This window comes from Triturus cristatus, chromosome 6 (assembly GCF_964204655.1).
Source record: "Triturus cristatus chromosome 6, aTriCri1.1, whole genome shotgun sequence".
Classification (NCBI taxonomy): domain Eukaryota; kingdom Metazoa; phylum Chordata; class Amphibia; order Caudata; family Salamandridae; genus Triturus; species Triturus cristatus.
The window spans coordinates 1331126037-1331414394 of record NC_140589.1 but is presented as its reverse complement, the minus strand read 5'-3'; the positions used below and the strand labels follow the sequence as shown (position 1 = coordinate 1331414394).

At 43.1% G+C, this 288358-nt stretch overlaps 1 protein-coding gene across 1 annotated transcript; it reads right to left on the bottom strand.

Moving 5' to 3' along the window:
* Positions 1 to 98035: 98035 nt before the first annotated feature.
* On the bottom strand, positions 98036 to 242530 carry LOC146821394 (inactive serine protease 54-like). Its single transcript, XM_085609841.1, has 4 exons — positions 242442 to 242530; positions 241684 to 241934; positions 154522 to 154649; positions 98036 to 98233 (listed from the first exon to the last, which is right to left on the bottom strand). Exons 1-4 carry the CDS (start codon positions 242528 to 242530, stop codon positions 98036 to 98038), a joined length of 666 nt encoding a protein of 221 aa, XP_085465967.1.
* Positions 242531 to 288358: the final 45828 nt, after the last annotated feature.

The window sequence follows — 288358 nt, the reverse complement described above, 5'->3', positions numbered from 1 at the left end:
AGGTTCCCCCACATGTCCAGCGCTTGAATCACTCATCCCTCCTGTGTGCAGACTCGTGAATGATATCGTGTGTGTATTGGTGTTATGGGCCCCACCAATTACTGCATGTATGAGTGAGTAAGTGTGACTAAGGGTCTGCGACACTAGGAGGATATTAGTGTATGTTATTCCTCTTTTTCTCAGTCTTGCGCTGGATCAGTTTTTCTGGTAGCAGAGTGATGGTTTTATTGCATTGGTTTGGTGATTATTGTTTATAGATTTGATTATTTGCTTATTGATTATTGATCGCGGATGTTTGAATGAGCGATGGTTTATGTATTATCACTCTATGTTGAGTTGCGTTAAGTTCTATGTTGTTTGACGGCTTCTGGGATGTAGGAAGTCGGAAGTTTGTAATGATTCCTTAGGAGGGCAGACTGTTAGCTGCTCTCGGGAAAGACAGAATTATTGTTGCCCTGTAGGTACACAAGGAAACGTGTAACGATTGAAGTTGCACGACACATTGTCTGGGTTCGATTTGGTAACATCGTCGTGTGTTACAGTTAGGGACATTTCTGTGTGAAAGAGGTGTATGGGTAGCGAAGGCCACCTGTGAAATTTTGGTCTTAAGTACCAGGAGTCCACGTGAACTCTGATTACGCTTATCACTGGAAAGGTAATAGGTGTTCCCTAAGCTTGTTAGAAGGATAAAGTAGAAGGAAGCGCTACTTTATTAATGAGTGTGATAATTCTGTAGTAGAGCAGATTGTTCGTTGCTCTCGGGAAAGACAGAATTCTGTGTGAATGAACTACATTTTCCATGTGAAAGTGCGTGAATGAAATAGCATTCAGGTTAATTGTGAAACTCTGGTTTTATTTCTCAGGAGTAGAGCATCTCCAACAGGTGTCTTAATTCTAGAGAAACGGTTAGCTAATGCTTGTTAGAAGGGTAAGGTAGAGGGATGTGCTACTTTATCAACGGATGTAACGATTCCATAGTAGGGCAGAGGTAAGCCCTGCTCTCGGGAAAGACGTAATTCTTGTGAGGAAGGTCAAGACTATACTTTTATTAGCGAAACAGATAATGGTGGTGTTTTTATGTCGTTACTAACAGATTTATAAGTCAAAGAGAACGAAAGAATCTTACCGATAAAGTTTGCAAAGGAGGGGTCAGCAGAAGCAGGAGTAGCGAGAATACCTGACGTCAGAGAGGCCGCGCTGGAATTGGCCAGCCGTAAAACAATGAAGACGTTCCTAATTGGTGCGTTAGTGTGAGCCGCGCTAGGAGTGGAGAATTACAGGGTGACGTAAACGCTCCGGATTGGTGCGTTAGTATGAGTCGCGCTGGGATTGGAGAAATACCGAAGTGACATAGACGCTCTGGATTGGTGCGTTAGTGTAAGTCGCGCTATGATTGGTTAAAACAACAGAATAGTCGTAGGAGAAAACTAGCGATACTGAAAAGAGAGAATTATGTATTACGATCCACCAGAAAAAGAGAAAAGGGCCTGGTTTGGAAAGATCAAGAGTTTTTTAAAAAGGACAAACCGATTGTGACTAGAGAGGGACAGTTGCTTCCTCCACCGAAATTGCCCGCATCCTTTATGGTTGCAAAATATGGATATCATACCTGTATTTGGTTAGACAATTGGCCAAAGTATACAAAAGATGATGGAGTCTTAGCATTTCCAGAACATGGTTCCTTTAATTTAGCGGTTTTGAGAAATTTGAGAGAAAGAATGATGAATTTAGAACCGAGACCTAGACCAACTCAGTTTGAAGCATTGACAGAATGGGAAGACGAGATGCATGACAGAGAACGGCAGAGGAGTGGCGGAAGGTATAGATATATGTTTGGCAGATCACATGGACAGGAGAATCATGATGACAGAATGAGGAGATGGCGAAGTGCAAATATGACTGATGGTTTGTTTCCAGTGAGAAATGCTGAAGAGATAAGCAGTAGAAAATGCATGGAAAAAAGAAATAATACAGAATCAGGAGGATACGGTGTGCATGAATCGGAGGATGATGTTCTTGATGACATGTTTTATAAAAATCCACCCCGTATCAATCAGATTCCACATTATTGACACCAAGTGCCCCAATGAAAGAGACACCACGAAATATAAAGTTTGAATAAGTACCACAGGAGGTAGGAAGAAATAATCCTTTTAGAGAGCTACAGAAAACACAACATGGTAAAATGAGTAATGAAAATTCAGCTGAATTAGCGAAGACAACCTTAGAATTAACTGAAAAGATTAGGGAATTAACTAAAAACTTGTTAGCCGTAACTGTTCCTGTAACTTTAGGACCTGTAAGGCCTATTTTTGATGAACCAAAGGATAGTGAGCATTGTCTGACAATTCCTTATAACAGTAATAAACAGACCGAGAGGCCAAGAAAGAGTTCAGATGAGAATCCATGGAGACAAACAGTAGGTATTTCAGAACAAAGTACGCCTAAAAACTTGACAGTAAACCAAAGTTTAGTAGATAGGATAATAATGACGACAGAATCAGTCCCAGGATCACCAAAGGGTTCAGAACAAACCAGTAATGAGAAAAATCCCGTGGGGCCTACTTCAGAAGAATTAAGCGAATGGTTGAGGAGCTTACAGCGGAAAGATGCAGAATCCCAACCTATAGACGTGGCCAAGCTGAAAATTGTTTTGGAAGAATTAATATTAGGGACTATCCCCACGGAGAAGTTAAAAGCTTATCAGGATGAAGAATTATTATTTTTATGCAAAAGTATAACATGGAGAGCAAGGAATCTACATGAAAGACTAGAAGAAGTAGCAAATGAAATGGATATAGACTTTGAAAGGGTAAGGTCTTTACAAAAACCATACCGAGTAGATTTTTCTGAAAAGGATATTGAAAATCTGAACACTGCAGGACGAACAACCCAGATTAAAGACTTAATCATTTTGTTAAGAAAATGGGGAGATGTAGATAAATGGAAAAGTAGGTGGTTTCGGAAACGAGAAGATGCATCAGACAAAACGTTTGCAGCTTTCCCAGTAAGAGAAAAGGAAAAGGTAGTAACGGAATGTCCCATGAGAGAAATTCCAGGTGGAGGCTATGTACATGTCCCCTGGACTAGACAAGATATTTTGTCATTTACCAATGATTTTCCCCGACTGTGTGAAAAGCCAGTCGAGTGGTACAGGCAGATAGATAGGTTTGTGAAGTTATCAAAAGTTCTATGGATTGATTTAAATAGTCTTTTTGACATAATAGTACCAGCAGACTTATGGACAGAATGTAAGGTAATGATTAGCTGGCCTACACAAGAGTACCCTAGAGACCCAATAACAGGTGCCCCTGATCCAGAAGTAATAACAAAATATGAACAGGTAATTACCTTTCTAAAAAAGAAAAGTACCTCTTAAAGAAACTGATTGGGTAAAGATTGACTGAACTCATCAGGAAGCAAAGGAATCAGTACATGCCTACTATGAAAGGTTGATTCTTGCCTTTAAGCAGTTTAGTGGTGATGAAAATTTGAGTGAAAAAGATTTAAGTCACTTTGTATATCGATTTGTGTATGGGCTGCGACCAGAAGTAAGTGAAATGATTAAACAGCATACAGTGGACTGGCAAAATAAAAAAATAGATGAAGTACTGAGACATGCAAAATATTTTAGTGATGAAATTGAAGCAAAACAGCGTAAATTAAAGAAAAAAGCCATGTGGGCACAAGTAAAAGTGGCAGAAAGACAGGAAGCTCAATTGATTGAACAGGCAAATGGTACAGGTATGAAACCAAAATTTAATGTTGGAAAAGGGAAGGGACAATTTAATATAGAAGAAGCCAAAAAGAAATGGCCATGTCCTAATTGCGAAAGAATAGGGCATTGGAAATCCGAGTGCAAATTTCCCACGAGTGCTAATGGTGATAATGCATCATTGAATTCACAGGTGCAAAAAGAGATGAGTTTTCAACCACAGCGACAGCAGCAGGTTGTTGCCCAACAGAATCGGGCGCCAAAACCGCCTTTTCCACAGAGCGTAAATCCTCAGAAATACAGTAATGAGACAGGATTCTATAACGAAGAACAGGTAACTAAGCTGCCGCGCGCTAGTGCTGTTTCGCAGTATTGGCTACTACGTGATGAAAGTGAGTCAGAAGAAAGTTATTGACGGTGCCGAGGAGAGGAACAAGAGTGCGTACTTGGAGCAACTCTAGAAGTAGACCAGACAGGCCCTTTTGTGGATGGAAAGGTAAATGACGAAAACATTACTTTCCTAGTAGATACTGGTGCTACTCGTTCAACTGTTAGGTCAGCTGATGTTAAAAATCTTCCTCTCTCGGACGAAACAATGCAAATAGTTGGCGTATCCAACAGACAGATAAAAACGTATCTCACTGATCCAGTAAAAGTTAACATAGGGAAATTTTCTGAAATGCACCGCTTTGTCGTGTGCGATTCAAGCCCTGTAAATTTGTTAGGGAGAGTTTTGCTGTGCAAAATGAATTTCACTATATTTTGTACTCCAGATGGTATAGCCTTTGAAACCCCAGATGAGGATGTACTATATAAAATGACAATGGCTAACTTGGAGACTGAAGTTACTGAGGCATTTGCTGTATTTGATCCTGAGGAATTGCCTCAAGAATTGAAAAAGACAGCAAAAACAGAAGTATGGGATTTTACAAGAGAAGATGTGGTTCTGATGAAAAATATAGATCCCGTAAAAATTGCTGTAAAAGAAGGAGTGAGTTATCCAAATATTCCACAGTATAAATTGCCACCCAAGATAATTACTGGAGTCACACCGATAATAGAGAAAATGATTAAGCAAGGTATATTGAGAGAAATAATGAGTAGTCCATGTAATTCACCAATTATGGGCCTGAAAAAGCTGAATGGAACATTTAGAATAGTGCAAGACTTGAGAAAAATAAACAAAATTGTTGTGTCATGTTGTCCCATAGTACCACTTCAAACTGTGATTTTGTATCAGATTCCTCATGATGCAGAATGGAACACAGTAATTGACCTATGTCATGCTTTCTTTTTCATCCCATTGCATCATGACAGTCAACAATTTTTTGCGTTCCGGTTTGGCGAAAGTATTTTGGCATGGTGCAGAATCCCACAGGGGTATACAGAGAGCCCCTCAATATTCAACCAGATATTGAAAAAGTCCTTAGAAGATCTAAAAATGCCTGAAAGCTCAGTACTGGTTCAATATATTGACGACCTGCTTGTGGCGTCAAAAACTCGAGAAGCTTGTGTATTGGATACCATAGCATTGCTGAATCATTTGGCAGATGGAGGACTTAAAGTATATCCGTCGAAATTGCAATTCTGTCAGAAAGAAGTACAATATTTAGGCCACAAAATTGAAAAAGGATTGAGAAAAGTAACTGCAGATAGGATCAAAATAATAAAGGGAATGAGAGCCCCAATGACGCAAAGAGAAGTGAGAATGTTTCTTGGAATGGTTGGATATTGTCGTCAGTGGATAAGTAATTTTTCCCTGATTGCAAAACCTTTGGTGCGCTTGACGAAAAGTGATGTAAAAGACCCTATTGAATTGAATAAAGAAGAACTGATGGCTTTTAAACAATTGAGAGACAGTTTGTGTGAAGCACCAGCACTTGGTATGCCTGACTATGAAAAAGAATTTGAACTCTATTGCAGTGAAAGAAATGGATGTGCACTTTCTGTGTTAATACAGAAACATGGAAAACTGCGAAGGCCAATCGCATATTTCTCAGCCATATTGGATCCTGTAGCAGTAGCATTGCCAGGTTGTCTAAAAGCTGTGGCGGCTATGTGTAAGAGCCTGGAACAAAGTGAAGGAATTGTGATGGGATATCCTGTGCGAGTGTTTGTACCTCATGATGTGGCAATCCTTTTAACAAGGAGCCATACTCAGTTCATGACGCATAGTCGTCTGACTAGATATAAGAAAGTCATCTTAGGTGCAACAAATGTGAGCCTTGTGAGATGTCTGAATGTGAACCCATCAACTTTGCTGCCTGATGCTGAGAATGTGGAAGTCAGAGACGATGTAGATCATGACTGTTTGGAAGTGCTTGATTTCTGTACCAAACCACTACCTGATATAAAGGATGTACCTTTGACAGAAAGTGATTATGTAATGTTTGTGGATGGATCATGTTTAAGAATGGATGAAGGAATTCTGAGTGCAGCATATGCAGTATGCACAGTAGCAGCGGTATTGGAAGCATCGTGTCTGAAAGGGGTAAAATCAGCCCAAGTTGCTGAACTATTTGCCTTAACAAGAGCATGTAAGTTGGGAAAGAACGTGAGAGTGACTGTGATAACCGATAGTCAGTATGGCTTTGGTGTGGTGCCTGACTTTGGGCAAATTTGGTCCCAAAGAGGGTTTATGACATTGAGTGGAACTCCTATAAAGAATGCTGAAGTGGTGGGAAAATTGCTTGAAGCGATACAGCTGCCTAAACAATTGGCTGTTGTGAAGTGTGCAGCTCATGCAAGATCTAATGATTATATATCGGCTGGCAATCAATTCGCCAACGATATGGCCCAGTATTGTGCTCGAAACCAAAATTCTGTTAACCGGGGAAAAGAAAGAGAGGTGAATTCATGTTCTTTGTTGTTTACTAGCCCTGTGAATACCTGGGAGGAAGTGAGACAGTTACAGGAAGAGGCAGGAGATGAGGAAATGAGACAGTGGATAAAAGCAGGATGTGCACCAAGGGAAACATATCATGTGTGGGTTTATCGGGATGGAAGACCAGTCATGCCTGATAGCATGATCTCTGCCATTGCACGGATGTATCATGGACAAGCACATGTAGGGAGAGACGCAATGATCAGATCGTTCAAACAATCATGGTATAATGCAAAATTCAGACTTGTAGCTGATAGCCTTTGTCAAAGATGCCTTATATGTCAACAGTTCAATCCGGGAAGGAAAACAGTGGTAAGTCTAGGAACGATAGGACGAGAAGGAGGGCCTTTCACTAGAATGCAGATCGACTTCATTGAAATGCCCCCCTGCAACAGGTTGAGGTATGTTCTGGTGATGGTTTGTTTGTTCTCTCGTAGGGTGGAAGCATACCCAACTAGGCGAAGCGATGGACTCACCGTAGCTAAGCTACTACTGAGAGAGTTTATTCCTAGGTTCGGTTTTCCAGTCACAATTGAGTCAGATAGAGGAAAGCATTTTATAATGAAATCATGAAATTGATTTGTGAATCATTGAATGTACAACAAAAACTACATTGTGCCTATCGCCCAGAGGCCTCTGGTGTGGTGGAACAAGTAAATGGCACCCTTAAAAACAGGCTGGGAAATTTGTGTTCAGCCACAGGTTTGAAATGGCCTGATGTCTTGCCTCTGGTACTCATGACTACTAGATGAATTCCAGATAGGAACACAGGTTTGAGTCCCCATGAAATTGTGATGGGGAGAGCAATGAGGCATGTATTCATACCAGTCAACAAGCTGTTGCCTATATCTGGTGACTTGGTGTTGGCTTACTGTAAGGGGTTGGCTGACTCCGTTCATTCTGTGTTTCATCAGGTTGGATTGGATGCCACCACCCTTGAAAAGAAGCAAGCTCATGATCTAAGCCCAGGTGACTGGGTGAGAATTAAAGTGCACAGAAGAAGGAACTGTTTGGTCCCACGTTGGGGAAAACCACGACAGGTGATTTTGACTACGACAACAGCTGTGAAGTGTGCAGGAGTAAAGAACTGGATTCATGCTAGTCATACCCTGCGACTTCCAAATCCAGTGGATAATATAGAAGGAGAATATTTTGAAGACTCTGATACAAGTTCTGAATCAGATACCGAAGAAACAAGAACAAGACAAACTTCTGAAAGGGGGGAGTCAGAACCAAATTGGGTTTTTGCTCCAGAGATCATTCCCTTAAGGAGGAAGTTGCAGATTTCTGACACCAGCTCAGAATCAGAGACTGAACAAGCACAAGTACATACAGGAGAAGAGAAAAGCAGTGAAGAGACAATTAAAGAAATATTTGATAAAAAAGTTCCTGATGGAAGGTTGAGAGAAATTCCACCTGAAGTAACAAAAGTAGATGGTCAGGTGTCAGATGCAGAGAGAGAGGGAAAGATTGTTGCCGAAGACTCCAGAGGAGGAGTAGGGAGCCCACACATCCAGGTAGAAGAAGGGACAGCTAGTAAGCAGGAAGATTGTGTGGAAAAACCACGAGGAGGGACAGAAGTAGGTAAGAAAAAAGAAGTGGTGGAAAGAAAGACTGTTGAAAGTAAGAATCAAGTTGAAACTGAATCAGAGGACAGTGATGAAGAAGTAGCAGAAGGTCGAGTCCTGAGAAAGAGAGCATGGAGAACTGAGAAAAATGAAAAGGGAAATAAATTGAAAACATCAGCAAGAGTTGAAATTTGGCCAAACAAAATAAAGAGATTAAGATACAGATTGACACGAGTGAATTCATCTAGGGCTGAACAAGTGAATGAAGTATCTAGCCAAGAGAAATTGAAAGACGGGGAAAAAATGACAGCAGAAGAAAATAAGAGAGTGAGAAAACCTAGCCAGTAGTATAAGTCGCCGGAATGGTCATATGTGGCACTGCCTGAAATAAGAGAGGAGGCGGACAGCCAAAGGGATCCAGAGGTGACTGTACTAGGAGTGGTTGAGGAAGACGAAGAATCGGAAATCCTGAGAGTTATCTTGTCCGACATTGGAGAAGAGACGGATGTTCAGGAAGTTCTGTATCAAGATTATGTAAGAAAAGTGAAAGACGATCAAATGCCAAACTGAAAAGACCAAAAGTAACCGAAATGGAAAGACAATAATTTACGGGAAAAGACATAACTGATAGAACCAAGTAGGTGCTTAGAGCCTTGGGTTAGACAAAATTAGTTGCGAAGTAGAAGAGGCTAAGTCAAAAGACACTGATCATTTTACGAAATGGCAAACATAGAAAGTAGAAAATCGAGGGGCATGGCTTGGACGCCGGACGAGATGGCCGCCTTGAGGCTCCGCTCCGCCGCGCCGGGACATACTTTTGGTTTGTTGGTGCGTTTCCAATGGTGCTTAACTGCACCCGAAATCGGAATGCTCGGACTCTCCGGTGAGCTGTTTTTTACGTCTGAGCGCGTCGCGCTTGACTAATTTCTTGCCGACGCGCTCGTGTCCTCAGACACCACCACCATCTTAAACGCGCACTTTGTCAACAATGCATTTAAGCGCTGAGATGAATCCTGTCTACGTACCAGCCCCCCCTGCTTTCTGGGCCCTATGAACTTAGTTTATTGCTGCATCTTCGAAAAAAGGATCTTCCAGAACTTATAACCCCTGGTATATTGGAGTTTGTTTTCTTTTTTACACCGCTTCTCCTGGCTGACATAAATTGGTGCTTATACCTCACAAGGAATACCTGTCTTTTTGGAACTCTTTTTCTTTCTGCCTTCCTCCAGTGTTTATATAAGAAACAGTTTTTTTTTTTCTTTCTTGGAAGGTTGTTCACCACTGCATTCGTCTCTTTAGAGGCGTCCGACATTTTAGGTGCGTGCCTTGCGCCCATTCATGGAGGAAACTAACAGCAAAATGCAGCTTTTTGAGGAGAGATGGTCTACTATGGAGGCCAGAGTGGCTTCGGTGGAGGAGCAGGTTTCAGAAATACAGGTTAATTCTCAACGTATTTCCTCTTTGGAAAAATCGGTCCTTGCCCTTCAGCAACATACTGAGGATTTAGAAAATAGAAATAGGAGAAATAACCTACGTATATATGGTTTACCGGAGTCCTTGGAAGGTGATGACCCTGTATCATTTTTGTCTTCCTTTCTTCCAAAACTTCTGGATATGCCATCTACTACGTCTCTCAATATCCAAAGAGCGCACAGACTTGGTCCGCGTTTAACTTCGCCAGCAGCTCCAGCTAAACCACGTGGGGTCATCATCCTCTTTTTGAAATTTACGGATCTTCTCTCAGTCCTGTCTGCAGCAAGGTCTAAACGTCAAATTTCCTGGATGGGTCAGAAGGTGTTCTTCTCTCAAGATGTCTCCAATGTTACTGCATCTAGAAGGAAAGAGTTCCTGAGTCTTCGTGCTCCTCTTCGATCTCTTGGTGCTAGATATGGTTTATTTCATCCATGTATCTTTAAAGTGACATAGATCCTGCGGATCTTAAAAACTTTATTCATATCCATACTACCACTGTCATGGACACTACTACCCCTCCTAATGGTTGATTGTTTAACTTTTCTTTTTTCCTTACTGGTTTCCTGTTAAATGGTTTTATATATTTTTCTTTCTATCTGTTATGCAATGGATATGCCAATCTGCCTTGATACTACTTGATTAGATGTAACGCTGTTCCCTTTACTGTTTACCTCTTTTTGTATCTGTGCTTTGTAGACAATGTTAGCCTCTTAGGATATTGTCTCTCTTGTTATTTGTTCGCTGGTTGTATTTTTCCTTATTGATTATATTAATGTTATCTGATTTCTTTATTCTGTTTACTCATGCAGATTTGTTTATGTCCCTACAAACCATATGGTTACCTCCCTATCTCCTTTTCGTCCTGGTGTGTTGGAGTCTTCTAGCCTTGGGTGGATCGTCTTGTCGTGTGTCGGCATTACCCCGCTATTTCCTTCTTTGTTCCCCACAGGTATCTTATTTTCAGTCATCCTTTCTGGATATGTACTGTCTCTTCTACTATTTCTCCTTTTTCTCCCTATCCCTTTTTTTCCTTTTTTATCCCTATATCTTTGTCCTTTTTTTCATCTTAGTTTTCATCCTTTTTTTCTTACGCTTTTGCAATTCCTTCCTTTGGCTTTTCCTTTTTACTACCTTCTTTTTCTGTTATTTATTGGCATCTTCTTTCATCTTTGCATTATTGTACCTTTCGTTTCCTTTCAATTTTTACTGTCTTTACATTCAAAGTTATTTCATGGAACGTAAAAGGTTTTATTAATCCTATTAAACGACAGAGAATCCTTTCCCACCTTGCTTCATATAACCTTGATATAGTCCTTTTACAAGAAACCCATCTTACTGAAGCCGAATCACTTAAACTAAAAAGAAGCTGGGTGGGTACGGTTTTATTCTCACCATCTCACAATTAAAAAACGGTGTCGCTATTCTTTGTCACAAGAAACTAAAATGTAAATGCATCTCACAAGAAAACGACAATGATGGGAGATGGGTGTTACTTAAGTTGTTAATTAATTCTGTATCTTTAACTGTGTTTAATACCTATGGTCCTGCACAACCTGATTCTTCTTTTTGGCCTTTGATCACACAAAAATGTATTAAATTTCAGGATGATTAGTTTATTCTGGGTGGTGATTGCAACCAGATTGTAGACCCGTTTCTTGATCGTAAGTCAGCAGTTCGCTTTATACCTCACAAGACCCACAAACAATTTATTGACACTATCTCTCAAACACACCTCATTGACTCCTGGAAGCTTTCTCATCCTGACACTCTTGACTACTCTTTTTTTCTCCTCCTCATGCATCTCTTTCTCGTCTAGACTACATTTTTCGTTCTCAATCTTTGTCGCAAAATCTACTGTCCTCTTCTATTGAACCCATAGTCATCTCTGACCATGCCCCAATTGTGACAGTTCTTGACCTGCTCCCTCCACATCCAAAATCCTCACGTTGGCGTTTTAATAGCTCTCTTCTTCATGACCCTCTTTTTTCCGCCTCCTTTCGCTCCTTCGCTAATTAATTTTTTTCACTTAATTACGATTCCAATATTTCTCCCCATCTTCTTTGGGACTCCTTTAAAGCAACAGCAAGAGGGTTCATTATTGATTTTGTATCTAAAAAAAAGAAGGCTTTCCTTCAGAAATAGAAAAATATATTGGCCCATATTAAACTTTTGGAACATGAATTTTATATCTCCTCTAACAATACAATTTCACCAGAACTCATACGAGCTAAACTTGAGTTTAATAAAGCTACTACTGATAATGCATCATCAATACTGCTTCGCAGTAGTGCTCGCTATTATAGTGGTCGGAATAGAACGGGGAAACTCCTTGCGAATTATCTCAAAGTGCGCAAGGAACGTTCTCTTATAGACTCTATTTACTCTGCCGATAACTCTCTTCTACATAAAAATCAGGAAATACTTAATGAATTTCAACTTTTCTATCAAAATCTTTATACACCAGAATCTCCTCCCACTCCTTCTCTCATTCAGTCTTATTTTGAGAAACTTCCTACTCCTTCTACTTCCCATCTAAATTTTCTTGGTCTTGAAACTGATCTTTCCCTCAATGAACTCTCCAAAGCCTTAAATACTCTAACTAAAGGGAAATCACCAGGTCCAGATGGTTTTCCTGTTGAATTTTATATGCATTTTTCTGATCTCCTACTTCCTAAACTTTTAATTCTTTTTCAATCCTTTTATTCATCCGGCACAACTGCAGGCACTTTTCAGGAGGCCACTATCTGTCTCATTCCTAAAGAGGGTCGGGACCCCCAATTTTGTAAAAATTATCGTCCGATCTCTCTCGTCAATGTGGATTACAAATTATTTGCTAAACTGCTTGCTTTGCGCTTAGACCCCCTTATGCCTCACCTTATTGGTAAAGAACAATGTGGCTTTGTCAAGGGCAGACTTACCTCAGATAACTCTCGTCTTTTTCTTAATGTTTTAAATAAAACTGCCTCTCTTTCTATCCCTCTGGCTGCTATCTCTGTTGATGCAGAAAAAGCTTTTGATAGAGTCGATTGGTCTTTCTTGTTTGCATCATTACGCTGGCATGGTTTTGGCCCTAAATTCATATCGCTTATTTCCTTATTATATGCTGCCCCTAAGGCTGCGGTCCTGGTTAACGGTTATATATCATCTTATTTTTCTCTTCACCGGGGTGTTCGTCAAGGTTGTCCTTTGTCCCCACTTCTTTTTGTTCTAGCTCTTGAACCCTTTTTGACTTCTATTCGTAATAATAACTCCATCTCTGGTTTTCCTTATGGGGATCGCCAATTGAAACTTTCCGCATATGCAGATGATATCTTGTTATTTATTTCTGCTCCTGAAAACTCTATTCCCCCTTTATTACTTGAAGTTAACTCTTTTTGACTGGTTTCTGGATACAAAATTAACTCTGATAAGACTGAAATTCTTCCTCTTACAAAGTTCTGTCTTCCTCACTCCTTCTCTTCCACTGGGTTTGCTTGGAATAGTTCTAAAATTAAATACTTAGGTATTTGGTTCTCAAAGTCTATTGCCTCCTCAATTAATCTTAATATGTCTGCAGCCCTATCTCGAATTGAAAAATACTTCTCTGCTTTGAATCCTCTTTCTTTCTTGGTGGGGGCGGCTGGATTCGATTAAAATGATGATTGCTCCAATTTTAATATATACACTCTCTATGCTTCCAATTCATATTCCTGCTTTTTATTTTAAACGTATTGACTCGTGTCTCTCTAGGTTTCTTTGGAACAATAAAAAATCCAGAATTGCTTTAACATCTCTTCGAAAGCCAAAATCTAATGGTGGAGTTAATTTCCCAGACTTTCGTCTTTATCATAAATCCTTTTCACTTCGCCAAGCCTCAAGATGGCTCACACCAGACTCCTCTCCCTTTACTCCCCTTTGGCTTTCCATTGAACAAATATCACTGTTTCCCTTTTCCTTTAAGGAAATCATCAGTTTTTCCTCCAAAACTTCTTATACCTCTCTCCTCCTATTTAGACACACTTGTTCCCTCTTGAAATGCTTGATACTTCCTGCCACCATGTCCCGTGAATCTTTCTTAGACACTCCCGTTTGGCACAATTCGCTTATTCTTCTCAATAACAGACCCGTCTTTTGGAGCACATGGAGATTAAAAGGTATCCTATGGGTTAATCAGTTTTTCGATGGAATTTCTCCTTGTTCCTTTCCCCAATTTCAGTCCTTCTTTCATTGCCCTCGTTCCTTTTTGCAGAAATTTACTAGTCTTATGGCTGTTATTCTTGAGACTTATTACTCTCTTCCCTCTTTATCTTTATCTCTTACTCAGACTTCTCTCCCCAACATACTTCTTACTCTTCCTAAAGCCCCCCTTATCTATAAATTTTTCTCAGCCCCCAATCCAGATCGTGTCAAATCTAAGCTGGAACTTTCTTGGGAACTGGATTTGGGATGCAATTGGTCTGTCACATTTTGGGATAAACTTTGGTCCAGATCCTTAAAAATTTCTCGCTCTGCTTCTCTTACTCAACCTTTGTTTTTCCTTTATCATCGACTTTATATTTCACCAGCCTCTTTATCACGTTTCTCTGCATCTTCTGACTCTAAATGTTGGACTTGTGGCTCTCCTAATGCTGACCTTTTTCATCTCTTTTTTCTCTGTCCTACAGTTTCTGAATTCTGGAAGAAGGTTTGATCATACATTGTTCGTCTATTTACAATTTCCATTCCTTACTCTATACCTCTCATCTTTGCAGGTAGTCTTTCCGACTCTTTAGACCTTTCTCCACATTGCCATGGTCTTTTTGATCTCTTGCTTGCTCTCGAACATATTTCTCTTAACTGGAAAAACCTCACAAAAATCTCTATACAATTTTGGTGAAATTCTTTATGTCATTTAATAGACTTGATGTGGCTTTTGCCTCCTCTTGCAATCCAACCATCAATAGAGATCTCTTCTGGTTGCCCCTTACTACCTATTTGGATCGGATGGCCTTGAAGAACACTACACATATCAATTCTGAAAATTTTAAACCCCCTTGAAGGTTTGCATCTCTGTCCTTCATTATTATTATTATTTTTACTTGTACTTTCTTTCTTCTCACTTGGTTAATATTTCTATGATCTTTTATGCTCGACAAAATGTATTGATTTATTCACAGTATTTTGTTAATATGTCATATGCCTTTTATTTTCCTATTTCTTCCTTTATATTATAGATGTAATATTCCCCATCCCCCCTGCTACCCTTCTCCTACTTTCCCCTTCCTTTCTCTTCCCCCTCCTACATATACAAAATTCCACAAATTGCTTTTACTATTTGCTTTTTGATATCAGCCATTGTTCTTGATATGATATGCTATTTTAAAGTTTATTTGTCTATATGTAGCTGATATCTTGATGTACTATCAATTGGTTCAATAAAGCTTTTCAAACACAAAAAAGAAAGTAGAAAATCAAAATGTACGTTTCTTAAAAGATGGTTCAAGATGTGTTGTTGTTGTACAGGTTTATTAATGCTTCTATGGAGTGCATTGGCTTTAATGATTTCATTTAAGATTACATTAGAAACAATAGAAGGGCATAATGAAAATAAAACGAATGTAGAGAAGACTCAGAGGGTATATTCGACAAAAATAGATAGAAACTATCTGCATAAAGACAGGTCTATAAATGATTTTTCTAACAATGTATTTTCAAAATTACTATATGAATATGTAAAGATGATGGATGTGAGAGACTGCTGCGTCTGCATGCAGTTGCCCGCATCTGTATCTGAGGGAGTGACTTATCATCACCTCCAGGTAGCATATGGAATAACATTTAGCGTAATAGCAAGTTTGTTTTACAAAATAGGGAAATTAGAATATTATTTTTCAGACGTAGATAACATATTCTCACAAGTACCTGTAATTAACAAATTGAATAAAGTGAAACCTGCAAAGGTGTTAGGTGAATTTTTCTTAGAAACTAAAGAATTAACATTAGAGTCGATATTTAGAAACAATCTAACTTGCAGCCTAAAGAAGGAGGAGAACATTTTCTCAGACATGGTTGAAGAAAGGAGATTAAAGATGCAAAGGAAAGTACCTGAAGGGAAAGAAGAGAAGACAGTCTGGGATGTTGAAAGAGAAAAGCAATTGAAAGGAGAAGCTAGTCCAACAATGGCTTTAGATTGGCCTCGGAAAGGAAAGTTGTGTATTAGAAGGAATCAAACTGCATATGATAATTATTTTGTAGGCACAAGTGATTACCATGGTACTTATCGAATCATGGGTGAATGGGGATTTAAAGGAGGAAATGATCCAGTTTTTCCTGGGTTATATTTTATTTGCGGGAACAAAGCATATTATCGATTGCCAGATCACTGGTATGGCACATGTTATCTAGGCCTGGTTTTCCCAAAGATATTCCATGTGGGAAGAGGAAAAGATGGTGCACATGAGTTAGGTAGTCAACTAACACGTAGAAAAAGAGATTCTTGGTCAGAAATTGTAGGAGACATTCTCGGAGCATTGATACCTGCAGTGGGAATATCTCTGAATGCACACAAAATTAGAAAACTATCAACCGTAGTAGATCGCTTTTCAACAAGCACCACCGGAGGATTTTTATTAGTAAATACAGAAATGGTTGCTATGCGTGCCATGGTAATGCAAATTAGACTTGCCCTTGATATAATTTTAGCAAAAGAGGGTGGAGTCTGTGGAATGTTGAAGGTTCAACATTGTTGTACTTACATTCCTGATGAAAGTCAAGATCTAAAAACTTATATAAAGAATATAACTGATTTGCATGAAGAGATTGCACCACTGGAGGTTGACGGTTTTGGGAAAAGATTGGAAGGAAGTTTTCATCTATTAAAGACTTTTTATTAAAACTAGGTAGTACATTTATAGGTATGATCTTATTTCCAGTAACATGTGTGATTATTTTAGTACTAATTTTAAGACTAGGATGTTTATGTAGCAAAAGAAAGAAAATACGAAAATCACAAAAAGAGAAACTTTGAAGAGAAGAGAAAATGAAAGACGAGAAAGAGAATTTGAAGAAGTAGAGTTAGAAGAAATGAAAGAAAGTATGTATAGAAGAGCAAGAGAAGAAGAAATAGGTGAAACAATAATGTGATCCAACAAATTTAAAAGAAACTGAATTCATCTCTTTTTATAGAATTTCCCAAAATTTTAGTTAGTGTAAAAATCACCAAAGGGGGGATTGATGGAGCAGGTAGTGCAAGATTTTGTATACCTCCTCTATTTTGCATGAAAGTATTAATTGAATACCCTACTTATTATAATTTATGAATTGGGTGCAGTGATACATTAACATTAACTATATGCATACACAACTACACGCGGGAACTTGCATTTTGCATGGCAGATAACTCTAATAACTAAAACATGTACGCATATTAATAATCAGTATATGTGTTAATTAGATATTGTATGATTTATGTTGCTTTTGTGACATTTGCATCATCGTGGAGGACCGAAAAGGTGAATATAATGCTTTAACTGTCGCTATATGCTAGGAAAATACTAATACATAAAGGGATTAATGAGGGGTTAACATTAGAATCATAATTTCTTTAAATTAATTATTCCTTTGTGTTTGTTTCGCTTAAGTTGACATGTGCGGCCTATCCTTCGACAAGTACAAAATGGAGTTCAGAAGTGGCCACCGTCTCGTGAAGCGCGAAGTCTGCTGCGCATGCTCGGACGGTACCGTGAACTTCTTAGCAACCCTTACACATCATGTACCCGGTCAAGGATAAGAATTTGGTGGAGTGCCAAAATGAGGGAACAATCAAAGTATACAACAGACCGGAACAAGCCGATACTAAGGGACTTATGACATCACAACTCGGCCTGAACTGAAAATCTGGGAATAAGAATCGGACGATCCCAACCAGCCAATCACCATTGTTCTTGGCCTAAAAATGTATCATGTTAACCTAAAATTTATTATAAAAAGGGTAGTAGAATAGGGAGGGATGCATGTTTTTCCGATGGTCCAGATGCTGCCTGATCGCTTGATGACTGCAAACTCTTACCAATCTCACAGGCAATGAAAGATGCTTGCACGATTTCTGGTCCTTTGATAAAATTTAGGACTGTAACGTGCTGAGCAGAGGACTTTGGACTTTGAGCCTTGGCCTGCTGTAATTGGACAATTGACGACAAAATTCGGTTATGCAGAGCCAATGAACTAGAGAAACCCCAGATAGCCAGATTAGGTAAATATGATATTCCGCGATTTACTTAAATTGATCTAGAAATTCAAAATTTTGATGAGACAAATGCAAATATAAATTATGATGAAATTTTAGATAAACAAATATTGATTAACAAGAATTATGAGTTTGTGGTTTTTCGTTAAAGTGAATAAAGGATTCTGAGTCTTAAATGTGTTTTAGCTGGTTCTAAATCACCATCAACCAATCCAACTAATTGGTCCCTCGACCAAGTGGGGGGAGTGCCTTGATGTTAGGATTAAGAATCTATAGGCAGCGGATGTTAATGTATATTCTGTAAAATAACTATTGTTTCCTATAGGTTATAAGGTACCCCCACATGTCCAGCGCTTAAATCACTCTTCCCTCCTGTGTGCAGACTCATGAATGATATAGTGTGAGTGTTGGTGTTATGGGCCCCACCAATGACTGCATGTATGAGTGAGTAAGTGTGACTAAGGGTCTGCGACAATAGGAGGATATTAGTGTATGTTGTTCCTCTTTTTCTCAGTCTTGCGCTGGATCAGTTGGTACAACCGTGCGTGTGGGTGCCAGACCTGGGAGACTCACTGTCTGAGCAAGAATCAGAGCAGGAAGTCGGAATCTGGGAGCGAGAGGCTAAACTTTACCAAGGAATGTTCTTCAGGAATAGGTTAGAGAAAGGTGGATGAATTGATAAAGCACTAGATGGCCTTGCAGTGCTAGATGAAGCAAGATGGCTGGAATGGTGCTGGTGATTTGAGCTACAAGGCTGAACCATCAGGTTAAACAATAATCCCAAGTGTGAGAGACAGAGGCAGGGAGGCGTGAGTTATTGGGATCCAGAGCAGTGACTGGTCCCCATTCCGCCACTTCAGGGCTTGCAGTGCGAGGAGAAGTGTCATTCCACAGCTGCAAAGAGCCAAAACTTTATCAAGAGACATGAACTAAATCCTAAAAGATTAAAGGGTGTTGGAAAGCTTTTGAGGGTGATGAAGAGAGCAAGCCTCCGGCGGGGGAGACAGAGCAAAGGAAGATAAGAAATTCAAGGACCTAGAATCTGGGGAAGAGAACCAAAGGGAAGAGAAAATGAAAAATGACAGAAAAAGACGACATTCCCAGCAAAAGTGGGTTTTTTTTGGATTCATTTATTAAGGGAACGAATGAACTAAAGGAGAGGAAAGAGAGGGAAGAACAGTGTCTTGAAGTTGCGGTATTCAGCATGAGAGGGGGAGCGATACAGAGACAGAAGAAGAAGAGAAATAAAGAAAGAGGGAGGGGGGAGGCTGACAGAGGCAAAGCAGGAGAAGTAAGCACTGTCCTTGTCTTGTCTGGCCAGGCAAGAAGGAAGAGACACAGTCTTTTTCCTTCTTTTCCCTCCCCGCCGACAAGCTTTATCTATAGGCCGTGGCTATTTCTGACACTCTGGGATGCATGTTTAAAAATAAAGCAGTAGAAGAATGGTTTCCAATAAATTAAAGTAGGCGCACACCGTGCCCTGCCAATCCTCCCCAGTTCGACCACTGGTGTCAATGCTTATGTTCATTTTATTTAAATAATAATGTTAGAATAGATAGGTGGTATGGAGTCCGTTTCTGGACAAAGAAAATAAAGGGTGTGTTTTATTGCAAACAGCATTGGCTTAACTCATTCCCTGCTAGGGCCAGCTTGGGCTGCCTAGTTGTAAACGCACCTATTTAAATGTAGAGGGCGGGGTGGGAAGTGTTGTGGGAAGCCAGAGAGATTAATTGAAGTGCAACCTGCTGTGACGAGAGGCCGGAAAGGAACTTTGTCTAAGTGGAAAGAAATTATCTGATTAGGTGCACAGGCGCCTTTTTAAAGTGAATTTGGAGCGCATGGTTAGAGTGAATACAGGGATTATTGTTAAAGTGAATGCACAGCATGGCGCGCGATTGACCCAAAAAAATAACTTGCGGAATAGGCACACGGGCACCATTGTCGGTGGAATGAAGAACAAACACAATTGCCAATGCTGATAATACTTCCAACCATACTTTTAAAGGTGCATAGAAATGAAGTCCATGAAAACCTATTTGTTATTTAAATTCTTTACATTTATTCCAGATAATCTTAGTAGACTTTGAATTTTCTAGTAATTCTTTTCAAACTATTCACAATTTTTTACAAAAAGCACATATAAACATAACAATACCTTCTGTACACTGGACAAGAACAACTTCAAATTACAACATTCTCTTCTTCATACAATTCTCATTCACCATTCATACCCATTCAAACAAAACTCTAGCCAAACATGCACAAAACCTGGCTGCCTAAAACTATTTACTAGTCTTTTTCAGTGCCAGGTATTTAAAAACCAAACAACCAAAAGCTCCAGTAGTTGTCTTTTAAATGCACTTATCACCTAATCAAACAATTTTTCTAATTAAACCACAATTTTACGGTGCACAAGAGCAGGTATGATCTACAATGGTTTGTTTGGCACACACACACCAAAACAGGTCGACGCGTTTCGAACCCACTTCTTAAGGGGTTCTCTTCAGGGCCACAGTGGCTGTAACAAAAAAAGTGAAAACACTTACTGACCAGAAAGCAACCAATGTATTGAGCTTAATCTATAAAGTGCCACCAACTCAGTAGCTAGCCAGCTACTGGACCTAATTTCTATGCACCTTTAAAATTATGGTTGGTAGTATTATCAGTATTGGCAATTGTGTTTGTTCTTTATAGTTAAGGCTCAGCCTTACTGATTTGAGCCAAGACCCAGTGTTGTTTTTTTATTGTAGGTGGAAGCCACTTTTCAGTGCAGGGTTCATAGGTAGGTGAGCATTGCAATGATAACACTATTCCTGAAGCCTATCCCCGTCCAGACTGGTTGGGAGGGGCAGTTATCGGGTCCCAGAGGACTCCGATCAAGGAATGCCTGCGGAGCTGGAAAACGTTGCAGCTGCACAATGGGAGTAGCGCGTCCGGTACTAGGAGTGGCAGGGGGAGGGTGAAACCTAAGCAGATAACAGCACTAGGAAGGTAAACCACCAACACAAAAAGTAATTACAAAATAATGAATTCAAATGTTGAATACAGGGAGCCGAGCCCTGCAGAAAGAAAGGGGCGTGGCCACCACTGTCAAAGTGAAAGGACTCATGAGGCCTGTAAATAAATATTAGCCCAATCTCCCTTAAAAGGAAGCCCAAAATGAACCGAAAATCCTACCCAAAAAAGCCCAACTGCCGTACACATCAAAAAGTGGAAAAAGGCTGAATAAATGCAATTAACAGAGCGGGAGGAACAGAGAAGGAGGCAGTACTGACACAATTGTGGAACTAAGATGAGATAGAAGGGAGGAATTATATGTATACGTGTAAGCAGCTTTGACTCCAAAGCTGAACACAGGCAAAACAGTAACAGAACAGGAAACCAAGAAAATAAATTGTCCCCCAAGACCGAATAAAGAGCCATAGGGAATGAGACGGTACTTGGTCCCTGCTGCATGGGAGGAACAGAAGGGAAAAAGGAGGAACAAAGAGGCAGGGCTGACCACTAGCAAGCAAGGATTTTTAAAGGACACTGAAACAACCAAATCAAAAGCAGTGGTATGGCTTTAAGCCAACATAAGAAATTACAACAGGTCTCGAATACTCGACCTAAAAAGGGGACTAGTCAGTGTTTCCCATCAAGTAGCGGTCCCCAACTTATAGTGGAAAACAGCATCCACAAAGGTCAATACCATGTCAAAAAGCAAGAGACAGGATCCAGGGAACATTGAAAAGATGAAAAAAAAAGCTTAGTAAGTGCAAAATTTTGCTGGAATTAGATGGTATCTTTATACAACAGTTCATGCAAGATTCTGACCGTCCTCCATAAAGTGAGTGATATGTCTCTATGAGACCCAAAGTGAAGGAAAGAATGAAGAAATTGGTGGGAGAGGCAGATATTTGAAATTATTTAAATTAAGTCTAAAAGTGAAAAATCTCATTGGGCAAGTCAGAGGTCATACATATCATTTGCAGAACTTGATTTACATTTGTATGTTAAGTGACTTTCAATATTTCTAACAACACCATCACATATTGCCAGCATAAATGAAGAGGACCAAAGAGCAAGCAGTTATTGACAAAGAAAAGAAAATCATCCATTACCATATTGTCAAGTAGGCTCATCTGAATCATGTTACATACCTTACATCAAATGGTGTGTCCATACAGGCATCTTATACAGATACAATTAGTCCATCAGAAAGACATGGAGATCCCTGTCCAAATTCAAGCCCCTATCCACCGCTCTGAGTTGGTTAATCCATCTGCTTTCCAATTGTCTAAGTGCAGTTATCCTATCACCACCCCTATGCATGGTTTCTAATGTATGCCATGGAAGCCAATCTTGAACGTTTCACCTAATCCATGAGTGGTGTTGTAGTGTACTGCAAAAAAGTAGTTATTACTGCTGTTTATGATTGTGTGGAAGTATTCCTAAATTCGTTTTTTCAGGAGTCTTATTGTTCTTCCAACGTAAATGCTTCCCCATTCATATATGATGGACTAAATCACGTATCTGGTATTGCAGTTGATGAATTTTGCTATCTTGGGTATTCTGTTAGTATTATATTGGAAGGATTTTGTCTTTCGCAAACAGGCCAATGTTGCATTGAACACATTTATGGAAGCCCTTAGGTGATGCAGGCAACCACGTATTAGAGGTGATGGGTTTCATGTAGTTGTAACACATTGTTTCCCTTATCGTCGTGCCTCTGCTGTGTACCAGGCTAAGCTTGGTGGCAATCATATTTTTTAGAGTGCTGTCCATTAAAAGGACATGCCAATGTTTGTTTATGATCTTGTATAGCTCAGAACTGAGTACACTGTATGGTGTAATTAGTGAGAGTCTCTTGGGTGTCTTATTTCTCCTACTTCTGGTGTCTGTGAGTAGATTTTCATGTTTAATCTTTTCAATACTTTTCTTAGGTTTTTAAAAAACATTTTTGGGTAAGCCCTAGTCTTGATTCAATTCTCCATCTTCTGGAGCTCCATTTGGAAAATAAAGTCTTGGCAGCAGTTCCGTCTGATTCTGGTCATTTCACCGTAATGCATTGCACTTGTCTGTGACAGGGAATGTGAGCTAGTTGCTGTCAGGACTGGCTGAACTAATTCCCCATTTAAGGTTAACACGTCTCTCCCTGGCCTTAGGAAGAAAAGATTCTTTAGTAGCTTAATTGGCTGGAGACATCGCTTTGTAACTGGAAGGTCCTGTTTATTGTCTTCCAAGAGTTCCCTTTCCAGTTCACGGCGTTTTTCTAAGATGGCGGCCGCCATCTGTGATGTTTTAAGTCAGCGCTCTAGTGTTCTCCCCAAAGCAGGAGAATAGTGGATTTAGCGTGCGTGCCTTAGGCACCCTGCGCACTTCAACTGTCGAACTCTGGGCGTGAAGAGCGACTGAGCTTCATGCATGATATATTTGATAGTTTTTTACTGGAGAGTAGCGTTTCTGTCTCCGCTGCTCGGTTAAACAATCTTGGATGTGTTATTAGGCATCATTCTCTGTTTCAAGAGAGCAGTTCGAATTCCAGTCACCAGGTATACAAGAGGCAGTATATCTCAGCACTCAGTGAGTTCCAGTTGGGCAGCAGAGTTCAATTGTTGAGTTCTCCGAAGCAAAGTTAAGTGAAACCATGGGAGAGAATAAGACCTTAAGAGATGAAGTTAGAAAGTCTAGCTAGGAAGCAATTTATCTCTGTCAGAGTTTTGACAAATTGGTAGAAAGGGTTTATCCATTGGCAAAGGAGCAAAAGCCTCAACAGTTTTCCCCATCCCCCTCAGCTGCAGAATTAACTACTCAAGTCATTCATGCTATTTCCCCCACTTTTCCTTTTGCGGCCCCAGAGAGATTTAATGGTGATCCCCATAAGGCCCAGGTGTTTATCACGCAGTTTTCCTTGCATTTCCTTTGCAGGCCCATAATATTTAAGGAAGATAAATCCAAGGTAGCCTTCATGCTGTCTTACCTGAGCGGAGATGCTGCTGCCTGGTCCATGCCACTGGTAAACTGCAATGATTCAATTTTGTATAACTTTGAGGAATTTAAGAAGGAGTTCCTTCGCATTTTTGATCGCCGAACAGTATCTCAGACTACAGACAACAAACTGCTTGATTTAAGGCAAGGAAATCTAGAGCTGGTCTCGTATCTTGCACAGTTCGACAAGTAGATAGTTGAAACTAACTGGCCTGTAGCCAAGAAGGCAGCTATCTTTTATAGGGGCCTCAAAGATGAATTAAAGGATGGTCTGGCCCAAATTCCAAAAAGACTCACAGATGTTTCAGAATTAATTGACTTGGTTCTACAAATTGATCAATGTCAAAATGAGAGGAAGAGTGAGCGTCGAAAATATTTGCATCCCATGCCTCCAAGATTTGACAGAGTTAAGCCAGACACCAGTAAAACCAGTAAATCAGCAACGGGAGAGGAGCCTATGCAGATTGGGACAGTTCGGGGTCCTCTGACTAAGGAAGAGAGAGAGAGACACAGGAGTGGGAAATTATGTATGTATTGTGGGAATTCTGGACATTTTGTCAATGACTGTCCCAGGAAGCCAACACTTGAGGAAAAAGACAGGAACCACGACTAAAAGGAGTTGCTCTTGTGGGTGCTTCCGAGAAGACGACTCCAGATACTCAACTTGTCGCGAAATCTCTACAATCTTCGGTCCCCCATCTGACAACCTCCAGTTTGATTAAGTTCAGAAACGTCGTCGTGGAAGGGGTGTCTGTCACGATTGATTCTGGTGCTACGGGCAACTTCTGCGATATCAAGTTTGCTAAATCTCTTGGATTCCATTTTATTAAGAAGGAAAGACCTGACCCAGTCCGAGCAGTGGACAGAACCAACTTGTCTTCTGGACCAATTATTTACGACACCGAAGCGTTTACTCTGATTGGTCCCGGGGAACATCAAAGCTTGTTAACCCCTTGAGTGCCCCGCCCTTTCCCCCTCCTGTGCCGGGCCTTTCATTAGCGGGCGGGGTCCATGACGAGATAGTCTCGTCATGGGCACAGCGCAACCGCGCTCCATGACGAGACTATCTCGTCATGGGCATAGAAGGGGTTAAAATTTAGTCTCATTGATCCTCCGCAATTTCAGTTTATATTTGGACTACCGTGGCTCACTGAGCACAACCTGAAAATCAATTGGGCTCGAAGGACAGTGGGACTAGATTTGGAATACTGCAAGGAAAATTGCTTTCACTCGTGTGACTCTGTTCAACTTCCCTCGCCATCGACAATTTTAGCCACCCAGACACACAGGGTTTGCACTATCGAAGTAGGAGAGATCCCCAGAGAATATCAGGATTTGGCTGCCGTTTTTGATAAACAAGAAGCTCAAAAGTTGCCTCCGCATCGTGAATATGATTGTAAGATCGATTTGAAACCAGGAGCATCTTTGACTTGCAGTAGAATCTATGCCCCCTCGGAAGTTGAGAATTGCCGTTTGAAGCAATACCTGGACCAGTACTTGGCAAACCGTTTTATACGACCTTCACAGTCCCCCGTCTCATCTCCTTTGTTTTTCATTCCGAAGAAGGGTGGAAAGCTTAGGACCTGTATTGACTAAAGAGCCTTGAACCTAGTCACTAAGAAGAATTGTTACCCATTTCCTTTGATTTCTGAACTCTTGGATCCGGTAAAGGAAGCTAATATATATACCAGATTGGACCTGAGAGGGGCCTACCATCTGGTGAGAATGGCAGAGGGCGATGAGTGGAAGACTGCTTTCCGAACCCGTTTTGGTTTGTTCGAATATCAGGTTATGCCATTCGGCTTGTGCAACGCTCCTGCCACGTTCCAACATTTCGTCAATGACATTCTCAGAGAGTATTTGGACCACTTTGCAGAAGTTTACATTGATGATATCCTTATCTTCTCTGCGTATTTGGAAGAACACATCTTGCATGTTCGAGCAATTCTGGAAAGATTGCTGATAAATCAACTGAAATTTTACACAAAGAGTTAGGTATTAGAAGTATCATAGAATACATGCGGCTGCAACCTGTCTTGCTTTGGTGTAGTGTTTGGTTAAAGGATGCTTTACGTTTGAACAGATGAATCATACTTGACTGTATGAAATTAGATAATGTATCTAGTATACCCTGGTTGGTATACATCAGAAGAATATGAAAAATCTAGTAAGACCAGAGATATATTTTAATCTATACAACATTACCAAACAAGATGTTGTCTGGTTAAAGGAGACTTACCACATATGGTCAACAGCAAAGAGGGAAGCTCGATCATTAGCCAAGCCATTATTTTGAAAATTATGGTTAAATCAGTATCTGGGATAGAGCCATACTTACTCTACGATATGCCCACCCATCGGCGTCGACGTTTGACTTTTTTTAGGTTAGGTCTTCGCATCAGTTATTGGATCCCAAGGCAATTTGGCAAAATTATACTGATCCCCCGTACTGTATCTGTAATTTGCCTTTTAAATGCGATACTTTGCACATTGATATGATATGTCCTATGTATGCACACCTTCATCATAAATTTTTAAAACCGCTTATTTCAACTGATGATTTTTAGGTTTAAATCTCTTTTACTGGTTTTCAAGACAAGAAAAACAACATACAAAGCCAACATTTGCCATAATCATCATAATGCAATCCATCAGTGGGACTGCCGCTTCGGCATAACTACACAATGAATAGGAACAGAAATAAACAAACCCCCCTCCAGCCATCTGTTGATTTTTACCTGCGCTGTGAACTTCCATAGCTTTCACAAAAGAGTAGCCATGTCAAAGAGGTCATAGTGTGGGGCGAATCTGTGTGTTTGGGTGTGTCCACAAGTCGCAGCAGTCTCAGATATTTAGGGCAAGTAAGCTCTGTAAATACAGAGGTCAACAATTTGAGGAAGGGCTCCCACAAGTCATGGAAGGAGGCACCCAGGTGTGTGAGAGAAAGGGAAGTTCTCTCCATCTCTAATATGCCCCACAATCTATGGAGCCATCCCAAGCGAGTTGGGACAGTCAAAGTACCCCAGTGTGAGAGTATATTTTGCAGGGCTACCCCCAAGGCTAATGCCATTTGCTTGCTCCTCCGCGCCCTAAGTGGAAAGGTGATTGGATTGGGAAGGCCCAGGAGGGTATATACCGGAGGACGGGGAATTTGGGTGTCAAAATTGGAATCGATGTCATCCAAGATCTGCGTCCAGTAATCAGTGAGAAAGGGACAGACCCATAGCAAATGGGTGAGAGTGTCCAGCATGCCACAAGCTCTCCAGCATTGGGGGTTGCGGGATGGATTACCCTTGTGGAGCCGGGGAGGGGTCAGGTACCAATAGGTGACTATTATTGTGGCTGTGTCAGTGGAGGACACGTTGCGCGCCGTATGTCGGGCTCTATTGTATACGTCTGACCACTCTTTCTGCGTCAGTGTTAAGCCCAATTCCCCCTCCCATCGCAACTGACCTGGTGATTTCCCAGTGCTGGGGATGTGCTTGGTAAATTTATACAAGTCTGATGTCAGGTGAGTGTCAGTGTGTCTCGTAAGTAGCCACTTCTCGAACGGTGTGAGATGTCTCTCAGCACCCACCCACACCCCAGAGTGTAGCACCCAATGTCAGATCTGTAGGTAATGATACAGTTCTATTTATGGTATGTCCCGATTCCTGCAAAAGTCAGAAAAAGTGAAGGGGCCCATGGTGTCGAAGAGATGCCCTATGGAGCGCTGGCCTTCCTTAGTCCAATGCATAAACCCCACTGAATCTAGCCCTAGAGTAAAATCTGAGTTGTGAACTATGGGTGTGATCGGGGAGGGAAAGGTCGAAAGCCCTTGAGAGTCAGCCACCTTGTCCCAGGCCAAGAGGACAGGGTGAGTCACCTTGAAGAGGTATAAGTTCTGAGGTCTGGCCGCTCAAGTAAGGAAGGGGACCCCCCACAGAGGCTGCCTGGCGAGAGACCTGTCCATGAACAGCCAGTGTTTCTCGGACTCTGGGCAAGACCATTCGATCGACCAATGCTCTCAACTGAACTGCCCACCAGTAAGCCTGCAAGTTGGGAACCCCTAAGCCTCCCTTGACTGGGTCTCTGTAACTTAACTTCCTGGTCCCACCATATAAAACGCGCTATATCCCTTTGCAGTGAGAGTATGACACCTGACGGGGGCACCAGTGAGAGTGTCTGGAACAGATAAATGATCTTAGGGAGCATAGTAATTTTTATGGCTGCTATACGACCCAGCCATGACAGCGAGTAGGGCCTCCACTTTCGAAGGCAGTCCCGCACCTGCCGTAACAGCTTTGTGTAATTCGTCGAATTGGTGACCTGGATACTGGCCGAGAGTTGCAGGCCCAGATAGGGAATTTTGTCTTGTGCCCAGTGAATAAGATAAGACCGCTGCAGCAATCCCAATGTATCCAGTTCAAGAGAGAGATTGAAGGCATGGGACTTGTGCACATTAATCTTGAAGCCGAATGCTAAAGTGAACCTGTCCAGCTCCACCAGCAGAGCAGGGAGAGATTCCCTGGGCCTCGCCAACGTGGCCACTACATCGTCAGCACAAAGGCAGATCTTGTGGCTTGCACCCCTGAAAAGCCCCCCTGTGATAGATGGATCGTCCCTAACCTGGTGAGCCATAGGCTCCATATACAAGGCGAAGAAAAGCGGTGACAGAGGACACCCCTGTCATGTTCCCCTTTGAATAGGGAAGGTATTCAAAATGATCCCGTTTACCCATACTGAGGCAGTGGGCTTGGTATAAGTGCTGAGCCAAAACCAAAGGAAATGATGGACGGAGTGTTGAACATTGCAAGCACTCACCCCCAGTCAACTGATCTGGGTTTAATCCATCACCGTTCTTTAGCCCACTCTGCCACCCCAGTTCAGACATGGCCTTATGCAAATCAGTCTGACCCTGTGCCTCATGGGAACAGTCCAGCCCGAACTGGCAAGTCATGTCTTCCCTGGACCGGAAACAAGCTTCCTAGGACCGGTTTCTGGCATTTCAGCCGTCTTCGGCCAGGCTTGCTTGAATCCAGTGGCAAAGTGAGCAAGGGACTCACGTCTGAGCATACCCTGCCAACTTATGGCGAACAAAGCAAAAACCAAAGGAAATGATGGACGGAGTGTTGAACATTACAAGCACTCACCCCCAGTCAACTGATCTGGGTTTAATCCATCACCGTTCTTTAGCCCACTCTGCCACCCCAGTTCAGACATGGCCATACGCAAATCAGTCTGATCCTGTGCCTCATGGGAACAGTCCAGCCCGAACTGCCAAGCCATGTCTTCCCTGGACCGGAAACAAGCTTCCTAGGACCGGTTTCTGGCATTTCAGCCGTCTTCAGCCAGGCTTGCTTGAATCGAGTGGCAAAGTGAGCAAGGGACTCACGTCTGAGCATACCCTGCCAACTTATGGCGAACAAAGCAAAAACCAAAGGAAATGATGGACGGAGTGTTGAACATTGCAAGCACTCACCCCCAGTCAACTGATCTGGGTTTAATCCATCACCGTTCTTTAGCCCACTCTGCCACCCCAGTTCAGACATGGCCATATGCAAATCAGTCTGACCCTGTGCCTCATGGGAACAGTCCAGCCCGAACTGCCAAGCCATGTCTTCCCTGGACCGGAAACAAGCTTCCTAGGACCAGTTTCTGGCATTTCAGCCGTCTTCAGCCAGGCTTGCTTGAATCCAGTGGCAAAGTGAGCAAGGGACTCACGTCTGAGCATACCCTGCCAACTTATGGCGAACAAAGCAAAAACCAAAGGAAATGATGGACGGAGTGTTGAACATTGCAAGCACTCACCCCCAGTCAGCTGATCTGGGTTTAATCCATCACCGTTCTTTAGCCCACTCTGCCACCCCAGTTCAGACATGGCCATATGCAAATCAGTCTGACCCTGTGCCTCATGGGAACAGTTCAGCCCGAACTGCCAAGCCATGTCTTCCCTGGACCGGAAACAAGCTTCCTAGGACCGGTTTCTGGCATTTCAGCCGTCTTCAGACAGGCTTGCTTGAATCCAGTGGCAAAGGGAGCAAGGGACTCACGTCTGAGCATACCCTGCCAACTTATGGCGAACAAAGCAAAAACCAAAGGAAATGATGGACGGAGTGTTGAACATTGCAAGCACTCACCCCCAGTCAACTGATCTGGGTTTAATTAATCACCGTTCTTTAGTCCACTCTGCCACCCCAGTTCAGACATGGCCATATGCAAACCAGTCTGACCCTGTGCCTCATGGGCATAGTTGCTGAGCCCCCAATCAATGAAACGGTGTGGCAAGTCAAAGTGGGACAGGGTCTCTTTAAGGTACGACCAGTGAACACTGTCAAACGCTTTCTATGCGTCTACAGAGAATATCATTAGTTAATCCGGGAAGCGTTCAGATCTATCCACGAGGTGTAGGAGTTGTTTTGCATTGTCAGAGCATTCACGCCCAGAGCCGAAACCGGACTGGTCCCGATCAATCAACCCGGGTAGATGAGAAGAGAATCTCTGTACCAGAATCCCACTGAAAATTTTAAGGTCCACATTAAGGAGGGAAATGGGGCGGAAAGATGCACATAGGCGGTAATCCTTGTCTGGTTTAGGAATCACCGTGATCAGTGCTTCTAACATTGACGGTGGGAGAGGGTTAGAAGCCCCGATCGAGTTATAGGCCCTTACCAACAGTGGGGCTATGGTATTGCAAAACATTTTATAAAAGACGGAGGAGAATCCGTCCGGGCCCGGGGATTTGTGAGGGTTTAATTTGAATATGGCTGAGATTACCTCTACTAACCAAATAGGTGCTTCAAGCGCCTCCGCCTGGCTAGGAACCAACTTAGCAGTAGACACCCCCTGTAAATATTGGGCTGGACCCTCCTCAGATAAGGTCTGGTCCTTGTATAAGGTCGCATAAAACTGTCGAAATGTTTCGGCAATCCCTTGGTCAGTCTTTTGTTCCCCACCCTGCTGATCTATTACCAAGGGAATGTGGGATGTCTGTCTCTGCGCGTGTAATCTATTGGGCAATAGCCTCCCATTTCTGTCTCCCCCAATGTAAAAGGCATGCTTAAGTCGGAGGGCAGCATATTCGGCTCTATCTACGTCCAAGCCAGCTAACTGGGCATGTGCCGCCTTGAGTTGTTTCCAGACCCTGGGTGCGCCTGTTCTCTGATGGATGTGCTCTAGTTCTACTACTGCATCTGAAAATTGCTCCCTTTTCTCCCTCCTAATCTTGTCAGCTGCAGCAATCTCTAGGAACTCCCCCCGGACAACAGCCTTCAAAGCATCCCACAGAATTGCTGTTGAAATATCTGGAGTGTCATTGATATCTAAAAAGTCGGTTATGGTTTTGGTGACCTGCTGAGCTACAGAGGGGCGCTGTAACATCGTCTCACGAAGACGCCAAAGGCGGTGAGGGGATCACTGGTAGAGTAGGGACTGGGACACCCTCACTGCTAAATGATCGGACAGAGGACACAGGAGAATCACCACCTCCTGTGTCTGTGGCATCAGTGTGTCTGATGTCAATATACAGTCAATCCTAGCGTACGTTTTGTGGGAATGCAAGTAGAATGTATATTCCCTGGACCTCGGGTGGTGTAAGTGCCAGACATCTGTGAGCCCAGCCTCTGCTAGTAGACGCCTCACAGTACCAGGAAGGGGTCCAGTCTGCCCGAAACGCTGCGAAGACCTATTAAGCCCATTATCAAAAGCCAAATTGAAATATCCCCCCAGGACCAGGGATCTGTCCGGGAAAAAAGACAGCTCATGAATCGCCTCCTGAAGGAACCCCTCCTGTCCTTCATTGGGAACATAGACCACAGCTACTGTTAAAGAATGCTGTCCCAACTTGAAAGTATAAGCCAAAAGCCTGCCTTTAATGTCGGCCTGTTTATGGCCTATCTGACCCTAGAACCTAGCAGAGACCAGTATAGCCACCCCCGCTGTCTTAGAGGCCCAAGAGGAGAACAGTTGGTGAGGGAACGACTTGGACAGTAATCTGTGAGTGTCTTGTGCCAGGAGATGCATGTCTGGAAGGAGGCAGATATGAGCATCCGAGTTGTCCAGGAAAGACAAGACTGCACATCGTTTTATGGGATTATTGAGGCCCTTTACAATGAGGGACAGGATTTTAATATCAGCTGACATAATAGTGGATGTGAGGATGCGCATGAAAGGCCTGCAAGACCAGGCCCACCTCTACCCCAAGACACCCCATAACCACACCCATCAGAGGTTCCGGATAAGCATCAACAACTATAGGTCTCAGTGACCCGCGATATCGGGAAGCAGGAGGAGAGGACCACATTACCCCTGAAATAGAACAAACAAAACATAACAGCAACTTACAGAGTCCATAAATGTCCTGGGCTATCAGCCCCTTGGCGAGGTGTGGGATGTACAGCAGGAGCCCCCCACCGCCCCCGTCCCACCCGGGACCCAGCCTTAAAAACCCAGAAGCACCCCTCTGGCAACTCGTTCCAGTGATACCAAAGCTATGCAGTCTTCAGTCTGCGGCAGCTGAGTCCTCCACCAAAAGTGCAATAACAGCTTTGCGTTCTTTAGCTATTGTCTCAGGGACGGGGCGAAGTGGAGCCCTCCCCACCCATCGCCATCCTGCTGTTCCATCGCGGCGTCCACCATTGTCCTTCCGCTCCGGGGTCCCCTTGACCTCATCAGGTAAATTAAGTAGCAATTTGGCCTCCTATAAAGAGCGGATCTGGTGGAGCTTGCCCTCCCACTTAAAAATAATCCTGATGGGGCGGCCCCAGGAGTAGGGGATGTCTTTCAAACGCAGAAATGGTGTAACCGACCAGAACTCCCTTCTTTTCTGTAAGGTGGAGGCAGCTAAGTCTTGGAACAGGAGAGGCCTGGATGAGCGAAAGTCCAAAGGATGCTTAGCTCGTGCTTCCTGGAGAATACGTTCCTTAAGTTGAAAATCGTGGACCCATGTTAGGATATATTGGGGGGCAGTCATCCGCCTTTTGGGCCCAACACGGTGGGTCCGATCTAGTTTAATCTGTTGTTCCCGGGGGGGGGGGGGGGGGGGGGGCACCCAAGATGTGACGGTAGAGCTCCTCTACAAAAACTTCAATGTCCTGTCCTTCAATGCCCTGAGGGACTGCCCGGATTCTGATATTGTTCCGTCGGGAATGATTCTGGAGGTCCTCCACATGGGCCTGGAGGTCTAGTTTCAGGTCTTGAAGGCAGAGGACCTCCTGCTGAAGCTGAGTAATCTCCTCGTCCTCGACAACACCTGCGTCTCCAACGAGTCCACCCTTTCGCCTACAGAGTCTATGTCCCTGTGCATCTCACGAAGTTCCGAGGATATCTCCTTTTTCATAGCATGGAATTCCCCCATCAGAGAAGTGAAAAGAGACTTAAGGATACGATGGGTGACCGGCCCATCTGTTCGCGTTCTGCTGGGAGCACCCCTGGTGATGGGATGGTGCCACTTCAGCCCCTCCAGCGCTGTTCTTGAGGAGGAGATCTTGACTAATCTCTCCTTCTTGGATTTGTTAGTGACCATGGCTAAGTGGTTCAGCTGCCTATCTTGCGATCGAGGTTTGAGAGTTCAGGTAATGGCTGAAGGTGCTAGGCCTGTATGGGTCGGAGGGGAGGGCAATCAACTGCTTCAGGCCCTCACCAGCAACCCCCACAGCCCTAGACCGACTGACCAGTCTCACTTTAAGAGAGCCGCTCCCAGTGTGGGCCCCCTCTGCCCAGGCACCCCTCCAGCAGTTCTGAGGGCCTCTCTCGACGTATTTAGGGGTACTGTGAGACTCACTCCCAGGGGGGCGACAGTTTACCCCCCGAGTTATCTTGGCCGCAGTGCATGGCAAGACCCGGTGAGGCGTGACACCGCTCCCTTACTTGCGCCGTGTGCGCAGTCGCGCACACCAGTTCAGGGCTGCGATATTACCGCTTTTATCACCTGGGCCGCTCGCCCCCAGCACCTGGTCTGGCTGCCGGCCGCACCCCAAGGGTCCCGGCCTGTCTCCACAGCAGTGTAGGTCGGGCGACAGAACACCAAGAAGGATGAGGCTCTGTTCGCTGTTGGGCTCACCTTTGGAAGCTGCACCCCTCCACGGCCTCTCTCACTGATCCTGGTCTCAGGGCCCGTTCCTCTGCTCCCAACAGATCTCAAGGCTCTGACGAGCCCAATGTGCTCAGATGTGCGGCCCCTTCCAATGGTCCAGGTGAGGCAATCACTCCGCCACTCCCAGGAGCCAAGAACCTCTGTTTGCCGCTGCTCCCAGCCAGAGCGCTCCCAGGCCACAGGCCACTCCCGCTAGCCTACTGCCGGGGAATCAGGCTGAATGATGCAAGAACTGTGAGCACCGTTCTCCAGTGCTCACGCTGCTTGGCGCGTCTGCCTCTGGTCACAGGCTCCCGCAGGGACACCCGCTGGTAGGACTGGCGCATTCTGGCACTGTCTGGGGTCAGCTATATGTAGCTAAAAGGCTGGTGCCCGGGCACAACACCGGAGCGGCGAGCAGGCACGTCCTACTCGGCCGCCATCTTGGCCACGCCCCCTCCAACTGATGATTTTTTAATCAGGTTAGGCAATGCTTTTTATTTTTACAACTTTTAGCTTTGCAGGTAATTTGCCATAATGTGTCAATATTTCTTGTGGATGTTTAGAAAACTTCACGCAAGGGCAAACTCTCTGAGAGGTTGACTGATAACATTTTTATGTCATGCTCATTTTTATTACCTGCATGTGTTTTACAGTGTTTTTGTAATGATGAGTTTATGATGATAAAGTCCTGCAGCATCATTTTGTTTTAAAGGGAGCTGGTTTGGGGACATGCTGTAGTCACCACAGAAGCTTATTTCAACGTTTTGCTATCCAGTTAGGCTTTCTCTCAGGCAAACCAGTGGACATATTTTGAGAAGGTTAAGAAAGTGTATTCAAGTTGGATCTCTTACAAACAAATCATTTTAATGAAATTCAGCTGCAAGTCACAGCACAAGATTTTTGAGGAGTGATACCATTGTGTAAACACAAAATCCCAATCATCCATCCCTTTAATAGGGGTTAAATGTTTGAGTCTACCAGGTCAAGACCCTTTCAATAAAAGGAGGGATGCTAACATACATTTTAAGTAGGGATGTTAGGTTTCATCTGTAGGGGTGCAGTGAAACATCCTTACCCCTGACTATGAAATGTGCCACCCTCCTATCAATCACTAGGGGGCATATTTATCATTGTGTTTGTCGCCCTTGTGCCACGCAACACTAAAGTCAGATTTATGAAGACATGCAAGGCCACCTTGTATGGCCCTGCATGGCTTGATACATCTGGAATAACGCAAGGCAGTGCAAATCGCTGCCTTCCATTACTCAGAGACCAGCTGGACGGATGCCCTCAACACCTCCAACCCCACTACCACCACCAACCTGGAACAGGAAGTAAAGAACTTCAATGCCTGGATCATCAATTGCGCTAGCAGCATTGTCCCCATGAAGAGCAACATCCAAAGAAAATCCTCCATAAAGGTCAGATAGTACACCCAAGAACTCAGAACAGCAAAACGAGACAGCAAACAGCTGGAGGGGAGATGACACCCCAACAAGGACACCTCTGACATGGCAGCCTTCAAGACCCCCCTCAATCTCTACCATTTCCTGCTGAAGGTAACCAAGAAGACAGCCCTTGCTATGTGCATCGAACCAAGCGCCAACAACACCAAGGAACTTTTTAATATTGTTATGGAATTCTCCAATCTGGCTGCCAGCGAATACAACATCACACCTCCACAGGAGCTGTGCGCCAACTTCGCCAACTTCTTCCACGACAAGATCGCAACCATATACAGAGACTTCAAACCCCAACCCACACATACAGACTTTCTTGACAGATACGCTACTACAGCAACTGACACGAATCACAGAGGCTGTCGTCAATGAGAGATGCGCCGGGGAAAGCGTTGCGCCTTAGCATTTCCTGAGGGGTTGCATTGGTTCGAAAATGCGAATTGTAGTGGCGATCCAAGTCTTTTCTGATGCGTCCAATTCAGGTAGCAGCGGTGATGCATCGGTTCTGCTCGGGCATGTGCCGCTGAGCAGAGGAGATACGTCGATTCTGCTTGGAGATGCATCACTCACCAGAGAAGATGCATCCGTTCACCGCTGGCAAGCACCTTAGGCCCACTCCAGGGTCCACGACTGGGGGTGACACTACTTGGCAGGGTATGCACACAGATGGCAAAGTCCGATGCAAGCAGGTTGGAAGCCTGTTACATCCCTGAGGCTTCAGATCAGATCAGGTCAGCCGACTAGCTCTTGGAGTCACTCTGGGTTCTGGATTCAAGAGATGCAGGTCCAGTCCGTCTCACCCAGGCAAGAAGGCAGCAGGCAACAGGCAGTAGATCAGCATAAAAAAGCATGAGTCCAGCAGAGTGCAGTTCAGCAGAAAGGCAGTCCTTCAGCAGCACCACAGTCCTTTTTTTGATCAGAGTATCCACAGGTCCAGAAGTGTAATGAAGTGGTGTTACCTGAGGTTCAGTACTTATAGCCAGTGGTGCCTTTAAAGTAGGGGAGACTTCAAAGACATGCCTTTGAAGTGCACAGATGTCCTCCCTTTCTGCCCTGGCTCCAGACTCCCTACAGGGGGTTATGCAGTCCTTGGTGTATGAACAGGACACAGCCATTTTAGGTGTAAGTGCACCTTTACCCAGCTCCTCTCTCCCATCCTGTCAGAAATGGCCCATTAAGACACACCTAAACTCCCATTGTGTGTGGCTGTCTAGAAGGAATGCACAAAGTCTAACTGCCAACTACACAGAGTCCTGTGTTTAGAGACAGGCTACATGAACCAAATGGCTAAAGCAAAATGCCAGCTTTCTAAAACTGGCATTTCCAGAAATGCATTTTATAATCCAACTTCACCATAAGTTTGGATTTTAAATTGTGATTCCAGAGACACCAGCCTTGAAGGGGTCATCTCTTCCCAATTGAAAATTACATTTATAAAATATAATTAGGTAACCCCCAATGTTATCCTATCGTATAGATAGGCTTTGCTGTAGTGAAAAACTATTTTGAGGGTTTTTCACTACCAGTACATGTCCTGCCTTTTAAATACATTGCACTGTGCCCTCTGGATGGTGTAGGGCCTACCTTAGGGTGATGTGTATAAAAAGGGCAGGTTTAGGCCTGGTAAAAGGTTTATTTTGCCAGGTCGAAATGGCAGTTTAAACTGCACATACAGGTTCTGCAATGACAGGCCTGGATCATGGGTAAAGGGTTACTTAAGAGGGTGGCACAACCAGTGCTTCAGACCTACTATTCTTTTTATTTGTCCAGAACACTAGGAAACCCAGTTAATTGTATACAGTCAACATTGAATAACATACAACCACAAAAAACAATCAGACTAATGTTGTAGGCTCAAAAAGTAATCGATATATTATCAGTCATATATCATGTAGTACACTACATATACAAATATGTAAAAGCACAAGACAGTTCAACAACGTATATCATCACATACATAAATAAGTGCCATATAATTTACAATCAACATAATCCAGATGTTTAACATTTACAATACACATAGAAACAAAACCCTCAATTAGGCCTCCATTGTGACTTAGCATCTATATTAACACATATAGCCCTATTATTTAGCAGCGATATGTGAAGTACTAGAACTGAATGTCTGATCTGTACATCGACCTTTCCACCCCTATTCAAAGAGTGCAAGTGATAAACATCACCCAGGGTCTTCTTCAGGACTCTGAATATACTTCAAGGTAGCCTGTATGTAAAGAAACAAGGTATCAATATCAATATTTTATACCTAATCGTAATAAGGTAACAGGAGATATTCTCTACCCCTCTCACCTGCGTATGGGCCCTGTGATTGCTGAAAATGGTGGAGGGCTTCTAAATGATTCAGAAATTAATCCATGGTACCTATATGGGAGTCCAAATAAGGTCAACTTTCCTGTAGGGCCTCATCCGAGGGTGACTGGAAAGAATAATATATAGGGGGACGGCATTAGCTCTACATACCCAACACATAGTGTGGTATGTGAGTAAATATATCTTGACATATTTGTACCTTATTTAGTAATCCGTGACTCAGGACCATGACCCATAGACTTCCTGTCTATCAGGGGATGATAGGAAGAGTGTGCCAAAAGTTCTTTAAACATCCTCGCAATATTTCCACGGAGGACACAGAAAAGGAATGATATATCACCCATGTGAATATCAGCTTGAAAAAAGCTTCTTAGATTACCTTTAGAAGATGGTTCCTGCATTCATACCTTATTCCGGTATTCTGTGATTTAGGTTCACCATCCCTTGAATCTTTGTCTATCTGGGATGATGGGAAAAAATGCGCCAAAAGTGCTTCTAACATCCTTGTAATTTTACGGAGGACACAAAAGAGGAAATTCCTTCTATTACCCCAAAATAATGATATACCCACGCGTGAATATCAGCTTGAAGAAAATCCCCTAGAATCAGGTCTAATTGGAAGACGCGGGCTAGTGTAGAAGTTAAAAAGGGTTGCCGCCGCATAAGTGTGCACGTCCAACCCAGTGTCATTCAGCTGGTTGAAGACATGGAAGCCGTCAGCCTTCATGTCAGCGGTTGTCATGGCAACCTAGCACAAAATAAAAAATGCTTTGTGTGAGCGGCTCACCATCTCCTATGATCCCGTGCTGTTTTACAACCTTGTGCAATGGCTGGTAACCATTGCGGATGCATTTAAGCACATTCAAAGGACCCTGCAATATTGACAAAAAATGGCTAAAAGAGTTATCTTGGATAATTGTGTGCTGATATGCTAGGCAGTGTGCTCACTCCTCCTTTTATGTAAAAATGTTATGTCCATATAAATATAAGTGGGGAATCCCATATATTTATTTCATTCTATAAATTCTAATGCATCCTAACATTGACAATCTATTTAATAATCCTTATTTAATCCAGTCTCTATACCTTTGAAATATGCATTTTAAATTAATAAAATTCCAAAATGATCTCATTATCAAAATATAACGTATCTTTTAAAGCAATAAAACCCTCTTATTGGCTATATTCATAAATCCCCAAAGTAAAACAACCTAAGTACGCCCATAAAATTCTCTATATGTTTATGAACCATATGGTTTCTTTTAATTTCATCCCAATCCGTGGACTCACTGGTGTGTAGAAAATCCTGTAATACAGAAAATAATTGTAATGATCTAATTAGTGTTACCTCACGTGTATCCATCACAATCGTACATCTATTCCAAATATTATGAACAATTAATCAATGCAACCTCAGTGTCTGTACAATCACCATTACAACGTATTCTTATTCATATGTATCCGTGCATCACCATTTTAACTCTCCTATCGTCCAATACCAAACTAACTTCAAGCCACTCCCCAAAAGCAGACAACAACCATACTCCCATTATTGAAATGTAGCGCGTACTATTCTCGTATATGATAATCGTTCTTTGTAGTATTACAAACTAAACTTCCACAAAGTTCATTCCCTACCAAAATATAATCAATCACCTCCTAATTATCGATATTTTCCCATATCGTCTCTTCATGGGCCCCTCAACATACAGCCATCTTGTTGCGAAAAAGCTTTCCAAATCAGTTGAACTAAAAAACCAATATATAGATATTTCACATGCGTCCTATACACTACTGTAGTTATCGATTTCACCTCCCATATCGATCTCGACAGAGCTAGAACCAAAGAAGCCAATGTGTTAAGAATCTAAAAGTACTCAAAATGATATTCCTCGATAACAACCATCCAATGCCTGCTGGTTGTTCAAGTTTCTATTCGCAGCATCATTTAGGCGCCTAACCACTAGAACGCTAAACCCTATTGTGCTTCTTGGAGCAGACATAGTGGATTGTAGCAAGTGTTACAAACAAAATACTACAAAGGGACTATGTAGCTATCAAGCATGCGTTCCAAGTACTGCTACAGTTCTTGATTCCACAACCCATCTTTATAGAGCTAAAACCAAAGAAGCCAATATATTTAGTATCTAGAATTGACTAATTACTATGACTGTCTCATGTAGGCATTCCGCCTATTGGTTGGATTAGCTACAAGGGGTTCACAATGCCACAGTTGGGGGTGTCTGTGGACTCAGAAATTCAATCATGTTTCTGAAGCATTAAAACCCTTCATTGGCTCCTGGTTACATAGAGAATTTAGTTCAAGGCCCTCTGCATTGCTCATGGAGTCTTCTATGAGCAAAGGAATTTGATCTTGGCAAGATTATTTTCCTTATATCGCAACCCACGCCCAATCATGGCTTGTTAATCTCACACTAATTCAGGTTTTGTTACAGCGGTTGCTCTTTTATATACCTAGATCCAGAAGGTTTGCGCTCCCTTCCTTTGGAAATTGGCTCACTTGAAAATCTTCCACAATTTCCCCCCCAAAAAACAAGTTATTTGTGACAGCTGCCATGTCAGGATCGGAGTTCTTTTTGTTTTAGTTTCACTTGTTCCAGTTTATCTATGCATCAGGTTTCGTTTTCTACCTCTCTGGTTGTTCTAGAAACCTCCTTTCATAGCCCAAGATGCCTTGTGGTGATAGGGTGCTGTACGAACAAAATCATTCATTCATTCATTGAGGTGAATGAATAATCACAAAGAACATAATAGTAAATCAACGGGAAAGAACGACTCTGAGTAACCTGAACTGGTAGAAAAAACTCCCAATGTTTGTACACTTTTATGCCTCACCTTTACCACCGATGACCAGTATCCTCCGCCCCATGAGGGAGGGCTAAGTCAAGTGCCTCAGATGCTACAAATCGAACCAAATAAGACATTAGTTTAAGTCATTGTCCACGCAACATCTTAAAAGACATAGGAAATGGAGTAAAGGATAAATTAAAGCATCCAGGCAGGAAAAGTCACAGCCCAGCTATAGATGAGATAAAAGTCCTTTTACACGCAACCGCAAAAGTTGAAATAGAAAGTGTGGCCCAGGTAGAGAAGTTTAACACAAACTTGTACAAGCAGAAAAACAGAAAACTCAAGGATAGAATAAGAGACAAAATCTTGGCATATGAACTTCTGACAATGGAACAGGTGACTTGTGCTACCTTCTTGAAGAAGAAAAACAAACTCAGGGTTTATACTAGGAGGGGTCTTGCCCACTGAAACCAAAATTATGATATATCGTTGATGGCTTCCCTTATCCCATTGCAAAGAAGTGATCATCTCACATGTGGTGATTGTCCCCAGATTTGAATATGTAAACTATGATTCTCAGGCTGGCCAAAGGAACAGTTGGTTTTTACTGAAAATTTAAGCCAATTGGAACCTCCAACATGTCCTATAACCCATCATGATAAATCTTACTTATCCATCTTATTACGATAACGGGACCCAGATGTCATAGCATAAGTGATGAACAAAACACTTGGGAATCTCATGCTAAACACATTAAAGAAGTAAAAATAACGGGACAGTCTTCTATGGAAAGCACCCCAACAATGAAGTATGCGTTCACGCACACATACACAAATTCCGGATTACATGTACCATAATGCAAAGGAGCAAACTTTTCCTCGGATGTGATGCAGTGTCTGGTAACACCCTTTTCCCTGCCCAAACTGATTTTCATGACCGTCTTCACTATTTAGCTCACGTTCCTAATGTTCCTTTTGTAAAAATTGTGTTCCTGCCCATTGATTACAAATGTATGACGTTACAATGCAAACATTTACAATGCATGCCTTTACAACACAGTTTTTACATCGCAACATCCATTACAATGCATGATTTTACATCGCATGCCATCACAACAAATCTTTAGAAACTACATTTACTACACATTCCATTACTACGCATACCATTACAACGCATACCATTACAACTTTTAGGTCAATAGTATGGCAAGTGTTGGATAGTGTAGGGGGAAAAATTACTATTCCCACTCCAGTGAGTGCAACAGTAGAGTAAGTGTTGGATAGTGTAGGGGTAAAAATTGCTATTCCCACTCCAGTGAGTGCAACAGTAGGGTAAGTGTTGGATAGTGTAGGGGTAAAAATGACTATTTCCCATTACTTACCTTATATTGCGTTGTAATGGCATGCGTTGTAGTGACATGCATTGTAATGGAATGCGTTGTAGTGACATGCGATGTAATGAATGTGTTGTAATGGCATGCGTTATAAAGGATGTTGCGTTGTAATGACTGTGTTGTAAAGGTAGTGCGATGTAATGACTGCGTTGTAAAGGTTGTTTCCCATTGATTACACTTCATTCGGCCCGAGCCGGAGATTCCGGCCAGAGATGCAGAGAGTATGGCTCAAGCTGGAGAGTACAGCCTGACCCAGAGATTAGGGCCCTAATGAGGACGTAAAGATATGACTCGCGAATGACCTCTGTGAATACCAAAAATTGTAAAATTAGACTTTTGTCTCAGATTGGCTTTGTGACTCTGGCCCATTATTGATAAATAAAGAAGCTTTATGTATCAGAATATGAGAAAAATGTAATGACTGTGAAAGTCCCATAATACAACATAGTTGTGGTCAATGATGGCATGAGGCTTGACCTCGCATCTAAATAATACAGAGCAGAAATTCTCACAGGGTCTCTGAATTTATGTGATCTAAGGGGATGTTTGAACAGCCTCCTCAGGATTAAACATGAAGAATCATACCCATATACTTTAGGGAATTAGGCATGGAAGAACTAAATGTATGGTTTTCAGAAAACCACACAAAGAACGTTTGAAGACATCAGAGTCTGCAGGCGTGTAACTAAGCAATAGAGATTCGAGTGAAGGGATAGTTATTAAAAGATCATTTCATTTGGCAAATATTGACTATGGCTTCCTCATGGATCTTTTGGCTAAAATGATAGATGAGAACGAGAAAAAGAGACAAAGCAAACAACAAAAATCTATTTTGTACTAAAACTCAACATATAAAACCATGAAGCACATTCATGAAAATTGTGCAAGTCCAAGCCATTGTAATCAGGTCATATTGGTTGTACGCGCTGCGAAACACACACTATTGCGAATATAAGTTCTGGTAGGTAACAGTGATGTGGAGTTGAATTGTTAGGTTTAGCAGGTTTAATATGCCTAGGGTAAAATTATAGTGATGTGAGATTCATAAGAGATTGAACATCCAATGTAGAAAGTTATTGTAATAAATTATACTATGCATTATACTATACAGGTTCTGTGCTTATGTTCGCTAATGGACCGTGTTTTGTTTTAAATGTTGGAATTCAGTCCTGGCAGATGCTCCCTGGGCGAGGTGCTGTTGGCATCACTTCTAGTATTTGGTATATGGATCTGAAATAAATGACATGGAGCCTACCTGATTTCTTATATAACTCTTTTATCCTGTCAAAGGAGATTTGCTGTGCGCTGAGTACTTCTGATGCATACTTATTGTATGATTATGTTTTAAACCTTTGATTCATCGGCATGGAAAAAACTGCGAAGGCGAAAATTAATATAAATAATGTCTCAAAAAAAAAAAAGTATACTATGCAGGTCTTTGAGGCTCGCCTTCAAAGGTGAAGATTTACTGTAGAGTGTAAAGTCATTCGACTTTAGGTGCTTTTCAGTTGGGTTGTAACAGTAGGGAAATGTCGATTTCGGGAAGGAAATCTTGATGGTCATTTTAATCATCTAAAATCTGGGTGGAACATTGCCTATGAACCTACGTGTTTGCGGTATTTTAGCTTCTTCATTTCATGCGGTCTTTTATATTAATCAGTCTCATTGAGATGTCTGTCTGATATGCCACATTATGCTATGGTAAAAACATAAAACTTGGAAATGACAAGAAGCCATCACCCTGTGTATGGAACCTGGTCAGGATGCTGCCTGTCATTTTGTTTCTAGAACATTTCTATATTATATCAGTATAATACATGAGATTCTGCAATCCCTTTATTAAAATCATCGGTCCAATTTTTTTTAATAATAGGTGGCTTGTGACTCACCTAATCAATCACCTATTATAAGGAAATGATGTAGCCACTGATCTGTAATAATTGATTACAGGTGAGTTCGGACCTCACAATACCTGCTGCCAGAGCCAGCAGCTGATGGGGAAAGCAGGTCAGGTTATAAAGCAGCTGTATAAAAGAAAGAAAACGTTGCTTTTATTTGTTCTCTGTCTTTCTAGCTGCGCATTGACAAGCAGAAAGGGAATACTTATGGCAACGTGTTTATTTGTTGTACTCTTTAGGTAAATGTATAAAACTTAGAATCTGTCTGCGTGTGTTTACACAATCTGAGCTGCTGCTCCTTTTAAAAAACTAACTTGCATGGAACCAATTCTAATATCCTTTTGCAGCTTTTCTGATGTGGTTAAGTTGGCTCTAAAGATTCTATTTGCATTCTTCCTGTTTGCAAACAGGCTCTTTCTTTCATATTAAAGCTACACCCCAAGGATTTAAGTGGTTTATGGGACAGGTGACGGGGTGACCATGTGTTACATGGATAAATTACCCCCTGCCATACAAAATAAGGATATTGCAAGTCATTATGAATAACATAACCTGATAAAGGAACTCCCAAAGGACTTGCAAAATCCTTATAATTTATGGTAGTAGGTACTTTATGTCCTATATAGTGATCATCAATGATAGTACATACATTCTTTACAGTGAAACAAATAAATAATCTTGCATGTAAAATACATGTTAAAGGACCCTTTAAAATAACATACAATCTACTACTGTAACCCTCGGAACATGTAAACCTTTTATAAAATGCCAGCTGTAGTACTAAAAGCGCATGAAAAATAGAGTTTATGAGATTAGTTAAGAAAGATCACCTGGACAGATGTATGTATGAGATTATTATGCGTGAAACAGTATAAATAGGCATGCAGTCAGTGAAAATGCAACTTTGCACCATTGGATGCAATCTCACACTCTGCTTCAGAGATACCCATGTAATCTTGTTTTTTATATGAGAATATTGTACTGTTATAACTTCTGCCAACAGATAACAATGATAACAGTGAAAGAAGGACCAAAGTGCTTATTGTTTTATATCCTCCGTACCAGGTAGATGAGCTCCGTACATCTAAATGGCAAAATATTATCTAAAGTTGTAGCTTGAAAATGATTAGAATGCATTTTATTGCAGCCAAAGAGAAACCTGGTGTGGCAATGTGTTACCCCCCGCCCCTTTCTCTCTGCTTCATGGTCAGTTTTGAAATGTTATGTACTGTGAAAGGCCTTTGGAACTCTGAGTGGATTTTAGAGATATTTTCACTGCTAATAGGGAAGTTACTATCTTCTTGTAACCTGTACGCAGTACACGGTGGATACTTTGATTGGCATTGGAAACCTTGTGACTTCTTCAGATGTTCCTGTATCAAGGATCTCGAGGGAGCTACATCAATAGACACAGTGTGTTCTGGGCTGGACACTTGCGTGTAATTCAGATCTGGGTCTTCCACGGTCCGAGGTAAGGGCAACACTTTGGAAGCCAGAATATCACCACACACTGAATTATATGTAGTAGGCAAGTGCTCTCAAGAAGTTGCCACTTTTTCTGGAGGAAAAGCCAAACGCATAAAAAAACCTTAGCTGATGATGTCTTGACAGGGTTGGAGAGAATCGGGAGCTGGCAATCCAGGGTCAGCAAGGGAAGGGAGCGACAAAACAAATTAAGGAGCACAGCTTTGCTCTGACGCACCCTCCCACCGGGCTGCGGCCTTTAAATAGTAAAGGAAGAGGAAATTACATCAAAAACCACATGACAGAAAGCATACTTCAATTAGGAAATTCATGAGGAAACCCAGGGAGGAACAGCTGAGATGGAAAGGAAACAGAAAAGAGAACAAAAACCCGAAGAGGACTAGCTACGGAGCCACCTTAAAAGGCAACTGCAAACCTTGAAGCAGGAGTTTGCAATTAGAGTTGAAGAGAGAAGAAGCAGCTGCAGGAGCTCAGTAGAATGAGAGAAACAGGCCCTCATGAGAAACTCTCCCAGCCCACAGCTGTGGGCTTTGTATGGAATCTTCTGAGCCCCAGGAACAGCGAGACCTAGTGAAGTACTGGGGTTCTTGAGCACCCAAGAAGCTGCAGATGCAACACAGTTGCAGATGTGACGGCAATAAATTGTCTCACCAAGGGCACTCCTAACACACTTTAAAAGCTCTGCAATGGAGGACATGTCACATCAAACATCACAAAAAAATCTGGTTAGCCTTTATAATTCTTACACTGGATAAATCCTTAATCACTACTAACCCACTAATTCCTTCAAAACTTTTTTTTCCCTTAGTTACAATTTTACTTCAAACATTTATATTGTCAATATCTGTGACATCCTTGAACTATACATTCAACATTATTACTTCTTCCATTAATATGATAAAAACTCAATATTTCATCATAACAATTTCATTTACACAAAATAGTCACATGGTATTGCCTGATGGGCAGTAGTGCACTTGGGAAAACCTGCTGAAATCATTGACACTAATGGTTTTTAGTGAGATGAAGGACGTTTTAGATTATATACTGACCTACTTATATTAAAACCTTTATTTCCTGTTTAGAACAAACCCCAGATATATGTTTTATTAGAAAAGGGACATTAAATGAGATGTCCTAAAGAAAGTGGTTATAAGTCATCTATGACACCAAAACATGCATTGACTGCCAGTTGAGGACCTTGGCTAAGACAAAGCGATGAAGGACTAAAGGATCTCCATGTTTTTGTGTTAAGAAGATAACAGGGGGAGGAGAGAAGACTGTTTTAAGGGTGTGTGATTGGATGTGCTTGATATGGATCTGAGAATTGATTGGGGGTTGTTTCGTTTTATTTTGTGTTGATGAACTTATTATGATGAAAGATTGTGTTTTTATTGTATTCATGGCCAAAAATAATAATGTTGGATGTATAGTTCAATGATGTCTCATATTAAAAATATAAATGTTTTAAGAAAATTTTAAGCTAATGAAAAAAAAATGAAAAAATGAGTGGGTTAGTAGTTATTGAAGATGTATTCCTTGAAAGAATTATACAGCCTAGCGGGAATAGTTTGTGATGTTTGAGATATGAAAGGCATAGTAATATTATACCATGTGCATGATGAATAAATGTCACCATAAAAAGAGTACAAAAAGCTCATAGGAATCAGTATGAAAATATTACTTACTTGTAATTCTGGGTCTGCATTGTAGGTATTCTCACTGAAATCAAAAATGTAGAATAGTTTCACCTCTGTGCAGGGACCTTCGTACACTTTTTCATATATGTATATATAATAATCATCTGACATTGTAGGTAGACACCACACTGTTGAACAGTTCAGTGACAACTCCATAAGTCTTTGACAGGCTAGCTTTAACAGCATTTTTCTGTAGAAAACTACAGTGCTGGCCATAACATATAGGACATATTGCAGAATTTAGCGTAGAAAAGTGCACTTTAGTGAAAAATCTATTGCAACTGTGAAGAAAAATGAAGGGAAAGTAACTGTCATTATAAAAGTGCATTAGCTGCACTCAGCATACACTGTAACTCCATGAGAGCCAGCAGCTTCAATTATCTGGCAAGCACTGTACTGGCACTCTGTACTACCTGGGCTTGAGTGATAGAGGAAGTAGCTCTGAAAACCACCATTGCCTCAGCCAATCCGGAGCTATTGGTCATGGTTGAGTATGACTGTTTGTACTTGATGATTACTAACAGTATGAGTGGTGTGAGGGAGAAAGCGTATAGAAATTTGTTTAACCAAGTCAAAAGAACATTGCCCATCGCCTGTGAGTCCCATATTCTGGATCTGTATTTTGGGCCTTTTGAGTTTTGTTCATTGGCAAAAAAGTCTACTTGTGGATAATCCCATCCATTCTTATAGGACGAAATCTAATATGTTGTTGTTGAGCTCCCATTCATGATTGTCATAAAGGCGTCTGCTGAGTATATCTGCCTGTTTATTTTGCAGACCTGGTAGATGTACAGTTTGAAGGGATAAATTCCTTGCTAGTCTCCAAGGCCAAACTACTTTGGATTCTACTGATAAAGTTCTTGATCTTGTTCCTCCCTGCTTGTTTAAATAGTCCATGGTGGTGGTATTGTCCGTCTGTACTAGAACTATGTTTGTGGATAAGGCTGGAAGGAACACTCTAAGGGCTGGTGAATTGCCTTTAGCTCTGAGATGCTGATGTGATATAGCTGTTGCTTGGGAGACCACTGACTGTGAATTGTACGGCCGCTGCGATGTGCTCCCCTTTCGGTGAGGGAAGTATCAGTCACAGTGGTCTGAAAAAGAAGATCTTGATGGAGGATACTCCTTTAAGTAGATTGTGTTTGTTGAACCACCACTGAACGGACAGTTGAGTTGCTTGTATTTTTTCTTCCCAATCGCTGTGGTGTTTGGTCCTCCAGTCATTGTTGTAGTGGGCTCATGTGGAGATGAGCCCTAGATCCTAAGAGAGATGAGATTTGTTTTGTGTTGTGTATCAATTGGTGACATTTCTTTGAAATGGTACACACTGTGGCCGCCAAAGGAAACCCTTCTCTGTGATGGTGTTGAGAGTTGCACCTAGGCAGTGCAGGATTTAAATTGGAGGTGTTGCTGATTTTTTTTAGGTGCACACTAAGACCTAGTTGGGCTAGTAAATTCACAGTGAGGTAGAAATAATTTTTTACTCGACATGCAGTATGCGCTTTTGTCAACCTATTATCTAAGTCCAGGTTGATGAAAATGTTGTTATGCGGAGGAAGGTCTGCAAGCATATGAAAATATTTCTTGGAACTGATTTGAGGCCAAATGGTAATAATGTGTATTGATAGTGAGTTTTGTCAACAATGAAGTGAAAAATGTCCTATGCCTTTTCTCTATTGGAAGGTGGCAATAAGAATCCCAAAGAGCCACAGAGCACATCCAGCTTCCTTTCATGATTTGTGGGTACGTCTGATGTAGTGCAAGCATCCCAACGTTCTCCTTTTTGATATATTTGTTGGCTTGCCAAAGGTACACAATGGATCTCAATTCTTCTTTTGGCCCCTTTCAGAGAACTAACAAATACCTTGAATTATTACTTTACCCTCTCCTCAAGGAAGGAACTGTACCTACTGCTTATTTTTGGAGTAAATATGTTATATGTTATTTTTGCATGAAGATTAGACAGGTGATGTGGCGCTTGTTTCAATGGAACTGTGGGTGGTTGGAGGCTTGAATTGGATGATGTACCATCTCCGAGTGATTTGTAAGACCCATTTGTCAGTTGTAATGCGTTTCCCCTCTTCCAGGTGTTTTAATATACTCCCTCCCTTAGTAGTGGTGAACAGAGAAGGAGTGTTCTGCTCATTGTTGGTTCTTGTGGAGTGTGATTAGCCCTGGAGTGGAATCGTATACCACTGATGTGGCTGCTGTACTCTGCCACAAACAGGTGTTCAAGGATATTGGGACTGGTGATGTTGTGCCTGTTGTCCCTAAGATTGGAGTTAGTAGGACCGCTGAGGGGATAGACCCTCTGCCTTTGATGTAGTCTGGTGTCTCTGCACCTGAATTGAGAGCAATTAACTTGCTAGTTTTCCTCATACCCACTGCTTCAAGGGTTTCTGATTCCTTTTCATCCTTTCCATCATTTTGTCAGTATGGAGGTTGATTGTAGAAGGACCTGACAAAGGTTTAATATTTTTAATAGTTCATCTACCTTCAGAGATGTCAGACAAAGCCATGATGCTTGTCGTAAAGCAATGCCATAACAGAATGTTGTAGGAGCTAAGTTTGCAGTATCTAAACCTGCGCTTATGATTTGATTAGAAACACTCTACCACACATTTAAAACTTCAAGAAAGTCTTGTCTTCTGTCTCCTGGTAGGTCATCTGCTAAAGGGAGCAGAGACTACCATAGTTCTCTAGCATAATTGCCAAGAAGAGCTGAGTCACTTGCCAATTTGAGGGCTATGGCTGCCATTCCACAGACTTTCCATCAACAGCAACCATCTTTTTACTTTCTCTTTCTGGTGACACTGATGTCTCCAGTGCCTATGCACCCTTATTGCACTCTGCAGAAACTACAACTGAGTCTAATTTGGGCTCCTGGAACAGAAATATAGGATCTTTTTGATCTGGTTTACATTTCTTGAGAAGGCATGAAGTGGCCAATGTAAAAGGTGTCTGGAGTTAAAATATTTTATCCTGCAAACTCCATGAGCCTGGGGCTAGTGGTAAAATGGGATTCAATGAAGCTTGTGGTTGCAATATCCTCATTATTACTGATACAGAAGAGTCATGGACCTCTCCTGCATCTCTCACATGTACATCCTGGAATGTTTAAGTATCATCTACTGGTGAGGAGCTTAATGGAGAGGTTGGAGGTGATGTTGGAGTATAAGATGTGCCCTTAGAATGACTTCTTGATATGCTTGTAGAGGTGTAGGATGGTCTCCTCCATTTATGTCTGTTTGGACTACGTGATGGACAAGGTGTTGAGGATTGTGACAGTCCTGGTACACATGGAGATTCATGTGGTATAGGTGTAGCTGGTGCTGGATGAGTGATAACACAGTGTGTTATGGGAGTGTCTGGTAGAGATGGTAGAGTCAGTCGCTGTAAAGCTACTAGCAATGGGTCCTCTGCAGATATGGCATACCTTGGTCTCGGTGGTAATGCAGGTTCATATATCGGAATGACTGCAGTCCAGTGTATTCACCATAAGGTATGTATTGAATGTGACGAGTGCCTCGACATTGATCTTCTTGACAGTGATTTTCTGGACCGATCTGACTGTAGACTCATAAGTCAAGAACATCCTTGTTGCCGAGATACGATGTCTAGACATCAACAATGGCATGGTGGAGTGTGTTGGAGTTGTGTGTGGAGAATTTGGGGTCATAGCTGTCGAAGACTGGTGTTATGGAGTTGTGACTTGTCCTGTCACTGGTGTGGTAATCGTCACTGTTGTAGGTACTGACATCAATGAAATTAGTACTATGAATGTGATGATTGGTACCTGAGTAGTCCGCGTCAACATGGTTGGAACCAAAGAGTTGCTTGACAATGCACACATTGGTGCAGATGGCTTCGTCATCGACTGGTGCTCTCCAGATCTACTGTGTCTGGAGCAATGGTGTCGAGGCTTCCGATGGTTCCCCTCGCTGAATATACCTCTAAGTGTTTCCTTTTCAAAGGAGGAGACTTGTTCATTCGAAGAGGCCCAACCTTTTTCCTGTTTCTTTTTTTCATCCTTTGCTTTTAGGTCTTCCAGCTTGCCTCTCAGGCATATGTTTTCTCTGTCCATAAGCACTTTCTCTATCATTTTTTGACACAGTGGACAGTCTTTAACAGAATGAGAATCTGGAAGACTGCCAACACATAGATCATGTGGATCAGAAGCAGCCTTCTTTCTTCCACGGTCGGGGCACTTCACAAAGAAAGAAGGCATAACGAAGAGAAGAAACTTTCCTAGATGTGAAAAAACACAGGGAATATTTTGTACTTTGCAAAAGACGTTGAGTGAATGTTGAAGAGTCATTTTCTAAAGGAAAATCCTCAGAACAAATGAGGTTAAAGCCCTCTGCAGTGTCCAGAGATCCAGTGAGCACAAGCTGGAAAAAAAAGAACTGAGGCTGTGAGGCAACCTCGAGTGCAGTGCACGCTGGCTCTATTGAAACTACTGTGTATGCTGTGTGCAACTGATGCACCTTTAATTACATGGGCACCTTTTCTCTCCTTTTTTGTCACAGTTACAGCAGACTTTTCATTACATCGCACATTTCTACACTAAATGCTGCAATGTGCCCTATAAGTTATGTACAACACTAGTTTTCTACAGAAAAATGCAGTTAAATCTGGTCTATCAAAGACTTTTGAAAGTGTCACTGAACTGTTCAAAACTGGGGTGTCTACCTCCAACGGCAGAAGATTATTATATGCACATATATGAAAGAGAGACTACGTTTATGACTATCAGTGAGAATCCTACGATGCAATGGTGTTCTTTCAGAATTGTGTAGGAACAGACTGTGAGGTTTCAATACCTGCCCTTAGTGTTATGCGGCCATCAAACATCCACCTTTACCTGACTTCAGGGAAGGCTCGAAGGATCACAAGGGTAACCTTCTTCAAACCACATCCTGCCGGCTCCTTAATAACAGAAAGATTTTGGTAAATAGGCCCTGAATAAAATGGCAAAAGAATAAGGAGGTTCCAACTTAAATATAGTAAACGAAAGGGAGCCCTAGTCAGTGTGTGTGTTTTGGGAAGGGTGGAGTAGGGTTATGGAAAGATTCAGTCATTATATCTGGGATCCACGTTCCTCCAACATACCTACTATAAACCATCTACCACTGGCGTTATGGAATATTTCACATAGGTTGGTTAGATTAGCATTAAAGCTGCCAGAGAACAGCTGTTTTATGAGAAACATCCAAGAAACACCAATGTGATTGCAGACTATTTTTCAAGATTATCCTGTGGGGAAAAAATGATTCAGAAGAGGAATACATAGAGGTGAGGTCTATTGGGGTTGTGAGTGTTCGGTCTGAAAGGGAGTTTGGTGAAAATAAATGAAAACAAACTAACAAGATATCGATTTGGCCTGCTACCATGCACAAAGCACTTTCCGCACTGGCTGAAAAACCAATCCGATTCTATCTGTCACCTGTGTGGTGCAGTGCAAGAAGACATGCTGCACCTTCTCTGTATGTGTAAAGAACTAATACAGGAAAGAAAACAGCTTTTAAAACCACTTTTTAATCAGAGAGGTATCCGCACACGGAGGCAGGCTGTGCTGGTGTGCTTTGCACCTGAGGACACGCAGCTTAACTGCAGCCTTGAAAAATGTTTGAGACAAGTGGAGAAGAAAATGCCACAATATCGAGATGCTGATCTCCGGCTAGAACATCAATGTAGCTAAAAAGTATTAGTCGAACACTGCTAAATAAATGCTTATTTTATCAATGTATTGCAAAGATCAATTAGCTTGCACTGATTTTAACTGATTTTTAGCAAACTGGTTTTATTACTTTAAAAATTGTTGAAATGTAATGAGTTATTTTGTAGCAATGGTTTTAAGTAACTGTGCTAAATAAATAAATACTGAACAGCCAACTAACAAGAGATATGTATTACTGAAACTTTGAGAGATTGTGTCAGTGATGGGTGGCAATGTTCAAAAGAAGCAAAGAAATATGTAATGCCATTTGTATGTATGGCACATGAGCTATCAAGGGAAGGTTTTTAGTATTGCATGCTGGAAAGGTAGTTACACCATTTGTTTATAAATACACCAAGGTACTTATTCGAATGATGAGCACCCACTCTGATTTAAAGGAACAGGTTTGGTGGCAAGGAATAGCCAGGGATGAAGAAAATCTAGTGAAGAGCTTCCGGGCCATACATACATCACCCACAGAAAATGCTGTGGTCTTGTTTTCATTGATTTTTTTCAGGCTATAGCTCCTGTTAAATTCTCAACAACTAATGCAGCAATTTAATACCATAAAAAGTTTTTCGCAAGGAAATGATCCCATAAAGAAATCATTATTGACAATGATATCCAACTGATATCCAAAAAAATGCATACCTTCATGACAGGACATGTCTGTAGGCACAAAAACACTCCATTGCCTCATCTAAAAACCAACAGGCAAGTGGATAGAACTGACAGATTTGAGTTGTTACAACTTGTTGATATTAGTGGTCTAACAGATGGATGTTGTACATTGTTGGAATTCTGAAAAAGCACCTGAGAACAGAGCTTAGGGCTGATGAGGTTGAAACAGCCAAAATGACATTGGCTGGAAATGACTGCAAGTGTATGGAGCATCAGTTAAATCAAGGGGGAGGCTTCTTATTTCTGCCGATGCACACCACTGCTCCAGTGCTTGGTTTGTAAAATAATAAGTGCCAGGATTCTGACCAGGAGATACTGCAGCTGCACCAGCCATTGCCTCTTTCATGGCTGCGAAAATAACTACTTATCATCTCTCTCTCCTGCAAGTGCGACAGTTCAGATTATTCCAGGTCCCCAACTAAAGGAATGGCTGGGGAGGCAGGTATTATAAACATCTGTTGTGATGCTCATCTCTAAATTAGATGAGCAGCGCCACCATGTGGCAGACTGTTATAAGTGCAGCGTTGACAATTCAGTGCAGGTGCTGAGCTCCTTAAACCAATTAAGTGGGGTGTGGAGCACCGGAAACCACCCGCTCAAATTAAGCACTGCACTGCTCCAGGCTCTGGCTCATGAGTAAAGCTGTGGTGGCCATTCAGCAACAGGTCCACCAGTGAACCTTGCGTCCAGTACGCATTTGTGAGGGAGTCCTCTTCACAGCTTAAACAGCCAGCAGAGGTAACGAGCAAAGCAAGCAGTCCCAACTGGGCCATTACCATTTGGTCTCAAAGCTAACTACATCGTAGGGTGTGTCAAACAACAATTATCTGTCAATCCGGCATAAAAGAATGAGTTTGTTCTCCTCATGCTGTGTGGCTAGCAGATGGTACTGGATTACTGCATCCAGGTAGGCCATGTTCTTGAGAAGCTTGGTAAAAGAAGCTGAAAATCCAGAAACCACAGAAAGTGAGAATAATCCGCCCCCTGCTGCTTAAATACATTGCACAGAGAAGCCTACAAAGACCAATAGGAACAGTTCAGCACCAGATATCAAGGTAAGGGCTTTGGAGACGCCAATGGAAGTCTTCATTACTATTGTAAAAATTACGTCCTTTACAGTAAAATTAGATCTTTAGCATTTCAGGGTACATTATTCCATACATTGCACAAGTCATTATAACGCAGTTCACTGAAAATAAAGAACACATTTAGTTTTCATTTGTTGACAAAATTTACTTTAAAATGCATCAAAAATTGGTATGATCATACATCAATGTTACGTTTATATTAGAAGCTCAAATCTTTTTAAGTAGTGTAATATGTTTACACCGATTTATGAGTATCCAGAGTATACAGAGAGTCTTTGAATGATTGTGCAGCTCATTTTCCATCCAGTTTTCAAAGGGGGTGATTTCAAGTCAAATAGGCAGTGTGTGATAAGCACAGGATGTATGCAAGATAACGATGCTCAAGGTATATATACCAAGTCTTTAAGCATAACATATGCTTTTGGTGTGCATACCTTGTTTGATTTAAAACTGGATCCTTAATTGGTAGGCTCATACAAATACGTGTATAGAGGAGCAACATAAATTCTATGGGGCAGATTTATGAGCCACTTGCGCCACTTTTGCGTCACTTTTAACATGGGAAAAGTGACGCAAAAGTGGCGCAAGGGGCTCATAAATCTGCCCCTATGTGTTTTAAGACAGTAACTAGGCATTTTAGAGTTTTTTTTAGATGCTCCTATCAAGAACGTCAGGGGAGCTTTTTCTAACTTTAAACAGATATATCCTGCAGGTTAAGAAAGAATAAGTGGTATCTAGCATCTGCAGTGCACGTTTTCTGTAAAAAACGATCAATACATGTCACTGGATAAAAGTGGTGCTACAAAAGCATGAAACCTTGAGAATAATGGCCCTCAGCTCCCTCTTTCTGGGTAGGCGATTAATGTAAAGCAAACACAAACTGACCCTGAATCCACCCGCTTCACAGCATGGAATAAGCATTCCTTGGCAGAACCAAGATGTCAAGCCATAGGGCCCGGCATCTGTCAGAATGTCCCTAGAATGGGATGGATCTACTGGGAACAGAAGGCTGAGCAGTCCTGGGGCCATATTATAGAGAGTGCATATCTTGTAGTCACTATTTAACATAGATATTGGCCTGTAAGATTCGCACCGTTTTGGATCCTTCCCTGGTTCTAATAAAATGCATATTGCTGCCTGTTCCCAAGATTTTGGTAGCTCCTACCCTTTTACAAATACCTCGTTGAATAGCAAAGTCAGCTGGGGCACAAGCTCTTCTTTCAAGGATTTGTATATCTCGTTTGGTAATGCGTCTGGGCCTGCTGCTTTTGCTTTTTTTTTAAACTCTTTTACCACCACCCGTTACTTATTCCTCTGTAATTTTGGAGTTTAGCTTAAACCTATGATTTTCTGACAAGGCCTGCTTTTTCCTTTATCCAGATCTTAAGATAGTCTTCTATTTGTTGTTCGCTGGCCCGTGTGTCAACGGTATACAGACTCTTGAAAAAACTATCAAATGCCCTCCAAATGAGTATTTCTTCCATGCTAGGTTCTGCTTGATTTTCCTCCTGAATGCATAAGCTCTTATTGCGGCTTTGCTCTGTCTTAGTCTTCCATGCTAAAATTTTGATGCAGCCCTTCCGATATTGGTAGTGAGGGGAGTTTACTAGCCTCCCACTTCTCCTTGATTTTAGCTTCTAGTATGCCAGTTAGCTCTCCCTTCATCTCATTCCTTTTCACTTCTAGATTATCCTTTTTTTGTGCAATGCTCTCCCCTTCCATTCTCTTTTCTAAGTCTTGGATTCCCTTTTCCAAATTACTGATTTTGTTCTGCCATGAAGTCTCCTTTGTATTTATTAAAAAGAAAGATTTAGTTCCAACTCTCAGATGTTCTACTACCTCAGGGTCAAGGAGCAGGGTTCTGTCCAAGGTCCATCCGGGTGTGTGCTGTGACTTCTGAAGGCTCACCTCCATCTGCACTGCTGAATGGTCTGAAAGGCGACCTGGGAGATGCTCTACCCTTTTTATATTGCTACATAGTGTCTTATCTACGAAAAAGTAATCAATTCTCGACGAGTGACCCAGTTTTTTATTCTTAAATGTACATTTTTGATATTTTACTTCTTTTTCCTGCCGAATATCTACCAATCCTAGATCTTCTAGGTAGAGCTTCAACCAGCTCCTCATTCTAGGCAGAGTTAAGGTGTTCCTTATTGGTAGCCTATGTTTCCTAGGATCTATTACCAAGTTAAAATCACCACCAATTATAACTTGAGCTGAGACATCCAAAAGATGTGTATACACGGCCTGCATTGAGGTGGGATCATCCAAATTAGGGCCATAGTATCCAACTAATGCGTACATTCCCCTATACATGCGTATGTTTGCTATGGCTCATCTCCCCTTCAGATTGCTACCAGATTTATTTATTTATTTATGTTATAGTTTTATAGAGCGCGAACCAGACCCATGAGGGTATCAGAGCACTTTACAGTAATAAGGGTGGTGTACAAAGCGATGGGAAGGGAGGGATCAATTGGGTAAAATAGGGGATACATGATGCAAGAAAAACACGTAGTCTAAAGTCCCGGTTACATGTGGGAAGAAATCAAAACAGGTGGATACATTGTACAAGAAGGCACATAGTCTCACTCTTGGGGGGATGCCCAGGAGCGCAGGAACAGGTATCGTCCATGGAAAGGTAATAATGTAACGTGTTAATTAGGTGAGGTAATTACACATTAAGAAGGTTTTGGTCTCCTTCTTAAAGTGTGCCAAGGACGGAAGTCTTCTGATGGCGGGTGGGAGAGAGTTCCAGATCCTTGGGGCAGCCCCAGTGAAGTCCCGATTGTAGTTTTTTTTCTTTCCAGAAGCATGCAGGTTGCAGCAGTAGGTCTTTGGCAGATCGGGAGTTTCTGGGTCCTCCTGAAAACACGGGTTTTTGTGCGAGAAATGAAGTGGAGTTGTTATAAAGAGCTTTGTGAGTAATGCAGGCCAGTTTAAATTGGATTCTGGCCTCTAGGGGAAGCCAGTTCAGCGCTTTGAAGTGGGGGAGATGTGGTCGAATTTCTTTGAGCCAGTTAGTAGTCTGGCGGCGGTGTTGAGGCAGGCTTTCAGTGGAACCAGAGATTTCATGGGTAGCCCTGCAAGAGTAGAGCATCCATATTCTAATCTGGAGATGACCAGTGCCTGTACTGCTGTTTTAAGGTCGGACACATCGAGGAACGGTTTTAGGTTTCTTAGGTAACTCAGGTGGAATCTGGCAGTTTTGGCCATCAAGTTTATATGGCTACGCATGTTCAGGCTGCCATCCAGGGTTATTCCAAGGGATTTCGCCGAGTCAACAATGGTAGTAGGGCAGTTTAGTGCTGAGATGGTCTTGATCCATTCCCGGATGTCTGAATAGGGTTTGGATGGAGAGATCAGAAGAAATTCAGTTTTATTTGCGTTGAGTTTGAGCTGGTTGGCGGTGAGCCAGTGGACTGTCAGCTTCAAGGCCTCATTCAGGGAGAAAATGTCCTCAGGGGACGAGATTTTTATGTAGATTTGTGTATCGTCGGCGTACATAAGGTAGGAGATATTCGCAGCACGTAGAACCTCGGTGAGAGGTTCAAGGTAGAGGTTGAAGAGGGTAGGGGAGAGGGTTGATCCTTGGGGTACTCCAACCATAACCGGAGGGGGGGCGGATAGATTACCGTTGATGAGGACTCTCTGTGAGCGGTTTTGGAGGAAGGATCTAAACCATTCAAGGACTGTGCCATCCAACCCCATCCTGAATTTGAAGCGTTCAAGGAGAAATTGATGGTTAACCGTGTCGAAGGCAGAGGAAAAGTCTAAGAGGATTAGGAGACAGATTTTGCCTTGGTCGAGGGCTTGAAGAGCGTCATCTACAATTTGGAGGAGGGTGGTTTCCGTGCTGTGTCCCGATCTGAACCCGGATTGGAAGTCATCAAACAGGTGAAATTTGTTGATGTGTAGGCTCAGTTGCTGTTGACTCTATTGTTGCATTTGCTGATCTCTTGAACAGGATACTCACTCTCTTCACACAACAGGCCTGATCTGAACATATATAGGCTTCCACCCACCCTTGCTTCTTCAAAACTTCTCCCCATTCTACTGTTAGGAGGTGCGTTTCTTGAAGAATTATTATACCACATTTTATGCATTTTAAATATTCTAGTATTTTTGCCTTCTACTTCTGACCCTCAAACCATTTACATTCCATGTTAGAATGTTAACTCCCATGGCCTAAGGTAGAGTTTATATCTGTATCGCCTGTTCTTGCACAAGTTGGACCATTTAAAAAAAAAAAATGTTTTCCCCATATGCTCCCACACCCTTTGTGAACTTACTCTTACTGGCCTGTTTCCCAGCCCCCCTAACCTTTGCCCCCCCAATGCAGAACCACCCCCTCTCTATTTGGCGATGCATCTTGCCGATTTGAACCCCCTGCTCTATAGGCATCCTTTACACTTGTTGTGCCTTAATCTTACTTATTAGAGATTCTACTTCTTTGGATTCCCTCAGGTTATACAACTGATTACCAAACGTTATTCTCAGGGGTGCAGGAAAACGCATCTGTACTAATGCTCCCAGAGATCTCAATTCCTGTATGTACTGTCCTAATTCCCACTGCCTATCTTGCGTTACTTTTGAATTGTCTGACCTTATTCTAAAGGCCCAGTCGTTCTTTGTGTGGGAACAGGCTCTCATTGCCTCACTTAAAATTCTCTCCTTTAGGGTATAAGTTCTGAAGTTAATTAGGATCTTCCTTGGGTTCTTCCTTAGTTTGCCCATTCCAAACGGGTCCCTGTGTACTCTCTGAGTATTTTCTGCCAATACCTTTGTTTCTACCCATGGGAAGAACTCCTTCAGAAGAGTGATCATGAAGTCTTTAATATCTTCACCCTCTTGTCCCTCCGGAACATTTAGGATTATCAGATTGTTACGTCTTGCTTGATTTTCCAATGACTCAGTTTTTCCCCTGAGGTCCTTCTCATTTATTTTCAAGGCCCAGATCTCCTCTTTATTAATTTCCACACTCTTCCCCAGCTCCTGCACTGTAGCTTCCACTACATTAATATGTTCCATTATGGAGTTGATTTTTGTTTCCAGAACTTCACAGGCTTCCTGGATTCTGTGCTGGTTTTTTTCTCAGGTAGCAAAATTCACCCTCATTTCTGAGATCAAAGACTCATTAGGCTTTCCGTTCCCCTTGCTCCCTCCGCTTTACTCTGGACCTGCAGATGAAGTTGACCACCTGTCTCTGCCGAGTTCTGGATGGGTTCTCCCCCCGTGACTTCGATCATTTCTAGAGCCTGAAATCTGTTATTGCTGAGTGAAAAATCTGCCACAGAGCTAACTTCCGTCGTTTGTGGCTTGCCTTCTTTCTTACTCTGTTCTCCTGTGAGTGTTATTGTTTTGCTTGGGAGTGTCTGTTTGACTTTGAAGTATGAGCTGAGAGAAGGAGTGATTTTCACCTTTAGACCCACTACTCTTGCCTGAGTTGACGCCAGGGTGGACTCCAGGTTTTGGGGGTGTAGCCAGCTTTTTACTTTCACTATGTTGTATAACAGAAGTAATGGGGTTCTGAGTTAATTCTGAGGTCACTGCAAGACTTGCAGTCAGATTTCTGCTCCTCAAGCAGTATCTTATTCCCCTGCTCAAGTTTGTATCCTGGAACTGCTACTTTAGAGGCTCTCTGTCTGTTCCTGCCTTCCTCCCCCTGCTGTTTTGCTTAGAAGTCAGGTATCAGGCAAGTGATCCACAACCCGGTCGCTTACCCTGATTGCCTGCCCTCTACCTCTATGTTCCAGTCTGGCTGTCCACCCTCTTCTCGAAGTCCTTTCTCTTTTGGGCGCCACGGCTAAACCTGCTGCCGCTACCGTTCTGTCGCTTGCTGTACTGTTTTCACTGCTGCCGGTGCCGCTGCTGCTGGAGCTTACCAGGGCTTTCCCCCGTAAGGATATCCAGGTGGCTGCTCTCCTGTTGGAACGCTGTACTGACACCGCCTGCGCTGTATTCGGTGGTGCTCCGATGCTTGGAGACTGCAACACTTTCACTTTTGTGCCGTCAATATCGCCACTGACTATCAAGTCCGTCAGAGCGAGTGGGAAATCGTTCATGAGTCCTGTGTACCCAAGGGACATAGTTCGCTCACCAGAAGGTAACCCTCTTGCTGCAGCCTTAAGCACCCACATTTACATTTTCCATTTTTGCCTTGAGAGCTCGGGAGCTCACGACAGGCCCGCTAGCCGGCCGCCATGTTCTCCTTCAAAAGTCAGTGGCCCTATACTCAAATACTGGCAAGAAGATTGGGCAAGGTAGCCGGTAGTTTGATTCATGAGGATCAGAAAGGTTTTATAAGGGGCAGATAGATCCAAGAGTTAACACACGAATTGGAACAGCTCTAAAATTAAATATCTTGGTATTTGGTTCTCCAACTCTATCTCTAACTCGGTTAAATTGAACATGAATGTAGCTTTATATTGCATCTCCAAGCTTTACTCATCCTGGAACCCCCTCTTTCTCTCCTGGTGGGGTCGTCTCGACTCCATAAAGATGATGATTACTCCTATTTTACTATACTATTTCTCAATGATTCCTTTACGTATCCCTGTCACTTTTTAAAAAAGAATTGACTTACTTCTTTCCAAATTTTTATGGAAAAATTAAAAATCCAGAATTTCTTTATTTCACCTTAGAAAGCCGAGACTTGTCGGTGGGTCAAATTTCCCAGACTTTCGTTTATATCATAAAGCTTTTGCCTTAAAGCAAGCATCTCATTGGCTTCACACATAATCCTCACCCTTCACTCCTTTATGGGTTAATATCGGATGGCACTTATTTACTCCTTTCTCGACTAAGGAAGGTATTTCTTTCACTGCCAAAATGCCTTCACATCCCTCCCATTATTTAAACACACTTGCTCTTTACTTAGACCTTATTTTCAGCCAAAATGTATAACTAGGAACACCTTTTTACATTCTCTCTTATGGTGTAATAGTCTCATCACTGTAAATAACAGGCCTCTATACTGGGCCTCATGGAGAGCTAGAGGTATTACTTGGGTTACCGATCTATTCGATGGATCTTCTCCTTATTCTTTTCCTGATTTTCAGGCTACATTTAACTGTCCTCGTTCCTTCTTGCATACATTTTCCATACAAATGGAGTTACTTCTGAGTATTTTTTACTCCCTCCCTTCAGATGAAACTCCTAGTATTCAAGATTCACTCCTTAAGTTACTAGTTCTAATTCCAAAAGCTTCACTAATTTATACATTCTTCGATGCTACAAATCCAGAACGAGACAAAACTAAAGTAGAACTTGCTTGGGAATCAGATTTAGGTTCTCAATGGAGCATGGATGTATGGAATAAAATTTGGGCCCGGTCGCTGAGGATCTCAAGATCCGCTTCTACTCCTCAGTCTATGTTCTTCCTATATCACAGACTATACCTCACTCCCATTTCCATAGCTAACTTCACACACTTAGATAATAAGAAATGTTGGTCCTGTGACTTTCCATCAGCAGATCTCTCACATCTCTTCTTCTCATGTCCTTCTGTTATCTCTTTTTGGACACAAATTTGGGATCGTCTGTCTAGCATTTTTCAGTTACATACACCTTTGTCCAATGACATTCTCTTTATGGGAAGCTTGTCTAAATTCAATCCTATACCTTTTCATCAAAGAGGATTGTTTGACCTTATGTTGGCTCTAGCGTTTCAACAAATTAAGATTAATTGGAAATGTTTGACTAGACTCTCACTTAAGCCATGGTGGAATACTGTTTGTCAATACCATAGGTTAGATGTTGATTATGCCTCTCAATATATTGCAACTGTAAATAGAAATGTTTTTTGGTTACCATTAATTACATATTTAAATAAGGTTTCAATTAATAATGTTTCTCATTGTCCTTCTGAGAATTTCCAACCCCCTTGAACCAACTTCCTTCCTCTTTGTTCTTTCTTCATTTGTTCCTATCCTTCTAAATATTTAATGAAATTTAACCCCTTCCATGCTCATGACGGAACGGTTCCATCATGAGCATCGGTTGAGCTGTGCTCATGACGGAACCGTTCCGTCATGGCCCCGCCCGCGCTCGAACCCTTCAGCACCGCGGGGGAATCCGCGCAGCGCTGAAGGGGTTAACTCAACTGTTCAATCTACAATTTTTAGGAAAATAGCATTGCCACTTATTTCGTGACTTGTATTATGAATATATATATATATTTTATCTTTCTCCCCCCCTCTCTTTCCTTCCCATTATTTCCACCCCCCCCCCAAAAACAACGCAAATAGCTTTCTACTATGATTTTTTGCCTGTTATATTTTGTTTATAATATTTCCTATGCATTGTTATTTCTTAGGCATTTATTGTATGTTATTGACTTCTTTATGACTTAATAAAGCTAATTAAACTAAAAAAGAAATCCCACTCTAAATAGGACGAACCCCATAATAGTATGAAGCTGACAGTTCTGCGGTAACTGACCTGCTAAGAAGGCATTACTGCACATATTGGAATTGTGAGTTTGGTGGTAACTATCAGCAGGTCAGACCTTCTCATATGTATTGGGTGAAAATACAGGGTAAATATACAGTTTTTCTGGCAATAGCACCAGAATCTAAGTGTTATTCTTCAGAAACTTGTGATAGGTGATACTCACCGCTCCCATTAAATACCAGGGACCACAATGTCACTTTCTTTTGGGTTCAATAATGATCGCATCCGAAAGTGGATACATTCACCCCAGTACAGAGATCTGGGCCTAAATCCATCTTTTTTTGCTCACCATGCCGTTCCAGTTTGAACCCAGCCATATGCAAATCAGTCTTGACCCTGTGCCTCATGGGAACAGCCCAGCCCGAAATGCCAAACCTAGTCCTCCCTGGACTGGAAACAAGCATCCTAGGACCGGTTTCGGGGTTTCACCCCTCTTCAGCCAGGATAGCTTGATTCCAGTGGCATGGAGAGCACGGGACCCACGTCTGGGCATACCCGTCCCACTCGGAGTGACAAATGCAAAAGCAACAGTTGATGAACAGAATGCAGAACAATGTCATACATTCACCCCAGTACAGAGATCTGGGCCTAAATCCATCCAAAAAACGATGGATTTAGGCCCAGATCTCTGTACTGGGGTTTTGTATGACATTGCTCTGCATTCTTTCCATCAACTGTTGTTTTTTTGCAATTGGCATATGTGCAGCAAATAATGAACTTCTGGCATTTGCTCCGCTGGCTGCTCGGCCAACTGAAATCAAAGGTGCCCACACGATAATAATGAATACAAACTGCAGATTCTATCTAGGTGACAGGTCAGACATGGATGTAGAAATACTTTTAAGTAAACACGATTGCAACCCACGAATCTAGTCAGAGAGGAGACTTTGAGCCATGCTAACAGAGCAAAGTCTACCTTTTTGCCAGGTGAATGAAATGTCAATAATTTAAATGTAGGTTTGATGTCGCCTTGTCAAATGAAATAGAAATACAGTTCACAAGAGACTTTGGCGAACTAGGGTTGGCCTCGTCTGACTGTTCATATCAGCAACACATGGCAAGAGCCTATATGAATACAGGGAGGCGCAGTGCAAATGTCACAGTTTCCAAGAATGCCCATGAACCTGCAGATAGCAACTGTTACAGGCCTCACTGACAGCATGTGATCATGCCTGCTGCCTCCTCCTACTTATGACCATGATATCTGACAGCCAAATGTCTGTGGAGTTTTTTAAATAATGGGCTGCATTGGGATGAGAGAAGAAACATTTCAAAATAAACTACAGCACAAGAAGAGGGAAGGACAGAAAAGCAAAGGCAAAAACGATCAAAAAAACCTTGTAATTTTTGCCAAAAAGCTCTCGTTTGGGTTGCTAGGTATCGGATTGCCGCACATTTACAATGTTCTGCTTTGTCAGAGTAATGCGGGGTTATAACACCGAAATGCAGTAACATCAGACTGTGCACAGCAATTCATTGCAGCTTGCTTAACAACAGCTAAAGGATGCTGTTTACTCCTCTGCACGTAAACCCTGAAAACCAGAGGCAAATCAGAGTTCAAATAGTTATTCCCCATTCTTTGGGGAAAAAGGCAAATGGTGGAGAATGCTAATGATGTGGAATGCTACAACCCACGGTGGTGTTGTGCCTGATTTAGCAGCTACCTCTGAAGAAGGGCCACTGATTGCTTGAGGGCCATGTTGTTAAAAAACACAATCACTTCAAAGGTAGGGAGTGGGAGGTGGTGAGACAACGTGACTATCATTTATTTGTGCTTAAAAATGCATTTACTTGCAACATGTTTAACCATTTGGGCACACATTATTTTACACTTCGATTTAGTGAAATGAGTGATGTATATGTTTTCAATTAACTATAGTTAGTATATATGCATCTTAACATTGACATGAGTGGGCCTATGTGCCTGACTCCATTTAAAGGTAAATGTTGTATTTTTGTTCGGTGTGTATACATCTCTTTCTGTTTCAGGCACCAAAAGTCACTGTGCTCTCATTTAGAATTATTTTCTGGTAGGTGTTAAGGTAATATCTGTTGCAACTAAATCGATTGGACTATGATTCTCAGCACCTGCGCGGGATGAGAGGCCAGAGGCGGTGGAAATTATTTTATGCGAAATCGTGAAGTCCATGATGACGGAAGAATATGGCAATTTGTCATCCGGGAGATTTTTGGTTGGTTCTTACCCGCTGGGAGCCTGTAGAATGCATCTTTTTGACTTAAGTTCGTGTTTTAATTGTGGGAAGCTTTTTAGTAAGTTAGGAGATTTGCCCCTGTCCACCTTTCCAGGCAGACTTCCCTTTCTCCCTCGAGACCCTGGTACTTCTGTACATAGAATTGCCTTCTAGAGCAAGCACATTTCTCCTTCCTTGATTGGAACTTTTATTTCAAGGCTATAATTGTTAGCAGCAGGGCTATACTTTTAAATAAAACAGGTAAGTATGTATTTATCTCTTGGAAAGCTGGGCAGTTAAAACAGTGCCGGACAATAAAATCCAAATCGTACTATCACTTTCTGAGGCCGAGTATTACGGAACTCGTGCCGCAAGGTCACATAGTAAAACAAGAATTGGCAGAGCATTTACAGACCGACAACACAGCCGAAGTATTTGGTCATCTTGAAAAGGCCCAAAGTTGGTAGGATTAAACCTGGGATCCTTTCCCCAAAGGTTAGGACGTTCCCAGTGACCATTCCCACCCACTAGCTCATGTCGGGCATAAATGTGGCATCTTCAGGCAGCACTTAGAACACTTGCAGCACTGAGGCGGATCAAAAGAGGACTGGATCTACTGTCTGCAATGTTAGAAAAGCCCTGGAGGACTGACATGCAGTTTATCTTGTACCCAAGACAAAGAGGCGGACTCCAAGAGTTATAAAGTTGACCTCCAATAAAAACTACCAGGGCACAACAAGCTAGAAGATTCCTTGTTCTGTGACTGCCCAGCTACCCAGTGGACTGCAGTCTCTTATTGTCCTCTGCCTGCCATCCTGTGAGTCTCTAAGTGCCTTCCCAGAGGTCCAGGTGGGCTTTTGAAGTGCACTCATGCTGTGACTTGGGTCTTCAATGACTAAAGTCAGAAGGTAAAATCTTCAACAAGGACGAAACTGATTAATGTATATGACCCATACACCATTACAGTCAGTGTCAAATTGTGCCTAGGTCCTGTTCTACCATGACCATTATCTATTATTGGCACTTTCTGCTTCTTGGCTCTATTTCTACTATAAACTTCAATTCATATCTCTGGTCCCCCCTATTGGGTTTTTCTCATTTTGGCATCATTTTGATAATTAAATGTACTCTATATTTTTTAATTCACTTTGAGATTTCTTCTTGTTTTCTATTTCAACTTTGTTACTATTTTAGTACAGCATAAAAACTTTACACCTTGACTGTAAGATAAGCCTGCCTGCTTTCTGACATAGTTAACAAGGAGTTAAGCTCAGGTTTATTTAGTGACTTTAATGTTTTACCCTGATAAGGATTGTGACTATTACTTGAGGTGGGTACTTACCTCCTCTACTAATAACCCAATTTCTTACAAACTCTTTGCTAGTAAGAAAGGTCATTCAGAACATGGACCTTTTAGTCTGGTCTGTGGACCCTGCCTGGAGCCAGCCCATTCTTGCACTGTCATCACGGTGGAGGGAGCAGGAATGTTTCTAAGTGCATGTTTAAAAGTTATCACTTTTAATGCCTCTCAAAGAAGTATTATAATCTGATGTAATGAAATGCTTTCACATGTTAAATAAATACACTTTTTTAATTTTCTTGGATTCCGGAAGGAGTGTCACACTCAGGCAAGAGACTCAGGGAGCTGAGTGCATTGTCAATTAATTACCCGTATGGAAATTTCCTTCTGGGCAGAACGATGTTGAGACCTCGTCATAAGTTCAGGCCAAAGGTCCAGAAAAAGGTAACATTGTTTGCAGGAGGTTGTCTTGATGGTTATGGTAGATGTGGAAAATTCTGTCATTTCTGAGTCATTAGACATCAAGAGAGTTTTTGTGATTCCTCGAGGCAAAAGTGTTTTATTCTTCAAGCTCTTGTGGCTCATGCGGTGGCAAATAGATGAAAGAAAGTGGCATCTGTAACTTTGAGTAGGTTGGAAAATAAGCCATCACTCAGACTTCTGTTTCAGCTGGTAGCATTGCAGCAGCAGGTGTGCAAGTGTGCTCTACCATGGAATGTTCAACATCCTGGGCACAGTCAGGTGGCATGCTTCTACAGGAGATAGGTAATAATAATAATAATCCACATTGGTAAAGCGCGAGCAATCACCCGTAATGGTCTCTAGTCGCTGGAGGCCATTGGGAAGATTAAGCAAGCTATTGCCCAGAGTCACATGGTGCTGGGCTAATCTGCCGCCCGCACCGGGGATCGAACCGTGATCCCCAGATTCCGGAGTCAGTCACCCTGGCCGCTGTGCCACACCTCTTCCACACTTCTTTTGCCTTTTGTGTTTGCCCTCCTCCTAGAGCATTGACCTCTTCCAGCCACGTGGTCCACTCCTAACACTATTGTGACTCATTGTAAATTGGAAGAGAATACAGATGATTCTTTGAACTTTGTTAAGGGGGAGTTGACAATGGCAATGATGTCATTATTGTCAATTTATTTGATCTTTTGGAGTTGATATAATCGACAAATAAAGTCTATGTGAAAGGTTATCTCTGCTTTAGAGGCTTGTTTATAGCCTCAAATATTAGGACAGGAACAAGGAGCGATGATGATCAGCTAATTAACCTACTACTCACCAGTAATCTGTTTTGAAAACTCTGTTTATTGATATTTTCAAGCCAAACATCAAGCAGTTACATAGTAACGTTTCTTTAGCAGTAACAAGGCATGCACTCATATCTTATGCTTACCTATAATTTTTCCACCTTCAGCACTCATGTGTGCACAAAATACCTTCTGTGTCCTCTGGGTGTCAGTGGCAAACAGCATAACAGCTTTGTTACATGAGATAATATGTAAGAGGTTGTGGTCAAGTGCTAGTAATGTGTTATTGCAGGCCAAGGTTAGTTTGCTCCACTGGTCTAGTGGGGCGGTGCAGCAAGTAAGTGTTTAGGGGCTCCCATATGACTCTAGGTCTGATGGACACAAGCAGGAGCTCTGAGTAAGTGGTCAGTTGCTCCTGGCAATATATTAAGTCTTTCAGTCAGTCCTTAAACTTGGGAGCTCTGCCTCGCCCCCATCTGCATGCCACTCTTCGCTTGGCTAGCAAGAGCCCCAGGATGACAAATCTCCTGACTGGGGTTTCCACGGTCTCCGTGTAGCCCAATAACGCTATGAGGACGGTAAGTCATATTGGTGCAGCTGTCATCTGTGAAAGGGTGTCCTCGATCTCTCTCCAGTAACTAGACACCAGTCCACGGGTCCAGGCTAAGTGGAGGAAGACCACCCCGCCTCCTGCAATCTGTCGCAGTTATCTGTCGACTGCAAATAGTACCGGTACAGCCTTACTGGTAATCTATATTACTGATTAATAATGGGTTTCTTATTGCTGCTTTGTGTGAGGCGAGTTTAGTGAAATAAACCTGACATGTTCACATTTCTGGCTTTTTAGGGGAGCTGAGATGTTTTTTACAGGGTTCGGCTAAACAGCACATGCGCTGTCTCAATGAGACATGATGTGTTCAATCGGTGGGCTGCAGCCCACCCACAAGCTTTCCATTTGCTTGCTCCATCATCTTTTACCAGCTTTGTCTCTTTCCACCCGCCCTCATGCCCCATTCACAGATCATCTCCCTTTCACTACTTTTCCTAGTTGCTGCTTTCCATTTCCCCCACCTCCTCCCTACTGTCTCTCCTTGCTCTCTCGCACATCACAGTGCTTGCCCACGTCCACAAACCACCCCTCTCTTGACCCATCACTGCTTTAAACCCCCATTGTAGTCTGTTTCATTCTAGTGAGTGGTGGTGTTCTGCCTTTTAATGTCCTGTTAGTGTACAGCTGAAGTGCTGATTGGAGCATGTGAGCACGGCTACTGTTACTTGGTGCATGTGTAGTCTCTGTTTATTGTGTGTGTGTGTGGGTATGCAATGTATTTCCTCATGTTCACAACTGTAAACCAGCCTAACACTGTGATTCTTTCAGATTTTTTTGTGTGCAGTTTTAAATAGTGCCAACATCACCCGTAGGTAGTGGAGTGGTTTACATTAGGGCCAGTTCCTTTACACAAAGACATATTCATTTTTGTAGTCACTGGGAGATTAAGTGATTTGCCCAGAATCAAGGATGTTAAGCCAACACCGAAACAAGAACACATTTTCCCAGCTCCATGGACGGCAGCTGTGGCTCTTACGCCACATCCTTTCCCAAAAGGATGCATCATCGGTTCCCTAGCCTCAGCCTCAGTTCCAGATTTTGCGATTAGGCCAAATAAGTTAATGCCTAATTTAGATCTTGATGGATCTGGTCCCGCCATCACTTTTCCTTCAGTTTCTCCGCCCGTCTAATAGGCGGTCCACCCATTCAATTTAGATGCTGGTCTGTCCATGGACGATAGTCTGTCCAAGTGCCGCTGTCTCCATAAAAAGTCTCCTCCTGCGTTGATGACACCACAGGTAAAAGCGGCTTTTGGAGGGAGTCTAGACAATATTTACGTAGCAAAAGCAGCTGTTTGAGGGAGTCTAGCCAATATTTACGCCAGGCCAATCATGATATGCCTTCCCGCCGACGTAACTGTGGTAAGTAAACCTCCACACCTGAGTTGGCAGTTCTGAAGGGATATAAAATAGAAACGTACCTTCTTTTTCTTTTTTCACTTCTGTTTCCGTCTTCAACCTGGTCGTCCAAGTCCTTCCTTTGCTGCTGCTCCTTGACCACAAAGCAAATTAACCCAGTTGTCGCCAGAATCAAAGGTAAGCTTCATTTTTACTTTTTACTTGTTTCCTTTTCAATTGTCTGGTTGCATTGGCTCTGGACTCGTGCATTTTGAAATCTCTCCTACAAGCAGTATTTTTCTAATGTGTAATGCATATATCTGTAATATTGTTGTTTAAGAAATATATAGAAATAGACCTGTATTCTTTTTTTCTTTTTTTTTAAATTTGGTGCAAGTTTCCTTCATGATAATGAACACTAACCCCAAAAAATTGACAGTAAACAAAATTAATGGTGTGTTCATTCAGGTGTGTTTAATTATATTTTATAGGCTATCAAATTATAAACATATGCGTTGCACAAGTTTTGAATAATTTAAATGTAATATCATTTAGGAATTGCACTAGACAAGGTAAAACTTTTCATTACAAATACATGCAAAATCAATGTAAGTTCTAAACCAAAATCATTTTATATTTTTACTTATGTTACATTTCCCCTTGTCTAGTGCATTTTCAGTATTTTATTAAAGTAAGTTTTTCTTTTTTTAAAGATGTAATGCACATGTTTATTTTTTCACTTATTAAGTTAAAATAAACAGACGTGTATTACATTTTTAAAAATACTTAAATTGATTGTTTTGGTGCAAGTGTCCATTTTCATGATGAATGCTTGCACTGACATTTTCATCTTCATTTCAATTTTTTCAACACTAATGTTTGGACTGTACAAAAGTGTCATTTAACATTTTTAGTATCCTCTGTCATAAATGTCACTAAGAATATTTATTTCACATTTTAATCTTTAACATTGTTAATAATTAATAAATTGTAGATGAATAATAATGCTCGGGCAAACTTTGTAAAATGAAAATATTTTTACTTATAAATTAGATACTTCTCTCATAAAGTTTTATTAAAATATAATGACCAAAGGAGACCAAAAAGGATTCACAGTAGAACAGGCTGTGGCTTTGTTGCCCATAAGTTGCCTCTTAAACATACTCTAAAAGGTAACCTCCTCAGAAAGGGGCATCTATTGAGAACAGAGTAGGCACTTCAAGGATATTTCTTGGGAGGGGTGGGTCTAAGATTGGTAGGGATTAAGGACAGGCAAGAGGAGAATTCGGAATGAGGAGTAAGGGTGGGATGGGTGGTAAAAGATTAAGTTTTGGCGGTAGAGGGAGCTAGAGTGGGTGATGTGGTTGTGTCTGTATGTTTGGCTGGTGTTTGATATTCTGGTGAGTGTGTGCATTTGCTTTTGGTTGCTGTTGTTTTGTGTGTAGGCGTGCTTTTGTGTGACTGTGTTGGTTTTGATGAGTGTGTTGTTGTGGTGTTATGTGTGGTTGCTGCTTGTGTGTATGTTTGGTAGGGTCTGGTGTGTCTTGTGTATATTTGGATGTGTGTTTTTTGATATTCTGTTGAGTGTGTGTGTTTTCTTTTGCTTGGTGTTATTTAGTGAGTAGGTATGTTTTTGTGTGAGTGTGTTGTTTTGATGAGTGTATTGTGGTAGTTGTTCTGTGGTGGTGGTGCTTGTGGGTGTGCTGGTGGTTGTGGGTGCGGTGGTGGTTGTGGTGCTTGTGGGTTTGGTGGTGGTTTTGGGTGTGGTGGTGTTAAGTGAGTGTGGTGTAGGTTGTGGTACCTATGGGTGTGTGGTGCTTGTGGGTGTGGTAGTGGTTGAGGTATGTATGGTAGAGGTGGTTGTGGGTGTGGTGGTGGTTATGGGCATTGTGCTTATGGTGCATTTGGGTATAGTTTCAATAGTGTGTGTATGTTATTTGTAAGTTTGTTAGTCTTTCTTTGTGTATTTGTGTTTCTGTGTGTGATTATGCTGCTTGTGTCTGTTGTAGTGTGTGCCTGCAAAGACGTGAGTGTGCTTGGCATTGGGGTGGGAGTTTGGATTGGGATTAAGACAGGAACTTGAGCTGGGACACAAGGTTGGGCTGGTTGGAGGCTGTGGTGAGTGGGGAGGCTGCTTTTTTGGCAAGCAATCTCTGCAAGCCAGACATTAACCTTTGAATGGCATATACAAATGCAACCATTTGTTTCTTTTGGAACGTAAGGCCCTGGATTTCATTTGATATAGCAGTCTGGCTTACAGACATGTTGCGTAATAGGTCAATAGCCTCCTCACTCAGCACAGCTGGGGTGACAGGGGCAGGGGTGTGAGGTGTCTGTGACAAGCGAGACCCCTGCCATTTTAGGGGGTTGGATTTGGCCAACAAGGGGAGGAGCAAGAGGGAGAATGGAGATGTGTCTCTGGGTGGTGGACAAGGATGATGTTGTTACAGTTCGGGTAGGATCCAACACTAGGTTATGGGGACCGAAGAATATAACAAAGAGATGGCCTCCATTCCTGTTCCAGTCCCCTCACCCTCCATGCCACTGTGTCCATCGGTGTCAGATGTTTCACCACCCAATACACAGTGGTCAGCTGCTTCCCCACCTTCTTCACCAATGTCTCCTCCTCCTGCTCTTGAAGATGATGTAAAGACATATACAATAGTTTAATTATATCTGTGTAAATATAACTGATCATGAAGTTTTTTCTCATAACATTTTCTAAATTTTCATATTTCACCTGCTTCAAGGCTTTCAAAATTTGGCTTGTTTTTATCTTTATCTCCTGCATGTAGGGAACATCTTCATACATTGATCACAGTTTTTTAAATCTCTATTATTGTTTCTATCTTATTTTTCTTACCCATTTTCTAGTCTCTCCAGAAACTCTTTTACACCTCTGAATGGTTCTGATTTGTTGTTTTGAATGGTGAACTTGTCACACAAATTAATATAAAACAAAAATCCCTTTGTAAATTGTGTGTACAAGGCATAAAAAGCTTATTTATTTCTATTTTTATATACAATATGAATCAATGTGTGTTAATATTTGCTGTAATGTTGTACCACTATTTGTATAAACCTAAAACCTGTTTCTTTGGTTTGGGCATTTCACATTGGTAAAACTTACTTTAAGCAACTTAAGTTTTTTTTCAAATGTTAAAATTAACTTTATGTATTCAGTACTTAAGTTACTTATTAATGTATTTCTATTTACTTATGCTGTTGAAGAAATCCCCCCCCAACATTTTTTGGGGTAGTTTCAAATTACTTCTACAGCATAAGTAAATACATAAGGCTTGATAAATGTTTAATCCACTTTAATACAAATATTTAAAAAAAAAAAAATTTTACTCCAAAATATATTCACTTATTTTTAACACTGTCTTTCAGTTTAGTCAAAAACTGGCACAATATCACAGTACATTTTAAATACATTGCGTCATATATATATTTAAAATTAAAAATCAAAATGCAATTTACAATATAATAAAATTAAACTTAAAAAATAAATTTCAAATATTTCCCCATGAGTCATTTTTTGTGCCGATTTTGACTTTTGCCGTTGGGATACTTCAACATATATGTAACAGAATATTCCATCTGCAAAGGTCCCTTTAGGTAATCTATTTTTGTTTATTATTGATTTAGCATCTGGACATAAAGCACATGGAATTAATATTTTTGGGTATGTGGCACTCTGTCACCAATGTGTTCACATTCTTGTCTGTTTTTTATTTATGCCTATCAAAATCAGTTTTCAATAAGCAGACAGGCATACATGTACATTTGTGAATGAGTAAGACAGCATGCAAATCTGTCATTTTTAACAAAAAAAAATATTGTGCTTTTTATTAAAAACATAATTGTAATATGTTTTTAATAAATAATGTAGCCATTTATTCTTATGTTGCTAGTTATTTTGACTCACATGTTTACTATTGTTCTTTTTTAATACTAACTCACAAATGTGACGTTTAGAACATCCACTGTATCATTAGTGCATTTTATGCTATGTCATTTGTAACAGCGGTAACGTGACATCCTTCACAGTTGTGACAGAGCATCACACATGAACAAGTAAAGAGTGTGGCTTGTTTGGTACAACTTTCTCTTAAAACATCAAACAGACTCATGTTTAATGATTTTTAGGCAGGCATGTGTCTGCTCAAAACAGTCCTTTGAAAGTGATCAGAAATGTATTGGTATAATTAATTTTCCACAAATGTATATAAAAAACACATCAAGATATATACACCGTGTCCAAAATGTACATCTTCAAGAACTCTTCTTGTGCATTGGTCATTTGGTGACCTTTATGTTCAATTCCCAAATTTGTTTCTGTAACAAAAAAAAGTTCTTTAAAATGAAAAACTCAAAAAACAACTTACCTCATTCATGCTGCTGTCCTGCTATTAACTGCTCAGCACGCTGAGGATAAGCCACCGCAAGTATGCAGGCCATTAAAGGGGTCAGGATGCGGCGAACACTCTTTGAATGTTTGGGAGGACTGGCTGAGCTGGACTTCTGCTGACTTCTTGGTCCAGAATCATAGGTCCTCCTATCTCTTTCTGCAGTGGATCCTGCGCCGCTTGTAGACCCCAAGGGTCCGCACCTTTTTGGCAATGGCCTTCTATATCATCTTCTGTTGATGGAAGTTGAGCTGTGTGGATAAAACAATGAAAAAACTAAAAACTACTTTGTGACACTTTGTTTGATTGTATTGATACAACACAAAATTTTGAGAAATCAATCACAAGCATTTAAAAAATGTTAAAACAGTCTAGTTTTTTTATAGTAAACAAAAATATTTTTTAGTAACGTGCTGAGAAACCGTATCAGTTTACTGACAGAATATTGACTACAAAAACACAGATGAAAATAATATTGAGGTAAAAACTATGAAATGCAAAAATATCGACTCCCTATACTTAAACAGGTAAGTAAAAAAATATACATAAAAAAATATCGACATCAAAAATATAGTTGTGCAAACAACTATATTAAATATATTAAATAAATAAAATTAATTTAAAAAATGCATTAGATTTAATATACATTTTAACAAATATAACAAATAAACTTAATTAAAAAACACACATACATAATAAATATATATATATATATATATTTACTTGAAAACAATGAATAAACTTTTAATTTTAATTTATTGTATCATTTTAAAATTATATAAAAGTATATAAAATGTTCAAACATATATATATATATAAATATATATATATATGTATATATCAATAACATAAAATCTAATAACAACATTCTATTATAAATTAAAAAATAAACTATTAAAAAATCCTTAAACTTAAATATCCCACTACAGTCAGCGCAACAGTAGGGAAAGTGTTGGATAGCGGAGGGTTAAAATTACTATTCCCACTCCAATGAGTGCAACAGTAGGGAAAGTGTTGGATAGCGTAGGGGTAAAAATGATTATTCCCACTCCAGTGAGTTCAACAGAAGGGAAAGTGTTGTATAGCGCAGGGTTAACATTTATTATTCCCACTCCAGTCAGTGCAACAGTAGCGTAAGTGTTGGATAGCTGAGGTGAAACAATTACTATTCCCACTCCAATGAGTCCAACAGTAGTGAAAGTGTTAGATAATGGAGGGGTAAGAATTATTATTCCCACTCCAATTAGTGCAACAATAATGAAAGTGTTGGAAAGCGGAGGGGTAAAAATTACCAAGCACCACTCCAGTGAGTGTAATAGTAGGGAAAGTGTTGGATGACGGAGGGGAAAAATTACTATTCCTACTCCAATGTGTGCAACAGTAGGGAAAGTGTTGGATAGCGGAGGGGTCAAAATTACTATTCCTACTCCGGTGAGTGTAACAGTAGGGATAGTGTCGGATAGCGGAGGGGTATAAATCACTATTCCCACTCCGATTATTGCAACTGTAGAGAAAGTGTTGGATAGCGGAAGGGTAAACATTAATATTCCCACTCCAGCTAGTGCAACAGTAGGGAAAGTGTTGGATAGCGGAGGGGTAAAAATTACTATTCCCACTCCAATGAGTTCAACAGTAGGGAAAGTGTTGGATAGCGGAAGGGTAGAAAATACTATTCCCACTCCAGTTAGTGCAACACTAGGGAAAGTGTTGGATAGCGGAGGGGTAAAAAATACTAGTCCCACTCCAGTTAGTACAACAATAGGGAAAGTGTTGGATAGCGGAGGGGTAAAAATTAATGTTCCTACTCCAGTTAGTTCAAAATTAAAAACAAACAAAATATCATCATTAGAAAATATTAAAAAATAAAATAGAATAAAAAGCATTAAACAGATCTAAAAAAATAGAATCATATTATAATGTTAAATATATATGACAAATACCTAGAAATATTATATTAAATACATTTAAAAATAATTTACAAACAAATAACTATTTTTAATTAGAAATTATTTATAAACAAAAACATTAATTATTACATAAATGTAATCCTTTTTATTTTCTACCCTATATCACCGCACAATTTACAACACACATCTAAATTGTAAAACAAATGCACCTCCATAATTAACTATCAATTAAAGAAATATTATTAATTAAAAAACAAATTAAAACAGATAAAAATTAATTTACTCCCCAAACTTTACCCCTATAAAACCAAATCTCACAAAAAAAAAACAATGACCCTAATTAATTATCAATTGATAACTTAGGGGTCCATTAGGATGTAGGGCGGTGGGACCACTGCGGCGCCGGTGGTGTTGAAAAATGCCTTTTTCCGCCCACCAGCAGCGGACATCACGCCCGCCATATTAGTATGGACAAACATAGGCCAATTCCCGACCGCCGCGGTGCGATGCGCACCGCCATCAAAGTGCGCCCGCCACCGCGGCGGTGGGAGCCAATGGAGACTCACCGCCATGCGGAATGATATCCGCCCCGCTCCACAAATTAGGATGACTCAAGCAAGCAGACGCACCGCAGCGGGGACACCGCCCAACCAGAGACGGCGGAAGCTCGACAGCGGAGCGCGAAACCAGAGTCCTGGTCATGACCGCTATGGACCCAGCTCTACACGTCTTTCCGGTGCTGTACCTGCTACATCACCAGGAACTCATGGACCAGCGCGGACGCCGCCGCAGGTACGCAACAACATAATTACACAACACACAACACACGGCCTGGCACGGGGTCCAAATCCACATCAGACACCCTAGGGGGGACAGGGCCACATCCACAAGGACACCCACACAACACCCACCTGCCACAAAGTCACCCCGCTGCATCCTGGATACAGCTACTGCCACCATGCAGCAATGTCCCGGTCACGTCACCGCAGTGGCGAACACAAGCAAATACATGCGCACAATGCAGAAGGCAGGGCCAGTGCCAGGCATGGCCAGGGCACAAAGACCACAGGGCCACATCCACTCCCACCACACACTAGCACACCCCATGAAGGCACATGCCATGTGCCCCTCCTGTGCATCCCATGCACAACAACAAGCCAGGGCAATACACACCCTGCACCACACAACAAACAACCATGGAGACACACAATGCAGGAGAGGCTGCACAGGAACACATAACACACAGAACAGTAGCACAGGGCCAGGGAAACACACACAACACCACACTCAGGGAAATATCAATGAGGACAAGCAACAAATGAACACATACAAGGAATTAACATCCAAATGGACGCACAGCCTGCACAGTCACACATACATACCACAGATTGACACTCACACACATACACACCCCACATGCCAACAGCAATGGAGCACAACAAATAGGGAAACCAAAGTGGGCTGCACACAAATGGAAGGCCATGGAGACACACAACAAGCATGTTTACATCACATCAACACAAGGAACAGAGCACATACCCCCCTCACACCAGTAGCACACAACACCAGTGCCAAACACACTGAAGGCTGGCAATACTTGACAGACAATATACACACAAACAACCACACACCCTGGGCTCAGCCACAAACATCACACACACACACAGGGATGCCACCACAAATGTGGAAACAAATACAACAGACAAACACATAGCCCAACAGAAACACACACAGAGCTACAACAACAACAACAGACATGCCCTGTGCAGCTAAACTGGAGAAAGGCAATGGGAGCACAGAAACAACAGGAGAGCACAACCTCCCACTCAGGAACAATGCACAGACAACCTACCACAACACACACAAGAAGTGTACCATCACAGAACAACACAGCCACAGCAAACAAACAACAGATGCACAGGCAGAACAATCACATAGCAAACACAGCAGGACATCAGGGGATGCACACCAGGCAATCACAAGGCAACATGCACACACAGCACTGCATGCACAACAAGCTGTGTGTGCACACCAAGCATACCAGACACACACAGACATCAGTGACAGAACAGCAACCCACACAACACCATACAGCATAGCACAAAGACAACAGCACACTTAGGAAGTGAAGCAAAAGCACAAACAACACACATACATCCAACACAACACCCAATAAATTTACAAATATGGGACACAAAGGTGGAAACAACTTGACCACAGGACTGGGCAGCACACACAGTTGAACTGCATAGGAGCAACCATGACTGACAAACAGCACCAGAACATCACACATGACCCTTTGGGGAAATGCCCTGAGTGACACATTGACCTTGGTCAAAGAACTGCACCACAAAGCACAGTGTCACAAATGAAGTCATGGGGAGGCACACACACATATAAACCAAGGGGACAGCTAACACCAAAGTGAAGTGTACTACATGTCAGTAGGGGACATGGCAGGAGTGTACCATTTACAAAAAGAGGGAGTGCAGTCCCACAATGGGTAGACAGCTGAAGCACAGATAGGGGAGGGCATGACAACACACACACCATGCTACACTGGAGGCAAGAAGGTACCATGCTACAGCAACGCATGAGAAAACACAACCACAATGGCAGTGTGGAACAGCAGGTCTGCACAGTCCCCATAAACAGCCACCAGACACATGGATGTGCAACGAAACACAACACTGACTTGCCAGTAACACTCTCTGCATACTCACAAGTGACAAAAACAACAAGTAGGAGTCAGACAGAACTGCAAGGACACACCAACACACTGCACAGTGCACACCATATAACTCACACATAGGCATACAACCACATCCACAGGGATGAACAATCAAAACAACAGGCACACAACTCCTGGGTGACACATGTGTGTAGTTGACATTGCAGAGGCATGTACACATCAACACTCCCCACAAACTCACCCCTTCACACTGCACACTACCTGGCCATCCAAGAGACACAAATGGAAAGTAAGCCATGGGACTGGGATGACTGGCCATCACAAGATGACCACACACATACACCACTGGGCACACATAAAGGAAGAACACACATACATGACGACCCTGGACAGCCTGCCTACAATACTGTGTGCAGAAACCCACTCTGTGCTGGCAGTGACTCCCTCCTGACATGTGTACAATAGAGCCAACATGAACTAATCAAGTAAATGACTACTGCTAACCATTCGAAATTGACACCATTGCCACCACAAGTATCTGGGTCAAGCAGAAATGAAGACCATGTCAACCCTAAAAATAAGAGTTTTAAGTGAGCCCAAACATTGACCTTGTCGAAGTGCCACACAGACCACGTGGCACAGTAAACCATTTACACACAGCAAAAGAACTTTATTCAGTAAGGACACTGACAAAATAGACAACAGGAGAAACTGTCTTTATTCACATATTGCACAGATAGGTACCATGAGAAGAGAAGAGCAAGGCACAAGATGCAGAGCATGTCCATGAGAAGCTGCACAGGCAGGGGGCACACAGCAGTGAACGGCAAGGCCAGTGGGCAGGGCAAAGTGCAGACTGAGTCCATGAGAAGCTGCACAGGGAATGTGTGCGACTGTACCTTTCCATGGTCAGCAACACAGTCAGGGGCAACAATGTGCAGTACAGGCCCACCTGTGTGAGACACAGGTGTGTGAGGGTGACTAACACTCAGACTTGGCTGTCAGGCGGACTGGGAGCTGGCTGTGTCTCTGGGACTGTCGGTGCACTTGACGGGGAGAGAGCGGAACAGCTGAGGTAGAGCTATCAGTGGCTTGGCAAGCCGGAGAGCTGCTTAGACCAGATGGTGTAGTGGCACGTGGGGGTGGAGTCATGCAGATGGGAGACACAATGTGGCTGGGAGATTGTGGAGGGGTGCCCTTCCACTTCTTGGGGATCCTAAATGGCTTGCCTGATTTGGGATCAATGGGAAGTGGTGTGGGCACAACAGGCACACTCACCACCACTGCTGCAGGAGGTGCAGGTGCTGGCAGCCCCTCTGGTGATGTGCTGGACCCAGCGGAGCAATTTGCCTTCCTTCACCTCTGCCCCTCTTTCCCCTGTTTACTACGTGTTACCCCTACAGTGCCCTCCGGCCCCTGCTTCACTGGGCTTGGAATGGGAATCGAGGTGGTTGGTGATACTGCCTTGGAGACCTTCCTAGGTGTGCCCTTGACATGCACCACCTCCTTGGTGGGCACAGACACTGTATGATTATCTTTGTGCGATGCTTTAGGGGCAGGAGAGTCCTTGGATGGGGATGCCACTGAGGCACGTGCGCCTGAGGTCTTCTGCTTTGCTATTTGTCCACTGATGTCGCCTGACGGGCTTTCCTCCCTGTGCTCTTGGGTGCCTTTGGTCTTCTGTGGGGATGATGTTTGTGCCCGGGACAGCTTTCATTGCTGCTGCTGTGTGTTGTATCGTGACCTTGATGTATGCGGACTGTGGTCACTATCGTCAGACGTGGCCACTGCCAGGGGTGTGGACAAAGGGACTGGAGCTGGACTGTGAGTATGTGCCTGTTGCAAGGCAGACATCACTGTTGATGACAAAGCCTGGACTGTCCGGTGCAGCCCACCCACGTCGGAATGTATGCCCTCCATGAATGTAACCACCTGGGCCAATTTCTTGTCATGGTCAATGAAGGCATTGAGGAGAGCTGTCTGGCCTACACACAGCTGGCGAAAAGGTCCACAGACTCAGCACTGATGGCAGCAGGGGGGACAGGGGCAGGGGCAGCGGTGCCAGGGGTGAAGGGCACTCTTCTTACTGAGGTGGACACGGGCAGCACCAGAGGAAGTGGCTGGAAGGGTGGGCAATGGCCGCTGTGTGGTGGAAGTCAATGCAGAGTCCCCGTTCCCTGTGCCCTCCAACATGGATGCATCCCTGCTGGCATCGGATGATGTGGTGCTTTGCATCTCAGGTTGAGACTCATCCAGCAGACTCCTGTCCCCCTCGGAGGTGCTGGTGACATCTGTGTCACTGGGCTCCTAGGCAGCTGTGGAGCTAGTTTCACCCCCACTGGTGTCCGTCTCCTGTCCCTCTGTAACCACAGGTGATGCTGCTAGGGAGAGAGAGATGTAGGGTCAGGTCAGTGGCAGCAACAGAACAAACATATGCAAGTAATGCATGACAAAAGCTGACCAAATCTACATGTTGCACACCACCCTGTGCAATCACATCATGCCAACTCACTACATAGAGCGTGGAAACAGGATACTAAGGCATGAGTGAGCCATGTGATGACCACACAGCACAACACCCTGCTTGTGGCCCTGTTCAAACAGACACACACTAGTTCTGAGCACACCTAGGGACTAAGCCTGGGCAAAGCACTACGCTACGCTCGCGTAGTTTGCGAAGTTCGCGCTACTTCGCACTACGCGAACTGCACGTAGCACAGTGCGAGCACGCGTAGCGTAGTGTTGCGTAGTGCTGCGGTCATTTTTTGCTTGCTCGCGGTTCTCAATGTCATGTTGGCGACCGCGAGCAAGCAAAATGACATCCCGGCGAGACTTTTTCCTTGTTCGCGATCAGCAACATCAAGTTGGCGATCGCGAGCATGGAAAATAAACCTCCCGGCGAGATTCCCAACGCGAGGAGGTCAGGTTTCTCATTGCGAGTGGTCGCGTATGCTCGCGACCGCTCGCGATGAGAAACTACCAGTTCGCGTTGAGAAAGCTGCCGCTCGAGTAAAAATCTACTTGAGTAGCAGAAAACTACAGCTCGCACTGTGCAAGATGCCATTTTCAATGATTGCACAGTGCCGGTTGCTTGTCCGCACTGTGCAATCATTGAAAACGACATCTGGCACAGTGCGAACAAGGTACTACGCAGTTCGCGAAGTGCTACGCGTAGCTCGCGTAGTGCGAACTGCACTTTGCGTAGCTTCGCGAAGTGCTACTTCGCGAACTACGCCCAGGGTTACTAGGGATATGATGGGGGCACACTACTTGTTGCCAATGACAAAACTGGATGGAACAGGAGGGGACAACACAGACCCAGACTACTACATGACAGTCCACAATGGACATTAGCTCATGCCACCCACCATGTTGTACCTTGGGGACAATAGAATGCTGCACATTGCTGTAAGATGTCTATCCCTCCCCAATATGGGTGCATGCAATGGACGCATTGATGTACGCACAGTCAGATTGGGCACACTGCTGTTCCCTCCCATGGGATTCCCAAGACTACACCAATGCAGAAGAAACCTGAAGAGCACAACTCAGAATGTAATGTGAAGGCACAGCATCCAAATCTACTTTGCAAGAACAGGTAGGGCAAATGCATGCCACAGGCACCCAGGCCAGCAGCCACTTACATGCCACAGCATCACACTACCAACATCACAGAGGCCAGCGCTGGCACAGGGTCTGTACACATGCAGCCACTCACAGCCAAATGCTCACCCCTGGCTTGCTGCTGATGCTCCTTCAAATTTGCATCCAGCTCAGGCTGTGTCACCGCCAAGATGCGCCCCATTAGAGGTGTCATACTGTGCCATGCCAGATGCCCAGTGCGAGAAAGCAGCCCCAAGGTCATCTCCGCCACATTCTTTGCCAGCCGGCTGATGTCGTCCCATCACTTGTGGCAGTGGGTGCGCCATCGGTTTGAGACCCCCAGGGCTCGCACCTTCGCTGCAATGGCCCTCCACATGGCCTTACGCTGGTGTACCTTGAGCCGCAGGCATGGGAGACAAGAGTGGGAAATGATCAGTGACACAGTGCCACGTACCGACATCTATCAGTATAGCAGCAAGATACAAAATCATCACATATCCAACGAAATTGGCAAACAAAGACTATAGTACAGCTCCCATGGGACACCAGCATGGGAAAAGCTGATGTTAAAGCATGCAGGTGTGAGGGGGAACACAGTCCCTGCACATCTCACGAACATGCAGGATGACAGCACTGAAACACCCATGTAGCCTGCCCACACTCCAGTCCATTTTTGGCTTGAGCAACACATCAATGTCCCTGTCCAGTGAATAGTTGAATGTGTCATGGTGGTCACATTGAGGGACATGATCACACAAATACAAAATGCCATTCACAAGGGCAATTGTGTGCAAAATACAGCGCTGAGATGGCCCATAGCTGGAGTGCAATGTGAGAAGACTGATGTCATACTCTGTAAGTTGAGTGAGGGGTCCTTGTCTTTGTAGGTGGGGACTGTGCAGGGCAGCTGGGCTCACACTGAGGATTACAGGGGCACACACACCCATCCAGCCAAGCAATCACTGTCCTGGCTACTGCATGAACAACCTTCTGTGTCACTGTATGGCTGACAACACAACACAGGTCACTCATACATACATTTGCAGGGAGGGAAAGCTGTGGCATTGGGTACACACACCCTCCCACTGGAGACAGCATGTCAGACAGTACATGACAAAAACCCACACTCCCAGGCACCAACTGCATCAGTCCAACTACATGTGTGGCCCCCCTGCCCTAACCCACCACTGTTTAAGACTTACTACGACATTTGGGGCACCATATAGCCTTGGGTACTGTGTGAGCACCTCGTCCACCAGGACCTCCAGCTCCTCGCTCGTGAAGGGACTGGCACGGATCTTCTCTGTCCTTGCCATCACTGTGGACGTAAGACAACAGCGGCGGAATTGGGTGGTGAGGGTTCACAGGCAGCAGTCCCTGGAGGCAGCAGCAGGTGAGGGGTCTCAGGCAGCAGTCCCTGGAAGCAGCAGCAGTTGAGGGGTCTCAGGCAGCAATCCCTGGAGGCAGCCACAGGTGAGGGGTCTCAGGCAGCAGTCCCTGGAGGCAGCAGCAGGTGAGGGGTCTCAGGCAGCAGACTCTTGGAGCAGTGGAAATGTGAGGCTCACTCCCACACATATATAGCCCCCTGGGGTCGTTTGAAAGGTGACAAGCTGCAGCAATTGGTGGTCCAGGTCGGACTCTTTCAAATGCATCCAATAACCGCCTCCGCGGTGGCGGAGCACGCCTACCGCGATTTTCAAAATTACATCATGCCACCACATTCATGGCTCCCATTGGCTGTAAGGACATGCTCCATGGTGGTGACACAACGCAGGGGCCCGGGGTGCGCTGCCGCGATGGTGCCTCTTTCAAATGCATCCAATGATGACCACCTCCACGGTGGCGGAGCAAGCCTACCGCGATTTTTAAAATTGCATCATGCCACCACAATCATGGCTCCCTTTGGCTGTAAGGGCATGCTCCATGGCGGTGACACACTGCCGGGGCCAGGCGGTAGCTACCGCAATTTGGGTGCCATACAGTGACACGAGGCTCCGCCATTCAGGCAGCGGAGCATGTCAACCGCCAATTCCACATGTCTCCATGCCTCTCACTACCGCACTTGTGTGAATGGGTGTGCTGGTGACACACCGCCGGGGCCAGGCGGTAGCTACCCCGATTTGGGTGACATCTGTCAAACATCAACAGTGCACAGTGCCAACATGTTCAATAGCACATCATTGTGCACACAATGCCAATGTTAAATTTACTCCACTGATGGCTACACATGCCATGTGTGTGTGTAACATAGATTTGCTTGTACCCACTCACATGTCACTTATGGATATAGTCATATAGTCATATAAGCATGTCCATACCTTTGCTATAATGCACTGTGCCTCCTATCCTTTAGGAGGCCTTCATGAGAGGTGACTGGCACTAATTAGCGATAGTGCATTGACTCTGCCTCACATGGTGAGGGTAAAGTCGAGTTTGAGCAGTTTTTTGCATTGCTCTTGCAGTTTGCAATGGCGGGCCTGCTATTGTTAGTTTTTGTGGGTCACTTAGGATGTCACAAACAGTGCTGCAAGCCCTGAGGACCCCTTTACTACCCATGGCCTTGGTTCCTCTGGTACCATATACTAGGGTCTTATAATGGAGGTAAAGGCCAATTCACACAGAAGAGTTTTAGGGAGAAAGCACTGGCACTGAGGTCTGGGCAGCAGACTTCAGTGTACTATCAGAGTCATAACCATCAGCATTGGAGCAAAAAGTGTGTGTGGGACGGGTGACCATACAAAAAGGGCACTTTCCTTTAATGCCCCCTTTGAGGAGTGTACTGAAAGGAAGTCCTGTGTCACGTTAAGGGTGTTCTGGGGTTCCCCTTGCCAGATGACCTTTAGTAACACTTCTGAGGATGTGACCCATGATTGGTTGTCAGGGGGAAGGATGACTAGACAGAAATAACGTGTATCCCCTGCTTAACTTACTTTCACAATTAGGAGAAGATAATTTGGTTATTGATAATTTCTTTCAAATACAAATGTTGACAGAAAGCACTACAAAACTCCCCATTTTTCGTCGATCAGCAAAACTGCCTTAAAAAACAGGTATAAGATAATTTTGGCATTGGTATCTAGGATTACACTTTTTTTAAATTCAAAAAATATTCCAGCGTATCATGCTTATACCCCCATACAAGATTGTGTAGCTGGAGGTTTAATAATGTCAAAAGAACTCTACCAAGAATGGCAAGAATTAGGTTTAGGCCTTCTTGGTGATTTTTATAACCATCAAACATTAATTAAATGTGACTTGATAAGGCTACAGTTCGGCAACTTAAATACTGCTTTTTTTCTGAGCTATCTTCAGCTTGCGAAATTTCTCGAAAATAACTATACTATGTTGAGTGAAACAGTGCTTCCAATAACCAAGCAAATATCAAATGAAGTCACAGGTGTGGGAGTTTGGTATTGGCTTCCACATCAGCAAGCTCATATTGAAGAGATTATTGCAAAAGAACTTCAGAAAATTCACTCAGAGACAGGCTGTGAGTTCAACATGAAAGAATGGCAACAATTAAGCGAATTCGTGAATAAAGCATTGCAAGGAGCATATTATAAAAGAATGAATTTTCTATCAAGATGACTAGCATATTATACTACTCAGAGACTGCATAAAACGTTTCCTAATTGTTCGAATCAATGTTGTAGATGCAATGAATGGGATGAAGGAGGATGGGTTCATACATTTTATGGATTTAGTAAATTGCAGCAAATTTTGGAAGGATGTTTTTGTTATGAATTCTCCGTTTTTGTCATCAGCTATTGATCCATCACCAAGGCTGGTTTTATTTGGTGTCTCGCCAGAGAGGCAATGCTTTACGAAATATCATCGTGGAGGCCTATGCATAGGAGCTATAGTAAACCTCAGAGCTGTCGGGCAGAAATTTTGTATAGCGGAGTTAGAGTAGGCTTGAAGAACTCTCTGTAGTTGGTAACGAATTACGGTACAATATTTAGTAAAATTGATGCTGATTGTGACACTTGCACTTTATAGAGTTCCTGGACATTTGTATTGACTTCTTCTTTGCATTTATGTAACATGTATTCCTAGCTGCACATGCACTATAAAACATGCTAGATGTCTGTATTGTCTTTTTCTCAGTATTTCTGAAAAAGTCTTTCCTAGTTGCACAGGCACTTTCAAAAATTCGGCCAATAGGGTTGTGTTATTTTCTTTTTAGATCTATGGGGATGTATCATGCAGAAATAAGGTGCCAAGAAATATAGGCTGCTATAGAATTCTGTCTTTATGTATCCTTCTAAATTGTTTTTTAATCTCTCGATGTTAATCCCGCATAATGTTGCTATTGTATGCATCATTATGGTGTACTGGCTGGTGTTTTTCTTACTGCTCCTAATAAAAATATAAAACCGTAAAATAAAAATAAAAAATGTGTATGATGTTGCCTGTACAACAGGAAATAGCTGCAAGCTGGAAAAACGTGGCTCCCCCAATTGTAATATCTGGTCGCAGAGGATCTGCAATATAACATCTATGGAGATGTTGACTCATAACTTCAGAAATGAAAGACACACTCTGTATAACATGGAAACCAAAGTGACATTCCACAGGACATAAGGAACATGTGAAGCATTAGATATAATTTCTCCCTGTTGCTCAGATGGTGTGCCCAACTAGCCGTGTGGAATGTGTGTGAGATAGGAGTATGACGGGAAGTGGAGTGTTCCCCTAATTGTTTATTGCTCCTGTGCTTTGTTTTTTACATTCTGTCCTTGTCCTTCCTTCAGAAGAAGAATCATCAGTAATAGAAGTCATATTATGGAAAAGGGCTGCAACTGTAGGCTTAGCGGGAGTGGGCAATTTAATTTTGTCAAAGCTTTTCAACCTTCCCTTATGATACACTTGAAGAGTACATATATTCCAATACATATAGCAATGAACACCAGACTTTTCTTCAAGATGCCCCAAGCAAATGACCCAAGAGGTTCCTAGAGCCATGTCTAAATATCCAAAATGGACAATTTTGTATCACCATTCTCCTTGTACTTCCGGAGGTTAGAAAAATGAACAATGACATAGTAGCAATTATATTCGGTATAGATGTACAACATTGGTCCCCAGTAAGAATGCACACCCCTCCCTTCTTAGCTAATATGTTGTACAATACCAGTCTATATTGTAAGTTCTCCAAACATATTGATTGTACCTCCTCTGAAAACATGGAGATTTCAGTATTTATAGAATAGGCCACATTATCTAATTCCAAAGCAATTATATAAATATGATAGACATTATTTATAGGACCAACGAGGGGTATAACACTAACAAACATCTTTTCATAGCATAATACTTTCTGTTCATCCACATAATGTTTGTATGTAGTATTACAATAGATATTTGTGCTAGGAAAAAACGTGAAGGGAGACATCATATTGCCCAGAAAACAGCACCTCAACTATTGATGAGGGAGACCGTGATAAGAGTTATTTTCACAAACCCAGCAGAGTCCTGCAATGGCACCTATTTCCCCTACGCCTGGAACCGGTTTGGAGCTATTAACCCCTTCAGTGCCACGCCCTTTCCCCGCCCTGTGCCGGGCGTTACATTAGCTGGCGGGGTTCATGACGAGATAGTCTTGTCATGGGCACAGCGCAACCGTGCTCCATGACGAGACTATCTCGTCATGGGCACTGAAGAGGTTAACAGTAATATTCACAAACCCAGTGTTAGATAAAGCTAGAATATTGTGAGGACCAGCAGCAATTACACTGGACATGGATGTAGTGGATGACCATTTAGCAAAGCAAACTAAAGACTCAGAGTAATCAAGCCACATAGAACTCTTTTTATGTAGTGCCCATCGCACAAGGGGAACAGATCCTGAAATCTTTTTAATTAACAGTGGAGCAGGAAAGACACATGGAATGATCTTGTTTGTTTTTAACCTTTTACAAGCATAAGTGCAAGAATTATCAATGTGATTATGTATTGTCCACACTGGATCAAAAGCAACATAATCAGTGGTATATAAAATGTACAAATAGTAAAAGTGATAGCTAAGGATGTTCCCATATTCTAGCATGTTTTGTAGCAACAGTCCTTTCATCCCAACACCATATTGTGCATCAGAGGCTAGTAGCATATGAGCACCTTGCACGTGATAGTGGCTTGTCAATACTGTTAGGTGGTCTAAAGAGGTATTCTTGGGCTTTATTAAAATTAGGACTCTGGATATGCACTATTTGTGGCAAATCTGGTAGGCTCTCTGGCTGCAGCTGCTCTGTAAGTGGCTGTGCACTCTTAAAGTAGCTAGCGTGGGTCAAGTCCTTGCTTGTGGCCAGCACCCTTACCTGCATTATTCATATCCAGAAGTATTTGCACCTGATATTTCCACCTCTGTTGTAGACAGTGGCTCCTTTGAAAGTTGTTGGTGTGCTCTCGTCACCAGGCTGTAGACAGTGTCCAGGTTCAGTCAAAGGTTTTGGCCGAGTGTCCTTTAACTGGGTGTCTAAGAGGCGCAACTGTTAAGTCAAGGAGATGCAATAGTCTCTCAACAACTGATCAGCCATGTGCAATGTGGCCCCCATTTGTGGTTCTGCCCACGCAGGCAAGAATCTTCCAGTCACTATTTCAAGAGGGCTAAGATTTGTTGTCGCATTGGAGGTGCTGGCATTCTGAAAAGGGCCAGTGGCAGAGTATTAACCACCATGTTAGATGTGTTTCCCCTCATACCTTTAGAATGTCATTTCTCTCCTTCACAGTACCCACTGCTTCAGGATGATGGGCACAGTAGAACCTTTAAGTTATGCCCAATTTTTTAAATCTTTGGGTGACAACTTAGCTCATAAAATGAGTCCCCTGGTCTGAAAATAGGACCATTGGCACTCTGAACCTCAGAATCATTTCCTTCAATAAACATTTTGCCACAGTTTTTACAGCATTGTTATTTGTGGGGTATGCTTCCACCCATCTAGAGAACATACAGACAACCACCAGTGCATACTTGTACTTGTTCGTTGGAGGCATTTCTAAGCAGTACATCAGCAAATGTTCCAAAGGTGCCTCAGGTGGAATACAATATCCTTGTTCATTTGGGGTTCCTTTCGCACTGTTAAACAAACTGCACACTATACAATTTCTACACACCTTTTCTTAAATTTTCTCTAAATTGTTTGTTTACCAGAATTGTGAAAAGTTTCTTATCATAGCTTTGCAGTCTAGATATACTTGGCCATGTATGGTAAGCGCCATATCAGGTAGCGAGACGTCAGAAAATTATTCTGCACCACTTGAACCTCTGTAGATGCCCTCATCCGTTGTTCCTTCCACTTTCCACCTTTTTAATTCCTCTGTCACTTTCTTCTGTACTTCTTGAGATGTTGAGTCTAACTGTTCAATAATGTAGTCACCTTGCTCAACTGTGCTACACACATTATGCTATCTGATGCTGCTTCTGTTTTTTTCGCTATTCAATTAGTGAAATGATTTCCCTTAGCTCCTGCTTCTGTGGGCTGCACCCTTTATTATGGTTAATCTCTTAGGGATAGCCAAGGTATTCAAAATCTAACAAACAATTCATTCACCATGTTTTATCTTTTCTCCACTGAATATCGAAATCCATATTTTTTCCATAATCTTCCAAAATCATGAGCAACCCCAAATGCCTAATGAGTTTCTGTGAGTATGTTTACTATCAAACCTGAGCTTATTTCACATGGTCTGGTTAAAGCCACTATTTCTGCCACCAGGTTTGATAAATTGAGTATGTGGGTTGTTTTAACAACTCTCTATAGTGTACATATAGCCTAAGCTACTGGCATCTTTCCTGATGGCAGTTTAAAACAAGACCCATCCACCCATAAATCCCAGAGTCTTTCATTGTAGGCAGTGTCAGACAAATCGATCCTCCCCTTTGTGTGTTGCTCTCTCAATAAAACACAATCTTATAAATCCAATGAGATGTTAGGCAAGGGCATCAATGTGGCTAGATTTAACATGGTGCATCTATGAAGTATCAATCAATCAGGGGGTTTAAAAAGCGTGCTACTCGCCCGTGAGGGTCTCAAGGCACTGAAGGGGGGTGGGGGTGCAGCGCCAGATCAGTCGAAGAGACAGGTCTTGAGGTCCCTCCTGAACGTGTGCAGGGTCGGGGAACATCTGATATTCACAGGGAGCTTGTTCCAGATCTTGGCTGCGATGTGGGAGAAGGCCCTCCCGCCTGTTCTGTTTCTGCAGATGCAGGGGACTTCTGCCAGGGCGAGGTCGGCAGAGCGGAGGTTCCTCTTGGGTACGTGGAGGGATATACTCCCGTTGAGGTATTTGGGTCCGATGTTGTGGAGGTAATGTAGGCGTGGGTGAGGAGTTTGAAAGTGACCCTCTTCTCGACGGGGATCCAGTGGGGGTCTCGTAGGTGTTGGGTCATGTGTTCATGATGCAGTGTTCCAAGGACGAGTCTGGCTGCAGCGTTCTGGATGGTTTGGAGTCAGTGCAGAAGATTTCTGTTGATTCCGGCGTTGCCGTAGTCCAGTCTGCTGGTTATGAGCGCATGGGTGATGGTCTTTCAGCAGTCGGGGGATCCATTTGAAGGTCTTACGGAGGATGAGTGGGCAGTTGAAACTAGTGGAGGCGACTGCGTTGACCTGGGGGTTCATGGAGAGGGAGGAGTCGAGGATGATGCAGAGGTTTTGTGCGTGGTCTGTGGGGGTGGGTGAATTCCCAAGTGCGGGGGGCACCAGGTGTTGTCCCAGGCGGGGGTGCAGGGTCCGAGGATGAGGACCTTGGTCTTCTCTGAGTTGTGCTTCAGGCAGCTGTCATTCATCCAGGCTGCCACATTCTTCATTCCTTCCTGGAAGCCGAGTCTGGTGTCCTCTGGATTCTTCGTGAGTGAGAGGATGAGCTGGGTGTCGTCAGCGTAGGATACAATGCTGAGTCCATGCTGTCTAACGATGGCGGCAAGGGGGGAAGACTGATCCTCTGGGTTCTGCCAGAGAGGAAGGATTGGGTCCAGTCGAGGGTGGCTCCTTGTATCCCTGTGTCGTGAAGTCTGGCTGCGAGCATGCGATGTGAGATGGTGTCGAAGGCTGCGGAGAGGTCTAGGAGAATGAGGGCAGCGGTGTGTCCCTGGTCGAGTAGCATACGGATATCGTCAGTGGCGGCGAGGAGGGTGGTCTCTGTGCTATGGTTGCTGTGGAATCCAGACTGGGAGGTGTCTAGGATGGAGTTCTCTTTGATGAAGGCGGTCAGCTGGGCGTTTACTAGTCACTCAGTGACTTTGGCCGCGAAGTGGAGGAGATGGGACGGTAGTTTTTCAGGTCTGTTGGGTTTCTTGAGGAGGGGTTTGACCTCCGCCCGCTTCCAGTCATCTAGGAAAATGCCGGATCTGAAGGAGGTGTCAATGGTCCGTCTTAGTTTGGGTGCGATGGCAGCGGCGGCCCTGTGGAATATGTGCAGTGGGCAGGGGTCCGTTGGGGTTCCTGAGTGGGTCGCGGTGATGTGTTCGACGGTGGCGGGATCCCAGGTTATGATGTCGGGCTTATCGGCGGCGGTGGGGAGGGTGGTGGTGGTGTCCGGTGTCTGTTCGCTGAAGTTGTCGTAGAGGGCCTTGATCTTCAGATTGAAGTAGGAGCTGAGCTTGTCGCAGAGTTCCTGGGAAGGCGTGACGTCTGTGGCTTCGCTGGGGGGTTTTGTGAACTGCTGTATGATGTTGAACAGTTCCTTGGCAGTGGTCGTGTTGGTCTGGATTTTGTCTCTTATGAAGGTCAGTTTGGTATTATATTGTAGGTAGACAACAGTATTAGTTCATATATCCTCTCATACTATTGATGGACAGACTCATCTTTCTTTTGAACTGCCTGAGTTATTTTTGCCCAATCTGTCTTTTTCCTAGGTACTGTAGTATTTAATTCTGTCAAAACTTTAGCCACCTATCATTTTGTTTCCTCCGTCTGCACCCTGTGCCCTTATTCCTTTCTGGTTTCTCCGTGGCCACCCTGAGTAATCTTCTGTTTTAACTGAGTCCATATTTCCGTGGAAATAGTCATGGAAAACATGGTGTCCAAATCTTTCCATAATAAATCACCTAGCTTCAATATTTGTTCTATTCCAGAATACTGTATACAATAAAGGACCTGTTCCCCCAGTGAGCATTTGGTTCATGTATCCATTGCAGTTGTCATCTGATTTTAGACAAACTGTAGAGCAAGTGTTTTAATGTCATCTATGCTACTTCTAGGTATGGCTCACTATTCAAAGGAAAGACAAAGGTTATTCAAACGAGATAAGAAAAAAAAAAAAAAAAGTGTATCTACTGTTGATTGGTGGAGCCGGTCTCTTACTGAAAAATTACTGAAAAATTACTTCTCGTATCGGGTCAAGACGTGCCCCTTTTGGAACCCACGGCCGAGCCGAGTTATCTAGTACAGGTATCCCTTAGTCTGTGGTGTGCCCTGCTTTTAAAAAAACCCCACTTAAAAGGAAACGTGTAACAGGACTCACCGATGTTACGTCCGTGTCCGGCATTCACTCAGCACTGCAACAACGCAGCAGCTGTCAACCGAGACTATAAGCGTGATCTCGCAGATCACGTGACCACGCTGTGATGGTCCCGCCCATTTCAGGTCGTTCACATATTGGCTTGGCCGCCGGAACGCGCCATCTTAGAATGGTAAACGTGATGTGTGAGATTTCTTTCATCTGCAGGGCAATCTACATATCAGTATGCGCGAGCGTACCACCACCTAGGTATTCTGCTTGTGACAGATGGCTTAAATCGTTGGATGTTGTAAAAAGTCGTATGTGATGTAAAAAATACCTGTATCTGACAATGTTGCAATAAACGGTGTCAGTGGTTCCGGGTACCCCTAGGTATCACGCTGTATGGTCCTTGTTTATCACAAATTTAAAGCACTTCCATACCGCACCCTCTCTCGCAATGTTCATACAGTAACCCCTATAGCTGGACTCATATTAACCAGAAGGGGGAAAAGAGGACAATGAATGGTAAATGGATTATGTATAGACCTTATTCCACTCAATGGAATCATTCAGTCCAGTTTGGTCTACACCCTCCTGGTAAATCCAACGGGCTTCCTTACTGCTCAGTCTGGATTCCATGTTAAACTGGTCCCCCATCACTCTTTCTAGTACTACCCAACGTACATCTTTAGGATCATGTTTGTGATGTTGAAAGTGTTGAACAAGTTTTGTACTCAGTTTTCCTGCACGTAACGTGCTAAGATGTTCTTGAATCCTAACTTTGACCTTCCTGGTGGTAAGGCCGATATAGTGTAGCTCGCAAGGGCAAGTCAGTCTATAAATAACGTTGGATGTGTTGCAGTTACTGAATTTGTTTAAAAACCACATTCGGTTGTTTGCGAGGGTGACACTTTTAGTGGCTGTTGTAAGCCTACATACGGAACAACCCCCACATGGGTAGTGTCCTTGCGGAATGTTATTTTCCCGTGGGTCTGATTTGGGTCTGGTGTGTACCAGCTGATCACGTAAGTTTGCCGATCGTTTAAATGCAAAGCGTGGTGGAGGCATTTGCATGTTGGTAGTACTTAACAGATGCCAATGTCTACGGATGATCTGCCTAATTTTAGTAGATAGAGGGCCAAAAGTAGTGACCACAGGAATACACTCGCCATTTTGCTTGGGATTTCTTTCCAGGAGAGCCGCGCGAGGCGTGTTGTATGCTCGTTTTTTCGCCTGCCTGATTACTTTCTTAGGGTATGCTCGGTTCTCCAGCTTAGTGGCTAATACATTAGACTGTTCAGAGTATTGGCGAAGGTTAGAGCAATTCCGGCGATATCTTAAAAACTGGCCCACAGGTAAGTTATCCCGGAGTGCTCTGGGATGATATGACCTATAGTGCAACAGGGAGTTTTTGTCAGTTGTTTTGTGATGCACCTTAGTAACGAGCTTGTCATGCTCGGCCTGTATGTCCAGGTCGAGGTACACTGCAGATGTTCTGTTCACCGCCCAAGTGAATTTTAAGCAGACATCAAGGCCATTCAGCCAGGTTAGGAATTCAGTGAGTCTCTCTTCCGAGCCCTCCCATATACACAGCACATCATCTATGTATCTCTTCCAGAGAACAATGTTCTTCTGGAAGAGATTCGTGTGGGAATGGATGTGGTACGCCTCAAACTGGCCCACATAGATGCAGGCCAGACTAGGAGCAAAGGTAGCCCCCATCGAGGTGCCCGACACCTGGAGGTACATCTGTTCTTTACATGAAAAGAATTTTTTTGTCAGTGCGATCTCAATGCACTGGAGCACGAAGGTTTGAGGAGTGTCATAGAACCATTCCAGAATACAACATATCAGGCTCTTCTCCAAAATTAGAAACATAATCTTTTGTAAAGGAGTAACGGTCTTCCTTTGACCCCTGAATATGTATATACTGAGCTTGGTCAGGAGTTTTGCCTGGTACTTCAGGACTAGGACCACCTTCTCCTCACTGGATGATGGTAGGCTACATCTTGGTTGTACAAGATCAGAACTAATTTTGAAATAATCTAATACATCATAATGACTAAATAAATCCTCTAAAGCTTTTTCTGACCCCCTTCTCCCCACCGTGTACAGCTGATCAGTTGATTCTACATTCCTAAAGGGCTCTGTCCACTGTGGTGAGGCAGTTTCCATCTTACCCTTCTGATAAAAATCTCATACTTGCTTATGTTTATTGTATTCAAGTGACATTGCTTGCATGATTAAACCATTTAGATCCCTTTCACCTTGTTTCAGCAGGAGTTTCCTAAGACCTGGACATAGTAATGCCTCTTTTACGAACTTTCCCCAGTGCTCCTGTTCTTGTGCAGTCACCCTTTCAATCCTTCCTTTCATTTCCCTTATGTCTCTCTCTTTTCTCTTCCTTTTATTTATCCTATCTTTTAGTGTTTTTATGAATGTATCAAAACTATCATATCTCTTGAATTAGGAATCCATTAACGCCCTGGCTTGAATATTTGTCAGATAATTCCCTCTGGCCCTGAAAATCTCATCAGTTAGCCGTTGCCTCCATTCAATCTTAACAGTCACTTTCTTCAATTGACAGCCTTTTTGGTACTGTTCATACGTAGGGAGGTCCAGAATATATGCCAAGCCATTACGTTCCTTCTTCCCTCTCTCTTTTCTAGTTCACTTCTATATTCCCTCTTGTTATTTTTATGTAGTTGCAATAACTGGCACTTCTACATTGCACTATTTCCTTTTCATCTATTGTACAACGTTTTATGGTCTCTTATATTTCTATAAATTTTACTGTTCTTTAATGTTAATTGTATAAATACCTTTATGACTTATGTCGACATAAAGATAAAGATGATGATATTCCCTCTATATTACCATCCATGAAATGGTGTGACCCCAAGTTTCTATTTCTTCCCCTGCCCTTTCATGGTCAAATCCATTTCTTATAGCCTCATTCACAATATTACACTCATCACATTACGGTGTCACACTCTCTCCCCCTTCACACCTATTATTTCTTCCCTGTAAGGAAGAGGCTTCCATCCAATATCAAGTTTCAAACTTGATCTTCCTTCTCCCCATCTGGTGGGGCAATAGGAACCATGGAAATATCCCTACCTCTTCAGCAGCATTTGTCTGCCACCATTTGTTTTTTTACTCTTCATTCTTTTTTCCCACCGCCTATTCTTGTTTTACAACACATCTCACTGTCCCTTTGACTACACTCATTAATTTTAAATTGTGTGCATACAATTTCCATTTTTTGAAAGCTTCCCACATTAACACTTGCACTTTCTTTCCATGCAAAGCTAAACACTAACACAAATAACTCAATTCCTGCGGAATAAATGTCACATCCAAGGGAAACCATAAATGCACATTACTCCTTGTGTATTTATGCCATTGCCTAAAAAATAATCCTGTCCACATTGATACCTTAATCACGATCTAGTATGCTAGAGAACCATTAGGCGGTGCCGGCTTGGCCGGTGCCTCATTAAGGAACTCTTCGACCCTGAACCACTAAAGGAAAAGGAAAATAGAGAAACATAGTGAGTCACCTTTGAAACACCCAAAGTGAGTGTAAAGCTTGTAAACAATGGGAAACCAATCACTATAGGAAAGCCAATCCCCGACATGTTCAGGATCTCTTCCCTACAAAAACAATCTGTACCAAATGATCCCCTCAATAGTTCTTTGAAATAGAGCATGGAGTCACTGACCTGTGTCGGAGTTAACAGAGAGCTCCTTAAAAAATTTTACTCAGGAAATCAGTCCCCTCTGAGTGAATGCTCCAAGATATGCAGGGAGACCCACTGTTACTCCCCTTTACCGCGGTCAATGTCACCGTCTGCAGTGACTGCAATCTGTCTCAGCAGTGTCTCCATCTGATAAAGCTGAAGTAATATTACACCACCAAGGGAAGAAAGAGGGGCTCATGAGGTCTCCAGTATACACCTTCTATTTGTTGTGCTGCAGAAGGGCTCAGTGAACAAAGCATCACAGAATAGTCACTGTGCTTGCGAGTCAGGGTTTATATATGCAAACATCAAAGGCAGCATAAATGAGTCAAAACACAGTTGCAGAATATAACAGTTACACCTTTGTACAGAGAGAGAATAAGTGGTCAAGGACAAGGTTCACGAATCATTAAACAACTTGCTAGCAGTGAATTCATTTGTATCTGAGAGTACTCTAACCCCCTTGTCCCCGGGCTTAAACATAGCTTCCTATTAGTGAATATTCCCCTCTGAGCCTTGAGCAGAAGAGTAATGTGCACAAACAGTTGACTCATTTTCAGTACGCCGAAGAGAGATACTTTTCATTCCCTTTTCCAATCTACCTTGGGTGCGTTTAGGCCAAGTTTGTGTCTACTATACTAATGCAATACAGTTACATGTAAGCTCTCTCAATGCATACTGCTTCACGGCTCTGGGAACAGTAAATTCAGGCATGAACTCCCATCGGCACTAGGAACAGCACATTAGTGAAAGGAAGATTGGATGTTTGAAGATGGATGTCTGACTTTTACTACATTCTAAGGCCTGAGATTGAAAAGGGAGCAGAGACCCTCGGCAAGTATACAGTGAGTACTGCACCTATCTGCAGGAGGGAACTTGGGGAACCCCTGCACCCACTGTCCCCCATTTCAAGGAGCACCCTTGAGGGGAGCACATATAGTGCAGAAGTAATCTGTACTATAGAAGGGACCCTTCTGTAATACCAAAGTGCCCCTGAGGGTGAATAACATGTCCAAATACCCCTTTGCAAGACTGTGGTACTTTCAATAAAACTGACCCAGATTGGAATATAGGTAGGCCTAGCACTTTCTGTCTGTGTTGCTATCTGATTTAACAAAAACAGTCAGATGTCATTTTTAGGTGCCACGTTTGCAATGAGATAACTGCAGTTTTGGGTTTGTTTGAACAAAACATGATGACAATATGATCAAAACACTTCTAAGCATAGTTCCATTATTTGTATGCCACATTAGGGTCATATAACCTAGAATAAAACACACATTTGACTGTCAGTTTGCAAATAGGATTGGGTGATACCACGACTGATGATCAGAGATCATGGAAGTTTTACATGATCTGAAAAAATGAAAACCTTGATCACACTGTTTGTGGTCGCTACCATCGTGCATCCAATAGTTTTCTTGTCATTGTTCAAATGTTTCTTTACCGTATTCCCCTTTTACAATGATTCTGTAACTTGTTTTTTGTTAAGTATTTTCCATAATTAGTAGTGCAGATGGTAATTTCCTTCCAGCTCCCCTTCTATGGCTATGACTCCTATCTGCAGTTATGTCCTAGTGTATCCTTGGCTCTCTGTTTGCAATACTGCTGGTGTGGTTATACTGGGAGTGGTGGTAATCTGGACTGTATGTTCACAGTTTAGCGAGCTGGTATTGCAACTTGAGGGAAAAAAGGTTTTCCTTTTTCACCTGTTTTCCGTTTAACCCAGTCTTTATATCTTGCCGTTCTGACAAATACATTTGCTGGGTTACAGCTCACGGACCGAAGGCTGACTATTCCAAATATTAGCCATATATCGTTTTCATTCTGACAGACCAGAGGGCCTCCGTTGTCTCCCTAGAAATTAAAACATTTTAAAATTAGACGTGTTGGATGGTTAAATAGTTATCATCTCATTGTGCTAGCCTCATATTACAGAATAGATGTTTACATAAATTGATCATTTTAAGAAGAAATCCCTTTTGAAAAAGATTGTTCCTCTACCTAAGGGTGCAGCCCCACCTGAAGCCTCACCTTTAGAGGACAGAATCTTAGTTGGCCACCTACCTGACAAGATGATCTCCCTCATATACAAAAAACTGATAAACAATATGACTGACCCCCTACAGGCATTAAGGGAGAAGTGGACGGAAGATAGGATCGAGCTAGACGACGAAGAGTGGCAAGAGGCAGTATCTTTTCCTAGAGTGGTCGCTATACCGGCGTGCCTTAGACTGGTCCAGCTAAAAATCCTCCACCATGTGTACATCGCCGGGCCACGTCTGATTCATATGGGGAAAACAGACAATGGGGAATGCAGGAGAGACTGGTCAAATGGGAACATTTCTGCACATCATATGGGAATGTAAGCACATTAGTTCTTTCTGGCACGAGGTACATGAGGTAAGGTTTGCTGTGCTATGCATCCGTCTCTCCCCGGAGGCGAGGCGCTGCCTCCTAAACATATGGGAACCCACAGACCTGAACACTCACCAGACACAATGGCCCACCTTGGGATTCATGATAGCCAAGAGAAACATTGCGCAATTGTGGGGCGCTATTTAACCACCTACGATAGAGGCCTGGGAGAGGGATCTTGTTTGCTACCTCGTTTGCTACCTCTTGTATTTTGTTTGCTTTTGATACTTGCACAACGGCCACCACTGCCTCATGTAACGTAACTTTTATTTTAGTGTTTTGAGTGTCTGCCATTTATTGACCTCTGTGTACTTTGTATGCTCTTGTAACCTGCACACGTCACTTTTTTCCTTTTGTAACGTATCGTTTGCTCCCTCTTGTATTTTGTTTGCTCCTGATACTTGCACAAATGCCACTATTGCCTCATGAAACGTAACGTTTGATTTTGTAACATGCTCACTTGTAATTTTTCTCCTTATGTATCATTACTGCTCCTATTGTGAAGCGCTCTGACACCTTCGGGTAAAGTCCGCGCTATATAAAAACGCAATAAATAAAATAAAATAAAATAAAATATGTTCAGAGAGAAGACAGTCTATGCTGCCAGGGAATGCCCCAAAAAATGGGCACGTATTTGGAGCCCGTGGAATAGATACCGTGGAGAAATTTGTACACCTCCTGATTGTTCTGAACCAAATGTCCCCCTCACCCCGTGATGCTCCCCTTTTAGGTCGAACTGTAATCCTCCTCCATTGTACGCCTTTATTATCTATCTCCTGTCTGTGTCCTCTGTATTGTTTATTTGAACCGATATATGTTTCAATAAAAATATTTATAAAAAAAAAAGAAAAAGATTGTTCCAGGTTAATTTAATTGGAACTGTATGCAAAATCTCATGCATGTGTTTGATTTAATAAAGTATTTTCATGTTTGAAAAGTATCACTTAAAAAAATATTCTGAATTCACTGATATAATCAGATGTACTAAGTGAAACTGTTCTACATGTTAATGAAATACAATTTTGATGAGTTTTTGTTATATGTGTATGCTTTTGCTGCAAAATATCCTTAAGAAGTCGCTAAAGTTAATCGATGGACTCTCTACTTACTTATTTCTTTAACATCAATTGACCTTTAAATAAATACTTGCCTGTTTATTTAACATTTTTGAAAGTTTAGTGCTGAGCCGGGTAAACAGCAGCCCAGTGCTGCAGTGGACCAGGGGGCTGCATGTAAAGGTCAGGAGGGCCGCATGCGGCCCCCGGGCCATACTTTGAGTATCAATGATCTAGATGTTTGCAAGAAATAAATGTCATCTGAATTTGGTAATTTCCATGACATAATAGTAAATACTACTATTACAAACATCACAATGTAGTTACTGCTGCCTTAGTACTAGAACATATTTGTGCCAAGAAACTGAATTAAATATTCTATTGACTTTGTTCATTGACAACTTAAAGCCTCTCCCCAATGACTTACTTGATTTTTCAGTTGTGGATGCATTCCCAGTGAGTCTTTGAGTGTCCTCAGTATATCAGCATGTGAAAAGGTTAGTTGCCAGCAGGCCTTTTAAACTAGGTTTTAGGGCCTGTTGCTTTAATCTGAATAACATCTAGATAAGTGATTAAATATTCAATTGGGTTACCAGTGATAAGTGATAAACCTTTACTTAGCAGAGTGCCCTCTAAATTATTTAACCTATAGAGTGACATATTGTTGGACTTGGCCCTTTTTGCAGGGTCATCCCTAAACATTTTGCCTTTCTCCCAGCCTTTTTTCCAACATGGTGGTAATGGTTTTAGGACTCTGGGTACTTTAGCGCTGCTGTCCAGTGTAAAGTGCGTGCGCACTCAGTGTTACATTTGGTGAGATTGGCCTGCCCTCCCATAGGAATGCATTGGGCGGTTCCCTGATGAGAGTGTCAGTGGTAATTCCTGTTATGAGAGGAACCGTGTGGTCAAGTTAATATGGTTGGAATAGTAATAATAAATGCTACGCAATGGTGTGTGCAGATTTATTATGACTATTTTAGAAATGCCACTTTTAGAAGTTGCCATTTGTGTGTGCTATGTGTCTGCCTGCCTGACGTGAATTGCATGTCTGGCTTTTGAGTGACAGGGGCTGGGAGGTGTGTGTGGCTCCAGGAGGGGCAGGGTGAGTCAGCGCTAGGCTGAATAGGACATCTGCATTGGGAGTAGTGGGAGGAGTAATCCCCTGACCCTGAATAGGTCCTTGCCTAGCCTGTACAATGCTGGCTCCGCCCCCTGTGGTGTGTCGGATCACTGAGCCCCCACCTGACAAAGGGAAAGAGGAGCCTGGAAAACAAAGTGCTCCAATTTCCCCGTAAACCAGTTGCATCCGGTTTCCCCATGCTCTGTACTACAGACAAAGGAAAATGAAGTATAAATATAGGGGATGTGACCCCATGAAGCTGTTCTGTGCTTGGGCTTACTTGGAGGGGACCCTCTGCCAGGAGGAACCGCAGCGGGACCCAGCTGCTGCCTCCTGGGGGTCCCTGCGTGCTTGCCTGCCTTGCTGCGCTGTGCTGTGGTCTCCCCAGCACCAAGGACTCTTTAGCCTGCCTGCTTGCTAGCGCCCTGTGAGCGCTTTGCTTTTCTTTTGAAGAGCATGTTGCTCTTTGTTGCTGAGAGGAGCGCTTCCGTTTTTGGCTTGCAATGCTGAGCTGCGATCGATTTCGAGGGAATCCCGATGTAGGGAGTCCCCAGCATTGCTGGCTTCTTGCGGGAGCCCACCCAGCTTTATGCTATTTACGAACGTGAGCCCACCCTGTATTTGGATATTTGTGGAACCGGAGCGGGAGCCTACCCTGCCGGTTCATGTCCCCTGAGGTGAGCCCTAGCGTGGGCTCGTGTAAATTCACCACTGCAGCCAATACGAAGTCAGGCAGCCTTGCCTGACTGTGGGCGGGGACAGAAGTGAGGCAGGAAGTGTGGCAGTGGGTAAGCGGAGCTCCCGTACCAGTGAGAGCCCCGTGAGTACAGGAGACTGAGGAGCCTAGGTCGAGGCGGCAGCCTACCCCGCCTTTGTGTGGACCCAGGAAGAGCCGCCAGCAGCCTAGGATGACCAGAGCCGTGCAGGCTCCACGTTGAAGTCCTCGAGGAGTCCCCGGTGAGTTAGGGCTCCGAGGGGGAATTGTCGGTGACTATGAGTAGGGGGGTCCCAGTGGGGAATTATCGGGCCACATTGTCAGTGTCCGCCCCGCACTGAAACGGGCCCAGTGAGCAGGGCACCACGTACACCCCAGAAGAGTGCCGTTACCAAGGGATTCCCCTTTGAGCATTTCTTTTGTGCGCTCTTGAGGCCTGAGTCATGGCAGGGCCCCTGTGAGCTTCCCAGCTGCGCCACCATAGTGGGCAGCTGCAAAGTAGGGCAAAGGTTCATTTTAGAAGTCCCGGAGGGGGGCTTCAGTGGCACAGCTACTGCCAGGGCTCATTTTTGTACTCGGCTGCACCGCAGGAGCATGGGCAGCCACAACAGGGGGCATTCTTTCTTTCTGGAGGAACGAGGACGGGGTGAGATGCACTCCTGCCCCAGCGCATTGCGCACTTTGTTTTTATTGCATTACCAGCCAGAGGGCTCCTTGAGGAGCACTATCCTAGTGCCCTGACTGTTGGACATAGGGCATTGGAGCCCCATTGTATGGGCAGATGGCCTGGGGGCAGTTCAGTAATTACGCTAAGGTGCTGTGTGCACTTGATGGGTGTACTGGTTAGGGCGCAAGGCCCTAAGGAGATGTATGCACCTGGTCAGTGTACTGTAGTGCACTGCTGATTTATGCCCATAAGAGTTATGCATAATGTGTTTGATGTGTAATGGGATTTATGTGTAATGGGATTTATACGTAATGTGGGAGTTATGCCTAATGTGATAATGCTGAGGTCATTATGATACCAGTAGATATTGGCTGTGTTTTAGCTTTTACTACTTGTGTTAGTGATGGTTCTGACATGGCCCGATTGGCCCTGTCCTGTATATAATCCCCTGTGAATATTGCCTAGTGCCAGTTGGCACAGTGTAAATGTGTGGTTATGTTTCTAATGTGTTTATGATAATACAAAGGCTATTATATATAACCTTGTGTGGAGTTTCTTTTGTGGTGTGCCTAGTGTGTTGCTGCTGTGTGTATGTGTGTGTTGCGCAAACGCTTTACACATTGCCTCTGAGATAAGCCTGACTGCTCGTGCCAAGCTACCAAGGGGGTGAGCAGGGGTTATCTTCAGTGTGTAACTCACTTGCCCTGACTATAAACCCTAGCCAACCAGAAATCCCATTTTTAACACATATTAATCACAGTGAGTTCAAATTTTTATTTTCAGTTGCCAATATCTCTGTTGTCCTCCTCGTCCATTCCCATCAAGTCAAAATAGCATGATAGAATATGTGGCATCTGATAAAAGGATGAGCAATATGCCTAGTTGATAAATCAAACTATGAAGAACAGTTAAATGAACCTTTACATTATGAAAGTCTTCTTTAAGACCCATCTTTCAAACTACAAAGGTAGATTGAAGACGTGGTGGTTCACAGAAATAGCTGTGCAAGCAAAAAGGAAAATTATATTTTAAAACATTTAGATACCCAAATTCCCATATTTTATATTAAACCAAAAGTATGCAACACTATATTAAATCTCCTTAACCCCACTAGATCAGTCATCCCAGGGGGTAACTCAAGCCTTAAGGTTTTCATGCAATATTCAGATTTCTCCCTGCACGATGTAGTATAAATAACATATAAACAATAGTATCGCATATTCAAAATATAACATATTCAAGATAGTGGACATTAAGGTTTGCAAAAAAGATATCTTCTGTCTTCTGATATGGAATTGGTTTGTGTGAACATATTTCAGAAAGTTTCACTATGAATATTAAAACATTTGTGATCCTAACCCAAGATCAAATCATCACTAATTCATATAGTGTGCAGCAATTTATTCACTAAGAATTATTTCTAGTTCAAAGATTAATTCAGTGTTCAAAAGAAAGGAATAGGCATGGGAGATACCTTGCCTCTAGTGCGTCAAATCAATATATGTAAAACCTTGCACAGGAAATAATAAATAATGTTATGTTAAAAGTTATGTTAAAATTTCTTATAAAGCGCTCGTACACCGAGTGGTTTCTTGGCGCTGGACTTAAGAAGATTTCCTGGAGCCACATGTGTTAGTCGTAAATAGTGTCTAGTTATAAGCTTGGGTAAATAGCCAGGTTTTTAGTAATCTACGGAATCTAACAGATTCAGTGCAAGTTCTTATCTCTAAAGGGAGAGTGTTCCAGAAACTGAGGGCCTGTACTGCAAACCTGCAGCCACCTATTCGTTTCCGTTTGTAGGAAAGAATGACTAGGAGGTTCTTATGAGCAGAGAGTAAGCTCCGTGCAGGTAAATATTTCTGGACAAGTCTGGATACAAATTTTGGGCTAGTACCATACAAGGTTTTAAAAATTAGGCAACCAACTTTAAACACGCATCTGTGCAGGTTGGGAGGCCAATGTAGCTCTTTCATAGTAGGGGATATATGTTCCCATCTGCGTTGTTGGAATATCAACCTTGCTGCCTGGTTCTGAACCATCTGCAATCTTTTGTTGAGGTAAAGTGGAATGTCAAAGTATAAAGAGTTAGCATAATCCAGATGTGATATCACCATGGCTAGGACCACCTGAATTAGGGCTTCTCGAGTGAGTAATCTCCTAATCTTTCTTATCTTCCTCAGATGGAAGAAACAAGTGGAGGTCACTGCTCCTATCTGAGATTTCATAGTGAGATCACTATTGATGATCACTCCCAGGCTTCGAGCTGAGGAGGAAGGGTTAGGTGGAGTGCCCAATTCACTTGGCCAGAACTGGGTGTTCCAAGGGTTCAAAGGACCATCTATCAGAATCACTTCTGTTTTATCTGGATTTACCTTTAACTGGTTGTAATTCATCCAGTCACGGATGTGTAACATTGTTGTCTGGAAATCAGATATTGAATCAGGTGAATTATCGATTGAAAACACCAGTTACCTTCCTAGTTTTCAGAGAGTGAAGTAAACGAAGAAGATATAGATTAAATAGATGGGGCGACAGTGAGGAACCCTGCATTACTCCAAATGTTGTTGCCGAAAACTGGGAGAGGCGCACTGACTGAGTACATTCCTCAAGAAATGACTTAACCCAGCTGGACACCATCTCCTTGAGACCGGCCATCCGGACACGGTCGATCATGATACCATGGTCGACCATGTCAAATGCGGCTGAAAGATCCAGCAACACCAAGGTCTGAGGGAAGCCTTTGTCGGCTTCCTTGTGAAGTGTATCCAATACGGTAAGTATTACTGCCTCGATAGAGTGCACTGGACGAAACCCTACCTGGTTAGGATCAAGGTAATCCGACTGCTCAATGAAAGCACAGAGACATTTGGCCATGTGGGATTCTAGTATTTTGGCCAGATATGGAAGCAGGGAAATAGGCCAGTAGTTAGTCAAGATCTCTGGGTCCGCACCTGATTTCTTTAACAGGGGGATGACTGTTGCTTCTTTAAAAGCTCTTGGAACACAACCATGTGCTAAAGAATCATTAAGAAGTGCCAGGGCGGGTCGCAGGGAGACTAGTAAAAACTTATTTTAGGATATGAGGCGGGCAACTATCCGTAGGAGATCCTGACTTTACTTTACACAGAAGGTCCAAAAACGTTTGGCTATCTATTGCTGATAACTCTTCAAGATGGCAGGGGTTTTCCAGCATTGAGGGTGAGTCCTCAGGAGTCGAGCAGCAGGGAATACTGGCTTTTATTGTGACAATTTTGTTAATAAAGAACGAGTTGAGGGAGTTACAAAGGGATTGACTGGGAGTGGATTTTAATGTTATTCTATCAGGATTAGATAATTTGTTAACGATGTCAAATATTTCTTTGGACCTATTGGTGAAGCTCATAATTTTAGAAGAGAAGTGAGCAGCCTTAGCTGTAGAAATAGATTTTTTATACTTTTTCAATTGTAGCAAATAGCTCTCTTTTTTATCTAAACAATAGTTGGTTCTCAGTTTCCTATCGGATTGACGAAAAGCTAGTTTTTGACTCTGTAACTCAGCAGAAAACCATTTTTGTCCCTCATGGCGTCTTGCTGATCGAATCGTTCTTAGTGGGGCATATTCATTGCTGGCCGCAGTGAGCAATGCTGTGAGGTTTTTCTCACTCAAATTAATTGAAAATCTGGTGGGTAGGAACTGTATTTACTCGGGTAACATGGAACTGAGTTTTATTAATATTGTTCCAGTTCCTAGCTACTAATCTTTTTAGGCTTGGTAATTTTTCTATAGCAATATCACTAATAGTAAACTGGACTAAGAAGTGATCATACCAAATACAGGGCCATACCATCAATGCCGAAACTGTTCTATTGGCTGTCCACACCTGGTCCAGCGTGTGTCCCTTATTATGTGTGGCTGTAGTTATATGCTGGGTAAGGTTTAACCCAATAAGGAGATCATTCAATTTCTTAGCGTAGGGTCCGTCTTGTATGTCATTGGCTCAATAATTAAAATCGCCAATCAGCAAAACTTTAGCATTGTTGGTGATTAGTTGAGCTAACTGTTCAGCTAGGGAATAGGGAAATGAGGGCATATTCGTGGGTGGTCTATAAAGTAGAACACAGATTAGAGGGGTCGAGACCGATTCCAATTTCAAAACTAGATTATCTACCGAAGGTAGATCAAGTGAAATTAACGTAGTCAATTTTAAATCTTGATGGACAATGGCTGCTACCCCCCCCCCCCCACATTCCCTGTCATGCGGTTTGCTTGGAGGATATAATAATCATTAGGGAGGGCTGCCAAAATATCTAGGGCTGAGTTTTGGGACAGCCAAGTTTCCGTTAGGAACAGGATGTCAGGATGGCTTGAGTCCAAAAGGTGAAATAAATCAAGCTGGTGTTTCACCAGGGAGCGGGTATTGAGGTAAAAAATAATTGGTTTAAGGGTAGTGTCTTTGGGTTGTCTTTGAGGAATGATTGTAGCATGGGGGAAATAAAAATCTCTGGAAAGGAAGCCCTTGCTTCCATGCCCTTGCTTCCATGATTCCTAATTCGATGAATCTAATATTAGTGAGAGAATTGATAACGTAATTACCAGGGTGCACGAGTTTTTGTTCTTAAAGGAGAGAGAGATAAAATGGGCATGGTGACTGGCCCTTGGTCCCGTTTGGGCGCGGACGGGCGCAGACGTGCTTGCCTTAGGCGCGCCCTTGGCGCTCCCACTGCGCACGTCCGCACCATCGGGCAATTTAACCTCTGTTCCGGGGGACGACTAGACCGCGTCCTGACCAGATATGAATTATGGCGGAAGTGGGGAAGGCTCTGGTTAGTGTGTACGCCCTCTGTTCAAGCAGCACAACAGCCGTGACGGACTGGGGTCGGCAGTATCTGAACAGCACGACTGAGCAACACTAATGGTAAAGGCAAGGACGTTTCTTTTAAAAACAAAGCAGCAATTTAATTTAAACACATCAATCTTAAAATAGATAAAATATTGCAGTAAGACACAACTCAGTAAAATCGGTTTAAAAATGCAGGTAGCAAGCAGCTAAGCAAAGCGAGGCGCTAGCTACCTGAGATGAATAATTTTTAAAGCCACATAAATATAGAGACATTTTATAAATTGCATATTTATCATAAGGAATTGATCAGAAAACACACCACAGTTGATCTGTGGATTAATCCCAGCATGAAAAATAAAAATTAACATTTAAATGTAATACTGAAAAGAGAATTTCCAGACCAAATTTATGAAAGCGAATGACTTTTACAAATTCATCAATGTACAAAAATATCACGTAGAAGTAAACAGTTTTTTTGGAAGTGAATTTTATTAAAGTTTAATAATAAAGTGATGGAAGACAGAAAATGCATAACTATATAATTATCAGCAGTATCACTTGCTTTTTCCAGAATATAACTGTCCCTAGCTTTCTCCTTCAACAGAGGCTGTTTCTCAAAAGTTCAGGTTTATCTCACAAGTCCATTAATGCCCCTGAACAAGCCCCAAATCACAGAGAAAAAGGACTGGGCAAGATAGCCCCATACTAGTCAGATTCATACTCACAAGATAAAGCCAGGAAACCTTCAGCCTGTTACCCAAGAGAGAAGAGGAGGCAGTGGCTAGGCTTATCTTGTGCCCCTACTCAATTTTAATGTACCTGAGGTTTAGTCATTAGGGTTTACTCTTGATTAACATTATTAGCCAGTAGCCATGCAATGCAATCAACCATATCAGAGGCTTCATTGACATTTAAGAATACCATTTAAGGATAACAAACCACCAAGAGTTCCTTAATTCATGTTTTTTTTTCCCATCAAAATAGCTGCCCTTCTGATATTGTTCTGGATTTGTCTTTGAAATAAGAAGCTTGTTTGAGCTAGATGGACAAATTCAATGAGTATACTCTCTTTTCTACATGCTAGTATCTTTGTGAAAAGTTTAGCATCTACATTAATTAGGACAATTGGCCTATATGAGGCACAGTATCTAATGATCTGTCCCGACTTTTGGTGGGATGTTAATATCAGCCTCACAGATGGAGGTGGAGTGAGAAATGAACTATTACCTGCGTTTGCCCCTATCTGCTTCTTTACTTTACGCCGATTTTTATCAGCACTCTGCACTTTGAAATATTGGAGGGAGCTCTGTTGGCAATCTAACAGGGCCTGGGTGGAGATTTGGGGAATCGTAGGTCCCACCCTTTGACACTCTGTCAGCCCGGTCCCTATAGGGCAAACTTATGGGGCGTGCCTCTTTTGCCAGCTTCTGGTCATAAAGAATAGCAAGACTTAGGACATTCATAGCCACTTTTGCATACTTCAGGTGCTTGTACTAATCACCAAACACATATCAGTGGGAGCCTAGTAGGCATCTCATGGGGACTGTAAAAAGAGGAAGAGAATAGGATGTCCCATTCTCAGACCCGAAACCAAAGTAGAACTGTGGCTTGATGCTAGCCTGATGTGCCCTCAGTTTTTTGACATTGTGTGTCAATAAAGAAATGCCAATGTGTGGCATCAGAACATGGACCATTTGTCAACTTGCCAATGGGACAAAAGGACAGGAATAAATCTTTATTTCATACTATCGTTAAGAACAATTCACAATCATGGAGGAAGCACCATCCAAATAGTTGAAACAATTAGAAATTACCCTGATCATGAAGGAATGAAACAGGCACAGAGATTCACACGAGGGTGGGCCACCACCACCAAGACCCTGTCATATATTTTCAGTAATCCACAGCCCTCAGGAAAGCCAAAGCTGCCACTATACATAAAACTTGTACACCACTCGAAACAAATCCACACCTGACTATATAGGGTTTAACTAAAAGTCCTCTCCACTACCTCTCCAGAATTGAAGACCCACGCCACTTTCCTGCCTTAGCAACTTTTGACTTGGCAGGGAATCAAATTGTGGCCTGAGCACCCCAGTCAGGTAAACTGCGCAGCAGCTCCAACTTCTTTCATTTGCACTGTTTTGATTATTGAAAATAAGAACACCCTTCCCCTTAATCACAACCCTTCCCTTTTTTTTACTTATCCACAAAATGCTCCACGGCCATGTCCCTTTGTAGGTGGGAAAAAATCATGTGACCACAATGTCAATTCCATCAAGCAACCACCAAAATCCATTGCCTAGGTTTATTTGGCTCTCAGCGTGTCCCAGTCTTGGAGACACCAGCAAAGTCGAAAAGGCATGGAGACTAACAGTCGATTCCACAGCTAGGGGGAGCCTTGTTGGGCCTTCCTTTCAGCTCCTAAGCCCAGATCTCTGTACTGGGGTGAATGTATGACATTGTTCTGCATTCTGTCCATCAACAGTTCTTTTTGCATTTGTCACCCCGTGTGGGACGGGTATGCTCAGACGTGAGTCCCGTGCTCTCCATGCCACTGGAATCAAGCTATCCTGGCTGAAGAGGGGTGAAGCTCCGAAACCAGTCCTAGAATGCTTGTTTCCAGTCCAGGGAGGACCTGGCCTGGCAGTTCGGGCTGGACTGTTCCCATGGGGCACAGGGTCAAGACAGATTTGCATATGGCTGGGTCCAAACTGGAAAGGCATGGTGAGCAAAAAAACGATAGATTTAGGCCCAGATCTCTGTACTGGGATGTATGTATGACATTGTTCTGCATTCTGTCCATCAACAGTTCTTTTTGCAGAGGAGGGATGGATCCCAGAAACATGCTGCACCTAGAGCCAGATTCACTGCAAGCTCATTCGATTAGTCATGGCTCCAGGTTTGTAGTGAGCTCTTGAAGGAGACCGCTACCCTGTTCCAGGGTCAGGTGAATGTAAGAGGTTATCTTTTCCAACCCCTTTCATCTGTAATACATTTTTACTCTTACTCTTATATGTACAAAATGTTGTTGTGGTAAAAAATGGGGCGATTCACAGAATCAGCCTGTTCCCGAATGCACAAAAAGCATTTTGGTTTGTATTAATCCCACCAAAATGTTACTGAAACACAATATGGAATTGCGAATAGATATCGATTCGGTATTTGGAAGTGGTATGTATAGGGTGTTCCGTTCAACTGATGAATCGCAGTGGCATGCATTAATGTTTTGCAACTGAATTATGGTTGCAAAAAAATAAGGGTTATATTTGTTAAGAAATAATGCAGCGCAGCAAGCCATCTTGCTGCACTGTGTAACAGGGAAAGGTCAGGAATGAGCCGTACTTAACAATATATGGTGCATTCTTGTCCTTTCCTGTGGCTGGCACACAAGGTGCTCCCTAGCACCAATGCAGGCACCTTTTGCGCCATGGTGCAAGGGTGCTTGCATTGTAAGTAGGGCTGTTTTTGTACAGGAAGGGACACCTTGCTGCACAAAGACAATCCCCTGAAGCATATTCCTCTTTCCACACATAGAATAGTCCTGTCTCCTTGATATATCTCCGTAAAAAAATTGTCCAGAGATTTTCATTTTTGATTTGTTTTTTTGTATCATTAGAGAAGTAATTTAGCTTAGACAGACATTACTAAACCAGGCCACATCTTTCTGAACGACATTTTCGAAAATGGTGGATGAGTTGCAGTTATGATGTAATAATTCAAGAACCATGCAACCAATATACTTCATTCAAGACATAGGTTTTGTGGGTCAAGTAGTCTAATGGAGAAAATAACTCCTCAGAGCAACCCTTCCACCACTTTCCAAAATAGCAGCTCTATAATGATGTGCTTTAACCATCATATAGGTAATTTATTTTAATATTTTTTTGTTTCAGATTTTCCGTTGATTCAAATTTGTAAACATGAGCAAAGCAGATGGTAGCAGAGGATCTTTACCTTCTGACAGAGTGTTGCTAACTACAAAATCTGAGACATCCTCCAACAAAGAAAAATGCGTCATATGCCAAATTAATCTGAATGAAAAGCTAACATCAACTGCGGCTGGACAGAAGAGAGTTCAAGATGCTGCTGAAATACGACAAGATGAAGTTAAAAAAAGATTGAAACTGATGGGTGAAGACGATGAAATATTTTATCATTTAAACAACAAGTACTACAAATCGTATACAATAGAAAAAGTGAGGAAAAATGTTTTAAAAAAATAGCAGCAGCCAGTGAATCACAACAAGAATCAGAGTCTTCTTAGAAAGCGATGACAACTAAACCCAATGCCCATCAACTTGGAAGATCAATGGTTACTCTCGTCCATCTCCAACAACTGATCAGAAACAGAGGATCTTCAAAGTGTTATCTGTGTTTTAGCCAGGGCAAGGACCAAAGGAATTGACGAAAGAACAAAGTACAAAGCATGTGAGTATTAAAAGGCAAACATGTTTTTATCTGCAGTGTGTTTTTTGCAAGAACAAGTTTTCAGCCAAGTAGCTGATCTAAACAGCAAGGTGAATGTATTTGGAGCAGATTTGTATGCCCACCTGAACTGCATGCATGCCTACATTCAAAAATATAAATGTACAATGAGCTCCCAGCAGTAACGTAACCACCAACCTTCAGTTAAGTTTGCACTCTTTGAAAAAGCAATTGAAGTTATAAAACGCTTGAGTGCTGGCTACAGGTTAACACTAAGTGGGATCAGAGAAATACTGGTCAACATTGATAAAACTGTAATTATCCATAATGAAGAAATTAAAAGTTTTCTGGTGAGAATGTACAATAATAGAATTCGTTTTCATCTAACAAAAAGAATGAGACCCTTATGGTGTTCTCAGCTGATCTGACTCCGGATGTTCTTGCGGCCAAAATAAGATCAAAGGATGCAGTAAAATCAGCAAGAATTATTTTAAGAAACATCCTGAATGAATAGGGGCCCGATTATGACGTTGGTGGTGCTGCACTGCCTCTCTTCTGGCACAGCACCGCCAAAGCCGTGCAAAGACTGCCATTGATTATGAGTTCAACTTGTGCAGGTGGACAGTCCTTTTGCCTCCCCTATGGTAGTGCCCGGAAAAAGTGCACCGCAATGGGAACGGCAAAAATGTTTCAGCACGGCAAGGACTCTAAAGTCTATGTTGTGCTGGAGCTATGGGTGTAAGCAAACAGGGGGGCCCATGTTGCGACCCCTGTATGTGTCTTGAGGGGCCCCCTTTGTTCCTCCACCGCCAGCCTTTTTGTGGCGGACTCACCGTTATGAAAAGTGTGGCGGTAGAAAAACTTGCAAATGCTCCACGGGACTGCGCCAGACCTGCTCTGCATATTGCATTGCCCCTCTGCTGTGCTACCACCAGGGAATGAATGAATGGCTAAAAGGCGCCTTCAAGGGATTTATTTGGAATACTCTGTTCTATTGCTTTTGATATATATTTTTAACTGCAAGAATTATTGATAAACTCACCAGAGAGATATTATTCAAATGTATTTTAACTAAGAAATATTTGTGTTCCTTGTGAGGACATAAGAACCAATGAACCAATCACAAAACAATAAATATTAAAAACACAGGTATATATAGAGAAAGGTTTTATCTTTTGAAATTTATCAAGGGTACTACACAGTTATACAAACAATGCAACAAGAGGAAAATAAATACAATTGTATAATCCTTCAATGTCACTATTGTAAACACTTCTTCTCATTGTACATTATTTTCCAGAAGAGAGTGTGAATGTCGACGTTTCAGTCTCTATGCATTTGTCCTTGAGACGATCTTCAGGACTATCATAAATTTAACAGTTGACCCCTGAATGGCGTTTCCAAAGATTCAAGAATTATAGAATACAATTGATATATATATGTCAAATCGATCGTCGTTCTGTAGCTTCTGTTTAAGGTGAATAATCGTCAAAAGATACAGGTAAGTGAACTCTGGTGCTTTTTAGACGTTGTAATTAAATTTCCAGTCCCCAGCAACTTCTCAATTGAAGACATTTATTCTGTTAAATTTTGTAGCGCAGCGAAAATTCGGCAGTCTGCAGTCGGATTAGTAGTCCTGAAGATGGTCTCATGGACAAATGCATAGAGACTGAAATGTCGACAGTACAAAATCACTACAAGCTATCAACATGTCCCAGTCAACCAGAAAGTTTCAAAGTGGCTGAGGACATCAATCTTCTTCTACCTGATGCTGCATTCCGCAAAGCTGATTTAATTGAATTTATCATGTCGCTCATTCGGTGCGAACTGAAGGATAAAGAAAAGTCATTTCCTCCATAGGCTGGAAATCATGCTCTGATTTTCCAGAATACTGTCCCACTGAAGAAGGTTGGGTTTTTACCAGTCATACCATCGCCAGTCACAAACTACGCAACAGTATACACAGCTCTAAAAGTTGCATGTTCAGCTTGAAGACCAGCCCATCCTGCCAATTCTCTGCGGTTAAGGTATTTTCCTTATTGTAGTTGATATTTTTATGAGCAATCCAGTAGAAATGGATGATCTTTATCTAATGAGTGTTTTCCACTTGACAAACTTTTGCATGTGTAGGAAGTTATCTTAATGGCTGTGGCATAGACGATGCACTTATTGAGGCTGAAACTTTGGAAACAAAACTGCCCAGTCAGTATTGAGCAGAACTCTTTATGTTTGTTCATTATAAGGTATGCTCATCATATCTGAGGCTATAGAAACATTTCATTGGAATGCTTTCTGGAACAAGAATGACAAATTTGGTTTTGCATATCTTATCTCAGAAGTGAACAAGGCACAGGGTGCAAGTCAATTCAAAGGCATAATGAAAAGCCAGGCAAAGTTCAAAAGAGTCAGTTCAAAATCAGAAAACCTGAAAACCAAGTTCATAGAGATTGTCAAAGAATTTGAAGAAAAATCAGAACGTTGAAAGTACTGGGGAAATATTTTAAACATGATAGCTCTAGTGAAAAACATGCTGATCAGGAAGGTGATTGGGAGCTGCACGTGAAACCTGTAGAGTCACTGATTACTGTGTTTCGTGAATTGGATTGCATAAACTATCTGAGGTATGGGTCCTGGTATTTGGAGAGAGTAAAGAAGCTAGAGGTGGAAAAACCATACCTCTACAGAAAATGTATCCTAACACATTCTGTGAAAGACGGAGAGGGAAGGTTAAATCCTGTGGCTGCAGATATGAAACTGGAACAGACGATCCGGGAGATCACAGAAATGCTCCAAACGAATTGTTGATCAATACAGCGTGAACGCTCAACTGTTCACCATACTTTCTAAACATACCTTTAGCGGTAATTCTTTAATTTTTGGACGTAACTTAACGCTATCCCGAACTCGGGGATATTTCAGCGTTTCTGAAAGAAAATGCAACACGGGTTGTCACTACAAAGTCCGTGTGTGAGAGCATTATTTTTAGAGGCAGCATGAGCTTCCAAACTTACTTGTGTACAAACGGGCTTTCCGTGTCAATATGTCATCCTCAATGTATCCTTTCACATGGGCAACAACATTGGCGCTTCCTGTTGGGGTTCATTTAACTACTCAATTTTGTGATGATTCATGGGAATTGTAGTCTAGTACGAGCCTCCAATCAGCTTGTGGCTCAATCCGGGCTTGTAGCCAATCTTTGCTATGCATTCTGGATCTTGAAGTGCAGATGTCTTGAGTACCTTTGCATAACCACAAAGTGGAAACGTAATTCAACCCACAACTTTCATATTGTGGAAAAAACTTACTGTACATTACTGTATACTAATCAGCAATGAATATATCAAACCAAGAAATGAAAATCTGGTATTTGATAGCTCAGTCATTTCATTCAACCCTGTGGAGGCACTATTGAATTTTAAAATTAGGTAAGCATCTTTCTGCAGGAGTGTTGCGTCAATGTCCAGCATTCGTTTTGTTGTATTCAAGACAGCCAACACTGTCCACTTGAAATCTTTCTCAGTAAGTGCATTCGCCAAAAAGTGCTCAACCATAGGGGCAGTTAGCTCGTTCTTTTTAATTCTGGATCCATGCTGCATGATCCGCTGGTTTATTTGTTGGTTGGTTTTCCCAATATAGATCTTAGCACATGGACACACCACAGCATAACCAACATTTTTTGTCTTACAGTTTGTGAATGCTGGATGTCTCCATTTAATGGCCTGGTGGATGAACTCCGTGCCTTCTATTGTAGAGTCACAAGATGTACAATTACCACATTTGTGGTGGCCTTCTACGGGTTTGAGTTTCCACTGTGTGCGTAGGTCTGCCTCCTGTTGAGGTTGGAATATGTCTGCCCTAACAATTTCTTGCCCAATACTTCTATTCTTTTTCATGGAAAATAACGACCTCTGGAAGGAACATTGCAAATTTTGTAGCAAGTGCCAGTTGTTTAGAATAATTTGACTAAAGTTATTGGTACCGGGTCCAAAAGTAGATGCACAAACCAATCGTTCAAGAGTGGGTTTATCTTTCTTTTGAAGGAGTTCAGCATTCTGCAAATGTACCATGAGCTATTGACTAAACAAATAAATAGAATAAACTATGAAAATGTGTCTAAAACAAGAGTGATACACATTTTTTTCATATTTAGATTATAACCATTGAGTGCTGTATACTAAAAGGATTGAAAACCATTATTGTTTCATTTCTATATGTGTGTTCTTCCTCTATTATAGCTGCCATTTTGGAAAATGGTGGAAGGGTTTCTCTGTGGAGTTATTTTCTGTCTAGATAAGAATACTTGACCCCCCAAAACCTATTTATTGACACCAAAATGAAGCATATAGGTCTCCCGAAATATTACATCATCACTGCAAAACATCCGCCATTTTAAAAAATGTGGTCCAGAAAAATTCAGCCTGGATCAGCAATGTCTACCCAAGCTAAATTACTCCTCTAATTATCCAAAAACACAAATCAAAAATGAAAATCTCTGGACAACAATTTTTTTTACAGAGGTATATCCTGGGGCCGGGATTAGAAAGAAGGAAAAACAAGAATGAATAAACATTTTTCTCCCTGTTACGCCTCCCCTGGGGAGGTGTAGCATTTTAATGCATTCCCAGTTTTACCATTGTTGGTAAATCTGGGAATGCGGCAAAATCTATGGATGGATGCTTGGGAACACCCACACTCCACCCATGGAATGCTTCCCTAGTGCAGAGTAACACAATTCAGCGATTTGGGCTGTGCTGCCTCACTCTGGATTTGTCAAGCCATGCAGGGCCACGCAAGGCCACTGATAAATCTGACAGGTTTTGTGTCCCCCTGCTCACCCGTGCCCTGCCCAAGGCAAAGCAAAACCTTTATAAATATGTAGACGGCGATAGTGCTAAGGATGAGGCTAAACAATTTCCATAAAAGGTCCTATGGGACGTAGGCTATTAGATCCCGAGGATATTAGACACACAAGGAGTTAAGACTGGTGCTCATTTCACCGTGTGGAAGAATATACTACATTTTGGTTTAGGAGATCATCAGAGAAAGAAGAGAGAAATGTTATAAGGACTGTTTGATTGATTGATTTATCTATTTGTAGAGCGCGCGAATGCCCAAGGGCGTCTTGGCGCTGTGAGATACCGCTGGCTCTTGAAGATGTTGATTAGGGCTATGTGGAGAAAAGCCACGTTTTAACTTCCTTTCTGAAGGATTTCAAAGATGGGCTGTTTTTTATGTCTAGCGGTAGTTGGTTCCAGATTCTTGCCGTGTGCACCAGGAAACTTCTTCCGCCCCAGTTAGCTCTCTTAAATCTTGGGACCCTGATTATTTTCTTTTGGCTGGATCTAAGAAGTCTATTTGGCTCATACATTTTTAAATGGGATTTTAGAAATTGTGATCCAGTTCCATTAATTGCTTTATATGCTAGGCATAGTGATTTGAATTGTATCCGTTTTACAATTGGCAGCCAGTGCAGATTTTTTAGTTTGTGGCTGATTGTTTCAAATTTTGGTATCCCTAGTATCAGCCTGGCTGCTGTATTCTGCAGGCGTTGGAGTTTGAGTAGGATTTTCTTCCTGGCTCCGGCGTATAGGCCGTTCCCGTAGTCCAATCTGGACAAGGCTAATGCTGTCACCACTGTCTTGCGTGAGTCATGTGGTAGGTAAGGTAGGATTTTCTTGATCATTTTCGGGATAACTGTTTATTTACTAGTTTCTCTAAAACTTTAGCGGCATAAGGGATCCTGGCTATTGGTCTATAGTTGTTCGGGCTTTCGCAGTCTAAGTTAGGTTTTTTTAGAAGCAGCCTGATTGATATAATTTTCCAATCATCGGGGAAGATGTTGGTTTTGATAATTTGGGAAAATAGTTTTTCTAGTACTATGCTCAGCTGTTCGGAGCAGATGTGCATTATTTTCGATGGACAGGGGTCCATTGGGCTACCTGAGTTAATGGTGTGGATCTCTTTTTGGATCTGTTCTGCTGTCGGGGGAGTGAAGAGGAACAATGTGGTTTGATCTGGGTGTTTACTCACTGGGGTTGTTATCTGTAAATTATCCCTTTTAGCTGTTTCTGTGCTATGGTTTTTGAAGGAGTCATATACTGATGAAACTTTGCTGACAAAGAATTCACCCAGCACGTTGCAGAAGTCTGATGATAGTGCTTCTGGGTTGTTGTTCTCAAATTTTGATAATTTTTTAACAGTTTCAAAAAGGGTTTTACTTGAATTTTTTGATTCGTTGATTTTATGGATAAAGTATTTACTTTTTTCTGTTATTATTAGTTTTTTATAGCATGCTAAGGTAGCTTTGTATTCTTGTTTGAGGTGAGTATCATAATTAGTTCTCCACTTTTTTTCTGCTCTTCTACACTTCTGTTTCTGGATTTTTAGTGCTTCCGAGAACCATGGTTGTGAGGGGGTTTTTCTTTTCAGAGTGGCTTTCTTTCGTGGGACTGTTAGCTTAAGTGCATTCTCCAACCACTCATTAAATTGTTTGCAGGCTGTATTACAATCTTCGTGAAGTGTAGGGTATGATGATTGGAGTGTTTCAATAAATGCCTGGATATCCATTTTAGACAATTCAAGGTAAGTTGTTTGTTTAATGTGTTCCATAGGTCTCCCAGTGTCCTCTTTAATTTCTAAAGTAAAACTGATTAGTTTGTGGTCTGACCACGGGATAGGGATAGTATCTATTTTTGTTAGTCTTTCACATGAAGTGAAAATACCGTCCAATGTGTGACCAGCATCATGGGTATCCATGTGTACTTTTTGTTTTAGATCAAAATTTGACATTGCATCAATAAATGGGGCTACCTTCGGGTCGGAGATTTTTTCTAAATGTAGGTTAAAATCTCCTAAGACTGTGTAGTCTGGACTAGTCACACTGGATTCGAGAAACGGGCTTAGCAGCTCAATCAAGGGCGTTTTTGCACTAGGTGGTCTGTATATTAGTAGGCCATTAAACGTATATTTGTCTGTGATTTTTATTTGGAAAGTTAAGGTTTCGCAGTCTGGGGTACTTCCTTTGTCTGAAGTTTTAATTTTATAGTCTTTTTTTGCTATAATTGCCAATCCTCCCCCACGTTTTATTTTTCTGTCAGCTCTGGAGAAGGAGTAACCCTCCGGAATGGCCAGGGTCAGGTCAGCATCGGAAGCTTCGTCTGCCCATGTTTCAGTAACAAATAGTATATCAATATTATGATTATCTATTAATTCCGCTGTTTGTATGTTGTGTTTGACTAAGGACCTGACATTGAGCAAGGCGATTTTCAGATTGTAATTTCTATATTTTGGTATTCTGGTATTAGCCAGGTTCTTAATGGTGGAAAAGTCAAAGACTTGTGAGCATGTTGGACATTTTTTACCTTCTTTCAGCCTCATGCATCAAGCCAAAATCCAGTCGGTAAAATACCGATTCGCTAATAGCTCCCGGTATTGAGTTAAAAATACCCAATCCCAATGCATCAACCCAAAAGCAAGAATCGCTATTTAAGGAATCCTTAAATAGCGATTCCTTAAATAGCGATAGCATTTAAGGAATCCCAAATTGAGATTCCTTAATTTAAGGAATCTCAATTTTGGATTCCTTAAATGCAATGCATGAAAGTTAAAAAATTTGGGAATTCGCTAATAGGGGGAGCAAATTACCATGAAGATGAACTGCATGGTAATTTGCTAAAAGTTTGAAAAATGCACTTTTGTGCATTTTTCAAAGTTTCATGTTGCGCACACACATGCCCTTAGAGCATGTGTGTGTGCAACATATGTGCACATATCAATTTCAGGGGTGCAATAGGGTGTCATTTTGACACCCTTGCACCCTTGAAATTGCATGAGCAATTTGCGAGAACCTACTGGTACTCGCTATTTGCTCATGCAATCTCCAATTCATTCCTATGGGCCTGGAGGCCCATAGGAATGATTGGGATGGCATTCCTTAATTGCTACTCGCAATTTGCTAGTAGCAATTAAGGAAAGTTAAGGAATCGCTATTTGAATAGCGATTCCTACATGCATAGCCTTTTGCTATTCCTTATTAGCGATTCCTTATTTTTCGCTAATAAGGAATCGCAAATGGCATTGTTGATGCATGTGCCCCTTTGTGTGGTTCTGTCCGGGCACATGAGACTCGTGGTCTCAATTCTTGAAGTTCTTGACTGGAGTATTTCCGTAGTCTTTTCTCGGGGTCGCTTTGGGCAGGGGATGTGGCCCTGGGCCCGGTCTTGGCGCGGACGGGTGCAGACGGGCTTGCCTTTAGCGTGCCTTCGGCACGCAAGCGGCGCGCCTGCTGCGCGTGTCCGCTGCGCGTTTGTGGAGGGCACATTTCTAGTGGTGTGGAGGGGGGCATGGCCAGCGTCAGTGGGCGTGGCTTGTGCTCGCTCCGATTCTGGCGGCAAGAACTCCGACCCGCCGCAGCCCTGAAATCGGCAGCGCGGGGAGTTCACAACAGGTGAGGTGAGGGAAGTGCTCGGGATTGCGTGCTACGGTTTTCAAAAGTGCAATTATAAACAGGTGCAGTCTTTAAAAAACAGCGTGCATCAATTTATCAACATACAAATTTTAAAAGTAATTCTTTAAAATCAGGACTGAATGCTCTAGACCAGCAACTAGTGATAAGGAGACAATGACTCTGAAGCTAGATCTCAAACTCATAACTTATCTTTTTTAAGATGAAAAGAGACCCAAGAAAGGGTCTGGAAAGATCTTTGAAAAAGTGCAAAGATAAGCTTTTGCATGTGCTTGGTCCATTAGCTAGAATTGTTTAATTATTTGAAGAAGCTTTTGCTAAGGAAAATGATCTGGACATAAATCTGTTGGGAGGCTGGTGTCAAAGGGCTACAGTCTTGGTTGGAAACACAAATGCTGGTGTAATAATGGAGAAGCAGTAGGCAGTGTTGATGCACATCAGCCCAGAGTTAGGCGAGTTAGCTAGAAAGGAATTTAGTCAAGAGGACAGAGGTATTTTGTTTGGAGAAGGAATGGTGAAGTCTTTGAGAAGTATTCTCAGACATTAACAGTATTGGATAAAGCCCATACCACCATGCATACATTTGGAGGTAGTAATTTATATGGCAGCGTCAGGAGGAGAGAGACAACTTTATTTTGTCACTGCATACTATAAGCCCCAGTTTGAAGGATATCAAAACAGAGGAGCCTATAGAGGAAACCAGTTATCGTCTGGTTTCTTTCCCCAGAGAGGAAGAGGAGGCAGGACAAGGTCAACTACAGTGTGAAGTCAAAGTGGCAGTTTAGAACAAGGTTAGTATGAAGATTATTTCTGGTTTTACCCAGGAAAAAGTGGGAGGAAAGCTGAGGCATTTACAAGAACTAAGGAAAATTATAACAAAAGATCCCTGGGTGCTTGCTACAGTAGCCGGCTTTGTAACTCAGTTCAATTCAGATCCAATACAAATAATAGAACAAAGGGAATTGTGTTTCCAACAAGATCTAGAGAAAATGATTTCAATTGAACTGGAACAGATGTAGCAAAAGATGCCTTTGTAAAAGTGGACAACAGTCAGGTCGGTTTTGTCAGTTTTCTGGAGGAGAAAAAAGACAAGGATTGGAGACCAGTGATAAATTTCAGACAGCTTAATTCTTATGTAACTTACAGGCAATTCAAAATGGAAGGGATACATTTGCTGAGGGACGTTTAGCAGAAGTTGGATTGGATGGTGAAATCAGATGCATATTTAACAATACCAATAGCTTTAGAGTGCCATTGTTAACTACAATTCAGATGGAAGGGTCAGCTGTATCAGTTTCAATGCCTCCTATTTGTTCTTTTGGCAGCCGCCTGGTCATTTATGAAAGTGTTAAGGCCAGTAGTGGGTTATTTGAGAGAGAGGGAAATAAGATTTATTATATAATTTAACGACATCCTGATTATGAATAAAAATGTGGATATGTGAAGATACCATTTGAATTTGGTGAAGGAGTTGTTGGAGTCATTAGGATAAATTGCGAATCAAGAAAAGTAGATGTTAGAGACTTCACAGAACATGGAGTTTCTGGGTTTCTTGGTAGATATAGTCATGGTACAGTTATGACCCCCAGAGAAGAAAATCAGAAAGATAAAAGAAGAGTTAAGGTTTATTTTAAAGAAACAAGAGATAGACTTGAAATAATTAATTTCTGTGAGTGCCCTTTTTATCATCCTCAATTCAGGCAGTGTTTCTTGGTCCTTAAACTACAGTGCCTTGCTGGGATTGAAGAGCTCAGTCCTCTTGAATGGTCTATGGTATAGAGACAAGGTGAAGATATCTATAGAGGCAAAGGGTGAGTTAATTTGATGGATGGAAAATGTAGAGGTATGGAAAGATTGAGAGATTGTTTTGGTTCTATGTCAGATTATATTTTGGAAACCGAAGCTAGAAACTAAGTTTGAGGTAAGATGGTTTCAGGTCAGAAAACAGAAAGAAAATGGAGTATTGTGGAGAGGAAGGATCACATATACTATATGGCTAATGAGAGCAGGATTTCCGTTACAAGGAGGTTCAGTTTTGTTGAAAATAGACAATGTTATAGTGGTGACATATATAAACATATTGGAAGAATGCAGATCAAGCAAACTGCCGGACTTAGCAATATTTGTTCGGAACACACAATTTGATTGAAGGCCTAATATTTGGCAGGGTTAAAAAAATAGGTGGCAGATTGCAATTTAAGAAAAGATGACAGAGATTGGAAATTAACGGTAGAGTTTTTTCAGAAGACACAGAATTGTCTATGACCATGTGAGGTAAATCTTGTTGGATCCCAATTGACTTTTAAGTTGGAAAATTACATCAGTTATAGGCCCGATCCAGGGGCTTTAGTGGTGTATGCTTCCAGTCAAGAGTGGAGAAAAATGAGAGGTTAGGCTTTTCCATCCTTTTATATAATACAGAGAGTATTGATTCAATTGAGAAGACAGAAATGTCAGTTAGCGTTGGTGACTCAATTTTGGACAACTCCGGCTTGGATTCCATCAGTGATGTAAATGGTCATGAAAGTTCAGTTTTGTCAGATATTGCAAAGCATTGTTTAGATTAGTGGAGGATGTAGAGCATCCCTTAGTACAGACATGTGCATTCAACCTTCTAGTTTGCAAGATTTCATAAACTCTTTAAAATTCACTAAACTTTGTGGAACTGCTATGGAACTCATCAGTAAGTCTTGGACACCAGGTACAAAAAAGAAATGAAGGAGTGCATGGTGTGTGGAGAAAAGTGGTTTGGCCCCCCACTTTGAAATGACAGTAGTGGCGCATTATAGTCACGGGTAGTCTGCACTCGCATATATTCTGTGTGACCAATGTATGACAAAAGAAAGAGGGGTACGAGATGTAAAACTTCCCCATGATTAACACAAATCAGACATGTACTTTAGAAATGTAACTGACAAGAGTTTAGAGATTTGCATTGATACTTAGTGAAAGGATAACAAGCTAAATATGTTTTTGAATATGACTAAACATTATACTTGTGACAATAATATAGTAGGACGTATCATTCATAGATATTAGTGTATACGTTGAACGTATGTTCAAGTTCATGTAGAAGAGTGCACATACTGTAACCCCTGCGATGTTAATTTAGCTTAATTGCAGGCCTGAAATGTATTTCTGATTCACTCCCCAGCTAACATTTGCATTTGCATTTCTGCTTGCACAGTGAAATGTTGCATGTATTTTGTGTTCCCACTGCAGGTCGACAAGGCTTCATTAGTGGAGAGAAAGAGTTATTGTTTAATAGATTAGGAGGCCTGAGAAGAAATGTGATAACGGACAAGAGACGGGTTCTCATGGGAGAAGGAGATGGCACCAAGGACGTACACGATATCACACTGTGTGACCAGGGAGGCGGAAAAAGGACGATATAGAATGCTAGAATTATGGAAAAACACTAGTAGAGCTGTGGGAAGTGCCTGAATTCAACAACTGCTTATGTTGTAATGTAGTTAGAAACAGCTGGCACTCTGCTTTAGGGTGCCTTGAGGTACAGATCTCATCTTTCCCTGTAGTGGCTTTATTCTACATGACCCAGGTTGGAGTTGATTCTTTGGAAGACTCTGACAGCTGATACCTTTTCCACCTTTTCTGAAGCTTGCCTTAGACTAGGATTTCTCACTTTTAGAGTAGTGAAGGGACAGTTAGGGATATGCAGAGATTTATGAATGTAGTCTTGATGCAATGCAACTTGCACATTTGTCACCTTATAACATATGTGGCCATAATTGAACTAGTTGTCTTTTTTTGTAATATAGAGTGAATCAGTTCCAGATATTTGGCTTCATCTTATTTACTTTGTATATCGTTATCATTATGTTATGATTGGTGTATATTAATCTGTTTCAGAATTTGCAATAAATAAGCAAAACCAAGTTTAGTTGTCAACGTGAGTTCTTACCACATTTTAAATTTGTTAGAGATGGGGACATTGGGAGAGGAGTATTCCCTTACCTCTCATGCTGCACAAAAACCATTGAACAGATTGTTAAGTAGATGAGTTCTAGCTCTATCAAGTGTCTGACTAGATTGGTGTGTGGCAAGGGGTTTATATCGTGTGGAAGCTAATGAGGTGATGGTTGCACAATTTAGGGCAGATTTGTTTACAAAAGCCTTAAGTTACAGAACAGTCAATTGTTACAGGTCTGCAATAGCAGTGGGGCAGTCTTTGGTGGAAGGCATGTAGAGTAATGAAGGGTATTCATTTGAAGAGGCCACCAAAATCTAGGTATGAATCCTCATGTGATGTGGATTTAATTTTTAAATTGTTTGAGAGATGGGCAATTAATAGATTTGTAGGTATTAAGAAATGTTCATAGAAGTTTGCTGCCTTGTTTTGTTTGATTTCCTTCAGAAGTGTGTCAAATAGGAACTAGCAGGCTTTATCAGCCTAATGGAGTTAAGTTTTAAGTTTGGAGGAAAACAACAACTATGTCAGAGTCTGTTTTGTATCCAAGATTTGATGATTTTCCAAAGTTGTTTGTTGGAAGGCATATCAGGGAATATAAGGTAAGAGTTCTAAAGAAATGAAGCATAGTTCTGGAACAAATATTTATTTCTTATATGAAGCTACACAAGGCTGTCTCTTCAGCTACCATTGTGAGATGGGTAAGGTAAGTTGTGATAGAGACAAGAGTTTATCTATCTTAAGGTAAGGCTCATTCTATCGGAGGTGCTATGACTAGTAAGGTTTGCACCACAGGGGGAAGATTAGAGGAAATGATGAAGGAAGCAGATTGGTCTAATGCTAATTTGTTTAGAAAATGTTATTTTAAACCAATTGAGCATGTTTCAAGCTGTGCTTTGAAACACTTTTGAACATGGATAATGCTAGACTCCTGCCTTGCAACAAAATGCTGATTCTCATAGGTTTACTGCATAGAGAATTGTGATTTTATTAAAGACAAGGAGTCTAGCATTATCCCTCCCTCTCGCCCTTTGGAGGGAGAATTGAAGATGAAAGTTAAAATGTGAGTTAATGTTAAATGAGCAGGAAACAATTATAAATTGTGTTTCTGTATTACGTTTAGGATTAAGAAATGTAGTAAATGAATGGAGAAACAATATTTAACTTATATTGCAGAGAATCAGTAGACAAGGTTGATGGTTACAAAAAAGGAGAACATCAGAGTAAGAAGATAACACCAAAAAAGGAAGGAAAAGAAATGATGCACAAGAGCATAAATGGGACTGAAATCTTTTATTTCTTTGTGTGTTTATTGAGTGTTCTAATTCATGGATTTTTGTAGTGTTTATTGCTTTGCAGAGTAAATGAAAGTTGATGCATAATGCCTTGAGGTTAAAACATCTCAGTTCTCTATGCAGTACACTTATGAGAATCTGCATTTTCCTGTTCCAGGTCTGGATGTCAATTTCATGTCTGGGATCTGACGGGTTGTAGCTCCAAAACTGCATAGTGTGTGTGTGTGTATACAGCATTTTAGATGGCATAACCCTTGGATACCTTTGTAAGAGTAATTGTGTTCTAAAATAATTCTTAAGGCATATTGATCCCCCAGAATGGCAAATAAAGACCCCAGCACAAGGATTAACGGGAGGAAAAGACAATCACTTTCACATAGATTAAAGACTATCTGCTTTAATTTTTTACTTTTTCATGTGTTGGAGTACCATCCATTGTTGTGGGTGGATTTTAATGCACAGATGACAGATCCTCCCAAATTACCCATCTGCTATGAGTTGCCTATACATAATATGAGGTGTTAAAAAAAAATAGAACTGCACATTACAAAATGACGTGGCCATTTTATTATCTTTGGGCAAATGTTTTTTTTAACACTGACTGATAACACTAAGGCCCTGACTCTGAGTCATGGGGGTAAATTTTAATCACTGCGCAAGCAAGAGTTCGCATAGGGATTAGAATTCTGAGTTTGGTGGAGACCATCATACCCCTGCAGTTGTCCCCAGGCAAATTTCGGAAGGTCAAATCTGCTGAAATTTTCCAAGAAACCACACAAAAAACTCTGATACATGTAGAATTTGATGTGGCAAACACTGATCTAAGACTTAACTCCCCTTTCTCTCGGGGAAAATCAGAGTTTGAGGTATTTACTATATCCAATATGTATTTCACTTCATGGTATCAGTGTTTACCAGAAACGATAAATATCTCACACTTTTACAGGCTCCCTCATAATCAAGGCCACTGTGAAGTGAACTCCGTCCTTCTGTAGATGTCATCCATATCAAAACTTAGATTGTTGTTATAGATGGAGCTCATCCTATGGTCACTGAGGTAAGCAGAAACAGCTTTATTGACATTCTTCCTAGCTTTCTCAATCTGTGGACAGAATTGATTTGACCACTTCCATTTCTGTCTTTGGCATATATTAGAGTATACAATGACAACATCAATTGTGCAAAGCTGTCTTTCATTAGCATTTCCAGACCTACCCCAGTCAATGTGCCTAGGTCATTCCCACCACTGTGTACTATAATGAGGTCAGGTGGTTGGAGATGCAAAAAGGTTTTAACCAAAGGCATCAATTGGTGCATTTTAATCCTCTCTGTGCAATCCATTTAATATCCACATTTTGCAAAGCTAGGTCTTTGTCAATACCTCTGAGTTCAGGATACCTTTTGAACCAGAAAACATAGCTGTGTCCAACAATCCATACTGTAAGCATCTTGAAGGGATGTCTGGAAGTAATGAAAAGATGCCTGTTGCTGAAGTAGTCAGTTAGTAGAATGAGAGGGATCTAAAATGGTAGACAAGATGCTGTTTTTTAAAAACAAATTGAGAATTGATTGGCTGTTTAAGAACATTGTACACTCATAGGGTGCATGTTACTTTCTTTAAAAAGCATGTTTCTTATTGGTTAGTATGAAATGTTTGAAATGTACAGTAGATAGGATAACGTCATATTTTGCAAATGTCAACTACACCTGCTGTTTCCATTTGAACCTTGTGTGCTGAACTTGAAAATATGGTGAAATTGTAACTTGCCTCTTCAGTTGAATGTTGCAGAAACTGCTACTATGGAAACTGGGATTAAGCAGAATGGGGAAGAGTTGAATGCCGTCGGTGGTTTTAAAATATGGAATTGTAATTTATATATAAGCGATATGTTATTAAAGTAAGATTTCCTAAGTCAGTACTATCTTTAGAAGTGGTGTGTTCTTAAAAAATAGTGGTATTATTATTCATAATATATTGTTGAACTCCCGCATGGATTCGCAGCTCCATCGTGTTGCTGCACGGTGGAGTTGTGACTCCAGAAAATTCCAGAACCAGTTTCGGGACTTTTAAAAGTCAGTTGGTAAGGATTAATACATCTAACCAATAGAAATGTGTTTAACAATTTAAAATGATGTAGGAAGCAATGTGATTTGTTAATTACATTTAGTTGTGTGGAGAAAGAGAGGGAAAGTTTGCCATTATTGGTTTAACCTTGTTGAGAGTGGTGCATTACATTGATTGTGTGCATAAGAATTTATTTTATGAGTTTCTGATATTTCATATTCTACAAATCGATTTGGAAGGTGAGTTATAAATTTGTGAGGTGTATTATTTATTAGCTTTATATTTAACCTCTTCGATGCCGATGACGGAACAGTTCCATCATGCACGCCGGTTGGGCTGTGCTTATGACGGAACCGTTCCGTCATGGCCCCGCCCGCGCTCAGATCTTTCAGCACTGCGCGGGAATCCGCGCAGCGCTGAAGAGGTTAAACTCTAAAAATTATTCAAGAACTGTGATGTTTGAAATATATTATTAAATGTAGAGATGTGTATTGTAGTCTGTTTTATTGTACTTGCATGTTGTTTGAAATAGATTCTGTATAGTAATATGTGTATGTTGGAAGATGGATTAGTGATTATGGTAGTTTGTTTTAGTGTGTGGAAATGTACATTTGAAGTATACCGCATAATTTTAGGTGTCGCTTTCAAATTGGAAGTGCAGTCTGTCAAGTTTTAATGTGTGCATGGACTTGTGTCTGAAGTATGTCTCTACTTGTATATGTATTTTCATATGTATTATACATTTGAAGGTGCATGATAGTATAACAAAGAGGTGTCGTTGCTTTTTATGTTGTAGGCTCAAAACTGTGAGTAGTAGTAGAATGGTGAAGATGGAGCATCAAAGTGTGGTTTAAAAGATGTTAACATAAGGTATTAGTGATTAGGCTACTTTTTATAAGTCTCTAGAGAGGTACGTTTGAAATATGCCACATCATTTTTGGTGTTTGCTTTAAATTGGAACTTTGTCCTGTGAATTTTTCGGGTGTGTATAGTGCTGTGATGGAAGAAAGCCTGTACTAGGAGATATTTTCTGATATGTATCTGAAGATGCTAGATGTATAAAACACATATATGCATCTATTTGTATATTTCAGTTATATATGATGCTTCTAGAAAAAGGCACAGACATATGCATGCATGCTTTCAGGAATATGGTGACACTTAAAGCAGAGGCTTGTTAACGGTACTCTATTCATGCAGTCATGCAATCACTCAGGCACTACCCGTGTACTTTTTTAATCACCCAAGCACTACCCCTGCACTCACGCATTCACCCAGGTATTATCCGTCTACTCCTTCAATCACTCAGGTAGTACCCATCCACTTCATCAATCACCCAAACAGTACCCCTGCACTAATGCAGTCACCCAGGCATTACTCGTACACTCCTTCAATCACTCAGGTACTACCTGTGCACTCCTCCAATCACTAAGGCATTACCTCTGCACTCATGCAAACACCTAAGCACTATCCATGCAGTCTTCCAATCATCCAGGTTCTACCCGTGCACTTATGCAATCATCCAGGTACTACTGATGCACTCCTACAATCACCGAGGCACTACTCATGCACTCTTCCATGCACCCAGGCACTACCCAAGCACTCCCAATCACCCATACATTACCTTTGCAGTTATGCAATCACCCAGCCATTACTGATGCACTCCTTCAATCAGCTGTGGAAAGGTATGCTTGAAATACACCATATGATTTTAGGTCTCTACTTGAATTGAGAAGTGCTTGAAATACACCATATGATTTTAGGTCCCTACATGAAATGAAAAGTGCAGCTTCTTAAGTTTTAAGGTGTGTATCATATTGTGGCTGAGGTATGTTTGTACTTGAAGATGTATTTTCATTTGTGTTATACAGATAAAGATTCTAGATGTTTAAAATGCAGGTATATATCTATTTGTATGTTTCTTTTTTATAAATGATGGCACTAGGGAAAGGCACAGACTCATGCATCCATGTTTTTAAAAAATTTGGGAGACTTACAACAGAGATATGTAAAGAGTTGTTGCTTTGTATTTTGGTAGGCTGTATATCTGAGTAGTAGTAGAATGGTAAAGCAGCAGGAGCAGTAACGTGATGTTTAAGATATGTTGGGCGAGGAATTACTGATTATGGTGCTTTAAAAGAGTCTATGTATAACTTTCTTGAAGTATGCAACATAAATCTAGGTGTCTGTTTGAAACGTTAAGTGTAGTCAAGTTTTAAAGGTCTGCATGGTCGTGTGATTGATGTATTTTCTAATTGCATATGTATTCTCATACGTGTTATGCACCTTAAGATGCTACATGCATAAAACAGAGATAAATCTCTATTTGTATGTTTCTATTATATATGAAAGTACTAGTAAAAGGCACAGACACATGCATACATGTTTCAGGAATATGGGGAGATTAATTACAGAGTTAGGTGTAGGTTTGATGCTTTATATTTGGGTAGGGCCAATACCCTGAGGAGTTAGAGAATGGCGAAGTTGTACTAGAAAAGTGTACACCATGTCTTAAACCTCAAGTTTGCATTGGAATTTCACTATTCTCCTACTACTCAGGATGTTGGGTGTAGTCAAATATAAAGCAGCAACCTCAACATATGTCTCAGCTGTAAGTTGCAATGACCCAGGCACTACCCATGCACTCATCCATGCACTAAGCCACTATATATACAGTCTTTCAATTAGTCAGGCACTACCCCTGCACTGATGCAATCACTCAGGCACTACCTATGCACTCTTTCAATAACGCAAGCACTGCCCCTGTACTCATGCAATCGCCCATGTACTATCTATGCACTCCTCCAATCACCCAGGCGCTACCTGTGCACTTATAAAATCACCCAGGCACTACCTATCCACTTCTCCATTCACCCAGGCACTATCTCTGAACTCCTCCAAATATCCAGGCAGTATAGATGCACTGATGCAATCACGGAGGCACTACCAATGCATTCAAACATGCACTCCGCCACTTCCCTTGCGCTCATACAATCACCCAGGTACTACCTATGCATTGTTCCAATCATTCAGGCACTACCCATGCATTCTTCCATGTACCAAGGCACCACCCATGCATTCCTCCAATTACGCAGGCATTAGCCCTGCACTCATGCAATCACCCAGGCATTACCTATGCACTTCTTCAATCACTCAGACAGTACCCATGCGCTCCTCCAATCACCAAGGCACTAGCCATGCACTCATGCAATCTCCCAGGCATTACCTATGCACTTCTTCAATCACTCAGGCAGTACCCATTCAGCCCTCCAATTTCCTAGGCACTACCCCTGCACTCATGTAATCACTAAGGAACTATCCATGCAGTTTTACATGCACTCAGTCACAACTTGTACACTCATTCCATTTACCAATGCAATCATCAAATCACTCAGGCAGTACTTATGCACTCATGTAATCAGTCAGTTACTTAATCATCCTCTTCTGCAATTACCCAGCTAGTATACTTGCACTCATACAAACACTTAGACACTACTGTTGCACTCATTCATTCATGTAGGTACTACTTATACACTCATCTATGCTTTCAGGGACTATTCATGCACTTATCCATGCACACAATCTATACCTCGGCACTTATGCAACCAGTCAATCAGTATCCAATCTCTCCTCCAATTATATAGACATTACCCTTGCACTCATACAATCACCCAGGCACTACCCATGGAGTCATGCAATCACTGAGACACACCCATCATATAGCTTATCTGTAAGTCTTAACATATTCCGGAAACCATTTATTCATATTTCTGTACCTTTTGCTAGCAATATCATATATTAAAGTAATATACAAATAGATGTATAATTGTGTTTTATATGTGTAGCATCTTCAGATGCATAATATGTATCAGAATACATGTGCAAGTAGAAATGTACCTTAGTTATAACACCATGCAGACATTACAACTTGACAAATTGCTCTTCACATTTGAAGCAGAAGATGAAAATTATGTGGTATACTTGAAGTGTTGCTTTCCACAGACTCATACAAAGAAGCGTTATAACTGATTCTTCTCTTAATATGCCTGAAACCTCACTTTTGTGCTGCTGCTTCATCGTTCTATGACTACATGGGGTGTTGGACCTGTTCAAATATATAGCAGCAATCTTTCACATGTCTCTGGTGTAAGTCTCACCATCTTCTTAAAAGCATGCATGCATATGTCTATATTTTGTTAGTAGCATCATATATCAAAGAAAAATGCAAATAGATGTATACCTATGTTTTATATGTGTAGTATGTTCAGAAGTATAAGACATATCACAATATATGTGCAAGTTCATACATATCTCAAACAGAAAATCATGAAGACCTTAAAACATGATAGAGTGCACTTCATATTTCAAAGAGACACTTAGATTTATTTAGTGCACTTTAAGTGAACTTTTCCAGAGAGTCTTCCTAAGTATCATAATCACTAATTTGTCACCCAACATATGTTAAACTTTACTTTTCAGGTGCTGATGCTTTACCATTTTACTAGTAGTTAGGTATTGAACATAGGCAAAATAAATTAGTAAGAAGCAAAAGAATTGGAGACAGAAACAACAGAGATGCAGAAGGAGACAAGAGAAGTGCACAAACAGGCAACAGAAGTGCAGAAAGATCCAAGAGCAGTGCAGAAAGAACCAATAGAGGAGCAGAAGGAGGCAAGGGGGTGCAGAAGGAGGCAAGAGGAGTGCAGAAGGAGCTAAGAAATGTGAAGAAATTTACAAGGTATGTGGAGAAAGAAGCAACAGAGGTGCAGAAGGAGACAAGACAACTGCAAAAAGAGGCAAGACATTTGCAGAAATAGGCAAAAGAGGTGCAGAAAAGGAACAGGGGTGCAGAAAAAGGTAAGAGAAGGGCAGAGAGAGGGAAGATGGATGTAGAAAGAGGCAAGAGGGGTGCGGAAGGAGTAACAGAAGTGCAGAAAGAAGCAAGAGTAGTGGGGAAAGAAGTAAGAGAGGTGCAGAAAGAGGTAGGTGGGGTACAGAAAGATGGTAGAGAAGTGCAGAAGGAAGCAACAGCGGTATAGAAAGAAGCAATACAGGTGCAGAAAAAACGCATGCGAGATGCAGAAAGAGGCAAGAGAGTTGCAGGAACAGGCAAAAGAGGTGCATGAAGAAGGAAGAGTAGTACAGAAGGAACCAACAGATGTATAGAAGTTGCCAAGAGGGGTGCAGAAATTTACACAAGATATGCAGAAAGAGAAAGAAGCAATGCAGAAAGAAACAACACAATTTGTAAGAGAGGTGCAGAAAGAATCAACAGAGGTGCAGAAACAGACAAGGGGGTGCACAAAGAGGCAAGAGCAGTGCAAAAAGAAGCAACAGATGTGCAGAAAGAGGCAAGAGGGGAGCAGATTGCAAGAGATGTGCAGAAAGAAGCAACAGAGGTACAAAAGGAGGAAAGAGAACTACAGAAAGAGGCAAGAGAGTTGCAGAAACAGGCAAGATAGGTGCAGAAAAGGAGAACAGGGTTGCCAAAAGAGGCAAGAGAGGTGCATAAAGAAGCAAGAGAAGTGCATAAAGAAGTAAGAGAAATACAAAAAGAAGGAACAGAGGTGCAGAAAAAGGCAATAGGGATAAAGAAACAGGCAAGAGAGTTGCAGAAACAGGCAAAAGAGGTGCATAAAGAAGGAAGAGCACAAGGTTTCTCCCAACTGCTGCTGACCATGGGTTCAGCACCTCAATCCCGATGCTGCAATTAGCAAGAGTCCTGTCCAATCCACCTCTGAGACCGCCGCAATTAGGTCTCACTGGAATCCAGACAAATAGATTGAAGATCATGGAGGGAGCACCAAGAATGAAGTCACACTTTGTTAGGTAGTCTTTTCAATATCTTTTATTCTTCCTAAGTAAAATAGATGACAGGACAACAGCCAACGCGTTTTGTTCCTTTCAAAGGAACTTCATCAGGGCTAAATATTAAAGGTGAAAAGATCCAATTTATCGAATTTTAAAAGGTCCGAATGTATATATAATAGAAAGTCCCACAATAGGGGAGAAGTAGTAGTAGACTCCAGCCAAAGTAATCTGGAAAGTCTTCCTCGTAGCGACGGCAGGTATGCCCGGCAGTCAAGAAGCATAAAAACTAGAAGGAAGACCAGTACAGAAAGAACTAACACAAATGTAGAAGTAGGCACGAGGGGTGCAGACATTTACACGAGATGTGCAGAAAGAAGCAAGAGCATTGCAGAAAGAAACAACAGAGATGCAGAAAGAAAAATGGTTGACCAGTTGAAAAAAAAAAGATGGTTGCTAGAAATGTGGAAGAAGTAATAGCTGAAGAAGTTCAAGGGAGATGTACACAAGCTCCAGTGTATAAGTGGAATTGTAGTAGTATTTGTAATATACAACAGGAATCTATTGATATTAAGACATTTATTACAAGATAATGGTAAAAAAGAATTAAACAGAAGATTAAGATTTTGCAAGGACTAGATCCTTGTACAGTGAGACAATATACTAACTTGCAGGTTCATTCTCTGGCTTGTCTTTCTAGAAAAGTGTGTCAAAGTACTTTTCATCATTTAGGAATCTTAGCAGTACATCATTCAGAAATGCGGACGTTAGTAAGAATATTGTACTATGTAAACAATCCTGCATTATCTTTAAGTGAAATGAACACAGCTCTTTTGCATGGTTCATTATTGGATGTAAAAAAGGTTTCTGATGGAATACAGTTTTGTTTCTTTGGTCCTCAAGAGGAGTGTAGAGAAAGTGAGAGTTTGATAAGTGTAGGTGTTGAAGAAGAGGTGGAAGATAATACTACTGAGAAGTTTGTAGAAGAAATTACAAAGTTTAAGGTACTTTCTTGTGAAAAACTGAACTATCTTTGTATTTGTTGTCGACGTACTCACTATGGAAATCAAACGAGGAATGTTGATCTGTATTAGAAAAGTGAAAAGGAACATAATGAGAAGTGGGAGCAATTTGGTGTTTATTTGTTGGTGGAAAGTCGTTTCGAGTCGGGTAGTGATCAATGTATTTGTAAATATTATTACAACAAATTAGAAGAGAACAAAATGCCAGCTAATGCTTTACATAACAACTTACAGTTGATAGCTATTCCTCCGGAACTCGTAGATTTAAATATATATGAGTCCATTCTTATTCAATCTGTGTACCCGTTTCAGGCTATAGTTTGTATGGAGCCTAAAACAGGTAAGCTGCCTTCAACAGATGTACAAAGAGGTTTAAAAGGAAGAGTTGTGTATTTACCTTTAGATTATAAGAAAAATATTGAAACTGTTCGTATAGAGAGAGAGGAAAGTGAACCTGTAGGTGTTCTAGTTAATGGTGTACCAACAAAGAGTCAGAAAATATGGCAAGAGTTAGTAGATGTATCAAAGAACAACCTGAGCTAGTCAAGTAAAAGAACCTAACCTAGGGGGATGGGAGGTGTCAGAAAACAACTTGATTCTGAAATACACCAATTACAGAAAAAGGAAAAGATTGTCCTTTTCTTGAGTCCCCTCACTCACCAGGGTTTCCCCACGGTGACATGCTTCATCATTGGGGTCCTCCCAGTCCTCTACGGACTGAGGCGTGCTGCGACTTGCGAATTACGTAGGAGCACTAAAAAATCAGACTATGTGTAGTGCAAGTGAAAGAGTGGAGTGGGATTTAAAATGAATCAGCTAGTGGGCCAAATAAACTTTATTGATGCTCTAAGCTGAAAAAGTTAAAAATGGGGTGATATGCTAAGGCCCCTAGTTATAATGAATAGGTGTGCCTAGCATATGGTCTGGTCAACTAGTTTCGAGCTTCCCCAGCTCTTCTTCAGGACAACACCGGGACCAGCCCAGTGAGACAGTGCCACTCCTAGTTAACCTAAATAAGGTGCAAAATGTGAGACGCTGCAACTATAAGGCATGCGTAACATATGATACATACGTAATGTACGTCAGGCAAAATATGTAGGATGTAATAAGACAAATATTAATTGGAGAAAAGTTGTTCATAAGTACTGTTATCCATAATAATTGTGAGCACACTACACCCAAGTGTTCAATCACTTCAGTCTCTGATGTGCCTCGTTGTGGGTTTTCATAAAAAGGAAGGAAAGAGAGGAACGTTAATTCGCTATCTCCATGCTGGTGTTTTTGTGCTGAAAAGTGATTGTGATTTTACAAAATATCCATATAAAACTAACGTGTCTGACACAACATAAAACACACATACACAAACATATAAATGACATAAAAAGGCATTACATACTTTTTAAAAGACAATAATATGCCTCATGGTCAACGGAGGGGGAGTGGCGATCTTGTACATCTCAAGAAAAAAATGTAAAGGTTGCCGTTAAAGCTGTGGCGTGCTTCGTGGTAATGGTTCGCCCTTTTTGGAGAGAAAAACAGAAAAAATTGATGTTTTCCGTAAAGCGGGTGGGGTGGAAAGGCTGTCCCAGAGCGCTCACTTACTTGTACATGGACAGCCACGCTTCTGAACACCTACTTGGGCCAACACCTACCGGACCGCATTCTGGCGTGTCTCCGGTGTGGTGTTGTTTATGTAGAAATAATGGAGTTGAAAGCGAAGTAGGGCTCGTACTCGGAGTTCTTCCTGATCTGGCTAAACCAACAAGATCCTTTTTTCAAATTCACTTTCACTATGAGTAAGTCCAGTCTGGTCTTTCTTGATTTAAACATAATAGCACATGAAGGACGTGTAATCACAACTACACATTTCAAACCCACAGCAAGGAATTGCTTACTAGTCTATGACAGCTTCCACCCCAGAAGTCTGAAAGACAACCTTCCTTTCGGACAATTTTTGCGCCTGAGACGCAACTGTACTACACGTCAAGACTACAACATTCAAGCCAATGACTTGTCTCAAAAACTGTTACGACGGCAATATCCACAATATCTTGTATCCAGAGCACAAAAAAGAGCTTTAAACAACAACAGAGAGGCACTATTGGAAGATAAACCTGAGAACAGACACCCAGATCGCAAACAACAAATTTGTATTACCACCTTCAATATTGCATCTAATCAAGTAACCAAAATAATAAAGAAACATTGGCGGACCCTGAACAGTGGAGGTTTAGACTTACAAAAACCTATGTTCAGCCATCGGAAAGCTAAGAATCTGAGGGACTTTTTAGTCCACACTCGCCCCAACCCCACAAGAACCATGGGCCCTTTACGTTTGTTACATCCACTACCTCAGGGCCATTACCCATGCAGTAACTGCAGTGTATGTCATTTAACCAAGGTGACAAAAACAGTAACCTACAACAACGGAATGACATGGGACCTCCGATCCTTCACCAACTGCAACACGACAGGGGTGGTATACCTGATCACCTGCGTCTGCAACCTTCACTATGTGGGGATGGATGGGGGAGGATAATCGAACACCGGAGCAATTTTAGGTGTAAACGCAATAACACCAAAATGACCACCCATTTTCTGGAAAAACAGCACACACCTAATGACCTCAATTGGGTCATTCTGGAACACGTAAGCAATCACCAAAACATTGAGAAAAAACTACACGAGAAAGAACAACGATGGGTTTTCAAGCTGCGTTCTGATAGCTATGGTTTGAACGATGATATACCCTGGGGACAATTCACATGACATTGATACCCACTGCAATGGCCTCAAACTGTATCACTTGGACCATCATAGTCCTTCTCACATTTTTCACACTACTTGTGAACCGTGTAATTTTGATTTTTTGGACATCCAACCTCTGCCAGATCTTGTTTTGACATATACTCCTGATTGTCATTATAATTTATCCCACGATAGATTTTAATTCTTAGCAGCCTAAAAATGGATGTGAGGTTAATAAAGTTTTCTTACACAAAACCCCTTTTTTTATTTTTATTTTTCTCAATTTCAGTCCCATCTCGCTATGGCTGCCCTCTTTTTCGCATACACTGCTCGCATGTCAAAGTTTTTCATTCATGAGACTTTTCATTCATGAGACTTTCCATCCTTTTGTAAATTAATATTTACGTTCAGTCTCACCTAACTCAGAGACTTTTCAGACACCGTCATGCTATCCACCTATATATTTTGTGGAAATTGTCCCAATCCAATATGGCCGCCCCCGGAGGATCTCCGAGTACGAGCACTACTTCGCTTTCAACTCCATTATTTCTACATAAACAACACCACACCGGAGACACGCCAGAATGCGGTCCGGTAGGTGTTGGCCCAAGTAGGTGTTCAGAAGCGTGGCTGTCCATGTACAAGTAAGTGAGCGCTCTATGACAGCCTTTCCACCCCACCCGCTTTACAGAGAACATCAATTTTTTCCGTTTTTCTCTCCAAAAAGGGCGAACCATTACCACGAAGCACGCCACAGCTTTAATGGCAACCTTTACATTTTTTTCTTTAGATGTACAAGATCGCCACTCCCCCTCCGTTGACCATGAGGCATATTATTGTCTTTTAAAAAGTATGTAATGCCTTTTTATGTCATTTATATGTTTGTGTATGTGTGTTTTATGTTGTGTCAGACACGTTAGTTTTATGTGGATATTTTGTAAAATCACAATTACTTTTCAGCACAAAAACGCCGGCATGGAGATAGCGAATTAACGCTCCTCTCTTTCCTTCCTTTTTATGAAAACCCACAACGAGGCACATCAGAGACTGAAGTGATTGAACACTTGGGTGTAGTGTGCTCACAATTATTATGGATAACAGTACTTATGAACAACTTTTCTCCAATTAATATTTGTCTTATTACATCCTACAGATTTTGCCTGACGTACATTACGTATGTATCATATGTTACGCATGCCTTATAGTTGCAGCGTCTCACATTTTGCACCTTATTTAGGTTAACTAGGAGTGGCACTGTCTCACTGGGCTGGTCCCGGTGTTGTCCTGAAGAAGAGCTGGGGAAGCTCGAAACTAGTTGACCAGACCATATGCTAGGCACACCTATTCATTATAACTATGGGCCTTAGCATATCACCCCATTTTTAACTTTTTCAGCTTAGAGCATCAATAAAGTTTATTTGGCCCACTAGCTGATTAATTTTAAATCCCACTCCACTCTTTCACTTGCACTACACATAGTCTGATTTTTTAGTGCTCCTACGTAATTCGCAAGTCGCAGCACGCCTCAGTCCGTAGAGGACTGGGAGGACCCCAATGATGAAGCATGTCACCGTGGGGAAACCCTGGTGAGTGAGGGGACTCAAGAAAAGGACAATCTTTTCCTTTTTCTCTAATTGGTGTATTTCAGAATCAAGTTGTTTTCTGACACCTCCCATCCCCCTAGGTTAGGTTCTTTTACTTGACTAGCTCAGGTTGTTCTTTGATACATATACTGCTGGAGGGTGAACCTAACCATCAACCTCTAATTCCCCCCTTTTTTTGATAACCAAAGAGTTAGTAGATGTCACCAAACTTCAAAAGGCTACCTTATATCTTGTATAAAACAATATTTATTATAAAACTGTATATGTGGAAGAACAGGAAATATCTTTAGAAGATGAAAGAGAAATTTCAACTGGCCAACTAGAAAAAGTGGACAAATCCAAGAGTGAAGAAATGTATGAACATTACAGTATACATCCTCTACGTTTAAAAGAAGTGATAGGAAACGCTACTGAATTATTTCAAATGAAGAAATTGAAGGGAACTCTCATGAGTGTATGGGAAAAAAGTTTAGAAGTTTGTTGTTTTCCACAGCTCTTCCCCACTGGAAAAGGTGGAAGATATGATGAACGACCAGTACAGATTCCAGCTTCAGAATATCATATGACAAGATTGTACTCAGAAGATCCAAGATTTCGATAGTGTATTCCATATTTATTTCATCTTCTGTTGGAAAGTTAGTTGCCTGGACTTTCATGTGCAATGAACCACATATTAAAAACAGGAGTTCATCTTACACATGTTTCTGCAAAGGAATTTTTGGACAAAGCTCAACAAAGCGACGATCATTTAGAATCTCAGTTAATTAATTTGATGGCGTGTCAACGTGGTACTAATGAGTATTGGTATCGTCGTCACGAAGAACTTAAATGTATGTTAAGAAACGTAAGAACCCCTGTGTGGTTAGTTACGCTTAGCTGTGCTGAATACGCATGGGACGATTTATTTGAATTTCTACGACAAGCAAACAGCTGGAGAACTGTGTTCCTTGGATCCTGTAAATGTGTGCAGATATTTAAATAATAGGTTTTAAGCTATGATGTCTTTTATCTGTGGTAAAAATAATCCACCTCTTGTTATTGATTACTTTTGGAGAAAGGATTACCAAGCTAGAGGTGCTCCTCCTATACACATGCGATTATGGATCAAGAATGCATCTACATTTGGAACCGATTCTGATGAAACTGTTTTGTCTTTCATTGAAGACTATGTTACCTGTGCCATTCCAAAAAAAGGAGGAGAAAACAGCTTAAGACAACAAGTTTTATGGTTTTAAAGTCATCGACGTGTAAATTATTGTCGACGAAAATACATGTCAAAGGGAAAATTTTATACAAAATGTCATTTTGGATTCCCAAGTTCAGTAATTTCAAAAGGTAGAGTCAATAGTTCCATGTCAGCAGTAAGGCATACTATAACTCGAAAATCTCCGAAGAATACTTACATTTAAAAAAAACGAAGATTCAAAGTATACTAATGACTACAATCCAGTGATTTTGACTTTGTGGAATGCAAACATGGATATCCAGTATGTTGCAGATAATTTGATTGCTGTTGCTCGCTATGTTACGTCATATATAACCAAATGAAAAGACGGAGTTAAAAGAAATGTGGGAAGAAATTTCACAAGAGAAGACTCTTAGTATTAAATTGTACAGCTTTAAGTTTGAAGATGCTTTTCCATCGAGAGACTGGATCCTACGAATGTTTGGATTGGTTGACCTCTGCAAGTTTATATTCAAAGTCAAGAGGAATCATTTGGGGAAGTCTAGGTCTTGCTGCAACACGAAATCGAGTATTGAAATCTCTACAAGAAATTGAATACTTAGCATAGAATGAACCAGAAAGAACAGATATTGTTAGAACTAATATGTTGGTGACGTACTATCCCAAAAGGAGTCCACATCTTGAAAACATATGTCTCTATGAAGTACTGCAACATTACAGTTTTAAGAGAAAGGTTACAGAAAATATAAATGAAGAAAAATATGCAGTAATTGGATGTGATTGATGTTTGGTAAAACATGCCAAAGGAAATCTTATTAACCATAGGAAACTCAGTTGTGAAACTCCAGATTGAAGGGAATTTTTCTATTTAGCACTTCTGCAACTCTTCAAGCCTTGGCATAGTGAAATCGAATAACTTGGAAATTTTGACTGCTATGAAGATTCTTTCAATGCATGTAAAGATAGCATTCAATGCACAATTTTTCCAACTTATCTACAAATGTTACATGAAGAAATTGAACAAGAAACTACTATTGCAGCTGAAATAGCTAGAGACAGTTCTCAAGATAGTCAAAGTTCTGCTCCACTAAACCAAGATCCATTAGGACAACCAATTCTTGAAAATGAAGCATCAATAGCCATGAATGAAGTAGAAACGGCAAAACAACAAGCACACAGGATATTATTGAGTTGGGAAACTTAGAAGAAAACAAAACTAAATATTGAACAAAAAGAAATGTATCAGCAAGTGACACAACAGATACAGCATGGTTTACTGCATGAAAAAAAGAATGCCAATGCATATTATTTAAACCTATTCGAATGTACATCAGTGGGCAAGCTGGAACAGGAAAACTTTTCTTAATTACATGTTTGACTAGTTTTCTACACAAAACCACTGAATCACATGTATCTTGTGTTGTAGCCCCTCCAACTGGGTTAGCAGCACACAACAGTAAAGGGATTACAGTACATCAATTACTCATGCTACCAGTTGAGCATGAAAATAAGTTGGAATATCACAAGCTATCTGGAGAAGCTTGTTATGAAGTTTCAAGAGTACTCAAGACAATGAAACTTCTAATCATTGATGAGGTGAGCATGCTCTCAAACTTAATGCTTGCCTTTGTACATTTAAGAATGCAACAGATTTTAAAAACAGATTATGATGTTCTATTTGGAGGAAAACATGTCATTCTATTCAGCTACCTAAAACAACTTACTCCTGTAAACTGTTTTTAAAACACTTCTCCATGAAGACACTAAGACATCTTTGGAAAGTATTGAAAATGTCATCATTTGGTCTCATTTAGAATATAAAGAACTTATTAAGAATATGCGACAAACAAGTGATGAACATTATGGAAACATTCTTGAAGATATAAGAATTGGTGTTTTAACAAAACATGAAAAAGAAGTTTACAAAGTCGTCTTTTAATGAACTTGTTCCTAAATGAAAACAGTACCTGAAATAATACACAAACAATCAGAGAAAATAAGTCTACAGTTTGCCAAATGCCTACACTACAAGAGTGTTCTACATTCAATCAAGAACTTTTGAAATTGGAAAATCATCCAATACTGAAAATTGAAGCTATTGATAAAATGGAACAGAAAGGAGTTACTATTCTTCTCTCAGAGAAATTACAGTTAAAGTTGGATTCTTTGGAAAAGTCGATGTCTAAGACTGCAGGTTTTAGAAAATACTATACATGTATGTGTAAACTGTCTGGTAATTTTACTGCATAATTTGAATATGGAAGAAGGTTTAGTAAATGGAGCAAAGTTGTTGATTTTGTAAATTTTCAGAAGAGAGATGGAATTGCATTTTTGAAGAATACATTTGATCAGATTGAAGAGGTAAAACAGTTTGGACATTTTACTGTTCATTTGTTGCTTGCATAAGACTTGTATGTTCATAGAAAACAGTTTCCTCTTTCTTTAGCATATACTGTAACCATTCATAAATCTCAAGGTTTAAGTGTAGACAGTGCTTGGGTAAATATTTGAAGTACAGTGTTTAAAGGAGGCATGGCTTATGTTGCATTGTCTCGATGAAGAACATTATCTGGTTTGTGTTAGATTGATTTTGATGAGAAAAAGCTTAGTTCTGATGTAAATTGTGTAAGAGATTACCATTGGTTAAGAAGACTTTATGCTCCTAACTTAGGTGAAGATTTTGTATATGAGAAATGTGTAGTGTGTCCAAAATGGAAATATGACAAATATTCTACTCAGATTCAAAAAAAGAAAACAATTCAAGAGAATGATGAAACTGCATAGAAAATGAAAATGGACACTGTTGATGATATTGTAGGATACCAGTTAGAAAATAGCTCGGGTATCAACTGCTATGTTAATGTAATTGTGACTGTTGTGTTTTACCTAGAGGATCTTCATCATGAAATTATGGAAAATCAAGAAAAATGATTCTGTTCTTTACTACATTATATTTTCCAAATGTTGGTAACTGATAAAACTAAAATCCATACTGCTTCTGGCATTCGGCATCTTTTGGATACATGTACTGGATCATTGAAATTTACATTGAATGTACAACAAGATGCACAATAATTTCTTATGTTTATGCTTGCAGTATTGGAAGATGAAGGAATAGAAATTGAAAATGTGTTTGGACTAAGTTAAAGATAGGATCATAAATGTGAAGAGTGTTCATTGTCTTCTACCACTGAAATAGACACTGAACAATTCATATAATTGACAATACCAGATTGCAAATCAGTGTCTTTTAACAAATTACTAAAAACAGCTAATCAAGATATAATGGCCTTCCCAAAACAGGCCGGTTGGTGCAATAACCTCTCTCCCTGTCTGTGCGACAATTTAACAAAACAAAGCACTTTGCACCTTATTCTATTCTGCGCACTTTATAGGGAACCAAGGGCCCTTATTGAATGAAGCAATTTGCACTGTATTCATTTTATCAGGAACGCTTTCATAATAAGGAAACGGTATGAATCATAAACAAAACTGACGTTTCCTGCTTATATTTGTAGAATTTTAGTGTTCTGCATTCTAATAATTTCATGAGAAATTGTGGTTTATTTGAGTCAAATGACATTTTATTGTATTAACTTGAGATGAAATATTTGCATATATTGTGTATGAATGTCTTACTTTTATGGTTTATTTAAACTGAATAAAGTTATTTGACTGACTGATGTGAAATGTTCTCATTGTAAATCAGAAATGTTGTCAACATTATTTATAGAAAGATTTGAACAATATGTCATTTTAATGCTACAACGTTGTAGAGCAGATGGAAGAAAATTGGAAACCAAAATAAAAAGTTCTGTGGCAAGTCAAGTATCAATTTCAGGAAGAACTTTGAAAGCAGTGGCTATTATTTTCCATGATGGACCTACTACAACATCTGGGCACTATACTGTGTATTCAAAGTGCAATATAGAATGGACACATTGTAATGATGCCCATTTGGAATTCAAATGTAGGTTGCCTTAAGTATTACCAAATTCATATCTGATATTGTTTATGCCAAAGTTTTGAAAACATAATTTGGCATATTGGAAAGATGGGAGCACAAATTAACGAGTTTATTTTGGATATCTTTAATGCAAATGGTTTTGGAAACATTATTCGGCCTAATGGGAAGATGTGAAAAATTACTGTTTGGATTATTGTTTGTGCTAATTCATGCTGCATTTGGAAAATTGTGTTTGAAAGAAGTAGTTTATATATTTGATCTTTATATGATACGCAATGTGAATGAGAATGTATATTTTACAAAATGTACCTGAGAGAAATAAAAGACTTAATGTTGTTGAAGAATGTAATTTAGAAACTGTGGATAGGTAAACAGATAGTTACACTTGTAAATATTTTCAGCGCAGATTTGTTTTTTTACAATCTCATTTATTATTATTGTATGAAGATCTACATTGAAATCACTGTGTATGGTGAAATTCAGTAGAATCTGAGAACAGCAAAAAAGGGAAGCTGAATTTGTTATGTAATTCTAAAATGATGTTGTGTTCTTAAAACTATAATATTATATTGAATAACAGTTTTTCTTCTTTTTCTTTTACAGAAGGTAATGGTAAAGTTTGAAAGGATTTTAATTCAGTTTACAACAAAACTACTGTAAAATAGTTCCACTGTGTTTTGCATCATCTTTAGTAAAAAAGGTAAGATGAAATAACGTAAGAAGCATGATAATGTGAACTAAGGTTTACAGATGCTTTTACTGCACTCATCCATTGTTTCAAACAATACCCATGCACTCATCTATACAGTTAGGCACTATTACCACACTCATCCAATCACCCATGCACTTCTCCAATCACCTAGCCAGTACACATACACTTATATTATCACCAAGACACTACCTATGTATTGCTCCAATCACCCAGGCACTACCCATACACTCATGCAATCAGGTAGACATTACCTGTACACTCTTGCAATCACCCAGGTATTACCTATACAATTCTCCAATCCCCCAAACATTATCCCTGCACTCATGCAATCACCCAGGGACTGCCCCTGCATTCTTTCAATCACCCAGGCAGTTTCTATGCACTACTCTAATCACTCAGCCAGTATCAGGCACTTATAAAATCACCCAGACACTACTTATGCACTACTCCAACCTTCCAGGCATTACCACTACAATCAAGCAACCACCTGGACATTATCCCTGCACTCATGCAATCACCCAGACATTACTCATACACTCCTCCAAATGCCCAGACATCACCCCTGCACTCATGCAATCACCTAGTCATTAACCATGCACTCCTTCAATCACTCAGGCAGTACACATGCACTTATAAAGTCACCCAGGCACTACCTATGCACTCCTCTAATCACCCAGGCACTACACCTTTACTCCTCCAATCACCCAGCCAGAACCCTTGGAATTATTAAATCACCCAGGCACTACCCCTACACCCATGCAATCAGCAAGACATTATCCCTACACTCATGCAATTACCCAGGAATTACCTATGCATTCCTCTAATCCCCAGACATTATCCCTGCACTCATGCAATCACCCATCCATTACCCAAACACTCCTTCAATCACCCAGGCCCTACCCTTGCACTCTTCCAATCATCCAGGCACTACCCCTGTACTCATGCAAATACCCAGCCAGAACCCTTGGAATTATTAAATCACCCAGGCACTACCCCTACACTTATGCAATCAGCTAGACATTACTCCTACACTCATGCAATTACCAAGGCATTACCTATGCACTCTTCAATCCCCCAGACATTACCCCTGCATTCACGCAATAAGCAATGCATTAGCTATGCATTGCTCCAATCACCCAGACACTACCCTTGCACTCCTCCAATCACCCAGGCACTATTAATGTATTCCTTCAATCACCCAGCCAGTACCCATGTACTTATGCAATAACCCAGGCACTACTGATAAACTCCTTCAATCACTCAGGCACTACCCCTGTACTCTTTCAATCACCCAGCCAAAACCCTTGCTCTTATACAATCACCCAGGCACTACCTACGCACTCCTCTAATCACTCAGGCACTACCGCTACACTCATGCAATCAGCAAGACATTACCCCTACACTCATGTAATTACCCAGGTATTACCTATGTATTGCTCTAATCCCCCATAGATTACCCCTGCACTCATGCAATCACCCAGACATTACTCATGCACTCCTCGAAACACTCACACACTATTCCTGCACTCATGCAATTACCCAGGCTTTACCCAATCACATATATTTATCCAGGTACTACCCCTGTACTCATACAATCACCCAGGCAATACCCATGCACTTGTAAAATCACCAGGCACTAGTTCTACACTCATGCAATCAGCTAGACATTACCCCATATACTCATGCAATCACCCAGGCACTAGCTATGCACACATTGAATAACCTAGGCACTACCCTTGCACTGCTGCAATCATCCAGGCGCTATCCATGCACTCCTCAAATCATCCGGCCAGTACCCATGCACTTATAAAACCACCCAGGCACTACTTATGCACTCTTCCAATTACCCAGGCACTACCACTACAGTCATGCAACCACCCATACATTACTCCTGCACTCATGCAATCAGCCAAACATTACTCATGCACTGCTCACATTACCTCTGCACCAATGCAATCACTTAGGCATTACCCATGCACTCCTCCAATGACCCAGACATTACTCCTGCACTCTTGCAATCACCTAGGTATTACTCGTGCAGTCCTTCAATTACTCAGGCAGTACCCATGCACTTATAAAATCATCCAGGCACTACCTATGCACTCATGCAATCACACAGGCACTACTAATGCACTCCTCAATGCACCTAGGCATTACCCATACACTCCTCCAATCACCCAAGCACCATCCATGCACTCCTCCAATCACCCAGGCACTACCCTTGCACTCGCTAAGAGAGAAAGGGCAAACGGCAGACCAAGGTCAAGCACATCCAGTCCACATGTACAATAAATTAGAAAGTGGTTCAATCACTTCCCACACCCACCATCCAGAGGTATCAATAGTAGCCACATTTTCAAGAGGAAATGGAAGGTGCACTCGTTGTGAAATCAATACACGCAACTAGGAATCTGTTCCAAAATTGCTTCGTAAGGGCTGTAACATTATAGACAAGACATAACATCAATAAAACATCAACAAACATGAAAAAGAGACATTAATAATATCAGATGGCCCACAAAAACTCACATGAATAGTGCATATATCAATAAACAAAAATAGGACATGCACAAAACCCACAAAATAGAAACGAGAAAAAATTATATAAAACTTATATAACATACCAAAACTACACACTTTTGCCATAAAAATACAACAAAAAAGAAAATTCTTTACCACAAACATATATTTCAATTTTTGTGTACAGAGAAAAAACATTTTATCTTAAAAATATCATAACGTAAAGTAACACTATGTATAAAAAGATGTGAAATAAACAAATCTATACAGTAAAATGCACTTCCACTACATACAACTGAGAGGAACATTCATGTGGTAATTGTTATTAAGAAACCCCTCTACTAGAGTTGGTAACCAATTTAAATATTAGGTGGTTTGATTGTCTACAAGCCATGCCTTATTTTTTTCAGAATTAGATATAAATATTGTAGCCTGGTGGATAACCGTTATAAACTGGGGCAAAACTATGAGTAAGTTCACATAAAAATAGCGAACTATATGTCACCTCCCATATAAACAGCTGGTCGGTGACAATGAGAGGTTTATATGATAAAAATTGACCTCATAGGGCAGAATAGGCCTCAATAGCAGTATATAGTGGAATCTGAGACAAGAAAAAAAGGAACGAAGAGATGAGCTGGTGGTAAACCCCAAGGGTTTCCTAAAGCGAAGGAACATCATCATAATACCATAAAATAAATGCCATAAATGCATGAGGGTCGATCAATAGGCATGAAAAACAAAGTTTGTATGGCCTCATCTCAATGGGGAGCCTCAAAGTGGTGCCTTTAACAAAGTCATTAAAAGGCAAACTCACCTCATGCCTCAGAGTTGTAGGCTTACAAATATCCTATGTAATAGGATCGAATGAAGAAAGAGTCCAATCATCACTATTTCGTCAAGGGACTTTATGGATGTAAAGTCATGCTGTATGGACTGTCAAAGAAATTACGAATATCAGAGGTAGCACCAGATGTTATATTGCATTTAATCATGAGCAGCTTAAGAGTGCATCATCCAAAGCCACACTCACCAGAGTCACCCTTAGTGATATATAATCCACCTTTGCGACTGAGAAAAACTCAAGTGGTTCCCAACATATTACGCGAAAGAAAAGGCCATATCATGCGTGCTATCATGACATGCAAACAACATATCACCTAAAAATAAGTCTCAGATATATCAGTAAACCAAATAAGCGAAAATATAGAGCTGGAAAGGAAAATACCAGAACAACATATCCCCCAAAAGATAAGTCCCAGAAATACCCACCGGACAAGTTGTCAAGACAATAAGCTAATTCTCCAAGTATCATAATACCTGTGATAGAAATGGGTGGTGTAAATATAGTAGGAAATGACCACTCTAATAACCCCTCAATGGTTGTATCAATCACCATTCAGCTACGTAACAGATCGCTATAAAGTGAAACCCAATTTAGAGGATTCAATAATACAAGCCTTTGAAACTAGCAATGGACTAAGGCTGGGTTACTAACCGGAAGTGTTAGCTTACTATGGTGCTTCCCAAAAGACCATGTAATGATAAAAATCAGCGCAGCATGCTAAGGCTAAAAATAACAAAACAGTGATCAAGTAAAATAGCCCAAATGTAGGAGCACTATAATGTCCATACCGCGTATCCATCGCCTCGTAGTGAAAGATGTGTGTACCAATTACTCTAGGGGTCTAATAATAAGGCTAAAAAAATTGCACTCTAGAGTGAAAGACCGAAGAATAAGCCCAGTACTAAAGCTGAGGATCACGCTCCTCTTACCTAGTAAACCGGCATCTTCTCGTACAGCGGCATAATAACCGATAATGCTAACCCGGGCTGGATGGCGCTATTATTTAAAGATCAGAAACCCCCGCTGCGTAGCGCAGCGAGTCCCGGTCACGTGGCCATGAGAGGAAAATGGGAATAAAATGGTCAATAAAAAAAGGCAGGAGCCATCTTATAGTGGCCAATATATGCCGGAGAGCGCCTCTATGTAAGGAGGGAATGGAATAAAGAAGCCAAAGACATGATAACATCATAAGGAACAAACAGACGAAGAAGACGCAACCGCTAAATAATAAAGCAAATTAAGGTCACGTCAGCCTCGTAGAGAGCATGAGGAGAGCAATTTGAAACATTGATTAAAGACAGGTACTACGGCAGCCATCTTAAAATGACTGTTATGTGCCGTTTATAACTCAATAAAGTCACAAAGAGACAGAAGCGCATCAATAGCGCAGCAAATTGTTCTAATATCTTTGAACAACAAATGCTCAACCGAACCAACCGTCCAAAGTCTGGCGGAGCAGTTAAAAGCATTGATTAAGGACAGGCACTACAGCAGCCATCTTGAAAGGACTGTTATGTGCCAATTAAAACTCAATAAAAGAGGAAAAGTAATTTAGTTAAGTCACAAGGGGACAGAGGCGCATCAATAGCGCAGCAAATTGATCTAATAACTTTAAAATGCAAATGCTCTAGTATCTTTAAAATAGCAAATGCTCAACTAAACCAACTGTCCCAAGTGCGGCGGGTTGAAGATGTGATTGAGGCGAAACCCTGATAGGTGATTTATATATTTAAATGGATGTAGAACCCTGATAAGTGATTTATATATTTGAATGGATGTAGAAAGAGGAAAGAAATGCACCTGGGTGCATTAGGCACATCAGCAACAATGAAAAAAACTTATCTAAGGAAATCTGTAAAAGGTCCTAAATAAATGAAACTAAAGAGCAATATAAAGGAAGCATTCATAGTCAAAAATGAGCAGAATCAACCCTATCACATGGTTTAATTACAGATCAAAATGTAACATAAAAAGTAGTGTAGCTCCCTAACTGTATCATGTCCCATCAAGGTGGCTTGGAGGCGACAGATCCATTTTGCCTCTCTTTGCCTGACAGTGAGTTCGCGGTTCCCACCTCTGTTTCCCACTGGAATGTAATCAACACCATGAATCCAAAAAGTGTTGTTGTTAGGGTGTTTATCTCTATAATGGTCGCTGAGGGGGTAACGGCTGTCATTATTGAGTATCGCCCTTCGATGTTCTTGTATGCAGATTTTCAATGGGCGTACCGTGCTACCCACATAAATGGTACCACAATCGCATCCCAGCACATAAATTACATGAGTGGTATTGCAATTTATGAAATGTGTAATATTGTAATAGTTTTGTTCCGGCCAAAAGGGCAAACATTGCAGGAGGCACATGTATAAAAACCTAGCGGTTTGGAAGGTAACCAGGTATTCTGACTTTGTCTGTTTATTACATAACTTGGGCATAAGGCATCACGTAATGTTTTTCCCCTATGGTAAGTTAGTGTGGGTACATTAGAGATGCAGTTTTTCAACCCAGGTACGTCTAGTAACAAACCCCAGTTCTTTTTAAGGATATTCTGGACCTTGTTACTATTAGTATTAAATTGTGTAACCAGACTTACTGTTCTCTCGTTTGAAATACTTTTCTGCGTTTTGGGAGTGTTACGGAGAGTGTCCTCCCTCATCACATGTTTGCTTTTGTAATTGCCTTGTTTAGAATCTCCTTTCTGTATCCCCTTTTAAGGAATCTTTTTTCACACTCATGCATATTTTTCCAATAGGTCTCTTCCTCACTGCAGTTCCTGTGAATTTACGTCATCTCCCCAAAGGGGATGTTGTTTATGACAGACTGCGAGTGAGCACTCCCTGCATGGAGGACCCCATTACATGCTGTGTCCTTCCTATGCTCTCGATCACCTGATCCTTGATATAGAACTGTATATCCAAAAAATAGATTTTTACTTTGTCACTGTTCATAGTGAACCTGACATTAAAATAATTTGCATTTAGATACATAAAATATTCATGCAGCTGTTCACTAGATCCTGACCATAGACAGATAATATCGTCTATGTACGTCCCCCAGTAGATGATGTGTTCCATCCAAGGGGAGGCACGTTGGCTCCAGGCATACTCCCTCTCAAACCAGCCCATGAAAAGGCAGGCGTAAGAGGGAGCAAACCTGGAGCCCATGGCAGTCCCATGTATCTGCTGAAACCAGCATTTGTCATGCAGGAAAAAAGTGTTATCCAAAATCAGATTGATCATTTACACGATCATCTCATTAAATTCATACAGATTGGCGCTCTCTTTGTCCAAAAATGTTCTCACTGCCAGTACCCCAAACTCCTTCAGTATGCAGGTATACAAACCTACCACACCAAAAGTGACAAAAGTAAGATCTTCAGACCACTGAAAATCCTTCAGTTTGACAAGTTTGTCTTTACTATCTCAGATGAACAATGGTAGGTTCGCAACATGTTTTTGAAGCTGTATATCTACAAATTCTGAGATCCTTTCAGTGGGTGATCCCACCCCTGAAATGATCGGGCGCCCGGGGGGAAAGGGCCCCCGCTTATGGACTTTGGGCAGGACATAGATACATGGGTACGTAGGACAATATACCCTAAGATATTCAAATTCTTCATCAGTCAAAAGGCCAATCTCCTTCCATTCACTCAACTTGAAATTAATCAATTGTGTTAGATTCTGAATGGGGTTAGCAAGTATTTTCTGGTAACACTGTTGATCATTTATTTACGTTCTATCACTAACATGTAATCACAAAAATTCATAACCACAACATTACCGCCCTTATCTGCCTCTCTTATCACAATGGTGTCATCAGATTTGAGTCTATTCAGGGCTTCCTTTTCTTTGGCGGTAATGTTGTGGCTAATAGATGTAGAGGTCTTTCTTGACATTTCCATCTTATAAAGGTCTTTAGTTACTCTGTCGTATAAAGTGTCAATGTTCTGATGGTAATTGTAAGCAGGCACAAATTTGGACCTGGGTTTTAAGCCACTGTTGATATTCGGGTCCTGTTCGATCTCAAGGTCACTTAACAATGTTGGTATTTCGGGACTGACGTCCCCATCCAGACTCAGCAATAATTGTACATTGCTAATGTTGTGAAAAATAGTCCCTCAATTTCAACATTCTAACAAACTTATACATTTCAATCTGGACATTTGTCGGATCCCCACTCTGAGTGGGACAGAAGTTTAAGCCTTTACTAAGAATGGACATTTCATCCTTGTCAAGCACTTTATTCGACAGATTTATAATCTTCAAGTCATTGTCATCAGAGATATCGTAACATATTGCAACATCACATGTCATATTTTCATTCATCATTTGGATCTGGGTCCCGTATTTCCCTTGTTCAAGAATTCTCGACCTGTGCCTGTACCTGCCTTTGGCCCTCCTGCCTCCCCTGCGGGTTTTGGCTGGTCTTTTTTTAGCTGAAGCCTGCTGCTTATTCTTAATTTGGCGAGCTCCTTCTGGAATGAAGAAGCTCCCTCCGCTAAAAGGATATCTTGTGTGACATTTGATGCTACACTGTTCAATGATGAGGAGGAAGCACTGCTAATGGAGCGTACTTCATCATTCTCCTCTCTTTCCTCCCGGGGTCTTTTTCTCTCCTCATCTCCTTGGACATTATCGAATATTTGGGCGAATGTGTACACATGCCCGTCTCGATAATCCCTATCGTCTCTCCTAACTTTTTAAGTTTCTTGTCTTTAAGATAGAGTTGATATTCTTCCATAGCCTGTCAAGTATTGGTAAGTTCTTACTTATAAGTTCCTTCTGTTCCATTGCATTAATTTATTTTTCTATGCTTTCTATTTCTTCCTGTAACTCTCCTCCTTTATCCCTTGCATGGCGTATTAATATATAATAAGATCTGTGACTGGGGGTGAATGTTTTGCCAATGTGCAACATTCCGTCCATTATCTTGTGTGTTTTGCTGTTTGCCCTATGTAGGAAGGTTATGCCCAGACGTGGGTGCAGTGCTCACTACGCCACTGGAATCAACCTATCCTGGCTGAAGAGGGGTGAAACCCCGAAACCTGTCCTAGGATGCTTGATTGCGGTCCAGGGAAGACATGGCTTGGCAGTTCGGGCTGGACTGTTCCCATGATGCACAGGGTCAAGACTGATTTGCATATGGCCATGTCTGAACTGGGGTGTCGTGGTGATCAAAATAACGATGGATTAAACCCAGATCTGTGACTGGGGGTGAATGTTTTGCAAATGTGCAACATTCCGTCCATCATCTTGTGTGTTTTGCTGTTCGCCCTATGTGGGAAGGGTATGCCCAGACGTGGGTCCCGTGCTCACTACGCCACTGGAGTCAAGTTATCCTGGCTGAAGAGGGGTGAAACCCCGAAACCAGTCCTAGGATGCTTGATTCCGGTCCAGGGAAGACATGGCTTGGCAGTTTGGGCTGGACTGTTCCCATGAGGCACAGGGTTAAGACTGATTTGCCTATGGCCTTGTCTGAACTGGGGTGGCGTGGTGAGCAAAATAACGATGGATTAAACCCAGATCTGTGACTGGGGGTGAATGTTTTGCCAATGTGCAACATTCCGTCCATCATCTTGTGTGTTTTGCTGTATTAATATTTGCTTCACAATAATTAACAAGCAAAGCAGTGTATTGCCCTAGATCTGCTTTATATTAACAGATAAAAACAGGTGACAGGTTTCCTGTTCTTTAACATGATGATTTAACACCTTCTCTGTAACCCCATTTGTTACTGTTTTTACTGTTCTCTACTTTTAATCTCTAATTTTGATTCACGCTTGCAAAGTTTGTACCAATCCCTATCATCTACCCTTACTTTTCCCCTTCCAGATGTCCTTATTTGCCAAGTTGTTGTCTTCATGGTGCTTTTATCGTAGTGTTCTATTGATGACTTTATCTTGACATCGTAAGGGCTTGTAAAAATGTTTTAATTTTAATAGTGTGGTGCTGTTGTTTCTACCTGCTTGTCAAACTTCAGTATGCCCTGTACAAAGTTAAAACTAACAGCATCTAATTCCTCTCACAACTATTGCCTCTCTCTCTGTTTCATATTCCAAATTCCATACTAACCTGTTCTCCTTCCAAGATGTAGACTATCAAGATCTGAACTGAGCGACCTTCAATGATAGTCAGAAGATAAATAAATAAGGGACTTCAGATTTACATTGAAGTAAAGTGGTGAGGAATTTCAATACAGCAAAGAGCAATTTCTTTTTTTGCTTATTAAAGAAATTGGAATATAAATTATTCCTACCCTTTAGAAAGGGATGTACGGCCTGATTTAGTTTGTCTAATGGTTTACCCTGTCTTAAATGTGCCCATATCTTGTTCACCATACTATAAGTGAATGATATCTTATGGCACCTGTAATAAGGGAATGGGATATCGGTCACATTTGTGATTGAGTAGCACCCCCCCTCCAAACAATAAACCAGGTCATTAGAGTCTGATATAGATTTTGGTGCTAACGGAAAATTCTCAAATTTCTGGAGGAAGTTATAATCAGGTGGAGAATACTCTTGCATTGGGATAGAATAGTGGGGAAACTTCCACCGCAGATGCTCTGCAAGATTGAGCACTTCCTCCAGAAATGCCAGCAAACCTAAAAATCATATCTTCCAAAGCTGTTTTAGATATACATATCTAGAAATAGGAGGATATTGTTATGGCTACTGGACTTTAAACGCTTGTTGAACTGGGTTCTTTCTTTAGGTTTTTTTATGATAGTGAAAGGGAAATTTAATCACAGTCATACCGTGTTTTCATTAATATTTGATTGAGAACTCTCCTGTGCACAAATCATGTTTTTTGTTTCTCCGAAGCAGCAGCTTTTTGTATTGTATAACTCAGCCTTTTGTAGAGCAGGTATCTTGACTGATGTTTCTGTTGAAGGAGAGATAAACAAATATATGTATTGGTTTCTTTTACCATGCCAAAGAGGCTCAAAAAAGATGTCATCACATATGTATTCAAGAAAATGAATTTTAACAGTATCATACAAATGCTGTTTCATCTTGCCTGACACACTTTTCTAATATGTAGGAGAGGAAGTAGGGACAGATGACAAAGAGGCTCTCCATTGGACCGTGGAAAGGGGGGCGGATGAGATGAAAGGTGTGTGGTGGGAATGAAATCTGTTATGTACAATAGAAGAAGCTGCAAAATAAGTTGTTGGAGAAGCAAATGACTGATAGCAGTCATCTGTTTTTTAAAGTGGCTGGTATGTGGGCTGCGCACAGACTATGGTTTAGACAGAGAAGGTGTACAGAATAGGCAGTTGGTTGGCAAGGGAGATGTGACAGAGAATAGGAAATAAAGGATAACAACAACAGGCTTTCAGGTAGACTGATGATAAGAAAAGAGATGCCAAAACAATTGAAGATGAAGGGAGGGGACTGTGGTTGGAAGAGTCCAGAGACTGGGCGACACCATCAGAAAGAAGTAAGAATGAGGTCAGTGATAGAAACTGGACTGCTATGAAGAAGGGGCTCTGTTGCTTTGAGTAACATATTTATTTTCTGAAGAATTTACGCAGTTAAGCAACTATTATTCAACCCTTGCATCCAATGTGTATAATACGATGAATAAGCCTCATGAGAATGCATTGAATGCATGCATCAATAACACAGAATGCCACTTTCATGCAATACTGAACTCAGGACAAGTGGCAGCTCCTCCGTTATGGCAGAGGAGCATTGCCCTACTGCTGATAGCCAACAGAGGCAAATGTGAAAAACAAAATGATAATAAAACCATATTACTATCATTTTATTGTTCACTGAGCTACAGCTCGCCGAGTGTTAGGGCAGGGAGAGGCCATATAGGATAAGGGGCCCATTCAAAAACTGCATTTTGTAGTATAAAAATATGAGCATTGTGGTGTAATATATGGTATGGTTTGAGACCTTACCATGTAATAGACTGGCAAAACTATCTTGGTTCCCACCAGGCTTGTTTGTAAAACCTTTACCTCAACTCTGGATAGCTGTGATTTCAAGCAGTATGACTTAAAAAAAGGAACTAACGTAACGCATTTAGGAGCATCAAACAACGAAATAAGAAGTCACGCAACGTGTAAAACACCAATTTATAAAAATAGATTATATGTTTATACATTTTTAGACAGCAAGATAAGCAGAATCCACTGGAGAGTTCCAGAGATATAGATTTTTTAAAGAAAATGTAAATCTCAGCTTTTAAGTCCAAAGTGCAAACAAGCTTTGGTAACTGTAAAGTTTGAAAACGTTTGAAAAGTTCAAGAGATGTGTTTAGCTACCCCGGCTCGTATTGGACGACAATTTTCTGACCGGGTGAGGGGGCCAGGAAGGTGTATTTGGACAGTTACCTGGTCACCAAAGCAGTCTCCAGTCCAGTTCCACACTTTACATCAAAAGCATATAGACTTCAATGGAGTGGCCCTGATGGAGGGGATGCAGGATGCTGACAAAGCTGAAGGATGCTCTGGGTGCTGTGCAGTCTGCGGGGGTGTCCTTGCAGTTATTAATCGGTCCATGGTTAAGGTAGGAGAGCTTTGGTCACAAGAGTCGGTGTCTATCGAAGTCCTCTTTTAGCCAGTTGTGGCTGGGCTACCTGTCTCTTGTGGCTGGGCTACCTGTCTCTGTACACAGCAGGTCCAGCGGTTTCCTTTGGTTAAGGCTGGTGTCAGTTTTTGTCGACTAATCTGGACTCAAACGACACTCTGAGCAGATTCAGGTGCAACTTTTGGCACGAGGATCAGTCTCTTCGGTTGCCCAACGGCAGTCAGCAGCGATTCAACAAATTTGGTTACTGACTTACTGGAATGGGCTACTTAAGCGTTGATCGACCTGGTGCTGGTTCCAGGGGGTCAGCTGACTGACCCTTGCAGTCACCTTTCTGGTCTGGGTCTCGTGAATGACCTTTCCATGAGCCAGGTGCAACAGGCACAATCCTTTCTTTTCTAGCCCAAGGTGTGACAGGTGCAGTCCAGCAGCCAGTGCAGCCTCTCCTGCCAGGGCCTGAGGTCAGACGGCAGTCCTTCATCAGTCCTTTTTCTAGTTCTGTTGTAATCTGATGTTTAGGGTTCCAGGGGTGCCATGCATACACCCTGAAAGTGCCCTGAGGGGATGACTTGGGCACTAGCCAATAGGCTGCAGGATCTCTCCCGCACCCTGTTATGACTTCTGGCCATGTGTGATATCTATCAATCCCAGGGTGCACTATTCTGTCCACTCCGAAAATGTCTGATCCCTTCCTTGGATGTTGGGAGTATGGTAGCCACCCTAGAGGCTACCTGTGGGCTACACACCCCCAGTGAAAACCAGTTTGGCAACTAGTGTCCTCTCTCTGTTCCTGCTCCCAGCCTGTCTCCATGAACAAAGGGGCAGCCCTCCAAGAGTGTGTTTGTCATATACCCACCAAAGGCAGCTTCCCATGTGAAGCTCTCCTTTTGGGCTGACACCCTGTTTCTGAGCCTGGGAGTTGTTGGTCAGCAACAGTGTGAGGCCACTGGACAAACTGGGACAACAGAGTGGCAACTTTCTAAATGGTACCTTTCCTTAAAAGTTACATTAAATTCAACTAGGGCATTGAGTCTGATTTAGTGCCACGATTAATTGCAAACCCTTAAATACCAATTTTAGTAGTCCTATTCAGAAGTTAGCTAACTGAGAGGTCAGCCAGTAATTCTGTATCAGCCAAAGGAGTTACTATCCCTTTTCCACAGCAAAAACGACAAACTTGATGTTTTGCTGTTAAGACATATTAAAAGTATTTGTCATACTTAATAATATATAGTACCTGCCTTAGGGATAAATAGTCCTTCCTTAAGGGCAGCTTATATATAATGTTAAGGAAAGTGGGGTCTTTGCCATTGGTGCAAATGACAAATTCAAATTAGCAGTATTAAAACTGCTCTTCCAGGCTACAGTGGCAGGCTGGGAGACATTTTGTACTTTGTCACACACAAGGAGGGACAATCATTGCTGCAGCCCTGGGTGGACACTGTAACTTGCAAGCCCTCGGTACCCTTGGTATCATATACTAGGGACTTATAAGTAAGTCATCTATGCCAATTGGGATAGCCAATTCAAAATACCTTTTGTGAAAAGTTAGAACTCTAAATTAATTAACATTAATTACACATATGTTTATCAATATCTACCACATATTAAATAAAAATAAACATGGTAGTGTAGGTGGGATTTTTTTTTAAATTATAATATATTTGAGTGACCTTATTTTTAATGCACATTTAATTTGACAAGTTAATATGTGTGTAACATTTTATTTTATTAGTTCTAAGTGAAAATTAAATATGTAAAACTAATTCACATATATAATTTGCAATGTAGTATTTTAATATTTTTTTAAAGAATGATAAAGTTTAATCATTTTGCCTATACCTTCCCAAAAGTTAGTAGATGTCAAATTAACTGACCAGAAACCAGCCACCGAAACTGTCTGTGCCTGTTGATGGTATAAATCAGTTTCTTTCTGCAAGGCTGCAGGTTTAAACTCCTTTGTTCTGTGCATTGTGCTTTCCCTTGCTCATTGAGGCTATGTGTTTCTCCCACTAAAAGCTACTTGACTGCTCTACCAGCATTTTTATGGCATCCTGCCCAACATACTTTTTTCAAATCACATATATTGGTTCATTTCTTGAAAGGTTTTCTGTATATATGTCCACCTATGTCTCTTGCTGTTCCTTGGCAGACTTAGGGCCCGATTTAGATCTTGGCGTGACTCCCATGGCCCTCAGCAGTGGAGTTTACAAGCATTCGGCCAAGCTGACGGATTCCCACATGCTGTATTTAGATGTGTGCTGGCTGAATCTCCATCCGTGTCGACAGAGTGTTTACTGTTGCCTAAGCGACACACCGATGCCAAAGTGGCAGACTCCTCTGCTGGCTAACATTACTCCATCGCCATCAGGGTGGCAGGATTGCACCGAGCATATTTAGATTTCACATTGTGCTGGTGCTGGTATAGCTGCAGATTGCCGATGGAGGGATGCAGTCATGGGACTCGTTCAATATTTGGCTTTTGGATCACACACCTGATGTGTTTTGTCTAATTAGTCTCACTTGCATACCACCCTATAAAACACATTCCATTTCAGACCATGATCCTTTGCCATTCCACTGCAGCACAACATTGTCAAGCAGAACATTTGTCAGTGAAGTCAGGTTTTTTTTGGCATTCTCTGTTTCGTGTCCCTTTTTTCCTCTATCATTTATTTTCTTGTGGTTCATAACATTTCTTTCATTGTTTGTTTGGATAATGTCAGGGATGAGAAATTCCTGATTCACGGAGGGAAAATTGTCAGTCATGTTGGATGAAATATTAAAGTAGACCCACAATTGTTTGGAGCCCAAGTCCAAAATACAACCATATCCCAGAAAAGGCAAATGTGGACCAGAATAGTTGACAGAGTGAATGCTGTACCAAACAACCTGCACACACAGAAGAAAATTAGCAAGTGGTGGAAAGACCTGCAGGGGAGAGTGTGTTCCCTGGCTTCCAAGTATCACGCTCTTCTCTACCATAATTTTCAATTATGTTAAACTTATGTATTTATCAATCTCTATTTCATGCCATGTTTTGAAATGTTTATGTGTTTAATTTTGTATGTTGTCCTATCCTTGTTATTTCATTAAACCGATTTCATTGACTTTAAATTAAGGTATGCCATTTTGTATGCTGAATATAAGTGTATTTTGTATATGATGACTAATGCAATATATCCTTCTGAGTTGTGTAATTGTCAGATTTTAGCCTGCCAGGCATTGGAATGGTTCCTTTCAATACTCTCCTCTCTACTGTGTTGTGTTGAATCTTTGGTATATTTCATGTATACTTTATACATTTATATTCATTTCAGGACATCTTTTTACCAGCTTTTTAAAATAAATTTTGTGTACAATTTAAACTGTTTGCTTAATTCACTATAATACCACAGAAAGATACAATCAATATAGTAATTTGGATGCATAATCCATACTTTAACAATTTATATATACATATTTTAATTCATAATAGGTCCAACACCCAAAGTGTGTGGACAACCATCTGCCACTAAGGACACCTCCACTCCAGACCAGTAAGAAGCCTTCAGTGAGGACTCCACTCCTGCAAGTCCGTATGACAAGGAGATGCCTGGCCATCTGGTCTACTGGGGTAGACCGCTCCAGTGAGTCAGACTCAGCCCACACCCACACCTCCAACTCCAGCTGTTAACACACCTCAGCCTATGAGTACCTCCACTTCCTGTGTTCAAACTAACATTAACCCCAATCTTGTGCCCCCAGTCCTGGCGATCCAACACTACCACCTCCAGTTCAGAAGGGAACCAGTGGGATGGGGCACACTGAGTCAAGGGCACAGGGTTGTAGGGGTGGGGGTCACAGGAGGGAAACTGTAGGAGAGCAAACTGAGGCCACTGAGATCACTGTCACCCAGGACGCCATCGACCAAGTCATGGGATCCCTCCATCTGTCATCAAGTCATGATGGGCCAGGTCCTGATAGAGATCTGGGAGGTGAAGCAGTTGCAGAGGGAGCACAATGTACAGATGGAGAATCTAAACTCCAATTTGGGCTCCCTGACTAAGATGCTGTATGATATTGTGACCCATTGTGCAGGGCTTTTGCAGCAATATCTTCCCCTTTCTGTGGCCCAACAACATCTGGACCTCAGCCACAGAAAGGGAGACCTTGCCACAAGAGGAAAGAGCTACACCCACCTCATTCCCTGCAACTGTGGATCCACCAGCCCCCCTCAGGAGGGGAAATTCAGCCCGACTTGCAGGAGAGGATGGTAAAACCTCCACTACCACCACAAAGAGACGCAGAACCAAATTTCCTCCAGTGTAAGACTACCATTCGCTCTGTGGACTAATTTCTTGACACCTTTACCAGTTTTCATGCCCGCTGTAGTTTGGACATTGGATTCCATGCAATTTAGCCATTCAACAATATTTCCATTCACCATGATTTTTTTTTTTTTTTTTTTTTTTTTTTTTTGAAACCGTTTATTGCAGTTCGTAAAAGTTACAGGTATGGGCCTACAACCATCCGGCCGGCCGCTAGAATGACGAAAACATATTGCACACATACAGTAAAAGTCTCTAGGCAGTGCAGAGCAGTGAAACAGGAGTAATCAATGGTGCAGGCCACACAGCTCCAAGCCCACAGTACGGTTCCCTTTTCTTGAAACAAAACAACACCAAAAAACCACACCCGCAAGGCAACCCGCGATCCAAAATAACAGCACGTGCTCCATAAGTGGGGGATCCAAACCAGTAGCAGAACTCTGGAGGGGGGAATGGGAATAGATCAGGGACTGGGGGACCGCGCGCCCGCGGCTGAGGGAGGGGGGCCATCTAGGGAGATGGAGCAGGCGAGGCAGCCGGTAGCAGTGGTGGCTCACAAATACCCCCGCGGTAGGCGTTCCAGGGGCCCCAGAGTTTTTCACCCACGCCCCAGGCTTACCTCTCGCCACATACACCACCTTTTCACGAAACATACACCAATCCATATGCTCTTTCCAGGCCGACACCGCAGGGGGCCTCTGGGATCCCCACAATTGAGCAATGTCGCGCTTGGCTATCATGTATCCCAGAGTCACCCACCGCGTCTGTGGGACCGAGTAGTCATTCGGTTCCCATACATTCAGCAAGCATCTCCTCGCTTCAGGCAGCAGCGCAACACGCGTCACCACACACAGGACCTCATGCACACCACGCCAGAATCGCTCCACCTTCGGGCACTCCCACAGTATATGCATGAAAGTCGCCAACGCACCGCAGCCACGCTTACACATTCCGTCACCAGCAAAACCCATACGCAGAAGCCTTGGCCCCGTCACGTAAACCCGGTGAAGGATCTTGAGCTGGACGAAACGAAGGCGAGCCGGGATGGCCACCTCTTTCGGAGAGGCCACCGCGGAAATCCAATCCTCATCGTCCAGCTCCAGCCCGTCGGCAACCCAAGCCTCGCGGAGATTGGTCAGCAGGCACGATCTATCGTTGATCAGTTTTTTGTATATGAGGGAGATCGTGCTGTCCGGGACATGTCCATCTAAGACTCTGTCCTCCAGGGGGGAAGACTCCGGAATGGATGCGACATCCGGGAAGACGGAGCCCAGCGCATGCCGGACCTGTAGGTACCGAAAGTACTCACTGCCCTGCAGCTGGAACTCCGCCTGCAGCGTCTCAAAAGTTTTAAATCCCCCCCTCGTCCAGAGGTCTCCCACCGTGCTGATTCCGATCGTGTCCCACTTCTCGAAGCCCTTCGACGTCCACAGGGAGCCCAACCTCTCAGACGCATACAGCGGTGACGCCCGGGTCAAACGGTCCTTCCACCCCATAGCTGCATTGGCCGCGTGCCAGACACGCACCATGACACGCGTCGGTCCCGTCAAACGGGAGTCGGGCGCGCCCGCGTAGAGCGCTCGATTGTAATCGCCACCGGGCAGGAGCATCTTATCCATCTCAAATGCCGGATTCAAGGCGGGCCCGTAAAGGCCATGATTAATTGCAGCTAGTTGGGAGGCCCAGTAATACCGTTTAATGTCAGGGAGGGCGACCCCCCCATCGTACCACGGGAGCGTCAATTTAGCCAGAGCAATGCGCGGCCTCCCGTCCCAGAACAGGCGCCGCTGGAGGCTCTCCACCTCACGGAAATAGCGTGCCGGGACCAAGTCCATAGTATTCTGGAGGGCGTAGAGGAAGCGTGGCAGGGACATCATTTTAAACAAGGCCGCTCGGCCGAGCGGCGAGAGCGGCAGACGCCGCCAGCGCACCACGTCCTCCCTCAAACGCCGGAGGGGGGGTAACAAATTCCGCTCATAGCGGGCCTCCGGGTCAAGAGTGATATAGATACCCAGGTACCGAAAACCTTGGGAGGCAATCTGGATCGGACAGTCCCGTGGTAAGGCCGGAGCCTCCCCGGAAAGCACATATACACAGGATTTCGCCCAGTTGATGACCAGGCCTGAGTTGCGACCGAATGAACGCAAAACATCAACCAGGACGATCAGTGATTTACGCGGGGAGGCGAGATACAGAAGGATATCGTCAGCATAGAGGGACACACGGTCCTCATGCTCGGGGGTCCAGCGGAGACCACGGATAGAAGGGTGCCACCGCAGCCACTCCGCCAGGGGCTCCAGGGCCAGAGCAAACAGGAGAGGCGACAGGGGACAGCCCTGTCGCGTACCCCTCCCCAGCGCGAATGGGGCCAAGACGCGCCCATTCACTACCACCTGCGCCAATGGGCCCGAATATAGCAATTTGACCCAGCTAATGAAACCCGGGCCAAACCCGAATTTTGCCAGCATCGCCCAGATGTATGGCCATTCAAGCGTATCGAACGCCATGGTGGCGTCCAAGGACGCCAAGATGGCCGGCTCCCGCACAAATGGGACACGCGCGAGCACCCCGTGCAAGCGCCGCAGATTGAGCGCCGTGTTGCGATGCGGTATAAAGCCAGATTGGTCTTGGTGGACCAAATCGCCCACCACGCCAACCAACCTGTTGGCCAACACCTTGGCGAGGATTTTGGGCTCCGCGTTCAAAAGCGAAATCGGCCTATAGGATGTGACCCGTTCACGGGGCCTCCCCTCCTTGTGGATCACCACAATTGTGGCTAGACGCTGGTCCGGCGGGAGGGAACCCCGCGAGTGGGCCGCCAGGAACATCGCGCGCAGGTGGGGCGCCAACACATCTGGGCGTAGCTTGTAGAGCTCGATGGGAATACCATTGGGGCCCATGGCCTTGCCGGATGCAACCGAGCGAATAGCCAAGGCAATTTCGTCCGAGGTGGGAGGGGCGTCCAGCGAATCCCTGTCCTCCACCGTTAGGGAGGGCAGTGCGATGTCCCGAAGCAGGGCATGGGAGTCTGCCTCCGAGCAGGGGGAAACCGGGGAGTAGACTTCGCGGAAATAATCCGCGAAGCAGGAGACAATGGCTTCCGGCTCAGTGACACACGCACCATCAACACTCTCAATCAAAGGCACCACACGGCTCGCTCTCTCCCTCTTATCCAACCACGCAATCAATTTGCCAGCCTTATCACCCACATCATACAATCGCCCCTGCTGCTCTCTACTGAGGCCCCTGGCCGCCTCCGTGACGAGGGCCCGATAGGCCGCCTGCTTTAGGTGTAGAACATGCAACTTATCGTCTGTTACCCCGCTTCCCAGGGCACCCTCCAGTTCTGCAATCTCGGCCTCTACCCGGGTCACCTCCTCCCGCTCGCGCCACCGGGCATGGGAGATAAGGGAGAGGGCCTCCCCTCTAAGGACTACCTTGAAAGCCTCCCACAGGGAGATGGCCGAAGAGACCGACCCCACATTCTCATCGAAATATCGCCGTAGGGATTTGATCAAATCGGCACGAATGGTGGGGTCGCGCAAATACCATGCATTGATTGGGGCCACCCTGCCATCCCCCCTCGGGAAGACATCGAGGTGCAACAACAATGGGGAGTGGTCTGAGATACCCCGCGCCAGATGGCGCACCTCCCCCACCCTCCCTGCGTGGGCCGCCGGGACAAGGATGTAATCAAGCCGCGAGAGGCTACCATGGGCACCCGAGTGGAAGGTGTACTGTCGCAATGCAGGATGCTTTAATCGCCAGCAATCCACCAGGCCAAGCGTGTCCAGAAGGCCGGGCAGCCACGCCTGTGCCCGGGGGAGGTCCCTAGGGGGATGGCGATCCATAGACCCAGAGGCTACCGCATTAAAATCCCCTCCAACCACCAGCAGGCCACTCGGAAGGTCCAGAAGGAGGCGCCCCAGGTCCGCAAATGTGGTGGCTTGTAACCCAGGCGGGACGTACACTGATATAAAGATAAACACTCTACCCTCCATTCTTCCCACCAGAACCGTGTAGCGTCCCCTCTCATCATGGCGCACCTCATCAATCTCCAACGGGAGCGAGTTCTTAATCATAATACCCACCCCCCGCGAGCCCGAGGTGAAGCCAGAGTGGGCCGCCAAACGATATCCCCGCCGGTTCATTGCATGAAAGGAGTTACCTATAAGGTGCGTCTCCTGCAGGAAGACAACATCTGGTGAAATACGTTTTAAGTACTGCAGGACCACACCACGCTTAATCCTATCCCCCAGGCCGTTAACATTCCATGACAACACAGCCAAATCCCTACCCCCCATCATACGTCGAAACAATCGGTCGTCCCCCATCGAGCATCCTAAAAACAACAACATAGTAGCGGGTTTGCCCTGCGGTGCCAACAAACAACACACCCCCCCCACCCCCCGGTCCCAACAAAACTCCCCCCTCCCTGCACCCCTGCATGAGCCCAGACAGCCCCCCCAAAGTGCAGTGTGCCTGTCGCCCCATAGCTAAAATACTAACTAGTCCCCCAGAGGAGGAGGGAAGCCCCCAACAGACCCCGCACGACCTCCATAGGAGGGAAAAATACGCAATCAATAAGTGGTGAAGGAACAGCGTCCAGAGCAAGGCCTATGAAGTCACCCCTCAATTCTGCTCCGGCGGGCCCTCCTCGCCAGCCGCGCCCCCCCCGCCCCCCCGGCCCCGATCTCCAGGCAGAGTGTCCAGCCAGTCCCCAGCCGCCTCGGGCCGGTCGAAGAAGTGCGTGCGACCATCCACCTCTACCCTCAGCTTAGCTGGAAAGAGCATTGAGTACTTGAGGTTCAGGCCCCTCAGGCGACGTTTAACACCAAGAAAGCTCTGCCGCTGCTTCTGGACCGCCGGGGTAAAGTCTGGGTAGAAATGTACCTCCATGTTGTCAAGCTTGACCGGTCCCTGTTGTCTGGAGGTCTGGAGGATAGCATCTCTGTCCCGGAAATTAAAAATCCGGGCAATGAGAGGCCGCGGCGGGGCACCAGTCTTAGGTCTGCCCCCGGGGACCCGGTGAGCACGCTCCACCGCAAAAAGCTTACTCAGCCCCCGGGGCTGGAGATGGGTCAGGATCAACTCTTCCACGAAAAGATCCGCCGCCTCCGCCTCTCGTCCCTCCGGCACCCCCACAATACGGACATTATTCCTCCGGGCCCGACCCTCGGAGTCCTCCAGTCGCCGGTCCATCAGGGCGCTCGCCTGGCCAAGCCGGCGCACCTCCTTCTGGAGGGCCACCACGTCTGTCGTGAGGCTCGTCGTGGTGTGGGCCAGGGAGTCGACTCGGTCGTTTGTTTTGGACAAGTCTGCCCTCACAAGGCTCACATCCACCAGGACCGAGTCTATTTTTTGCGCTAAGGTGTCGAAACGCTGGTCCACCGAGGCCTTCATCTCTGCGATGGCGCCCATGACGTCCCGGAGGGTCAGATCCACCGGATGAGCGGATGCCTCCGTCGGGCCCACCGGGGATGTACGCGATGTCTCCGGAGAACCCTTCTGGAGCGTGTAGCGGTCCATACTGTTGGCCTGGTGCGCCGTGCCACGGCGGGTCGTCTTCACCTTCGCCCGGTCGCCATCTTGTTTGGTGGACATGCTGGCTCTTCCACCGTCGTACCAAGCACCCCAAACGGGCCGCTATACCCAGTCACGGGTGCCAGGGGGGGGGCAGGGGCGACCACCGAACCGCGGGTCAACCCACCGCCGGCGGGTCAGCCGGGCTCCTGGACAAGGCCACACCACCACACCCCGCTCCGCAGTCCGACCCCGCTTGAGAGCTAGGAGGGCGCAAAAGCGAAAGTGAAAGTGCGGGGTACGCCAGTCGCCCAGCCCCGTTCGCCGCTGTTATTCACTTTGTCCCCGGATCGCCCCACTACTCCAATCTGGGGGGCCGGCGAGGAGAAGGCCACAACCTTCGATCGATGCTCCCACCGGCGTCCGGGGTCCGATTCGAGCCCAAAAAACGGGTGGCGCCTCAGCTCCGGTTCCCCAACACAGTCCCCTCAACAAGGACAGGATATCGCCAGGATTAATTCAGGAGGTCGCGGAGGTCCTCGGGAGCCTCGCACCTACGCGGCCATCTTGGTTGCGCGCTAGGCTCCTCCCCTCCATTCACCATGATTGACTTGTGTTTGTGTTTTTTTGTGAACATCCTGCTTTAGTTCAGTTGGTTTTATTGAATAAAAAAGAAAATACAAAAAAAGACTGGTGTCATATTCTTTTTCTCAATTGGTACACTTTTTGTAGTTTCATCATACATTTTAAAAAGTTAAATTAAAAATACTGTTTAATCATAAATTAATTCCATATAGGTAATGTGTTTCGCATTTTTGAAGATATGACAATATTGAAAAAAAAAATCACAAGCTAGAATACGTTTTAATTGGAATAAAGAGATGTTACTCATATTCTCCTAAGTCAATATAACCCATGTATATTCCAAAATTATCATGCAATATTTTCATTGACAGTTCCAGACCTTGCCACCATGGAAGAACGGGAGATAATCCAAAAAATCTGATGAAATATCCAAACTCTTGTTGATGGTGTGCTATCAGAAGTTCATCCTTCAATGATGAGACACATCAACAGCTACATACAGTTAACACAACTTGTCAATTTTGCCTACGTAAAGGGAAATGTGTATGCTTTGGGGTGGGGTACCACAGGTGGTCAGAGCAATTTAAGCAGCACATATTACCTTGGTGGCAACAATCAATAGAAAACAAGTCTAATTCAATCTTTACAACTACAATTCAATGACTGTGCAAGTTGTCTTTGTACAAGATCAAAACATTCAAATTGTGTGTGTCTTTCACGTGCTCAACTCATGTTCATTTTGTACTATGCAACAGCAGCATATAAATGCAAATGTAACAACATTGAAATGTCCAAATGAATATGACATGGCAAAGGAACCCAAAAGAGATTGAGAAAAGATAATTATTTTGTATGACATTACAAAATAGACACATTAGAACTGACACAATCTGAGAGAACATTATCTAGAAAACAAGCAAGGATAAATAATGTAAATAAACACAGTAGTCCATGTGTCAAAACTTAGATCAAAACACATCTTTGCCCTGGATTTACCTTAACTTGCCCTTTTTAAAAAATGTCTACCTTAGAGTTTTACTCCCATTAGATTAAAAGTTGGTTTCAAATGTAATGTAATAACATATGAATGTGAAGAAGTTGTCAGTAAAATCTCAACGTAAGTCAATTCCTTCCTCCTAACAACGATCATCTTCATTTGGTATTTCAACATCCTCACCTGGTGGCCCTTCATGGTCTTCTTCCGCTACAATGTACGGGATGTTCTGTTGCAGGGTTGTGTCGTGTTACATGCAGCATGCCATGGTAGATTTGCACACCTTATTGGATGAATGGAGGAGGGCTCCACCAGTCTTATCCAGAAATTTAAATCTGGCTTTCAGGAGCCCAAAAGGCCGCTTCATTGGCCTCCAAGTTCTTCCATGGGCCTCATTGAATCGGACTTCCCTCTGCATTGTTGGATTCCTCATCGGTGCTAACAATGGTCAGCTGAGTCTCCTATATGGAAAAAAAATTCCCCAAAATATGTAACAATATTTTAGATCATTTAACTTGAAATTAACCAAACAATATAGTGACAGATTGTACTTACCACAAACCAGGTCCTATCAGGTCCAAGTTGGGACATTTTCTGGGGTATGGTGCTCTTCCTTACTACAAAGGAATCATGGATTGATCCTGGAAAATGTGAACACACGCTTGTGTTGTACAAATCTAGTAAAAAGACAACTTGCACATTGATTGTGGTAGACTTGTTCTCTGGCGTGTGGTGGCACTAAGGCAATATGTGTGCCTGCAATTGCTCCAACCATATGTGGTAAGTGAGCCAAAACATAAAAATCTCCCTTCAAACTGGTAAAATCCTTATTTCATGGAAACTGGATGAAGCTATTGATGTGTCTAATCACTGAAGAAAGAAATTCTTGTATCACACCACTGAAGGTTTGGCTGTGACATTCCACCAGATACTTGTAAGTGTATTGGAATGATCCTGTAGCCACAAAATGAAGTACTGCCATGATTTACACTATTGGTGTTATTGCTGTGGGATTCAGATTGTGAGGCACAAGATGTGGCTTCACCTCAGCTGATGGCATAAATCAATAATTGTTTGACTATTTGTTCTGAATTTTTTGATAATATCACATTCTTCAATGGTCTGGAAATGGTAAAAAAAACTTGAGGCTGTTGTCTCCTCTCTCTTCCTGGGTTCATATGTCTGCATTAAGATTTTTTTTAATAACATTTGCAAACCTTTTTATGCTATATAACACAAATGTCATGTATTCGGAAACATATATTAGGTTTCGTAGCATAATTATACACAACATTTATTATTGTTAATATTTATTTACAAATAGCATTTTGGACATGTCCATTAATTTTTCAAAGAAATGTGTAAATAATGTATTTTAAATCTCTTATTTAAACTTTTGTTTTCATCAAAACTTCAGTCAACAGAAGTATAAATAAAACTGTCCAACTATCGTATTTAGCCACAACACGCTACATAATTGGTATTTTTTTAATTGAGTAACATTAGCATTTTGTATGTGTAAACAAAGTAGTCAACATTTTAAGTGGTGGCGATGCAATTAGAATTTACCACCACACTATTTCACCATCTAAAATGGCAGCTGCCTGACCTTGTCGTCAAGACATTTGCAATCAGATGACCATCGCCGAAAGTTGACCGGGTTGTGGGTGTCAAACTACATGACAGACACAGCCATAGGCTAATGTGTGCGAATGCAACGTTCAACAGCCAATGGATGTGTCCTTTTCAATTGATGATCGCGTATGTCATGTAAATGTATGCAACATTTAAAATAACTCAGTTGCCTTCTAACACTGCAGCCAACAACACTTCATCAACTTTTGCTGCTGTTTCCGACCTCTGGTATTCACAATGCCCGGAAAAGCAGGTGACAGGGCCCCAGCCTTCTTGCCAGAGGAGCTGGAGTTACTGACTATGGAGGTCCTGTCCTTGTACAGCCAGCAGTATGGGTCACCAGAGGAAAAGTTACATGTCTAAAATGAAAATGTCATTCTGATTAACTGTTTTTTATAAAACACAGACTAGAATGTCTCTTTTAGTTCCTGAGTGAAGTGTAGTGATTGAAGTGAAGTTTCAGTTTTTTTTTAATTAAATCGAACAGTTGTGGTGTGTATTTAACAAAAATTATAATTAGACATCACCAAAACATTAATGTTAATGGGACCGATTCACAAAAGTAATCTGAGACAAAATCCTAACTTTACAACTTTCAGTATTCACAGAAGACATTAAGTAGTAGTAAAGTTAGGAATCCTAACTTTACTACTACTAAATGCCTTTTGTTGGTACCGAAAGTTGTAAAGTTAGGATTTTGTCTCAGTTTAGTAGTAGTAAAGTTGGGAATCGTAACTTTACTACTACTAAATGCCTTTTGTGAATATTGAAAGTCGTAAAGTTAGGATTTTGTCTCAGATTACTTTTGTGAATCGGGCCCCAATATGTTTTGTGTGTTGTGTGCCCTATATTTTATTTGCTGTGTATTTCTATGTATAAATGTTTATTCAATAGTGAAGTCTACAAAATTAACATTAGGTTAACGTAGGAAACACGTTATATTTTCAATGCAAATTTACATATCTATATCTATATATATTATCTACTGGCGGTCGCCAGTAGATAGTTATAGTTACAACCTAGTTTCCATAGGAAATCTCAAAATTCTATTTTGAATAACTTTGGCGCCGGTTGACGAATCCTCGCGAAATTTTCAAAACTAATGGGGCGCTCCGCTCAGCTCCTACCCTGAAAGTCTCGGGGTGATTCGTCAAGCGGGGGCCGGGCAAAAGGGGGAGTCCCAAAACGCGTTTTCCCCATGCATTTTTCCATAGGACCTTTAGACAAAGCTACAGCCCGAACTGCTGAACAGAATTACGTGAAATTTGGCAGAGAGGTAGCCATAAGGTCAAGGAAGTGCCTTTTGCAGGTCTGTTGTAAATCTGCCGTGCGCAAGCGCAATTCTGATTGGTTGTTAGATGTCGGTAAACATTCGAATCGGTCGAAACCAGGAAGTGTCGGCCGCCATTTTGTCTCTCGCAGTCTGAGGGGGTGAAAAAAAAAAGGTGGAGAACGTGACAAGAGGGCAGAGTGGACACTTCCTGACCCCCTAGCCTTGGTCAGGGGGTCACAGAAGGACCCCCAAGGGAGAAAAAAACATTTTTTTTATAAAAAATAAATCACGAGGTGCGCGCACCCTGCGCGCACGGCACGCACTGCGAACCGTGGGTGCTCGGTGTGCGAAGCACACCGAGCGCCCACAGTGCGCGCACAGTGCACGAAGCGTACCGTGCGTGCAGGGTGCGCGCACCTCGCGATTTTTAAAAAAAAATAAAAATTCACGGTGCGCGCACGGTGAAAAACCTGAAAAAAAAAATATTAATAAATACATAACTTAGCATTTAAAAAACGTACAAATTCACTGAAAAAAACATAGGTTTCACACACGTTATAGTTACGAATTAGCATTTAAAAAACCTTGCAAATTCACTTAAAAAACCATAGGTTTCACACATGTTATAGTTAGCTGGACATTTCACTCGTAAAAAACCAATGAAATTCCCCCGTTATAGTTACTGCAGGCAACTATAACTCACGCGACCGCAATCCTCTGCTGATGACGTCAGATATTACATCACTGATGACATATGTGTCTTTATGAAAAATAAATATTTGTAATATATGTATAGCTAAAGATTAATGGAAGAAGACATGGGTAAATAAGTGTCTAAATACAGTGATGTAATATCTGACGTCATCAGCAGAGGATTGCGGTCGCGTGAGTTATAGTTGACTGCAGTAACTATAACGGGGGAATTTCATTGTTTTTTTACGAGTGAAATGTCCAGCTAACTATAACATGTGTGAAACCTATGGTTTTTTAAGTGAATATATATCTATATATATATCCCAAGAACTCCGCTACTGCCTCCTCATGGACAACGGATACGGACCACAGTTTGGTGCAAATTCGTTTATTTAAACACGCACAATGCCGCCATGACGCGTTTCAGCCCGACCATGGGCCTTGATCACATGACACGGTAAGGTATCACCCTATTGGTTTATATGGTGCATTCTAACAAGCAAAATGATTGGCACATGTGTTGTGAACAACAAATGACATGGGTGAAAGACTACAAGCTGTAATATTACGAGTTTTTGTAGGCTACCAATACAAGTATAATACAAGTAAACCAATAAAATTATACAAGTTTCAAAGACAATCTTAAAATTTTTTAAAGAATAATCTTCTCAATAAAACTATTTCAGATTCAGTTAAAATAGTCAGAACTCTTGCTTGTATATATCTGATTTTGCCTGATTATATATGTAGATGTCTTGAGATTATAAAGTGCAAAGTACCAAATGTGAGAGAGAACAAATTAAATTAAATATACAATAGTAGTAATAGTGTTAATAGGAACGATTTCATATATTATTCTATGTGTACCCATCTAAAGTACCCTAGACCACCAAAATTATGTGAAAAATTTTGCGAGAAATCTTTTTAGATAAAATCATCAGCTTAAATGCCTAAATCTTGAGACTATCACTGGAGCCCCAGTGTTTTATTTCGGTATGTTTTTTTATTTTTGTATATGTTTTTTACATCTATTTCATCTTGCATTACTTTTTTCATAATTTTTGTGTCAACTCCTTTGATGTGTTTATTTACGTGAGTAACAAACCGGCGTGTTTTAGTGGGTTACGATCACTATCTGATCTGATTATATACATCACAACCAGGATTTAAACAGTTAAATGCTAGTAGACCCAGTGTTTGTCATATTTTGTTATCTTATTAGACCTCTATACCTCATAGTCTGAGTTCAATGTTTACAGTTTATATGAATATACATTTTTTTAATATATATTTTTTGCCTATATGTTCTTTTTAATATAACCACTTTATGAATAAAAGAGAGTTTAAATAATAATTAGGTGAATAGAGTGTAAGCCATAAAGATCATAATAATAACGGTCTCTAGTCCCTGTCCACATAAATAAATAAGTAATTTCCATGTATGATACCATATCATATAAGCAACATAAATATAATCCAAAATAGATACTATTCTGCTTAGATATTTAAATACATAATAAATAGATAAATATGTATGAGCGGACCACTAAAACATCAATAAATAATCAATAAATACACCTAAAATTCCTAAAATTTTTATACATTCATTATATTCTAAAACTTGTAAAATCAAATATCAGTAGGTTAGCACATTCTGAGGGGTCTTATAAACATGTAAAGAGGTCTTCTGTTACATTTAAACCTGATGGATGTTTAGTGTTGAGTTCCAGGATATATCTTGTTTCCAACTGGCGTGATCTATGTTCCCTGTCACCACCTCTTCTGCTGGCTGGAATAGAGTCAATAACATAATACCTGAGTTCGCTACTTCTAGAACCGTGCTTCGCTTTAAAATGTCGAGCCACTGGATATGTATTATCCTGATTAGTTATTGCCCTTAGGTGTTGTAAAATACGTTTGTGTACCTGAAGCTTTGTGCTTCCTACATAATGCAGGTTGCACGGGCATGATAATACATAAATCGCGAACTCAGTTTTGCATGTAAGTAGCTTAGATATTTTATGTTTTTTCTCGCTAAAGGGAGTGGTGTAACATGTTTTATTTTCTCCCTGTAGACATGCTTTACACGTTTTGCATTTAAAAAAGCCAGTGTGGGGGCGTGGCCAAGATGGCGGAGTAGGTGGACGCGGCCTCTGCGAGCTCCTCCGACCCGGGCCCCTGAACGCCTTCTGTGCCGCTGATCTCCCCCCATCGGCACTAGCCGGCGACGGCGGGTGCAGTGGGGAACTCGCGGACCTAGCTGAGAGGTCGAGTGGTGCCCCAGAGGGTCTGGCCGGTGGCCTGGAGCTGACGTGCCGCGACACCGGAGGCTGCGGCCGACCGGAAGTGCTGCTGGATCCGCCTCCGTACACACGCGAGCCTGGGGTGCGGCGTGGAGGCCGGCGGTGAGGCCTGGAGTGGAGCTGCCGGATGTGCGGATGTCCCCGGATGGTCGAGCCGGCGGCTTGGGACTGAGGCGCTGCGACATCGAAGGCTGCGGCCGACCGGAGGTGCTGCTGGCTCCGCCTCCGCGTCTACACGAGCCGGGGGCGCCGCGCGGAGGCCGGCGGTGAGGCCTGGAGTGCGCCACTGGGTGTGCTGATGTGCGCCAGCTGACGAGACAGCGAGCGGTCAGTGCCCCGCTGGGCGGACCGGATCCTTGGCCGTGGGCAGGTTAGGAGCGGAGCCGTGGTCCTCGAGGGCCCCGCCTGGACTGGCTCGAGGTGCCGAGACGTTCCCCCCACGGAAGCTGCCGGGGAGGTGGTGCGGGCCTGGAGGTGCGCCTCGGGCCCTGTCGGCCTCAGGACTCATTGCAACATTTGACCCTGGTGTCCCACTGGCCCCTGTCGGGTGCGTGGGTTGGAAGCCGCCCGGGGTGAACATTGTGCGGAGGAGGGCTACGGCTCGTGGAAGACACCTTGGCAGGAGCGACGCCCGGGGAGCCCGAAGAGGTGGGGACTGAGTGTTGGGCTGCATAACGGGAGTGGACGGCAGCCGGGCCCGACGGGTGGCTGAGCGGTGTACGGATCACTGCCGCTGTTGGGTGCGGTTTGAACTTTTTCATTTGGCGCCCAGGATGGCTGGCACTAAGGGGAGCAAGAAGGGTGAACGCACCCTACTGGAACTGTTGCACCGGGGCGGCGCACGGCAGGACCATGGGCAGCCCTCCCCGGGCCCGGCTAGCAGCTCGCAGGGGGCGAGTGGAGGGGAGCCACCGGTCACCAGATCGTTCCTGGAGTCTCTCTTCAGCTCCCTACGCGAGGACTTCCAGACTCTCAAGCAGGAGGTGGCTGGGGAGATGCGCGAGGTCCGGCGAGCAGTTGATGGCCTGGGGGAAAGGGTCTCTTCTGTGGAAGAGGCGGGACATGCCCGCGACGAAGAAATCGCACAACTCCAGCAGGAAGGGATCAGGCTCCGGGACCAGCAAATCGATCTACAATCCCACGTGGAGGACCTCGAGAACCGTTCCCGGAGGAACAACATCAGAGTCCGGGGTGTTCCGCTCGGAGAAGAGGGAGAAGATGCAGCCACTTACCTGCAGGACTTATTCCAGGAGGTATTGGGGGAGCAGTCGGACTTTCCTCTCTGGATTGATAGGGCACATAGAGTGGGCCAGCGGCGCAGGGCCCCGGCGCCTCCCCCCGATCTCCTGGCCTACCTGCCGGACTACCCTCTGAAGGAGCGGATTCTACGGGTGGCTCGCACTAAGCAGGCTTTGGAATTCAGGGGCCATAGGGTGGCCCTCTTTCAGGACCTCTCGGTGGTCACTCTACAGAAACGCAAATCCTTTAAAATGGTGACTGACTTCCTGCGGGAGCACGACACCCAATACTCCTGGGGCCACCCTTTCCGGATTATTTTTCGCTGGAACGGAATACTGCATCAGCTGCGTTCTCTTCACGACACCTGTTCCGTGTTGGGCATCACAGCAACTGACGACGATGCCCCCACTCCACGTCGCCGCCAGATCACCAGGGATGGCTGGCAGTCGATCCCGGGTCGGGGGTCTCCGGCTTCTTCGGTGCGGCCGGACTCGCCTACTATCCGGGCGGAAAGGGATAATGCGGTGCGTGAGGTCGCCAGGGACACAGCATCAGGACTGGCCGCTCTGACTGCCTAGGACTTCTCCGGGGGGAGATCGACTTAGCTTCTTCTACAGGTTTGGGGGCCTGGTGGGCGGGAGGGGGAGCAGAGGTGGCGTGGTGGCTGGACGTCCACTCTTGAGACTTTTCCACAGACTTGCCTTTTGGGCCGGTCTTGGACAATGGTTCCCTTGCCTACCTGTTCCGGGAGATGAGGATGGTGTTTTGGGTTTGGAGGGAGGGGGGGTTTTGGGGTGTTGGGGCTCCGGGAGGGGTTGTGGGAGTTGGGAGTTGGGCGTGGGGGAAAGGGTTGTCCAGTGCGCTGTGCTAGAGTTTGTCGTCTGGTTTGTGTATTTTCATTATGTCTTGCTCTGGGATGAGGGAGGGATGCTTGGGGCGGAGGATTGGGGAGTTGGCAGAGGGTTGGTGAGTGACTGGGACACTTTGAGGCTGAGGGCCGGTAAGAGATGGCGCTGCGCTAGAGGGGGAGGCCTGGTATATTGCCTTTGGGAGAATGCTTGGAGGTCTGAGCTGGGGGGAGTGGGTCCGCCCGCGTGGGCCACCTCGGCGGACGCGCGCGACTTAACACATATTTCCCACTATGCCTCCTCATACCTTTAAGATTGTGACCCTGAATGTCCGGGGTCTGAACAGCCCTGTGAAGAGGCGTGCGGTGCTCTCCCTGTTGGAACACACTCGTGTGGACATATGCCTCCTTCAGGAAACCCACCTGCTACCACAGGACATGCACCGGCTACGTTCTTGTAAGTTTCCGCTGCAGTTCTTCTCCCCCGGCCCAACAAGACTGCGGGGGTGGCGATCCTAGTGGCTCGACATTTTAGGGGGGAGCACATCCATAAATTTGCAGAAATCAAGGGCAGGATGCTGGGTGGGAGGCATCACATTCACGATCGGCTCCCTTTATAGTCCCAATGATAGGCAGGAGCGGTTTCTGCAGTCTGCGGTAGAGGAGATCTCGGCCTCGTCGGATAGACATATTATTCTCGGGGGAGACCTTAACATGGTCTTTGATTCAGCTATTGACTGGTCGGCGCAGCGCTCCCCGCAAGTGGGGGAACTCTCGGCTGGTTGTAAGGCTGGGCTGGCGGAGGTGGACCTCCAAGACCTCTGGCGTCATCACCACCCTGTAGATAGGGATTACTCCTACTACTCCCATGCACACAAGACCTATGCGAGGCTTGACCACCTCTTGGTCACCTCCCCGGTGCAGGCCCTAGCGTCTGCCGTGGACATGGGGGTTATTTCCTTGTCGGATCATGCTCCTGTTGAGGCTACTTTCTGTCTGCCGCCGTCTGTCGCCCCGGCGAGGGTCTGGCGCCTCCGAGATACTCTGCTCCATAGGAAAACGGTAACGGACCGTATTACACGGGTCCTTTGTGAATATTTGGCACACAATGACAACCCCGATACTACCAGGGCTACCCAGTGGGCGGCTTTGAAGGCAGTCCTCCGGGGGGAATTTCTGTCGATCTCCGCGGCCGAAAATAGAGAGCGCCAGGTCAAGAGGGATGAGCTTACTGATAGGGTCCGGGAATTGGAGTTGATCCACCGCAGAACTGGGGCGCCGAGGATTTGGCGACAGCTTAAGGCAGCGAGGAAACTGCTTGCCGCCTTAGACATGGACCGGGCGGAATATGCGGCCTTACGGTTGCGCCACGCATTCTATACGGGGGGGACCGTTGTGGCAAATTGTTGGCCAACAGGCTCCGGGCCACTCGACAAAGCCTGCTGGTAAGGGAGCTTTCTGACCCCGGGGGCGGTGCGGTGACGGATGATGCAGGCATCTCGGCCGCGTTCCGCGGGTTCTATGCAAATCTCTACGCGGGTGACCCGCCGGATGTACCGGCCATGTCCTCCTACCTGGACTCGGTTACCCTGCCCTCTCTGGACCCCCTGCAGGCGGACCGGCTGGATAGGGCCATCACGGTAGAGGAGGTGGTGACAGCTATTGCCAGACTTAAGCATGGTAAAGCGCCGGGCCCGGATGGCTACTCGGCCCTCTTTTATAAGACGTTCTGTGGGTTACTAGCTCCTATCCTCGCCCGCCTCTTCAACTCTTTTTCGGAACAGGGCGCCATTCCGCCCGACCTCCTGAGAGCCTCCGTCACGGTCATACCCAAACCGGGGAAAGATCCTAAGTACTGTGGCTCTTATCGCCCAATCTCTCTACTAAATGTAGATCTGAAACTCTATACTGGGATTTTGGCGAGTCGCCTGGCGCTCCATCTACCTGGCCTTGTGGATCCGGACCAGGCGGGTTTTGTTCCGGGGCGGCAGACGGTGGATAATACAAAGCGGGTGGTCCACCTGCTGGAAAAGGCTTCCAGGATCCCGGGTGAGAGGATGATGCTCACGGTAGACGCGGAAAAGGCGTTTGATCGAGTGCATTGGCCCTTCTTGGAGCAAGTGCTGAGGAAGGCGGGTATTGGGGAACGGTTTCGCACTATGGTCCTCAATTGCTATAAGGGACCCTCGGCAGTAGTCCGAGTGAATGGCTACACCTCCGCATCCTTTCCCATAGAGAGAGGCACTAGGCAGGGCTGTCCACTTTCGCCCTTGCTTTTTGCCCTTTACATGGAGCCGTTTGCGCAAAGAGTGCGGACGCGACCGGCAGTGGAGGGGATACGGATGGGGGGATTCACCCACGCGGTCAGTCTCTACGCGGACGATGTCATCTTCACGTTGGCTGCCCCCCGGACATCACTTCCGGCCTGTAGGGAAGAATTGGCGGCGTTCGGCGCGGTCTCGGGCTTTAACGTAAATATGGGGAAATCGGTGGCTTTGGATATCTCCCTGGCGCCTGCTACCAAGGCGTATCTGCAGAACAGGTTCCCGTTGCTCTGGTCCTCAGAAGCGATACCGTACTTGGGAATTCTAATTGCCCCCACGCTGCCGGCCATGGTCTCCGCCAATTACTCGGCTTTGGGCACCAAGATTAAGAGTGAGCTGGGCCGCTGGAACCGCGGCACTCTGGCCTGGTTGGGTCGGATCGCCGCCGTTAAGATGACGATTTTGCCACAAGTGCTCTATCTATTTCGGGCTCTGCCGCTGCCGCCGCCTAAGGGGTGGATACAGCAACTGCAGTCGGACGTGGCCCGTTTTGTCTGGCAAGGGAAAAAGCCTACGTTGCGCAGGGCCCTCTCCCTCTTGTCTCCTGAAGCCGGAGGTCTAGGTATTCCGGATTTTCGTAAATACTTTCAGGCGACGCAATTGAGATATTTGGTTGAATGGTGCAGGTGGGAGTCGGATAAGCACTGGCTTTTCCAAGACCAGGCGGTGGCAGGGCGGCCTTTGCAGGAGATACCGTTCCTGCACCGGTCCCACCGGCCTAAGAATCTTTACGCCTCTTTTGTCACTAGGGTACCTCTGCGGGTCTGGGATGCGACCTATCTTAGATATGAGCTTACCACTTTTCCGTCGCCGCTTTTGCCGCTTGTGGACAATCCTGCCTTCACCCCTGGGATGGAGAAGGGAGCCTTTACACATTGGCGACGGGCGGGTGCAGGGCCTTATGTCACCTGTATGGCCCCGAGGGTGTCATCCCGTTCACACAATTCCGGTTGGAATTTTCCCTTCCCGAAGCGGAGAGACACCGCTATATGCAGGTCCGGCATTGGGCCCTTCAGCCACAGGTCAGGGATGTGGCGGACAGGCGGCTCTCACCGTGTGATAGATGGCTGTTGTCCCGTACGTCGGACTCGAAACTCATCTCTGACCTGTGTAAGTTTTTGCAATTGCCTCCGACACACTTCCACAATCCTGGGAGGTCACGATGGGAACGGGAGCTTGGGAGGGTCTTGAGCCCCAAAGACTGGGAACGCATATCCTACAGGGCGCGACATTCAGCGTATCATATGGGCCTCACTGACACCTTTACTAAGGTGTCTACCTACTGGTATTATACGCCTGAGCGGATTCATGAGTTTGATCATAGTAAGCCGGACACTTGCTGGCGAGGGTGCGGACAACGGGGCACGCTCACACACATTCTCTGGGACTGTCCTTTATTAACTGGCTATTGGAAGGAAGTGCTGGATGAAATCGACTCCCATTTCGACATAGAGCTCCCTCGCTTCCCGGCGTATACCTTGCTAGGACTCCCAAACGATCTCATGTATCCCCTCAGGTCCAGACGGGGCAGGCAGATCGCCATTGCACTTGGATCTGCGGTGCAGAACATTCTGATATATTGGCGTACAGACACGGTACCCACGTTGATAGGCTGGCTCCACCGTCTTTGGCATGTGCTGGGAATGGAGAAGTTGTCTTTGGTGGCAGCTGGGGAGGTAATGCAATTTGACGACTTGTGGCAACCTTTCCACTCCCTGCTGCTCACAGAGTTCAGGGAGCTCACCTGTCCGAGGTACCTTCGCCTCCTGAGGCTTACGAGCCCGCTAGTGCCCGATCAGTGAGATAGACAAGATCTCTCTCTGCACTTACCTGTGCCTTTGCGAGTGGGACTGTAGGTTCATGGCGCACTGGACAGTGGGTGGGGTGGGTGGGGGGGGAGTCGGGGGGGGCTGGGGGTGTTGGGGTCTTGGGGTGGTGGGGGCTGTTTGTAACAAAATGTTGTGTTAAGCAAGACTCCTGCCTCTCTTCATTTGCTGACTTTGTGTTGCGTTGTATGAGCTTGGAGTGTCGGGCTGATTAAAATGAATAAAATATTTTAAACATAAAAAAGCCAGTGTGAGTTTGTAGCCAACTCGTAGATTCAATAATTTCCGGACTTCTTTTAACTAAATCATCTCTCATGGAGCGGCTTCTGCTGTAAGTTATAGATGGTCTTTTAGGTAGCTTGGAACCAATCATTGGGTCACTAAGGACCATGGGCCAGTTGCAGTTTATTATGGATTCAATCTTCTTGTGTTGCTGACTATGTTCTATAATAATCCTGAATTCATCTGTTGTATCAACAATATGTATTAATGCTGTTTCATGTGCCTTTTCAGTATTTAAATTCCTCTCCATAAGTAACTCTTCTCTACTTCTGCGCATAGATTTGTTAATCGGAGTTTCAATGATTTGTTCTGTGTAACCTCTTTCTTTAAATCTTAATTTACTCTCATTCTGTGCTAGTATGAGGTCACTTTCTGTGCTGTGAATACGCCTCAGCTGAAGCATTTCACCGTAAGGGATGCTAGTTATTAGATGTTTCACATGGGAACTGCTCGCATGTAGTGTGGAATTTCCCGCAGTTTTCTTACGGTATAGTTTTGTGACTATTTGATTTTCTTTTACATACACCTGTGTGTCTAGGAAGGTCACTGTAGAGTTGTTGATGTCTGCCGTGAAACTCACATTTAAATCATTCACATTGATAGCTTGTACAAATTCCTGAGCCTCTTCCTTACTGCCATCCCAAACTACAAACAAATCATCGATAAAACGCAGCCATAGCTTGACATGAGAGTTTACCTTCTCACGGTGTTCCGTCATGAGGACCAGCTCCTCCCACCAGCCCATGTGTAAACATGCATAGCTGGGATATCCAATTAACCGTGTATGCCCCTCCTCCTCCTGCTTGGTAAGGCCAAAAAGAAGGGCACAAACTCCACTTTTGATTTACGCATGTTTATTCTTCACCACAGCATACAGTCATTTTACGTTTCCTTGATCACATCCTGACAACGCTTTGTGGCTTTTCTAATATACCAACCCATTTTGTGACGTAATTACTATTTTCATAGACATAGTGAACAGACTGGTTTGCAATGTTGCTACATTTGAACTCATCATATTCCACCCCATGTGGGGACATTTCAGCCTCGCTGACCAATTCCTAAATATTTACAAATAAATACATGTCTTATGCATAGTATAAATAAATAAATACATATATAGCCTAAGCACTTTTAATGGGTTTAGTTAAAATTATTGAAAATTATTTAACTATTTTTTGTTGTTGAAAACCTCTGTAGATGTAAGCATCCATTTAATGCGTATAATGGATTGGTTGTTTTATACACACATGAATGCAGTTAAACAAAAATTGTTCCTTTTTTTCCCTACAGCAAGCTCAAATGTTCTATAATCTCATGTTACCATACGTAGCCATTCCGCATATTAGTATCATATAACCATAAAATTGAAGAGCCTGACACAAACATGAGCAATAAGCAGCAATAAAAGGTGCAAGCGTAGCCTAATACATAAAGTGCTTGTTGTGCTTTCCACTGACTAAAGTGCAAGTAGCTATACAAGTGCTTAAGTGCAAAATGTAATTATCATACTCCTTCTTTGGGGAGTGTCACACTAAAAAACATCTTTTTTTTTTTTTTAAATAATGAATTTTTTCGATTTTTAACATATTTCTGGGTTTTTCATAAATTAGGTTAAAACTCCTGGTGGCATGCTTTGGAGCCACTTGACATCTTGTCTAGTAGCTATTTATTATTTAGATTAATCTAGCTTAGTACTCCAAGTGACTCTTATTCATTGTTCTCTCTGTGTGCTCATGCCTGGCTATAACTCTGTAAAGAAATACCAAGTCTTCATTACTGAGTCTGTCTCTCCTGATTCTACATTGGTGGCATTAGATGCTCATTGTTTCAATGTTTGCCATTGAGGAGAGCAATTATAGAAAGTTATGTAAATCTTCGTTGTTGTTCAATCCAAATGGTGTCTTGCTGTCTAGCTCTAATATCATGCGAGTCTCGAACTGACGTAGCAGTCTCTTTCTGTTTCCCTCTTGTCTGAGGCCAGGGACCGCATCAACAACAAAGTATCTTAGGCAGTCAAGATTGTTGCCATGCACTGCTTTAAAGTGCCGTGCCACAGGATATGTGGCATCGCTGTTCTCTATGGCCCTTAAATGCTGCAGAATTCTCACGTGCACTTGCAGCTTCGTGCTACGACATATCTTAAGCCGCAAGTGCACGTGAGAACATATAAAGCAAAGTCGGTCCTACAATTAAAATTCCCTCTAATGGCTATCTTGGTAGCACTGAACGGTGTCTCATAATGGGTGGTATTTACACCAAATTTGCATACTCTACATGATGAGCATTTGTAAAAAACGCTCTTTGGTTTAAGTCTGGCTGTATTTTTCTCATTACTGATATCTAATATTGAGGTTGTCTTAACTTCTTCACTTTTTTCATTATATTGTTGAATTAGAGTGTCCCTCATTCTTGTCTTAGCTTTGCCTGCTGCCTCATTTAAGACCCTTTTGCTGTATCTCCTCTCTCTGAATCTCTCCTTGGCTTCTTCCATGCACTTTTCTAGCTCTACTTCTGTGCTACAGATTCTTTTCAACCTCATGAATTCTTCAAAGGGAATACTTGCTGTTAAATGCTTCGGGTGGTCACTTTTCGCGTGTAATGTTGTGTTTCCTGCTGTGCTTTTTCTATGCAGTGTTGTCTCCAATTTCATTTTGGACACATATATCTTAACATCTAAGAATTCCACATTTTTATTACTGATGTTAGATGTAAACTTAAGGTTCATCGTGTTATCATTGATATCTCGTATAAAGTTCTCCTCTCTATTTTGACCTCTTTTCCAGATCACAAAGATATCATCGATGAACCTTAACCAGTGCATCACATGGGCAGAATACTTTTCAGCATGGGTTGTTTTGAGAACCTTCTCCTCCCACCAGCCTACTTGCGAACAGGCATACATATATATATATATATTATCTACTGGCGGTCGCCAGTAGATAGTTATAGTTAGGACCGTGTTTCCATAGGAAATCCGCAACATTCTATTTGGAATACCTTTGGCGCCGGTTGACGAATCCTCGCGAAATTTTCAAAATAGGTGGGGCGCTCCGCTCCGCTCCGCTCCTACCCTGAAAGTCTCGGGGGGATTCGTCAAGCGGGGGCTGAGAAAAAAGGGGGGTCCCAAAACGCGTTTTTCCCATGCAATTTTCCATAGGGACCTTTAGTCCAAGGTACAGTCCGAACGGCTGAACAGAATTACTTGAAGTTTGGCAGAGAGGTAGTCCTCAGCTCAGGGATGTGCCTTTTGCATATATGGTGTCAATCTGTTAAGTAGTTCCTGAGAAAATCAAAAGTAAAATCATATATATATGTGGCGGAGCCTAACGACACATCTCATCCTGAGCTCTGATTGGCTGTCAGCACTTCATCCAAGAAGTGTTGGCAGCCATCTTGGGACCAATATACATGATAGCACCTCATTAAAAAACATTGCAGTTAATAGAAGGTTTTAAGACTTTAGTTACATTATAAATCATTTGTTGATGGTACCATACTCATTTTAGGAATTGTGGTATGTTCTAAGGTGATTTCACCATGTGAAAAGCCTTCTGCTGGGATATCATGATTGAGAGAAAAATATTTTCTCATGCTTTTCCCACAGAGGTTTGGAAGGTGATCTATAAGCTAAACTGAGAGCTTATTTTCTGTAAATTCACATTATCTTTCTCAGTCATGTGAGAATGAAGTCTGACATTCTCAGTAAAACATGTACATCCAACAAGGGCAGAGACTGTCAGTTGATTCCTTTGTGTTCTACTGCAGCTTCCCAGAGTGTTCCAAAGAACAACTAGAGCGCTAACAGTCCTACTTATGATAAACGTATGGCACACCTGAAGCCATCTTGCTTGGATTAAAGTGGTAACTCTTAAAACATTTAATTTAAAAAGGAACAAAATGGGAGGGGTTCATTTTTCCATAAAAAGTATGATTAGGGAGGGCGTGGCCAAGATGGCGAGGTGAGCGGACGGCTTCTCCGCCAGCTCCCGCTACCGTGAGGCCCTAGACCGTGCCTCTCCCCCCAGAGGTGCGGGAAATCGCAGGCAGACACTCCGGGGTGCGGGTGGGGCTGCCTAGCCCCCGGAGAGATCGGGGGAGGCCCGCGGAGCCCGCCGGAGCGCACCGGAGATCGCGGCCGAGAGAGGGCGGAGCACTGAGCCGGCGCAGGGAGCTGAGGACCCGGACGCCTGACGAGGACAGCGCCCGGCTTTACAAAGGCGACAGGCCGGGAGGCGAAAGGACGGCCCACACAACCACCGGGGACCCGGTAATGGCCCAGACTGGAGCCCACAGAGGCACGGCACCGAGGAGAGCGTGATCGGACCCGGGGGGCGGAGCCCCGCCCCCGGGGGCTGGAAAGCTGCATAAGCGCCTGGTGTGCAAGATAGGCGGCACCCCTGTGACCCAGCAGAGATCAGAGGGGCAATTACCAGCCCGGCGAGGTGATTACAGCGGAGGAGCTGGCAGTAGTGCGACACGGGACGCGGCCCTGAGAGTGCGGTACAGACCCCAGAGGTAACACAGCGGACAGAGGTCTGTGGACGACACATGCGCACGCCGGCGCTGCGGCCTGGGGATCTGGCCGCTGGATCGCGGTGGAGGCGGCTGCAGCGGCCTCCCCCCCTTGTTCCCTGCCCCCGCAGCCCTTGGGAGCAGCTTCGGGGTTAGATGGGCACTGTGGACTGAGAGGAGTGCCGGGAGGGACCTGCCTCATGCACACGGGAGCCGGAGTCAGGATGAACGGACCACGCCCTACATGTTGCCCCTGGCGAGTCATGGGACTGTAGGGTAAGCAGTGGACGGACCGAGTGCGGGGGGTGCACGGCGGGGGAGGGGCTCGCGGCCCCCGGCGGCGCCACGAGCACAGAGGTGAGCGGAAGGAGCCCAGAGGGGCATACAAGCGGACCACAGGAGCAATTCAGCAGAGGCGGGGGCGCCACAGAGAGAGGACGCGAAGGAGGACGACCGGGGCCCCGGAGACGCAGGGGCGGGGCAGGAGCCTGCGTGAGGCTTCTGTGGCACAGAAGAGGCGATCAGCGCTGTTTCCCGGAGCTCATGGCGGGCAGCAAAGGAGGACGGAAGGGGGACCGCACTCTCCCCGAACTACTGGGTAGGAACCAGCAGAGAGCCGACCGGGGGCAGCCATCGCCCGGCCCCTCCGGCGGGTCGCGGGTCGCCGATGATGGGGAGCCTCCAATCACAAGATCTTTCATGGAATCCCTTTTCGGCTCCCTGCGGGAGGACTTCCAAGCCCTGAAGAAGGAGGTGGCCAGCGAAGTGCGGGAGGTCCGGCGGGAAGTGGACAGCCTGGGAGAGCGGGTGGCCACGATGGAGGACACTGGACGGAACAGGGACGAGGAGCTCGAACGTCTGCAACAAGAGGTGCTACGCCTACGGGATCAACAGATCGACCTCCAGGCACACGCTGAGGACCTAGAAAACAGGTCGCGACGCAACAACATCAGAGTCAGAGGCGTTCCACTCACAGAGGAAGGGACGGATGTGGCAGGGTACCTGCAGGATCTACTCCGAGAGGTTCTGGGTGAGCCGGCGGGGTTCCCTGTACGGATAGACAGAGCGCATCGAGTAGGGCCGCGGCGCAGGGCGTCGTTGCCACCCCCAGACATCCTGGCCTACCTCCCGGACTTTCCGCTCAAAGAACGCATCCTGGCGGAAGCTCGGAGGAAGCAGCCTCTCACCTTCCGGAGCCACCCAGTTGCCTTGTATCAGGATCTGTCCGCAATCACGCTCCAGAAACGGAAAGCGTTTAAAATCGCCACAGACTTCCTGAGATGGCACGAAACACCGTATGCTTGGGGCCACCCGTTCAGGCTCATATTCCAAAGGAATGGCGCTATGCATCAACTACGGTCACTGCAGGAAACGTGCAGAGTCTTGGGCATATCGGCACCGGAGGGGGACGCAGCTCCGCGGAGGCGGGGGCGTGCCGGCAGTGATGGATGGCAGCGGGTGTCGAGGCGGCACAATCCGGCACGACTGACGAGACCAGACTCACCCACCATCAGAGCCAGCATGGCGGAGGCGGTGTCCGAGGTGGCGGAGAATACTGGACTAGGTGACACGGCGCTGACGGCGTGGGTCTGCTCCGGGGGGAGATCTTCACAGCCTTCGACACTAAGCAGGTTGGGGGGCTGGATCGGGGCGGGGGCGGGGGGAGGGGGGTTCAGTGGCTGGACGTCCACTGGAGTACTTTACCAAAGACTTGTCCCTTCGGGACTGGACTTGGACAATTTTCTCGGGGGACGGGGACAGTGTTTTGGGTTTGGAAGGGGTTGTTTTGGGGTGTTGGGGTGCCGGGGGGGTCGTGGGAGTTGGGTGTGGGGGAAGGTGTTGTCCAGTGCGCAGTGCTAGGATTTGTTGCTTTGCCTGAGTTCCCCCACCTTGTCTTGCTTTGTGCCGATGGGGAGGCGCGCGGGAAGGTAGATTGTGGGGTTGGCGGGTGTGTGGGGGGAGACCTGGTCACATTGGGGCTGGTGACTGGCACTAGGCCGCGCTGCGCAGGGGGGAGAGGCTTTGCATACTGTTTTTGGGAGACTGACTTGCGGTTTGAGTTGGGGGGAGTATGCCCGCCCACTATGATCACCACGCAGGACACTCGCGCCTTTCTACGCAATTCTTACTATGCCTCCCCATACCTTTAAGATCGTGACCTTGAATGTCAGGGGTCTGAACAATCCAGTTAAGCGGCGAGCGGTGCTTTCCTTGTTAGAGAACGCTCAGGCGGACATATGCCTCTTTCAGGAAACCCACCTGTTACCACAGGATACACATAGGCTACGCTCTTGTAAATTTCCGACGCAGTTCTTTTCTTCCGGTACTGCCAAGACCGCCGGGGTAGCGATTCTAGTGGCTCGACATTTCGGGGGGGAACACATCCACAAATTTGCAGAAATAAAAGGGAGGCTGTTGGCGCATAGGTTCCGGGTGGGGGGCATTACATTCACGATAGGCTCCCTTTATAGCCCCAATGATAAACAGGAGCGGTTCTTGCAGTCTGCGGTGGAAGAGATTTCGGCCTCGCCGGATAGGCATGTTATCCTCGGGGGCGACCTTAACATGGTCTTTGATTCGGTGGTCGACAGATCGGTGCAGCGTTCCCCGCAAGTTGGGGAATTTTCAGCTGGTTGTAAGGCTAGACTTGCGGAGGTGGACCTCCGGGACCTCTGGCGCCAGAAGCACCCCGCGGCCAGGGATTACTCCTACTACTCCCACACGCACAAGACCTATGCGAGGCTTGACCATTTCCTGGTCACCTCACCGGCGCAGGCCCTGGCGTCCGCCGTGGACATGGGGGTTATTTCCTTGTCGGATCATGCCCCGGTTGAGGCCTCCTTTTGCTTGCCGCAGTCTGCCGCCACGGCGGGGGTCTGGCGCCTCCGGGATACTCTACTACACAGGAAAACGGTAACGGATCGTATTGAGCGGGTACTTAGGGAATATTTGGCACACAATGATAACACAGATACCACCAGAGCCACCCAGTGGGCAGCCTTGAAGGTGGTCCTCCGGGGGGAGTTCTTGTCCATCTCCTCGGCCGAAAATAGGGAGCGCAAGATTAAGAGGGATGAGCTTACTGATAGAGTCCGGGAGCTGGAGTTGATCCACCGCAGAACGGGGGCTCCGAGGATTTGGCGGCAGCTCAAAGAAGCGAGGAAACTTCTTGCCGCCTTGGATGTGGACCGGGCGGAATATGCGGCCCTCCGATTGCGCCACGCTTTTTATACGGGGGGGGGATCGCTGTAGCAAACTTTTGGCCAACAAACTCCGGGCCACCCGGCAGAGCCAGTTGGTGAAAGAACTCACTGACCCCTCGGGTGGTGCAGTAACGGACGATGCCGGCATCTCGGCCGCGTTCCGAGGGTTTTACGGGAACCTCTACGCGGGTGACCCACCGGATGTACCGGCTATGACCTCCTGTCTGGACTCGGTCACTCTGCCCTCCCTGGACCCCGTACAGGCGGACCACCTGAACAGGGCCATTAGCATAGAGGAAGTAGTGACAGCCATTGCCAGACTCAAGCACGGCAAAGCACCAGTCCCAGATGGCTACTCGGCCCTCTTCTATAAGACGTTCTGCGGGTCGTTAGCCCCCGTCCTCGCCCGCCTCTTCAACTCTTTCGCGGAACCTGGAGTCATCTCACCTGACCTCCTGAGGGCTTCCGTCACGGTCATCCCCAAACCGGGGAAAGATCCTAAACACTGTGGATCTTATCGGCCGATATCTCTCCTGAATGTCGACCTGAAACTCTATACGGGAATTTTGGCAAGCCGCCTGGCGCTTCATCTGCCCGGCCTTGTCGACCCGGATCAGGCGGGTTTCGTTCCGGGGCGGCAGACGGTGGATAATACGAAGCGGGTGGTCCACCTGCTGGAAAAGGCGTCCCGGATTCCGGGTGAGAGGATGATGCTCACGGTGGACGCAGAAAAAGCGTTTGATCGTGTGCATTGGCCCTTCTTGGAACAGGTGCTGGTGAAGGCGGGTATAGGAGAACGGTTTCGTACCATGGTCCTTAATTGCTATAGGGAGCCTTCGGCAGTGGTCCGGGTTAACGGTCACACCTCTGCAGCCTTCCCCATCGAGAGAGGCACCAGGCAGGGCTGCGCGCTTTCGCCCTTGCTCTTTGCTCTCTACATGGAGCCGTTCGCTCAAAGGGTTCGGACGCGGCCGGCGGTGGAGGGGATAGGGATGGGAGGCTTTACCCATGTGATCAGTTCCTACGCTGATGATGTCGTCTTTACATTGGCTACACCCTGGACATCGCTTCCAGCCTGTATGGAAGAACTGGCGACGTTCATCGCGGTCTCGGGCTTTAAAGTAAATATGGGGAAGTCGGTGGCTTTGGATATCTCCCTGGCGCCTGATACTAAGGCATATTTGCAGAACCGGTTCCCGTTACTTTGGTCCTCAGAGGAGATACCATATTTAGGGATTCAGATTGCCCCTACGTTGTCAGCTATGGTTTCAGCCAACTACTTGGCCTTGGGTGCCAAGATCAAGAGCGAGCTAGGCCGCTGGAATCGCGGCATTCTTGCCTGGATGGGTAGGATTGCTGCCATCAAGATGACGATCCTGCCGCAAGTACTCTACTTATTCAGGGCCCTGCCGCTGTCGCCGCCTAAGGGGTGGATACAGCAGTTGCAGTCGGACGTAGCCCGGTTCATTTGGCAGGGGAAAAAGCCTAGGCTACGTAGGACCCTCTCCCTTTTGTCTCCTGACGCTGGAGGCCTAGGTATTCCCGACTTCCGTAAATACTTTCAGGCGACGCAATTGAGGTACTTGGTCGAATGGTGCCGGTGGGAGTCGGATAAGCATTGGCTTTTCCAGGACCAAGCGGTGGCGGGGTGGCCTCTGCAAGAGATACCGTTCCTGCACCGGTCCCACCGGCCTAAGAACCTCTACGCCTCTTTCATTACCACCTTTCCCTCGCCGCTTTTGCCGCTAGTGGATAATCCTGCCTTCACCCCTGGGATGGAGAAAGGAGCCTTCATGCATTGGGGAGCCTTCACGCATTGGCGGCAGGCTGGCTGCAGAGCATTATGTCATTATGTATGGCCCCGAGGGTGTCATCCCGTTCACACAATTTCGGCTGGACTTCTCACTCCCCGAAACGGAGAGACACCGTTATATGCAGGTTCGGCATTGGGCCCTTCAGCCACAGGTGAGGGACGTGGCGGATAGGAGGCTCTTACCGTGTGAGAGATGGCTGTTGTCCCGCACATCGGACTCGAAACTAATCTCGGACCTGTATAAGTTTTTGCAATTACCTTCAACACATTTCCACAATCCAGGGAGGATCCGATGGGAACGGGAGCTTGGGAGGACACTGAGCCCCAAAGACTGGGACCAAATATCTTATAGGGCGCGCCACTCAGCGTATCATATGGGCCTCACTGATACTTTTACTAAAGTGTCCACTTACTGGTATTATACGCCTGAACGGATCCATGAGTTCGATCATAGTAAGACAGACACATGCTGGCGAGGGTGCGGACAACGGGGTACACTCACGCACATTCTCTGGGACTGTCCCCTCTTAACTGGCTACTGGAAGGAAGTGCTGGATGAAATTGATGTTCATTTCGGCATAGAGCTCCCGCGCTTCCCGGCATATACCCTGCTAGGACTCCCAAATGATCTAATGTATCCCCTCAAGTCTAGAAGAGGCAGGCAGATCGCCATTGCGCTCGGCTCTGCAGTTCAGAATATCTTGCTATACTGGCGTACGGACACGGTGCCCACGATAACGGGCTGGCTCCACAGACTTTGGCACGTGCTGGGGATGGAGAAACTGTCTTTGGTGGTGGCAGGGGATGTAACGCAATTTAATGAACTGTGGCAACCATTCCACTCTCTGCTGCTCACAGAGTTTAGGGAGCTTACCTGTCCGAGGTACCTCCGCCTCCTGCGGCTTACGAGCCCGCTAGCGCCAGATCAGTGAGAGGGTCGAGACCCTCCTCCCCAATTACCTATAGCTTTGGGAGATGGGCAGCATGTTAGTAGCGCACTGGACGATGGGTGGGGTAGGTGGGGGGGGGAGTTAGGTGGGGCATTGGGACGTTGGGGGGCGGGGGACGTTTGTATTGAAATATAGTGTCATGCCGGACTTTTGCTCCTTTCCATTTGCCGATCTTGTATTGCTGTATATGAGTTTGGATGTGACAAGCTGAATGAATAAAATACTTTAAACATAAAAAGTATGATTAGTGCTGCAGAAAGAAAAATTAGGGCACATTTTGAGTGACTTCTCAACTCCTCTTCTATTTCATTAAAAAATTCTGACATGCAGACTGAAACATGCACTTTCAATACCAGCAGCAGTTTTCCCTGGTGAGCAGTAGCTTTACTACAGTGATCTAATGAGCAACTAGAGTGCTAACATTACCAATTTATGGCAAATGTGTGACACATCTGAATGCCTTCTTGATGGAATCAAAGTAAAAAACTGAAAGTATTTCCTACTGAGGAGACTGCAGTAAATGAGGAAATTAGGAAACTTCATAACAAATACATCTCCCAAGATGGCCACCAGAGACAAAAGAGCCCAAATGTAGCCCAAATATCACCAAGATGTAGCCCAAGTATAGCCCAATTACAGAATGTCCCAGAGTGTTCTTAAAAACAACTAGAGCGCTTACTGTCTTCATTATGACAAAAGTATGGCACACCTGAAGCCATCTTGATTGAAATAAACTGGTAACACTTAAAACATTTAATTTAAAAAGGAACACAATGAGGGGGTTCATTTTGCCATAGAAATTATGATTAATGCCGAAGAAAGAAAATGAGGGCACATTTTGAGTGACTTCTCAAATCCTCTTCTATTTCATTAAAAAATTCTGACATGCAGACTGAAACATGCACTTTTAATACCAGGAGCAGACTTCCATGGTGAACAGTAGTTTTACTACAGTGATCTAATGAGCAACTAGAGTGCTAACATTCAGAATTTATGGCAAATGTGTGACATATCTGAATACCTTCATGATGGAATCAAAGTAAAACCTGAAAGCATTTCCTACTGAGGAGACTGCAGTACATGAGGAAATTAGGAAACTTCTTAACAAATAAATCTCCCAAGATGGCCACCGGAGACAAAAGAGCCCAAATGTAGCCCAAAATCACCCAGATGTAGCCCAAATATAGCCCAATGACAGAAGTGTGCAAAACACTTATTATTTTGTGTTTTTGCAGTGTTATATAGTGCAGACTTGTCAGGTATTGGAGTGCTTTACATGAGCATTGGTTACATCACACAAGAACAAATTCGTTTTGGTTGCAGACATGGGGAGACAAAGTGATTTGACCAGAATCACAGAATGTCGAGCTGAAGCAGAAACTCCAACCTGGTTCCCCAGTTGCAAAGTCTGCAGTTCTGGAAGTAACACCACATTCTCTCCCCTAAGTGCAACATTTAATCAAGTGGTCAACTGGATAAAAAAACATAAAGATAACAAATAATTTAAAAGTGCTTTGTCGCTATTTGAAAACTCAGAAAATATGTCCTCATTTTAGTCTTTTAGAGCACTAACCATAATTTTGATGCCAATAAGACGCTCTCATATATGTAATTTCTAAAGGAAATGCTCTAGGTATTACAGTTTTGATTACATCAAGATGACGTCAGGCGTTCCACACTTTTGTAATAAATATAGAATTTTAGCAATCTAGTTGTTCATTAGGATACTGTTGAGAGGCAGAGGCCACGGCACGGACTCTGAAAATTGAAGGCAGGTAGGAGGGTGCAAAGGCAACAATTTAACCACACTGAGCAGGCAGGAAGGGCCGTGGCAGCACACCAGACTATGGAGGGCAGTGGAAAGGGGGGCAGGGGCAACAAACCAACAAACAATACAGGACTTGCAAGAGAGGCTGTGGCAATGTAATAGACCATTGTGGGCAGAAGGAAGAGGCAATGGTAGTACAACCATACATGCCAACAGACCCGATTCAGCCAGGAAACGTCCAATGTTTTTAAGCTCAAATCGGCTTTATTTGATCTGTCTCCTGTCTACAATCTCCTCTTTTTCAATGTAACTCAAAGGGGAAAATCAATACCCCAGTTTTTTTTCAAAATCTCCCTCTTACCAAGTTCAAAATGTTCGCAAGTATGGTACATTGGATCATGGAAGGAAATGGGGTAGGGACATGGACTTGGATAACAGAGGACAGGAGGGACATGGAGAGATGCACCAAACTGACCCTGCAGGGCAGGCATCAGGGTTTGCAGCAGCACAATACACCACACAGGGCATGCAGGACGGGAGTGCAGCACAAAAATCCATAGAAAGCAAGAGGGAGGGGACAGGACCATGCACATGGACAACAGAGAACCGAGGGGCAAGAGGCAATGGTAGCTAGCTGACCATAATGGACAGACAGGAGAGAAAGCTGCAGCATAACAGACCATAAAGGGCAGGAGGGACGGATCAGGGGCATTACAATGGAACAGACAAGCCAGGAGGGAGGGAGTAGGGGTCTGCACATGTAAACAGAGGGCTCGGGGCAAGGGGGCAGGGCAGGAGCAGCAAGATAGCCATGGAGGTCAGGCAGGATGGGCACTAGAAACAAGACACACCATGAAGAGCAACAGTGAGACTGTGATGGAATACACACAGACCATGGAGGGAAGGTGGGAGGGGGACAGGGGCAGCTAACTGACCACACAGGGAAGGTGGGAGGGGCCATGGCAGCACAGAAGACCATGCATGGCAAGTGGGAGGGTTAGTGGCAGCACAATGGCTATGATGGGCAAGAAGGAGGGTGCAGGGGCATGCACAAAGGACGATGGAGGATAGAAGGGAGGGTCAGGACCTGTGCACAGACAAGAAAGTTCAGGGGAAGGGGCCTCACAACAGACCGCACGGGGCAGGCAGGAGGAGCAGTTGCAGCACAACAGACCAGGGAGGGCAGAAGGGTGTGGCAGTACAATGGACCATGTAGGACAGGAGGAAGAGGATAGGGGCATGGCATGTGGACAGGCAGGGTGGAGGTGGCAGGGACAGGTTACAGTCATCTGACAATGCTAGGCAGGTGGGAGGGGAGTGGCAGCTCAACAGAACACTCAGAGTAGATAGGAGTGGCAGTTCCATGGAACATGGTGGGCAAAAAGGATGGAGCAGGGGCATGCACAAAGACATCGGAGGGCAGGGGGAAGGAGAATAGGGGCAGCAAGCTAAGCACAGAGTTTAAGCAGGAGGTCAATGATGGTGCATAGAATTGGGCAATGGAGGGCAGGAGGAGTGGACTGGTACATCATACTAAATTGAGGGCAGTGGCAGCACATCAGACCATGCATGGCAGGAGGGAGGAGGCTAGTCCATGGATTCACACAACAGAGGATAGGGAGGAGGGGGATGGGGCAGCAAGCTAACTGTTCAGAGAAGGCGGGTATTAGGAACTTTATTGTTTTTAAAACGTGTGTCTGTGCAAACTACTTAAAATATGAACAAGTATGCAGCATAATCTCACTTTTATTCAGGAAGAAGAGGACGTTTGTGACTGTGACTCCGGGCTCACTTGGCATATATATATATATATATATATATATATATATATATATATATATATATTCAAACCACCTCCAATTTCTCCGCAGAAATCAGACTCCGACACTCGGGTGAGCTTCACCATTCAGCTTAAGTTTATTTTATCAGCTACTTGCGAACAGGCATACATTATCTACTGGCGGTCGCCAGTAGATAGTTATAGTTAGGACCCTCTTACCATAGGAAATCCGCAACATTCTATTTTGAATAACTTTGGCGCCGGTCGACGAATCCTCGCAAAATTTTAAAAATAGGTGGGGTGTTGAGCTCCGCTCCTACCCTGAAAGTCTCGGGGGGATTCGTCAAGCGGGGGCTGAGATAAAAGGGGGGTCCCAAAACGCGTTTTTCCCATGCATTTTTCCATAGGACCTTTAGACAGAGCTACAGCCCGAAGGGCTGAACAGAATTTAATGAAATTTGGCAGAGAGGTAGTCCTCAGGTCAAGGAAGTGCCTTTTGTAGGTTTGGTGTAAATCTGTTCAGTAGATTCTGAGAAAATAGCCTTTAAATCAATATATATATCTGAGCCAGCTTACGGTGCGCTTACGGTGCGCTTACCGTACGCGTACGGTGACGTGCGCGAGCGCGATTCTGATTGGCCGTTAGATCTTAGTAAACATTCGAATCGGTCGAAACCAGGAAGCGGCGGCCGCCATTTTCTCTCTCGCACTCTGACTGGTTGAAAAACAAAGTGCAAAAACATGTAAAGGGGCTGTTTAGACAGCTCCCAAGCACCTAGCCATGTCGAGGGAGTCCCCAACGATCCCCCAAGTGAAAAAAGGCAATTTTAATTTTTTCGAAAATTTCGCCGATTACGCTTACCGTACACGTACGGTAATAAATAATAAAAAAAAAAAAAAATATCCACATTCTCCCCACCGCGTTTGCAAATGGTGCCCGAAGGGCACCATTTTTGCATGGCTTATATCTAAAAACAAAACATATATTTTACCTGTCACAACGATGCTCATCATATGTCCTCCATGTGCGCACGGTGCGCGAAGCGCATCGTGCGTTCATGGCCCATCTAGCGTAACATGGGCACGCGGTGCGCACGGAACGAACTGCGTTAAGTGGGCGCGCACGCCACAAATGGCGTAAAGTAACTTAGCATTTAAAAAACCGTACAAATTCACTGAAAAAACCATAGGTTTCACACACGTTATAGTTAGGAATTAGCATTTAAAAAACCTTGCAAATTCACTGAAAAAACCATAGGTTTCACACATGTTATAGTTAGCTGGACCTTTTACTGATAAAAAACCAATGAAATTCCCCCGTTATAGTTACTGTAGGCAACTATAACTCACGCGACCGTAATCCTCTGCTGATGACATATGTGTCTTTATGAAAAAAAAATATTTGTAATATATGTATAGCTAAAATTTAATGGAAGAAGACATGGGCAAATAAGTGTCTAAATACAGTATTAGCATCAGCAGAGGATTACGGTCGCGTGAGTTATAGTTGCCTACAGTAACTATAACAGGGGAATTTCATTGTTTTTTTTATCAGTAAAATGTCCAGCTAACTATAACATGTGTGAAACCTATGGTTTTTTCAGTGAATATATATATATATATTATCTACTGGCGGTCGCCAGTAGATAGTTATAGTTACAACCTAGTTTCCATAGGAAATCTCAAAATTCTATTTTGAATAACTTTGGCGCCGGTTGACGAATCCTCGCAAAATTTTCAAAACTAATGGGGCGCTCCGCTCAGCTCCTACCCTGAACGTCTCGGGGTGATTCGTCAAGCAGGGGCCGAGAAAAAAGGGGGGTCCCAAAACGCGTTTTCCCCATGTTATTTTCCATAGGACCTTTAGACACAGCTACAGCCCGAACGGCTGAACAGAATTACGTGAAATTTGGCAGAGAGGTAGCCATAAGGTCAAGGAAGTGCCTTTTGGTGTAAATCTGTTCAGTATTTCCTGAGAAAATAGCATTTAAAAGCATATAAATATCTATACGCGCGCACCGTGCGTGCGCGAGCGCAATTCTGATTGGTTGTTAGATGTCGGTAAACATTCGAATCGGTCGAAACCAGGAAGCGTCGGCAGCCATTTTGTCTCTCGCAGTCTGAGTGGGTGAAAAAAAAAGGTGGAGAATGTGAAAAGGGGGCAGAGTGGACAGTTCCTGACCCTCTAGCCTTGGTCAGGGGGTCACAGAAGGACCCACAAGGGAGAAAAAAAACATTTAAAAAAAAAAAAAAATCACGAGGTGCGCGCACCCTGCGCGCACGGCACGCACTGCGAACCGTGGGTGCGCCCACAGTGCGCACAGGGTGCGCAAAGCGCACCGTGCGCGCAGGGTGCGCGCACCTCGCGATTTTTAAACAAAAAAAAAAATTTACAGTGCGCGCGCGGTGAAAAACCTGAAAAAAAATAAATTAATAAATACATAACTTAGCATTTAAAAAACCGTACAAATTCACTGAAAAAACCATAGGTTTCACACACGTTATAGTTACTAATTAGCATTTAAAAAACCTTGCAAATTCACTCAAAAAACCATAGGTTTCACACATGTTATAGTTAGCTGGACATTTCACTCGTAAAAAACCAATGAAATTCCCCCGTTATAGTTACTGCAGGCAACTATAACTCACGCGACCGCAATCCTCTGCTGATGACGTCAGATATTACATCACTGATGACATATGTGTCTTAATGAAAAATAAATATTTGTAATATATGTATAGCTAAAGATTAATGGAAGAAGACATGGGTAAATAAGTGTCTAAATACAGTGATGTAATATCTGACGTCATCAGCAGAGGATTGCGGTCGCGTGAGTTATAGTTGCCTGCAGTAACTATAACGGGGGAATTTCGTTGGTTTTTTACGAGTGAAATGTCCAGCTAACTATAACATGTGTGAAACCTATGGTTTTTTAAGTGAATATATATATATATATATATTTCTTTTTTTGCATACCAAATAAAAAATGAGTTTTGCTATTTGTATTATCCCACAAATCGCCTAGATCAGGTGTTCCCTACCAGTTGATCGCAAGTTACCAGTTGCTCTCAGATACCTTCAGAGTAGCTCACAGCCTTGAGTTCCTTTTTAAATTAGCACAAGGTCATATTATCGTATAAAAGTTAAGGGAAGGATGTACTCATTTTACATTATTATTATCAGGCTGAAGATAGCAGAACCCGATGATGAGCAGTGCCCAGTCAGATTTAGGGCTGGGTCACAGAGGTGAACCACTGACACGTTTAACTGTTAAATAAGAGTCCCTGTCAACTCAGAATTGGAGCTGTGTACAAAGTGATGTTTCTGGATGCTTTAAAATGGAAGAAAATTGAAATGGAAAGTTACCTTAATGTTTAAGGTAACTCTTCATTTCAAAGTGTCACATTTACAAAGAGCAGGCCCTTAGTCACAGTGGTGAGTAGACACTATGCCATAAGCATAAAGGAAAAATAGAGCCATTTGTTTTGAATGAGAGAAATTTAAAGTGCAGACAAATGTTCCATATTATTAACATGTTTGCAAATTATTTTTCTGCACTTGAAATTTTTTCCACAAAAAAAAAAATGTGTGTTTGTGTTATACATGTAACCATTCCATACATGGCGAAGGGTGTCCTGTGCTGCAAGTATATACGAGAGAGGCTCTCAGTCACTGGTACAAATATATCCCATTCATACGCATACATGTTCATACATCCCCAAAGACCGCGCTCTCACTGACACACATGGCAGCCCTTTCATAGTGCCCTTAGTCACAGAATTTTGTTCAAACCTTAGTATCTGGCTCTATGGACATTAGTTTTGAAATCAACAAAGCTGGGTGTGGGGGTGTCTGGTAACAATGTGCAAATTGTTTAGCCTTCAGTAGCTCACAATGATTTTCACTCATCAAAAGTATCTCTCACTACAGAAAATGTTGGAGACCCTGGCCTAGATGATGTCCCTTGCCTGGATTAGTAAAATGAGGACTTGCACGGGATAAGGGTTCTCAACATGTGACTACATTTTTTTATTTTTATAAAAATAATTTTAAAAAATACTGTTGTAACTTTTTCAACAACTGCTTGTGACTGGTTTCTCAAACATGTGTTACATCAGTACAAACAAATAAAAAATCAAAAACATTTTTTTTGTACCCATACAGGTCAATGCATATCAAAAGGAGAACATCTGGAAGGCCAACATGAAGAAGGTGCAGACCCTGGGGGTCTTCAAGCAGCGCAGCCTCCACTGCAGAAAGAGATGGGAGGACCTATGACGCTAGACCAACAAGTCACCTGAAGTCCAGCTCGGCCAGTCCTACCAACATGGGAAGCGCTGCACACGGACCCCCACCCCTGAGGGCCCGCATACTTGTGGTGGCCTATCCCCAGCTTGATGGGAAGCCTTCATCAACATAAAGGCTGACACATGTCCAACACACAAGAAGAGCTCTTGAGGGTGTAAATTTTGCAGAAGCTGTATGATGTTTTGTATATTAATTTTGTGGAAATAGATAGCAGCAGATTTCTGATCACTATTAAAGGACTGTGTGGAGCAGGCACGTGCCTGTCTAAACAACAAACATTCATGAGTTTGTTTGATGTTATAAGGGACAATTGTACCAAACTGTCCACAAGTTATAATTGTTTCAGATGTGATGCTCCATCACAATTGTGAATTATGTAGGCCTGGGCGGAGTCAAGATACGGAGAACTTGGTGGAGTGACCGGAGAGCTGCACTGCGCTATGAGGACATCCGCCAATGAGCGGAGTTTCCTGATGCGCCCATTTGTATTGTGTTTTGATGTCAAAAGCAAAGCAGAGTGTGTCCATGCGTCCAAAATCGCACACGAACGGCGGTTCACTTGGGTCCAACCATCTTGTTTTCTCTGTTCTGTTTATGGTGTTGGGCCTATTATTGAGTACCCCATTATTCCTTTTAATCCTCTGCCCTCCTAATTAATCTACCCCTTATTCTTTTTTACTGTATTAGTGTGCGTTTTGTGTCTTTTTATTTTGCGTTCTTTTACATTTTTTGTGTGTTTTTCATGACTTTTGTACTTTTTTCTTTTTCTTTTACTTCATTTATATTTCATTTCCTTCCCTCTTTTCTTTCTTCCCTCCTTTCCTTCCCCTGTTTTACTTTATTCCCCCACCACCCAGCACCGTATCAGAACAGGGGGGCAACAGGGACAGCCCCCAGACCAGCTGCCTACCTTGCAAACAGCGGCACCACCCAAGTGTACAGCCCTGGGCTATCTTCAGTGAGGTTGAGGTAGCAGCACTGTTTTTTGTGTGTAACACCACCTTCCCCCCATGCTAGCAGCAGGCCTGGCAGTGGGTACCCCCTGCAGAAGCATCGGCTGGGCAGGGGAAGGGTACACCAGTTTGTGCGGCGCACCAGCCAGGTTTAGCACACCATCCAGCAGCTGACGTACTGATGGGCAGATAACCTTGACCAGGAGCATGACCTGCTTGAACTGCTTGGTGTCGAGATTCCGGGGCTCGGTGAGTATTAATTAACATTTATTTTCCAAATAACATGCTGCTCACACTCAGAGGTAAGTTACGTTTAGTTTAAATTAGAATATTATTATTATGTGATCCATTTTCAGCTAGGCAAGTGCATGGTGCTACCTAATAGTACTTATCAGCGCTCACATTGCAGATTAATTAAGAAGCCATTGCAGACTCTTCTATCTTCCTGTCACCATAATGAATTAGTGATATCAGTGAGTTAGCGTTCTATGTGACTTTCTTTATGTAGCTCCTACAGTCCCAAGATATTTTCACAGTGATGTGTAGTATGCATCTATGCATTGCACAAAAGGGAGACTGAGTTGGTCCAACAAGGGGGTTGAGAAAGGAAAATAGAATCAAAGCTCATTCATTGCAATGCATTAGTTCCAAGTTTAGGTTTTCTTCAGGAACTTTGAAGTAGGGATTTTAGGATTAGTATGACCAACTCAACGACGGTGGATAGACTAAACTCTATTATAGACGATTTTTTTAAGTATATTGTGATTGCATTTGCCTGTCATAATAATTTTGTGAAGATTAACTCAATCATTGATCTATTTTTTTTATCTTCTTCCTTCCTTACATCACCACCCAAAGGCAAGAAGAGGGGCAGTGCAGAGGTGGATCCAGGAAGAGCTAAGGAGGAAGTGCCGACCACCAGCACCACCGCTGAGTGCTACACTCAGCCTTGTAATTCTTATCATTTATTATTATTGTTTCCCTAATGTTGGGTTTTATGATTGTTGTGGGCTTAGGAAAGAATAATTAGGTTTTGGAATGTTTGTGCTAGGTTCGAGGACGTGAGTTGCTGACTGAAGCTTGGTGTTGCTTGCAATAAGTAGAGTTACTCTGACACCCTTACCTGCTGTCTTCCTTTTACATTGCGACGAGGACAGGATACAAACCCACGTGTACAAAGCACAATGGATTCGCTCTTTTTTCTCTGCCCACTATGCTACTTTTACATTTTGCCTTGATATTTTTTATAGTGTCTCCTTCTTTTCCAACTCCCCTACCCAATTTTTTTTTCATTCCTGTTATCCCTGCATTTTCTTTTTTTCCTTATTTAATGTTTTATTTGGTAGCTGACTTTCCGGTCTGTACTAGAGTCTCTAGTTGACTTAGCTTCTGCTCTGTTCGTAATCTTTCACGCTGTCCTATATATCTTGTGGTACTGTAAGACTAAGAACAGATTTTTAGTACTCTACTGTCTACTGTGAAGACTGCTGGACTAAGTAAGTTAGTATTACAAATAATATTGACCATGTATGTTTGTTGAGAAGGCTTTCTTTTTCTTGCTCATGCTCTAACAGTTAAGTGAGTTAACGAGAGAGTGGCCATGGTCATGGACCACCCCCCAAACTTAGGCTGTGTAATTCATTTATACGGTATACCAGCAGCTTCCATGACAGTGCAGCATGGCTGGAAAGTATAAGGTAATATTGCATTTGCCAACTAACACCATATGTCTTTTGTTGACCATTATTCCACGCCTTCATTGTGCTGCAATACTCAGAGTTATCATGATCATCATACGCTACAGCTCTGCCCCCTATTCTGAAAGGTTTTTGGCTAGCTTCACTACTTGGCTTTGCCCAGTGACATATTTTTGTTAGAAGATACTATAGTGCTAGCCAAACTGTAGTGATGTATTGCAGTTGAATTTCTTTGACAAAAAATTAAGATGCGGCTTATCTGGCATCTAAAACATGTATGATATATTTTTCTAGCTATACCAATGACCAGTGCCGTTAGCTCAAGTGCCACTGCAGGAGGAGGAGAATAAGTTGGAGGGGGAAAGTGGCAGAAGGGAAGGGCAGTGCTAAGCCACATTGTTTGCTTATTGACAATTACTATTATGTCACTAGTAACAAGGGCATCGTTGTGACTCATGATCATTAACCTCCCACTTTACCAGCTGCAGTGGGGGTCTCCTATCTGAAACTCAACAAAAGCTCATTTATTGAATGAAAAAAATGATGGCTTGAGGGAAAAGAGACAGAACAGATCAGTGACATGGTATATGAGAAAAGGATGCATGGATGGATGAAAGGGTGCATGGGTGGGTAAAGGGATGGATGGGTGAAAGGATGGTTGAAGGAAAGGAGATATACTGAATGGCTGGATAATGGAATGGAAATTCTGGTGAAACACTGGATGGGAGAAAGTAAAACTTAAATCATGGTGGCCATGGCTGAATATAGAAGAATAATTGGATTGCTTGATGAACAAGCAAGGGAGCCCTTCTGGAGAGGGGCATGCTACTCACCTACTATGCTTACTTTGTTTTATGGCTATCAAAGCTATGGTTTAAAGTGGGGTTCTACTCACTTGACTCACTGTAACCATTAAGTTTTCAATGCATTGCAAGCTGAACACACAAGGTGTGTTTCCCTTCGCCCACTGAGTCACCTTCACTGCTTTATTCTTTCCTAAGTTCTTCCTTCCCAGCCTACCAAAAAATCTAAAAATCCATTCTTAGCATGTGCCACATTTTATGGTCATGTGAAGTGATTCCAAAATATATTTTCCCATAACAAATTTATTTTACGCCTGTTCAGATTTTTCCCTTTTGACTTTCGTCAACTACAGTAAATGAATAAGCCAAAGATTAATAGTCACATGACAAATCAATGATTAGTGACACCCCTCTATTCTATATCAAAAGCTCTACCTACCCGCCTAATCCCTTTACCTTACCCTGCAGTAGACCAAGTCGAGTTTTTTTTTCCTTACTGCCCAGCGAATTAATTTGTGGAAATAATTTGTGGAAATAATTTGTGGAAATAATTTGTGGAAATAATTTGTGGTGTTGGGTGAGGCCAGAGAGTTAAGTGGGACTAACTGCTTTGAAGTTTGGCATACGGGATGTTCTGTGACAAATGTGCCAAATACAATCTATTTAGCCTGTTTCTTTCCTTATAGTGCAGTGCATCATTTTCACCAATATCTAATTACAGCAGCAAGCATAATATCTGCATTTTATGCATGAGGTGTGTGACATAGTATCTTATTTATTATTCATCTGCCTCTTTAGAGTCAGGGTAGAAAGTGAAAGGTATTTGGAGAAGAACAGGGCCATTGGAATTAAAGATAGATAATTGTCAACTATAGCGGGCACAGCTGCAGACAATAGCGAAGACCTGACGTGCTGGCTAGCCTACCTCCATTAATTTAAACCAACACAACTTGTGCTCCATAGTGCATAATGCCTTACTCATTAATGGGAAGTAAGTTATTTTAATTGTTTCACTCAAAGTGTCTGTTTAGTTACTAGAAAAGCTTTTAAAAGAAAGAAAAATCAGTTTTTTAATCCAGTGTTATTCTGCCTTAATACTTTTCTGCCAGACAGTCAGTGCTTATTATGCGAGGCATGTGTGGGTAAAATATACAATTGGCCTCTTGACTCTCTTAATCATAATCACATCAAATTCCAACAGCACTAGGGGACCACCAATGTACTGCAACTGTGCCACCCACTAATTTTAAACAATTGTTTGCACAGAGCATTAAGTACAATTTGCCTTTTTTCTTTTTGTTTTTCTTCATATAGCTACTCCTACTGGCCCACCCATAGAACCCAACAGACATGAGATAGCAGCCCAGCTGTGGTGTCAGAGGCTGGACACTATTGAGCTGGAATATCTGCAGTGGGTGGCCCAGATAGATGAAGAAGAAGAGGCTGAAATAGCTGTCTCTTAACTGGCCCCCATGGGTAGCCAGTCAGCCACAGCCTTCAGCCTCCTGGCAATCCTATCGCCAGTACCGCCACAATCTGTCAGTGGCACTGACTGAAACTGCTGCCGCTCCCTTCTGCTCTGTCCGTACATTGCTGCAGCCCATCCAGCAGCAGCTGGACCAAATGTAGAACCATATGGAGAGCCGGCTGTCCAGGGTAGAGGGGAGCCTGGAGTGGGAATAGGAAATGTTACCCCTCCACTATCCAACACTTATTGGGGTGGGAATAGTAAATTTTACTCCTCCGCGATCTAACGCTTTCCCTACTGTTGTACTGACAGGAGTTGGAACAGTACATTTTACCCCTCTGCTATCCAACACTTTCCCTACTGTTGCACTCATTGGGGAGGGAATAGTAATTTTTACCCCTCCGCAATCTAACACGTTCCCTACTGTTGTAGTGATTGGAATGGGAATAGTAAATATTGCTTATCCGCAATCCAATATGTTTTCTACTGTTGTATTTATTGGAGGGAGATTTGTAAATTGTAACCCATTTTATTATTTTTGCGTTGTGTGATGTTATAGTAGTACATTTTTTATATATTAATTCTAATAGTTTGCATAGTTTGGCATAAATTGTAGTGGGAACAGTATATGTATTACATTTTGTACTTTATCATTTATGTTATGCTGTTATTATTTATAATATGTTTTTGTTTATTTAAAATGATAGTATTTTTAATTAATAATATTTTTAATGTTTAAAATAATGTTTGCTACATTTAAAGATTTATAAGTTGTTTCATTTTTATTTAATTACAACAGTTTTTTTAAAGATGTTATGTTGATGGTATATGTATATATATTTATTTGTTTTTATATTATTTTTAAATTATAGTTTACATTAAAGTTCTTAGTTTAATAACTTTTTTGCAAATAGATGTCTGCTAATATATTTTCATAATTATATGTGTGTGTTTAACTGTTTTTATTCAAGTTATATTTGTTCATATATATATTAAATATTGTTAAATGTTTTATTTTTTTATTTTACTATTCAACATTTATGAATTTATGTTATATATATTTACAATTGTTATTTTATACAACTATATTAATGACATCGATATTTTGTTTCCAATATTTTTGTACTTTCCTTTGTAAGTATAGGATGTCAATATTTTTTAGATCGATATTTTGGTCACAATATTTTTGTTTGGGGATATTTAGAGCATCGATATTTTGACAGTGTACCATCTTGACGATTAGGTGGGATGCTGCCATGCCCTATAATGCCTACACCAACCTAGATAGATGATTTCTTATGCAGTAGCAGTTACTTGCTTACTTACTAACTTAACTAGTTCACTTCACTCTAGAGTTTTCCAACCTGAGTAGAGATGAAGCAATAAAAGGGAAGGCATCACAACTTCACAAGTGAGGTCCCACTCCAACCCAGGTCAGCTCCAGGAGCTGGTGTCACTTTCATCACATCAGCCCCCCAAGTCTGTGATCCATATATGGTGTAAATTAAGTCAAACCTAAATAAATCACACATCCCTGGGGTAGAGGGTTAGGAGTTTTACGACTGGATGGGAAAGGAGATTTGGGGAAAGATGTGACAAAGACAAATACTACAAAATACAATATGCAATTGGGCGATGAGCAGCACATCATCATCATCTGTTGTGGAAGGAAATCAAGGAATCAGTATGACAAATTACAGTTAAATGCATTGCAAACAGTCCTTCTGCCCCGGAAACCCAAGTTATCAGATATCTACATTTTCCGTCTTCTAGGTTTGTAAAAATCTAATTATGGAGAAGTGAATCCCCTCAGTTCTAAATATGATTGCTAAAAGCAAAATGAAACTGTATTGCAAAATTAGCTGGTACATCTGCATTCTGCTCGGAAATGTCCACCCCTCCTGGCTACCTGTCTGGACTGGTCCGGTAGTTAAGCAGGAGTTTGGAGCTCAACTTTAACCTCTCTCCATTCCACACAACTGAGTACTAGGCCGCAGAGTCATGTTTTCTCTTTGAAGTCGATAAGTTCTTTCTTCCAGCTGTTGATGAGGTAGTCCTGCCAAGAGTTCTTCCATCCTCTTCCTGACTCCGAGTAGCTCCGTCCCAGTCACAACGCAAGTAAGCTAGACGTATAGTGCACTGCTGTTGAAGAACAAGTAGAGGAAAAGAATTGCAGCATTTTGTATCTGTTTTTGTTTGTTAACTAAAGTGACTGGTCTGGTCTCTGATGAACCAGAAAAAAGGAGTGGAGCCTGCAAGTAAATCTGGCTAAGTGTGAAAGGGCCAATCACCTTCAAGAACAAATGATCACCAATCATTCAGGCACAAAAATTGCAAATCATCTCAATCAAGTCCCCAAATTACAGTTGAACAACCTCCCTCACTGTCTGCCACCACGTAAATTATCAACCATCCCTCACAATCACTCAATAATATATCACTCATTGGTGCAATGGTAACCTTTTCCAATCCAAGCACGGTGGTAGGTACACAGTAGTATCTCATCTTTGATGCTAGCAACAGATGGGAATTTGGAAATCTTGTAAGTTAAATGATCTTCTGGGGCAGCCCCTCTAGGAGATGAAAAAAAGAAGGATCATAGGAGTGGAGCATACAGGTTAATTTTCACTGACTAAATTTATAAAGGCCAATCACCGCCTAGAAAACAATTATCACCCATCATTCAGGCTCCAAACAGTGCAAATCATTTCAATCAAGTTCTCAAATTGCAGTTGAAGACCCTCCTTCACAGTCTGCCACCACATGACTCATCAATTATCACTCACAATCACTCAATAGTATATCACTAATTCGTGCAAAGGTTACCTGTTCCAGTCCAAACACAGTGATAGGTACACAATTGTGTCTCTTCTTTGATGCAAGAAACCGATTGGAATTTGGCAGTCTTGTAAATCAAATGATCTTTTTGGTCAGCCCTTCCAGGTGATGATAAAAAGAAGGGTCATAGTAGTGAACCATACAGGTTCATTTTAGCTAAATACGTTTGTAAAGACCAATCGTAATCAGGAAAAACGTTCACCCATCATTCAGGCCCCAAGCTTTGCTCATCATCTCTATCAAGTTTACAAATTACAGTTGAACACCCTCCCTCACGGTCTGCCACCACATGAATTATCAATCATCACTCACAATCACTCACTCACTGTTGTAATAGCTGTAATTACCTCTTCTAATCCAAGCACCAGTAGGTTAGGTAGTAGGTACACAATTGTATCTTTGATGCAAGCAACACATTTGAATTTGGTATTGGCACTCTATTAAATCAACAATCTTCGGGGGCAGCCCTGCTAAGTGAGGCAAAAAAAGTTAGGCATGTGAGGAAGGCAGGCTTTGTCTCAAATTTCATGAAGGAATTTTGGAGGCTATTTTACTGTACACTGGTCCAACTTCAATCCGGCAATATATGTGACTAAAAATGGTGGAGCAGCATAAATCTGACACAAACATATGTTCCACTAGTTACTTTTTTTTGCAAAGAAAGAAGTTCAATGAAAAATAATTAAAATGTTTTATGGTGGCCCTGGCATACTCAGCCAGGGAAGTAGAGTTCATCCTCAAGCTCAGGTGGTTCACCCAGAAGTTTGTCAGCTAACACACTTGATTCTGACCAATCCTCTTCCTGTGCTGTTTCAGGAATGGTGTAATTGTGTGGGATGAAATGTTGGTTCATTTGGATAATAGTGAATCTCTCCATGTTTTGAGGCAAAAGACTGGTCCTTCTCACTGTAACAACTGCACAAGCTGCACTGCAAGCTCAGCAGACACACTGGCTACATGACAACCCAGATATTTCATTGCCAGCCTGCTGAGCTCTGGCCATTGGTGCATCTTCCCATACCAATACAGTAATGGGGTTTGGTCCACATAGACTTTTTTGGATCATACATATATTCCTGAAACATCCTCTAGATGGTCATTGGTGCTGCCACTTGCTCCACCTCTTTTGCCATTGCCTACGAACTGGACTTTAGCTCTGCAGATTTATACCAATACAATGCAGATGTTGGCTCTGGTCCTTCTGTTGCTGTTGTTGCCTGTGTTCTGGTTGATGGTTTTGTTGGCTGCAGTGAGACAAGATTGCCCTCTCTGGAAGTTGAAGCCAGCACCCCAGAACTGCGGATGGGACTCCGAGTTCCAGCTGTTGTTCTTCCAGGCTCCGGCTTCCTCAACAATCCACCTTTTGTAGTTTGAAATATCCCCTTCAGAAAAAGGAATGAAAGTGAGCACAACTTTTTTGTACCCTGGATTAAGTAGTGTGGCACAGATGTACTGTTTGGACGAGATGATGTTGCTAGAGTAAGCTCTCAACCAAAGCTTGTGCTTCTTTGTTTTTGCTCACACCTGAAAGGGCAAACATTTCAAAAACCTTCTTTAGCTGGTCCTATAGCAGATCCAACAACAGGATAGCTTGGCCCATTGTACTATCCTCCTTGCTAACTTTCCGTGTGAAAACCTCAAAAGGGAGTAGCATCTGTGTCAGGCATTTGACTAGACCACTTTACTCCGCATCAATGGTCATAGTCTTCCCAATTGCATCCCATCCTCTTTGAATGATATAGTCATTGATCTGTTTGCACAGCTCAAACAGATGTTGCAACATGTAATAGGTCGAGTTCAAAAGTGTTGGCACTTCCTATGTCAGGGCTTTAACAGGTACTCTATTAGCATGCTGAATAATCTGCAGCTGATTCCAGGCTTTAAAACAATGGCTGAAATGAGTGCAGATTCTTCTGATGACTATGTCTTCTTTTTGAGGAAGTCTTGCACCACCAGATTGATGCAATGGCCCGAACACAGGATTCCTAAATAGACAATGTCTGCCATGGCCTTGACTATGTTTCTGCCATTGTCCGTGGCAACAATTCAATTTCTGAGATGTTTGGGTCAAAGCCATTCAGACACTTGTGCAGTGATGCACATGTAATCAGCCACCTGACAATTGGTCTAAATGTCTGTCGTCAGGTGGATAGTGTGAAGAACACTTTGGGGCTGATTACAATGCCGTGGGAAACAGCTCTGAGCCTCAGTCAGAGCTGTTCCTACAGCACTGTAATCTCCTGTTTGGTTGAATTTTGGACCAACCTATTTGGATGGAGTTGGTCGGAAATAAATCCAAACTGGATGTCTGAATGGCTTCCGCTGGCCATTCAGAAAGCCTCCTGTAATCCCAAGGGCGGCTCTTTCCGCCCGAGGGATTACAATGTCGGATTCCGATAGCCTTTCTGTGCCGGCCTCTCTGAAACAGAAAGGCTGTCAGAAGTTGACTTTGGGGGCCCCCAGCAGGGCCCCCATGGGTGCACGGCCTCCGGATGGCGGCTGCCCTGTTGATCCCTGCACCCCGTGGCAGATGAAAAGCACCTCTTCACTTTACACTGAGAGCATGCATTCTGGTGGGAATGCATGTTCCCATTGAAAAGAATAGGAGTGCGATTGAACAGTGTTCGGTCGCATTCTAATTGCTGGTTTGGGACCGCCGATAGGAGGTCAGTCAGTCCCAGTATCCAAACGATGTTTGACGGGCTCAGGTCCATCCGCCATCGTAATTGGGCCCTTTGCTGCAAAACATTTTGCCAGCTTCCCATTGTATAAATGTGCCCTTGGATGGTTGCAGTTGTAGGGCTCCTCCTGCCTAAACATGTCCATAATAGTTGCCTGTACTTTTTTCTTCTTTCCTGGAGCCACTGACGCAGGTGACGTTTGAGAAGTAGATGGTGGTAGACTTAGGGCGCGCCATGGTGGGGCAGTTGCTGTATGCCATGGTGTCTCCATCTCACTCGGTGCCATTGTGAAGTCACTGAAGTTAGTGATTCTGCTGGCACTTGGGGGCAGGACTGTTTTGCATGAGGATGTAACCCTCTTCTTCCTTATCATCCCCTCCCACCGTCATTGGACTTGTAGCTGATGTTACACGTTTCTCCTCAACTTCATCCCCACAACCATGTTCAGCTATCTTTTTTAAGGTACTTCTCCCACCGGATTGTGTGGTGTTTTTCAAACGGGTTGTTTGGCCTCCGGTACCATATTGTGCACCACGCTTACCTTTAGTAACATGGGTGTTGCAAATGCTGCATACTACAATGTGCTTCCCCTGTGTGCTAACCATAAAAAAATCCCAACCTGGGGAGAAGTACTTTTTTACTGTGCCACTGCCAAAGCTTGAGGAACTGGAGGTAGGTGGGCAAGAGGTAAGAGGGTGTGTTGTTGATTTCCTCTCTGCAGTGCATATTTCTACTGAGGTATTGGTTAGTGCAGGTCCCTGCTGGGTTTTGCAAATATGGGAGCTAGTGGTGCTACATGTGCCATATCCATCAGAGCAGGTTAAATAGCACTGTTGGACTCCTCTGTGTCACCTTCCACAGTGACTAGCTCATAGTTGTCATCCGCCTCATCATCCCCTTCCATAATTCTAAGGCTTTCAGGAACTTTTCTTTTCTCTTGCCTCTCCTGGCGTCTCCAGAACTCTGGTGGGGTCCACACCATATCCCCATCATCATAATCTGAAGTGGTGCTTGATGAGGTTGGTGGAGTAGTACACTTCTTTTTCCCAGTTCTTTTCCAACATCAGGAAGGTGTACTATTGCTGGCTGTGGCTGCTGTCCACTTTGCTCTATTCCCTGAAATAATTGGGTACTACTTTGGGAAAGGGACACATTAAAATCAACATCACTGCTTGTGGCTGCCTCACTGACAGACATGGTCTTGGGCTTAGGTTGAAATGGTGCTGTTGATGCAGGAGTACTGCTCCCAGCTTGCTCACCCGAGGCCGGTTACAACAGGCACATAACATTGTCCAAAAAAGGTTTCGGCTGACCCGCCACTGGTGGAAAGCTGCTTCTTCTCACTGACCACTTCCTTGGCAGCAACTTTCATTGGGGCAACATTAAACCTCTCAGTTGGCAGTGGCACTAAGCTGCACAAGCGGAAGAGATTGGAGAACTGACATGTGACGTCCCTGTACAGGCATACTTTTTTACAGTACCGCGGGTGGTGTCTATTTTTCTCTTGTGCACCTAAAAGCAAACAAGCAAGTATGACATTTAGTGAAACGTGGCATTGTTGCAGTTTTAGTACAGACAAAGGCAATATTAGTGTGGTTGGTTACTCAGGTAATATATTCACTTTATAGTCAAACCACACAACCATACCATACAAATTAATTCCCCATCAGGACAACACACAATATGCAGATAGAGCTCTTTCCTTTATGTCCATATATTCTAAAAGGGACTACTGTGGCACTCAAGGAACTGTTTTGGTAAACTGAATAATAATCTGTTTTTTGAATGGAGGTTAGTGTGTACCTTTGGCAGGCAATGTGGTCCAGGGGGAATTGGAATAATCATTAAAAATGAATGATGCTGATGTGTCTGCAGTGCACCGCTGCCAGGGCGTCCAGGAAGAAATGGAATTATACCTAAAAAAACTGGATGCGGTTACATGGTGCTGTGTCTATGGAAGGATGGATGGATGGATGGATGGATGGATGGATGGATGGATGGATGGATGGATGGATGGATGGATGGATGGATGGACGGACCAAGGCAAAATGGAAAAAAAACTATAAAGATTTTCTTTTTTTTTTAAATTAAATAAAAAATGTAAATAAAAAATGTAAGTAATAAAATGTAACAATTACAATGAAAACAATACATTTAAAAATAAATAAATGATAAAACCAAATTGTTAACAAAAAAATCAATTATTGCCGATGTTTGTTTTGGAGGATGAGAAGAAACCTACTGTGAGGCAAGGAGGTGCTAAATAAAAAAAAAATGTAATATATAAGCACTGTTTATCAAAATCACATTCTTAATATAAATACTACAATGATCCTCAAGCATATTATTAAACTGATATCACATCCATTCATGCCAGCCTATGGCAAAGGCACATTGGCTGGATGCACATGACTGCTAGCAAGTGTCACATGATCAAGCTACAGCACCAGGCATGGGGAACAAAGAACACATGCAACACTACGGCAAAGGTATACTGGCTGGATGCACAAAACGGCCACCAGCCACATGGCCAAGCAACAAAGCATGCAAGGAGGCATGGGGAACAAAGAGAACACATTCAGGCCTATGTACACAGACTCCACAATATGGCCCCCAACCAAATGGCATGGAGAACAAAGACAAATCAATTGTGGCCTATGGCAAATACACACACACACACACACACTGGACACAGGAGGCGTTGTTATACTGAAGAAAACACTACCATTAATTTAGCAATGCCAAAAACGAAAATTAACTGAGCTATACATTAAGAATTTTACAACAACCAACATCCTCCCAATGCATCAAATATTACTCTACATATACACTTTTTGTACACAGAAAAAACGTGAAATACAAAAAAAAACAATTTTTTTATTTAATCCAATGCTATCCCAGGCCTAAATGATGTTTTAAAACAAAATATACCACAGAAACACTTGTTTCATGCACCCATGGCTAGCACTGGCCTGGGCCTACTGGATAGCGCCATGACCGACTGGGCCACATAGTCAAATAAATAAATATTGCAAATGTAAAAAATATTGAGAAAATCTACAGAGCTGTGCAACATTGCTCTTTTAAAAAACAAAGAAAACATAAATGCAAACAAATATAACTATCCCCCTCCTGAAAGTGCAGGCCACCCACCACAATAGTTTTGAAAAATGTAATAAAAGTACAAAAAATACTTGTGCATGCCATCTATCAAACAAACAACACCCGTATACTAGAGTTTTTGAACTTACTTGTGAAATCTCAAATACAAAGTTCTTAAATCCAATGGTATGTATGCAGCAGACAAGGAGATTGATCCTTCAAGCTCCAACTCAAAATGAAAACTGACCAGGAGATGGACAAAGCGCTGGGATGAACATGCTGGACAGGAACAGGACTCTCTGGGGCACTTCTTTCCTGGTGGAAAAAAGGTTTATAAAAAACAAACTTCTCGCACAGAAAGTTACTTGAGTGGTGCTTTCAGGACCGTGATTGGCAGTACATTGGCACCATAGTGGCCAGAAGCTATGCGATCAGACGTAAAGTCTTCTGCACGCTTGCTCGCGGCCCAAGAGTATTGGGGTGCTTGTGATGGAGCATCAAAACAAATCTCAAGCTCACAAACTGATAAAAAACCTCTGCTTTGAGCCCGGAAGGTGGAATTCAGAAACTCCGCGCTACTCCGCGGAGCATTGAGTGCCCGAATTCCTTGAGCGGAGTTTACCGCCCGGGCCTTAAATTATGTTACGCTAGTCCTATTACAGATGACATAGCATAAAATGTACTTATGTCAGTCAGTCAGTCAAAAAAAGTCTTTATTCGATTTGCATCATAAAAGACATACTACACATATTAGACAATTCGACTATAAGACAATTCATGTACAATACAAAAATAGACTGTAAAACCTTTAAAATAGTAAATAAAATAGTAGGTAAAAATGATCACATCATGTTAAAAAATACAATAAAGTGCAAAGAGAGAGACGTGCCGTTTATGCCATGGACCAAAGTAGATACTATTGTGCGGCAGCAGAGAACACAGGTTATGGCTTCAATTTCTTGGCCCTAAGGATCCATGCCCAACTAATAAATTTAGCAACACCAATTACTATAGGAGTGGAAGTATCGGTTTTCAAAATTCTACTAGCGACCTGTGCAGAACGAGTGCTCATTAGTCTGCATGCAGGTCGAAGCCAGATACGTCTAGGAAGTTGATAAGTTGGGCAACAAAAAAGGAAGTGGTCCATGGTTTCAATCTTGTCAACACAGAATGGGCATTTATCACTACCAAGAGGACTCCAACTTTTGGTGAGTCCTCGCAGTGGTAGAGCGCCCACTCTGAACTGGTGATACAACTTACGATCTAAAAACTTCAAGATGGTATCCCAGTAACTTTCATAGACAGAGTCCTCCTTAAAAACTAGGAAAGAAGTAGTCATTGTGGAACCTGTAAGGGAAACACATCTCCTATTCTTAATGTAATTCCAATACGCAACCTTAAGCACCTTTTTTGCCGGGAAGACTTCTGTATCAGGGTTAACCCATAGATCACGCATCCCGAGATCATATAGCAGGGTTTTGATGCTAGACAACCAGGGAATCCTATGAGACCCCTCCAACCCTTTGATCTCCAGAAGGGCTTTTGCATAGTTAGATAGTTCGGGAGTTGTCCACAAGCGGCGCCAGAACGCCAGGGGTCTATACCCTGCGCAGTCCTCTATAGGCTGAATTCCCAGGTCAAACAAGAGAGGGATGCGTGGAGTGGATTGGGGAAGCCCAATAGCTGACCGGAGGAATTTATTCTGGGCAGTTATCAATTTGGACAAATTATTAAAACCCCAAATCTCAGCTCCATATAAAATTGCAGGTAAAATCTTGGAGCCGTAGATCTTCATGAGTGGGGCTATTGGCCTTGTTAAAGAGTGTTTGTGCTCTTTCAACAAGGCTCCTCCCAATTGGGCATGCTTGAGTGCGAGAAGATCCAGCTGGTGAGACCAGCTGCACGTCTCGCTAAAAGTGACTCCAAGATAAGTAAATACAGCCGTTTGGGATAAGTTGACTCCACCCAAACACACCTCCGCCTTAACCCGCCGAGGGCCACGAAAAACCATAAACTTGGTCTTCCCAACGTTTATTTCCAACTCATGCTCGCGGCAAAAGATCTCGAAGCGAGACAGGGCCAGCTGCAGTCCCTGTCTCGTCCTCGAGATCAAAAGAGTGTCATCCGCGAACATGAGCAGGGGAATCTTCATTCCTGCCAATGAAGGTGCATCTGTAGGGCTATTTAAGAAGTAGTTTACAACCCCATTGATAAATAAAGAAAACAGGGTGGGTGCGAGTACACACCCTTGTCGTACACCTTTGGAAACTTTAAATCTATCGGTCAGTTCCCCGGGTTTACCCCATCGGACACGGGCGTACGTATTTTCGTGTATGGTGACCAAAAAAGAAACCAGATCTTTTGGCATGCCCATGTCCAAGAGAACTTTCCATAGCTTGTCCCTCGGCACAAGGTCAAACGCAGACCTTAAGTCTACAAAGGCTGCATACAATTTACCTCCCCCCAGAAAGACAACCTTCCAATACAGAAGTACTACCCTGAATACTTGGTCCAGGGTCCCAGTGTGGGACCGAAACCCAGCCTGAAGTGGAGACAGCACGTCAAAGTCAGACATCCAAATTTGGATACGACCGAGTACGAGGCGGGCAATAATTTTTTGTACTGCGTCTATTAGACTAATGGGTCTGTAGTTGCCCGGGGCAGAGCGATCGCCTTTCTTATATATCGGCAGTATCTCTGCCCCGAGCCACGAGTCAGGGACTACAGCACCACCCGCAAGGGCGTTAGCCAGGAGGGTCAAGTAGGGAATCCATACATCTTGTTCCTGAATGAATAGGTCAGGAGGGATACAGTCAGGTCCTGGGGCTTTACCACTCTTAATCGAGCGTAGGACTAACTTGGTTTCATCAGTGGTAAATTTTAATGTATTTTCAACAACTAGAGGACAAGAGAACTGCCTGTCCGTTAAAGCACCAACCTTAAATTGTTCCTCAAAATACGCTACCCATTGTTGTGGTTCTACTTGATTAGAGGGGCGAATATCCGAGGGGGAGTTACCCCATTTAAGGAGATGCCAGAATTGGACCATGTTGCGATCATGGCAAGCCTGATATAAATCCCTCCAACGCTCTTCATCCCAATTTTGCTTGGCCTTGTGTTGGGCATTTTTGTAAACAAGTCTACACTTTTGGATGATAGAAAGAGAGCCTGATTTAATGGCCTCTTTCAGGGCACTTTGAGCCATTCTGCAATCCTTGTTGAACCATGTACGTGGTCTCAACTCTTTACCCCTACCGGTGGCGGGTTGGCTTTTCACAAAAAAAGTTTTGAGCTCCGCAAAGAGATTGTTGTGGGAATCCCGGATGTTGTCCTTAATCAAGTTTTGGGATTCCATTTTATTAAGTGTGACCAGGGTACTGTTGATTAATTCCCTGATGGCCACACGTGAAGATTCACAGGTGGCAATCTTCGGCCATCTCACCCTTCTAAGATCGTTGGTAACAATGACATCTATAGGGGAACTGCCATCTGGATAGGTAGGGGAGGCTGCAAAGGTATTAACCTTGATACACAGTGCAAGGGGATTGTGATCACTCTCGACTCTACTTACTACCACCATGTCGTCTATGAGTGGCCACAAATCCAAGCTGGCTAATATATAATCAATTCGGCTCCCTGACCTACCATTGTCAAATGTAAACCTCCCCATCCTGTCAGATTTAGTTCGCCCATTTACTGCTCTCATGCCTTGATTTAAACATAAACCCTTCATAAAGAGAGCAGCTTGAGACCATTTGTTAACTGGTTCTAGCTCCAACATGGGAACACCCCAGGATGAGTCTTCTTCCTCGGTGAAGTCCCCACAATCGGCCCCCAATGGCTCAAAACAAACATTGAAATCTCCAGCCACAATCTTGTACGTGAACATAGAAGCGGTCTCCAGAAAATTCTCCAGTAATAGACAAGTGGGAGAGCACTTGCCTCCCGGGAGACCTCTTACATAGATGTTAATTATAAGAAAATCGGGGCCGCTACAAGATTTGACCCTGATTATCAAAATATCAGGACTATCAATTGGAACCTCTGACACAGTAACACCTTCACATTGACGGATCCAGGTGGTTAAGCCCCCCATGGGTCTGCCTCTATGGCTCTTAACAGCAGGTTTGTAGAAATTCAAAAACCCTGTACGAAAGTGAGGATACAGTGCCCAAGTCTCCTGAAATGTCCAAATTTCGAACTCATCAATAAAGTCAGCCCAATCGGGGATCTCGAGCCTTGACCCCAGCCCTGCAATATTCCAGGAGCCCAATTTTAATGTAGACTTCTCGACCCTGGTTTCAGCTGCTTGACCCGAGGCATGATGAGAATCGAACGTTTCAACAGGTGGTGTCAAGATGTGATCAGGTGAGATAATCAAACAGGAACGATCTTTAGGGGGGGGTGTCTTGATCATAAAATCGTGGCTCAGATGACAATAAGGACCCACCAACCCTAGGGCAAGCACTGGGGTACGCAGGGAGCCATCCATGTGTCAATCATTATCCTCCAGTGTAGAAAGAATATCAAAGCGGTTGGAAGTCGCAAGGGGCATGTCAGATCTGACGGGAAATGTTGGAAAATTACAATTTTCTCGTAAGGGTTGTAAAAAGCCTGGCCTATAAAAGAAGCCCAAAGGGAGGATCTTAATTGTGTTAGGGGCATGGGGGAGGTGGTGGGCAGCTTCCAGTATGTACTTGACTAGGGCAGGTGACCTGAAGCTTAACACAACACAATCCCCAGGAAAAGACTTGTGGGACTGACCGATCCAATTAATACGTCTAACCATATTGAAGTCATCAAATAGGGCCTTACTGTTACCAATTTTGGAACTCAAGTAGTGAAGGGATTTATTCTTGAGGTTGGACCAATGTTCGTAAGATCCTTCCAGGAGTGGAGGAACATTTGCCAGGATAATCGTGTAAGGGGTGGCTTGGGGCGGAAGGTGTAGACTAGTGGGGGGTGGAGAGAGCCCCGCTCCCACCCCTTCAGTACCAACCCTGTTGATTTGCGAGGGGCGTCTTTGCAGGTCATGGCGAGTATAAATACTCCTGTCGGTAACAGCAGCATGACCTGGGGCGGTAACGTTCTCTTCCCCTATGGATGGTAGCAAAGGCATTACCCCCACTGGTCTTGGTGGTCTTGGGCTACCGGCCTCGTTAGGTACCTCCACTGACAACACCCTGTTCGATGGCAAGGGGGGCCCTGGGACTAAGCTCTTGTTACCAGAAAATCTAGCTTCCAATTGGTCCAACCTATTGGCTACAAGATCCAATTTTTGGTGTACAGGTACAAGGAGACAGGATAGATGATCTTTAAGGCCGGCAAGAAGTAAATCCAAAAGATGTTGTAACTGGGCCTGGCTAGTAGGAATATTGTTTAGGTCCAAAACACTCCCTTCTACGGGGGGCCCGCTAGGCATAAGAGAGAGCGACTCAACAATAGGTTTACTCTTTCCCTGACCTCTCGGTTGTTTATTAATAACGACTTTTGTATTGCCTTTAGCTTTATTGGCCGTCCTCCCTCTTGTTGTAACCCTGGAAGGACTCTGAATGGAAGCATAACCCTGAACTGGGCCCAAGGATTCCTGCACGGGGGGAGTAAGTGCGGGAGGAGAGGTGATACCATCAATAGGGCTAGTATGATCATAGGCAGGCGAGCCAGTCTGTATCTGGGCACATGGAAGGGAAGAATTGGTGGGATCTAGGGAGAGTCTACGTTCCACCGCTTGAATCTCAAGGTTCAAAGCTGACTCTGCTCTTATTAGATAATCGTCGAGTGTTCCCCCCTGTTTGTCACCAGCCCTCCTTTTAGACATGCTACTGAGGCAAGTACGGCCACACTTATTAGCGAGCAACCCGCCTTCCATTAGTATAGCACTGAAGCTTGATATGGTGCACAGCAAAACAATAGTATCGTATCCCACTGGCAACTCACAGATCTTGGCGCCAACTCCTTACAGCAGCGACGAGGAGAGCTGTGGCAGAGCGGAGTCCCACCACAAATGTTAGGGAATAGGCCCAGCCCAGCCTTATCCGGGCTTTGACGGGCAAGGACGGGCCCGCCCTTGGCCCGGGCTTCGCCCGGGCGCAGCCCGCGCGCGTCCCGCGCAGCGGCTCTTCGTCCCAGCCTTTAACCCTCCCCGGCGCAGCCTGAAGACGCTGTAGGCAGGCGCCCGGGAGAGGGAATGCTGGGGATGGTAGTTTGCTCGAGAACCGCCGTTCCCCTCACGGCACTGCAGCAGGTTGCCCAGATGCTCCGGTTAGGAGAGCCGTTCCCCTCACGGCTAGCGAGGTGCGTAGAAACTCCAAAGGGTGCCCAGGAAGCCAAGAAAAGCGCGTCCCGCGCAGCGGCTCTTCGTCCCAGCCTTTAACCCTCCCCGGCGCAGCCTGATGACGCTGTAGGCAGGCGCCCGGGAGAGGGAATGCTGGGGATGGTAGTTTGCTCGAGAACCGCCGTTCCCCTCACGGCACTGCAGCAGGTTGCCCAGATGCTCCGGTTAGGAGAGCCGTTCCCCTCACGGCTAGCGAGGTGCGTAGAAACTCCAAAGGGTGCCCAGGAAGCCAAGAAAAACGCGTCCCGCGCAGCGGCTCTTCGTCCCAGCCTTTAACCCTCCCCGGCGCAGCCTGATGACGCTGTAGGCAGGCGCCCGGGAGAGGGAATGCTGGGGATGGTAGTTTGCTCGAGAACCGCCGTTCCCCTCACGGCACTGCAGCAGGTTGCCCAGATGCTCCGGTTAGGAGAGCCGTTCCCCTCACGGCTAGCGAGGTGCGTAGAAACTCCAAAGGGTGCCCAGGAAGCCAAGAAAAGCGCGTCCCGCGCAGCGGCTCTTCGTCCCAGCCTTTAACCCTCCCCGGCGCAGCCTGATGACGCTGTAGGCAGGCGCCTGGGAGAGGGAATGCTGGGGATGGTAGTTTGCTCGAGAACCGCCGTTCCCCTCACGGCACTGCAGCAGGTTGCCCAGATGCTCCGGTTAGGAGAGCCGTTCCCCTCACGGCTAGCGAGGTGCGTAGAAACTCCAAAGGGTGCCCAGGAAGCCAAGGATGCTCCAAACATCACATTGGTGAGTTGGTATTATAAACAAACAATAGTGAGCATGTGAGCCAAAATGACTAGAAACATTAGATTAAATGGCTTCATTTTTTATTAAAAACATATCACAAATATGTTTTGAATCAACAATACTATTTAATTTATGTTAAAAGTGACATATTTGCATGATGTCTTACTCCTTCACAAATGTGCATGTAAGGAATACCTGGTATTTAAAAAAAAACGATTTTGATAGGTATACATTTTTTGAAAAAACAGATAGGAATGAATGTGTACACATAGGTGACAGATTAACACATACCCAAAAACTTATTTCAAGTGTCCTTTGTTATGTGCAGCTAATATATCAATGATGAACAAAAATAGGATACTTCAAAGGACTTTTGTAGATGGAATGTTCCATCACATATATGCTGGAGTATCCATTCTGGAAAACTCAAAATCAGGCACAAATCATGGCTCATTAGACATTTTAGAAATGTATCAGGGTGTCATTTGTTGCTTATTGTGATTTGCATTTTAATGTTTAATTTAAAAATTATATATGAATCAGTGTATGTCATATTTACTGTGATGCTGTACCAATGTTTGCCTTAAGTTAAAGCCAACATATTGTTCACAATTTTTCACAATGGCAAAACAAACTGGAAACAACTTTTGTATAGAAATGTAAAAATATTTTGCTCTGTACTAAAGTGGATTAGAAATGTATTGAGCCCTATGTATTTACTTATGCCGTAGATGTCATTTGTAAATCTCCCCAAAATATTTCTTAATTTCATCTACAGCATAAGTATATACATAGTGCTTGATACAATAATAAGCAACTTCAGTAGTGGATTCATATAATATTTTTAGCATTTGAAATAAACTTAGGTTACTGGAGGTAAGTATTACCATTGTGAAAAGCTCATACAAAGGAAACAGGCTTTCAGTTCACACAAATATTGGTACAACATTGCAGTAATTGTTGACACACATTGATTCATATTTTAATCTTTATGAATGAAAGTAAGTCAGCTTTTTTTGTCTTGTACACACACTGTACAAACATATTTTTGTTTTATATTATTTTTTGTGACATAAGTTCACTATTCTAAACAACAAATCAGAACCATTCAGAGGTGCTAAACAGTTCCTGGAGATAATTTAAAGTGGTTAAGAAACAAGATCATAAATGATATAGGAGCAATAGTGGGACATTGCAAAACTATGACTAAATGGTTTCTGAAGATGTTCCCTACATGTATGAGATAATTATAAAACTGAACCACAGTTTGAAAGCGTTGAAGCAGGTGAAATCTGAAAATTTGGAAAATGTTTTTTGAAAAAAGTTCATAATCCGTTCTATTTACACAGATACAATACAACTGCATTGGCCATGAATGCAGGGAAGCAGCTGGTCACTGTGTTTTGGGTGGCGAGACCACAGACACCATCCAGGGCCTTAGTTGCCAAATGCAACAGATTGTTGCATTTCTGGATGGCATTCACATTTCAATGTCTGGCTTGCGGAGATCGCTTGCTAAAATAGCCTTCTCACTGACAGCAGCCTCCAAACGAGGCCAACCGTGTGCCTCATCTCAGGCCCCTTCCTCATCCTACATCCCAAGTCCCATCCCTATCACAGGCATACTCAGGTCTTTGCATGCACCCACTCCAACAGACACAAACAGCATACTCTCTCTCACACACACACATACACAAAAACAAACAAAAAACACAAGAAAACACCCAAACAACATACAGACACTACTGACACTACACTCAGAGGCACCACAACCATAACCACCACCATACCCACAAGCACCACAATCAACAGCACACTCACAAGTACCACAACCACCACCACACCCACAACTGCCAATACAACCACCACACCTACAACCACCACCACACCTACAAGCAATACCACACCCACAAGCACCACAACCACACCAAATACCTCAGCAGCAGACTTATCCAAACGCACACCTACTAGCAAAAAACACCAACCAAACATAAATGCACACACTCACCTGAATACAAAACACCTGAGAAACCACACACACCCAAACATACACCAGACTCACATGCAACTGCAATACATACACCCACATCAACCACCTCAACAGCACGCTCATCACCCTCAGGCAAAAGCACATATACACGCAAAAGAACACCCACCAAACACAAACACACATACACAGCCAAAGAAAATACACCTACCAAAAAACAAACACCCAAACATACACAAAACACCAGACCCACATTCAATTGCAAAACCAACAGACATGCGCACTTCATACACTGCTGCTCCCACTACCTCCCAAACGCAATCCTCTCCCACCCCTCCTACCCGTACTATTTCTCCTGAATTTATGTCTTACTTGGCCCTAACCTCTGTCAAACCCAAACCCACCCCTTCTAAAAACGATCCTTGAGGTGCCTGCTCTGTGCCTACTAGATGTCACTACCTGAAGAGGTTCCCCTTTGGCAGTTTGTTTAGGAGGCAAGATTGGTACAATGGTCGAACAGACTATAGTGTTATGCATGACATTTGGTTATCGTTTTGAAAATAAATATATATTTATATGAGAGAAGTATCTCATTTGTCAATAAAAAACTAGTTTATTTTCACCAAGTTTGTCCTGACATTACTTTTCCTTTACAAATCTTTGATTCCCAGAACTGTTAATAGTGAAAATGTGTATTTAATATTTTCACTTTCAATTACGACAGGAAATTCAACAGTTTTTTAAAATGTATATTTTCTACAGTCCATACACAAATATGTATATGATGGACATTTAAATTTTGGCGCAAGCATGCATCATGATAATGTACACTTACACCAACAAATGGATTTTTAAATTTTTTCAAAAGTGTTATTACAGATGGGTTTATTTGATCTTGATAAATGATATCAATAAACACATATGCATTACGCATCAAAATAAATAGACACAAATAAAATGTAATAAAACACAGGAAATGTACTAGAAAAGGGGAAAGGCTACATTAAAAAATATATATTAAATAATTCAGGTTTGGAATTAGCATTGATTTTACAGTTATTTTAAAACATTTGTGTCACCTTGTCTACTACAATTTCTACATTACATTAAGAGCCTCATTACGATGTCGGTCGGAATGCTCCTTGTCGGAATCGTTTCTGACCGACTTGGGTTTGGGGAGTCCCACCGACCGATTACGATGGGTCGGAACACCGTTCAGTCGAAGGTAGCCTCTGTTCTGATGGACAACAGGCTCCCATTGAAGAAAGGGGTGGTTGCCGAAAACCTTGCTCCCTGTAGCGGGCACCCCATGGTGCCTGCCACACTGTGCATGGTTGTAAAGAGAGATCCCATGGGTACCCCCACGAGCCCCAATTGGAGGCCTCTGGGGAAGACGGGGGGCCTGCTACGGCCCCCAAAGTCAGTTTCCGACAGCCGTTCCTTGGCAGACAAACCGATTCGGAAAGACTGTCCGAATTTGACCTCGTAATATGTTGGTCGGAAACGAGGTCCATAGAGATGTTTGATTCAGCTTCGACTGACTCAGAGTCTCTGAATGCCAGTCGGAACCGGGTCAGACAGAGCAAACGGTTACCTACCATCATAGTCAGTTGGTCGGAAATGTTCCTGAGTCTGTCAGAAGCATGGGTTCCGAATGCTGTTCGGAGCCTTTTCTGAATGACATCGTAATGAGGCCCTAAATCTGACTTTCCCAATAATGTGTAATGCATAACTTTATAATTTTATAGTTTGTGAAAATTAGTTAAACACACCAGTATGGTCACTTTTAGACTGTTGGATTGATGTTAATTATTGTGTAAGTGTCCATTGTCATGCACCAAATTTGTAAATTTAATCAAATTATACAGGTGTGTTTCTTTAAAGTTCCTAGATGACACCGTTTCTTACATATACATAACACATTAGTATGTTATTGCTTGTAAGAGAGATTTAATAATGCACAAGTCCAGAGCAAATGACAAGAGACAAGTCAAAAGGTAATAAGTAAAATTAGAAGCTTACTCTTGATTCTGGGGATGACAGGGTTAATTTGCTTCATGGTCAAGTGGTAGCACAAAGGCAGGACTAGGAGGATCGAGTCCATGACAGAAACAAAAGGTGGAAGAGGAAGAAGGTAAGTTTCTGCCTTAAATCCCTTCCAACCTGCCAACTCAGGTGTTGGGGTTTCCCCGCCACAGCTGCGCGGGCGGAAAGCCCCATCGTGATTGGCCCAACAGAAAAACTGGCTGTCCTGCCTCTGAGAGACGCTTTTCCCCATGGTACCGTTGACACAGGACAAGCATTCGTATGGAGATTGTGGCAGTCCATCAGTCTTTCATTCATCGACCCACCAGCATCTAAATAGAACGGGCAGGCCCCTAGTAGGCGGACGGAGAATCCGGCAGAAAAGCGACAGCTGGACCAATTCCGACAAGATCTAAATCAGGCCCTTGGACGTAGTTCTGACTTTTGTCTTGACAGCACCATTCAAATCAATGCACAGTTGTTCTTTGGGCCATCTGATACTCAAGATTGACTTCCTCTGGCCAAATTATACAAAGTTCCCGAGGCACTTAGAGGGGGCCAGAGGCACTTATGTCATTTCTGTAATGTGATTTGAACAAATGTGCACTGGTGTGCTAAAAAGGCAGTGTTTCCTGACTTGCATGGGGGCTATGCACACCTCTTGGTCATTGTGCCTGTGCCAGACTACACATGTGAGTGGCATAAAAGTAATTATGATGCACACTGACTGTCCCCCACATAGACATGGCACACAGTCTTTGTGCCCCCTGAGAAGCTTGTAAGGCTTATTGACTGCAATAGGATGAACTGTCCGAGACTGCTCCCAGAGCCCCCAGTTAAAAGTACTCTGCAGCACAGAGTGGGATGGTGCCCCCTTTGTGTAATATGGCCCATGCACGGAAAATTCTTTAGGCAGTAGTGTCAAAACGTTACAGGCCCTGCCTTCTACCCAGATGAGCTACTTATGCACACTTATCCATCATTTCTACTGAAAGTTGTGTCCACCTCCCACATGGGCTAGTATATCACTCTTCCATCTTTCTTTCCTTCATCTCATTCTCCCAATAAAGAATTAATGGCTACACCAGGAAGATCCTAATCAAGCTGCCTCCTACTATGTTGATCAGATGAGAACTGAGTGACTGAATGCCAGCTTCTCATAGTTTTTGCTGATAGCAAAGACTAGAGTTGACCCAGCTTGCCAATTTTTATTAGGCCTTTGCCTTGATCCTCTATCTGGCATTCATCGAGAGCCCTAGTGGCTTTCACTGCCCTTACCAGAGGTAAAACACTGATTGAAATTTGCCACTTGACCTTCACTACATAGCTTTGGCATACCTCACTGTCATGTAGCTCCTGCATGATGTGATGGATACTTCATTAGGTCTATGTTACGTGATTTCCTTGATTAGTCAGTATTAGTCACACCTCCAGGTGTTATTGCTTTGGGAATTGTTCATAAGGTGAGTATTTGCCAGCAATATATAGCTTTCAAAAGATGGTGGATACCATATATTCCTGCACGTTCCATACCACCCTCTCTTCATCCTCTTCTGCGATAGTGTTTTTCATAATCTGTTTCCTTGGTATTCAACTGTTACTTCTGCTGTTTTATTATATGTTATCTTTAAGCTTTTTTGGTTCCTCTGCATTCACCTCCGTTGGGCATGGAAAAATGCAAGGAACGGATGCAGCAGAGCCAGATGGTGCTGTATAAAGGTAGATGTTGCCACATCATGTGCCAGCTGAGATGCTATCAAGACATGTGGTGCCACCTATTGGCATTGTGGGGCCATTTCAAAGGAGACGTTTCAGGATCGAGTCTGGTGTCTGGGGATATTCATGAAGTGAGGAATATGTGGAAAAATATAATATCCACCAGAAATACCATTACCGAAGGTAAGTAACTTTTTTAGGTGTGTTTTTAGGGCAGGAAGTGGAATGTGGTGGGCCCCGCCCTCTTTCCCACCTTACTTCCCTCCTTTCCTCAAATGTGCATTCTTGGATAGGTAGTTGTGATCATGAACTTAGAGTATGGACAGCCTAGTCTTTGGTTTGTGGTGTGGGTCACCTGAAGTTAGCAGCAGTCAAAGCATATGTTCATGTGCCTAACAAGGGAGATAAAAACAAACAGAGTGATTACAGAAGTCTCTGAGATTTACAAGCTTTACTCTATTCCTCTCTGCAGCAAAAAATGTATTGGCTTAATTTATTATCAACCAGTGGAAAATCCACACAGCTACAACACACAAACACAAATGCACATTGTTAAAATATCTTTTTAGATTGAAAGGGAAAAGCAGTGTGGATATAAAATATTTGCATTTCTTGTTTTTTCTGTTGGCTTTGGAATGGGATCAGGAAAATAGCAGAACACCAGAACATGATAATCCTTGATGTACTTTATGTTTATATAGGGAAGTAGGACATGGGGTCATAGCCTTCCATGTATCTGTTCATACTTTCCAGCTGTCCTTTAGCATGGCAGTATTGAATATCTGCTGCGTACAAAAGGCAACCACCAAAAGCACTACCCACAACCTCACACATGATATGAAAGATAAAATCAATAATTACATTGGCGGCATCTCTTGTGGCAGTACATATCACGTTAGTGTTGATAATATAGATCATGTCACTGTAGATACAGTATAATTTCTTTGTTTGGCAAAGTGTTGGTATTTAACAGTGTTAGGTTGTACATTTCTGCTATTTATTGGTGAAAAATACTATGAGATTGTAAGCAATGCACATGGCAGGCAAGTTATTGTTTCCTTCCTACAATGTAAGTTATACAACTGGCCAATTTCAAGAGTTTTGGGGTTTTACTTTGTAACCAGACAGCCCTTTAAGTCTGTCCTTTAATTGAATTTTAGTGATTTTCTTAGACACAGATATGACATTATGGGCACAGAAAACCATTACTTTAAGTTAATTACGTTTTTTAGTGAATTCAAGGCTGTTCCTCTTCTATGAAAGCAACACTCACTGTTTCCAGCCTTTGGCCATGAGCATTAGGTGCTGAACACAGGGCCTGCTATTATAGCCTGCTGTTGAGAGCTTTATATGTTGTTAAAGGCCCTGAAACTGAGTTATAGGCCCACACCATAAGCAAACTGAAAATTCTTCCAGAAATGGAAATTCTTGAACTGTGTTTTTGATGTCACTACAGATGCTTGTGAGCTCTGTCTGCATTCGGTCAGTGTTTACCTTAGTACTGTGTGCAAGTTAGTGTACATCAGCTAATGTTTTGAGTATCATTTCCATTGTGCTGTTGCAGTCTATTTCCTTACTGGCAAGTGAGGATTTGGCAGGTTTGCTTTGGTACATTTTAGGTGGGATTTTTGTTGTTTGCTTATCATTTTGAAGCTCATTTGAAGAAGTTTGGTAAAATTGTTGTTGTGCATCTTATTTGTGGTATATAATGCATCTACTGCTAACTCAAATTCCTTCGCTAGATCAAAGTATTGAAATTGCTTTCAACACTCAGTGCATGTTTCATTGTTTGAATCGCATCAATCCAGCCCCAGGTGGACATGGATTTTATGAGTTTCTTCAGGAGATCAGTAAAATATGTTGCGGTTTTTATTAATCTTCCACAGCATATAAATATATTCAGAAAACATCAGAGCTCTTATACTGACATTGCTAGAGGTATTAATTTTATGTACTCAATTTTTGATGGATCTGAATAACACCCAAAGAAGTTGGTAAAGCGTTTGAGGTATTCCCAGTTCCTTGGTTCAGATGTAGGACACAGTCCTCCAATCCCTGGCACACTTCCCGAGTATGAGTTGGGTGGCATAATGATAGTGGTTTCCACTGTACAATTTAGTTAGCAGGGGAGACTGACTCTAAGCAGTGCTCTTCTGCTGTGGCAACACACATATCATACGTGGAGGATGTCACAGTCTAGGTTGTGCTTTTTAAGTGTCCTAACCTGCACTAGAATGTCATTGCTTACATTTATGAGGCAAGTCATCCCTTGAAAGGAATTCACAGTTAGTGTTTTTAAAGACTTCTGTGGCACTAGTGACACTAAATGGAACCTTTTATATACTCCTTACATAAGATGAGTACAAAACCTCATATTGTACCTGGCTTACTAGTCTAAAAGGAGCCTTTGGTGGTCAGAGTTGGGACTGATTTAAAAAAACCAGCAAGTGCGTTTCTCCTCCACAACTACGCTGCCTCCCAGTTGGAGTGAGGTGACTTTCACTTTTGATCATAGTTCTTGATTCATCAAAATGCCAAAGGTAGGTTACATTACAAATATTTTGACCTTAATGACATTGAAGGAAGTGACATCTTAGGACTTTTGACTCTGAATTTTCACATGACCTTAACTCTGATGACATCACAATGAGTGACATCGCTGAAGTTCCATAATAACTGCATGATTAATATAACAGCACAGACACATGTCTATTTTAGATACCACATACATAGGAGTGCTGGCAAGATTTTGAAAGTCCTGAGGTGTAATATTAGCCCTGCATTATGGCAAGTGAGTAAAGCAAGTGAGCCAGACATCTTCCAAAAGAGCTCAGACACTCCTGCCCCGGATAACATTTTTTAAAAAATGGGGTCAAACAGTGCCTTTTAAATCACAACTTTCACATAAATTTGTTAAAAGCCATAGGACCTGAAAGGACAATCCTTAAATATTCAAATCCTTTCATAGTGTGTCTAGCCAATGAAACCTGATATTTCCCAGGGGTTGACACAGTTTTTTTAAAATGACCTCCATTTGCCAGGGCCAGAATTTTGTGATGGGTGCCCCCTTAGGCCAAAAACTACATACAATTTATGAGAGCAAGAATGTTGTCATTAATGGTATCCATATACCATGGGGGATCCTCATGTAAAGCAATACCTTAGCATGTCAGGCCAGCATTTTGTCATGGTTGTCCCCTCCAATATGCCACAGTTGACCTTCCTCCTGACAATAATTACCTCCAATGTGCCAGCATTTTGCCATGAGTACTCCATGCCAAAAATGTCCTCAAGTATGCCAGCTCCAGCGTTTTTCCAGGGGGGCCCTATATGCCAAAAATGACATCTTGTATCTCAGCATCAGTATTTTACCATTGTCCCAAGTACTGCCTCCAGTGCTTATTACCTTTAGTATGCCAGTACCAGTGTTTTGCCTTTATGCCAAGAATTACCTCTAAGCTACCAGTATTTTGTCACATGAGCCTATCATGCTAGAGATTGCGAGCGGCAGTATTTTGCCAATGGTGCCTTCATAAGACAATAATTACATTCACTACGCCAGGGCAAGTGGGATGCTCAGAAACATAATAGCATATCCTCACTCACTGTCACTTACATCCACTAACTCATCGCTCATTCTCACTCACTCTCACATATTCATTTTTACTCGCTTGCACTCACTCATTCACTGCTACTCACTGTTACTTTCATTCCATAATTTCCACTCACTGTCATTTATTATCACTCACCCTGAGACACACACCCACACTCACTTATATTCAATGTTGCTCTGATTCAATCATACTTTGTCACTCACACTCACTTGCACTTCTCTTATTCTAACTCTTTTCCCACTCACTGTCACTCTCAAACTTTCTCTCTCAGTGATTCTCACTCTCTCACGTTCATTCATTCTCACTCATTCCCTTGCAATCACTCTTACTCCCACTCAGTCTCAATCACTTTGAATCACTCATACTCATTGACACTCAATTTCACCTATTATCACTTACTACCTGTCACTAACTCTCACTATTGCTCACACTCAAATGCTTAAACATACACACACATGCTCTCTCTCGCTCACATAACCACTCACCAGCAAGCACACACAAACATACATTTGAAAACATTTATTGACTTACTTCAGCCACCAAAAAAGGTCCCATTCCAACTAGCTGTACTCCATTTTCTGTTACACTAATAGTGAATAATGAAAGATTATTCACTAATAGTGTAATACTAAATTGGCAGAAAACAAGGAGAGTAGAGCCGACACCAACACCCATAAAAACAAGCTGTTCTTATGTTCCTAGCACTTATCTTTCCACCTCTGAGGCCAGGGGTAGCAAAGGCAGTGCAATGGGCGGCAAGGGAAAAGGTAGTGATCTCAGCCGTGACCCCTGGCGATCCCTAAATGACAGCCAGGCTTCATGCCAATATTTGGGAGGCGTATCTCAAAACATATGTGCACATCATCAGTCTATTTCAGTTTTCAAGATACCACAATCAAAGATACGCGCTTGTTGATGTTGACACCTCTAGTCAGACTTTTGGGTGTTATTGGATGGCCACTAGACTAAGAGGTGCGGAGTTGGATGAACAGAATGATTAATGTGTAATTCCTTACCCACTGTTGTCCTTTCAGGTATCCTAAGCCAGGAAAGAAGTCACCAAAGTCCTGTAGAAGTGTGCCCATGTGATGGGCATGAACGCTGCAGGCAAACCATATCAGGCAAAACTGTTCAGCATTTAATGAGTGTCCCATTTCCATTTTTAGTGACATAGATTTTAGCGGTAAGTTGTCTCATTGCGATGGCACCAAATGCACAAGGACATTGTGAGTGTGATCATAGGTTGCAGATGAAGTATTGTTGCACTTGCTTTCTGAAATATATATTTTACTGCTACATGATCTTTTTTCTTTATTTTTTTTATTAACATTTTTGAAATACATCCAGTGGTGAAATATACAAATAACAACCAGGCCATGACACAACAGCATCCATCTTCCAGTTCAGCATCAGTAATCAGTGCCTAAGGAAATATCGATAACACTTAGTCCATAATATATTTGCAATGCATAATTAATCGACTGGGTACATGTGTAAATAGTTAATCAAGTACTGCCAATAATCTCTAGGTCTCGACCCACTAGGAAGTTCTTCCTCATACGTTTTCAAAGTATCTTTACAATTTGTTAAATCATGAATCCATTGTTTAACCGTAGGAACCTGTCTACTGTTCCAACATAGCGATACTCTTCTTTTGGCCAGAAGCATTGCAATTACACAAAATGTACGCTTAGTAGACCTCAGTGCAGGCATAATCCCCAGCAGGCAGGTTCGGACTGAACATTCAATATCCATTCCCACCATGGAACCCACCATCTGTGTGACCTTCCCCCAGTATTCCGCCACTGCATCACAGAACCAGGCCAAATGAAGGAAATCCGCCACATCCGCTCTACAGCGGCGGCAACGGGAGTCGTCCTTTAGCCCATACTTGTAAAGTCTAGCCGGAGTATAATAGGTCTGATGCAGATATTTATAATGCAACATGCGTAAATTGCCATTCGGTGTTAACAACCCTGTTAAAGAACAGCCCAACTCCCATTCTTCCAATGTCGGCGGGTCAGCCAATGCATTATTCCATTTTTCCAGTGACTTATTTGTGTTTTCCGCTATGTCCCCTTGCAGCTTACCATATAGCTTCAACACTAATCTCATGGCAGTGGGGGTAGTGATCAAAAATTGTAAAGCAAGCAATGGTGGCGGTTCCGCCGGGAAAGAAGGGTATAGTCTCTTTAGGGCACCTTGTAGTCTATGATATGTGAATTTAAATAACATTGTTTCATTTTGCTAATAAATGTAAGCTCATCCAGTGTTTGAAATGCCCCAGTATTAAACAGATCCCCCACAGTAGTGATGCCCACCTGCCTCAGCAGCCCCATACCCACTTTCTCGTGTGTGACCGACAGGTCTGGATGATAATGTAGCGGTAATGCAGGAGCATATAATGGTAGCTTATGCGCTTTTTTGCCCATTGCTCGCCACGCGCTGTTCGTCGCGTCTATTGTGTTTATATCTCGATTGTGTAACGGAGCTCTAACATAGGTTACAATAGCATTTAATGGGATCGGTGACGCATCTCCCTCCTCAATGGCAACGTGTGTCAAGAACAGGATAGGGTGATACCAACAATGTGCATATTGCGCTTGCGCGCACAAATAATATAGCAAGAAATCCGGCACTTTGAACCCTCCCTGCGAATACGGTAGTGTCAGAGCTCCCAGCTCAATCCTGGCCTGCTTACCCGCCCATATCAGACGTAGGACCATTGCTGATATTCTACGAAACACCGCAGCTGGGGGCCTAATCGGTATATTATTAAACAAATACAGTAATTTAGGTAAGATGACCATCTTCACAATGGCTAGTCTGTCCGCTAATGATAACGGTAATTGGATCCATCTTTCTATTTTTTCCTCCAACGCCCCAACAGCCCTTCCATAATTAGTGCGGATAACAAGCTCCGGGTCCCGATGATACCAAACTCCCAAATATTTTACCGGCTCCGTTTGCCATTCAATTGGATATTCCAACGGGTACGGATGTGTAGTGTCTGTCAGTGGTATGATTACCGACTTGGCCCAATTAATTTTAATGCCTGATTGTTGTTCAAACTTAATATACTCCCGCAGCAATGAATTTAGATTAGTCTCCGGATCCCGAACATATAGCACCATATCATCTGCATATAACGAGATATGCAGAGGCCTCTGCGGAAATTGTAGAGCTGAGTAGTGATGTCCTTGCCGTATTTTACATGCCAATGGCTCCATTGCTAGCGCGAATAATAAAGGAGACATCGGGCATCCTTGCCTCGTTCCCCTTTCTATAGGCATCGGTTCAGAGATATATTTATTAACTCTTATACGTGCCGTCGGTGCCGTATACAGTAGCTGTATCCATTGCAGAAACCTAATTGGAAAACCCATTCTGCGCAAAACTGTGTGTAGATATGGCCATTCTAGCGAATCAAATGCTTTGTCCGCATCCAGTAGGATCGCAGCGGCTTTGCTCATAGGTGTCAAGTAATGCGACAATGCAAACAGCGTTCTAGTGTTGTGTGCTGTAGATCTGGTGGGTATAAAGCCCGATTGGTCCGGCAGTATCAACCGGGTCATTAACGGCTGAAGCCTATTAGCTAGGAGCTTTGCAAGAATCTTTACATCAACATTAATGAGGGACAATGGTCTATAGGAATCACAGTACTCAGGATCCTTGTTCGGTTTCAATAGTGCAATTATAAGAGCTTCCCGTAGCGTGGGCGGCAGTAGCATCTTGTCATGAGCGTCTCCATACATTTCAACTAAATGAGGCGCCAATTGAGCAATGAACTCTTTATAAAACTCGCATGTAAACCCATCGGGGCAAGGTGCTTTCCCATTTGGCAGAGATTTTACCACCTCAGTGACCTCTTCTACTGTATGGGCTCCGACAGGTGAGCTCTATGCGCGACGGACAGCCACGCTATCGCTACATCATCCAGATATTCCCTAATCTCATCTACTGACGCCGTGGGCTGTGACGCATACAGTTCACCATACACATATCGAAATTCCCTGAGTATATCCTGTGCTCCATACTGCAGGTCCCCCTTACCATCACGCACCGCCCTGACAATCTGTGGTGCCCGTCCAGTGCAGATTTTAGCTGCCAAATTCTTGTCCGGGCTACCACTCTCCCTGTAGGCCCTGGCCACCTGATGTTGAGATATATACTTAAGCTCATCTTCTGCATATGTTTGGTATTCAGATATGATAGTTCTGATGTCACCTAACGTTTTAGTGTTTTGCGTTCATTCGTACTCGCGTTCTAACGCGCGTAATTTCCCCTCACGCATAGTCATCTGTTGACGTATATCTTTAAGTATGCCTGCGCTAGTTCCTATACAAATCCCCCGAATGTTGGCTTTAAACGCTTCCCATAACAACCCAGGATCCTCCGTGGTGGGCTCGTTTAATTCGAAGTATTCCTTAATGGCTTTACTTATGGCAGTGGAATATAGTGAGTCAGACAGTGCCCTCGCATTGAACCTCCAACTAAACGGGGGTGGCACATAATGTGGCAGAACCAACGTGAGCAGGACCGGATTATGGTCTGACAGTGTCCTGGGTAAATGACTCACTGATTTCGTCCCTAGCCTTACATCATCAGAGCATAACCAATAGTCAATACGAGAGCAACTGTTATGAACCGCTGATGTATGTGTTGCCTCCCTACATTCGGGATTCCTTATCCTCCATATATCAGCAAGACCCCTGTCAATCATAATATCATTTAATTTCCCCAAGGCCATTTTGTGGGGTTCAGTCGTGGTGCCCGATCTATCTAAACCGTCTTGCAGTGCTATGTTAAAGTCGCCCCCCCAAACCAACGGTTTATCGGGCAAATTACAAATTTAGCTCCACAGTGTGTGATAGAAGTCAGGATCGTCTACATTCGGACCATATGTGTTAAGCAATGCCAGTCGTTGCCCCCGTAGCCTTCCCGTTATATGAACAAACCTCCCCACCACATCCGTTAATGTAGTATCAACATTAAAATGCAACCCCTTTTTAATCAGGTTCATGACCCCTCTGGAATACGAGGAGTAGGACGAGCTATGGACTGCCTCCGCCCATCTGCGCCCAATAGACCTAGTCGACGTGGGTGTGAGGTGCGTCTCTTGCAGAAATGCAATATCTATGTGGTGGCGATGCAAATACGCCAATATGTGTCTAATTTTCTTGGGGTTATTTAGCCCTCTCACATTCCATGTCAATACATTTAACTGTTTATTACGCAGCTGACTCTCGTTTATCATGTACCCAGTTCTTCCATGCTGTAACGTCTACTTGCGTGCAACTGATATCTCTTTGTGTGCCCAGGAACTTATCATCCTTAGTGTGCCCCCCAATGTATCTCTGGATATCCGCGATGCTTCTCATGCACCATGGCCTACTTAACATTCCCCAATTCCATCCCTTCCACCCCCCCACCCACTTCAGCAACCCAACTATGCCAAAGACAGTTCCCATTGAAACAAAACAACATAACTTAACTTGATGTGGGGATCATCCGCGCGGGGGAACCACCAAGAGCACACAACTCCATCCAATCTAATGGACGTAGTCGGGTACACATTCGTGATACAAGCGAAACAATACTTTACAACATTTTGGTCAGAACAGCCAGATCAACAACCGTTTCCTGATTGTCTTATTATGTTGTTCCATATAATTACAGTAGGGGCGCCTTATCCATCAAACACACCATAGCTCCCTCCTCCCATGCTACTTCACCGCAAGCAATGGAACATGAGAGACACCCATATTTTGGAACAGAAGGGGATCATGAACCGTCCCCGCCACCAGGCTATCTGCGACAGTTCAGCGCCTGCCCCGGGTCTGCACTCTGCTCCCGAACTCGACACAGTCCCCATTGACGTCAGGAGCCGATGCACACCCCCCAGCATAGACACCATTCGCAGCCGTCCATGCCAGCAGTTCCACACGTGTTACCTACCCTTATGCAAGCTTTCAGTCCGAGTTCTCTGCTCTGTTCCGCGCGTTTTTGCTCCTTACGCCTACTGTTGATCTTCTTGATAAAATCTTGTGGAGCTTTAGGCATCTGAAGAAGCGTCGCGCGACCCTCATGTGTCACTTTCATGCGTGCAGGATAGAGCATAGCGTATTCAATCCCCAAGTCCCGCAGCTTCTTTTTGACCGGGTTAAATTCTTTTCGCGCTGGCTGCACTGTCACAGTGAAATCCGGATAGTACTCCAGCTCATTACCCTGATAGTTGATCTGGCGTTTTTCACGTGCCATGCGGAGGATGACATCCCGGTCCCGATAATTCATGACCCGGGCTACTATGGGTCTTGGAGGCATGCCAGGCTTCGGTCTCGGGGCCAAGGATCTGTGTGCGCGCTCTACCAGGAAGATGGTGGAGAGGTTCTCTGCCCCAAACACGCTTCGGACAGTGCCTCTAAATCCTCCGCCTTGGTTTTGATGACATCCAGCAGCCGCTCCATATCCGTACATTTTCGGGCAGTGGCATGCGATTCATACTCCACCGCTGCAATGCGAGTCTCAGCTTCCACCAGCCGCTCCCCGTGCCCATCCAGCTTAGCAGACATGTTGTCCACCCGTAGTGTGATGGAGTCCAGTTTACCGTGAATATCCTGTAAACTTTGCTGAATGGCCTGCAGAGCGCCCTCCATACCTGCTGGTGCCTCCGGCGTGTCATCCATCCCCGCGTCAGAGGTTGCCAACGCACCTTTCGTGGACTTTTTCTCCTCGAAGGGCAGTTTAGATTGGACTCGGTCCTGTTTGCCCATTACGACACACTGGTACTCCACCCAGCCAGGTGCTGCCACCACCGTACCCGTCGCTCAGAAAAGCGGTGCCAGGCCCCCTCACCGCCGAGCTGTCGGTCCGTTCCTCTCTCCAGCTACAACACACTCCCCGCGTATATCACCACCGCAATTTAACCAATCCGGTCCTACGCCAGCAATGGGAGGCTTCACTTGACGCTGGACCAACACCTCAGTGCGCCATGTCACGCCTTTCTAGTATCCCCTTGCCATCCACCGCTTGGCTCGCGCGTCTCCTTTACCGCCGGTTCTGGCAGCGCTGGCTTATCGGGCAGCATCAACACAGTGATTCTTTGCCCCCATGTATACACCTCAGAGGCTAGTTCCACATCACGTACACGCCGCCAGTCCAGCTTTGCCGGTCAGTGCCATTATAACGCTCCCTTAGACCAGCGTAGTGCACGTACCCAGCAGCGCAGTTTATGCAATGGGCAGCTCAGCGGCAGGGCCTGTCCAGCCCCGGCCGCGCCCCTCCTTCACCGACGATGACAGTCTCCATTTATGCCCACTTCCTTTCCGCTCAGCAACCACGCTCTAAACTTTGAAATGGTCCAGCAGCGCAGCTCGGGCTGTAGGCGCCTTAACGGCAGCGCCGGTCCATGCCCGACCTCGCCCCTCCTTCACCAGCAGTGGCGGCCGCCATTTTACATCCGGGGTCACTCCCGCTGCCTCACTCCTACCGTGCAGTCCTCTGGGGCTCTCCGTAACCACCCGGCACCAGCTTTAGTCTCAACACCGCGGGGCTTCCATAATGTCCGCGCCAGCCTTTTCCGCCCTTCCTACTTGCGCTTGACGGGCTTATTCCAGTCAGGGGATGTCACCGGGCGCCGCCATCTTGTCAGCCTCCGATCACTTCAAACCGGCCGTTTCCCCAGTTCGCTCTGTTATACCTTTCTGCCGCTCTGCCAGTCTGCCTCTTCACTTCAACACCATGCCATGCTGTTCCGACCTTGTGTTGTCGCTGTTGCGGTCTGCTGGGACGCCCGCATGCCGCTTTTTGCTCTACTTCATTGTCCCGACTGGCGGAGCTGTCTTAGCAGGCAGCCATACCGCTGTGCGCCCTCTAGCGCCCCCCTACATGATGAGATCTTATGCAAATGGCATCAGAGAACAACTCTAGAAAACTTAGGCTCTGATTTAATTAATGGGAGACTGAGTAATCTCTGTTGGTCTAGGGAAGAAATAGACTTCCTCCAAGCCAAGACTACTCTGCGTGTCAAAATTTAGAAATGACTGCCAAATCGGGGGTCATTTCTAAAGAATTAGGAGGAACTGCCATTACAGCGGTTCCTGTCAATGCTGTTGAAAGTTTGTTGCAGGGCTTTGTCATCATGATGTAGCCCTGCACAAAACTGTTTTCTTTTCTATTTAAAAAAAAAAAATCCCGAAGCAGATTTTCATTTTGAAAACAAAAAAAAGAAAATGCTGCCCTTACCATACACACAGACCCCCCAGGATATTGCGGCATGGGTTATCAAATTTAGCGGCACAAATATGGAAATTAGCGGCACAAATATAGAAATTTAGCTGCATTTTTGCGGCACTTTATTTTACTCATAATCATTCATTTTCAGCCTGAAATCAATGGAAGCTGTTTGAGCAGAGTATTACACTTTGAAATAGGCATGTTTAATGTGTCTGCAGCTCTACGGAAGCACAGCACCAGTCCTAACTTCATGGGAGGGAGCTGTATTTATCCCTGGGATGTTCTAGTGCCATGTATGCACCCCTATTGGGGCACTGCTGCCTACGGATCCGAGAGGCAGGACACCTCTTCCTCAGGCACCCTCTTTTGCCAATTGCGGGTGCCTCTGATGCCCTGCAACATTGGTAGCAACATAATATTTCTTTTTTTAATTTGCTGCAAAGATATTGGTAAAAGATGACAAATGAGACAGTAAATCTGTTCTAGGTTACTCAATTGGTTACATAGAGGCTGCATTTAAAATATCTTACAGGGTTAAGATACCTGTTGTAGAGACCATTGTGTGCCCTGCAATTTCTAGGGGATTTTGATAGAGGTAAGATAACTTTTGCTCCCATTTGAATGTTGAAATAAGAAAGCACTCCTACTGCCTGCACGTTGCTGCACCCAGCCGAATACAAACAGCTTGCAGGCGCTGCTGAATTATCAGACACCAGGACAAATTCTGCATTTTTCTCTGGGAAATTAGCTGCCGGAAGTGAGATCAGGTGGGTTCCCCCTACTTTCCAGCGCTGGTTGCCATCTCCAAAGAAATTGATAGTTCATGTAGCCTGATAATTGTAGTTTTCTGTCAGTTACGTTGAACAGTGCATTCTGCACAGACAGGAAACCTTTTGCCATGCAGCAACAAGGTTCAATGGCCACCGCCCATCTTCCCTTTCCTTGGAATTTTGTGAGCATAAGTATTGACACCCTTATGCCTGCAAAGGCCTATCCAATAAGGCACACATACTGACATCGCAGAAAGCTGTACTGTCAACACAGATCTTTCAGTTTGTCCTTCCTGCCTCTCTTGCGCATTCACTTCCTGCACTTCTCCTTTGTATTCACATCTCTTCTATCTTTGTCTCTTGTTTATATTCCATCTCCCCACCTCTCTTCCTCTTCTCTTCCCACCTCTTTGCCTCCCTCCCCCACTTCAGCTCTCAAGCTCTCACCGCCCCCCTCTATTTACGCTCAGGGAACCTTTTACTTATTCTCCTCGCATCTCTATTCTCCTGTCCCACCGCTCTCTAAATCTTGTACTCTTTCTCCCTTCTTCACCCATCTCTTCTGCTCCTCTTTTTCCCATTTCAACCTCGTTCTGCCCCCCTCAAGGCCTCTCCCTTCCCTCCCCTCTTTAGCCTTGGCCTCCTTTCACACACCTATTTCTTCTTTCCCATCTCTCCTTTGCCATCGCTATCTTCCTTCCCACCCTCTCCAACTCACTCCTTCCATTTCTTTACAACCTTCCCCTTTCTAGCTCCTTCACTCTTCCTTCACATCTCACACTTCTCTCCCCTTCTTGTCTCTTCACCTTTCCCCCTCCTCCAATCTCTCTTCCCCTCGCCTCTACATCATCCAGCCCTCCCCCGTTCGCGCCCCTCACTCTGTCTCCCTCTCCATCTCTTCCTCTTCCAATCCTCATCCTCACTTCTCATTCGCAGCTCCCACCTCTCCACGCTGCACATCTTTCCACCCCTCGCAGTTTGTTCTTCATTTAAATGCCTGCAGTTGTCGCTGGTCACATCAGCCCCACTTCCCCCCACACCACCTTCGCCTGCTCCCCCACAGGATGCTCAGTCTGTCCAAAATCTCGCTTTTCCGGCATCTACTAGAGATTCACCATGGGTGGGAGGGGGGCGGGGGTTACTTCTATGAGTGAAGCCGCCCCCTGTTCCTCACGAGGGCAATGTGCAGAAATACACACGTGGGGCCGACATTCCAGCAGGTCGGGCGAGATCTGCTAAAAAGAGACCTCCCCCCAGCTCCTGAAACATTAGACAGACATCGTTGTAACGTTTATCTGCTCATCCCTGCAAAGGCCTAACAAATATGCAACACATATTGACATTGCAGACAGCTGTCCTATCAGCACAGACACTTAAAAGAGGCCTCCTTCCAAGAGCTGACCAATCCTCCAAATTTCGCGGGTAGTTTTGTAAAAATCGCGGCATTTTTACAAAACTACAGATTTCGCGATTTTTTAGCAAATTGAGAAATCGCGAAATCCTGGAGGGTCTGCATAGAAATCTATTCCTGAGACGAGGGGATCATTTAGCAGTTTTCATTGGCACTTACCAGCAGGGCTTTCCTGGCAGTGACAGGCAGTGTTAAGTGACCTCTAATTCCATTCATCTAAATTAAGTGGGCAGAATTAGAGATCTCTGTCCAAAGGCCCTTAATCTGCAGGTCCGTTGGATGGGTTTAATCACCATAGAGAAGGAGAAGTCTCTGCCGTGACTAAATCTAAGGTCCACCCGCATCTAAATTTGGTGGGCAGACCATCATCTTGATGGTATCTTGGCTGCAAAGTTATAAATCCGGCTCTTATCGTTCACGCATGCAACACTGTAGCCTCAACTGTTTAATTGCCTTTGAGGGCCTACTTCATACTTTTTTTGCACTCTTAAGTTCAACTCAAAGTCTGCAAAAAGTGATACCTGTGAACAGAGACATATCCAGACATGCTAATGGAATATATAACCTTGGAAAATCCGCAACAATGAGGAATATATCGCTAGTGCCTTATGTGAGATTAAAGTGGCATTGTCTCTGGTCGTGTTTGAGCATGTAACTAGGAATCTTTTTCAAGAGGTGCGGCCTATGTAATTTAAGGTTCAGTCAAAGACCAAACCAAACAAATAAAACTTGGAAATATGTACATGAGCTCCATATTGCATACATAGGATTTATTTTAACAATACCACAAAACACTGATTATTAGATAATGGCAATCATAATTAGCTCCTTCCAAAAGGATAAAAATACCAAGTTACTGATTTCTATTGAACACCAGCGTTACTGTGCCTCTGGAGATGTACCATGACCCATTTGCAAAAGAAGGGAAACTGCATTCACCACGAAGTCTAAACCACATACTGCCTTTACAACGAGGTCTTTTCAACAAAGCGTCTTTACCACTGCATTTCTTAACCATGAGAATCTTTACAATGATTTTCCATAGGAGAAGAGGCGCTGGACTCCAAAGTCCAATGCAAGTCCAATGCTTTCCTTACTGCGCAGACTGGAGTTGGAATAGTAATTGGTACCCCTCCAAAGTCCAGCACTTTCTCCTAAGGCAAGTCATTGCTTGTTGCAAAGACTTACGTGGTAAATACTGGTTGTTGTAAAGACCGTGTTATACAGCCATGTGTTGGAATGGCTTGCGTGGTCCCGACATACAGCCAGAAAATAGAACAAGCATTGGTAAGCTCAATAGGTGTTTTTTAGCCATTTTGTCCACCTGTGTGGTTTCTGCTCAGCATGGCTAAATGTTAGTGACATGGAGTGTCGTAGAGTGGAGTGGAGTGCTGTAGAGTGTCATAGAAATGAATGGCTTAGAGTGGCATAGAGTGTTGTAGGGTGAAGTGTCAGTTAGTGGCGTAGAGTGGAGTGCCTTAGAGTGTTGTATAGAGGAGTGGTGCAGAGTTGAGTAGAGTGTTGTAGAGTGGAGTGACATATAGTAGAGAGTCTTCTAGTGGGGTAGAGTGGAGTGGATTAGAGTGGAGTGGGTTATAGTGGAGTGGAGTTCAGTAGAGGGGATTATAGTGGAGGGGTTTGGAGTGTAAAGGACTAGAGTGGATTGGATTCAAGTAGAATGGATTGGAGTAGATTTAATTAAATTAAAGTGGATTGGATTAGAGTGGATTGGAGTGGATTAGAGTGAATTGGAGTAGACACAAGTCAAGTGGATTATAGGTGAGTGGATTAGAGTGCAGTGGAGTGGATTAGAGTAGAGTGGATTATAGTGGACCAGGGTGGAGTAGATTTGAGTGGGGTGAATTAGAGTGCAGTGGATTAGTGTGGAATGGACTGCAGTGGAGTGGATTAGAGTGAAGTAGAGTGGAGTGGAGCGGATTAGAGTGGAGTGGATTAGAATGGATGTGTGTGGAGTGAATTGGAATGGATTACAGTGTTTTGGACTATGTGGTGGCCATAGAGAATGTTAGAAAAATTGACAAAGTCTGTCAACATATTTTAGATATTTATAAACATTTCCAGAGTTATCTAGTTTGCACACAGTTTAAAGTCAAACACGGTTTTGGCATTTTTTGTGAAAAAAAAAGTTTTGTGAAAGAGTGCAAATTGAATGTAAAAAACACCAAGTTACCCCAAATGTTCTGTCACTATAGTGTAAAGGATGTCTCTACATAAATGCACATTTTTGAGGTGGATAAAAAAAGTTAATGTACTTTTCTGCCTTAGTTCAAACCAAAAACTGGCATATTATATACTGGCAGAAAAAATCGGTAGTTTAGAGTTAAGGATACCCATACAGTGATATATGATTTTTCCTAGATTTAGCAGTGTGTGTCCAAGGAATTTTGTTCATGTCTTAACAGTAGTTACTGCACAAAAATTATAAACTTAACAACGACTTGTAAAGGTACTCTTTTTTGTGTGTTTGTGTATCAGCCCCAGAAAGTTTTGACCTTGGCATTATAAAACACAACCATCTATAGAAGACTTATGCTACTATACTCCTATACCCTAACATCTCAGGTTATGAAGTGGAGGACCTTTGTTTTTCTTCCTGGTAACCTCTAACACTGAATCTAAACTTGGACTCCCAAAACGACTTCATCTCTTACACTTAGTAAATCATATCTTCTTTTATCTAGCTACATAAATACTAGTATTTCCCACTCTTTGTGATGAACAATTGTCATAGATTCGTTCATGGATCATAATTTACTGCACATTTTATTAAAATGCCTATAAACGGAAGAAAACAAATTGTTATAATAAATATGTACTCACTTGTCAGGGCCCAAGCTGTGATCCAACAATTTTTCAGGTTCTTCATCTCTAGCCTAAGATCATCTGGGTAACACGCTGGTTGAACAAAGTCATTAAATGTGATCGATTCCTGTGTCATCAGGAGTGCAATGTCATTGGAATTGTTCTCTTTGGTAAATCCTTTATATATAATTACGTGCTTAATATCGTAAATCTTATTAGTCGCTCCATTGGGCTTCATTTCTCCAACTTTGATCCTTATTTTGTTCCTCCTAAAGATAACATACAATAATAATAAAATAATAAAATAGATAACATTTATTATAGTTAAGGGTGGTATGCTTTACATTTTAAATTGACAGCTATGTCCTTTTATACTTTAGATCATTAAACTAAGAGAGTAGTTCACCAGGGTTCAGTAAGAGCAGCTGATGGCCCTGGCAATGGGAGCAATTGGTGTTGGGTTGTTGAGTGGCAATGTGGAAAGAGACTCCTCAGAGAGTGTCAGAATGTAAAGGGAAATACTTGCCAAGGCCAAATTTACTTTCAATAGTATTCAGTCATTTGCTACTCTGCAGTAGCCCAGGGAGAAATGTTATGGGCCTCTAGAAGAAGCGTCAAACACAAGCTGAATGTATGAAGCAGAAGGCCATTCCTGCTGCACCAAAAAAGTATTTTTGGGCCAAAGCTTGTACTTTCATGCAATAAGTAGAATGCATTAGATAAAACAAATATAACCCTTAAAACCTGCCCTTTCGGCCATAACCCAGCACCAATACCTGTCTTGCTGTGCTTTTACAGACAAGCTGGGTTGGACAAGTAGTTGAAGAGTGAAGCAGCACACGAGGGACAAAGCTAGACAATACATACACACTCAAGGATTGATTGATCAGTGAAAAAAAAAAGGATACAAGTCAAGCAATCCAAATGATTGTAAAGAGGGCAAGCAGGCGTCTAACACAAGAGGACTAAAGCAAGCTGTTTAATAAGAAGCAAGAAAATGAGAATGACAATAAACCCAACAAAATGTAAGCAATTGGAAACATCAATAAATGAGTTTTCCTAGATTTAGCAGTGCGTGTCCAAGGAGTTCATGTTAATGTTACAGCAATAGTAACTGTACAAAAATTATAAACTTAACTATGACTAGTAAAGGTACTCTTTTCAGTGAATCAACCAGAGAAGGTTTTGACCTTGTAATTATAAAGCACAACTATCGATAAAAGACTTATGCAGCTATACACCTGTACGCTAATATTTCAGTTATGAAGTGGAGAATATTTCCTTTTATTTCAGGTAACCTCTATCACTGTATCGAAACTTGGTCTCTCAAAACCACTTCATTTTCTGACAGTAAATCATATTTTATTTTATGAAGCTGTAAGCATACTAGTATCTCCCACTCTTTGTGGTAAACAATTGTCATAGATTTGTTTATGGATCATAATGTACTGCACATTTTATTTAATTGCCTGTAAACAGAAAAAAAGAAAATGTTGTAAAAACATGTATCATAAAAACCTTTGTGGGACAAAGCTTGTGCTTTCATGCAATAAGTGGAATGCATGAGATAAAACAAAAGCAACCCTTAAAATCTGCTTGTCAGGAGGAGACCAATACCATGCCCTCCAAAATACCACACATACCTTGGCTGGAGACAACGCTCTCTCAAACAAGGAAACGTTTGGGTGCGGCTGCAGCCAAACCCTGGTTCGCAACCTCTTTCCCACAGGACGAAGGAGGTGTTCTTGAAAGGAAGAACCAATCAGACAATCTGCTGGCTGGAGAAAAGGCAGTGCCGGATGAAGAGGGACGTCAGGAGGAGGAGGAGGAGATCGGAAGGCAGAACTTAGGAGAGTTGCTGAACGCTGGGGCCGAAGGAACCGAGGAGACGCTGAGGAAGGAAAGCGAGGAAACCGACAAGGACCGGAGCGGTGACGAGAGGGTCAAAGAATGGTCCGAGGAGTGGTGGATTCCCGCCAGGAGGAGCGGAAAGTAATCCGTCCACGGGCCTGGGGCGGTTGCCTCTGGGGACTGGGTAGGAGTACGAGGGAGCAGGGAAAAGGGAAGGGGAAGTATTCTGCAATCACGGGTGTGTGACCTATTGACCCACAACTGACAGTCCGGTTGTGGGTTTCTGTTTCCCCATGTCCTAACCGCCCTCACATTTTTATGTTTTCTTTGCTACACTGGATGACAGCCACATTTGTGTTTATTTTGTGCAACAGGGAGACACTTCCCTGACTTCCGGGTGTTTGGCCAAAGCAGCATTATCGCAATCTAAGGGTTGCCAGATAGGAGAAAGGGAGGGGTGACCGTTGGCCCCAGCCGGGGTCAGGCCTGAAGAATAAGAAAGCAAAGCCTAATGACATGGGGCACTAGACCAGAACCGGTTTAAATTATCCCACCTTAAATAGTACAGCACCTTTCTTCCCACTTTCGGAGTGGTGGCAGTTTCTAACCTAAACATAAGAGGAAGAGACCCTTCAGGAATACTGACCGTCTGATTTTTCTTTCCTTGAACTTCCTTGGGGACGACCAGCCACAGTGTTCACCTAAAAACCCAGAGCAAGAAGGACCAGATGACGACGCCCTAAGTCCAAAGACCATACCAGGAAGACTTTTGTTTTGTCTGAGGAGCCCTAATTAAATCATAACCATTGATAAACATATCAAGCCTCCTAGCTTCTATTTCCGCCCATCCCTCCCACACTGCTCTTCAACTATAACCCAGCAAAAATACCTCTCTTGTTGTGCTTTAAGAGACAAACTGGGTTGGCTGGGTATTTGAGGATTGAAGCAGGACACAAGGGACAGCTAAAAAATATATACACTTTCAGGGATGAATTGCACAGATAAAATGAAAAAAGTAGTTCACTGAATGTGTGCAGTTAAAGCATACAAGCCAGGTAATCCAAATTATTGTATTGAGGACAAGCAGGCGATAAACGCAAGAAAAGGAACACAGGCCATGGAATGAGAAGCAAGCAAATGAGAATGACAATAAATCCAACTAATTGTAATCAATAGGTAGGCTTTAAGACTAATGTATGCTCACAATAGGTCTTCTGCAACCAGGCAGCGAAGTCTCAAATGAAAAAGGATGAGAGAGCTGATGAATAGGGAGAGAAACAGCACAAAAATACCAAAATGAGTGAAAGACAGCAAAATCAATTAAAGAAATACGGAGGTAGTACAACTAATGGAAGCACTGACAGCAACATCAAAATCAAAGCACAAAATATGAGCAAATTATAGTGCAATGTATGAAAGAAAAACATTGTAAGGTTATTGCAGTATTATTCAAAGAGAAGTTTTATTTTAATGTTTCTGCTAGTGAAAGGAGCTGCAGAAACATCAGTTGAGGGTATCCAGCGGTAGCAAGTGCCAGCACTGGCTTTATGTTTTTTTTATTTATTTACTTATTTAAAGAGTTATTTAAAGCACAAACATGACCCAAGGGGTTTAGAGTACTGTACAAAGCCACCAGTAACACAGAGTATAAAAATGGTTGTCGTTGGAAATAATACAATGGTAAGATGAAGTAAAGCTAATGGTAGCCTAAGAAACTGTAGCGAGTGTTACACTGACAGAAACATAAGTTATCAAGCAAACGTCAATGGAGAATCAGGCGCAGACCGTATATTGGACTTAAGTAGACCACCAATTAAACTCCTGTTGTGCTGAATGGCAGATGGGAGAAGGCCAGCGAATGTATAATACCTCACTGTCCTGTCCTAGAAACTACAGAATACCATTGTCACAGCAGACCGAGATGAGCTCGTATGAGACAGAGTTTCAAGGTGTAAATAATTTGATCATCAAAACTGCTTTAACCTCCCTCTTAAATGTAAAAGCCAATGGGTTAGAGTGAATCTTAGGTGGAAGGGAGTTCCAGAATCTGGGAGCTGAGGCGGAGAAAGTAAAAGGATATGTCTTTCTTTTCTTAAAGCTCAGTAGTTCCAGTAGATAGAAGCTAGAGCTGTGTAGCGAGCTACTTCCTCCAGAGATGGTAAGACTGCACACTAGATATTTAGGGGTATGAGTCAGACAGGCTACTTTGAGTGTGCTCTAGCTGTAGAGGTATGAAAAAGGAGAAATGTGATTGAAGCATCTACCACTAGTTAGCAGCATTCCTGCGGCATTGAGTGTTGCCTTGAGAGGAGCAAGGTAAGATGTTGGTTACCCAACTAAAATAGCAATCCCATAGCTCGGTCTGGGTAAGACCAGGGATTGCACTGCATTCTTGAAATCTGGTTTATGATTTGATCTTCTTGCAGAAAATAATTTGGAATGGGGCACTACATGTGGGGGAGCTGATGTGGGCTTGCTTGTTCAAGTTTCTGCCTAGGCTGAACCATAGGGATTTAGTGGAATTGACAATGATAGGTTTGTATTTGAAGGCTTCCAAGTGGTGAGCAATTCCTGTACAGGAGGGGGCTTTGAGGAGGAGAGATGAGAAAGAATACAATCCTAAGGGAGCTCAGTTTGGGGTGGTTCAGGCTAGCCAGGCTTAGATCTTTGCTGGAATGGTGTCATCAGTTTAAATGTGGTTTGCAAGATTGGAGTGATATCACTGTCAATGGTTCCATGTAGGATTGAAAGAGTGTGGGAGAGAATGTGGGGTTTAAGGGGACTCCTAGCCTACATAAGCATGGGTTAGGCATTGAGCACTTCATTATAATTTGGTTGTGAGTGGGTAATTAGATAAGAGGAGAACCAGTTGAGCCCATTTCCTACAATCCCCATTCAGTATTTAGCATCTTCAAAGAGGGACATGATTGACAGTGTCAAAAGGCAAGATTTGAACAAAGAGACTGAGAAGGCTGGAGTTGGGTTGTTCAGGATTTTGAGTGCATCATCCATGACAGGTATGATGGCAATTTCTCTACTGCAAACTGGTCTGAACCAGACTAGAAGTTGTTGAGCATATCAAATTATCAATGTGTTGAGTTGTTTGAGGTCACAATTATCTAGGACTTGCACCAGGAAAGGGGTGGAGTTAGTTACTTGACAAAAGTTATTTAAATCTGTTGGGTGAGCTCCTGATTTCAACAGGGGGAGATGCTGCTAACCCTGGCACTGCCCCTACTATCCCTAGTCTCAAAAAGGCTGGGACAGGAACACACCAAAAACCTGCATGCGAGCTGACTAATTTATATATGTCAGACCCCATTACTGGGCCATACTGTGGTGATTGAGATCATTTGTCACCGGTGTCCAGTGGTCTGTCCTATTAGGACTATGCAAACTGGGTCATGTATAACCATTTCTGCACTAACTCTCATGGCACTAATAGTGAGGAGTCCATGCATTCCCCCTATGAAATACAATTAAACTAATCTTTGGTAGGTGCAGCCTTTGAGGCTGATGCAAGCAGACATGCTTCTTCAGCAGTTGCAGACCCCTGCACCGATGCAGATAAATGCTTGTTTTCAGCCCTCAGGCAGATGCAAGTGGGCACTTGTCTCCTGGCTGTTGTGGTCTACAAGCTGAATTGGCACTTCCTCTCAAGGGGGCAGCACAGGTGTCATTTTCAGCAATAGGCCTCCTGGGTTGATGCAGGAATGCTGGGCAGCAGAATGGTGTGTTGGTGAATGAGTCTTTATGTAGCTCACAGCGGGAGCTGCAACAGAAACCTGAGGAACTTTGAAGGCTTTAGGTCAGGACCAGATTCACTCCCTGGCAGCTACATCCAGACATTCCACACCACTGAGACATGCTGAACTACTCCTCCTGGACAATCACGCCTCCTGCATGGTCCAGTGCTTTTCTTCCCTTTCTGAGCAGACAATCGGACATCTAGGCAGATCCCCAGCTGCTCTAACTAGTTGCAGACTTCAAGTGATGTCCACTCAGGTCTGGGAGACTGGCTTCAGTAAGCGAGCAGCCCAGGTTACCCAGCAGTCCTTTGAGTACTCTGGGAAGTACTTTCTTCTGTGGTCTCAAAGAACCTGGAACTAGAACAAAATGGGTTTGTTTGGATTCCACTTTTATACACTTTTTACAGCCCAGGGATATGGATGGACGGTCTAATACTTAAGACTTCGTCTGGGGAGATTCTCTTTAACATTTTGTTTTCAGGCTGCCCTCCAGACACTTATGTGCTAATTGATGGTTCTCACAGCAGGTAGCAATGCAATGGCACGGTAATCAGAAACAGATTAATGTGGAGGCCCTCCTCAAAAACATCCTCTTCCTGAACAACAGAAACTGTATTCTCACCCCTGCCATCTACCAAATGCGAGTTCTCAGGAAGTCCTTTGCTAGCAAGACCCTTATTGGATTTCTAAAGGTAGCCCAGTCTTCATCCTCCACACTTAAGTGTCTAGGTCTTCACCCTCCAGACACAGGAATGCAGGCAGTGCATTTCCACTGTCTGCAGAAAACTGTCTTCATTCTTTAGCTCTGTGCTGTGCTAAACCAGATTCTCAAAAACAAAGCAGAGGTCTAGAAGGTGTGCTATTCTTGATAGTTTAAAATGCTTGATGTTTTATTCATTTAATTATATTTTTATCATGGAAACAGTCCTTTTGTATTTTTAGAAAGATGTTTTAAAAGAATAATTTTGGCCTTTCAATTTAAGAATTAATATCCAAAAAACACTTTCATCATTGTAGAGGGAAAAAAGCCAACAAGCGTTTTTGTGACTTGAGTAATTAATTTGCTGCTTTCTCAGATCTTCTTGTCTTCTCATTACTGAAATCATATTAAATGTCATAAGAAAATGTTGATAAGTGATCATATAATAGCATAAGATTAAATTTAGGCAAAAAAGATTTAAAAAAAATATCAACAATATTCTGAAGATAAAAAAACTGCAGAATTATGCAAAATGAAATATACATTCAAATGGTTGAATTATGTGTACATGATGCAGTGATACCATTAGCTATCTCAATATTTCTATTGTTTTCTCATTAAATAGGTAACAAACATGAAGCCATTATTTAGTGGTGTAAGCCACTGTGCACTATGGGCATGACCTCTACGTCCATAGCACTCACAGTTGTCCACTAGGGACTTGGAGGTCAAGTCCACAGGCCAGCATCAGACCAGCAGCTGATGTTTGCTGCTCCGGTGCCCACAATTCCCTTGTCACTGCCCCCAGGGTCTGAGTTGGAGACTCTCTTTCTCCAATCCAGGGAGGTTTCCTGGTTTCTCTGGGTGTGTTAAGGGGCTTGCAACAGCCCCTTTTTCCTCGCTTCTATGGAAATGCACCACATGGGAGGTATCTTTAGAAAACTGAGAAAATCAGCTTTCCAGCAATACCTCCATTTTCTTGCAAAGTGCCAGTCAATCACAGTAAGTTGTGTCCACTACACACAGGGATGTTTTTTTGAAGGGTGACTGACTCCTTGTGCCACCCAGGCCAAAATGTGCACTGCAGTTTTCTACCTTTCTTGTGGGGCTGATTGGAGGAGGGCTTGCCCCCAGTCTGGCTCCGGGGTATGTGGGAGCAGAGAGCCCACCAGGCACCAGGGAACATTTTAAATAAAACAGAGGTTTCAGGGCTGGTGCACACTGACAGTCACATCCACGCCCCAAAGGGGCAATACAGCTTTTTCTGACCACCTTGGTTGTTGATGGGGTGATAGCCCTCAATCTCTCTTCCCATATGGGGTAGAAAGGCCACTAGACACCAGGGATTTTTCATTTAGGCAAAGGAAAGGAGTGTGAGTGTCGCATCTTGGCACTGGGACATACCCCCGCCTGAAGAAAGATCAACCAGACTTTTTGCCCCACTGGGGCAGAGGTGGAGTTTGCCATAGTGTGCACCATGAGCGGGGGGAACATGTCCACTGGATGCCAGGAATATTTTCTACGGAAGAATGGGGCGGGGTCTGACCCATCCTGTCATCGCCATCCCTAAAGCCTTCTGCTCCCCAATGGATTAAATCATTCCCATCCCTATGGCATGCAAGAAAAAAAAACTGATTCTTTTGGGCATTTTTTTGGGCCAGGAGAGTGGGGCTAAATCTCAATATTGTCCCACTTGCTGGACTAATGGGTTCAGATTGGCCGCCACTTTAGGCCATCTACCAAACCCAGGCATTTCTGAAAACTAGACACAGAGGAGAGTCTTGGGTGGTGTACCTCACAAGGATCGCAAAACATTTTCCTATACACAATTCCCTGCAAACCTCAAACTTTGCCTAATGTCGCACATTTTCCTAGTATTTCTTTTATGTAAACTTACGGAATTCCACCACCCAGAATTCCTACGATTGCCCCGATGAAAACGTGACCCCACTTGTGTGGCTCAGCCTAACTTCCTCAAGATAAAAGGCCCCAAAACACAATGCAGAGATATCAGCAGTAGGGGTAGCTGTGGTAATTGAGCCCGGGCTTAGCCCCACCTAGGGAAATCTACCAAACCCAGACATTTATGAAAACTAGATAGCTGAGGGAGTCCAGGGTGGAGTGCCTTGCAAGGCTTCCATGACGAATTATTCATTTTAGACAAAATGAGGGGTTTGCAGGGCATTGTGGTTAAGAAAATGTCATGATGTACTTGCAAGTCACAACACCCTGGATTCTCTCAGGTGTCTAGTTTTCATAAATGTTTGGGTCTGGTAAGATTCCCTGAGTATCAGGTCAGCTAATGCCCAAAATCCACAGCTACCCAAATTGCAAAAAACGGTTGAGTTTTGAGCGTAAAAATATGATATTTCTTTGTTGCATTTTAAGCCCTTTCCTATCAGATGTGCTAGGCCCCCTCACACACGTGGGGAACCTTTTTTATTGGAAAACATGTGGGAACTTTAGGTGGTAGGGAATTTGTGGATCTGCAGATTCTATAACTTTCCCTCACAGAAATGTGAGAAAAATGTGTGTTGTTAGCCAAAGCTGGAGGTTTGCAATGGCTTCTGTTTAAAAAACAACCTGTGAGAGCATCCAAAGTCTCATTACCCTTGACTCCCCAGGTGTCTAGTTTTCGGAAATGTTTGGTTTTAACAGATTTCCTAGGGTCCAACTTTGCCGGCATCCGAATTGGAAAAAAGGGTTGGTTTTTAGTGGAAAAATTATGGGTGAAGATGTGTTTTGGGTCCTTTCCTGTCAAAGGCGCTAGACCAACCCACACAAGTGGGGCACCATTTTTATCGGGAGACATGTAGGAACTCTGGGAGGCAGGAAATTTGTAGATCTCCACAGATTCCAGAAGTTTCTTTACAAAAATATAAGGATCATGTGCATTTTTAGCAAGAGTGTGAGGTTTGCAAGGGCTTCTGTGTAAAACGACCTTGTGAGATCCATGCAAGTCACACCCTCCTGGCCTCCCTCAAGTGTCTCGCCAGGACATCTTAAGGATTTTGGGGGCCGCAGGCCACAAATAACTGGGGACACCATGCTCGGGACAAGTTTGAATTTATTAATCGTTTTCAACATACTAACGCCCTCTGAAACTATGGTTGGAACATTTACAATCATCTTCATTGAAAAGTCTACATCTGGCATCCCATCTTGTAACAGTCTGTTGTGGCTGGCTGGCACTAGTCAAGCAAAAAAACGATTGGCAGAACAAGTCTCCTGCATGTGGTGTTGTGGATTGGTGTCTCAACTTTTGAACCAGTGAACATGGAAGGTGTTTTTTTTGTTGACTTCAATCCCATTCCTACTCTGTGAGGAACAGGAATTCGGAGACAGGTGGTACTAGCCTGTGATCACACTGGCCCAGCAGTAGCTCCAAATGGACAGTGGAATCTTGAAGGGAACATACAATGCTGCTCTGAACAACACATTTACAAGTGGCCTACAAAAAGGCCCAACCTTGGTGCAATTGGTCTCTAGATAGACTGCACCAGAAAAGCAGAAAGACCAGTGGTCTGACCCTTCTATCCACAAAGTATGGTGTAGCTAGCTTGTCAGAACTATCCATGTATATCGTGCTGATGGATGCTTTTGCTTATTGTACTGCCTATGCTGCATGGGACTGCTATTCGGAGTCAAGTGGCAGCAGGACTATTTTTGCACCAGTCTCGCAGCAGCTTCACAAGGACGGTGCAGTCACAGAGTGAGTACACAATGCTAGTCTTTACTGCTTTACAAGTGACACATGCTGCATAAAGGCAAAGGCCTGTCCACTTAGGCTAGTTCTATCCACTGTAAAAGGTTAAAGTGCTTGTTGAATCTAATCTGAATCTAGTAGATATTTTTTTTGTATCCTTCACTATCTCACAGGTGGGGGCCTTGCTGGCTGGGCAGTCTGGGCCGGCTCAACAAAAAGAATGCAAGTAAACAAACTGCTTATTTTTAAAACTCTCGACAGTATGCAACTATCAAAAAGACTCATGAAGGGCCCTCCGAAAGTTGAGGGACCTAGTCATGAGCCCACTTTGCCCATGTGTTTACCAAAAAAGAGGGGGGGGGACCAAGGAGCTAATTCAGGTCCAGTGTCCGCGCTCCTTATACTAATATTTAAATCAGCAAGAGGGCAAAGTTCCTATGCCAGTGTGCATAAAGTCACCCATGCATTAGGGTGCAAAAAGTCACCCGTGGAGTGAAACATGAAAAGAAAAAGTGGAAAAGAGAAGAAATAGAAGAAAAAGGAATCCTAGGTATAGAAGACCCAAATGTGAGGGAGAATCATTCTACATCCTCTGCTGCCTCTCACACACCCCGAGGGGTGTCATGCTTCATCATCGGGCAATTGCTCCTCGTAGGGCCGGCACTGCAATTCCCTACGGGTCCCCCGAAGGGTCACTTTATCGGAGATCTTTTTAGAGGATTGCCGGATGGTGCATGAGGGTGTGTGGGGAATGGGTCAAAAGGAGGGTAATAAAAGTGCGTGCAAGTGTGATGAATTCAAGGGTAAACATGCAGCGCTAAGTTTTAACAGTGCACCCTTGGCAGTCCACATAACTGCTAAAACTTATTGACCCAAAAGGCCTATTTTGCCTGGGTGTCAATAGTCAAGGCCAACATGTTTTGCGCCTCTATCGCCCATAGGTCGTAAGCGCTTCTTCAGGACTATCATAATGAAAAAGTGAAGTGCACGTGAAACAATAAGTATGAATTAAAAATAACCCTCTTATCTCAGCCAGGGCGGGGCAGAAACCTGTATACCCTCATTGTGGTTACATCTGCTAAATGGAAGCCGCTCCTGAATGGTACCAAGAATTGCTAATAACAATCCTCCAATGGTCAGAGAAATGGATGCCCGCATATAGTTGGGCTGTGGAAAAATCGTGTGCGGGTGCTACCTCCTCTACACCTACCCCTGTCCAAGCGTCTGCCGAAAGAGACAACCGCTTACGACCTATGGTCGATGGAGGTGCGAAACATGTTGGCCTTGACTATTGACACCCTCCTTTTGACCCATTCCCCACACACCCTCATGCACCATCCGGCAATACTCTAAAAAGATCTCCAATCTCCGATAAAGTGACCCTTCGGGGGACCCGTAGGGAAATGCAGCGCCGGCCCTACGAGGAGCAATTGCCCGATGATGAAGCATGACACCCCTCGGGGTGTGTGAGGGCAGCAGAGGATGTAGAATGATTCTCCCTCACATTTGGGTCTTCTATACCTAGGATTCCTTTTTCTTCTATTTCTTCTCTTTTCCACTTTTTCTTTTCATGTTTCACTGCACGGGTGACTTTTTGCACCCTAATGCATGGGTGACTTTATGCACCCTGGCATAGGAACTTTGTCCTCCCACTTTGCCCATGCCTTAAAATGTCTTTGGTGTCTAATTTTCAGAAATGTCTGGGTTTGGCAGGTATCCCTGGATGCTGGCTGAGCTAGGGCTTAAATTCCATAGCCATCCACATTGAAAAAAGAGTTGGTTTTGAGTGGAAAAATGTGATCTGTCCAAATTGAATTTTCGGCCCTTTCCTGTTGCTGACCCTGGGTTCTCCCACACAAATGGGGTACCTTTTTCATCGGGTGAGGTGTGGAATCCCTGGTAGTAGGACATAAGTAAATCCCTGCAGATTCTGGAACTTTCCCTCACGGAAATGTGAGGAAAGTGTGTGTTTGTAGCCAAAGTGTGATGTTTGCAAGGGGTTCTGGGTGACAATACTGCATCAAAACCACACAAGTCACACCACCCTGCACTCCCCAAGGTGTGTAGCTTTCAGAAATACCCTAGCACAGTTGGTTTCACAGGTTGGTGACTGAGCTAAGGCCTAAAATCCCCACCTACCCACTTTGAAAAAAGTGTTGATTTTGCCGGATGAAATGAAGTTTCAGGGTTTAGTGCATTTTGTGTTGACAATAAGCCCAGCCCCTCAAGTGGGGTACCGTTTTTATTGAGAGACGTGTGTGAACACAAAAAGGTAGTCTATAGGTTTCTAGGTTTGGTGCAAGTTCACCCCCTTGTATATCTAACTCGGGGTTGAGTTACTCACTTTATTTAGTTGTGGTGCCACACCTTATAGGTCAAATGAAGAGGGATTGTAGGTCTTTAAATGTTATAAAATAGGGAAACAATATTCGACTACGTGATTATTTGGCAATAGATGTTGTATTGTTTGGTTTAGTAATAATTGTATATTTGTGTATAGGTTCCATTGACAGGGGTTCCAAAGAGGGACATTGAAATTCTGTCTTGAAAAAGGTGGTCTCTATTAGTAAAATTCCAGCGAAACTTGTCGACGTACTGGATAAACTAAATCCATTCAACATGCAGACATAATTGATGAGAAAGTTTGCATTAATCATATGCCTGTTTTTGTTTGTGTAAATGGATTAGTTCATGAACTACAAAGCAGTGTACTGCCATATATGTTTTGTCTCTCTTTTTCCATTTGTTATCCTTGTTTGATCAACTGCGCATTTTATTGTATTGTGTTACATTTTGCGGCTACTCTTGTATCGGAACCTTATGGTTATTTTTATCGCTATGAAATCATGTTATTGTACACTGAAAACTCTATGGTTATGTAATGTTTTTTATGCATGGAATAATGTTTACATTTTTGGCCTGATATTCTTATGTAATACTCTTGCATAATATTTTGAATAAATACATCATATTTTTCCACTACTTGAGTATTTGTTGCACTTCAACTATAGACTAGTTGGGCAGCGGGCATGTTTGCAGTATGAGTGCATGTAGAATTAATTAAGGGAAAAGCAGTGTATGATTCAAATACCAAAGGTAATGTTGATCCTTTTTCAGTTTATTTGAGCCCTGACACTTAGGTACGTGGGGCCTCTCCTATAAGATTGGATAACACAGAATAGTAGAACATTTCTTATTGCAAACATTTTATTTCCCTTATTTTGGGCTTCAGCTATAAGCTAGTGTGCAAGAAAGAAGACATTTTGTAAAAATGCCATTGGAGTCAAATGAAAAATTCAGAGATGTACAAATAACCACTCTTCCTAAACTCATTATCTTGTGATTATTACATAGATATGTAGGTTTCCTTAATACCCATTTGTCATTCTTTATCTTTTACCACATGACATGAACTGCTATATAGTCTGTACAGACTGAAAAACAATTGTATGCTGCAACTCAGTTGTTGGCTTTGTGCATTGCATATTTTTAGAGAATCTACAAGCACCACATATTGCTGTGACCAGAAAGGTCTGTTGGATGTAACAGTACATTGTTTTTGTAAATCAGCCATCATGACAAGAAGTTACAGATGAAAACATTGTCACAAATGGCAGTTTTTTCCTACTCTTTTGCATTTTTATTTATTTCAGCAGTTAATTTTATTGAGAAATCCATGAAGGACCTACACAAATGACCACTAGCTGAAATCAAACGGTTGTCTACTCTACAGAAACTTATAGCTTTCTGGGATACCCCATTGGTTTCACACCTGTTTCTAAAACAAATGGCAAACAGACTGAATCCACAAAAATTCTGAAAAATTGACTATCTTTTAGAAAAATTTAAAAACTGTCATCCAATATTGTTTTTTTATTCAAATCTGCTTGTTTCTGAAAGCTAGGAAGATGGTGATACTAGCAGATGTACAACCAGTGGATTTTACGAGTAGCAATTTATGATAAATTGCGAGCCGCAATTTGTGAGTCGCAAAATCCAATGTACAACAGTGACTCAGACACTGTTTGCCATTCCCTATGGGGTCGCAAATTGCATGCCTCATGAATTTTAATTAGGCTGTCGCAATTTGCGACCCCATTGGGAGTAGCTGGCACTCCCAGGGACGGTGGCCTGCTGGGGTCAGCAGACCACCATGCCTGGGACTGCTTTGTCAATAAAGCAGTTTTTTTTTAATGCAGCCCTTTTTCCTTAAAGGAATACGGGATGCATTTAAAAAACAAAAATGAAACTTTTCAGTTTCATTTTTTAAGGGCAGGCAGTGGTCCCTGGGACCACTGCCTACCCTTAAAAAATATTTGTGCATGCATCCCCAAAGGGTAAGGGGCCCCCTGGGGACCCCTCCCGTTTGCGAGTGCCTGAGAAGGGTGGTAAACTGCAAGTGTTTTGCGACCGCAATTGCGGTTGCAAAACATTCATAAATAGGTTTTGGAGTCGCTATTAGGAAGGGACGCCCTTGGAACGCCCCTTCCTAATAGCAAGTCGCTAACCCTATTTTCCGAGTTGCTAATTGATTACGACTCGCAAAGTAGGGTTGGTACATTGGCCACTCGTTTTTTGCTGTCGCAAACGTGCCTGAAACCCCTTTGCGTCCGTAATATACGGTCGTACATCTGACCCTATACCTTTTGTAATTACATTTTTGGAAAAAAACATACACTTTCTTGCGGAGCACTTTTTCTAACTTTTCTCACAAAAAGTAGCTGTATTTTATTGATTTTCTCAGTTCCCTCCAGAGGAATCTACAAACCCTGTCTACCTTTACAATTCCCAGCATATTGTAAAAAAGGACTCAAATCAAGAGGTTAAAAGAACTGTCTTATGATCAAACAGTCATCTAGGCAGTCTCACTATCTTGGGACAGTTTTTCTTATTTTCTTTAGTAATCCTCAAGAGATTTCATAATTAATTCAGAAACATATGCCTAAAACATTATCATATATATTATGTTGATAACACCAAAAACTTTCTTTTAACAAAAATAATGTACCTTTAAGTCATGCAATTTACCATTCAAATAATGCTTTTTCATTTATGCCATTCAAGTATAAGTACTACATACAAGGGAGCGTGACCAAGATAGCCACTCAGTCGTGAAGCTCTGGTGAACATGGCCCTTAATATCGAGATTTGAGTTTCTGGATGTATCGGAGACCATCTGGTATGCAGCCTCACCCACCATAAAGAATTGAGGCACAGGATGGCGTGCTTTTCTGATCTGCAGAACCGACAGAACTGCTGGTTTGCCCATAAGCGTGGCAACACGGCGCCTACCTTAGCGCCAGGGTGAGCCTGAGGCAAGGGGCTGCCAAGCCCCGCTGGGCTGTCCGCGACAAAGCCACCCTCCTGATTGTGTTCCACCCCCGTGCAGTGGAATCACGCTGGGAGATACAGACACTACACCGCCTGGGCGCTCCTGTCTCCGAACCATGCCATGAGGGACTGCCAGTAATTGGGCCTGGCGGTAAGGCACATGCTGCAATTCTTCGCAGGCCTTGCAACACCTTCACCCATTACACCCTGAAAACCCGCTTGCTTCCTGCGAACTGAGACTCACCTGCTCCTGCTCCCATAGCGTGCATCATTATCAGCCCTTCAGCTGAGTGAGGGGTCTGACCTTATAATCAGCACGTCAGAGAGACTTTTGCTGACATGATGGCTGACCAGCTCTCGGCACAGTGACCCAGTCCGCCTCAGAGCCTGCATGGCAATAGGGGCAGCAAGTGTGCCTCCGGCACTGGGCTGTCTTGGCCCACTGAGCTGCTCACGTACCGCCACCCTCCTGGTTTGCCCCCCCATATGTTGTGACAGTGTGCATTGAGTCAGGGGCAGACTGTGCCACAATGGCGTCCCACCTGCCAAAAGCTGATCGGGACTGGTGATGGGGTGCACGCTACACTCCATTACTGGTCTTAAGCCTTGCACCATCTCCCACAGCTACATCACACAGCCAAGGCCTACTACTTGCAGCCTACACCACCACTTCTTCCACACACAAGACTTCTTTACCAACCACCTGTTGTGGGCGAGACTGGACCTTGCTTTCGGCCCACATGGGCGTAGGCTCTCCACTGCAAGGTGACACTGCAGGAGCCTTGTAGGCCCTAAATGGGCACCCGCTCATCTTCCTCCACGCCACCACGAATATTCAACATTGGGGGACCCCCTCACATTACTTCCAAGCCCGAATAACCCCTCTGGGTCTTGCAATACACCCTCCTTCATGCACTGGTCGCCACCTGGAGGCACATAAACAGTCCAATTTTCCACAGTCGTGTGATATCTCCTCCTTCCCACACCTAAACGCTGCTTTAATTCAGGCTTAACATTCCATGGTGCGGTGGGACCCCAAAGAGTGCAAGCTGCCTTTGACACGTCCCGAACCACTAAACCACCAGAAAGACCTACTGGGGAGAGGCTGGAGTGCAGGCCTCCGATCGGCGGATCAGATGGCAGGTACATACACCAATAGGGTGAATCTCTGCGCAAGCTTACCCTTCATCAACGCCTGTTTTGGCACCCTCACGAACACGCTCGACCACATGGGGCAACGCATTGACCACCAGAACACCAGATTAGACCCTCATAGTTAATGCCCCAGTTAGTCTAATTTGGCATGGTCATACGTTTATACATTTGGAAATAAGACACCAGCAGAAAAAGTTCCCCAAATGCCACACTTCCACTATTCAAAATACTAGACTCAGGTGGAATGACATGGCAGTCTCTTCAGACTCCAATTTGGAAGCTTCGGACTGCAGGCCCAGGCTGTTGTGGCTAACTAACATTTCGACCAGTGGATGTCCACACTTAGCGATAGCTTTGCCCCTCCTGCCTCACTGAAAAACTGATAGTATAAGAAACCTTCTGCCCCATGGTACACCCAAAACCTGAGAGAACTACACAGCCACTGTAGGAAATTAGAGCGTAGATGGCGGTAAAGCTACAAACTGGAAGAATAAACCAGGTTTAAAGCAGCTCTTAAAAACTACCACCAACTAATAAAAGATGAAAAGAGAACCTTGTTTACACTGGCCAACTCAGATCAAAAAACTATCTTTAAGATAGTAAACTCACAGGTTGCTTGATGACCATCTCCCAGATAGATGTATCTCCCTCACGTACAAAAAACTCGTTCAACACGCCCCTGATCCCCTCATGACACTCAAGGAAAAATGGATACGAGATGGTCTAGAAATAGATGATGAGGAATGGCAAGAGGCACTTTCCTCGCCCAAAGAAGTGGCTATATCAGCGAAATTAAAACTAGTACAGCTAAAAATCTTACATAGAGTATACCTCACTGGGACCCAACTGATTCACATGGGGAGCGACATGTACGGCCTATGCAAAAGAAAATGTGGAATGCGGGGCGACTTCCTACACATACTCTGGGAGTGCCCACTGGTTCAAGTCTATTGGCGAAATATCCTGAGAACCATGAGTACGGTGTGGGGGGTGCCTCTGCTGCCGGAAGCCAAAAGATGCATTCTGAACATCTGGGAGCCCACAGACTTAAACTTGACAGGGAGGTTATGGGTCACACTTGGGCAGATGGTGGCCAAGCGCAACATAGCACAGCTCTGGGGGGCGGCGGCTTCGCCTACGCTAAAGAAATGGAAGGAAGATATGGACTGGTGCATGATTCGTGAGAAAACTGTGTATGTTGCACGAGGGTGTCCCAAAAAATGGTTGGCCATTTGGTCTAAATGGAATGTGTACCGGGGGGGATTGTGTGAGCCGCCGATGGTCTCAGCCCCAGAAGAACACTGTACGTTCTAACATGATAAGGCATGTATTATGACTTAACCACTAAGATGTGCAATAGGTACAGGTACGTGTTAACTGGATGCAAATGGAGTCTATGTAATACAGAAATATATGCTGTGACCACAGTTTCATTACGTTCAATAAACAGAGTTATAAAAAAAAAAAGATAGTAAACTCTTTTACCAACCCCTTAATCCTCCAACAAGAGATTCCTCCATCTCAGACTCTCTGCGATAGCATTGCTGACTTCTTCGAACAGAAGATTCAGTTGTTACAAAAAGACTTCTCAGTAACCCTCGCCTCTACTGTAATGATGACCACTGATTTAGGAGACAACAGACTGTCCCTTCGAGCCTTCAAGCCATTGGCTAAGAACAATCCTGTCAGGCTATCCTTGCAGTGAAAGAAGGATCTCCTTTTGACCCAAGTGCCCCTTTGATCTTACATGCTATCATTGACATTGTCAACCCAGTCATCAATAACATAATTGACGCCTCTCTTTCACTAGCAGAAGTTCCCAACGAATGGAAAATTGCAGCAGTCAAACCGCTCCAAGACAAAAATACTTGCTGATCCCACCACCCTCATTGATGTTCAACCCATCTCTTTACTTCCATGTCTCAGTAAAATTACCCAAAAACTAGTCAGTCTTCAACTTATGACCTTTTTAGAAGAAGCGAACATCTTACATCCTAACCAAACAGGTTTCAGGCCTCTGCACTCTATGGAATCAGCTCTCTTCTATACTGCCGAATCCCTCAAAGCCGCTTTAGACCAGGGGAAAAATGTGGTGCTGGTTATTTTTGACCTATCAGCCGCTTTTGACACAGTCTCACATGATATCCTCCTGGACCGTCTGACGTCATATGTATCTCTCATCTTGCCTTGGCCTGGCTAAAATCATTTCTACAAAATCGAAGACAAGTCATCACTCTAGGCCAATACCAGTCAGCAGGAAAACCCCTTCTGTCCGGGGTTCCACAAGGGTCCATTCTCAGTCAAGTTCTTTTCAACGCCTGTATGGTTCCACTGAATAGTCTGATATTGTCCTTTAATATTAACACTCAGCTAATTCAGGTGTTAGATAAAAATACCACACTGACTGAGGAATCTTTGACAGTGTCTTACAGAAGTCTTCCATTGGATAAAAGTAAATCATTTAAAATGCAATTCAGAAAAAAAAGAATCATGCCACTAGGGAAAGGGAACACCTTCTCCCCTAGCCTATGCTGGCCCTCTGACATCCCTCCTCCTCCGAATACAGTGGGCCTGATTCACAAAAGTAATCTGAGACAAAGTCCTAACTTTACGACTTTTGGTGTTCTCAAAAGGCATTTAGGAGTAGTAAAGTTAGGATTCCTAACTTTACTACTCCTAAATGCCCTTTGTGAATACCGAAAGTTGTAAAGTTAGGATTTTGTCTCAGTTTAGGAGTAGTAAAGTTAGGAATCCTAACTTTGCTACTCCTAAATGACTTTTGTGAATACCGAAAGTCGTAAAGTTAGGATTTTGTCTCAGATTACTTTTGTGAATCAGGCCCAGTAACGGTAGCTAGGAATTTGTAAGGTAAGATTTGACTCAGCACTTTCCTTTCACCAGCATTCCCTAGCAGTGGCTGAAACGTGCTTCCATTTCATAAAGTCACTTAAAAATGTATTTGACCTACTTCCCTGCATGGCTAGAAAGGCAGTTGCAGTGGCCCTAATTACATCCAAACTAGATTACTGAAACAGCCCGTATGCAGGAACTAATAAGTCGTACCCCCACAACTAGAATTCTGTTTAAGATCTTGTTAATTACTTGTAGAATCTTTCACTCCTCAGGCCCTCACTACCTTCGGGCAAGGTTTGCATGCTATGTGCCACACCGTTTACTCAGATCATCCAATGCAAATCTATTAAAACCTCCTGATTTCAGATGTGTCTCAATAGGGGGAAATCTATTGCAGTTCTTGGGACCAAGGCCTGGAACCGACTCCCCAACCACCTCTGCTTCATCCAAACAGAAACACGTTTTAGGAAAGCTCTTAAAACTTGGATCTTTATGGCCCCTGATGCTAGATGCAGATCGCTCATCTAATTTCTCCCAACTTCAGTTATTGTGTTCTTTAGGGATAAGCCCAGCGCCATGATGCTCCTTGGAGAAAAAGCTTGCCCTTTATAAATTCTCTATAACATCACATAACATAGATGGTGCAGAGGAGCGAATGTCCGTTTTGTCCCGAACCACTGATAGAGCTAGATTTCATCAAGATTAAGCATTGCTCTGTTTTGTGTTTCAGACAGATTACATTTAAAATGACACACAGATTTTGGTGCAAGTGAAAACACATTGCACATGAAACATGAAATGAGGCCTAGTCAAATGCTTTTTAAAAGTGGCACTTTTGGTGCATGCAAAGTGAAAGACATAAAATGAGGCCTGGTCACAATGCTTTCATTTAAAACCATGCTTAATTAATTAATCATGGATGTTAATGTGTTGAGTTTAGATTTAACCTCACTTTAGAATGTACATTTAATTTAGAGAATGTTTTTTTTTTAACATTTAAAGTAGCACATAATTGTGCTGAATTAACATGTGTTTTTCAGTGTAGAAAACTCGTGATTTCAGTTTCCTCTTTAGCTTTGAAGATATGATCTACACTCCCTGTTCCCATCTCAAGAGACTTTCGCTTTGCTACATATTTAGACAATACATATTCAGTTCATAACATATCCTTTTATAATGTGTATTAATTAATTAACCATGCACCAACACTACAAGTGGGGCAGACGCATTTTGCATGAAAAGCTATTTAAAACATTAGAGCATGTTGCTATGAGTATGTATTAATTGTTTGCGCATTGAAAATTTGCACTAGAGCATGTTTATGCTATGTTGTACATTGCCCATTTTTGCACGATGTGCACAAATAATAGAAAAGCTGCTTTAAACGAATAGCTTTTGCTAGGTAATAACTAATACAGGGTACTAGTATGGGGGAGGGAAACATAATGGGTTTTATTTCAGAAATTAATATTCTTTTGTGTTTTGTTTTAATTTTGGGCCCACCATAAAATGGCTGCTTATGAATCCAGCATGGCTGAGAATTGTTAGCAGTATGCTGAATGAGAGAAGCATGCACAGAAGATTCTTCCAGCTGCATGAACTGCCAAGTGCCTCAAGTGAAGACACATGGGTCAATGCCACAATGAACTGTAAACTCCTGTCATCGTGCCAGTGTACCAGTATTTGTGGGAAAGTGTCATCCCTGTGTGCTATGTGAATGAGAGACAGGAAATTGAGTGATACATTTTGTTGCAAGAAATGTTCTTACTGATACATGTTATGTATATTGTTCTTAGCATTAAGCCCCTATTGTCAGAACTGGTATGGGTTGGATTTGCAATGAGAACAGGATGGTGAGATCCTCATGTCATCTATGCTAACCAATCACAGTGCGAGTTTCTACTGAAACTGCAACATTATTAGTCTAGTCAGCCAAGAATTTGAGTATAAAAAAATGACCCCATAGGGGGCGTGTCAGCCTTAGAGCCTTAGAAGTCTTAGAGGGTGGAGAGGAGAAGAAGCAGATCTGACACAGACATCATATGGGTTAGGTCCGTGATCGTCGTGGGTGCAGCCTGGGAGGAGATTGCATCCGAGGAGAGACAGAGGGAGGAGGGGGCCTCTTTCATGTTTTTTTCAGAGAGTCCTTGCACGTTATATTTTTGGCAAAGCAGATCACATTCCTCTGAGATGTTGTGAAGGAGGGGCATTTCCAAGGAGCAACCTCTCTGTCAGACAATGGAGAGGGAGAGAGACAGATTGAACAGACCAGGGCAGAGAAAGCAGCTGATGGAACAGGTTTAGATTTAGATGCTAAAAACTCTTTTATGCTTTGACTAATTAAATGCATAAGACAAATAAATCTTTTCAAAACTAGTTATTTCTCTTTATGGGAGATTTTTGCTAATTATTAATTATTGATTAGCCTTGCAAAACTCACTCTTGAATTATATTTTTCCTGAAACTCTTTAAAGAGTTCTGACTGACATAGAATTAAGGGTTTTTCCTCCTTTATGGAGTGCTTTGTATGCAACCTGTAATATGTTCTGTATTAATTCTATTTTACCTATTTTCAATTCTGTAACCTGATTGATATTTGACTAATGAATAAAGGGTCAGAGAACTTTAACTTTTAACTAGAAAATAAAACCCTTTAAAAATACTCACGGATCTCTTTATTGGCTTAAATAATAATTACATTTTGATTTGTCATGTTTATGTAAAGTCTCCTGGAGGTGATAACACGGTTGCAAAGGTCCATCACCTTTACAGCGGTATACTAGAGGTAAATGAGGTTTTGCATTGACAAATTACAGTGAAATTACCACTGGATCTGTTTCTGGTAGCAGAGGATGGTTAACACCATCACCAAAAGGAGCATAGTTTAGTTTAAAGCCTAAATATCGCCAGAAAATAATTGCCCAAGTTAGATAAATGTCCAGATTCTCAAAAGAAAGTCCTGATTCCAATGCTCAGAACCTGAAAACGGGCAAAGCAGTACTGGAAGGTGATGCAAGAAGGCGATTGCTGGAGTGGTGTGAGTATCAATAGGGTTGTGAAATGTTGTTAATGTGCTAGGACGTATTTTTGAAGTGGTGAAAATAGTAAGGGTTTTGACTGTTGGTGAAAAGTTTGCTAATTTTTGACTTGATGGCTTTATTGATTATATTGGTAATTTCATAGGACAGAATTTTTGATTATTGATTATATGTTCTTATCATAAAAAGTTAGTGTCTTGTTTTATGTTGTCTCGAAATTCCCGGGGAATGAATAGCGGGTGGTGACAAAAGCCACACTGCAGTGAGGTTACTCATCTGTTGGAATAACACTGAGAAGCTAGGTAGGGCTGGCAGTGTTAAATTAGGGACTATTTTCTGTGTAAAAGTGAGAGTGATTGATAGCAAAGAGCTCGCTGGTGAAACTTTGGTCTTACATAACCTAGGAAGGGTAACACCAAAGCAGTAGCAGGTCCTTCTGAGCTTGAGTGAAGGGTAAGCGGAAGGGATTTACTCGCAGTGTTTGAAGAGTAAACAGTAGTTCTTACTTTGTGAAGAGTTAGCAGAATGTGTTAATCGCAGTATAAAGAAATCTATCCTTTATTTAGTGAAACAGGCAGAGTAGCGAATGTTTTTATGTTGTTACTAACAGAATTTTGATTAAGAAAACTCTGAAAAATATTGCAGTAAGATTTTGTTTGAGAGGGTCAGTAGTAGGAGTTAAACTGACTGAAATTTAAACTGACAGCATTGGAGAAAAGAAATTGCATTGAACTATTGCAGAAATGAAAATGTTTGAAGGTTTAAAGAAACTGTTGGGAGGTAAAGCGAAAAATGTGTTTTTAATTGGTGATGCTCCTGAAGGAACACCCGTTCATTTTATGTCTACCAATTTGGGACACAATTCATGTATGTGTGTTCAACAATGGTGCAAGATTACTGAAAAAGAAGGTGCTTTAAGGTTTCCAAAAGATGGTACTTTTTGAATTGCAAATTATTGACAAATTAAGGGAAGTGTTATGTGAAATAAAGACACCATCTAGAGCTGCACAATTTGAGGCTTTAATCGTGTAGGAAAAGACAGCAAGAGGCAAAGCAAGTGAAGATAAAAAGATAAAACACCAGATGCAGGAGAAGGGAATTAAAGATGACAAAAAGCTTCAACTAAATAATGATTATGGGGATGAAATAATGGATGCATTGTTAACTCAGTGTCCGCCACTTTATGTGGTTCTCATTAAAAATACTGAAAATAGTGTACCATAAGTACTACAGTGGCTACTGCTTCTGTTGAACAGAGGGAAACACAGATTGAGAGAACTGTGCAGACATTTCAGATTGACCCACAATCTGTTGATTCAGCCCTGACAGTAATATATCCAGATGTTACTGCTTCAAATGTGACTGATTCAGTATTACAAACTGCAGATGCACAGGCAATGCCTAGAAACATTTTGACTTTCCCAATTATTATGGTCCCTACTCAAAAGGTTCAAAGAGCTGCAGAAGGAGTAATTATATCAGGGATTATTTCAGAATCCACAGATTATTGAACAGAAATTACCCCAGACAATCTAAGCACTGAAAGGTGGGGTAGAAATGGTCTTTAGAACACCAATAGCCCAGGATAAAATGAATATATTTGAAGATGGGATTTTTCAAACCTGCTGTGAGGAAGCAGCAGTGATTAAAAAGATAGAAAGCATGGGGAAACAAATTAACCCAGACCCTGAAAAAGAGAGACAGTTTAGGGGCCGATTCCGATCCGGGTCGGAAGGGCACCGAACGCGATCCGGCCGGAAAAACTACGAGCCGTACGTGTTTTTTCCGGCCGACTCGTACAGCTGTACGAGCGAGCAAGTACGATGTGAGCTACATGAAATTCACCGACCGAGTCATTTCCGGGTCCGAACCGCTCCAAATGTCTCGGTCGTAAGCTAACCGTGGCGTGCAATGGATGCGATTCACGACCGAGACAGTACGATGCACGCGTCGGACAGCCTGTGCGAGCCGGAGTGTCCGGCTTGCAAATTGTCCGGGTGGTTGCCTTTAGGGGTCCGCGTCGGACCACCTGTCACCCGCAGCCCTACGACTCGGATACAGGAGGAGACCCATGGGTCTCCCCAACACAGGCATGTACGGTGCGGATGGCACCGACGTGTACCCACTGTAGGGGGCGCACTTGTCCGCGGCGTACCCATTCAGTCAATGGGAGCCCATGTACGCGTCGTACGACCGGCTCCCATTGACTTCTATGGGAGTCCGACTGAACCGAGTCCGGCAGCATACGGCCGCATCGTACTCGCTCGGTCGGACTGCAGGACTCCAGCTCGGATCCGGCTCGGTCGAAGTGCTTTCCGACCCGGATCGGAATCGGCCACTTAGTGTTTTAAATTCAACATTTGAACATGAAGATATTAAAAGTCCCTGCTGTTTAAATCATGAAAAAGTGAACCAGTGTCAGGAAAAAGAATTAATTTCCCTGAGTAAGGAAACAGCTACATGTGCAGTAACTACACATGATAGACTGACTGATTTGGCTCAAATATATGAAATTGATGTTTCAGGAAGTTTTCCATTTCAGAAAAGTTTCAGGGTACATATGGATGATGAAGCAAATGAGAACATGTGGTCTTCAAGAATGCAATAGCACATTGCAGAAATAATTAAATATATTTTCAAATGCAATAGGTTTGAGAAATCAGGAAACAAATGGGCAAGAAAACATGAGAAGAAAAAGAAACCACCAGACCTAGCAGGGAAACTGGATAAGAAAAAGAAACCAGCAGATCTATTTGAGGAAAATCATAAACAGGATGAGGGAGAAGCTTTTGCTTACTCATTGAGAGAAAAGGTGGGAGAAGTGCATGTTCATGTGCCACGGAGCAAAAGTAAACTTGCAGCATTTCTGAACCCATTCCCAAAATTGAGAGACAAACTTATACTGTGGTACCCACAAGTTGATGGATTTGTTGAAATTTTAAAAGCGCTGTGTATTAATTTGGAAATGTTCTTTGACATTGCCATGCAAACTGAATTGTGGTTTGGATCTAAAGTTGTTGTGCAAAGGCCAGGTGAGGCGACAATGAAAAGGATTTGCATGAATGTACCATCATTTTTTGCTGTTATGGAGAAAAACATAGCAGTGATAACTTTCATGAAGGGCAGAGTGCCAGCAAAGGATGTTAATTGGGTACAGATTAAAAGAACATCGGATGGAAGTAAAGGTGTTTTGGTTTGTGCAAATTCAGGTATGGATGTTGCACTGCTGGAAAAAGTATTATTTTTCCATCTTTATAACAGATTTGAGCATTGGAAGAAGAAATGTAAATCTAAACCGGATGCCGAAAATGGAAATGAGCAAACACAGAGAGAAATACAGGTGCAACATATGCCAGGGAAGCAAATGCATAGGTCAGTTCAGAAACAGGTACCAATGGCAGGAGTTTTTCACGCCCAGATGCTCCCACAAAATATGGAAAATGCTCAAATTAATTTATATCAGTTATCCAGAGCAAGTGTGAATTCTTTCCAGAAACAAAATCAGAACCCATTTCAACAGGCTACTGTATATACAGGCCTAGCAGGAATACAATTGTTTTGCAAATTAAACAGCACAAATTACTGTACACCAGATGATGTTAATTATCAGATTCCTGATGAGGATGTACATTTTAAAATGGTCCAACAAGAGACAGCTGTAGCATTGTTTTCAGACAGGACAGTTGAAAAATTACTTTCTGATTTGAAAGAAATAATAAACACAGAAATAAGAGAGCTCACAGAGAAGGATATCAGATTAATAAAATGTGCAGAACAGGTCTTATTCAAATTAGAACCAGATGACATATATTCAAGAACACCATCAGTTGCAGAAAGTTTGCCCATAAATGGAGATAAACTGAGTAAAGGATTTTTGATGGAATTGATTGGATGTTTATGTAACTTTCTGAACACAGGTTCACAGAAACTAAATGAAAAGAACAGAATAGTGCAGGAGATTAATAGCATAACTGTTCTATGTTGTCCTGTGGTACAGAATCCAGCCAATATATTTTTTCACATTCCATGTGCTGAAGAATTGTTTACTGTTATTGATTTTTGTCAAGTTCATGTCGCAGTGCCATTGCATGAAAATAGTCAGGAGTACTGTCAAAAAGAAGATGAATGTCTGGGACACATAATTGGAAAGGGAGGTAGAAAGGTGTCATTAGAGAGAGTGGAAATAATTCACCAGATGAATCCAACTCAAATTCAGAAAGAAGTCAAGATGTTTTTGGGAATGGTTAGCTGCTGTAGAGAGTGGTTACTAAACCTTTCCCTAGTGGCTAAGCCTTTACTGAGGCTGACACACAAGGATGTGTCTGATCCGCTTCCATTGGACAACAATTGCACAAAAGCATTCCTAAAGTTGAAAGAGAAAAAGTGTCACGCCCCGGTGCTAGGAATGCAAGTTTATTTAAAAGAAAATACACCAATTTGCAGTGAGAGGGAGAGCTGCGCTCTCTCAGTGCCTGTTCAAAAACATGAATGTGTTCAAGGGTCATTGATTTATTTCCCAATGGCCTTTGACCCCAACATCAATGAAACTGAATATGAGTGTCTAGATGTCATGAAAATATGCATCAAGCGAAGATCAGATTTTAAGGATGAACGCCTGATTCAGTCCATTTTGTAGATGGCTCATATTTCAAAGGTAACAATGACATATTAAGAGCAGCACATGCTGTGCTCCTTATACATTATGTTGTCAAAGCTTCATGGCTTTCAGTAGTTACCTCAGCCAAAAATTCGAAATTGATTGCCCATACCATAACATGCAGTATAGCTGCTCAAATGGGAGTCACTGTTGTCATGGGAGAGAGAAATGCTAATTCAGTTACACAAAATTGTGTTCTGTTAGCATATACATTCAATGGAACTTTCACAGGTGAATTAATAGAGGCTCAAGAAATTGTTTCAGAAGCAGAACAACCGAGTTGTATCAGAACTGTTTTTGAAAAAAGTGACAACTGCATAGTAGCAAATGTGTTATCGCAAAAACTGATGCCCAGGTATAGATTGCCAGTTTCTCTGAAATCAGATCATAATGAGGTTTCAAAGATGATGTGTGCAGAACCACAGATTAGACAAGGATTGGATTGTAGCTATCTCCCTCAAGTTTCAAGCATAATAAAGCAACACAAAGTCAGCACAGAGTTACACTTTGCAAAAGACTGTGTTTCAGCATCACTGAAGTGGTTCGAATATCTACATGCAAATGCACTTGTGAAAAACACAGATGAAAAGACTAGCCATTGCTGTGAAGGTCTGACTGATGTGGAGCGTGCAGTTTCCCACTAGATTGCAGCTGCTACACAAGATCTGCATAATGAATGGTGCCAAAACTTTGATTTGAGAGATGCTGTGAAATGGAAAGGCCTGTTCCAAATGATCCTGGCAAAGACTGTTGTGAAATGTGGTGGCCTTCCAAATTGGGTGCATGCCTCTCACACACGTATGGTCCTGTGTCCCCTTGATAAAACAGCTCCTTTAGAAGAAGAGATGCCGGCAGTGGTCAAAAGCACACAGAAGAGGGTCAATCAAGCTGAAAGGGAACACACAGAGTCTGAAGCAGCACTAGAGAAAACTGAAGTGGCACTGGAGAAGCAAAAAGTGGAAACTGACTCAGATGAAAGCGGTGTCCAAAGGGTGAAAGAGTCAGACGCAGCCTCTGAAGAGGAAATTCGTGCTGTGGGCCTACGGGTGGAGGTAGGAAAAAGCTGGCTGAAATGGTATCAAAAAAGTCTGCAGTGACCCCTTGAAAAATCATTTGCACCCATAGCTGAAATATCTGAATCTGATCAAAGTGAAAATAAAAGTGAAAGGCTTCGATTGAATAAGTGCAAAAATTGATGGTGCTCTGTCAGCAGCACCTGAGTGGTCACATTGCATGGAAAAAGTACAGAATGCCACACTTTATGAGCCACCCTGATGGCAAGCTGATGGAGAGCCAAGAAATGCTGAAACAATAGCTGAGAATAGTCAATAGCTGAAGAGAAAAGAATCTTTGAATGATGAAAGAAAAAGAAGAAATTAAGAAAAGAAAATAGAAAAGAGAACTGTTCTGTTGAATTTTCCTTTTATTAATTTAGGTACAAATTTTAGAGAAGACTAACAGTTCCAAGAAGCTACTTACAGAACCCTGCACTAAACATTTGAGCTGGGCTATATATGATCTGATTACAGACAAAACTTGTGTTGCTTTAGAAATAGAGGTAAAATTGTTATATTCTCAGCTTTTTCAATAAAAATGTCACCTGTGTAAATAAATAAGTGTGAAGATTTACAAATCATTTGATGTATCATGATTTGTTATCATGAAAGGGTGAGTTCATAGAGCTAGATTTCATCAAGATTAAGCATCGCTCTGTTTTGAGTTTCAGACAGACTGCATTTAAAATGACACGCAGATTTTGGTGCAATTGAAAACACATGGCACATGAAACATGAAATGAGGCCTAGTCAAATGCTGTTTAAAAGTGGCACTTTTGGTGCATGCAAAGTGAAAGACATAAAATGAGGCCAGGTCACAATGCTTTCAGTCTGAAATGCTTTCATTTAAAACCATGCTTAATTAATTAATCATGGATGTTAATGTGTTGAGTTTAGATTTAACCTCACTATAGAATGTACATTTAATTTAGAGAATGTTTTTTTTAGCTTTTAAAGTAGCACATAATTGTGCTGAATTAACATGTGTTTTTGCAGTGTAGAAAACTTGTGATTTCAGTTTCCTCTTTAGCTTTGAAGATAAGATCTACACTCCCTGTTCCTGTCTCAAGAGACTTTGGCTTTGTTGCATATTTAGACAATACATATTCAGTTCATAACACATCTTTTTATAATGTGTATTAATTAATCAACCATGCACCAACACTACATGTGGGGCAAACGCATTTTGCATGAAAAGCTATTTAAAACATTAGAGCATGTTGCTATGAGTATGTATTAATTGTTTGTGCTTTGAAAATTTGCACTAGAGCATGTTTATGCTATGTTGTACATTGCACACTTTTGCATGATGTTCACAAATAATAGAAAAACTGCTTTAACTAATAGCTTTTGCTAGGTAATAACTAATACAGGATACTAGTATGGGGGGTAAACATAATGGGTTTTATTTAATAAATTAATATTCTTTTGTGTTTGTTTTGATTTTGGGCCCACCATAAAATGTCTGATTGGGAATCCAGCATGGCTGAGAATTGTTAGCAGTATGCTGAATGAGAGACGCATGCGCAGAAGATTCTTCCAGCTGCATGAACTGCCAAGTGCCTCAAGTGAGGACACATGGGTCAAGGTCACAATGAACTGTACACTCCTGTCATCGTGCCAATGTACCAGTATTTGTGGGAAAGTGTCATCCCTGTGTGCTATGTGAATGAGAGACAGGAAATTGAGTGATACATTTTGTTGCAAGAAATGTTCTTACTGATACATGTTATGTATATTGTTCTTAGCATTAAGCCCCTATTGTCAGAACTGGTATGGGTTGGATTTGCAATGAGAACAGGATGGTGAGACCCTCATGTCATCTATGCTAACCAATCACAGTGTGAGTTTCTACTGAAACTGCAACATTGTTAGTATATTCAGCCAAGAATTAGAGTATAAAAAATGACCCCATGGGGGCGTGTCAGAAGTCTTAGAGGGAGGAGAGGAGAAGAAGCAGATCTGACAAAGACATCATATGGGTTAGGTACGTGAAGTTGTGGGTGCGGCCTGGGAGGAGATTGCGTCGGAGGACAGACAGAGGGAGGAGGGGGGCCTTTCTCATATTTTTTTCAGAGAGCCCTTGCACGTCATATTTTTGGCAAGGCAGATCACATTCCTCTGAGGTCTTGTGAAGGAGGGGCATGTTCAAGGAGCAACCTCTCTGTCAGACAATGGAGAGGGGAGAGAGACAGATTGAACAGACCAGGGCAGAGAAAGCAGCTGATGGAACCGGTTTAGATCTTTTTTGGCTTAAATATTAATTACATTTTGATTTATCATGTTTATGTAAAGTCTCCTGGAGGTGATAAGATGGTGACAAAGATCCATCACCTTTGCAGCAGTAAACTAGAGGTAAATGAGGTTTTGCATTGAGAAATTACCATGAAATTACCGCTGGATCACCACTGAACCACCAGACAAACCTATCGGATGGGAGTCTGAACGGCAGGCCTCCCGTCGGTGGATCAGATGGCAGGTACATACACCAATAGGGTGAAGCTCCGCACAGGCTTGCACATCATCAACGCCTTTTTTGACACCCTCATGAACAGGCTCGACCACATGGGGCAGCACATTGCCCACCAGAACACCAGGTTAGGTGGTGCAGAGGAGCGAATGTCTGTTTTGGAGGACAGCACATTGACGGTTCAAAAGCAACTTGTGAGGGTCGAACGTTTGCTTAAAACTGTGGCCATTAAAAATGAGGGTCTGGAAGCATTAGCAGGGCCCAATACTATAACAGGGTGCAGTCACTCCTACGGCACAAGTTTGCAGACTCCAATCTATGCTACAGAAAATGGGATTGAAATACTGTATACAATACCCTGCCCATCTCCAGGTTGATCTTAACGGGAAGGTCCGACTGTTTGAAACACTGGCGGATTCAGTAGCTTTTTTTGCAAACAGCACACCAAGAAGCAGTCCCCTCCCCATCGCACCACACCTAAACGCTCTCACCCCGATCTGCGTGCCTCTGCGAGTTCGGACCTTTTTCCCACCGGACAGACAGTTTAATCTTGTCCGTGAACCTTATGCACTTCTATGCTTATTCCCCTGGCTGAGTCAGACATACTGTACAGCAATACTAATTGTTTTTGTGTTTCCCAAAAGGCCCATATTCTGAAGATATTGAGAGACCCATTTCTAAAAATGCACAGATCGGACAAAATTGTGTGGCAAAGTGTTGCCCACCCCCTGAGGTGTATTTCAACCTGGAGACTGTTGGGGTTGAGGTTTTTGATGTTGTTGATACTATGTTGGGTTATCGTTGCCTTATCAGGGACTCGCTGGGCGGTTCAGTGCTCAGTGTGGGAGTCGGTGGGGGGTGTTTGTAGTACTGTTTTTGTCTTTGTCAGTCGATTAACCCTGAAGGAAGAACCCACTGCCAGGGGCCATCACTCATTTACAGAACACACAGGGCCAGATGATGTTTGTATGTAGCAGTAGGGGATCAGTGGTCAAATTCATGTTTCTTCCCTAGAATATTAATGACTCAATAATCCATGCAAAGGCAAGCAAGTACTACAGTAACTTTCTTGATATGAAACAAAAATTGCATTTCTCAAGGGGACACAATTACCCCAAGGGACTGCCTCCACCTTTGCCGCCACAAGGGCCCCTCTACAGATACTTCTCAAGCTACAGCACCTACTCTAGGGGGGTATGCGCACTAATACATAAGAGTCGCCCCTTCCAACACACTGCCAGCTTCCATGAAAACGAGGGCAGATATGTGGTGGTATATGGGACTTCAGTGGGCTAGCGATTGTTGCTGGTTAATATGTACGCCCCAAATGTAGATTTCCCATAGTTCTTCCAAACCCCTGTGTCCCTGTTGGGTCACAGCGATGCTGATCATGTAATCATGGGAGGGGACTTTAACATGATCATGGATCCCTCCCTGGACTCCATCACCATGGTGCCCAGCTGCAAGCCCCAATGGATGCAGGTGCCTAATGGCCTCTTTGATGCATATGTCCTCAAGGACGTCTGGCACCAGTTACATGACATCACTCCTGGATTCACATTATACTCAGGCCCCCACAATGCCTTGACTTGTATAGATTTTTGGCTCGTACCCCCGACTGTGATCCCATGGTTAGACAATGTATCTCACTTCCCACGTATGCTCTTTGATCACTCCCCAGTCCAAATGGTCTTGCATATACTGTTCGGAGGAGGACTCAAACATCAATGGAGCTTCCCACGCTCTGCGCTTCATGACAAAGTCTTCCAATCCAAACTCCAGAACTTCAAAGTGGGTTACTTTAAGTTCAATGCAGGCTTGGTGTCCACACAAGCAACTTTGTGGGAAGTAGTTAAAGCTTATATTTGAGGGGTTGGAATTTCTAAACACACAGGGGTATTGCTTGATCTGCGTACTAGATTGGCCCGAGTGGAGGAGGCTGGACAGGCTGATATAGATCTGCCGAGAAACACTGTTGCCCCCAGCTCCACTGTCGGTCTGCACTGCTGGAGGAATTTCAAGAGATAGCAGAAAGCGGGGTCTTTATCTGGGGAAATACACTCTATGCTAGGCCAAGGTGCTATGGGAAGGGTGAGCTCCAGATGCGTACACTAGCTTGGCTTCTCTGTCTACCCAGAGGCAGATATTGAATACCTGAGCTACTCACCCCGGATGGGCGGCAGCTTACAGAGAACAGTGGAATCCCTCAGCTATTATAAATCTTTGTGCACCTCCCGCACATCCCATGACACCACCGCGCTGGCTGACTACCTCTCGGAAATTGCAATGGTGTGGATCACAGACACTCAGAGGCAATTTCTTAAGTGAGACCTTCTCAAGTGTGGGTGATTGACTCTCTTGGCGAGACTATGGCCCCCTTCCTTGACAGACTCACTGGGATCTTTTATAAATCATATAAAAACTTCCTTGCACCCCACCTGCTGGTGATGTATGGCGAGGCACTCTCTTGCTGTAGCCTAACAAAGATCCACATAATTGCACTTCATATCGTCCATTGTCGCTGTTGAATTTCGAAACAAAATACTTGGCAAAGTCATAGCTAATCTCCTGTCGTTGCTGCTGGAACACATGATTTCATCTGTGCAGTCAGGCTTGGTTCCTCACCGCCCTACATCGCTCAACTTAACAGCTGTGCCCTCAGTGCTGAACAGAGTTTCCTCAGACATTCCTGTTGCGGTGGCCCTACTGGATGCAGAGAAGGCGTTTGATTCCCTGGGTTTGGCCATTCCTGCATGCCACACTATGCGAACTGGGATTGCCACAGGGGTTCTTTGCGCTGATCATGCTAATGCATTCACAGCCAGTGGCCAGCATTCGGGCCAATGGCTCCATCGCCTCCTAATTTTCTATTTCTTGTGGAACCAGGCAGAGTTGCCCCCTATGTCCACTATTGTATATTATTGGAATGGATCCCCTCTTCCGATAGTTACAAAAGAAACACCTCCACCCTGGCATAATACACTTCAAACCAGGCTCTGTTATTGTCCTTATACGCAGATGACATCTTGTTATTTGTCCCCCACCCCGCTGATAATTTGCCCCCACTCATTCAGGAAATTATCAGACTTGCAGGATTTTCCGGCCTTATTATCAGCTGAAGCAAGTCTGAACTGCTCCCGTTTGCAGATGCAACTACCCCTGTTTCCTACAGCTACCCCCAGGCATGGTGTGATGGCTCTGTCCAGTACTTGGGTATTGAACTTCAGCAGGAGAAAGAACAAGTCAAATGCCTAAATTATGGCCTGCCTTTGGTAGGCTAATTACGCAAATTGAGCGGTGGATCCGTCTCCCTCTTTCTATGGTTGGTCTCATAGCCATCATCAAGATAGTGGATCTTCCCTGATTCCTGTACCTCTTCCTCAACATTTCCATCCCACTTACAAATGAATTTTTTGCAACCCTGCAAAGTCTCTTAAAGTGGCTCATCTGGGCGGGTCATAGACCCCGAGTTGGCTGGTCGATTCTGGTACTTCCCTACGAGCACTGTGGGTTCGATGTTCCCGACCTCCATCTATATTACCTTGCCACACAGTGTCAGTATGCACATCACTGATACCATGCAGATGCGCACCTCCCATATGCTAAGCCAGAGAGAGATCAGGCAGATCCATTGCCTCTACACCCCCCTCTCCCAAATGGCCCGCCACTAGATCATACTGATATTCAAACCTTCTCAACCACCAGCTGTGCATGGAGGAAGCTCACTCGATTGCTTGGAGGGGCCCTCTATTCCCCAGCCATGCCACTTGCAGATAATCAACGGCTTCCAATTACACAGCAGAAGCTCTTCCAAGCGCACATTGACACGGTATAACTTAGAGACATTCGGAGACCTGTTCCCTGACGGACACACCCTCTCACATGCAGATGATGCTCATTTACAAGTGCCACCTACATGGGCCTCCTGTACTGCGTGCATACTTAGTGCGATGTGGACCCAGATCCCCTCCTACCCATTAGACCCGCAAGGGTTCACTCCTCTGATGTTAGTGGTAAATGACGATGAAGGGACCAACCTAGCTTCCAAACTCTATCACAACAGCATTGACCTTCTACCCCCATTGGGTGGGGGCTCTGGGAGACTTGGGAACAGAAGCTGGGATACCCCTTGACTGATGTGATCTGGCACTACTCTGTAGTCAAACTCAGCTTGTCTCTGCTGACCACAGGCACAAACTTATACAGTATAAGTACCTCCATAGAGCATATACCACACCTAGTGCACTGGCGTGGATCTACCCATCGAGACCTGCCAATTGTCCTAAGTATCAAGCCAATGATGCTGACTTTGCTCATCTGACTTGGACATGCAGTCATATAAGGTGATTCTGCCGTGATGTGTGCTCCCAACTCTCCTTAATGATAGGGTCCACACTAGAGCCAGATCCACTGCTAGCCCTTCTTGGTTGAATTAAAGATATTTATAAAGGAGTCCGTAGATTTACTTTATTGTTAGCAAAACGGGAGATTGCCTTACACTGCGGCAGCAAAAGCACCCCGACCAAAGCTGATTGGCTACGCAGTCTGATTCACTGTGACACTACCAATGAGATCCATGCTATGCTGCAGCCCCCATCTTCCTGGGCGAAATATATCTGGCAGCCACTTTGAACATATTTGTTGATACTAGCGCTCACCGCCTCAGACTGATATGATATAACACAGTGTATACATGTGTGCCGCTGAATCTGTTAGCATTTCCCACAAATGTAATGTTACCCTGATTAGCACATGTATTGGTCGCTCTCCTCCCTCCACTTTTCGCACTATGTTCTCCTCTCTTATCCTGCTCTGCTTCTGAGATTATGATGTGTACTTTGGCCACCTGGTCCCCCCTAAAAGCCTGAATGTAATACTGTTATAATTTTTATTGTCTCCCTCATTGTGGGGGTTTATGTTTGTTCTTTGTAGTTTATCTCAAAATGATAACGTGTTAAAAATGTATTACATACAAATGTTTGGCCGATTCACAAACTGCATTTTATAGTAAGTAAATTACACAACTGAGAACCTTCTGACAATCAACCAAATAAGAACAAAACAATGATGGTAAAAACTAGGAAGCCGATTAGATGGTATACACAATCATTTATCCTATAGTTGGAAACAGGTAACTGAGTAAAAATACCTGGGCATCTTATTCGACAATAAAGGAAACTTCCTTCCTCTTAAGCGAGACTTACAATGTAAAGGCAGCACCCTAACAGTTGTGTTCTAAACCTTAAAGAACTATGTTAGGGCTAAGCCTACAACCACTGCTAAAGGTTGGTGCAGCTTAACATACGGCATCGAGCCCCCCCTTCAGGCAGGATGCAGAAGTCCTTGAAAAAAATCACATCACAAATATATAGGCAACTTTTCAGTCTACCAGCAAATGCATTCCCTGTCCAAAATTGGTTGGTGTTTGGACTGAGAAAACAATCATTAGCCGGAATGGGGGCTTACCTTAAAACCTGTTACAAACTGAAGTCCGCACCTGGCATAAACTTAAAAATCCCTGTGGCTAGAAATATCAAGAAACAATATCACTTCAGCCAGGCGATACTTACAGTCTGCTAATCGAAGAGTGCCCCTTTGGAGCTACAACGACTCCATAAAGGACTGTGCGGGATCTGTGATGTGCCACACCTAAACACCACACTAATTAGAGAGGGAAAGAGAAAATACCCTTCTCTTTATGAAACCCTCACCCACTCTAGTAGTGGCATGCTTCATCTTTGGGTTCACCCTGACTCCTAAAGGTCAAGGTGGGCTCATCAATATTTCAGGGAGCTCTTGTGAAGAAGGTTGTTTAGGGGACGTAACATTAAAGATAAAATTCCTCACCCACTCCCAAGGTATCCCTTTATTGGAGGGGTGTGTGAGAAGGTTAAAAATGAACTCTTTAAGGTTGTAAGGATGTGATGGTCCTATGACCCTAAAACACCAACAGTCCTTGGCTTTCGTCAGGGTGGGTTTGTAAGTAAATTACTCCCCCAATGAAGTATCTAACATGTGGTTCTTTTTATGTGGCATGCAAATAGTCAAAGCATGCATGTAGCATGGGATATATCCTGAAATACAAATAGAAAAAATAAGCATACAAATTATGAAAAGATTAAGTACATCCTTCATGACACACCAATCTGTAGATCTCTCCTCTGCATGCACATCAACATAATAAACAAAACTGTCCTCTGAGTGCACATCTGCACGCCGAGATAAGTATATGTGTAGTTTTTCCAAAATTTGTGTTTTTGAGTGTGATTCCAAACATTATGCTTTTGATTGTGATCACATACACACACTTCTAAAAGAATACATTTAGTGCCACTAACAAACATGTGGCATGAGGCAATGGGATACTGTTCAATCTCTCTGCCTCGTGAAAGCAAAAGCCATCCCTTGCAAATGTATGCGCTGAATTTGTCCTGGATGTGGTCTTTCCATTGTTCTGATTGGTCTTTCTTCTCTGAATGATTTGGAGGATATGACCATTATATATCAGCTGCAGCTGCAGCATCCACTGTCTGGTCTTCCACAGTCTCAAGGTCTCTGATTTTGATCTTTTCTTGAGTTGTTGTTCTAATTTATTGTTTGGTCTTCTGTTTAGTGTGATCTCCTGACCCTTGTTGAGTCATAATAGAACAAATCAAAGAGGTGGCTGTGGTAACAACCAAACATCTCTCAGATCCAAAAAGTAGGGTCATTAAGTATACAAAACGAGTAAAGTGTGCCCAAATGGATAAATGAACACTAAGCCACCCAACTTAGCATAGAAATATACATGAAAAGGGGACTCCTTCATATATGTTGATAACACGATAATAAATCCAGAGCACTACACAGTCATTTCTTTGTGGTCTGTCAATGTAGCAGATCTGAATGTTTATTGTCGAGGCATCCAGAGTTCAGTGACAAACAGGTAAGTATTATACGATGAAACAGCTGACATGTGTTTCGTCATGGACAACTTTCTCAAGGCTATTGATTGAAAGAATACACCTTTGTACAATTTAGAAATGGGTTTGACACAAAAAACTGCAACAACTTGTTCTTATTGTCTTCTTATTCTATTTTAACTACTCTTTTCCTCCATAGAAGAATCAAGGGATAGCAAACAAAAGAAGTGCATATAGAAAGGTCATCATGTGAAGAAACCAAAGCTACTCTGTTTGAAGTAAAACAAAAAGTCCGAAAAGGGATAAAGGCGAGAACCCCGCAATAGTCCAAAAGTGCAGAATTGATAGTTATGGAGATCCTTCACCAACGTGGTTAAGACTTAAAACCTAAAAAATGAGAGACAGTCGACTTTTTATCATGGAACCCCTGTGTGAGGAATTGAGAGAACACAAAGAGAACACCCAACAGAAGTGACCTTATCTTGAGAGGATTAAGTCATTAAAGTCATAATACCTGAATAGTGTCATGAGCAAAAAAATCTAACCTTTGGCGCATATTATGGGAGGGTTCTGTAGTCCTAAGAGCCCCAATGACATGACACCCCAACTAAGCAAGCGGTTCTATGTCCAGGAGAGCTATATATAAAAAACTCTAAAGCTAGAAAGAGAAAACACAGTCAAATAACTCATATTACATGGATAGCAAGCATCCTACCCACATAGATGATCAGGTGTGAGGACAACAAACCCCCAAAGTCACATCTGTCTCAGTCTAAAAGCAACCACATTGTAACCGGAGGAAAATAACCGATAATAAAAGTATTGATAATCCTGTAACAATTACTAATTGAGAAAAAGCTCCTTCTGTATAAGATCAAGCTTCTTTAAACAGTGTCTTATGGCAAGTCAGGCAGCAAGACTGAAGAGAGAACACCAAGTCCCGAAAACATTTATCAAAAATTTAGAAGAATTTGGTTTAGATTCTTCTGTGGCTCTAATAAGTGGACAGGAGTAAAATTGTCAGCACAATTCTAAATGCAAAGTTCTATATCCTCTGCAGAATTGCCGGGGAGGAAATGGAAGCACCAATTACAGGCTTTTGCAGAATTTTGAATAACACACAAGTTAGTGACCACCATAGAATGCTTCTCCATGGGGAGTAATGGAAAGATGTTTCTGAGCTGGCAAGGATGCCATCTTATCTGTATTACTAAGAAGGATTTTACCTTTGCTGCAGTGGCAGGTGGCATACCCAAATGTGGGGGTCAAAGAGCACTGTCCATGTGAAAGATGCTGTCACCTAGTAGCACAAACTTGGTTTAGTTAGGTTTTAGGTAATTATGGCTCATCTATTGTGGTTATTAAAAGTAACTTAAAGCACTCTAATTCAGCCAATATCCTCCTGTCTGGAATAAGACACCCGGATCAACTGTGATGTGTGCCACATAGGGGTCCAAAATGATTACTTCTGCCACATTGTCCTCATAAAATGGCCCTGTATTCTCTGCTAGAGGATCTCTCACAATTCTCTACAAGAGTTTAGGCTCCTCCAAACATAAGGAATCCTTAATGGCTAAGTAGATCTTATTCACGTTATCCAAGAAAAAGTCACCAGCTTGTCACAAAAAACTTGCATGCAGGGGAGGCTGCTGGAGAGGCAAGCAGAATTGATAAAGGTCTTAGTAGAAGTAAAGAGGTATCAAGATGAATGCATCACACCACATACTCTTAGGGCCCGATTCACAAAGGTAAACTGAGATGAAAGTCTAACTTTACGACTTTCGGTATTCACAAAAGGCATTTACGATGAGTAAAGTTAGACTTTTGTCTCAGTTTTGGTCTCAGTTAAACTTAAGACCAAAACTTAAGTTTAACCGAGACAAAAGTCTAACTTTACTACTCGTAAATGCCTTTTGTGAATACCGAAAGTCGTAATTTTGGACTTTCATCTCAGTTTACCTTTGTGAATCGGGCCCTTAGAATTTAAAGTAATCTGCTTTTGCTTTCTTTAAGAGCCTTTCTGTACCTAAGGAGTTAGGCTTTTTAAGCAGGTTTCACTTCTACTGAATAAGTATATCTAAGGCTCTCTTAGCTCTCATGGACTCCGATTTGATCTCTTTCAAAGACTGAAAGAATCATTAGTTCTAGTTTTTGACAATCCTAGAGGGGCCTTTCTTCATGGATTTTCTTGCTCCACGATCCCAGCTATGCGGAGTTGAATTAGTCCAGTCAGAAATAGGTTTTATGTTATTACTTACTAGCACCTGACTCTTCTACATAACCATGATTGTGAAGTTTACCTTCTGCTTTAGATTATTATCCGTTAGAACAATACACTGATTTCTGTTGTCATTTTCCTCATTAAGAGTGCCCTCTTAGCTATAACTCTGAAAATGAGAGGAGTAATTGCACCTTGAATGTTATGTTATAGTTATTTTATCATATATGCAGACCCTCCTTTTGATGAGACTCTTGATATAAAGCCCCTAAAGTTCGATTTTTGAATAGGCCTTGACTCCTGCTTGCATAATGCAAGTTGCCATTTTGGCCAATTTATGCAGAATCACTGTCATGTTTGCCGTTGACGCAGATGTCATCTCATTTTATCATTCCAAGTACTGTGAAAGTGTCAAGTTATTCAGACAATGGCATAGATATTACACCTGATGCGAAATCAGTCTGGGTCAAATGTCCATTACTCACAATGTCAAGGTCAAATATGAGCAACCACAGACATATAGTCAAAACAGTGTAGTCTGCGTTTACATCCGTTTACCTTATATGATCATCATGAGTTGTCTGGGGTGTACAGCTTGATGCAAATAATCTATGTTAGAATTTCCTGTCCTTGATAAGCATAGCATAAAAGGGCTGCCACTTGACCTCTTGTCAGGAGATACTGCTGGGGATCTGATGCAGATAACTTGCAGAGTCCAGGAAAAAAGACGCTGCTGCATATGTGATTTCCTTTCACAAGAACACTGCCTTTACACTACTAACTTCAGCTTTTGCTGTCAACAATATATGAAGCGCATTGCTTCTCCCTAAGAAAGACTAGGTTGCAAATTCTACTTCCCATGCTCTCCTAGCTTAGCACATAGAAGTACGTTTTACAGTGTTTCTTCCTGTTTTGATGATATTCTGTGTGGTTGTTTTAGAGGTACTGAGAAAGGGTTTGCCCTCTTACCATGAATGCTTTTAGTTAAATGTGTATATTCTTCTTAGTGAAATCCGCGTATTGTCCTTAATCGAGGACAACGTCCCCCGAGTGCACTCTGTGAAATAATGTTAGTTACATTACAACCAGTTGATGAAAGTTCATTCTGTGTTTATTCTATTGTTTTCAAACATTACTTTTTCTCATTTTCAAACATACACTGTTTGTTTCTTCTTAGTTTTTCATTAAGTTTCTTAATGATCTGCCCAATGCATTTCGGGCAACGCCCTTCATCAGGGTTTTCTGTAAATAAGTAAACACACAGCGTTTATAATCCATAAATTCTTCCTCAAGCTTATTATGTTGATACCTTATGTCCTAATTAATACACAATTATACCAGTTGTAATAGTGCTTAATAATCACAAACTAAATATTTATCTAAACCAGATTCACAACAACATAAATAGGTACCTGTAAAGAAAACAGGAATTTTAACATACACGTGTGCCGTGAAACATCTACATGAAAAATTACAACCACCCTAACGTGTGTCCATTCCTATGTTTGCAATCCAAAGCGTATGATATAAAGCACGTCTTAAAATAACTCAAAAACAGAAGTTACCGTGAGTTGTAACCAATTTAAACGCAAGTGTATTTCAGAACGTCTACCCCGTGTTTTGCATCAGCCTGTGAATCGATAAGCAAAGAGTTCCAAGAGTGGGGCGACTTAATGATATATATGCTACGAAAAAACAAATGAAATCAACTTACATCTTTATCAATGCTTGGTCAGTAGGTCCCACATTAGAAGGAACAAGCGCGTAAGTGACTATCCAAAAAATAGAGAAACAAGGATATTCAATACCGGTGTCTGTTACCTTATATGCTCATCGTGAATATACTGCTCTTGTAACGAAAACCCCTTACCCAATGTTTCCACGTGGAGGTTTCTCCATTTCGGCGTCCGTTGCATCGGGACCCGACGCCGTGTTTATATTTGCGAGTTTTTACTTCCGCAAGTTCCTGACCCGTGATAGATAGAAAACGACGATAGACTATTTGTCGTGTGTAATAATAAGAAAAAAGAACTGCGTTAAGATAAAGAAACGTGGTTGCAAAAAATTATTATAAAACAAGGTTGCGAAAAATTCTTCTTAGTACCATTTGTGTGTGACATTGTGAAGAGCGAAATAGGGTTGCTTCCGGTACCATGGTGCCCCAGATACCAGTTATGGGATTGTTAGTAAACCAGAAGCAATGACTCCACTTCAGCAATGTATTGGGTTGGATCGTGTAGGGCTACAATACCAGTCTTTCGTATTCAGCACCTGTGTCACCGGTGGGTTGGAAAGCACACCTTATAGAGCTAAGTCAATCGTAGTTTATGCAACACTCTACCTGTAACTGTTAACATATATTCTTGAGCTATACATAATGTGCCTTTTTGGTTCTTTCTTATCCACTAAGACCATGATGAAAGCCAGGCCACACAGTAAGGAGGACCAGAAGATCATAAGGAATGAGATGAGGAAGAAAAATCAGAGCAATTAGATTTTCAATAGGTAATCGAAACATTACCTCCTCGTCACTCCCTTATCTCTGTCCTTAGATCATGAAGATGTACTAAAGCAGACATGCCTGGCATTGTCCACACATCAAGACATTCAATCAGAAAGGACTAAGGAGCTCATTACGCCATCGTAAGGAGATTTACCCACCGCCATATTAGGATGGCGGTGGATATTGCAGCGGACGTAAAGTCCATCTGCCACTTTTCCACCGGTGGCAATCGGCAGGATTGCCGGCCGGAGCTGGGCCTCTAATATGGTGGAGGTGCCTAGCAGGCACCTTCCTCCATATTAGGATCAGGGTGGGGAATAGTAGGGAATCGCCGCCATGGAAAGGCTGGCAGGGATTGCTTTGGGGACCCATTGCGGGAGGGTGGGTGAGGTGCACTGGGGGGTACCCATGGTACCCCCCTGCAGTTCCCTGCACTAAGTGGCAGGCACCGCATGGTACCTGCCACGTAGTGCAGGGAAATGCTCTGCATGCCCTTTTACCATTGCGGACGGTGATGCAGCCAGCAGTACAGTCCGCAATGGTAAAAGGCCATGATGCACCCACCAGTATGGAGGGTGCATCCTAATTGGGCCGGTGGGACCGCTGTACGTTTGGCGGGCGGTCCCATCATCGTTATGGGGGCGGGCAGACTGATGTACGCCCGCCATTATAATGAGCCCCTAAGTCCTAAACGAAGAAGCACAACAAAGGCCCACGTTGAAAAAGCAAGTTACAAGTACATAAAGCCAAAAAGCATAGGGCATAACCACTATGCCCAGAATATTATATCCCCAAAAGACTGTATATCGGCTAGAAAGTACCACTGGAAAGCAGCAGCATAGCAAATTAAATGAAAGACTGATGCTCCCCAAAGAACCTATAATGATCGTTAAAATGGAAAGCTAAAAAGGCCCATAAGGCAGCAACACAGATTCCAGGAACCACCGCCACATGGACCCCTCAGCAGACCAGGCACACAACATAAAAAGCAAAATGAAAGCAAGGGGCAGAGATCACCTTCAATCAATTCCCTGATGGGTTCAGACACAGGATTTGTAAAGGAAAAGACCTAAAACACAAGACCAATATATAGAAACCTAATCCAAACCCACGTACTCTTTGGATCAAGAGGGCCACAAACAGGCATGTGCCACACCCCAAAATGCGAAGAATCAGATCGCACTACCTTGAGAGAGATACCAAAATCCAGGCAAAGATGAAAGCCACAAGCAAAAATAACCTTCATCTACAAGGTAGTAGGCCAGGGTTCACTGACAAAATATCGATATGTACAAAATATAGAAGTAAAAAAAATTGATGGAAAAATATCGAATGTAAAAATATCGACTCCCTATACTTAAACAGGTAAGTACAAAAATATTGGTGTAAAAAATAGAGTTGTACAAAATATCAAATTTTATATATATAACATAAAATAATATATATTAAATATGTTAAATAATAAAATTAATAAAAAATAGTAGATTTAATATAAATTATAAGAAATAAACTTAATTAAAAAAGTTAAATACACACATAATAATTCATATAAATTTATTTTTAAACAATTAAACTATTAATTTTAAATTATTTTATAATTTTAAAATGAATAACACATTTACAAATATATATCTATGTATATATATATATATTATCTACTGGCGGTCGCCAGTAGATAGTTATAGTTAGGACCGAGTTCCCATAGGGAATCTGAAAATTCTATTTTGAATAACTTTGGCGCCGGTTGACTTATCTTCGTGAAATTTTCAAAACTAATGGGGCGCTCCACTCAGCTCCTACCCTGAAAGTCTCGGGGTGATTCGTCAAGCGGGGGCTGAGAAAAAAGGGGGGTCCCAAAATGCATTTTCCCCATGCATTTTCCCATAGGACCTTTAGTCGAAGGTACAGCCCGAACGGCTGAACAGAATTACTTGAAATTTGCCAAAGAGGTAGTCCTCAGGTCAGGCATGTGCCTTTTGCTTAAATGGTGTAAATCTGTTCAGTAGTTCCTGAGAAAATCAAAAGTAAAATCACATACATATCTGGGCAGTGCCTAACCACACATCTCATCGTGAGATCTGATTGGCTGTCAGCACTTCATCCAAGAAGTGTTGGCAGCCATCTTGAGACCAATATACATGATAGCACCTCATTAAAAAGCATTGCAGTTAATAGAAGGTTTTAAGACTTTAGTTACATTATAAATCATTTGTTGATGGTACCATACTCATTTAACCCTTCAGCGCTGCGCGGATTCCCCCGCGGTGCTGAAGGGTTCGAGCGCGGGCGGGGCCATGACGGAACGGTTCCGTCATGAGCACAGCTCAACCGATGCTCATGACGGAACCGTTCCGTCATGAGCATGGAAGGGGTTAAGGAATTGTGGTGTGTTTTAAGGTGATTTTACCATGTGAAAAAGCCTTCTGCTGTGATATCATGAATCATGTTTGAGAGAAAACTATTTTCTCATGCTTTTCCCACAAAGGTTTGGAAGGTGATCTATAAGCTAACTGAGAGCATATTTTCTGCAAATTCACATTATCTTTCTCAGTCATGTGAGAATGAAGTCTGACATTCTCAGTAAAACATGTACATCCAACAAGGGCAGAGACTGTCAGTTGATTCCTTTGTGTTCTACTGCAGCTTCCCAGAGTGTTCTAAAGAACAACTAGAGTGCTAACAGTCCTACTTATGACAAACGTATGGCACACCTGAAGCCATCTTGGTTGGAATAAAGTGGTAATTCTTAAAACATTTAATTTAAAAAGGAACAAAATGAGGGGGTTCATTTTGCCTTAGAAAGTATGGTTAGTGCTGCAGAAAGAAAAATTAGGGCACATTTTGAGTGACTTCTCAAATCCTCTTCTATAAAATTCTGACATGCAGACTGAAACATGCACTTTCAATACCAGTAGCAGACTTCCCTGGTGAGCAGTAGCTTTACTACAGTGATCTAATAACCAACTAGAGTGCTAACATTCTGAATTTATGGCAAATTTGTGACACATCTGAATGCCTTCTTGATGGAATCAAAGTAAAAAACTGAAAGTATTTCCTACTGAGGAGACTGTAGTAAATGAGGAAATTAGGAAACATCATAACAAATAAGTCTCCCAAAATGGCCACCAGAGACAAATGAGCCCAAATGTAGCCCAAATATCACCCAGATGTAGCCCAACTATAGCCCAATGACAGAATGTCCCAGAGTGTCCTAACGAACAACTAGAGCGCTAACAGTCTTACTTATGACAAATGTATGGCACACCTGAAGCCATCTTGAATGGAATAAAGTGGTAACACTTAAAACATTTAATTTACAAAGGAACACAATGAGGGGATTCATTTTGCCATAGAAATTATGATTAGTGCTGCAGAAAGAAAAATTAGGGCACATTTTGACTTCTCAAATCCTCTGCTATGTCATAAAAAAATTCTGACATGCAGACTGAAACATGCACTTTGAATACCAGCAGCAGACATCCCTGGTGAGCAGTAGCTTTACTACAGTGATCTAATGAGCAACTAGAGTGCTAACATTCAGAATTTATGGCAAATGTGTGACACATCTGAATGCCTTCTTGATGGAACCAAGTAAAAAACTGAAAGTATTTCCTACTGAGGAGACTGCAGTAAATGAGGAAATTAGGAAACTTCATAACAAATAAATCTCCCAAGATGGCCACCAGAGACAAAAGAGCCCAAATGTAGCCCAAATATCACCCAGATGTAGCCCAAGTATAGCTCAATGACAGAATGTCCCAGAGTGTTCTAACGAACAACTAGAGCGCTAACAGTCTTACTTATGACAAAAGTATGGCACACCTGAAGCCATCTTGATTGGAATAAAGTGGTAACACTTAAAACATTTAATTTACAAAGGAACAAAATGAGGGGGTTCAGTTTGCCATAGAAATTATGATTAGTTCTGCAGAAAGAAAAATTAGGGCACATTTTGACTTCTCAAATCCTCTTCTATTTCATAAACAAATTCTGTCATGCAGACTGAAACATGCACTTTGAATACCAGCAGCAGACTTCCCTGGTGAACAGTAGTTTTACTACAGTGATCTAATGAGCAACTAGAGTGCTAACATTCAGAATTTATGGCAAATGTGTGACACATCTGAAAGCCTTCTTGATGGAACCAAAATAAAAAACTGAAAGTATTCCCACTGAGGAGACTGCAGTAAATGAGGAAATTAGGAAACTTCATAACAAATAAATCTCCCAAGATGGCCACCAGAGACAAAAGATCCCAAATGTAGCCCAAATATCACCCAGATGTAGCCCAAGTATAGCCTAATGACAGAATGTCCCAGAGTGTTCTTAAGAACAACTAGAGCGCTTACTGTCCCACTTATGACAAATGTATGACACACCTGAAGCCATCTTGATTGGAATAAAGTGGTAACTCTTAAAACATTTAATTTAAAAAGGAACAAAATGAGGGGGTTCATTTTGCCATAGAAAGTATGATTAGTGCTGCAGACAGAAAAATTAGGGCA

Excerpts from the sequence above, each read along its gene's own strand:
- LOC146821394 (XM_085609841.1), bottom strand. The coding sequence starts at position 242,530 with ATGTATTGTCTAGCTTTGTCCCTCGTGTGCTGCTTCACTCTTCAACTA. Across the intron at positions 241,935-242,441 it reads GTAAAAGCACAGCAAGACAG|GAGGAACAAAATAAGGATCA; the intron begins GTATTGGTGCTG and ends TGTTATCTTTAG. Across the intron at positions 98,234-154,521 it reads CAAATATTAATGAAAACACG|GGAGACAACGGAGGCCCTCT; the intron begins GTATGACTGTGA and ends TTTAATTTCTAG.